At 37.4% G+C, this 288,358-nt stretch overlaps 2 protein-coding genes across 11 annotated transcripts; one reads left to right on the top strand and one right to left on the bottom strand.

The window, feature by feature from the left end:
• Nucleotides 1–49,772: 49,772 nt before the first annotated feature.
• STS (steroid sulfatase) lies at nucleotides 49,773–170,011 on the bottom strand. Of its 10 annotated transcripts, XM_055801133.1 has the most exons (13): nucleotides 169,089–170,011; nucleotides 168,191–168,358; nucleotides 158,921–159,018; nucleotides 157,578–157,852; nucleotides 144,667–144,819; nucleotides 142,753–142,874; nucleotides 140,005–140,127; nucleotides 133,845–134,268; nucleotides 122,421–122,557; nucleotides 97,062–97,199; nucleotides 84,138–84,297; nucleotides 81,375–81,496; nucleotides 49,773–53,186 (listed from the first exon to the last, which is right to left on the bottom strand). In XM_055801133.1, exons 5-13 carry the CDS (start codon nucleotides 144,810–144,812, stop codon nucleotides 52,804–52,806), a joined length of 1,755 nt encoding a protein of 584 aa, XP_055657108.1. In that variant the 5' UTR covers nucleotides 144,813–144,819; nucleotides 157,578–157,852; nucleotides 158,921–159,018; nucleotides 168,191–168,358; nucleotides 169,089–170,011; the 3' UTR covers nucleotides 49,773–52,803. The 10 variants fall into 10 exon arrangements, with proteins under 10 accessions (XP_055657108.1, XP_055657105.1, XP_055657109.1 ...); XM_055801130.1 differs by lacking the exon at nucleotides 157,578–157,852; XM_055801134.1 differs by having other exon boundaries at nucleotides 157,578–159,018; nucleotides 169,517–170,011.
• On the top strand, nucleotides 168,982–244,350 carry PUDP (pseudouridine 5'-phosphatase). The gene is made up of 4 exons (XM_055801140.1): nucleotides 168,982–169,119; nucleotides 198,524–198,742; nucleotides 210,821–211,050; nucleotides 243,945–244,350. Exons 1-4 carry the CDS (start codon nucleotides 169,038–169,040, stop codon nucleotides 244,119–244,121), a joined length of 708 nt encoding a protein of 235 aa, XP_055657115.1. The 5' UTR covers nucleotides 168,982–169,037; the 3' UTR covers nucleotides 244,122–244,350.
• The last annotated feature ends 44,008 nt before the right edge of the window (nucleotides 244,351–288,358 follow it).

Raw genomic sequence — 288,358 nt, 5'->3', positions numbered from 1 at the left:
TCTCCTGGGTTAAGCAAGTCCTGTCCTATTATCCCTGATTCTGAAAGACTGTACAAATTAATGATAAAAGTGTGAGACCATAAACTGGAACCTTTGAATTTCCCTTGACAGATAAATGCCCTAATTGTTGGTCTAGTCAATCTTGCACATAGTCTTGCTCTCTGACGCATCCCATATTTTGTGCCCTTTTGCAGAGTGGAATGGCTTCAAAGTAAGAACGTAGAATTAACAGCATCTCTTCACTCTGAATGGGCTCCATCTTGATTTTTGGTACAAATCAGTGAAGAGAAAGCTAAGATCTGGGCAAAGGAGAGAAGCGTACATGTTTTTTGTCTATTCTAATCTAGTGCTTCATACCTTGAGGTGTTTAATAGTAAGATGTAAGAGGTTCCTAGGCTTCATCTATTCAATTTTTCAAAGAAAGCTTTTGTGAAATTCCAGGCTATAAACCTTCAGTGTAAAGGATCCTTTCTGAGGCTCAATAAAGTTCTGAGATGCGAGGGAGGGGCATTTATCCCACAGTATTTTCAGTTAGTTAGCTCAACAGGAACAGGCTCTAGTTCATATAATTGGAACTAATTTTTATGAGATCTACTGGAGATGCCTAGGCCTCAAAGCTAGAGAGTGGGCCTAAAAGTTAGACATTATTAATCACTGACAGGTTTTTATTCCTTTTTAACTTGGGGTTCGATGAGTCTCCACTGTCTTCACTTATATGTATTTATATGTTTGCTGGATTTGTGTTGCATTTGTAATTTATGGATGAGATTTTCAAAGTTGTCAGATTTTGTTTGGTGACTAGTCAAAAGCCTGCAAATTGCGGGGTCAAGGCTACTTCAAAAAAATCTCATCTTACCCCACTACAGTTTACTTTGTTGAAATTTTGGTCATATTCCTATCAAGAGGATGTTTGCTATTGACTTTGGTTAAGCCAGTTCTTCCATCCAGACAGTTTTTCCTTAAAGATAATCAGCCATGATAGCTGAGGAGAGGAGAGCTTTGGTGTATTCTCCTAACTGTATTTCATGTGTTTATTTTGCAGTCAGCATTGTTCTGGCTGATATTTTAAAGAAGAATACAATGAGGCTTTGAAGCTGCAAAAATCTTTTGTGTTCTAATACACCTAACAAATGTGGACTTTGTCATATGAAGGTAAAAGTTCTATACAGAGAATATAGTGCACATGATGGAAAGATATAATTCAGAAGTTACATGCACACAGGGGAAGCTATTTAGACTTAGAAAAATTGAGGAAGTGTATAGCAGAGATATTTCTAATAGATGATGATTACAAAATTTTAAGTAGGTGGTTATGTATACTTCTGATCCTAAAACTAGGAATAAAATAAGATACAGTTTACCAGCGTAATTGACAGCTAGAGATGTAAGTAGCTCGAAATATTAGTTCTTATTTTAGCTCTTGTTTTTAATGCGTCAAAATTTGCAGTTCAAAACAAAAAAATTGCATTATTGTTTACTCTTTCCATTAAAAAGTTATTTCTCAACAAATACTACCTGACATGTAAATCTGAGCAGAATTTTAATCACATAAAATCTTACTAGCCAAAATAGATCTGTTCCAGTCTCAAGAATGTTGCTGTTTTCTCAGTAAATTTTTCCTGACTGTCTAGTTTTATTTACCTAAATATAATTTAACCAGTTGAAGCAATGAATTCTGTCACTCAGGATTTTTTCTATAATATATTCCTAACTCTATCATGGTTCATTGGAACTTTTCAATAGCTGATACTTGTAATGACTACAGAAAAGAAAATAAAGTGACTTTTAAGTGAGAACCATCCTCGAAGAGGTGTTGGTTCTAGTTCAGTTGTATCCAGGTCCCTATAAAAGGCTGGGTTTCAACAGGACAAATTTATGTTTGAGAACTTAGTTATAACCAAATTTTGACATTCATATGCCTCTCAGTCCCACTCCATAATTGCAACAGCAAATAGCAAAACTTGTCTAACAAGGTTTTTCTTTCCATGAACAAGGCTACCCACCCCCACTTTGAAAATCAGTCTATCATGCATGAAATGTGTAGTGAAGTATGAAACATGCACATCTAAAAGATTTTGGCTGGAGGTGTTCTGGAGCTGTATGTGGACCTCCTTTCTCCTCAGAATCATGGACATAACACCTTGGTCAGAAGTAGGCTTGTGCTAACTTGAGTCTCTTCCCTTTGCAGAGTACAGACATGTCAGAAGCCCACTTTCAGTATTGCGCTAAAGCAAACTCTTAGATGCATATATGTCCTTTGGTGCTACACATTTTTGATCTTTCTTTTTCAGCTGATCTTATTAGCTGCAGTCTTAGATTTTTTTTACCTTTTAACTTAATTAATAGTACGTAAAATACATTTTCAGTACGTAAAATATATTTTCTTCTGTTGGAAGTTAAGCTATTGCAGTGATTGAACAAGTTCTTTAACCCAAGTTTCTTGCAGCTTTTAGCAAGGTCTCTAAGTTACTATTCAAGCTAGAAACCAACACTAAATTGGCTTATAAATATGCATGTGTGCTTATGTAATAAAAAGTAATATATGTGTTAAATATTTTTAAACATATTACATTTTATCTTCTATAAAATATTTTATTCCCTTTCTATATTATTTTCGGTCATTTTTGAATATACTTTTATTCCCATTAAAATTGTCATTAAAATACATTTGCCTTGTTTCATATTTTGCAAACAAAATGCAAAAACATATAGTTCTTGTTATTTTATAACTCTTGTCAGTTACATACCTAGGTAGAAAAAAAAATGATATGAAAATCAAGGAAAAGCTTCTTTCCCTATTTTTATCAGATAATTACATTGATTATTTCACCAGCACATGTTTGGTCTCAGGTTAGATTTTTTAGAGCAACAATTGTAGTATAGTCATAGGGCAATGCAAATAGGGTGCTACTTTTGCTCTGTTTCTGAGAATTAAGGATAATGCTTTTTTCTTTTTTTCCCCAAATATTATTAACCTTTTTTCTCAATCATAAACGTTCACAGTTTTCAAACTGTATCAGAAATAAATGAATATAAACATTTTTGTGTGCTGATCTAGAGAGTAACAAGTAAACAGCAACAAAAAGTATTCTCCTGGTAGCTATGGTCTAATATGAAAACAAAATTTCCAGGCTTCCTCTTCTCTCTCCAACAAAAACTCCAAAGAGAAACCCCAAAAGACAGAGAATGCTTTTCATGACTAGAGAGGAAAGGTGAGGGGAGTAATAAACAGTCCTGAAGTGTCCATTTCATATGCTTTGGGTTTTATTATGACTGACAGGCATTGCTCTCAAAAAAGGAGTCTTATTGTGAAATGGAGAAAATTGTAATTTTGTGCATAAATCTAGGCCACTAACCATGTCTAAAGGTACATGGATAAGCAGCCGTGTATCTTCAAGTAATAGCCTTTAGCACAGAGGTTCAGTGGTGAGATCATAGAAAGAAATCCAAACTTTTCATCTATATGTGTTTCATTTGATTAAAAACAGAATCTGTGGCACCAGACTGCATTTTGTGTTCAGAAGAATCCTAGATTTGCTCAGATGCAAATAAAAAATCTCTTTTGTGTCTTTGCTGGGCTACCTAGTATTGTTAGCATGAAGGAACACAACATGGAATGGCTAGAGGAACAGCATGACTGGAGTAAGCATAAGAACAGCGAGCACAAATAACACATACCATAACAACAGTGTGGTTCAAACTGGGCTTTTCTAAGCAGTAAGAACTGACAATCCTAAACTCCAAGTGCAATGTTACAAATTCATAATTATGTGAGGAATTAGGTACTGAGTGCTATCCTGTTCATTTATCTTGTTGGATTTTTTTCTCATTCATGAAAATATTGGGTTTTAAGCTAATTGAACACTGACTGTAAAAGGCAAAAGACTGATCATTGAATGTTGGAAGGTTTAGATTAATTTTTCTAGATTTCTTATGTCTGTTAGTAGGTGACATCTTCAAATTTGAAGCTGTTTTTTACTGCTGCCAGTCATATTCTTAGGAAAAATTTTGGTATCTTGGTAAAGCCTTTCTAGGACATATATGTTACTGTTATAACAGTAAATATTATTATTCCTATCTCTTTTGTAGATTGCCCCATCAGCCTACTCAATGCTTAGCAGTATTCTATCTTCTAAAAGCAAATGTCAGCTTCAAAATTCATACCCACAGATAACTAATTGAAGTACCTGTGATTGAAACCCAGTCAGAGTCAAAGGTGGTTTCTCTTTGTAGCCAAACATGACAGCTGGGCATCTTCACAGATAATTGTATACAGTTACTGTTCACTGTCTATACAACAGACCTAAAAAGATATGATAAAGCCTGTCTTCCAAGACATGTGTGATCACAACAGCAGATTGCAGTGGTTCCTGTCAGGCCCATGGAAGAAAAATCCAACAATATCAAGAAATACATAAACCATTGGTGGCAGAGATGAAAATAAGCGATGATTGGTGAGGTAATGGGGCAAAAAAATCACAAGTTATTCCCCTGTTCTTAAACTTCCCTCAACATCAGGTTTTGGCCGTCATCAAAGAGACAATCCAAGGCTGAAGGCATTGTTGGACTGGCCCAGCACACCCGCATGCTTTAGCATCAGGAAGGACTTAGGAAGGAGTAAGGCATGGGCCATTTGGAGTCTTTGGCAAAAGATCAGCGCTGGAGAATTTTTGATGGAATACCACCACATATTATGATATCAAGTACAGATTCCTGTGTGAGAAGTTTCTCAAAGCCTAGCTTTACAATTACACCAATGAAGGTATGATTTTTACTCATCACACTTGAAATTACCTTCCTTTACTGCTTTTACTTCCTTCAAGGCACTCAGAACTTAAATAGATCTTGCCAGACTACTGTCTGCTTCTAGTGACAGCCAAGGGGCTGAGACGTTTATAACAAGAGCAGTGAGGCTCAAAAATGACGTCTCTTCCATAAGTATTCATCAGTAATTAGGAAAAAAGACCTAAATGACAAAACAAAAATATGTTTTTGTGTGAAAAAGTGTAGTTATTCTCCTTTTCTGAGTTCATTGAGACAAGAATGGAAAATATTTAAGGTACCCTTGTTCACTGAACAAGTTGGCTAGTCAAAAAATCTTGGGAAGCCTCAAGGTCACATAGTACATGGTTTACATGTAAATACATGTAAAATGTTGATGTGAAATATTGTCGAGGAAAGAACATGAGGTTAACATTAGGAGGGACAAAGAAGCCTCTGACCAAGGCAAGTTTAGATAAAAATGCAAGTCATATGAGAGCACTGTGACTTAAAAAATATATCTAGGAACTGAAATTTCCATCCTTGAGTAAGGTCTGAACTTCTAGAAGAGAATTATGTCTTCCACTTATCCATTTAAAATCAACTAAATTCAGTGGAGATTTACATAGAAAGAACTCCCTAAAAAATATTTCTGATGCTTTAGGATGTTAAGAGCCCTACGGACTATAGTGAAACAAAGACTGACACAGTGTTTAGGAGCTGAAGCTCATACATTTTAGATTTTAATTTAAAGAATGCATGGAACTGCATAGTAATAATTAGTTACTGAAAATATTGCATGGAAAAATCCTAGGCTTGCTTTCTATTAAATTCAGGAAATTGTTGTCTGTGCACTATATTTATGCTGCTCTTTCTCCATCTCTTAGCTAAAAGAGATTACCTACTATTTAATTTTTGCAGTCATAATGAAATAAGAAATATTAAATAAATAAATAAATAAACAACACAAACTGACAAGCAAAATTCTTGGCATGGCAAGCATATCTGCAAAAGAAAGTAAACCTTTATTTTTCTCTGCAAAACAAGCAGGCATATTTGCTTGTCTCATATCATTGGTACTGGCACCCAGACAAAAAAAGACTTGCAGAATATATAGCTCTTACCATCAAGAAATGAATACAAACATAATATGGTATAAAGTGCTATCTCTCCAGAGACATTTAACTTTAGCTGAAGTCTTTGCTGGGTTCACCTTCTCCTGTAATACGAGTAACCATAATATGTTTTCTGAGACTCTAGATGTTTTGGTTAAAGGTAGATTGTGGGCAGCTGATGATTCAGTCAGTTTGGGTGTCAAGGCAATAAATGTACATTTCCTAATGCCCAAGAGGAAAGCTGGTTGTACCTGTCTTGCTTAGGGTACCTGATAACATTAGGCATTATGTTTTCAGTATGAGACTAGACAATGCATTGTGAAATATGACATCTCAAGAGCTCATAAATTTACACAAAACAGAAAATAATTCAAGGAGCAGTTATATATACTGCTTAACTGCTAACAAAGGTAAAACAAAAATGACTTCTTTTTCCCAAATAAATCAGTCTTCAGAAATCTAAATGCTACTGAAAGTTTTCAGTCACAATTTTTATTCATGCCTTTGTTTCACCCAAGATAATTTTCATATAGTTATTAAGGGTACCTCTTCTTTTACTTAAATCTGTAACAAATATTACTGACCAAAACTTGTCTATGATCAGCATGAAGAGTGAGCTAAAGCAATGTTGCTGGGAAAGTCTTTTCAATTAAACAAGCAAATAAAAATTGGCCTTGCTGTTTTTCAAGACAGACTTTATGAAATGGGTTTTGGAAAGCAACTTCTCAAGGTTTGTATACACTTGCAGTTAACTGAATAACTGTCTCAGGTTAATTTACCTATGATTAACTCCATGAATATGCTCTTATTTAAGAGAAATTCTTAGCATTTCAATATGTAGTCAGGGGACTGTTCTTGTTTGGTTTTGGTATGCATGTAAATTTGGTTTTTGTAACCTGACATAATTGGTCCCAAGTTAATGTTCAGAATAAGAAACTGGCACAAACCAAGATATTTTATCTGAATCTCCTGTTTGGGGACAACTTTGTTCAGATTCTAAACTCCTACATCTAAAATTATTTCAAAGTTAAATATGATCCTTTATTTTCCAAAGATCTTTAGACAATTATACAGAATGACATTTCTGTTTTTGAGGATGAGATTAATTTTTCATTTTTATTCTTTGAAAATGAAATAAATGGGAAGTGTTATCACATAATGGTTAATAAGAAAATAACTGAGTGATAGGTAGGTAGGCACACTCCTCCATAAATAAACTAAGAGATGGGTTTCTCAGGCACAAGGCATTATTATTCAATGTGATTCTCATCTGCTATTACTTTCAAAAAAGAAAAAAAAGGCATAGGTATAAGCAAAACATATGGCTTATTATTTAATATTTCACAATAATTTTCTGGATTCTGTGAGTTTTTTAGAAGATATAATTCTGGTTTTTGACAGTATATTGTTCTGGTACTGAGGAATGCAATTCATTACATAGAAAATAACAAAATATTCCACATTATTGTCTCACCATTGTTTGTTCAGTTATCAGGTTACATTTGTTTAGCTAAAACTGAGTTGATTAAAACAACATTTAAGTTAAACATTCAGTTACCTGGGGGGAAAAAAAAAAAAAGCAAGCTGTATGCATTATAATTTAATTACAAATATATAAAACATAATAGCATTACTAAAATGTAATTATTTTTTTCTTAGAATTTAAGGCATATAAAAGTTGCTTGCAATTGCAGTACAATAACACAGCAATACAGATTTGCCTCAAGGTCACAAGACTCTTCAAAAATCTAAATTGTACAAACTGTAGATCTTGAATGGGAATTTGAAAGCACTCAAATTATGAGATAAACAAGTTTCCTAGGAAATCAGGCTGTTTAGATGTAAAGTCTCCATTTGATGTCAGAGCAAAATATAGGGGATTGTCAATAGATGCTTGGCATGGTAACTAGTTACAGCAGGGGGAAAAAAAGTACAGCTTTTTATTAAATTTTCAAACTACAAACTAAATGCTTATTTCAAGTAAAATCACACGTATAAGCTGCTACTACAGTAGAAACAGTGGAGGATTCTGTAACTTCAGTAATCCTTTGTCTGATTTGCTAAACAATTAAGTTATGATCGTAGGTACTGTATATGCGAGGAAAAAAACTCAACAAAATTAGCGGTTCTGACAGAATGATACTCAGTTCCAGCAACGGTATGCTCTTTGCTATGAATTGGTGAATGGCTGCTACCATGCAGTGTTACTTCTGGGAATTCAATTACATGTACCCTAGCGGTCAGAGAACGTTTTGTAATACACAGAAAAATTATTTGTATTTTGACCTGCAGAAGTAAATGGACGATTAGAGCCAAAAGCTTTTATGCAAATTTACCATTCAGCCTGTCTTCTCCCATTTCCAGACACTTGTAGATCACGTATGAAAGGACCCATGCACTAGTCCTGCAATGAGTTAAAGTCAGGGACTGCTCCTATTTTGGGTTTGAAAGGCAAATATAAAAGGAAAGAGTGGTATTGGATTTATGGAGTTTGCCAGGTAGAAAATGATACCACAAACATTTGTGTCTTAAACAGATGAGAATTCCTCAAGCTTTCTCTAAAGGTATTTGTCTCGGTAACCAGAAACACTAATTTGGTGCCAGTCTGGGCTATAAGAATCTCAGTAGACAGGTTTCTTATGTTGATTTTTTTAGGAAGTAATTGCAATTAGTTGAAGAAAGCTACTTTGGAAAGTCCCCTCTAACTTTATTTTCCTATGTCCATATTGGCATGCTATGGCATAAACTGTGTTAAAGAAACCAGGGACCCAGTTTACAGTACATCTTAAACAAGATCAGCACCTAAGTGCAATACTATTTCAAAATCAATACAGAAATGGACCAGCCAAGACACAGAACATGTTCAGCCACCCCCACCACACTACTGAGAAGAATAATGAGATTTTGGTCACTCATGCAGATTAATTAGTCCCTTTAAGGTAGCCAGCAGGCAGAATTTTATATTGCTTGTGCTATTTCAGTTGGCCTACTATATGAACATTGATGTGGTAGATAGATAAATTCCTCCCCTTGCCTTTCAATTTCTATTTCTCTCATATTTTCTATTCCACAGATAGGTTGATGTGCATAAGAAAGACCATGTCATGCATATAAATTATTCTGTATGTTATTAAAAGAACATATTTTCATTTTAAGCCTTCATTTTTGTTGAAGGCAAAGCAAAGATGACAGTGTATTTCAACATCACCCCCAGTATAGTTTAGGTTCACTGGTACAATCGGATGGAAATCAGATCTTTTTGAAGATCTGCTACTTTCTAACATGTGTAAGTCCATAACATGAAATGGCAGATCTCATATTTTAAACGCAGAACAAAATCTATTGAAATCAAAAAGAAAAAAACATAGATCCTCATGAATCATGCTGTTGGGTAAGTCTACAAATAAGGTCTTGGGCTGAGAAAATAATTTAATTCTAAGTCCAGATATTTTACCTTGTGCTTTGCTGCTGACTGTGAGCATTGGTTTTTTATGGTATAGGGTAATTTGTTGCACAGCAGGCATATGACCACATTCAGTGAAAAACCGAGGATCACAAAGGTCCATTTAGGTGGAATTTAGAGACCTCACAGACCATCTCAAGAAAATATCAGCTAGTTCCAGCATGTGAACCTTCAGGTAATAGCTACAACTGTACTGCATGGCATGCTCATCAACCCTCTGCTTATGGCTGAGATGACTTAGGGGCCACAAACTATGTGATACAGAAAGGAGTTATTCTTTTTTTTTTTTTTCTATGAATGTTAAAACACCCAGCTTGTTAGGTTTGCTCAGGTATCCAGCTTATTTAGACTGCTTTGAATTGTAATGTTAATTTTTTAATAACCTCCCAGAACAGAAGTTTCCAGCTAGCCATGACATGAAGTGTGATGCAAGTCAAAATTGCCCCAAATAATCTCAGCTAATAGATCAAACTTAAGTGGTTTCACAAAAGGGCAGGTGGAGCTTTTCTTCCCTTTGGTCTAATGACTACTTGTGTAGACACAGGAGTGGCTCAGGATGGGATCATCTCCCAACATGGTTGTGCAATTCCGCTAAGAATGAACAAAAATCAGTGGCAAGTGATGACAAGCAGGAGGAGAGCAGATGCACAAAGAGCATGTGCAAGCCAGATGATAGGAGAAAGGACAAAAAGGCAGCAACAGCAGACTGGGGAACTGTGACAAACCAAACAGAGCAGACTGCCAAGTCCTGAAAGCTGTCTCCGTGTATGCCTGTGTGAATAGTCCCTGGGATAGTTTCTTTCTCAAACCTGGGAAGCTGGGTCCATTCTAGTCCCTGGAATAGACTGCCCACTAATGGTCTCCTAAATAGTTCCCAGTCACAGTTCATAGCTTGCACGGACCACAGCCCGCTCAAAACAGTCAGTTTGATTATGGCTACCCTGTTTTGGGGGCTACAGGATTTTACTAGCATAGATCTGGACTATTCCACAGATCATTGGTTTCCCTGTCAGTCAATGGCTGAGGGACTTGTGATTTACTAGAGCAATGGTAGCCTACAGCTGCAAAGGACTTGCACCATTTCAGTATACTGGGATTTTTCTCCTTTCCTAAACATCTCAGAACAAAAAACCTCCTTGTTTTGGTAGTGTTCCTAGAACAACATAGAACAGAACAAAACAGAACTATTTTATAACAATGTTATTGTTTAATTAAATGATATAAATGTAACCATGCAATTCACAAATTGTTCTCTATAAGCAATCTTTAATAACCATAACTGGAGACAACTTTTAGGACCAAGAAATCTACTTGTCCCTCTTATGCTATGCGCACAGAAGAAGCACAATTGTGAATTTGTCCTATGTATTTATATTTACAAGGAGTCCTCAGAACACAAATTATGCTTTTGAACTATGCAACCCATTTTCTACCTCAAAATCATCAATACTTTTCCAGCCAGAGACTGAATAGGGTGACAGGAGGATATTTTGTACCAGTGAACAAAATGCAAATGTGAACATTAAAGCCTGCAATTACTTATTTCAATCAAGTTTTCTTTGATTTCTCTGTAGTAGGGGTGCTTCTATTTCATTGGTGTTAGTTTTCACTGCACACAGTACATACTGATTCTGAATAGTCTGTCACTTCTGCTCATTTTCTGTCATTTAGAGATGTCTGAAGAAGTATGCTAGCATCAAGAACTTTACTACTTAAGCACCAGATGTTTTTTCTCCATTGGAAAAACTATTGTTTCAGCAAAAAGTATGACAGTGACTAGGTATGTTCTAGTCACTGCTTAACTTACTGGCATGAATGTACATATTTCCTTTCTTGCTTCCGTTATCTGCCTCTCATACAGTTTAAAACAAAAAAAGATGATTTTTTTTTGTTTGTCCCAAAGGAGAATAAGCTTGCACAAACATAAACACATATACTTATATAATTCCACATAAAAGATGTACAATATGTGACTGTGTTCCAGTACTAAATACCTTGTTTGCTAAATATGTTAGTAATACTTTTTGATATGTTTGGGGTTTTTTTCATATTCTCCGTTCCTTGTTACTGATTTCTTTATATTTAAAACTAAAGTTTTTCTTAAACAAAGATATTTAGAGAAAGGAATACTATACAATTTACAGTATAATGTTTCCTGCAGGATAGCCATTCATTTGATAAAAACCTAATCTTTTATATTTGATTGCCTTTCAAGATTAATAATTTTTGTATTACTTTAAAAATACAATGTTATAGTCTAACACCATCCTTTATTTCAAGTACAAAGCAGCAAACACAAAAGTCAATTTCTTGGTATTCCTGAGACAGAGCTTTATATTCCTGGCCTCATATTGATTTGGTTGACAATATCAGTTGTGCTTTGTTAGAGATGTGAATTATTATCCTAAATTTGACATTGTCACTACTTAGAAGTTCACCATTCAAAGCTCTCCAAGAAAAACTACTTGAAAAGAGTTTTAGATAATTATTTTATAGAGCTTTACACTGAAACTTCTTATGCTTCCTCTGTTGAAACTATTTTTTGTCAGTCATGATCCAGAGTTGTGTGAATGCTGATGTTGACCTACTTTAATAGGTTGATGCATACTAGCACTAAAACAAAGTGACATTGTTTTTTGGTGTGTTTTTTTTTTCCAATTGTCACTCTCATGATGACTAATAGTATGTAATGATGCTTGGCTACTGCCACAAAGGAAAACCAAGGCTGGTCTCCTCTGCATTCCACTTCTCTCTTGGAAGATTTTGTGATACCTGCATTAAGGGTGGTAGATTCATTAGCTTTAGGCATTTACAAAATAGACCTCTACATGTCAGTTACACATTTAGGTCTTCATTACAGCATATTAACTAGTCAGATGATCTTAGCATGAAATTATCTGATCGAATGTATATTTTGCATCACAGTGGAATGAATAGACCTCTGGAGGACACAGATAACATTGAGTAGGTCTTGACAGAATAAAATGAAGGTCTAGATACTCTAGCTTAGATATAGTTATACCTATGCTGTAGACACTTTAAGGTAAGTGAGGTGATGCCAATTCTGAATATCACAGAAAAAACTTCAATGCCAGAAGATTTCTGCTCCTTGTAGATGTGCTAGTTCAGTAGGTCAGCAGCTAATATCTTTATTCATAAATAGTATGTATTTAACCGTTCATTCTGACATTTCTGTATAATATGATGCCATAACATTTAGTGAAACTAATCAATTTTTTATCATGATTTGTTTGAAATAAATTATTTATCTTTTTGTTTTGCACCAGATGAAGAAGTATTAGTCAGGCATGCAATTTTAAGGGATCCAAAGTACTTAGTTGCCATATTGCCGTGTTTTTTTAACAACTATTTTGAAGGTAACAACCTATTTTTCATTGATGGGCTGAAAACACATCTTTCCTTAGTTTCTTCCATGACACTGTAAGAAAGTATAACACATCTTCACTTGTTAAATCAAAAGGGTTAATGGGAAGAGCAGACATAGCTTCAATCCATGAGAAGAAGAACTCTTGACAAATCTTGTTTGCTGGCATTCATACAAAATATAGGTTAATAGGACTAATAATTGCATTTCCCTTTACAGCAGCAGAAAATTTCACAAAAATATCTAATTCTAATTCCGCATGTTACTCATAGCATTGTTCTTTTCTTTAGGATACTGATAAAGACTGTATACAATCTACAGGTCAAAGTTGACCTAATTCATTCATTTCTACATGCACAGAGTTATAAATGAAAAATTGTTAAAGGTTTTGTACAATAAAGAATCAAAACCATGCATTTGGAAGGAATTACATGTGTATGCGTAGGTGTGTTTTTTAAAGACCTATTGGAAAAGTAGAATTTTCTTTGTATCACTTAAAATATGACTATCCAGTGGGCTAATGAGAAATGTTTAATATTTTTAATATATACATTGTCAAAACCCAGTGTCTAACATACTACTGTCCTATTAGGCTATGTGTTACCATAGCAGTCCTATTCATTCCACATTCTGAAGTACATAAATGCTACTCATGGTCATAGTTTATGGTCTAGGACTTGGGAGTGGACATATATGCTGTAAAGTTTTACATGAAAAGAACTGAGATGCTTCTGCACTGTGTTACATTTGTGCTGTTATAACCTTCACATAAATGCATATCGTTAATTTTATAGCAAAAACTTTGTCAAATGACAGCTCTTTCCTTTTATTCATTTTCACATATCTTCTTGCACTGACCTTGTTTTGAAAAAGGAAACTTTTAAGGAAAATAATAATTAGCTGTCAGAGGTATTTGTCAAAGACTTTGCTCCCTAACATTTATTTAATCACAGCTGACTGTCAAGAACCAGGTTTCTGTTAATAGATTAAGTTCTTCTATTTTTCAGTGTAATGCAAAATTTTATCTTTGTATTATGTTAGATCAATGGAAATGTGTTGCTTCCATATTTTAAGAAACTTTTTAGAACCTTTCTGCATTAAAAACATTTCATTGTCATATAGTTATGAATTTTTATTGTACTAAGCCCTCTTTTGGCAGCTATGTGTTTTTCATGGACCTCCTTCAGTGAAAGCATGATTTTGCCACCTCCATGTGGCCCTTTAGTTAGTGTCATACTCTAACCTCAAAGAAAGAAATGTAACAGGTTCTCCATCACCTCCAATCCACTGAGAACACCACTGGAAAGGCAGAAGAGTCAGAACACCTGGAAATCTGCTCTATGGCTATTTTTTGCTGTTGCCAGACAATTATGTTTTACCTAGTGGAAACAGGAACAGATCTTACTGACAGAAGGGTAGTTGTCCCTGAACTGTACAACACCACAAGGTGGGTATCACCCTGCCTTGTGAGCTGCAAGGAGGGTCATCTTCTTGCATTATCTCCCTTTCTATAGCAGTTTCACACATACAATGCTAAGAGAAAGGAAGTGTTGTCTGTCTTGCAGTGTGGTACCAAGTGGTAGCCAAATGAGTAAGTTCACCCCAATGCTGTAGAGAAAGAAAGGGGTTCCTAAGGCCCTGTAGTCTATGTAATTCCACCTTTCAGTGTGCCTTGTCACTATTCTGGTGTGAGTTAGTCAATTTCCTGTGGATTTCTGCTCATGAGGTTTTGATCACATGAAGCTGATAGACGTTCTGTTTGTATTTTCAATTATAAATATTTCCGTAGATTGCCTAGACATTCTAGGTTTTCAGTTAGTAGATTTTTAAAGCTAGTTCTCCATTCATACTACGATATACATTGATTAAATATAATCTACTGGGCCTCTGTAATAGCATCACACTTTGAATTTTTAATTGCAATGTACTGAAAACAGCTTTGATATGGCAGATTCTTGATCCAGATGTCTGTTTCCCTGTACTGATCAGAACTGCAAAAGAATCCAGGAAGTATATGGACCTTAGCTAATACTTGGTTATTTTATAATTTTTTTTCAGATCATGTTGTAACTTTTGCCGAAAGGCAACAGACATAACATGTTCAGTTTGGTTTTTTCTATGAGTACAGGCAGAAAGACAAAAACTTTGTCGGTCATATGTCGTAAGGGTCTCTGGTGCCTTTGGTTAATATTCCAGTGATGCTAACAAAAAAAATAAGGCATATTTTTTACTTGACTTCTTTCCATGCACTTTTTTTCTTTTTAAAAGCAGGATATCTCAACTCTGCTATAGCTGATGGCAAATCTGTTGGTCTAACTGGCAGAAGGGTTTAATCTACAATTTGATTCATGTTCTGTTGGTTTAATTTGCATCAATCTTCTTGGGTTCAGTAAGAAAACCCTCATTTATTAGTTAAAGTAGCATAACTAGCTTGAGACTAGTTAAAGGAGAATAAATCTTGTCAATCTGCTGAAAAAGAGAAAAACTGCACTCCTCATGAGAGTGATGTAACTCCAAAGACCAGTGGAGATGACACTATTTTTTCACAACTACACCTGCCGCTGGAACTGTACTGGCTTTCACTGGAGAGATTCTCAGGTGCAGACTGGATGATTTCTAATTATAACTGGCATGAGCCTTCAGTACACATCAACCAGTTAACCAAGTATATCTATAAATATCTAAAGGGCATGGAAGACCTATATCAAAAGGCCTTTTTCCCATCAAAGTTTACAAAGAAGGAGAGCCTTGCCCTAGAAAAAACAATAGCCAAGGGGACACACAGCCCCTGGGAAACACCAGATCAGAAAAGGAAATTGGAATCAGGTGAAAATAAATGTCCACCACACTTAAGTATCTCCAGAAAACCTGCTTAATCTTGATTAGGCATATCTAATTCTCATTGGCTATTCCTTTGCATATAGGATAGCCCTATGTTTGCAAGCCAGCTAAGTCTCTTCACTAGGAACACTATTCAGTACCTACAGTGTCTGTCTGTACACTTTGGTGGGATTGTTTTTAAACGGCTGTCCTTTTCATTTTTTGCATCACAGAGGCTCAGGGTTTTCCAGTGAGGACTTGAGAGAACTTGCTTATTATCCAACATTGCTTTTATTTTAAAACCTGCAGATGATGGCAGTCTAGTTCACAGATCTCTCCCAGCTTTATTTCTGTAGCCAAAAATATTTGTATAAGGAAATACAATTTTCACCTCTATGAGGTTACCTGCAATATGTGTGGGAGGTGCTACTGGTTTTAATAGTCCATACTGAATGCATTAGTCTGGTCCTTATTTTTCTAGACTCTCTGTACCTGCAACGTGAATGCTTGCCACATTTAGTAACAGTAGGGCTCCAACTGACACAAATATAACATGGCCGCAATACTATTCCAGAAGGTATACCAACTTAGGAGTGTTAAAAATAACATGATAAAGCATTTTTTCTGCAGCATTCCCCGCCCCCCCTCAAAAACCACTACAAAGGCTGATGAGTTTTTACGTACCCCTGGGAGTGTTATTTGTCTGCTTTCAGTTTTTTGGATTTTGGTTTGGTTTGGTTTTGGTTTCCTGTATTTTTATCTTTTTTTACTTGTGATGTTGTAGAAAACGACAAAAATGGTCAAAAGTGAGGATAAATACATTAACCTTCATATTCTGTTATTTTGCTTGAAACAATTCAAGCTGATAAAAATATTCATTTTGATTAAAAGGTCATTTTTCACTAACGTGCATAAATGTTGTCAGTTTCTCCCCTTTGCACTTACCTGCTATCATCTTGAACCTTGGAAGAAACAGATATTTTTTTTTATCCCCAAAGATTTTCGCCAAGCCCAATCTCCAGCACTATTGCCTAGGTCAGGGGTCCTCAAACTTTTTAACCCGGGGGCCGGCGCGCGGATGCAGTGGCAGGCCGTCATCTGTGGCTGCTTGGTTTCCCCCCCCAGCCCCCGGCGGGGTGGGGGTGGGGATGTTCTGTAAATACCAGGGGCCGGATTGAGGACCATGGGGGGCCGTATCTGGCTCATGGGCCGTAGTGTGAGGACCCCTGGCCTAAGTAGTCAAATGTCTTCCCATACTTTTCCCTCAGAGTGGGGACCCCCTGATTGTAGGCTGAAATACCTCCTTAAAAACTTCCACAGGAGTGGATGGCACATACCTGGTTTCCCTTTTTGTCTGTTGTTCTCAGAGAAGGTCTCTTAACAGTAGCAATCACATCTTTGGTAGCTTGCATGCTCCCTCCCGCAGAGAGCAGTGGCAGTCACCTGGGAATGGCGGTAGCAGAAGTAATACGTTACATTTGAGGCTGGGCCTGAGACTTGTATCCATTTCTGCCATTACTCACAGACATAGATTTTATGATGTTGACATTTTAGATTTTTCTGGTTTAAGAATTCGATAGTGTTGATGTTGTTTCCTCTTTTAGTAGCCCCTGGAGTGTCTCGGATATTACTTTATGTAATTGATAGCAGACATGGCCATAGTCTCTGTGGTATGTGGGACGTTTCTGGTGAAACTGCTATCATTTACTGTTAAATCTAATTTGAGAAGAGAAACCAACTGCATCACACATTGTGTATGTATTAGAAAAATAAAGGAATCAAACACTAATAATTCAAAATAATGGAAGTAGTAGGTTTCCTTCTGTGGAGTCACAGACTGCTCAACTGCAAGCACTCTAAATTGTGCCCAAGCTCTCCAGACACCAGGGGTCCTCAAAAGGTCCCATTGTGAATTTTTGTGCTGTGAAACACAATAACATAATGCTCTAAAAACAATGAAACCAATCTATTTCAAGATTTTTAACACAGTAATAAAAATATATTTCTTTTCCTTTATGGCTCAAGTATAGCTGTCACTGCCATATAGAGACTCCGTCTGGAAGTCCATAACCTGTCTTATGTTCTACTAGGGAAGTTTCTGCATCAAATCATATAAATTATTGATGCAAACTTTCTGACTTTGAATACTTACCTTTCATTCCTTGTAGCCTTTCAAAGCCTTTTAAAAGGCATCACAGGTGTTTGAATCCAATCCATTTACTTCCTGTATCACTTTCCCATAAAGATAATCTTGACAAAAAGCAGTACTTATTATTGCCTTTTCCCAAGAGAAGTCAGTTATCCTGATGATGAAAATTAGATATAATCCAGTCCAAATCTAAATGTCCCCCAACACCACTTGAATTTCTTTTGTGTTCAGACCAGAAATTAGACCCAACCTTTTATAAAGGACTGAAATATTCAGATAACATTTTACTTTTATGTATGCAAATTTTCCTTATGCATTCCAGATGGAACTACAAATAATGAAACACCAACAGCAGTGTTTTTTTGCAGTATTTGAGAACCAAAAAAAACCAGCTCTACATTTCCAAAAAAAACCTCTTCTTGCAAGATCTTTAGATGCATTCTAAAACTCAAATTTTTCAAAGAGTTCAGCTGAACTCTCTCATCAAAATTTACTATATTTAGATGAATGGAACCTAAACAAAGAACATTTATAATGTTACTTACTTTAGTGAAAACTTCTGTCAAATTTTCAGTGGCAACCAGGATGAAAAGAGAAAAAACAAGACATGGTAGATTTGGAAAGGTGGAGGGGTGGGGGGGTGGGGGAAGAAGTGAGAATACTGAAACTTAGTTTTAGTGATAAATTTCTGGTAGATAATAGGGAGGAAAAATGCTCTGTGTGTTGTTGTGGTTTAAATCCATACTGAAATTTTTAAGACTTTTGGTGACTTTAATACATGCCGGATCACGTTGTTAGTGAACAGGAAGAAACAGAAAGAGATATAGAAAAGTACTATTTTCTCATGTGTAATCAGCTATCACTGAACAAAAGTGATAGCTTTTTAAGATCCTAAATGCACCAATGAAAAATTTGCCAAAGGCAGCCTATCAGACAGTTTGGCCCTTTAACTCTTCATCCTAAGTGCTTAAGCTTGAAAGTCCCATTAATAGTGTACTGAATTATATGATCTGAGAATGAAGAACTTCATGAAAGTATGTGAACAACTTTCCACTTTCTTTAGTCAAGAACCTGGAAAAGCCACAAAAATTAAATATATCAGCAGGACTTTGTTGCCTTTGAACTGTAAATCCACCTGTTTACTCAAAAGCAAAGAAGTATGTGCAAATATAAATAAAACAGAATTAATTTGGTGCATGAAACCTTGTTAACCATTTAAAAAACATGATAAAGCATTGCACCCAGAGAGTGAATCAAGAAATTAATGTATATCTGTTAAAATATAGGAATGCCACCTTTCCAAGAAAACTTTAATAGGGCATGCCTGTGTAGTTTGCTCTTAATAACTTTTAATTCTCTTCCTGCTTTATCTAGAAACTGGACTACCTTACATTTGCTCTTCATAACTTGGAATAATTAAAAATCCATTATACCTCCCATTCTGCAATGACAGTACATAAATTAAGCTTCAGCAGTGTTGAAACACATGCAAAAAGTGATATGACCCTTTCAAAGTATCACTTATCTGCAATGCAAATTTCTCCTGAGTGATCAGAAATTCAGCAAATATTTTTCATTTAGAACTCAATCTTTTACAGCTAAGTAGTGTTCATTTGTTGATTCACAGTTCAGAAGTTACTGCGGTGTTTATTTTTGTTAAGCAAATGTACACTTCTGTAGTTATTTTTATACTCCAGAACTCCCAGTAGTCAGCTTTGAGGATGCCTCAGTGCCTCTCAGCAATGAGAGCTGCAGCCAAGCTTTCACTTTTAAATGTCCATTTTCAGTAACTCAACAAGATGTAACATGAATTCTGCTAAAGTGCATGTAGTGCTTCTCTTTTTTCCTCTTATGTGTTTACATACTTCTATCTTAGATGTAGGAAACAAAAATTAACCTAACCCAGTTCTCAGACCTCTTTGACTCAAACCTAGTGTCAGCTGATTGAATCAAACCTTGCAATTGTGAAGTTGCACGACTCCAGGGCTCACAAAAAGGAAAAAGTGCTCATAGTTGATCTAGGTCAGAAGTAAAAATTTTCGCCAGCACATGACTTTATCTTTCTGTCTTGATTAGTGTGGGTTTTTTTATTTTTATCCTGCGAAAAAAATAAATATAGTTTTTCTAAGCTGTTCTGAAGACGCTGCATTAAGTTTCCTACTTCTCAAAACTTGGCAAGTGCTACAAGGTGTATACTGAAAATAATCATAGACACGTTGGCTGAAAGCAGGTTGAGGGAGATGAATCTGTCCCTTTGATCTGGTGAAACCCCACCTGGAGTACTGCATCCACCTCTGGAGTTCTTAGTATAGGAAAAACAGGGACCTGCTGGAACAAGTCTATAGAGGAGGGCCATGAAAATCATCAGAGGTCTGCAACACCTCTCCTATGAGGAAAGGCTGAGAAAGTTGGGGTTGCCTAGCCTGGAGAAGAGAAGGCTCTAGGGAGAACTTATGAGGGCCTTTCAATACTTATGGGGGCTAATAAAAGATGAGGTCAAACTTTTTAGTATGACCTGTTGCAATAGCACAAGGTGTAATGGTTTTTTAACCTAAAAGAGAGTAGATTTAGTCTAGATATAAGGAAGAATTTTTTTATTATGAGGGTGGTGAAACACTGGACCAGGTTGCCCAGACAGGTTGTAGATGCCCCATCCCTGGAAGCATTCAGGATGGACAGGGCTCTGAGCAACCTGATCTAATGGAAGATGTCCCTGCTCAATGCAGGGAGGCATTGGACTAGATGACCTTTAAAGGTCCTTTCCAAACCAAACTATTCTATGATTCAATGATTCTATGAAGATCCTACAGTGACTTTACATAACCGGTTCCCATGTCCTGCCCTCCAACATTCTTTTATTGGCAGTTATGTAAGTACTAAGAATTTTTGCATTTTTTGCCTGCTTTCCACTCATTTTTTTTTATTTTATTTTTATTTGTTTTATTGACATTCTCTCATTAAAAGAGAGAAAATCAAGATGGTGGCAGCCAGGATCTCTTGCAATAATACTGAAGTATTCTGTCCACTCAACTGGCTACATCAAACCTACAACCTCAAGGCACACCTGGCTGTCCATGCTCTGGACCAGACCTTCAGGCTGGATGCTGACCAGCCCTCGGTCCTCCCCATCACTGTGGTCTTGCCAGAAAGTCATGGGCTCTGGACAGGTCCCAGTCACTGTCCCCAACCCTGCCCTGCTTCCTCACTGGGTGGTGTGCGATAGGGTCCTGCTTGGGGAGGGCATGGCCCTGCTGGCCCCATGGCCACACTTGACTCCCTCCCGTGGGGCAGCCAGCCATCACTGGGTCCCAGTGATCAGCTTGAGTCTGTATGTAAGAACTTACTGCATTTTTGTGAACTAGAGAGCAGGTTGCATCTTTAACGACCTCATTGCCATTCAAAGATTGTAGTGGGTTTTCTGCTTTCTCGTGCTTTATCAAAAAAGAGTGAGCTAAAATCAAACTCAGTCATTCCTGTATCTCTAAAATCTACTTTTCCATTCTTCTCACCTTTTTAGAAATCTACTTTTTTTTCTTCATGCATGGTCTATATCATTATGAGATCATGAGATCTTCACTAGACTTATCATTGCAGCTGTCTTCTTGAGTGAATCACACTTTCAATAAATCAATTAAAAGAAAAATGTTGAAAATTTGCTAATTTTGTGTGTAACTTGTCTCTTTTGTATTCAATAAGGCAGGTTTCTGGGAAAACCAGGAATTAGAAAAACAAAATAAAACAAACAAACAAACAGATATAAAATCCAGGGATTCTCACATAGGAAAGGAAAAACTTGGAATGTTTGACTTCATAACTGACAATGATGACTTTCTTTTAGCTGTTTTTTGTGTTCTTGCAGGTATATGAGCAAATGTATCTTAGCATGAAATGGAAACTTACAAGCAAGTCTTTTCTTTTTCCTTATTTCTTTCCGTCATTGGCTTGAATCTTCCCCAAGGGGTGACTTGATTGAAGTCTTCACATTACTTTCTGATGGCTTGAACTCCTTGTGGTACTGCTGTGCAATGAGATGAGTAGAGGCCAAGGGTAAATCAAAGGGGGTAGGCATTCATTTCAGAGGCACTCACATCACTGCTGTGTCTCTGAGAACATTCATCTTTGGAAAGTTTCTTCCACATTTATTCTAACAGCTATAGGCTGTTAATTTACTTCAGTTTTTAATTAAATCCTAGGTTTTTTAAAAGGACATAGTTATTGCATGTATTGTATGAATCATGAATATTTTCATTCACCTTTTCACTTTTTAATGCATCTGCTCTCTGGTCTCATAATAACTATTGTCTTGATGTATTTGTAAAGAACCCCTGGGCAGCTTTAATTTATGCTCATTTATTTTTTGCTCCTCTTTACTTTTTTGTTTGCCTTTTGTTTGATTGAGATTTTTTCATACCTGAACTGACTGTAAGGTACCAGATTAATCTTGGATGTTTGGGCAGCTATTATGATGCTATTGGCTGATTCTGGGCACCGTATGTAAGACTGGCTTTCATTCAGAAATAATTTATAAGACTTTAGTGGTATTTAGTGGTAGCACTGTTCTTGTGTTCTCCTCTATGTGGGTCTTAACAGAATAAATGTAAACCTCTAGCTCTATGTCTTAATTTCCTTAAGGTCCCTGTCTAGATAAGTGAGTGAAGTAGGAACTTCCAGGTCATGATTAATCTTAATAATTAGCTAAAATAGATCAGACTAATAGAAGTCTAGAGGTGCCTCCTTTTCTCCATTGGTTGTACAAAAAGCCAATGAAAGTCAGCTCAATTTTAGATCTTTATATTATGGACATCTAAATGTAGGTTAGAAGAATCTTGCTGGAGATGAGTTAAATAAAAATGACTTGGAAGCAATGCAGTTTGTTTGTTGTTTTGTTTTATTTTTTATTCTGGTTGAAATTAGAAGGAATTTATTTATGAATATTTAATGACGTGCCAGAAAAAAAGTACTTAGGCATGTTGTAGAATCCCACTTACTGGAGGACTTCATGGCAGGGTAGACAACTATTTATCCAGAATAAATTGAGGGACAGAGGAAGGAAAATCCTCTTACAATTCAGATAAGATATATGTGGAAAAGATGAGAAAAATATGTGGGCATGTGTGGGCACTCTTGCATTGGTATCAGGGACACACTGTACAAATTTCTGGTATTCTTCCCTTGTAACACGGGACTAAAGATACAGAGAAAACAGTGGTCATCAGTTTGCACATAGGTTACTATGAAATGTTTTTTATACTGGATATGAGGAAGACCATATAATTTCCTACATCCCTGAGTAGGTCTGTCATTCTAATGCAATTCAAATTAGAGATCCTCAGGGAGACAATATGTTCAGCAAGTAAAAACACCTTGCAAATAAAGACGACATGAATCTTATAACCTACTCACATTCATACACTGTCTTGGGATAAGGAAAACACTTAAATTTATCCCTCAGGAAAACAGGACACCCTGAAACCTGCTCCTATTATAATCTCAAATCTGGGGAAGGAGGTGGGGTTGGTGGGGGGTGGTGGAAAGGAGGAAATTAATCAGGAATTATACAAGTACCTGAAACAGGCAGAGTGACCCAGGGTGTCAGGCAGCCCTGTTGGGGTGTCCAGCCACAAACTGGTCTATACTGCACTTGCTGTCTAATCACCTAGCCAAAACACTTACAAAGCTGAAAACCTAAGGAAAAGGAAGGAAACAGAGAGATAGCTCTTAAAAGGGTTATAAATTGGTATTTGTTTGCTAGTTTAAGGTCTCTACTTTGGGATTTCAAAGAGAGAATGATTTTTCTCAGTTCTGGCTTAACAATTTTTGAAGTGGTGACAGGGCAGCAGGAAGGGGATAAGGCAAAGTTTGTGAGATAATAAGTGCTACAAGGACTTTGGGAAGAAAGGACAGAAAAGAACTTTTAAATGTGAATGTTCCAGTGAGTACCAGAAAAAGAGATAAAAGATATTACCCCCCAGACTTTCCATTTGAAGGTTTGAAGAGAGAGAAAAATATTTTCTTCACACTATTTCTTGGTTGTGTCTGTGAGTTTATAGGAACTTGTCACATATCCCAATATATAATGCCAAGATTCACAGATATTTCTTTGTGCTTGTATAAAGTAGTTGTCTCCTGTACAGAATAATCCAATTTTTCACTTTCAGAACTACTTTGCTAAAATTTGCTGCCTGCAGCCACCAGGTATCTCCTGAGAAACTATTTTAAGCAAACAATGGCAATGGACAAAATATCAACAAAAATAGAATCAGTAAAAGCAGACTCTGCATGCTCCTCAGAATAAGTGTCCTTTTAGGTAATAAAAGAACCCCAGTCTTGAATTCCTTTGGCTCCAATTCCTTTCTAAGTTGCCTTTTGCTTTTGTATGCTTCTTTTCCTTCCCCCGTGATTGTTCCCTATGTGCAGCTGTTAAAGATATTTTTAGGTACAGACAGAGATTGCCTGTAGCACCAACTAAATGAGACTGTCACATAGGAAGGCTGTAAATGCACACAAAATAAAGCAAAATCTAGGACTTTGGATACCGCCACCTGTTCCAAATAACCTCTCATTGCCCCTGGCAAAGAAAGAAACTGAAGATGAAACAATATTTTCAGTTGCGTAAGGGTGGGTTGTTTGTTGTTGGGTTTTGTGTTTTGTTTTTTTTTTTTTGCCTGGGTGGTTCTATGCAAAAGCTGTGTTGCAGAAATCATTGTGGGAGTGGGCACAGAATAGATGTAATGGGAATGATGGCTGCTGTGAAAGCTCCCAGATAAAGCTTATAGAAAGCTGTGCAACACCCTCCTAAGAGGAGTGCAAGCATTTGGTCTGTTTAATGGTGCTGTTTCCTGATACACAGCCGGAAGAACAGGGCACTTGTAGGAGTACGGACAGTGGCAGAATGATTTTACTCCTGCTCTGGTGGGCCAGTGCATGAGCTCATCTGTGGGTACAGCTTAGACCTCTTGGTATAAGGATGTGCTGTTTGCTCACCACAAAAGGAAAGACCAATGAAGTACCAAAATATTTAAGAACAAAAAAGAGACCATATGTAAATTATTATAATTGCTCAGTCCTTACAGGGCCCCCTTCTCCTACCAGCTAGTGGCTACTCTGCCCCACTGGCCACTACTACCTTTCTAGGACATTTCAGCAGCTCTGCCCTACTCACGTCATACCAGCTGCAGATGCTTTTCCACTGGCCACAGCTGGCTGGTCCAGAGTTTACATCTCTAAGGGAACACATTCATTTAGTGCTTGACCAGCTTGATATTGCTTTTGTCAGTCAGATTTCTCTGTCTGGGGGCTCTTATGGTGGTTACAAACCTATATATAGCACTGTGATCAAACAGCACAAAATTGGATCTCCTTGGTCAGCAGTCCAATATCAAGAATAAAAACTACAATTCCTCTTCACACAAGTTCCGTATACAGCACACTATTAATTTTTCATTGGTTGTCATCTTCCAGCATGCATTTTCTAATTACATCACGGTATTTGTATGCTGAGTGTGTGTATAAGCAGCAGTCATTAGTAGCCCCCTGTTCAGTACACAATATGTATCTTTTAATGACATACTTGAGAACATTTTCCTCCATAAAACATCATAGGAGTCTTGTGTTGAGCTTTGCTAGTCCTTAGACAAACTACAGTGACTTGCTCATTAGAATGCTTTCCAAAAATTTGAGAGCCACCTTTTCAACCTACTTAGCCATCCTATTTTCTGGACCTTAGCACTTTGATTTAATACAGTTATTAAATGAGGGTAACAGGCAATTGTTACTCACAGACCACCCTCATCAGAAATGGCTGCTTGAGGACTGCAGCAGCAACTGAAACACGTTTATATGCCCTGTCTCAGCTCTTCAGTCTTGACTTGTCCTAAGTTGAAACACCAGGCAGTGATACCAAGAACACTGTTGCCTCGTTAAGCTTCCTACTTGGCAGGACTTCGCTCAAAAGACGTACCGTTATGCCCAAAACTGCAGAGGTGGTCCTGAGCACTCCAGCCAGCTGTGAGCTACCACAGGTGAACAGCTGTCCAGCTCCAAATGTGTGTCTTCCGAGGGACAGCACATGCCTGCGTTTGAACTCAAGTGGGTGCCTGAAACCTGCCCTCATTACAACAGAGGCGTACCCTGTCAGATGCCTTGCAGAGTGCTGCTGGGCTCCTGCACCATGGGAAAATAAAATAAAGTACACTTCCCAAACCGATAAATTCATGGCACAAAAAGGAGCTGTCACTCACAGTTGATTGAGCACTTATCCAGAGAACAAACTCTCTCTTTTCTGACATGCTTTGACGAATAGTGAAATAGTTAACAGTCTTGACATTTATAGATTCTCAAGAACAGGCACACTCACTAGAGCATACTGCATCATGGTGGACCAAGTCAAGCCTTCATTGTCAGTTTCTACTTACAAGCTAATGTTTTAGCATGGGAAGATTTTTATGAAACTAAAGAGAAGTACAAATGATAATTTCAAATGCCTCCAGCAGAAGCATTTGATACATGTAAATGCATATGCAGTGGTTTTCTGTTATATAAAGTCAGGTAATACATTTTTTGGTTTTTGTATCTTTCCCAGAGATGAACTGTCTTCAATCAGAACTCTTCTGTAATCTCATGAAAATGTGAGGCATTAAGATTCAGTGAGCTTATCTAAAAAGAAGATTAAAATCCCATGTTTCATAATCTTAAACATCTGCTGGGGCAAAAGCAAAACAAAGAGCAATATGAAATAGAAATAATTGGTACCTAAATTGAAAAAGCATCTATGTGTGTATAAGCAAAAGAGACAGAAATCCTTAATGAACCCACATCTGTTCATTCCCCACCCAACAGTTAATTTTAATTCTGCCCCTAAATCTCAGAATCAATATTGTTTTTTCCAGTGTGAACCCAGTAATTCTGTTCCTCCTTTAACTCTGTTTCTCACATTGTGCCTGGAATTCTTTAACATCATTCCTAAGGCTGGGAAGCTGGTCTGCGCCTCGGTCCTCTCTCTGCTTTTGCAGAGTCTCTGTATATGAGCGTTTATTAGGGGCCTGGGGTCTGTTGCTGTCAGACAGATAGATGGTAGAGAATGAGTGGCATAGTCCTGGTTTCTGCTTTATTTTTTCACTTTTTCCTGTCAATGGAAGAAAAGAACGGAGCTCATTTTACTCTTAATGTCTCAGATTGGTTGTTCTTCCCCAGAGGTGTGTTTTTTTTTAAAAAAATAAAACCTTTTCAAAATAAAGAGAAAGAAAGTGGTGTCTGCAGATAACACTACATATACACATAATCTCAGAAAGGAGGATCACATTGTAAGGACTGGTTTCTTCTGTCTGTGACTCATAAGCACTGAAAACAACCAGCACATCCCTGGGATGGTTCAGGCAGTTATCCACTAACTTAAACCTCTGTTTTCAGAGCACTACTATCAGAGCTTTTGTAAAAGATGCTGATTTTCAAGCATGGCCATTATGCAAACTATTATGGGCTTGCTGATTTTTTAAAATAATCTGGGATGAGAGTTTAATCTTCTGTAACTGCATGGTTTGTGGTAATACTGACCATTAACACTTGGGAAAGTGAACACCTGATAATGCTGCTCTTCATAGCCTGTTTGTGAAAGGCAAAATGGGTCAGTCATTGCAGTGAAAACAATGTTCACCTGACAAGACACTGGCACTGACTGAAGGTAATGATTAAGTAGATGTCCATTCTCTAGGCCCTCCTAAAGCCTGCATAAAAGTTCAATAGTCTGAGTGTCCTCTTTTCCAAACATAATTTTAGAATAAACCCAACATAATTTAGAAACAGAGAAGAAATAAAAAGGAGAGTATTAGGTTTATCTTGTACCCAATGTAAGAGATAAACATGTAAAAATCTGGAATATGCCATCTGGGTATTAAATATACAGATCAGGTCAATTATACTACATCTAACTTAGGTTAGACCATTCATGAGGCCATGCGAAATGTTAGACCATTCATGAGGCCGTGTGAAATGTTCAAACGAAAACCAGCTTGCAATATTTAATTATATTTTCCAGCAGGAAGAGAACTGAGCGTCTGAAGTGAGAATAACTGAGGTAGGATTATCCATGTAATCTGAGTTATATGGAAAAAAATGTCATCCATCCAGCTCCATGTTTAGGAAACATTCACAAATTTATAGCAAGCCAGAAATCTTCTTGATGTCCCTAGAGCCATGCTTTAAAAGTGATGTTGTTTTCCACTGATTCCAGTTGTAGACTACAATGCCACCAATGTCACTTAGCAGCTGCCAGGGGCACCCCAACCACTGCTCCCAGGCAGGAGTGCCAGTAGTCCCAGCCAGTGAGCCTCCTTTGCAGGTCTGCCTTAAAACCAGAAAAAGTTCTCTGAACTCAAGACTTTTTTTTTTTTTTTATGTATTTCTTTTTTAACATTTTGAACCAAATAAGTGCACATTTTTTTCTGAAACTTTGCTTTTGTGAAAAGTTTGGGTCTTACTCTGGTGATGATTTACAGCTCCCTCGCTGTCAGGCAGCTGGGAAACGGAAGAATGTGGGGAGATGCCTGTTTTAGGGAAGATAATCCAGCAGGAAACAAAAGAAGACAGCTGATAAAAAGGTAAGAGGCTTGCAAACAATTAAGGGAGTATAAAAAGAAAAGTGACAGGAAGAAAAAGTAGCACAAGAGTATGATAGTGCCTCCTGCAAATAAAAGTTCTTAAAAACAATTAATCAATCAAAGTTGGGGACATAATTTGAATATCACACATAGCTATGAAAACCTGATTTAACAACTTCATGTGTCTCAACTACTAGGTAAGCTAGCTAATATTTAGCTATTATCATATATCGTATATATATTATTATATAAATATATATAATTGTAATATATGTGTATTGCTAATTAGTTGATTTAAGACGTGTTACAATAAAAAATGGAAAGTATTTTTATTTAAATGAATATGTAATCACATTGAAATCAAATGTACAAATAAATGTTTAAACATTGCACAAAACCTCTTCCAACTGATCATTTTTATAAGCTCCCACTGAAATCTGTGGAAGTCTAGACCACAGTTAAAATGCTGCTTGTCCTTGTTTGTTAAAATTTCCAAGTGACAGCACTGCAGAGGGTTAAACTATATCACAATAGTTTGGGATGCTTCAAAACTATATTGCAAAATCTATTAACTGTTAATGCCAGCATGGACTATTGTGGACAGCCTTTAGTCATAAAAAAAAAGTCTAGTAGCTGTTTAGATTTATTTTGAAAAGTCATGAGGATTTTCAGCTAAGAACTAGAAGTGAAAAATGAACTGCATTTTGAGTCTTGTGTTTTGAAAGTGCTTGGTGTATTAATATTTAATTTCTAATATAAGTTCTATAATCTGTTTTTATATAAAGCAGTAAGATGCTACAGTATAATAAAGAATTATGACATGTTTGTAGCATAGACTATTTTTACACATGAAGTTGTGGGTACATTTAAAGGGATGACAATGCACATAGAATTTCATGCATTCGAAAGATGGAGAGTGTTTTATTTAAAAGGGACATGTATATGTGGAGCGTGGCCTGACTTTCTGAAAATATGTTCATACATTTCTAAGCTTATATTTCACCACAACAGTTTGCACGGACAAGTGCAGGAATTAATACAGGTTCTATTGTCAGTGCAAAGAGACAATAAACAGACTAAAGGATGAGTGAATGGGAGACTGAAATTGTTTCTGAGTTCAATTCAATTATTGCACCACAGAATCTTTCAATTGTCTTAGAAAGAATTTTTCCCTTGCCTTCAGTTTTCCTTGTATTTACTGATAATTTACTAATATGAAATATAGGGTATACCAATTAGTAAATCAAATGTGATTTACTACATAAATATTTGTTTGACTTTGTTGTCACCAATGTTGGTTTCCTTAACTGAGTTAACTCCATGGTATCAAAGCATTTAAAGAATCAAAGGTGAATCTGAGTTAGGTGGAAAACAATTTTTGGCTGAATATATTTTAAGACTCCTACAGACTTTTTCCTTTCAAGTAAGACTTTTAAATCAAAAGCTCATGAATTTTACGCAGCTAAAATCTTACAGTTTCCATAATTTTGTGCAACATATGTATTGCAACCATTCAAAAATTACTCCAACCTTTATAAATTGAAAAAATCATCTAAACTTTAATCATGAACCATGCAATATTCATAGTTCTTGGCATGCCCTTTAGACACTCTCAACAGCAACAAATTCACCAAAGCTTTGAGAGAGAGTACAAAAGGACATATCTGTATATATTTTATTTTCTGAAGCAGCTGACCTGCAAGGGGATGCGTATCTATGACACCTATATGTAAGTGTCTGCATGTGAATATTTCCTTTTTTATTTTTTTAATCTGAATGATGTCTATATATTGAAATCAACAAATTTAGTAGGAAAGCATAGGTTCAGAAAATTTCTTCCATTTTTAATAAAATGTCAGAGGAAATCTTTAGATATTTTACAAGCAGCAAAGGGAGCTAATGATCTGAACTATTTTCTAGCTCTGTATTTATAAAGATCTAGAAAAGCTGTAATTTTTTTCCAACAGTGGCAGCCTAAGAATATGTCATGATAAAGTGACTGAACTACGACTGACATGTAAGATTCCAGGTCTACCTAAAATCTGACCTATCCTTTCTGTCCATGGCAAAATTAAGAAGGTGGATGATGAAATTTTATCCTTCCTCCTGCAGCTATGCTGAAGGTGAGCAGATAAGATCTTGGCAGAGCAGCTCTGGATATATTAATATCCTTGGGCACAGTTTATATCTTAAGAGCATCTGGGTGTTCTGCACCAACTTGAAGCATTTTCCTCCAAATTTCAATGGGGGAAAGGTCAATACAGAAAGAAGAGTAACTGATTCAGTAAGCCAGTAGTAAAGTGATAAGGGATACAGGCTGTAGTAGGTCTTTCACATTCCAGCACCAAGCAATGCTTGACCTTAGCCTCTTTTCATATCTGAGTGATCTGGTCAGGAAACATGTTCAAATGAGGAAGAATTTCTTCACTAACCACCTAACTAGAGGCCACCCTGACACTGCGCTGCAGTGAACTCCTGCTCTGGGTGACCACAAAGACTGGCTGACCTTCCTTCTTGTCAGCTGGAGTTTGGGCACAGTGATCTCGCTCAGCTGCAGAGATGACCTTGCCCTTCTGGATAATTATCATGAATCTCAAAAATTATATAGACTGGGGCTGGAGCACACACCAAGGTTCAGTCTAATGCCCTGGAAACCACAAAAATAGACTGCCCATTGGTACCAAGTAGTTAATGTTACAATTTCTTAACAAAAAAGGGACTTTTCACAAGCTGTAGTATTCTCTGTGTGTTTCGAAGTTATCTCATTTTACATCTACAAAGGATTCCTTCTAAATCAATTATTCTATAAAAGTGTTTGAAACTGCTATGTATCATTTTATGTTGGTAGGTTAGGGGTTTCTCTCTTTTTTTTTTTTGCCTTTTCTGGCAGGGATTTTAGAAATGATTCAGAGATTATAAAGCAACATAAAGACCAGCTTTGAAAGATAGGATATACTGCTCACTATGTTCTGTATGAACTGATCTCTTTGGGAAAAAACATCAACTGAAGCTTATAGTCCATTGCATACATTAGCAATGACTACTTATTAATCTTATAACCTTTTCTAATTAACAGAGTAAATTCTAAAATGAATACAAATTGAATGTATCCAAGGGTAAAATATATTCAGCTATGAAATGTGCCCTTACATTTGCTGAAATATCTATGAAGTAAGTGATGTGTCACAGAAATAATCTGTTTCATTTCTTTTTCGTTTGCTTATAGTCAACAAGGAAAGAAGTGCCAGCAGCTGGCACTTTGCAAGTAACACATCTGTGTCAATCTTATATATTATTATAGGCATGGCTAGTAAAATTGTATTGTTGCTGCTGCTGCCATTGCAGCTGTTGCTATTTACTATGTGCTACAGTTCTTTCTCCTAAATGCATGTCTGATGAAAAGTAGAAGAGAAATCAAGAGCAGAATTAGAACCATCTTAATGTCATAAAGTGCAATATACAAATTAATCCCTGGGGTAAGAGATGCTTGTGAAAAGATGTAAGTATAAGCTGACACTGTATGGAAATTCAGCTGTGTGTATTTCAACCAACAGTTTGTTCCATAAAATCCAGCACAGACAAAAGCGCATGCAGGAACCATTACAAAAACAGAGGTACAAAGGCCTACAGAGATCAGGACATGGCAAGGTGCAGAAAACAGCTGTGTTTTTTCCTAGCAGGAATCAAACTGTTCTAGTTACCTAAACAAGAAGCAACATATATACAGAGATTTGATCTAGTTGTAAACAAAATTATACAGTTTTGATATCTCAAGGAAAGAAAAGAATTTATGCACAGTCCTTTAGAGGCACCTAACTCTCATTCCCCTGTGTCTATAGGGAATACAAAAGCTGCATTAAACAACCCACTTGAATTGCTCTTTCCAGGAGCTAGACGTCCTAGAGTAGAGGTGATGCATTACTTCAGCTGGCACCTATTTAGGCAAACTGAACTCTGGAATAGAAGTATATATCTTTTTCATTTGGGGGAAAACAATTCAAATCCCAGGGCACATATACAGAACCAGAATTAACATTACACTGGAAAAAATTGCTTAGAGAAAATGGGAAACATGAAGCATATAAGAATAAAATCAGAACTGGTTTTCATTTATACTTGCCATAGCAAAACCTCTTAAAATATACAGTTAATACAATTGTAACAATTACAGTGATATGCCAAACAAGATAGGTAGCCAGAGGCATAAATCAGAATAATAACTGTGGTTATATCTGTGTCTTTAAATGTACATTTATGCATGTAAGAATATACGTATATAGGCAGATAGAAGCCAGGCTCATCTCAGTGGTGCCCAGTGACCGGACCAGAGGGTATGGGAAAAACCTGAAACACAAGAAGCTCTGTGTGAGCATCAGGAAACACTCTTTTACTGTGAGGGTGACCAAGCACTGGAACAGGTGCCCAAGGGAGACTGTGAAGTCTCCCTACTTGGAGATATTCACATGCCATCTGGTCATCGTCCTGAGCAACTGGGTCTAGGTGGCCCTGCCTGAGCAGGGGGTTGGCTCAGATGAGCTCTGGAGGTCCCTTCCCACCTCAACCATTCTGCATTTCTGTGACAGCATCATCAAAACATATATGAACAAAATAGGAATCTATGACTTAGTGAAGTTTTCTGTTTGATTAAGATAAGCAACTTCCATAGTAATGCCATAAAGCAAAATTATGGCTTCTTTGCAGTTTAGTAAGTCTATGCCAGAGACATTTTGTAGGTGTTGAACTGTGTGGCTGAATGTAGATATAAAATATATTGAGTCTTTGACCCACATCCCCAAAAGCACTTAGATGCTTAAGTCCCATAGACTGAAATTGATGAAATTATGATTAAATTGAAATTAACTGACTCTTCATTGCCTAAAACTCCCTGAGGTATTTGGTCCTCTCTTTTCAACTGGAAACTATGTCAAACAGGCAAGGTCCACCACTACATAGTTGCCTTGGTACAGCTCTTGTTATATGAGTTGCATTACTTAGCATTCTGTACAATTAAAAACCTTAAAACTTATTTTTTAGTAGAATTTTCTCTACTTACAAGCCCTCCAAAATGCATAGAAATATTAGCAAAAGAAAACTCAAAATTAAAACAATACAGTCAATGTACTTACAGTTTTACATTCATATTTTCCCTCAAATAAGGCAACTTCCTCATACCTTTCTTTGAATGCTGTAAAGACAAAACCAGAGCTGCTGCACTAGAAAAAATATTGGTTAAGCAAAGAAAGCAAGAAAGACTGGTGAAAAATGAGGTCAAAAAATGTAGTACAACAAACTGTATCTGGCTTCAAAAGGCCACAGGAGTCTGGGACACTTTTTCTGTCTTGTAAAGATTATATTGGATGTGCTATTGTATTACCATGATTAGAAGAGCATATCCATGCAGACTGACATTAATATATATTTAACAATTCATAAGAAAAATGTAATCAGTGTGTTTAAATTTATTTCCACAAATTTGCAGTTGATATTCATTCATCACAAGTATTCTTTGAGGGTTTATTTTAAATTAGCATACCGTATCCTACCACCTATTTTAGGTATATTCAATATATCCAACATAATTAAAGGAAGATTATTACATCAGGGTTATTTGAGTTACGTACATCTATTAAAGGATTCAGTATTAATTTGCCATGTGAGATAAACAAGGAGACAGAGCTTTGGATAGTATGGAAAAAGCTGTCAGACATCTCAAAATCTGAGTTTTGTAATTTGCAATCCAAGCACATGGGCAAAAATCATATTCATTGCAGATATGTGCTCCCTCGACTGAAAAAACAGCAACAACAAACAAACAAATAAACAATCCCCCCCAAAAAAACCACATTTTGCATACAGAACAGAATATCTGCTGGAGGGAAATAAAAATATGTTAATTTTTATTTTGAGCAATACTAAACACAGGGGTTTGTCACTTACTTTTTTTAGTAATAGAATGATAGACAGAGATGGAGCCACCATAGAACTAATGAAACCATTCTTCATAACAGTTATTAACTTCTGACATCAGACCATCTCCTTCCCAGCTAGAACTATGGCAGGCAACACCACATGACAGCAATTCTCTACTTTTTTTTAATTATTATTATTATTATTCTTCAAACAATTCTTCACTATTAGATAGATTTGTGTTCTCATTTGGAGATTCTTACAAGGTTTTGTAAAAAAGCAGTTGATTTTGCAGGGAGAAAGAAATGCAGCAATGCAGAAAAGTCACGTCTCTGCTGTGACCTCTGGTTAGCTCCAGCTCCAGAAGCAGCAGGGTCTGGTAGGCTGCAGTCACTTACAGTTTGTTTGCTGACTGGCAGTATCATTTCAGAGGTATCTGTGTGGGTAAATACAGCTAATTATTCTCTGAATATAATCAAGCTCTAGCTCACTTAGACTCATCTTACATTTCATGAGGTTTTGTATCCACTGGAAATCTGAGCTGCAACATCGCAGGCATCTCCTACTGTTAAGCAAACAGATGACACAGGTGTTTAAATAGGGCAAATGTATCAGAAACCCTAGCAATATCCAAGCATTCTGCTTCAGTATATTCTCCCATCTGCAGTCTGCCATCCATTTCTAGGCTACCATTCAAGAGTCTGGTTTTTTAAACTCTTCTCATTTTGCTCTGATTTTATATGCAAACTAGCACCTTGTGCATACAAATTCCTAGTAACTGTTGTGCACTCAGTTGTTTAGTTTGAGCACTTCCATTGACAAACCACGCAACTGAATGATAAAGCTCCACACCTCCATTTATTTGAAACAAAGTGGTTTAATATTCTGAATGTGTTAAATCCTCTTTGCCTGCTGCTTCCTCAGTTTGTCACACAAGTACATCAGTTCCCACTGAGGTCAAACTTAAAATATAATTTGCATTCAATGGGTAACGATCTCCCCTCAGACAGCTGGAAAATTATTCTTCTCTCTCTGGCATCTTTTATCAGAAAATCCAGTTTCCTCTCATGTTAAGCTTACCACCAGTGCTATTATGACTGTGAAAACACAGTTGTCCCAGTGTAATGAGTGCAGAAACAATAATTAAAGTTCTTATTCTCACAGATTCCATTCCACACTGTCCTTTGGAGGAAAGGGGAGTTAAACACAACCCTGAGCTGCTGTATAAGGCTCCTGACCCACCACAGATCTGGGGTTGCTTCCCTTACTGTCTGAATTAATTTTGTTCCTTTGGGAAAAATTACAGCTGGCATTTTAAACTTTTATGTTTCAAGAAGCATTTTTGCGTCTTCCTCAGCAAGTCTTCCTTCTTTATTCCCTCTTGATTATATTTAAGCTGCTTCCTACTTTACTTGTCCTCATTTTCAGGTTTCTTCCATACTTTGTTTAACTTGGTTGATCTCACTTCAAACATGGGATCAAAGTTTCATAAGGCAACTACAAATACCCCCCCCAATATATACCAGGTCTGCTTGGTACAACACGGCACCTCAGAGTAATTCTTGGGGGGTGATTACAAGGAGAAATGCAATTTGGCTACCTTCTGCCAGCCTGCTCCTTGTGGTGGGAAAACTCCAACCTCTAGCACTTTAAGACCCTGCCAGTGAAATATTTTGGTCTCACTCCAATCTACAGGCAATAGGTAAACAATGAAAGATATTCTGCAAAGTATTCCTCCTCCACTCCTCCACTGAGAAGGTGGCAGACAGGCACAAGGGGCGGGTGGGTGTGGGGTCAGAGGCATGAGCTGATACCTTTTACAAGCAGTTGGTAGGGCAAAATAGAAAAATATCATCAGCTTCAAAGCTACCTTCCCCTTCCCTTCCCTCCCTCCCATTCCTCTCCTCTGTCACCGGGGGTCTCACTTGAAACACATGAGGGGTGACAGACAAAGCCAAAAGCCTGGCAAGGGGAATGGGCCAGAGGTTCCTGGACCTGCCTGCTCCAGTACAGGGGTGACAAGGAGGCGACAGCAAAGTCCCCACCCAAAAAAAATACAGCTCTGGTGAGGAATGTGTACAAAACTGATCTGCTCCCGGGGGAAAACAAAACAAAACAAAACAAACAAACAAACAAAAAAAAACCACACACAAAAAAAAAACCCAGAAATGAGGAGGAATAACAGGGAAAGTGGGTGAGGGTTGAAAGAACTAGAAGACACCAGATTGACTTTCAGGTTGAAGAAATGGCCCCACCTCAAGTTACTGATTACCCATGACAGAGCTTTTTTATAAACAACTCCCCCACCCCACCCCCCCACCCCCCCCCCCCAAAAAAAAAAAAAGAAAAGAAAAAGGGAAAACCCCTAAACCTTCAACTTTATCTTGTCTATTTATTTTTTTTAAGCCTTTATGGCTGGGTTGAGAAAGGATCTCTTGTTTTGGGGAAACCCTTGTGCTGGGGTTGGCAGTTCCAGAGTTCCTACTGCTGCATTTATACAGAGGGGATCCTGTGCATCAGGTCTGAATTAATGGCAAAAAATTAAGTGGTATGTCATGGTGGCTTGACTAATGTCAAACAAGCTTGTGGTGAGGAGGTAGGAGAGTCAGAGCACTTGCGTCACAAGATGGAAGATACATGCTAAATATACCAGTATTGATGTGGGGCATGGATTACACATAATAAACTCTTTCAAACAATATCAACAGACAAAATACAAAAATTAGAATGAAGTGAATGCAAGGAATTTAGACTGATGAACAACTGAATTTCAGAAGTTCTTTACATGATCAGGTGTGTCATACGAATGCAGAATAGTTACAGTTCAATTAGGAACTTCATCTTTATTGTTTCAGTATTATAGCCAAAGGACTTGCATTCCAAGATGCAGAAAAAACATCAGAAAACCAAGCAAAAACTTCCACCACAGTCCCTTCTTTCTCATCATTAGGATTCAGTACTATATCTGATGAACTTCTCCAGGATGAAGAATACCGTTGTTTGTTATCTTGCACCTTTTACGTGAGAGGCCATTGCACACCCTATAAATTCAAAGATATGGATGTGGTAAAAGTACTACATATGATAGAGACTAATTTCTTAGCTGTATGGTTTTGCTCTGCTTCTGTAATCTCATTCAAGAATCTGTTATCTAACATTGAGCTGAATGGGACCTATCTGTGCTCTGGCAGTAACAGAGTGCCCTACTGAAATGTTGACTGAAACGATAAAGTGTCTTGAACACCAAAATAATGTAAGCTTCAAAGACTTTTTGAAAAGGGCAGGTTCCACAGGGGCAGAGGGCAGAGAATACTTACAGAGCAGCAATAAATATCACAAAAAACCCTCACCCTTTTAGTTGAGGCAAAACTTTGTATTCCTTGGAAAAGAAAAATCTAAATCTATTGAGAAATGTCTTTGTAAGCAATGTTGCATTACCAAAAAATGTTATATCTGGTAGCACAACATATCACATCTAGCTCTCAGATTTAAGTCACAGATAGCTGGGAGTACATAGTATTTGAAAAATAATCCCCTTCTACTTATGAATTGGTATATGGATTCATATCCTTGATTGTAGGCATCAGACATACAAGAGCAGTGCCTTTCAGAAAACAGGGGAATGACAACGCTGACTTACCAGCAAAATTGTTCTTAATTTTTCCACTAATGGAAAACAGCTTTTTTTGTCAAAATTTAAAGTTTTCATTAAAATATGTTCATGTTTGCCTCAAAAAAGGAAAGAGAAGGAAAAAACTGTCAATATTTGCATAAACTTAAAAGCAAATCTCTCCACAAGAAAGAGGGAGGAGAAGGCAAAAGGAAGAAAAAGGAAAAGGAATAGCTCAAGAAAAAAAATATTGTCAAAATATTTCATGTTTACAAAAAAAATCCAACCAGTCTTGTTTCATCTTGTTCTCCTCTATAATTACACAACTAAATGTTTCATAATAAAAACAAAATTCACCAAGTCAATGTGACCCCCTAGTACCATATACATATTTTGCCCACCTTTATATGAATATTCAGTTTCACTACAGATCATTCTTTGGAAACGTTGTGATTGTTGGGAAATGTTTGCCGCTATGACTACAAATCTCACAGTTTGCATCTAAACTAGTGTGGTAAACATTTGAAAAATAATTTAAAATATATGTATTCTATAACTAGTAATCATGACTTTACAAGTACTACACAGCATTTCAAAGCTTTCAATTGCATCCTGCAGCTCCAGACTTTCATAGAAAAATGTTTTTCTGCTGCACTTTAATTTCCCTTTTCTTCTGTGAAGAAAAACTACTTGCATTAAGAATCCATTTATGTTCCTAGATTCCTCACACAGAACATGTATTTTTATTTTATGTTGCATTTTGTTTATGATATTCCAAAAAGCACTTTGTTCTGTGTGACAGTGGTGTGCACTTTACTATTCTTATATCTTCTGTCTTATATTCTTATATCTTACAGAAAGATAGGTGCAGTGTTTTCTTAGGGGATCATAATTATTGATGAAGACTTATTAGAATCATTTTTACCCATTGATACCCTGGGTAAAATGAAGAACATATTGTCAATGTCACCTGTTCTGGCACTTTGCAGGAAGCAGTTTAACAGGAGCTGTGGAAAATGAGATCATAAAGGTTAACGGGGTAGAGATCATAACAATCATTTTAATGGAGTTTTAGAGATTCAAGTTATATCCTTTTACTTTTTTTTTACTTTTTTTTTATTTTCCAAAGGATATTCTGAAGGTTTATAAAGGAAACTTAATGATGTGCATGCTTGTGCATGAAGAGAATTTGTGTATTCCAGAACTGAAAGCGCAACCAAGGAGACCTCTTTGCAATATGTTAGTTATTGGTGTGCCTTTAGGGTAAAATAGTTGCATTATTTTATCTGGGAGCCATGGCAACATAGAGGTGCAGGATCAAGTACAGATTGAGTTCAAAGGATCAGGTTGTCAAGCAACATTTTAAATGAACTCAAGTCTGGCATGGATCTCCAGATACATCTTATGCAAGTTAAACCAAGGCTTTTTAACTGTCAGTATTATTTAATCTTGCTGATACTAGGAGACTGAGAAAAAGATGAGAACAGACAATGTAGTTGAACAGACAATATCACACAATGGATTCAGTACCTGCTTTCAAAGGGGTCCTAATAATAAATTAGTTTAAATACATTAGACAATCCTTATTGTATGGAAAGCTTTAGAGCCTTTCCTCCAAAATTTTTACTGTTTAGTGTTTAGTGGCTCTCATTGAATGTAGTCATCATGAACCACTATATATTTTCATCGTATACCCTTGAATGATAAAAAGCCTGAGTAGCCAGGGAAACCATGTAGTCCAAGTCTATTTATTAAAAAGTGGCACTCAAAGGACTGATGGAAATGTTCACTTTATGTTTTAGGGCTGAGATATTACTCTGCTTTCTAGTTTGGTGAAAAGAGTATCCTTGTTGATACTATGACTTTGCTTCTCTGGTGTATTTGCTATTTTGTTCTGATGTTTTGATCATACCTTCAAGTCTTTTTTCCCCTCACCTCCAACACAAGCTGGTAGGTCTTGTCCTCGCTCATCTTATGTGTGATCTCTCTAGTGATGGCTGTCCAACCCCCTCCGCTGCACATAGGCCCTTTTCTGTCTCCACCTTAGCTTTCTTACCTTCCCTCTCTTAGGTCTGGGAGATATTTGTAGAGGAATGTCAGTACAGTGAAAGATTTAAAATCAATCAGTATCACTATTCAGCTGTGAGTTTAGCAGTACTTCACCTGATTAAAGCATACTTGGAAAAAAAAGGCAAGGGGAGAGGAGGGGAGGAGGAGGAGGGGAGGGGAGGGGAGGGGATGGGAGGGGAGAGGAGAGGAGACGAGGGGAGGGGAGGGGAGGTTTATATAAAATTAAAATTATTTAAGGGTGTTTGTTTTATTAGAGTTGTCCACCAGTTAAGGGGGCTTAGGTGCAGATTCACTTAATTGCATGGGTGTATCTTTAGAGGCAGTGACTAAACGTTACTACTGAACCTCATTCCCCCACTTCCCTGAATATCTCCTGTTAATCCCTTCTTAAAGCTGGAAACAGTGTTCATCCCTTTTTAAAAAAACCCTGCTTCTTGTTGATGAAAATGAGTAAAATTGCAATGGCATAAAGAGGACAAAAACATGGAAAAAATAGAGGAAAAATAAAGACAGACATTGCTGTGAAACTGAAATTATTTAACTGAAAACAGGTTACTGCCTTCTTAATTATTTGACACCATTTATTCCAATTAATTTCAATTACACAAGCCCAAATGTAAGTGAATATTGAAATCTGGATAAAGGAACCATACTTGTTTTCTGCAACCACTAGGCATGATTTTCATCTGAGGTGATTAGTGGAACTTTTAGATAGTCCACGAAAAATTGCAAATTATCTCTCCTCACAAGCAGTTACATTGGGTAGGATTCATAGTATGACAGTCCTTAAATATATTAATACGCTTTGAATTTTCTAATGAATGTTGACATGTAAATGTTACTTTTGTTAAGACAATTGTTAATGCATAAGAATGGAGAGTCTGCTGCTTCAGCTCTGAATATTTTTCCATTATTTTACGTTCCAAAAATATTCATACACTAAAATCTTTAGAAATATCTCATTATCTTCTTGTTTTCTGGAAGATCCCTTGGTAATTTTCTTCTGCAAATTAGAAATTGCTAGAAACAGAAACAAGCAATCTGGATCACAGACCATTTAGACAGTTATCTGTCCTTTCCATCAGGGGAAATCTGTATCATCATCCTTTGGATATATTGTTTCTTGTTTATATTGTATCTTGCTATATTTTCTGTTCTTTATAGTAAAGATAGTGCAAATAATTCATACAAATGCGTGGGGAAATGCATGCTTATAGTATTCATGCAAAAAGCAAAGTGTGTGCTATAAGTTTGAATCAGATATTTTGCTAATGACAAATTACTTCAGTTTTGGATAGGACTGCACTTCAGATTTCAGTGTAGCTAATACAGATAGAATAAGCTTTTTTACTGAGCTTACCCAGCTGCTTGCTTGCAGTTTAACCTTGTCAGCACAGAATTGAACAAGGGTTAATTTATGCTGCTAAGCAATGTTATTCCCTATTCCTTTTAGAAGCTGCATTTTAAGAGACTTTATAATTTTATTTTTTAGTAGTAGTAATTACTAATATTTTATTTGGCATTACATTTGACATGTTATTTGACAGTACCTAGGATCATGTTGTTACACTGTAATGGAAGTAAAGAGCAGAGTTAAATTGGGGAAAGAAATGAGAATGCACATTTACTTAGTGATTCTAACCAAAACAAACTTACATGTCCCTAAGCACAGATGTCTTTTAGACAAAATTAGAAACATATGTACATGTTACATTTTCAGTCCAGGATCAGAGCATTTAGTCCAACAAGTCTAAGTTGGTTCCTGTTAATATCTTTCATTCAGTAAAATAGAAGCAAATGAAAATAAAAACTCGTCCAAATATAAAATGTTTTTGAATGTAGGTGAAATAATTTCTTAATCTCTACAGCCAGTCATCATATTTCTTAAATTAATATGTTTTATCTGATGCAATATTTATTTTGTCACCTAATTATTTGGCCTATTGTAACATTGACCAAAATAGTCTGGTGAAATCACACTTAAAAATTTATTTTTTTATTATTTGATATTATTATTATCTTGTTCAGGGAATAAGAAAATGCTTACCATAAACTCTGGTGATAACAATGGAGGATATCCTGTCACATATCTCCAACAACTTCAAAACCACTACTTCTGGATTGCTTCTTCCTCTAAACTTAGCCTTGAGAACTTCTGTTTTAGTACATGTGGAGGGGGAAACCTGTGTGTTTAATTTCTTTGCCTACAATTAACACAAATATGACCTTCCTCTAGAAATCTTCAAAGATATCTCTACATTTCTGCCCTAAATATACATACAAAAAATAGGCATTTAGAAGGACTTCCTCCACCGTACACCCGATAATAGTGCTTCATAGGTGTCTAAATTAAACAGTTGTTTTGTGATCCAAGTACGAGATTATAGGATAAGCCAGGCATCTGCCTTTCCTTACTTATTTAAATGAGAAATGTTTGTCTCTAAAGGACCACCCACAGCGATAATTGTAAATGTGCTTTCTCATTCTGGTCTAGATTTTTTAATTTCATATTTTCCTCTCTGATTTGCTTATGAAGGTCAGTGGAGCTGGCAAACATTTTGTTTCCTCACCCACCCCCCACCCCGCTGTCTTTCTCTGATTACTTGATGATTCATATACTTCATGCTTTTATCCAGGGTTTTTTTGGGTTATTTCCTGTCCTGCCAACAGCATTTTATTTCTATGGAGCCATAAACCAATGTGATGGTAGTTAATGCTGGGCTTAGCTCATTTCTAACTCCCTCTGAAAAATGCTTCTTTCATGTCTCTTTAAAATATGTTTTGTTCTCTGTTTTTAACAGTGGAATCTAACAAGTTCTGTGTTGCTTCTTGTGGCCCATATAGCTGTACAGAAGTTGACCCTCAGTGCCTTTGGATTTATCCCCTCTGAAGGCTTTTCATTGTTCTGTTAGTTTTTTATTGTCTTTTTTAGCCAGTACATTCTACATCATGATCTTTATGGTAAACAGTATCCTAGTAACAGAAGTAATTGGTTGCTGAACTCAGAAAAAAATAGTAGCTTGCATTATATTTCCAACAAAGAGCAAGAGTGGAGGCAAGCTTACACATATCTGATGGATACAGCCTGAAATTATAGAATGGAAAAGGTTGGAAACACCTGGCATTTAAAACATATATATTTGTTTGTTTGTTTGTTTGTTTTAAAAAGTAAAATAGTGTATATGACTCAGTCTGTGTATCTTCTGTTGGTGAAGGGTCTCACTCTGCAAAGTTCCTGAACAAAGTGGGATGATGATGACACCTCAAGTGCAAGCCTGTGTTCAAATGCCTTGCTGAAGGATCTTTCTGCTCATATTCTTACTAGAAATGTACCTAGTCATGTGATAATACAGAATATTAAAAAATAAAATCCATTAAGGTGCTGCAACTAGTCTTATACCCAATGTAATGCAGGGTAAACATTTTTAACTTAAGAAACAAACTGTAAAAATGCTTAGCAGATGGAACCCTAAAATAATTTTTCATGCATAATTCAGAGAAGTCTATTTGTTTGCTTGGCTAAGAATTATTTCTGAAGAGAGAAGAAGATGGAAAATGTATGATATGCATATAACAATGTAAACTTTCTAACATGGCAGGTGAACATTCACTAGAATAAAGATTGACAGTTGTATATTAAATGTCATGACTTTTTTCCAGAAGTTGAGCAGTATTCTTTGAGTCAAGTTCTTTCAACACAATCATAATTGAAGTTAACAGAAAATGTAAATTGGAAAAGATCTTAATTTACTGTTGGCAAAACTCTATTCTAATTGAAATATCTCACCCCAGAAAAATAATTAAAATGTTGGCATATGAAATTATTAATATGACCTTAAAACCAAATTGTTTGACCTGTATAATGATGATACTTCTTTTAAATACTTTCAATAAGATATTTCTGCACTGATTTTCAGAGCATGGTAGAGGCAAAAAGAACTAAAGGTCAGAGCCAAAAAAAAAGCGAACAAACAGGTAGACAAAGAAGCTTAGCATTTCAAAAAGTGCTTTAAGTGAAGCTTAGGCATTTAGTTGCAAGATTCTGCTTGTGAAAATCTCCATTTGGGTACTTGTTGAGAGCATTTAAATTTCATACATGCCTCACTTTTTAAAAAAGATTTTAAAGATTCCAGGAGACAGAAATGAGATTTAACTCCCTAAATGAAGATGCCTTGAAATGTATGCTGTTTATACTAGTTATCCTATGTCTTTCTTTTTTTTTTAATCTATGAAAAAGCAAAAAAAAAATAAAAATTGTTCTTAGGCGTTACTGCTACAATCTTCACAAAGCTATACAGGCTAGGCTGGACACATCTCGTTTTTCTCTCTCCTAGGTAGAAATGGAGGAGAGCTCAGCTCTAGACTCTCCCTCATTGTAGATGTATGAAATTCAATAAGATAAATCTCAGACGTATAACTACGCTTCTACCTGCAGCGATTTCTAAATCCTTCTGGAGCCAGGGAATACATCCTCCCTACAACATCTAAAGGACTCTGATCCTACTTTCAGAGCACTCCTGGCAACCCAAGAATGAGGTTCTTCCTGCACAAGCACATTTTTCATTCAAACTCTGGGATCAAAGACAACAGATAATTCTTTCGAGCCTTCTTTTTTTTTAGGTAGGACATGCAGTTTAAACAAAGCATCTCTAAGCAGCTAGCTGGGTGTGAGAAGAGGGTGGGCAAGGAGAAGGGCACTTTCCACCCTTTCTGTTCAAGCTTTGTCACTCTTCAGGAAAGACTCCTAGATTCACTGGGTCAGAGAGCAAATAATAGTGACAGAAAGTGACTTTGTAGCCTTAAGTTATGGCCCTCTCTGCTCCAGAGGCAATCTGCGTACCTCGTGATTAAAAATACTTAATCAGTCCTGAAGTTTCATAGCAAAGCTGTCATCACAACCCAGGTAAGTGCCCTTACCACTAGGGAATATTACCCTCTTCCTGATTCCCTGCATTTGTAATTGTTTACTACTCAGTGGCACAGTTTCAACCAGAAGATGAGGAGTGATTTTTTTCATTCCCAGCCTGTGCACTTTCCTAGATCTTAATTTCATCTCTCAACCTCTTATTAACATTTTTGCCTCCTCTAAACTGGCTTGTAGATGCATGCTCTGATGAACTTCACAGTCTTCTTAATAACTAACTAACTAAATTATGCACCATCTGTGGTTGTCCATGCCCATTCGGTGCATGGACTCTGTACCTTCTCCTCTAGCAGAGCAAGGCCAGCCAGTATGCAATGAGAGAGAGCATGGCTGGGGCCACATCTGGTGTCAGAAGATGGAAAGCAAGTCCAAGGCCCCAGTCTGCAAATATATTCTGAGTCCCGTAAAGGGCTTCCTTATTCTACCCTTTTCCTCCCTATGTATTCCTTTGGCTTTGTCAGTCTAGTGTAACTACACAGGGTCCTTTCAAGAAAACTGAAGGTTCAGCACCCTGAGAATCAATTGACTGAAAATTTAAGCTACAGCTTGTTAGATGGTTGGTGCCTTACAAGTCTTGGATCAACAGAGATTTACTAGTGGCAACATTTCAATGAACAGCAAAAATTCTCCTCTGGCCTGCATTGCTATCAAGACATAAGAGGAACTTTGGCTTAATCAGATACAATTCTTTGAGAGAGTCCTGCAACATTGCTGCCTTTCTACAGGTTTATCAAAGACAGTTTTGTGGATGTAGATTGTTTCTTGCATGAAAAGAGGTTGTTATACCATTAGACCAAGGTGATCATCCATTAAGATCCAGAACCTGGCATTAATCTGTGGAGGCCGCAGTCTGGATTTCAATGGCTAATCACCTTGATTCATCTCATGGTGTAAAAACCTTTCATGCAAAGAAAGTGTTCACATTTTCATAAAAAAGTCTTAGTAAATCTGACAAGCCAACTTTTAAAATTGAAATTACATTCTCCAACATAGGTCTGGAGACCAGAAAGGAGACATAGAAGAAATACCTGAAATTGAGCACAGGTTTAAAATGTGAAGATGACATCCCCCTACACAGTCTGTTACTGAGTGCTTAAAAACTGATGGGCAAAACTAAGTGTCTGCAGCATTCATTTAGTGCACATTAATACAGCTGCCTGAGCTCTAGCAAAAGACTTTTATCATTAATTTCCAGAAAGGGCAGAATGCCATCTAGCTGCTAGGGATGGCCTCTTGTGACTGAATTTTGTTGAAAGATAATCAAAGAAGGCTGTCATTCAGTAGCATAAATCGTAGTATCAGAGAGGACTTCCCTTTATTTTCAGTAAGTATCATAGGGGAGAAGGATGGGGCAAGAAGCAGCTCTTTTTGCAGAATAATATGCTCTTTAAAAGCTTTGTGAGTAATGACATGTCACTGGATGACTGTGCTTTTCATGTGCATTGGACAGGGAGGTGTTAGGATCTAAAATTCCTATTCTAACAATCTTCCTGGAGCTTAAACAGTTATCCAGACAGTGGCATTAATCCATTACTTCCCAGTACATTACATATGACCAGGCAGGGTTGAATTACAAATCAATCAGCGCATTTTCCTAAACCTGAATATTTTGTCTGTTTGGCAGAAGGAGGTATAACATAGAAGATGAAAATGAGGAAAAAATGAAAGACGATCTCACACATGGTACAAACTTCTACTGTTCTTTTTATCACTATCAGCACAGGCAAACCATTTTGAAAGTTGTGGGGTTTTTTTCTTTATAGCTTGGTTTTCCATTTTGTGAGCAATGAAGACCATATTAAGTTACTCCCTTGCAGCCCAGCTCCAGTCCATAAGGCTTTTGAGATGCTTTCTGTCTAATCTTTTGTAACAAATATTGCTACCCAAAGCAACTTCATATCAAATTCTCTTAAAATAAGTGACACAATGAAGACCTCTGCCTTATAATTTCAACTGTTTCCCAGTATTTTTCACATAAATCAGATAGAATAAAATATTATCTGCATAAAAAGGCTTTATTATTAGATAACTGTAGAATAAACAGTCTTGGAGGGCTTTTTGTAACTGAGCTGACCATATATGCTGAATCTATTTTCTTCAAATATAGTTTTCTTTTTGGAGGAAAATACATGTGGCACCATTGTTTTATAGGTAAGACTAACATTAATCAACATAGTGAATCTAGTATGATTTATATTATAGGAATGTTTTTTAAGTATTCAGGAGATGTTGTATAAGCATTGCAAAAACTATAATCCACATCCTGCGAGGTCTGCAATGTTTCATAACTTTGATGGTACAATTAGAGATGTGAGGATAATCAAGCCAGTTTTTATCTTACCAGCCAGCATAGTGCAAGCTTCAGTGGGAGTCTGGAATTCAGCATCTTCCCATATGTGTAAGAAACCTTCAGTTGCTGAACCTTTTGCTGGCACAAGCTAACTTTTCTCAGTACTGAACTAGTAAGTTAAAGCCATTGTGGGTAGTCTTAGAAGCAATTTGCAACACTGTTTGCTGTATAGATGAAGGTTTAGGCAGATTCTTATTGTAAATAGAAGCTACCAAGAATACCAAAAAATTTTGGAAAAGCCATATAATCTATCAGGGTGTTTCCAGGACTCCTTGAATTATTTCCAGTTTTAGCAGCCTGTAAAACTGGGAGTCTCTAGAGCCTTGCTCAGGTCTTCTGGTCTTCCAGAGAACAAATGCATGACTGTTGCTGTCTTAGACCCAGAGCTTCAGATTATGATCTGTCACCTACTGAATAACGATTCAGGAGTAGCCTCCTTGCTGTTTTACTCAGAGACAAGGGGTCCTGCATCCTGTGGGGCCCCAGCAAATTTCCATCTGACAGCCTGACACTGAAGGATACAGCTGCAGAATACACTGCAGCCCAGCTGGCCGCAGAGGTGACCTCATTCCTCCTGGTCACCTGCAGTCCCTGACAGACCCAGAGGAACCAGCAATTCTTAAGCCTCTGTCTTCAGGTTGGAGATAACCTCCAGAATCCTTTTGCTCCCTGGTGGTTCATAGTGCAGAGTGTGGCTGTGCCAGCCTTTCCTCCCGCCCACACAGCAGCCGCTCTGCTTGCAGTGACCTGGGCAGGGTGGGCTCTGACTAAAAATGAGCTTCTCAGAGCATATTTCAGATGCTGCACAGGCAACGTGTCCTGTTTTCAGCTGTTAATTTTCTTCCTAGCAGCTGGTGCAGTGCTGTGTTTTGGATTTGGTGTGAGAACAATGTTATAGCACGCTGATGGTTTTAGTTGTTGCTGGATGATGGTTATACGAAGTCAAGGACTTTTCCGTTCCTTGGGCCCTGCCAGCGAGAGGGCTGGAGGGGCACGGGGAATTGGGAGGGGACACAGCCAGGACAGGTGACCTGAACTGGGCAAAGAGGTATTCCATACCATATGATGTCACGCTGAGTATATAAACTGGGGGAAGAATAAGGAAGGGGGATACATCAACATTATGGTGTTTGTCTTCCCAAGTAACTATTGAGGGTGATGGAGCCCGGCTTTGCTGGAGATGGCTGAACACCTGTCTGACCATGGGATGCAGAGAATTAATTCCTTGTTTTGCTTTGCTTGCATGTGTGGCTTTTGCTTTACCTATTAAAATTGTTCTTAAATCAACCCTCGAGTTTTACATTCCTTTTCGATTCTCCTCCCCGTCCCTCTGGGTGAGGGGGAGTGAGTGAGTGGCTGCATGGGGCTTGGCTACCAGCCGGGGTTAAACCACAACACAATGCCACAGGAAAGGTAAATGACAGAGAAGATGAAAAGGTCTGTCTTACGCACAAAACTATCATGTCCTAATGTAAGTCAAAACCCGCTATGTTTTAACACATGTACTCTATTAGAACATAGGATTTTTGTAGCTATGCTTGCCCTCTTTTCCTTTTTCCATTTGCTCCTATACCAGGTGACATCTCATGCGAAATTTTTTACATTGTCCACACATCTGAACCCAGATCTCACATTACTACAATGTGAAATCAACTATTGCTGGCAAGTGATGATCCTCACTGAGCTGTAAAGGATACAGACCGTATTCACTTAGTTCTCTGCAAACTTTCTGTTGGATTTCAGTGAGCTAACACCTATCTTCAGAGGCCCATATTTCCTTTTTCTTTTTTTTTTTTTTTTCTTTTTCTGATACAGTCATCTGAGGCAAGTCAGGACATCTCTATTTTTAAGAGCCAGGAACCTGTGACATCCACTCCCCGGGGAGAAATATTATTTAAGTAATTCCACGTAGTCTCCAATGTCTACTAAAAGAGAGAGTAAATATAATTAGAAATATATGACTATCTTTCTGTGACTCCCCAGTGCGCATATTTTTTAGCCATCTGTTCCCGCTCCTCCAGGCCCTGATCCCACATGGGCTAAACAGTAAGCACAGAACCTATCTGCAAACCTGAAGGGTATCTTATACTTCCTAGTATAGAGGGATCTTCTACATCCTAGTTTTCCAGCTCTTAAAGCATACCTTCTATAAAGAAGGTGTCTTATTGACTAGAAAGTTCACCTTTACCAGGTTACCACTTACAGCATTTTTTTGTTTTTTTCAGTATTGTCAACAGTTAAAGAAATACCATTATCCTTCTGTGGGTGCAGAGGAGGAGCTGAGAACAGAGCTAAATGACTTGCTCTTGCCCTTACAGGGACTCTGTCACAAACTAGGACACAGTTAAATGATACTGTAAAGGAATACACTTCCCTCTGAAGCTTAACTCACAGTTTAAACTGACATATTCACAAACAGGGACCATGTTACAATACCAATGCTCATTAAATGGCAGCTTGAAAGTTACTGCCAAAGTACCAGAGCGGCACGTTCTCCTTGAGCATCCCTTGTCAATAAATTGTGAATCACATATATCCCTTCAATAACCTGTTGTGAAAACACAAATCTTTTCCTTATTAGATCAGGTGGTGCCATTACAAAAATAGTGTACAATGCTTCTCATTTTGTTTTGCAGATAAACAAGACTACTTTAATTACCATGATCTGACATGCCATCTCCAGAACAGAAGGCACAGTACTGAAAGGTCTAATACATTTGCAATACAGGGAAGGTTTATTTTAGTCTTTAAATGGAATGGCTTTAACATAAAGTATGAAAAATACTGCCCTATTCTTAATAGAATCTTTCTTGAAGGAACAATTGTAAAAATGGATTTCAGATTTTACTGCTTAAGTCAAAATATTAAATGCTGCAATAAATTATATTTTGGAAAATACAAAGCTTTTGCCACAAACAAGAAGCAACTCTTATTATTCAGGGTATTCAGGATGTCTTGGGTGTGTTTTCATGTTTTAGATTTCATAATGCAAAGTTAATCCTTGCTAGCCCTTAAATAAGTAGGACATTAGCAGAGTCAAGGAACCCTAAGAGTAAAATCTTCTCGCAAAGACCACTTTTCATTTTCTGACTAGGGAAGAATTAGCCATAGCGATCAATATGACAAGCAAACAGGAGGACTAAGTGGCAAAGAAACAGGTGGAAAAGTATTTGAGGGGTGTGGACATTTCAAGAAAGGAGATTAGAGAGATGGCACCAAAAGCCAAGGAGGTTACAAAGGAAAGGCTATATTCAGGCAAGAAGAAATCAGAGCAACAGACAAATCATCATTTTTTGATAGTTCAGTCAGACAGCATGGAACAGCTGTTCTGCCTAACAGAACAAACATTTTTTACACCTGCAGAAAGAAAAGAATTAATAGCAACATAGCATCTTCTTGTTGAAAAGAAGTAGATGTGGATGTCCTTGAGAATATAAATTGAGCTCCCTGTAAGGTCACAACCCAGCAAACCATCAGAACAAAACAGATTCAATGACACCAAAAACCTTGTCTGAGTTACTGCCGTACACATAATACACAACATATTTTTGCTCATATGCTTCATCAGGAGTATTTGCTTGAAAAGTTTTGTGTAAGCTGCAGCAGAGCTGCGGCAGGTGGAGAGAGCACCCCCACACCATGGTGCTCAGTGCAGATGGCCACTGCCTGGGCTGCTTACCTGCTGCAGGGGGTGGCACGCAGGCACCAGCACCATGTCCCAAGGGGTTCTTGGGCCACGTGGTGACAACCAAGTTTGGGATGTACGGATCCTGCCATGATGTCAAGAGGCAGCCACTATCACTAGAAGAGTATTTACATTCAAACTGCTGGCATCTTTCTTCCCAAGTTTATGTAGTACATTCAGTGATTAAATAAAGCAAAGAGCAAATTATGCCACATGAATGGCCACCAGACAGCTTTTCAGGTACAGTATAAACAGTCCTGAACGGTTATCAGGGAAATGCCTGGACAGACTATCAGCATACACAGGACTTTGCTACCTACAGAGAGCTTGCAGAGCACATACTTAAGATACACAATCATGAACACGAGGTGAAACATCAAAAATAGCACTGCAAGGAAAAAGTACAGCATTTCCCAGGACAAGCATCTGGATAGTGTGGAGAATGAAATGTTGAATGAAACTGCAGCAGAAAAATCAAATAAATCTAGGTTTTGCAGACAGAGAAATATACCATATATCACAATATATTTTTATAGGACAGGCTTCAATAGTTCCCAAGAATCAGGTCACAATCTTAATGTTGGCTGACTGAAGCTATTGCATTACTATCATCACAGATCACTTTTGCACCAAACGGATTATAATACATTATAATGTTGGAATTAACTAGTGTTTTCTGATAAGGAACAAGTCACCTTTTATTATCAGGCATCAAATCATTTTAGTATTTTGCTGATATATTCTTCTCTGGTACAATCTGCCAAAGAATATAGTTTGCCTGCCTGCAGAGTGGAAAGAAAATGTGCCTGAATAAGATGCAGATAAAAACTGATACAGAAATTAGCCCTGAAGTACTACAGATTTCCCAAGGCCTTGCTAAGAATTCAGTGACAGTTATATTTGGCTTTAAGTGCTCAAGCCCAAGCTTCTTCTCAGAAAATGATAGATCCTATTGAAAGAGCTTAAACGATGGCAAAGATATTTAAAGGAAGACCAAATTTTATTTATTTGTGATGCACATTACATTCATCAATGGAAGAATAGGTATGCTAGGTAGAGAGTGAAAAGTATCTTTGTAGTATCATGTGAATTTGGAACTCAGCTATCAAGTACGGACCAAATCTTTCATTTTAGCAGCTGGGTGGTAACAATAAGGGAGTGTCTGTAGCAGGGATTGAAGGATTTGTGGTTTTTGGGATGGTGGTGTATGAATTTGGCTTGCATATATATATATATGTATATATGTTTATACACACACACATATATACACATATGGTACACACTGAAGCACACGATTAGTGCACTTGAAGAGGTTTCTTTTTGAAACAAAATTTGTTGCCATGCAATAAGACACTAGCTAGGGAGCACCATTTTAATGTGGATGGATGGTCTTCCACTACATACTCCCTACATTTTTATGGCACATACAATGTTAGATCGTTGGCAATCTGTTTATTATTTCATATCCATGATGCTTGTTCATAGCGATGCTCTTGCAGGTCTGCTCTTTACCTATCTATCAGTTACCAAATTACAGTCACGGGTGGACCTCTCAACTGTTATCTCTCTAGTTTAAATTATTTGGTGCTATGTCCTACTAATGGTGTCCCTTAGCAAAAAGGACTGGAAAGTATGCATTTAGTGGTTGTAATTGACAAAAACTATAGGTAAATTTCCTTTTACCTTGTGTAAGAAAAAGGTCAAGCTGAAGATCTAGAAAATTATCTCATCTAGAAAGTGCCTACAGCCTAGCCATTTGTGGATGAGGATGGCAACATATTTTATACTGATTCTTGTATTACAAAGACAGAGAAGGTGTGCTTGCTCTTCTTCTCTTGGGACATTTTCTTGACTGAAATACTCTTCTGCGTCCTCCTACATAAAACCTTCTGAAGGCTAGCACCACAGTGGTTCAAGTCAGCTACCCACATTCTCTTGTTCCCATTTCTGAAAGGGAATTGCAACTTGTTTATACCGAATGCACCTCCAGCAGGCTCTCCTCTGAGTCATAATCACAGTAGCAAGACTGAAGAAGAGATGAGCAGCATAGCTGGAGCCATGGCTTCCACAGAAGGTTGTCCCATGACAGCTGGTCAGGGACAGCATGCAGGGATCTCATGTGGTTGTTTACTGCTAGGTGTACAACCTTGAGGATTTCATAGAAACGGCTCTCCGTTTCTGGAGTCAGTGGGACTTTCTCTTCAGGGTCTCTGGAGAGATCAAATAGCAGTGGGGGATCATGCTGTGTGATGAATCCTCCGTGGCAGAAGCAAACATGAGAATCATAGCAACCATTGGAGTCTTCAGGACTGAAGTTTGGAGTGAAGAAGAAAACTTTCCAGACAGATCCACCTGCAATTTACAGACACAAAACAGCTGGTGACAAAAGGACAAACTAAAAGTCCTCTAGTCTTAGGCAACTGTAATTTACATCATGGGAAATCAGTCTTGTGGTACAACCTCACTCTGTACAGAAATTGCAATATACTGAAAGAGTAAAACAAAAGTAATCAAAACAAAAATAAGCAAAACACATCAATTTTCATGCTACACATATTGATGAAATAATTATGATCATTTCATTCTCTTGAAAGAATTCTGATTAACTAAATCATAGAAGACTTAAAAGGACTTTGTGTTTTTACATAAACTGTTGTAGGAAGATTTGCATAAATATTTACTAAGCCATTGCAATGTCCTCTTCAAGACTTACTAAAATGTTCCTTTGCCTCTTGCCCACATCCAGATATTGTTGGGCCATATCTACTTTTCGTTTTGCTAATCAAAACAACTTCATCTTTACCTTTTTCTCTCTTGCTCTCTTTGTTTTACTAACCCATTGCATTCTGCCCCACGCCTTCGTTGTAAACATCTGGAGACAGAGTTTCTTGTTTTATTAAATGTGATGACATGAAAACATATAATGGATGCTAAATTTCTGACTTAGACCTCTAGATTTTTTTTTTTATAAAAATAAATCATTGTTATAATAGTACAATTTTTAGGTGACACTCTGCTTTGTAAAATGGGAGCCAAAGGTCTTCATTTATATATTGGTCATTCTCTCTTGGCTTAATTTTCTGTGTACAGAAATTGAACTATCTCCTCAAGTGTAACTTCAATATTTTCACTGTTTAAAAATACTAAATACTTCCTGGATTATGAATAAGCAGATACCACTTGTTTCCTTCAAGAAGCACTCTTGAAAAGAAGGTACACCAGAGAATCTGAAAATACTTAACAAGAAAAGAGTAAACAAAAAATGGCTACTATTTTCCTCAAGTATCACAGAACAGGGAAAGCAGGAACAGACAGGCACTTGCAGGGGAGTACATCGTCCCCCCACAGCCAGGGAAGCATACCCTTCTCCAGACATGGACCGGAGAATAATTGATGGGCATAAAAAAATCTGTACTTTATTCTTAATAGAAGTAGGATACTAAAAAGCTGAGGTCCATGATGTCACACTACCTACCAACTTGAGTGTGTACAGACATCAGGAATACATACTCATCAGTAATTTACATTCCTTAGTACCCTGTTACAAAAACACATGTTTTATATTATGTCAAAATTTTTAAATATTGGGGGGAAAACTCTTTTTGGTATTTTGTTCAATTTTTTTAAGTTCACAGAAAGCTTGTTAACTCAGTAACAGATTGTCACAGATTTATATGCACTACAGTGGTTAATATTCATTAATCGATTCATCAATTCAGCAGAAAGCAAAGCACTAGAAAACGTGGGAAGAGCAAAGACGAGCTGGTACATGCCATGCTGTAACTATACCACAGTCATTTTTTAATGATAAAAACAGGTTTAAAGAAAGAAATGTTTCAGGGGAATAAAGAGTCACAGGCTGCAGTTCCAATCTATAGCATGAATTTAAAGGACAGGAGATGACCTTAAATTCTTTACAGCTTCTTCTGTCCCACAGCATTTTTTACATTGTAAGAGATTTTACCTTTAGGAAGCAATTCAATGACAGATCCTGCAGACTTCCAGTTCACTTAGTCCGCACTTAAATCAGGGTCGGAGGGGTGATGGTTATTACACACAATAGACTGGAGAACCCTCTGAATGTTGCTTGGAAGTCAGCAAAGGGGAAGGAGATTTAAAGGCTGAGAGTGACTTGCTGGCACAGACAATAAGGAGGTGGCAAGTGTTAAAAGGCTTTGGCTGTGTACAACAGCAATGGGTCTTACTGGGGAAGAGGAGAGAAGAGGAGAGGAGAGGGGAAGGGGAAGGGGAAGGCAGCATTTTTTCATGTACCTTTCCAATAACATTTTGAAAGGTTGGTTTGATACTTGAATTCTTTGCTGTTTTCTCAGAATTAAAATAACCAAAATCTAACACTCCCCCATAAATTTCTTTGAACTTATGCACAGAACATTTCCCAGAGCAGAAATATGCCTCTCATTTACTGAGAACTAGAATTTACATTCTGGGAAGGTATGTAATTCTATACTAAGCATTCCTCCAGGCTCTTTAAAAGTGTTTAATTGGAAAGATGGACAATGAAGAACATAAAAGGCCAAAGGGCTTTATTAATCAGTGCACTGTGTGCTTTTGCAGACCATGCAACATTTGCCCCACCTGAGAATTTTATCCAGGGCACTATAACACCCTGATAGAAGAAGAGCAGAAAAAATTATATAGCTATTAAAATGTCAGCTAAAAGAAATTCCAGTAAGGCCATGCACATGAGAACTTTGTGGTCAAGCTGTCTTACCACACATCCATCTTTGATGGCACACTTGTGCTGAATGACATTGAAAAGACATTTTCAGCCAACATTTTTTGGTGTTGGGCACTGTAGCACTAGGCTGGTTCAAGGGCTTACAGATAGCAACATAAAGTTGGGATTCTGAATTAATGCAAGTCAGTAGAAGCAGCTCATATAGTTTAGACACAGGGAAAAGAAAGAAATAAGAAAATTGTGCCATGATTTTTTTTCCCACCACAGAATAAAGAATTGTTCAGGTTTGACTATATACAGAGCATATGGCATGTTGCAAAGTCATGCATGGGGCTGGGGACAAGGCATGGGCAACATCACATCATGTCCGAATCACATTGCTAGGGTTTTGAAGAGTTGATGCTAGTTTATCAGCTATGTAGCTACATAATGTCATGATCATACTGTGCAAAACAGGGAGCTTTGGGAGAGCAAAGACTGTTACTGTGCAATGTCAGTCTGTTGCACCGTAACCGCTTCAGCAAGGATCAGGAACTTCACATGGTGTTGGAGGAACAGCAGAGCAGACTTTAACTGCTGATTTCCTAAGCATTATAAAAACTAAAGCGTTATCTGTCAGCATCTGTGGCTGTGGAGCAGCCAGTGTAAAATATTAGGGGACATAAAGAGCCATCGGACTTCTCATCTCTAAAGCTGATGAACTGTATAAGCCTCGATATCAGAGAGAGCTCTCTCCCAGTGTCTCTCAGCTGATATAAAATCTCATTTTGTCAGAGGGTTAACTACAAGGATCAAGTTAATCTCTTGGTAATTAACAATACCTTTGTTCTGCAAAGCATCTGGATAGCAAACTCTCTTTATATAAAAAGATAACTACATGTCTCTTCCTTAGTGAAGTTAGTAGTAAAGTCGTCAGGGCTGCCCCACAGACAAGTATATCAGGTCCCTTCTAAAACAGCAGGCAAGTTCTAAGCCTGCAGCTCCCTTAAAGATCCTGTCCCAATGCTTAACAGCTACTTTATTTAGCATCCACTTTTACTGCAGTTCTCCAGCTCTCTAAATTGTCCAACAACTTAACCTATTCAGGTCTCAGAATACCTCTTTCCTTCACATGTTAAGAAAAACAAAACTACAGAAGTTGTACATCTAAACAGTCTCAAATTAAGTAGGTTGCAATTAGTTCAAGCAAATCTGCTATGAACATAATTGTTCACAGTTCAATCTCCCTAACAGACTTCTCTTCTGTTTTATTATCCTTCACCCATCTATTTATCCTCTCATACTCATACAGGCAACCGTAGTTCCAACAGACAGGTAACAGCCATGAGATTAAAAAACAGTTTATCAGTAAGATATATTAACATTTCCTAAGTGAAGTGACACACTGGATAGGGATGTTATTTCTGTTACAATAGCTCTGTTCTTCATCACTGATGGCTAAACAGTGTTTTCTGATAAGCAGTTCTTGAAGTGAATAGAAACTATTGCCGTGTTACTGCCTGGACCTCATTTTTACTGAATGTAATCTATGACAGTAGCTTTATAGGTTTGCTGCTACTGTCATCTCCTTTGTTCATATTATTTTGTTTCTTCTTTCTGTAGAAGAACAAGGTAAACAAGTCCGTTGTTCACTGTAAACGGGGAAACTGGTTTCTCCTTGACTTCAGATGCCTTTGAGCATAACCCTTCAGGTGTAGCATACCGATGTAATTTGCCCACAGACTTTTCCTGTATCTCAAGTGCACTCTGCAGCCATTGTCAGCTCCCACACTCCAACTCACGATTCTCAATGTTTCTACGGAGTAGCAGGTGAAAGCTGCAACTCACTTGAAAATTGCATTCTTCAGATAACTCTCATTACTAGATTGAATCTTTTGTTCCTGTTCCCTGTATATGTAGAATCATTTAGAATTGTTAGGTTCTATGCTAATCTTATATAGACATCACATATGTGTATGTATTTAGCTCTTCAACAATTTAACAATTTAAAAAAGGTTTTGGTTGCAAAATTATTGTAAAATTATATATAGCACATAGAAAATACACATATTATTTTTATGACTATGTGCATTCCTCAAACAGCTAATAAAAATCTGTTATTTGAGTTTAAAAATGTGTAACTATTGTTCTTTCAGTGAAAACTTGTATTTTTGATACTTGCTTTAGTATCAGAGTATCTCAGGATGTTATATTGTTACTTCAGTCAAGAGACAGCACATTATGTCCCAGTGTAGGTGGGGAATAACTGAGTGATATTCAAAGACATGTTAGTTTATGAGAATCAGTTGTTGCTAGAAGAGGTTTGAATAAAGTACTGTGCAGAACATAAGAGTATTTGAGGTAAAACCATGAAAAAGACCAGCAGGAACAGTGATTTTAGAATCTTAAGAGTAGAAACTGCAGTGTTAAGTATCCTTTAAAACAGAAAGGATTACACATTGGTGGACATCTAATAGTCACAACGAACTGTTAGAGGAAAAATACAAGACAGTGAAAAACCATGCTCAGCTACTGAAATCTCATGACTGAGCTCCTTATCTAGATTAAGTGCTGTGATACGAGAAGCTTCCACTCAATTCTGTTCAAAAGCCTAGCTGCTGAATGGTAGCAGCTGACAAAGAATTCTTTTCCTGAATACTTCATCATCATCTTCAAAAAGAATTGACTGATTGCTTACAGTGTTTTCTTTCCTTAGTTGAAGAAAGTCCCAAATGGGAACAATCTGTGGGTATGGAAACTATGCTGCCAAAATAGGGAGTGCTATAATGCACTGTTATGCCTTGGATTTGGAAGTCTTAGTTAAGAGCAACATGGAAGAATACATGTTGCTCTGGAAAAAAAAATCCATCCATAGTTATATGATGCACATAATCCAGATGCTTGCTAAAGATTTGCCTGAAGAATCTATTTACTTGCTGAATGGTCCATATGATTTTCAGTTTATCCAAGCAGCAGCTGATGGCATGCTGAAGACAGAGTAGAATGTTGGTTCAAAAAATAATTGGTCCAAATGTTGACACAAAATTATTGGTCATATCCAACCTATATTCAAAAGTCCTTGAAAACAGAAAAGCCATCTTTTATTGCTTTTGAGAGATATGCTATTGATTTGCATGTACGGGTTTTCCACTGAAGTCAGTAACAGACGGCAGTTAGGAACTGAAGGAGCAACACACTTAAGAACATGTGTCATAGCCACTTTGTCAAGGATGACAAAACCCAAAAAGAAATTTATTCAGAATTGTGTCTTGTCTTTTGTCTTTTCTGTCCTTCAAAAATGCATTTTATCATCAGAAAATAAATTGACAATCATTACTGTCTTGCATGAAGTGGATACAATCATTCTGAGTGAAAACAGATCTGCAAGATTCAGAAAGCAATTTTCCTGATCCTGAGCAAATGTAAAAGACAAAGATGCAAAGAAAGTCCTAAGCAACTTCTCCAAATATTTTCAGACAACTTCAAAGCAACCAAAACCATCCCCAGGAATCTGTTCATAAATTATTTCCTCCAGCCATTTTTTGAAATTTGGATGTCAAAAAACCCCTTGTCACACAGTACTAATAAAGCATTCCAAATCATTAATCTGAAAATTGAAAGTGTGTTTAATCTTTAAATAGCAAGAAGTGCATCTAAAACCAAAGAACTAACTATGCAAAATTACTTCAAAGGTGAAAAGTAGAAATTTTGTAAAAGCAGTAGCCTGGAATTTTGCACAATGCCAAACAATACTGAATATTCATTCATTTTACTGTAAAAAGTTGAGGACAAAGGTGAATTACACTTTCTCACAGGTGTCACAGATACTTGATTTTTTCCCCAACTTTTAAAAAGCTAATAGGGCTTTTAAAAAGCTGATAGGATACTTAGGAAATCTGAAAAAAAAAGTTTGAAAATCGAATCAGGTGTAAATAATAACATAGCAAAGGGTTTTGTTTCATCAGAATGAAAAATCTGAGTTAAGAAAGAAACCATTTCTAAGTGATATGGTGCAAAAATCTCAGTATCAGACAGCCCTAAATATTAAAAAAAAAAAAATCTGAATGACTGAACTTTTGGTTTTATTGTATTATAATATGTGTAGTTCAGCATCTGAAATACAGTATTTTTTCTCCCACTGTTAGAAAATGCATCTCTTTGCCAGAACTGAAACTAGCAAAAGATTACAAATGGTTTTAAACTTTGGGGTGAATAGCTGAAAGTAAATAGGAATTTTCATCCTTTGTTTTTATTAGAGAGAAAAGTTGGAAAAATTGTTCAGCTATTAAGCCAATTAGAACTACAAAAAAGGAAATTACATGACAACTTGAGGGTGTGCTAATATCTGGCATTTCAGATGGATATTGAGCCTTGAAGTACATAGAAAAAGTTTAAACCTATTTCATTACAGCTCTTATGAGCCTATCATTTGGAACCAACGCCTTTAAGGAAATGGAAAGCAGAAGTTTCCTGAAGGACTGTGATGCAGAATAAAGTTATCAATGGATGTATGTTCAAACAATGCAAAGACCTTCAAAATCCTGAATTGAACCTAACCACCAAAAGTACTTATCACAGGATGTTCTCTTAAAGATGATCAGCAGGGTTTCTTACATAAACTCACTTCCAAGAAAATTTCTAGAAGTCTCTGTTCTGTTTTCATGTGGACATCCTCAAGGTTAAGGTCTTCGAAAGAAATCCAGCAGCCTGCCAGTTTGCACCTTTATGCAACAATCAATCTTCATTCCACAGTTCTCCAGTCAGCACGAATGATTGAGTTGGAAGAGAAGAGTTTTAGCAAAGCAATGGGAATATTTTCTTGCCTTGGTGGTATGCAGAATGGATGCAGAGATCTTCAGCTATTCTCCAGATGACAGTAAGTGATGGCAAAGAGAAAGAACCTTGCCTCTCTCCTAATCTCCAGCTTAAGGAATGCATGCGTGCAACAAAGTGAAAAACATGCTTTACCCTTTTGAAGTGCCACAACCTGCTAAAATCTCCTTCCTGCTAGAAACAAGAACACAGAAGGGTCTCCTGGAGCTGCAGATGAGATGAATGCATTTTAACTGTTCCTTCTGTAGGACTTTAATGGAGAGGTCAGCATGATTTTTATGAAAGGTTACTTCAGGTCTGACACTCAATTAATACAAAATCATTTTGACTAGGAAACTATATTCAATCATGCCTGAAGTAATCCAAATAATCAAGTTTTTTTGAGTTTTGTTTGTTAGTTTGGGAGAATGGCACGTTGGATTGGTGTACAAGAGGTTTGGCTTGTGCCTTCCACATTGCAGCCACCCCTGCCCCTTAGTTTGCAATCTAAATCAGGAGAAAAGGAAGTGAAATAAGAAAAAAAAAAAACAAAAAAACAACAACAACAAAGAAAAAGAAGAGAAGGTCTCTATTTCATTTGAACTTAACCAATTGGACTAGGAAGTTAAATTTATGTTCCTAGGATGATTAGGAATAGGGTAAATATTTTTTTTAAAAGGACAGGATTTAATTTTTTCCCCCTTCCCTTTATTTCTCTCTCTCCTAGAGTAAGCAGGGGAATGCTGGTAGGGAGTGCAGTACTGCAAGTCCTGGGGTATAAATAGCACTGCCTGAGCCTAACAATAACTCTGCTGCCACTGTCACAGAGCAGAGCAGAGGCAAGAAAATATTGTAACAGTATTTGTCATGTTTGTCAGGGGAAACACTTTTGTACCTGAAATACTCTTAGCAGAAATGTGTATCAGTTGATTAGGTCAATTTTCTTGAGCTTGATATAAAACAGTTTTGTGGTGTCTATTCAAGCTAGAAATGCTCTTCTCCCTTTCAGCAGCTATGTTATTTCACACTTACCAAATAATATGCCCATACTGTGTCACCCAAATTCAGCTGCAGCTGCTCTGATATAAGGATCAAGATAGCAAATTAAAATACTTAATGAGATAGTTTAGGTAAATGATACTCGATGCTTACTCTGCTTCCTCCAGCTGTTGGGGTTGAAACACTGAACACAAACAAGGGATCTGGGAGACGATTTGGGATTTCTGGAGGCTTTTCGTGATTGTGGTGCCTCTATTAAAATGGGCAAGACCACGTAGAGAGAGAGAGGAAAAAAAAACACAAGGGGGCAAACAAAGAGTGAAGTCAATGCTCACAAAGTGATCTGGGAAGCAGGGGAAATAAAATATCTTCGATAATCAAGTAGATTAAAAAATTGTAATGGACTTCAGCGAGAAACAGTAATGAGTGACTCAGATGTTTCATGCAGTGTAAAAACATATGTCTTGATATCATTAAAGAAGAAAACAAGGAGCAAAGAAAGAAGCTAAAAAGATCTTAAAAAAACAAAACAAAACAAAACAACTTCCCCCCACTCCCCACTTCTAAGCTGAGAGAATTCTCTAGAGAGAACAGTGGAAGTGAAGGAACTTGTGAAACTAAAAACAGAAAAGGTAAGCGACAGGGGTTGCAGAAGGGAAAGACTCACACAAGGGTTTGTTCATTTAAGAGGATCACAGGAAGATTTACTATCAGTGAGACTAGAAGCTCAGAAATAGGGAGGGAAAGGGAATAAAGATGGGAAAAGGATGAAGATAAGGTAAAAGAACACAGTTCAGAGGGGAGAAAGGGGCTGCTCTTTGTCCAACAAAAACATGATGTAAGTAACCTGAAGACTCAGGAGTTATTAGTGAAGGAAAAGTGAATTTTATCCTGTGACCTACATATTGTGAATTAGATACCTGATGCTATTTAAGTCTTACATGTAATTGTGCAGTTTTTCATGTATGGTGACCCTCAAAACCAGTAAGTGGTCTGCAGCACTTGCCTTCTACTGTTGAGAAAATCTCAAGAAAAAAAACTTTCCTGTAGACTGTAACATGCACAACTGTAAATATCAGTAAAAGATATGTCTATGTATCTATGGGAACTTGTTACTTATTGTTGCAAGTTTCTGTACAATTTATTTAAAAGATTACTTTGCCTCTGTGTCTTGATATTCAGACAAAGGCCGGTGACAAGGAATGAGGTTCAATAAGACTTAATGAAGTTTATAAAGTGATTTTGTGGAAGGAGACCTATGCCTTTACATGAAGAGCTGCCCCAACCACCAATAACAACTATAGGAAAAGAATAAAAAGATTCTCAGAGAGTTGATAGCTAACTGACAAGTTAAATGACTGTTTTAGTCTTGTGTTAAAAGGAAAATTGAACAAGCAAAGCAAGTGGCACTTTCTTAATTAGGTTTTAAAGATCTTTATGCCAGTGTAACTTAAATCAGGATCTGTATCTCATCCATGTTTTTCTTTTCTGACCATTCTTGTCAGTTCTTTCATGACACTGATGCATGGATAAAATGCCACTCTGTACTGCAAAACCAATTCACTATTTGTATTTTACTATACAGTCTAACCTGGGTATCTTATTTTTTGCATATATGTAGACAGGTCCTTATTTGAACCTCTGCTGATTTAAAAGAAAAATGACACCAATTAAATGACATGATTCTAAAATTCCCAGTCAACTTCGTAAGACTCCCATAGTGTCATTCCTGACACTTAGCAAAATAACAATGTTTCTCACATCGTGAAAAAGGGGGCAAAGTATTTCTAATTTTAAGTTCAAGGTACTGAGTAGGATTTATTGTTCATTGCTATGCTGCTGCTTACTATGCAATCTGACAGTCTGGTCACCTCACCTAATTTTGGATCACTGCAATGTGGAGGTTTTTCTGCCACCTAGTTACCAGCCTATAGTGATCTGCTTCTTACCTGTGTTAGAAGTCTCTGGATGGCCCGAGGTTGTAGCCTTTCCTGCAGCTCTGTGCTCCCATCAGCTCCTGCTCCTGACGACTCCCTGGATGGACCTTGAACCTGAATCACCACTTTGCCTAGCCTGGGACTATTAGTGGACCCTGTTGTCAGTACCCAGCTCTGCTCACTCTGCTTGGGTGCTAGAAGACGTTGCTCTGTCAGTAAAGGCACAGGCAGTGCTGGGACTCACTTCTTTTTAGAGTGAATTCTCACCCCAAGTTAGAGTCAAACTTCTTGTCTCTCCAACGTTCTCTAGTCCATCTTTAACTTTGCTTTCTAAGATCAAGTATCAGTCTTCAAGGTGCTGCTGCTTATGGAAGATACCACAGTGTTGACAGGTGGTGAGTTAAACATCTCTCAAGCATATATATTAACTGATGTGGCCAGAAAATAGAGAGAGGTTTTCCTTCCTTGTTCATATATGTTACTGCTGTATACTGTTTTTAATGACCCTTACTCATCTTGAATGATCGTTCAATGACCTTTGAAATATAATCACTAGCTGCAGTACATCTGCATTGACTCTGCTTGTGATGCCTGTATATTTCTCATATTAATGTATTCAGTTTCCTCTGTTCCAGTTGTAGCAAATAAGAACTAAAGCTCACTTCAGATATTTCAAATTAATTTTATTTTTGTCATCTAATTCATCCCCCTGCCACTGCACAATTGTTCCCTACAATGTACTTTTTAAGAGATCTCTTGATGGATGGAGTCTTCTATTGTAACTTTTGTGCTACTATCATCCATTTCCTTTATTGTGGAAGACAAAGAAATTTTATTGGCACACTCTTTTCACTTAGTGTTTTATCTACTAACTTTTTCAAATAAAAATCCTTCACATACTTTTGCTGGAGTTTAAACAAAGATTTTGGAGCAGATGATTGCCTCGGAGTTCATTTGGGTTGCTCCATCTCTCAATTACTTGTTGCATTGTCTGTTCTAAATTGCACTTCTACGCCTTTTGTAGAGTTGTGGTGCACTGAAGTGAATGTTAAAATCCCTGTGAATTTAGTGAGAGGATGATTCCATCTCATTTGCCTCCAGTTCAACAAAGTATTTCCACTTAGCTTAAGAATACAAATAATAACCCCATGCTTAAATGTAGCAAAGTACAATGTCATCGCTGACTGAAGATGCTGTGTGCTCAACTAGCTGTTTAAACAAGGATCTACCTATGCACCTCAACTCCCATCAAGTCTCCTACTTCAAACTAAGTGATTATTCTTTTGGTGATATGTGCTGCTGCTTAATAAAACCTGTTTATTTCTTTGCTACACTGATACTGATGTATACACTGTCAGTGATTTATTTAATGTTGTCTCAAGGTCTATAGGAAGAAGAAACCTGAATCAAGTTTTACCAAGTAAGACAAGTGTCCTGCTCACTGGACAACTCTACCTTGTAGAAAAATCAGTGTTCAGCATTCAGATCTTACCTCCCTGAAGATTAAACTCATGCTGCTTTGCAACATCCTATATGTCCAAACATAATTCCTCACTCAACATCCCCTCAGTAAAATCTTGTTGCTTTTTCCCTTCTGGAATATACATGGACATGTATACATTACATCCTACTTAGTGTATCCAGGTAAGCTGAAGTGTTCTTGAGCTCTGTGGTGCATGGACCTGGGTGTAGTATTTGAACAAAGCCTTTCCACACCTCTTGAGCCTGCTGGAGAGATTCAACAGCATAGAATAGTCCTACACAACGTCCAGAGCGCTCAGCTGAGATGTAATCAGCCATGGAGTAAGTTCTTAAACTAGAAGAAAGCAGCAATGGAGCTGGGAAACTCCAGCCATTGTCCTTCATTGTCTGCATTTTATCTCCTTAAACTTTTATGTGTAAGAAAAATTGCTAGGACTTCAGGCAATGTTTGATTTCTCTCCTAAAAATGACTACAATCCAGATTCTAACTTAAAACTTCTAGCCAATGATTTTCATGGGCCACAAAGTGGGGGGAAGGAGGATGTTGGGGTTTTTTTACCATGATACATGAGTGACAAAATTAATTCCATTTCATTTTTTCCCTCTAATGTCTGAAGCACAGTTGAAGGAGGGTAGGTAGACCACTGCTGCAAATGATGCAGTAAAAGCAATGTTTATTCTCTTTGGCTTGATCTCCTATTTTTAACTACTTATATAATTCAAGATAATAATTCTAGTGTGCCTCAAAATATCTTTCAAGTGGACATTTATGTCTCAAACTTAATCCAACATTTATTATTATTTATTGTGGCACCATGAGGTCCAGGTTTTGTTATGCAAGACAGTTACAAAGATGAGTTAAACAAAGCTTCATCCTTGAGCATGAAATCCTACACCTTTTTACTGGTCTAAGAGTATGTTCCTATGGACTATAGTTTACTTTAAGGGCTTTAGCCCATTATTTTAGGAAGTAATATAAATAAATAGAATATAAACCAGCTTGAAGTCTGAAGTCATTCAGTTACACATTGTACTTCCTCAAAATTACTGAAAGTGCTTTTGGCATTACATTACAAGATATAAATTTTATATATGCCCTCCTTCCTCACTGCAGTTAAAAGTGATGACAGCACTCAAAGGATATTGTGAAATACAAACATCTGCATACTGGTAGTTGTTTTTTGGCTTTTGAAGCTTACATTCAATTTTTAATTCCTAGTTCTGTAAACTCAGTTTTCATCTCTCAATTTTAGCTGGTTTCTTTGCCAAAACACTCTTTAAAGATCTGTGACAATAGTAACGGTAACAAGAAACACCAGGAAATGTTTTTCTATTATATTCACTACCACTTCTCCTTTCTCTAAGCATTTTTATGCTATTCACAAGGAAAGTAACCATATATATATTCCTCATCTGTTGCAATGGAAAAGAAAATGGATTACATAAACGATTTTCGGATGTAAACCAGGTCTGGTTTAGCATTCAGCAGTGGTTTGCAATAATCCATTCTGCTTCATACTATAGTGCGTTGCACGCTGACAGACTTTTACCAGAACCTCAGCCTAGTGATTAATTAAAGCATACGAATTCAGGCAATTTTTACAGGGTTGCTTAATTTTCTCTTACAGTTCCAAAGATGCTTCTAACTGGCTGGCATTCACACTGAACATGCCCAAGATAAAACTCTGGCTTTTTACTAACACTGAGTTAGTATTCCTAACTGAGTTCTTAGCGCTTACACTGTGTAGACTTACCCAAAAAGGAACCTGAAATTCAGTTAGTATTAGAGATTAGGAATTTTTCCCATCAAACTGCATTCAAATGGAAGTCAGGCCAGGCAAATGGACTCGGTAAACAATTTTACTATTACCCAGGTCCTCACCTTCACTTTGAAAAGTTTTCCTGTCTTGCTGAATCTCACAGGTCTGACTAGTTCTAACTTCAGCACTTTCAATCACTGCTTTCTTCTTGTCTGTCTAACATAAAAAGACCAAAAAGCTAAATGTAAAAAAGGTTGCCTGCTTCCGCAACTATCTCCCCAAGAACAGATCAGAATTTGTCAGAGGAGGAATAAGATGCCCCTATACAGACATATTACACACCCATGCAGATCCTTGGATGACCAAGAACGCAGATAACTTAAGATTTCCTAAAAGGTTCTTTGCTACCTGCCTAAGACACAATGTGTTCTCATACACCTTGTCCTAATATGTAGCAACAGAAATACAAAATCTAACAATGAATAGTGGCAAGGATTTGAGGTCAATGTAGTCCACAGAGTGAACAAATTGCTTGAAATTGGTTAGGAAAGACCAAGTATAATTGTCATGGGAACTTTTTCTTGTGTGTCCAGGCAGAAACTGCATTGACAGGCTCAGTCAAGCAATGAGGTTTACATGTCAATGAGATACAAACCTGTTGCTGACTCTTCCATGCCACAGCAATAACATGGATTTATCAGGCTTGACAATATTAAGAAATACTTAGCAAGGAACACTAGGGCTGTTGTGCATGTAGACACTGCCCTTGTTAGCTGTAATCATTTGCCAACACCTTATGTTTGAGCAGTATCCACTAACGGAATAATCCTTTGTAGCATTCAAATTATATATACTTAATTTTCTAGCTTCATTATGAGTTAACAATCTATAAATGCCTTCACATTTAAGATGTGTTAGAGACACTGTAAAATGTTGATTTTTGCATATTTTCTATCTTCAAAATATGAACATTTCTCTTGTCTACTTATAATTGGATTAAATGCCTTGAAAGACATATACTCAAAAATATTCTGTGAAATACAAGTAGTACATTTACTTTTCTTTAGTTCAACCTGCTGATTGCTAAATATTCAAATATACTTCTCAGAACTTAGGATTTTTTTGCTTTCTTCCCCCCAAAAAATAACCCCAAACCGCCTAAACCTCAGTATGTGGTAACTATTTAAAAGTACTGGAAGAAATTAGAACACTTTCTAACTGCAGATCTGAAATACTTCGGCATATGAAAGGGGGCGAAAAAGGAGGCCTTTGATAATTCTCAGTATCTACAGGCATTGTATAATCTATTCAGTATCAAGTTCCAAAATCCAGTTAAAGCATTTCACAGCACCTTTTCTTGAGTATTACAGCCTCACTGTGACCACCAGTATGGTTTTCTAAGACAGCCTGGTATTTGGAGCTACTTGGCATTCCTGAGATCACCAGAACTTCTAAATGACTTAGCAGGTTTGCTAGGGCAGAGCTGAATGAAGCGAAGCAGATGAACAACCTGTACTCTTGTACAATTTTTTGCAATTCCCAGTTGCTTTTCTATCCTCTGAATGACTATGTTTCCATTGGCCATGAAACTAAAACTAAGACATTTGTGTTCAGTAATTTTGTGCTAAGACAACCCTATTCATACACTTTGCAAGATTTTTGGAAGGATAAACCTGCAAACTGCCAAAGTATGATATTGAATAGAATAATCTAGTTGTAAAAAAACCTGTAAATGTTGTTAATATTGATAAATTCAAATATCATATTCTATTTCAAATATAATTCATTTTTTCATAATTGATTTCATTTTATTACAATCCATATTTGAAGTACCATAATGTATTTTCTAACAGCTAAAGAATGCATCCGATTACCAACATATTTTCCATAATAGAAGGACAAAAATAGAGAAAGAAAATCAAAATAATGTATGAAGCTTCAAAGTTTTCCTTCAAATTTTAAAAGTGAGCAATGCAAACAGGACTCCACACAGAATTCTGTGTGCTCTCTGTAGCTGTTTGTTGTTTTAAAAAAAAAAAAATCAAAAAAAAAATCAGTTATTCAAGCCCTCAATTTCAGCATGACACAACAGCTTCATTTTATTCTCTCCCTCATTTGCCTGATTCTAGCTTTGGTGTTCTTATGCTGACCAGCTCTGTTAGGATAAATTCCTCTAAATTATAATTAGGTTTTGTAGCAAATTTCAAGCTTTTATGGCAAAACTTCTCTCTCACAGCACAATTCAAACAATTTTCACTTCTGCGAAACATATGTTCCTCCTCATATTTACACATAAGCTCATGCCTTCACAGCATACATACAAAAAAAAGAAAAAAAAAGTTTTGTTTATCTTTGGCTTTCTTCTAAGTTGCTTTTTGAAAACTGACCTGAACACTCATGGGCTCCAGCTGTTTCTGAATCATAAAGATATATGCTCTTAGAGCCTCTGGCTACAGCTGGAAATTGGCTTTAGTAGCAATTGCATTGTTTTCAGAATCCAAAAATCATTGTCAACTATAAATACTATAAGCAATCTACCAAGCAGTATTATAGAACTGTCATTATTATCCTATATAGGTGCAACTTTAAAATTTATTATAATACTTCTGAATGAAAATTACGTTTGAGGATTAGGCTTTGAGAAAGACAAAAACATGATATCCTAGAGTGCACCTGATACAGACAAAGAGATGGGAAGAGCTTTCATGCAAAAAGCATTGTTCTAGCTTCTACCTTGGGTATGCTGCATAAAACAGAGGGAAATGCTACAGCAAATTCCATTTTTATATAAATGCCTTAATATCCACCGTCTACATGCTGTGTGCAGGAACTGCATTTTCCCTTAATGCAACTTAATCATGTTTAGGAAAAAAAAGTAACAGCTAATTAAAAGCAAACAGCAATGTAATTGCAACAAATATCTGTTTGCTAGGCTGAATGTTGGGATAATTGAGAGATGAAGAAAAGTAAAGAAAATGCATGAAAGGGCCTCCACGGCCAGCTGTAGGAAAGAGAGTGGACTAAGATCCCAGTGGGACTAAAGAATTTGCAGTTCTAAGAAACTGTAGCCATGAAGAACTACTGAGTCCAAATTTTAATGTTTTCCACAGCGCTGTAGAACTGGAATAAAATGTATTCAGAAGAAACATCACAGTGTTGAGATACCATTTGTACAGAATAAGTAATTCTTCACTCAGGTAGAATTATTTACTCACAATGTCTTGTCTACCATTTCTACTTCATACTTTTGTAGTGCTAGATTCAAAATCATCATGAGACTATCTACATTTTGCTGTTTCTTCTCCCTAATTAACCTTGTGTTTATGTATTATGGTAGTATTTTAAAAGATCCAAAAAACCAATGAATTTACAGTGCTGGCTTTTGGAAGATAGAAAGTTATTTAGAGTTTGGAATTGGAGGGGGTTGGTACACTTTGTTGGGAAAAAAAGAAAAAGGTGTGAATCAACTCAAACCTCCCAAAATGACAATTATATAAGGAGGGGCTAAAGTAGAGAATTACATGTGGTTTGGAAGCAGCAGCAGCGGCCCAGTAGGTCAAGACATCATTGAGCTCAAACTATAAGGCTTTGCTGGCTAAGTAGTTTTGCTAACAGGATATGAACCGACACTTCTTAACTATAATGTTTTTAGGACTGAGATTCAGTCTCCAGTTGTCACTGAACAGGACCATATGGATGGATCAGAGCTGAAAACCTGCCTGTACAACATCCTATGGAATTGAAGAAGCCCAGATAATATAATCTTGAAGACAACTGAATCTTGGACTCTACTCTTCTCACTGAGCAAGTGAGATGATCAAGAAGCTTGCTTCTGTGATATAATACCATTTAAAAATTACTGTACAACAGACAGGTAACGGGTTGCAAATGAAAAATTGGCACACGTGGTAATGGAAAATTATCTTACAGATTACTAACATTTCCTAATACTAAAATGGTCACCCTTTCTTTATTGAACTAGTGCTAATTCTAAGTACTAAATTATCATGCTCTTCATAGGCCAATACATTTTTGGATAAAACTCTGAATAAATTTGAAAAATTTATTTTAGGGATTTGTTCTGTACTACTTCATGGACGTTGTTCTGCTAAGATGTCATTGAAAGAACTATGACAAAACCTACTAGTGACATGCAGTCTCTTTCAGTTTCTAAAAGCTTTTACACAACTACATCTACAAAAATTCCCTACTAAGAAAACAAAACAAGAACAAACTAAAAAAGCTGGATTCCTTTCTTCCCTTTAGTTTTAGGAAATTCTGGATGTCTTGTCCTCTAATGGTTTGAGACCACATAAAAAGCTCTGAAATCAAAAGAAAGGTCACTGTACTGGAATGTAAGTTTTTCTCAGGCTGAGGAATCAAATATTGATTATTCACTGATTATTGAATATTTCTGGTTATGATGTCTTTCTAAAGTACTGATCAGGACTTACATTCAGAAGCAACTACACAGTACAGAGTGCACATGATCCACAGATGCACACTGGCCTCCAGCATAATATTGTCCAAGTGCAACCACCCTCTGAGCATCCACTGTTTTCTCTACAATTATTTCTTCTGCCTTTCATAGCATGGTCTTTTAAGGCATACTAGGAGTCATCTTGCTCTCGGCAGTCAGATTTCCAGGGAATTTCTCTAATAAACAAATATTTTGGTTTATTTTCTAGAGTCATAGTATGTTAGAGGCTGTGGCACACAGAATACTCTACGTGGGTTGTGCATGTTTTAACTACTTCCCTAGAAGAACATTGCCTAAGACAACATATGCCATTTAAATCCAATTTTAAAATTAGGATGAATCAGCACTGTGTTCTGAATGAAACATGCAGAACGCTTCAGGCTCAAATCCAACACTGACCTAAAGATATTTTTGCAAGTGCAATGCTCCAGAAATCATTACAGACCCACTTTTTATGTTACTTGGTAAGCTGAAATTAATTTTTGAAAGTTGCAGTGCATTTTTATCTACTCTTGTATGTGTTTGTTGCTGTTTATATTTTTTTTACTATTTCTAACTTTATAAATAATATAATAGATAAATAATAGATAAATATAATAATAATAAATATATAAATATAATAGATAAAAATAGATATAAGAAGAGGGAAAAAATAGATTAAAAATTACCAGATATTTGTTCTAACTCGGGTATTTTTTTCTATTGAAGGGTTAGCTATGGAGTATACAGGAAAAAAAGCCCAAAAACCTGTAAGATTTTTCTTTTGTACTGTCACAAGTGCATGACACAGTATCTGACAGGAAGCCATTGAAGCTGAAGTTTAAAAAATACTGAATTAGCTACTTAAATTTTAAATGCCTTTGGCTTTATATGATCACTGAAACCTGTCAACCTTTCTCTGTTCACTAAGAACATTACTAATTTAGGTCAAGATATCTTGGATTCAATAGACCAATATGTTATGGTTTCTATTTTTATACGAAGAAAAAGCGCTATGATATGGTCACTGAAAGTCTGTGTGTATAATGTCAGTGTCAAAGGACATTTACCACGGTCTTTCACTGGGGGAATGGCTCTCTGAGACAAAATTATTCTTACATGAATATTACTATGACTAAAGAAGTCTATTCTTTCTGGCTAGAAAGCAAAAATTCTTGTGACAGTAGGAAAATCTTACTCCTTCAAATGTTTATGCTTTCCTTCTTATCCTTTCCCATCTGTTCTTTTCTGAGAAAATACATGAGGTTGGTAAGATAAGATTTGATTTAAAAAAAAGATATTCTCCTTGTAAGAAAACAAAATGTTTCCTTGACAGCAGTTATAGTCACATGGTAGTATTATGTCTCCCTTTCAAGATGTTGTGCAAAAGAAGAAAATCTTGCATCAAACTTCTGTTAAATTTACCCTTTGTGTTGTTAAATAATGAAAGGAACTATAACTGCCAGCATTCTCAGGGTCAATGTGATTCCTTCCTAATCTGTAACAGCATTCTCCAAGTTCTTTGTTCATGACAGAGAAGGCAAGCAAACCATAAATGGAAAAAGCTCCTCAGGGAAGCAAGAAAAAGAACAGGAAAAAGCTAGGCGAGGATATGGGTATGGGTTCTTCCAATGGGTCTGCTGGGTATGACAAGTATACACCACAGTCTGCATATGAAGCTACCACAGCATTCATTCACAGAACCATAGAATGGTCAGGGTTGGAAGGGATCTCCAGATATTAGGGACCTGCTAAAGCAGGTTGCACAGAATCGTGTCCAGGTGAGTTTTTAACATCTCTTGAGAAGGACACTCGACAGCCTCTCTGGACAGCCTGTTCCAGTCCTCTGTCACCCTCAGAGTAAAGTTTTCCCTCATATTCAGATGGAACTTCTTGCATTTCGGTTTGTGCCCTTTGTCCCTTGTCCTGTCACTGGGCACCACTGAAGAGAGCCTGGCCCCATCCTCTTGACACTCACCCTTAAGGTATTTGTAGACATTGATAAGATCCCCTCTCAGTCTTCCTTTCTCCTGGCTACAGGCCCAGCTCTCTCAACCTTTCCTCATCAGGGAGATGCTCCAGCCCCCTGACCAGCTTTGTAGACCTCCCTGATGGACTCCCTCCAGTAGTTCCCAGACTCTCTTGAACTGGGGAGCCCAGAACTGGACACAACACTCCAGATGTGGCCTCACCAGGGCAGAGTAGAGGGGGAGGATCACCTCCCTCGATCTACTGGCCATGCTCCTCTTAATGCATCCCAGGATCCTCTTGGCCTTCTTGGCCACCAGGGCACACTGCTGGCTCATGGGCAACCTGCTGTCCACCAGGACTCCCAGGTCTTTCTCTGCAGAGCTACCTTTCCAGCAGGTCAACCCACAGCCTGTACTGGTGCATGGGATTGTTCCTCCCTCGTGCAGGACCTTACACTGGCCTTTATTGCACTTCACCAGACTCCTCTCCACCCAGCTCTCCAGCCTGTTTGTGTCTCACTGAACAGCAGCGTGGCCTTCTGGTGTATCAGCTGCTCCTCCCAGTTTTGTATCAGCAACTTTTGCTGGGGGTACACTTGGTCCCTTCATCCAGGTCGTTGATAAATGATTTGAACAGGACTGGACCCAGCACTGACCTCTGGGGAGCATCGCTGGCTACAGGCCTCCAGCTGGACTGTGCCACTGACCACAGCCCTCTGAGCTCTGCCATCAGCCAGTTCTCAATCCAACCCACTGTCCACTCATCTAACACACACTGCCTGAGCTTACCTGTGAGGATGTTACGGGAGATAGTGTCAAAAGCCTTGCTGAGGTCAAGGTAGACAACATCCACCACTCTACTCTCATCTACCCAGCCAGTCATTCTATCATAGAAGGCTGTTAGGTTGGTCAGGCATGATTTCCCCTTGGTGAATCTATGTTGACTACTCCTGATAACTTTTCCTCCACATGATTTGAGATGACCTCCAGAATGAGCTGTTCCACCACCTTCCCAGGCATGGAGGTGAGGCTGACTGGTCTGTAGTTACCTTGCTCCTCCTTCTTGCTCTTTCTGAAGACTGGAGTAACATTGACTTTCCTCCAGTCCTCAGGCACCTCTCCTGTTCTCCATGACCTTTCAAAGATGATGGAGAGTGGCTTGGAAATTACATCTGCCAGGTCTATATGGTAGATTCACCATATGGCAAGTTCACCATATGGCAAAGAATGCAATGAAAAAACTGTTCTCTCATTACTAAGAAAGTAATAAGAAAGTGGGTGGAAATAATTTCCAAGAATTTATTGATTTAAATTTCTTATTTATATTAAGTAGCAGCAATATTAAGAGATACCTTTAAAATACCAAATATTTAGAGATACCTATAATACTTTCTACTTTAGAGAAAACAGAACTGTTAAATTACTTTGTGGATGTCTGAATGATTATGTTTCTTAAATGCTCTATGGTGACTGAACAAGACAGGGATGGTATTTTCAAATAGAAGTATATTGTTACCACTTACACTCCAAAATACCTTACATACAAATCAATGCATTTCCATTTGCTAGTGACATCCACTAGCCTCACCTACCCTTACAATGAGAACTTGACTGTAGAAAAAATCTTTTAACCTGGTTCTGTAAAGCTTCATAGATGTTTCCCAATTTTTGTTACCTGTCTAGACTCCATCTCCTGAACTCCCTGTCTCAGGACAACATTGTGTTCACAAGTTACTTCTTTAAAAATATGAATTCAGTTTACAGTTTTTAACTAATAAGACTCAATAGGATATTACCAAAAACGAAGCTAGGAATGGCACTGTAAATATGCAAGCCCTCTTTATTAACAAGGTAACCCTTATTACCCCTTAAGGCATGCATATCATAGTCCATTTGAATGGTAAGGAAAAGTGCAAGGTATTGCTCTTCTTACTTTCGTTTCTCCAGAAACTGGTCTTATTTTAATTCCATTTCACATCAAAGGCTGTACCTGTCCAGACCAGACGTTGTTAGGAAATGGCCCCTCTAGGCAGATTTTTCCTGCTTTGTCCTCTCTTTATTATGACTCCAATGTCTTTAGTCAAACTAAACCTCGAAGAAACGCTTCAAAAACCCCACTATTCTGTAAATTTATCTTATGCATCCAGTCTGAAAACTGCAAAACAGAAAATATGCCTCTTTCATTCTCTTTTTGCCCGTTTTTAACCTGTAACAGCTGAAACTGCAGAAAAGGCTAAATGCACGACGGGGAAGTTCCCATCATCCCTAGCTACAGAACAAAAGATGTCTCATGAACTACCATAGACAGCTGGATGCTGGAGGACATTGCAACAGCCAGGAATCTGAATAGCTATGAATTCTGTGATAATACAGAATGAATCCATGGTTGGTGAATTTGATTGAACTATTTTCAGTAACTGTAGTAGATCACAACATACAAAAAACCAATAATAAACAATGACTGAAATGTATCCAGTTTGTTAAGTGAGGCAAAGTGGAAAAGTTTTATGAAAAGATTTTCAGTGAACTTCTACTACCTTTAAAAGTTATTGTATTTGCATGATAAGCTAGTTTGGTTCTATTGTCTAGTGGGCTTCAATTTAACTTGCCATAGCAAGTCTTTTTCTCTTTTGTTTACTGAATGACATTTTCCACTGAATAATGAAATCCATTTTGAAATAGAAATGGTGAAGTGCTGCTAGTAAAGTCACTCTAGCATTTATCAGAAACATTCATATATTCTTATTAATAGTACCAAAATACCGTGAAAATCATTATGTCTTTATAGTACAGAATGCACTGCATTACATTCCTCGACGTTTATTACACAGGATTATAATATATTTCCTCTTTATCAAATAAAAATTTTGCACACACAAAGATGCTGTAGTTCCATTAAACTGCAGATTTGCTCTGTAACTGATGAATTCTTTCCTTATAATTAAGTTGTCATAGCAATGTATTTTTAATAGTACTGATTCGTATGCTAGTAATGTTCTGGAGACAGAGCTCTTTGATAGTTTTTTAGTATTCAGTTATGCTAAATTATAACTTTAACAAGTACACAGGTACTGGTCTACTTGCCCTAGCAGAAGAACACGCAATCAGACTTAAAAGAAGGCCAAAGCCTAATCTGACATCCACAACTAAAAAAAAGCTACATAAAACTTTGTGTGGCACAGCTCAAGAAAGTAAAGGCAGATCCTACACCTGTTTTCTTTTAAATGTAAATGCTTAATGAATCCAAAACCTGTAAATTATTACACCTTCCTAGGCAGAAAGGGAAGTTCTGGGTCTTTCTCCAAATATGGTATTTTCTTATATTGGTAGTTAAATGCTACCCCGGGCAACAGTGGTGAATAAGTTTTGACAATGGAAAATCACAGTATTTTTAGCATGTCTTTCTCTCTGTTTTTTTTTAACAAATCAATTACATTACACATATTTATAAAGTTTCAAAATAACAGGAAATCATACTTTAAGGACTAGAACTGTATGTCTTGGCTGTTTTCAAGGCACTGATAGCAAGTGTCAGCATGCACAAGTGTGAGAGAGACAAGAATCATGAGGAAAGAAAATTGCCTGAAATGTCATTCTTTTTTTTTAATTCAGAATGTGCAGAATAATGTGAATTTTTCTTTTAGTATCAAGCAAAATATAAATGAATCAAAGACAGATTAAGAAAAAAATTGGTGTTAGCTTATTTTCTGTGGCTGAGAAAGGAGAAAAGTAGAAGAAAGAGAGATTCTTTTCCTCATGTCTCTCTAGAAAGGATAAGGCTTAAATTTTGAAGTGTTAGTTGAGAAGAGCATTGTGTAGCACATATCCTCTAAATGCTCCTTCAAAGGGCTGATGAAGGAGAAAGTAAATTGTGAATGCAATAACTGAACTAACTAATATGTCTTAATGCAGATGTCTATTGATTTGGTTATGAGGAACATTTAGCTTCTAAATATATAAATGTAAAATGGTAATTGTTCACTCCGAAGTTTCTGACCTTCCTTAAATGATGTGAAGAAACATCATTCTGCTTAATTCAGGCCTCTAGAAGCTTGTAAGCAAGGGAAAGGTGTGCAAGTACTATAAATTTAACATACACAAAATTTACCTGTTTCATATATATAGCCTAAAAGTAAAAAATTAAACCAAAGTAAGGGTTTTTTGGATTGAAGCACAGTGGAAATCTAACAATGCTAAAGATAGTTACTGTGGGAACTGGAGTGATGGAGGCAACAAGTGACCAAATGGCTAAGAACTTTTGCTTCCCTTTCAATTCCTAGTATATGTATTTTTCTTCAGGATCAAAGGTAATCTTACACTTTGAGTGGCTAGGAAAGAAAGTGCAATATGCTAGCTGAAGCTGACATACAAACTAAGACTTCCCAGAAAATAAACTTAGTAAAAAATATGAGAATATATGCATTAATAAGTGCATATATGCAATCTTTAAAATTAATAGAAATGACACATTTAATGGTGGGTTTAGTAGTCTATAATCTAGTCTCAGATTATTTGTAAAACTGGGTCCTTCTAATAAGGGCCTATCATCAGACCAGTGCAGAAGATACTGGACATCGCTGGGGTTATTAATTTCACACTATCACAGTTTCTTCTGCTAAGCCTCAGGTCCAGTGGGAGGCAGAGCTGGTCAGCATTTGGCCGGTATTCACAGGCATAATCTCCAGGTAGTACATTTTTACACTGTTCCAAAGTAGCTGTAGTCAACTGCTCTGTTTTCAGCTGGGACAGAGTTAATTTTCTTCCTAGTAGCTGATACAGTGCTGTGTTTTGGATTTAGTATGAGAATAAGGTCGATAACACACTGATGTTTTAGCTGTTGCAGAGTAGCGCTCACCCTAAATCAAGGACTTTTCAGTTTCCCATGCTCTGCCAGTGATCAGCTGCACAAGGAGCTGGGAGGGGACACAGCCAGGGCAGTTGACGCAGGCTAGCCAAAGGGATATTCCATAGCGTAGAGTGTCATACTCATTATATAAACTGGGGGCAGTTGGCTGGGAATGTGCCAATCAGTGCTTGGGGAGTGTCTGGGCATCGGTCAGCAGGTGGTGAGCAATTCTATTATGCATCACTTGTCTTTCTTGGGTTTTATTCCCCTCTCTCTTGTTATCTCCCTTTTCATTACTATTATTGTTGTTATTATTAAAATTATTTTATCTTATTTCAATTATTAAATTGTTCTTGTCTCAACCCACGAGTTTTACCTTTTTCCTGATTCTCCTCCCCATCCTACTGGGAATGAGGGGGGAGCGACTGAGAAGCTGTGTGGTACGTAGCTGCTGTCAGCTGGGGTTAAACGATGACATCAACCTAGCTAACTATCTGGAGAACACAGATCAAGAACAATACAAGTCTCTCCTGATCTAAAAGGTAATTTATAGAACACAGAAAGAGACAACTGTTCCTTGATATTTTTTTCAATAATTTCCTGATTTTTCTTGGATAAAGAATATTACACCTTCAAGACAATCCTTAAGAATATTAAATATCTGTTTCTGGTGGTACTCTGTGAATTAAGTGCTATTCACCTGGCTACAGTCATTGGCAAGGTGCAGCTAAAAGATGAGAGATCCTACAGCCATTTCTGGACGCTGGAAGATGTGTGTGTTTATGGAGGAATCTGGGCCATAAATGTGTTAGGCATGGAATACATGCAAAGATAGGAATGGTGATCAGTCTATACCCAAACCCTGAAGACTAACAGCCCTGTAACTGATAACAGGAGCATGCTGAGGTTAAGTGAAAGTTGCACACTTTTCCAGCTTTCTAGTCTGTCTTTAATGAACATGGCCTCATTCACTTTCTTGGATGTATTCCTAAGTATAGGGAATGTACTGTTGCTATAGGATACTTCTAATTTAGTTCTTTGCTGCTAGGCAAGAGCTCTGCAACATTTTGAATTAAATGTTTGAAATAATTGCTTCTCCAGGAAAAAAAAAATAAATACAAGGCATTGCATTATATTTCTGCTTTATTTGTTTTCATTTTCACATACTAAAATATCACTTAATAGTAGCAGAAATAGTGACTGGATGACTTTGAGATTAGCTGTAAAGAACAAGCTTTGGTGGGAGGCTAGGAAACAATAACAGTCTAACTAGTAACATCATGCACTTTGAACTTATCAATTGCTTCAGACAGAGCTGCTGAGATATCAGAAGAAAAACCAACTGTACTTGGTTTTCCACACAAGTACCCACAGCAATGCAGACAGCTTCAGGTGCATGCAGCTTTAATGCAAGTGTATTTATCTCTATACAACAACATGGGAGACAGGTGAACAGAGGCAAACCATTGGCTGAGTGCAACAAATACCTTTGAAATATGATTGCATTGTCTACAGGGAAGAGGCATTTCTGAAGATCTGAGACTGAAGAAGTAAGAAAGAAGATGTTGAGCATTCCCAGAGGGCTGCTACAAAAGAGAGTAGAGAGGAATACCTGGCTATTGCCTGCTTTCACACTCCGATGTAGGCTGACAAGGTACTATACCAAAACCCCTTTGTGCTGGTTTTGGCTGGGATAGAGTTAATTTTCTTCACAGTAGCTCCTATGGGGCTGTATTTTGGTTTTGTGCTGAAAACAGTGCTGATAATACAAGGACGTTTTTTATTATTGCTGAGCAGTGCTTGCACAGTGCTAAGGTCTTTTCTGCTCCTCACCTCACCCCACCAGTGAGAGGCTGGGGGTGCACAAGTTGTTGGGAGAGGACACAGCAGGGACAGCTGACCCCAACTGACCAAAGGGATATCCCATACTATATGATACCATGCTCCACATATAAAGCTGGGGGAAGAAAAAGGAAGTGGGGGATGTTTGGAGTTAGGTGTTTGTCTTTCCAAGTAACCGTTACGTGTGATGGAGCCCAGCTTTCCTGGAGATGGCTGAGCACTTGCCCGACCATGGGAAGTGGTGAATTAATTCCTTGTTTTGATTTGTTTGCGCGTGTGGCTTTTGCTATACCTTTTAAAATGTCTTTATCTGAACCCATGAGTTTTCTCCCTTCTGGTTCTCACCCCCATCCCACTGGGAGGGAGGGAGAGATTAGCTTTGTGGGGCTTAGTTGCCAGCTGGGGTTAAACCATGACAACTTTCTATACAAAAATCATCCCAGTGTTATGAAAATATTATTGCCAAATTCTGAGTGGGCTTTCCATTTTGATTGCCTTGGAGAACGAATAAAGGGAGAACCACAATCTACATTGTTGCCCCTCAAGTAAATACAAGAGACTAGTCCTTCATCATCACTCCCCTTCATTTCCCATTAAACTCCCCTTCAGTGAATAACAAACCTGATCCTTTCCTCAGACAAGGGGTACTTCATCTTGCAAAACATACATAAAGGTGTATGTTTGAGAAAAACAGCTTTTCTGCCTGCCTGGAGCTCTGCCTACTTCTCTCCTTATCACGATGCAGAGTAATTTCCTTCAACCCTGGGTACAAAATAGTATTAGATACCACAGCTTCCGATTGCTTGTTTTTTCCCTTAGGATTATTCATCAAATGGAAGATACATACACAAAGTAGTGGTAAATAAATGTTATATGTAATACTTTCCCTTTTCCTACTTTAAAGTTGAAGACAGGTAGAGAATCAGCCTGCAGATGACCAAGAAGACAAAGGTTTTGACTCATTTTAAGTTTGCACATTAACTATTAAGCAAGTTCTTTCCTAAGGTACTTAAATAGTGATACGCCAAAGCTTGGCCTGGATAATCATTCTGAAGCTGTAACACAAATCATCAAGTTGAGTGTCAACTGAGATGAGACAAATGTGTTTGACTTCAGCACAGAGATTTTCTAGAAAGGGATATATGAACTGGCTCATGTAGAAGTTGCTACCAGAGACAGTGAGCTGTTAGTTAAAAAGGAGCAAATCAGTGGGAAATGCTTTTTTCCTTGGCCTACCAAGTGGAATTAGATAATTTATATAAAGCATTAAAAGGGATCCAAAAGACTGTTCATTTATTGGATAGTTATGCCTTTGACTCAGTGATTCTCCTACACTTTGCTATCCCAATAATAAAAATGGCCAGGCAGACATCATACTTGTGCTGTTATCCTAGCAAGCCATCCTATTTCCTGCACATTTCCAGGAAGTTGCAACAGATAACCTCCACTACTTCATTCTGTAACTATCTCTGAGGCAATTTAAAAAAAAAACCAAAACAAAACAGTATTTTCAGACACCACATATTTCAGTATTGTATTGATATGTAATGTTAATGCATAGCAACAAACTAATGTCAAACAGTAAAATGGTGAATAGGCACATTTTAGTAAAAGAAAAGTGAAAAGGAAGGAAAAAGGTGAGATATTTTAAAGATTTTTTTTGTTAATATATCCCAAGGCTTTTTCCTGAGTCTTTTCAAGCTGCAATAAAAGTTATATGAAATATTTAAAATATGAACAGGCAAGTTTCCTTACTGTTTCCTGGATGCCAGCGCACTGCATTTAAATATGCATTACAGTAATGGAAGAGAAATTCATGCTTGGATCGGGTAACTTTTCCTTGAAGTAAGGGGATCAGATCATGTCCATCAATAATTCTGAGTAAGAAAGCATTTCAAAATCAGAATAACCCAAACCTTACTTTACTGAGAATATATTATAACTCTGCATTTCCACTACTAAAAAATAAATCCAACAAAAATAAAACCAACACCTCCAGTTGGTAAATTTGGAGAAAAGCCTTCAGGTGCTCTTCCCCTTTGATTTTTACATTATTTAAGGAAACATTAATTTTACATTTTGCCATTAGGAATGGTTGTTTCTTCAATCCATTTTTATCTTTTTTTTTTTTTTTTTTTTCTTTTTCCTGTGAAAGTGACCAGACGTGAATAAATTGCTAAAACCTGTTCCTCCATGTACACCTGCTCAAGTTCTTTGGGAGCAGTCTGGCCAAAGTAACCCTAAAACAACCATATGCTGTGCTGTTGTCAGCATCCCTGGAAGTAATGGTAAGAACTCTGTCCAGCAAATTATGTATTCCAGACTTTAAGACAGAAGTAGCAATTTCAAAGTTCAAAATGAACTATGTTTAAATATGTATTTATCAACTACACACATACACACACACATATATATAAATATATATATATTTAAATATAAATTCTTTAAATGCCACTGGATAATTTTGTTCATGCTTTGAAGGAGTCAGTCAATTTACATCAAAATGGAGTTATAAAATAAGCAAGGCATTTAAATGTTTCCATAAATTACACCTCTGAGTTGCTGGAATCAGCCAGTAGGGGAAAAATCACAATCTGTATTTTTGACCTGGTGTGAATTATAAATTTTACAGGAAGTTATATAGGAAATTAATTTTTGCTGATATACAGATCAGCAGGTAAAACTTTTTTAGGCATTTTGAGCAACATCTCATAAATACTTTCTTTAAACTTTAAGGAAGTTTAAAATGTCTGGTTTTTCATTACCATGTAAAACCCTTTTCACATTAGTGTAACCACTACAAGACAGGGAGCAATTTCATTTAAGCCATAAGGTACATATGATGATTAAATACTTGGCTGCAATTGTATGCAACAGCACCATTCTGAGTAAGATTCTTCTCAAAGGATGGGCAGCAAAACACCCTGGAATTCCTAAAGCTATGTTGTTGTCTTATTAACTGCTTTCTGGGTACATCCCTGTCAGTGGGGGTCTGTTGAATTACAGTCTTTCCCACTTTCAGTTTATCCTGTTTTCTTGCCTGAGTAATGCACTCTTGTCTCCACCCTGCAGGCTTGCTCACCATCAGGCTGAGAGCAGGACAGATGCATGTCTATTGAACAGTTTCTGTTCTACAGCCTGTTGATGGGGAAAAGGGCATCTCCAGCAGTACGGCTACAGTACTCTTGGGTTCCCACATACTCGTTTCAGGGGGATATATGAGACTTTTCTTTCTGATGTCTTCTTTTTCTTCTTTAACTAGGAGCACCTCCTCCTTTCGTTTTTAACCTGCTCCCTTCCAGTGACTGAATCCTAATCACAGTCACTTCTATTATTTCTCAGGAAGAAATCAGTGCAGTGACAGGAATTCAGCTGCTGGATCAAAAATGCTTCAAGCTAGACCATGACCTACCATGAAGCAGTAATTATGGCACCTTGTCTACAAAGAAGAATCAAGAGTGGAACAACTTGCAAGTGGAAGTTACAGAAGTATATTGGGATTTCTATAAAAAAGATCTAAATAAAACATTGGTGCTTAGTCTTCACCAAAGCAATATGAAAACAAAGTGCTTAACGTGCCTACATTAAGAACAACCTGAACTGCCTAGGTTTGACAGAGTTTGTGCTTGTAGGGGATCTCTCAGAACCAGCGTGACTAATTTTTCATGTCTTACACATGTCCTGCCCCACCATTTCCTTCAAGCACTCAATGAACGATCATTAGCAGAGTGTCTCTGCTTACCACTCATTTTCCCCACACCGTTTCTGGATGCTTTGTGCTCCAAAGTTTTTTGTGTGTGGCAAATGTGTTCAAAGCACATGCATATCAGCAGGTTTCTCCACTTATTGGATTTGGATGGCAACAGAGTTTAGGTGGAGGCACTCTACTGCTGAGACTGGGTATCTCCTGAACAAGACAAAGCACAGGGATTTAGTAGTGTCAATAAACCATCTTATGAATTTTAGAAGTCTAGTGGGTTTTCTAACAGGCTGCAAAACTCTGTAAGGGATTATTTTCGCTAAACTGGTAGAGAACAAAAAATCCTGTGAGAAAAGCCTAGCTGGCATTTTGATGTTGTACTTTGTTATATTTTGTTGCATATATTGTTATACTAAGCATGCCAAGGTTGAGCTCGTAACGTTTGAAATAATTTACACTTGTAGTTCCTTTTTCTACAACATCCACTCATGCAGAACAAAGCCTTTTTTGATACGACCATTTTTGCTTTTAGTAAATAATTCTAGGCCTGATTTTACAGTATGTTGCTCTTGGTGGTATTCTCTTATCTTCTTGTTACTTGGTGCTTGTTCTGCAAGTTAAGCTGTATTTACACACATTTCTGCAAAATATATCAGCATGTCAACATGAAAAGAGACAACATGCTACTGTAAGTATTGACCAAAAAGTGTCTTTAAAAGCTAGGTTTTTCTTTTCCTTCTCAACTCTTAATAGACATCACCAGAATGTATAAAACACCCATGAGACTTTCTTTAAAACAGAGATAATACAGAGCATACCTGTCAGAGGGTAACTGTGCCTTGGCAAGTTTGACTACTGTAGGAAATATGTCCATGTTACTTGTTGGCTCATCAATATAGACACCAGCCTGTATCACCCCAGGCCAACGGAGAAGCCCTGGCACACGAATACCTCCTTCCCAGTTCATTGATTTTCCACCTGAAAAATTAAAGTTTTGTTTGCTACGAAATCAATTTCTTCTTAGAAAAATACCCCTCCCCAAGATTCATATTCCGAATATTAAACATTCTGTCTAGCTAGAATCTTTTAATTAAATATATTTATCTTATTTTTAATTTGTTAGGATTAAATTTTCCACCTACAACCAGTACCTTTCTCACAGTAAATCTACTAATATGTATTAGAGCTCATAAAATTCATTTAATTTACAAACAAAATTAAACAACAGCTGTAGGAGATTAAAAGGCACCTTACAGGAGTCTTCATATAGAATTTAGTCCAGATAATATGCCACATAGGTATGTGAAGATAGGACCGAAAAACAGGAACCAAAAATAAATTGAGGTATGTCTAGATGTCTGAGGTATGAACCCCAAGATGATGTATGGTATTTTATTGAAAACAGTGCTTAATGACTTTAGATAGAAGAAAGTACTAATTTAAGCATGTTACCGAATTCTCCAATGCATTAAGAAGAAACTCACTACAGAGATGGTAGATCTCAGGATGCTGTGAAGACCTTTTTGACTTCTACACCAACAGTTGCATGAAACACACAATCAGTTGACTGCATTCAACACTACGCTGCAGCCATTTCCTTTGTTTCTACAATATCCATCACTGCCCAGTCCTCCTGACATCTTTGCAGAAGGGCAATGTATTTATTCTATGTCAACATTTCTACCATTGCTTAATATATGACTGACTGAACTCTGAAAAGCTATCACAAGCACTATTATTAATGTCTTACAGAGTCATGTGACTATGTACAGCACTTCAAGTTGATCTTCGAAATTAATATATCACTTGGAAAAAAATATTTCTGCTAAATAGATGAGGTTTGGATGTGGTCTGAGCCACATGGCATGGTCTGAGCCAGGCATTTACAATTAAACTGGAATTGTTTTATAGAATAGAAATGTCTGAAAGAAGAGGAATATGTGTGTTAAACTCCTGCCATTAACTGAATCAAATAGCAATTCATGGTTCAGACAAATCTACTACTAGCCTGTTTTCCCTTTATCTCCCTTTTTCAAATAAAAAACTCTCAAAAGAACAAAATATTAAACTAAAGTACTTCAATAGTTCTGTCTTTTCAGCCTCTTAGACCTTCAAAACACCACACAGATATCGGTATCTTCAGTGTCAAGCCCAGGCCTTGCCAAACATGTTGTCTACCTTACTGACTCCTTAATGACCTTTTCCATTTCAGCATTAGGGCGAATCAGAATCCACTTGGTTTTCTACAGGTTTTTCAGTGCTCAATAAGAGTTTCTACAGGTTTTCACTGTTCATAAATGCAAGTGGCAACTTCAAGAGAGAAAACTCTCTTGTACATAGATCTTTACTCATATATGTATATATAGTCTTGTGGTTGAAAAAAACTTGTGTTTCTTTGTTATATCAGATTTTTGCTTTTTTCATGGGCTTTATCAGCATTCATAATATTGAATAGTCAATAATTATCTAGTCTGATATCAGACAACTTAGTCTTTCTAATATCCAACATTACATCAAGCAGCAATCTTCGCTTAAGTTACGAAAAGCAGTGCCAAGTTCAGATCTCAACAAGACTATCTTTCTTTTAGAGCAGTCTTAAAAATTTACTCTTATGGCTGCATCAAATGCAACTCCATTCTCACTCCAAGCTCATGGCTACCTATACTAAAACTCAGGAATGAGATGCATGGATTATTTTTGCTTACATTCTTGTAAAAAATATTATTTTTGAAACAAAAATCTAAATCTAGAGATTAAATATTTTAATTTAATTATTATTAATAATAATTAATAATGACTGGGGAATACTATTAATAATTTAATAGTAGATTTAAGGTTATAAATATGTTATTTGGTGAGGTTTAGAACACCTGTCACTTAGCAGAAGGAAGTGTTCAGCCAACAGTATGCTGATCGGTTGTTAATACGGCTGGGTCAAGACCAGTGTAGATGTCAATAGACTATGTGCATCTGTGCATCTTCTGTAGAAAAGATGACTCTATCCATGTGCAACAGTAAGTAGGTTTTTAAAAGTTTAGTGGGGATTATGTGTTACCTAGCAGGAAAGTGTAAAGATTAATATCCTGACGGAGCTATGGTTCATAGAAAATCCTGTTGAGTAGGAGTAGTTAAATCTGAATAAAAATACAGGGAAAGTATAAGGACATAAAATTACAGATATCCTCAAATTCAGATATTTTCAGTGAACAGTTATGGTTGGGAAATTATTTAGTTCATGAGCTGGATCCTAGTTCTGTGTACATACATATCACAGCAGCTTGTTGGCTTGACAGTATGGACAGACAGAAAACTAACAGCTGATCTGTCCCATAGGTAGCTTTAAGTGCAAGGCTCCTTTTATTTCTATATACTTGTCTGAACCTGCTTATAGTGCTAGCTAGATTGGATTGTTTAAATAAATACTCATTTTACTATTTTGTCCTGTGTAATCTGAACACAGAGCAATTTCAACGTAAGCAGTGAATCCCATTCCCACACATGCTGCAATGCTTAAAACCTAGATATTGGATCACTTTCACAGCTCCTAGGTTCACAGTACAATTTTCTTGAATCACTACAAACATGACAGAAAACTTGCACATTACCAAGCACAAAGAGAGCAGCACTTAGCAAACTCTGCCACCCTGTTGGGAGGTACAAAAAGCAAAATGGACTCCACAGCAGGGCTATCTTCTTGCTTATGTCTATGAAGAAGTGCTGCTGTTTTCCTTTCAAAACACTAATTGGAGCATAATTTTTTTTATATATCTCTGGAGGTTAGGAATAGCAGGGAACCAGGGCAGGAATTACAGGTTGTTGTGGAAGACTGTCTTCTATTATCTATGCCTATGTGGTGTTCATCTTTATTAGAACTGTGTTTAGTGACATCACTAGAGTGGCTTAATGCTACGATATGACTACAAATCCCTTGACATGTATTGTCTTTGAAACCTTAGCTGGTAAACATTGTTCAAGCTATCTGCACTATTTTTTCCTTAAAAAATAAATCAAGATTTCACTGGTATTGCTTGAAACATGAAGCAAACATCCAAATATTTCAGTACCAGAGCTTTGTATTTTGCTTGGACATGACAACACTGAAAAAGAAAAAGGGCAGCAATCTAGTAGTCTGTATGCCTGGCAAACTCTAGGCAGTCTCATTATATATTATTCTTGTTCTTTTAAATTATTCTAAAAATGTTTTCAAAACAGTGTAAAACACGCTGGGCTGTATTTTCATGCTTAGCTATCTATGCTGAGTAGTTGCACCCTTCAGTGTTACATTGAACAATAGCTTACATTCACGTTTCCTTGAAAATCTGCAGGAGCAGGCAGAGTACAGACATAACTCTCTGCAGTCATCCACAACATGATGTCAGATTTCCATTTGAACCTGATTTCAAACTTAGCTAAAAGATTATCTTTTTTTTCTCCCTCTGGTTTAAACTGACTGCTATTACCAAACTCTGGGAATAGAGCTTTTACAAAGGATGATATACAAAGGGGAGCTCTGTGGCATATCACTATTAATATTTTGAATGATGAAAACTATTTAAAATTAGTTTCTCAGATCACTTGGATTATAACCATACAACTCTTTCCTTCCTTCCTCTATTCTAAAAACTAAAATTCCAAACCAATTTCTTTTTATTTTAAATGATAGAAAAATACAAGGAAATTAATTATTCTACCCATTTGTAGTGGACTTCATGCTACAAATATCAGCAGTCAAATAAGGTTACTATTATTTACCTTATAAAATGATCAAACAACAATTTATTTTAAATGACATCACTCTTTATTTTACTGATTCATCATCTGTTTCATATACTGCTTTTGTTAGTTTTGAACCTGAGCTGTTCTTGTACAGGTGAATGAAATAGACATAGCTGATTTGGACACCTTCTCATTTGACCATTTTTCCAATCAAATGAAGTGGTCTCTCATTATATTTTCTGTTTCAGTCAAAATTACATTATGGGTTGATTATTCAAAACTCTGGATCACTTCAGAGAGATTATAAAAATACAGTACATTTGAAAAAAACAGGTAAATTCTTGTTCTCATTAAAGTCAAAAGTGAAACTCCAATAATTACCACTAAATATGCAATAGTGTAAGTTCCTGAGGCCAAAGCAATGGTCAGCTTGATTTCTCTGTGCCTTACAGACAGGAAGAGGTTTACCAATACCTTCAAGAAACACCGTTGAATGAACATATCACTGCAGTATATGAAATTGTATAAAAGTAATAAATTTCAATAAAATATTTGATAATTGGTACCTCCAGTCCTTGATTAGCTCTCACAGATCCGTAGTAGATTTAAAAAACCAGGTCTAAGTCCTTAAGAAATATTATTATTTTTCATAGATATTACCAAAGTAACTATGAATATACCTATTTCTAAGGCACAAAGCACTTAATATTAATGTTGTTCAAATATTTTACCATTATCACTGTCTGACTCCATCTCCATTAGTAACAGAACTCATGGCCACTCTAGCAGCACGACAGTAGCCAAATGCCTAAACGCGTGGTGCTAAATGCTTCATAAATACAAATAAGACAATGTTTCTAATGGGCAGGTCCAAGGTAAAGGCAAAATATAATTAGCTACATATCCAAAAGAAGCTGAAAATAACAGTATTAAGAGATGCAAGGAGAATTCATAGAAAATCTCATACAGAATCATAGAATTATTTAGGTTGGAAAAGACCTTTGAGGTTATTAAGTCCAACTATTAACCCAGGACTACCAAGTCCATCACTAAACCAGGTCCCTAAGCACTGCATCTACACATTTTTTAAACACTTCCAGGGACGGTGACTCCACCACCTCCCTGGGCAGCCTGCTACAATATCTCACCACCTTTTCCATGAAGAAATTTTTCCTATTATCCAATCTAAAACTCCCCTGGTGTAGCTCGAGGCCGTTTCCTCTTGTCCTGTCTCTTGTTATCTGGGAGAAGAGACCGACCCCCACCTGCCTACAGCGTCCTGTCAGGTAGCTGTGGAGACCAAGGTCTCTTGTGAAGAGAGGTCTTCTCTGAGCCTCCTCCTCTCCAGGCTAAACAACCCCAGTTCCCTCAGCCACTCCTTATAAGCCTTGTGCTCCAGACCCTTCACCAACTCTGTTGCCCTTCTCTGGACACGCTCCAGCCCCTCAGTGTCTTTCCTGTAGTGAGGGACCCAACACTGGACACAGCATTCAAGGTGCAGCCTCACCAGTGCTGAGTACAGGGGGACAATCACTTCCCTAGTCCTGCTGGCCACACTGTTTCTGGTACAAGCCAGGATGCTGTTGGCCTTCTGGGCCACCTGGGCACACTGCTGGCTCATGTTCAGCTGGCCATGAACCAGCATTCCCAGGGCCTTTCCCATCAGGCAGCTTTCCATCCGCTCTTCCCCAGGCCCGTAGCATTGTGTGGGACTATTGTGACACAAGTGCAGGACCTGGCACTGAGCTTTGCTGAACCTCATACAATTGGCCTTGGCCCATCAGTACAGTCTGTCCAGATCCCTCTGTAGATCCTTCCTGCCCTCCAGCAGATCAACACTCCTGCCCAGCTTGGTGTCACCTGCAAACTTACTGAGGGTGCACTCGATCCCTTCATCGAGATCATCAATAAAGACAGTAAACAGAACTGGCCCCAGTACTGAGCCCTGGGGAACACCACTTACGATGAGCCACCAGCTGGATGTAACTGTTCACCACCACTCTTTGGGATCAGCTGTCCAGCCAGTTTTTTACCCAGTATAAAGTACACCCGTCCAGGTCAAGAGCAGACAGTTTCCCCAGGGGAGTGCTGTGGGAGACAGTGCCAAAGGCTTTACTAAGGTCCAGGTAGACAGCATCCACAGCATTTCCCTCATCCACTAGGCGGGTCATCTTGTCACAGAATGAGATGAGGCTCGTCTAGCAGGAGCTGCCTTTCATGAACCCATGCTGGCTGGGTGTTGTCCCCCACACTGTCCTGCATGTGCTGCATGATGGTGCTCAGGAAGATCTGCTCCGTAACCTTCCCTGGCACTGAAGTCAGGCTGACAGCTCTGTAGTTTCCCATATCCTCCTTCCTGCCCTTCTTATAGATGGGCATCACATAGGCTAACCTCCAGTCTTCTTGGACGTCTCCAGTTTGCTAGGACTATTGATAACAGATGCAGAGAGGCCTGGTGAGCTCCTCTGCCAGTTCCCTCAGCAGCCTCAGCTGGATCCCACCCAGCTCCATAGACCTGTGCTTGCCTAAGTGGAGCATCAGGTCATTAACTATTTCATCCTGGACTGTGGGGGCTTCATTCTGCTCCTTGTCCCTGTCTGCCAGCTCAGGAGGCTGAGTACCCTCAGGGTAACTGTTCTTACTATTAACAGAATGGGATAGATGTCAAAAAGTGATAATGAGGGAGGACTTCTACTGTCTGCATATGCACAGTGAAACAGTATAATGGGAAAACTGTGGAGAAAAGTTTTTAATGCCGTCACTGTTTACTGTTATGAAGTATGTAACAGGAGAGAGATATTTTATAACACACTGAAGCTAATTCATAAAATGCGTCACTACGCAACTAAATAAAAACTACCACAAAATAATTAGATTCAGTATCTCAGGGTACCAAGGAAGAATATAATGGCATCCTTTAGACCAGTTCCATGAAACTGTTTGTTTATTCTATGGAGAGAATATTCTTTTCATTTATTTATTCTATTAAACTTATTCTAAAGTAGAGATCTAAAATATTTCAAGAAACTAACCTTATTTCCATTCCTAAAGGAAAGCTTACTAGCTTAAATGGACACGCTCAAATTGCAGATGTCATACTAATGAGAAAGCCAGTGAAAAGCACCTAAGAAGTTAGTGCAGGTATACTGGAGGCCACATACAAAAATAATATCTCTAAGTTCCACAGCTTTCAGCAGAGAAATGTCACAGAACTGGGACCAAAAAAAAAAAAAAAAGTACATAGAAAGTTTTAAGAAGTTGAGTTAAACACAATAGTCTCCGTATTTCAATCTGAAAATGTTAATATTAACAAGATAAAAATAGCCATAATTTATATGATGTCATAACTTATATGTTATGAATAACTTAGAGGCTATAAATTATATATCAGATATGACTTATATGCCAATATATGAAAAATCATTCTGTCATCTGGTATAAACAACAAAGAGTTACATAGCAAAATACATGGAAAGAATGATTTTTCAAAAAAACGTATCACAAACTGGGAGTTCCCAAAGGAATTAACAGTCTTAAATGACTCAAAGGACCAATCAGTCCAATAGGTCCACAGGAACTAACTGGTTTCTGAAGAAACTGATAAAACTCTCTGATCAGTTTCTGATCAAAACACTAAGTGGCCAGGTAAAATGTAATATCATGTCTGCACCTAGGAGTCCCTCAGAAGTTCAGGTAAGAAGGTCTTGACTTGTTGGGAAGAAATTCTTACTAAAAAAGTCTTTTTTTTTTTTTTTTTTTTTTTTTAAAGGCTGTGTCTAGATTTAAACATTTGAAAGATCTCTGACATGGACCTTCAGGAAATGTTCCTGGAACATTAATCATGGGTTAGGATACAAAAGTTTGCCATGAATCAAAATCTAACAGGCAGGAAAAAAAGAAATAAAAAACCAGCCTGTGACACTTTGCAAAAAAAGTCAATAGTACAGTACCTCGATTATAGTCTGTATTAAGTTTCTTGCTAATTCAATATATTTACTTCAATTTTGGAAGAGAAGTGAGCTGTGGAATTTAAAAAAATCCACATGTGACACAAAGTATCACAGGCTCAGCAAATTCAGAAGAAAAGACACACCAAGCTGGATGAAGAGGAAAAAAAGATGCAAGTTCAAATTCTGTAAAAATATTTGCAGTATAATGAACATTAGAGAAAAAAATATCAGAACTAGTCTTAGTTGTTCATATCATAATCTTCACTGCATACCTGAGGACCTATGCAAACACTAATGCTTAATGCACACCTTTAATCATTAAGATACAATGACAACAGGCAGTCTATAGGATGAAAGGGATAATATTAAAAATAAGTATACAAACAGGTAGTGATAATTCATGGCAAAATGCAAAAGGCAATACTTGTAAAGTAAATTTAAAATAATATATTGCACAATTAGAGTTCACAGAAGAAAATAACAAGAAATTAGGGACAAGAAAAAACTCATTGGTTAAGACTGATGAGACAGACTGATGAGACAATTCTTTTCTGAATGAAGCATTAAAGAGAAAAAGGCACAATAAAAGTATAAAAAACAATGGAATGCTAGGGAAGGTATAAGTTTTCCCTCCTTTATCCTATATCAATAAGGAAACAGTATTAAACTTCAAGATGTTCCATGAAATTTGCAACTGTCCCATTTCAAAATAGTAAATGAAAGCACTGTGTTCTCACTGCCAAACGATTTAGGCTATGCTAAGAAAGAATCAGAGTGGCATTTAATCTTCAGCTGATGAAAATTTATATAACTAGTGCTAAAAATCATTGTAGAATCTAAGTTTTCAGGATCCACCTCTTAAACCAAAGCCATACTGTCTAGGATCTTAGTGTTCTTCTTTATTTACTACACAGCTTCTGCATCTTCCTCCAAGGATTCTGATCCTGATAACTATCAGAAAAGGGCCACCAGAAAGAGAGGCTATGATTTTGATCCATCACTTCCATATTACTATGTAACATCTTCTAGAAAACAATACTGAAGAGATAAACCAGATTGTATATGACAGCAACTAGGTAAACACCGTGTTAGCTTTGGTTTCTAATTTAAGATTTATTTGAAATTTATTTGGCTATCCCGATTTACAGTGACTGTTCCACAGTCAAAATCCAGAGTAATAAAACCTTCAAATAGCAATTTCTCCTTTTTGCGTTCAGTCTTGCAGTGCTAGACTAACTCTCCAAACCCCTCTTAAATTTTATTATTGGTGCTCATTCAGCTGGATATCAAGACAAATTAGTGAGCTCAAATTGTGGAGATCTGTTGAGAGCTTTTGATTTTAGGGCAGAAGCAATTATTGCTGAGCGTACTGCTCCAGCGCTGAGAAGAGGGTTAAGTGGCTTGATTCATATTCACATTCATGCAGCTCTCATATACAAAAAGACAAGTAGTAGAGATTGTCTAGCAGAGACAGGGAGAAAGGATGCACATGTCTCCCAGTTTTGTAAACTACTCATCAGATGAAGCAGTGCATACATGAGCACAAGCAGCATTAAGACTGTCCTTTTGCTTTTTTAGGCACATCGCTATACTGGTGCCTGAGACTTAAGGCTTCACAGGTCTGGTTTTCATTAAACCTGCCAGAGGTGTACACATCTCTAATACTTTTCAATGTACATGACTCTTAATATGAATAAATTCTTATGTATGATATTGCTAATTAGGCAATTAATTGATCACTTCCACTTCAGCCCTTTTAAAAATGATGCATAATAAACCTGTTAAAATGAGGACTGATAGGGAGATGGGGAGAGTAGAAGATAAAGCAGAATTAATTGAATTTTAAAATGGTAAAAGTATATTCAACTGATTGCATGGGTCTTGTTATTTCTTTCTATTTTATTAAGAATATCTCTCATACAATAATTATTTTTGTTTCTTATGTAGTGATTATTTTCTATCTCATAGTATAAAGCATTTGTCAGTATAGCATAGGTGGAAACTGTAAACCACACAATTAATTTTAAAAATAAGAAGCCCCATTACTCCTCAAGTAACCCTATCAATCAGATTTTTTATTAATTCAGGTAAGATGTATTTCAGATAGTTCTTCATTCTGTACGTATGAATACAAAGTTTGGCAAGATAGAAGACTCCATTCAATCAATGTTCCTCAGGAAGGCATATTCCCCACTGTATTTGTCTTTTTTTGGTTTTGGTTTGGTTTTTTTTTTCCCCTCCTCATCATTTATCCTGCATCTTATGTTTGGTATTCAAGGCAAATATTTTTTAGAGCTTCTAAAACACCTCAGGCTGTGCCTACAGCTACACATATGTAACCATATGGTTCCTTAATTACTTAAATCACTATGTAAGACCTATGTGCTAACGTTCAAGATACATTTCACGCTGGTGTTAGCCCAAGGGGACACATCTGATGATAGTTTGTACCCTCATGACTTCGGCATTGCTTGTTTTGGTTGTGTAGCATTTCATTTGCAGCTCTCAAAAATACAAGAATCGTTTCTCAGACAGATACCTCCTAACTAAAAACTGTGGAGTCTTCACATTTGAAAACCTCACTGTATTGTTGTTGCTTACTATATTTGCCTATTTTGCTTCTTTTTTGCAGTTTTGCAGATGATACAAAATTGGAAGGAGTGGCTGATCCACTGATGGTTGTATTATCCAGAGGAACCTTGACAGGATGGAGAAATGGGCCAAAAGGAACCTCATGAAGCTTAGCAAAGGGAAACAACAAATCCTGCATCTGCAAAGAAATAACCTTTAGGGCCAGCAAAGGCTGGGGGCTGACTGGCTGGAAACCAGCTCTGCAGAGAAGGACCTGAGGGTCCTGGTGGACAGTTAGCTGAACGTTAGCCAGCAGTGTGCCCATGTGACAAGGAAGGCCAACATGATCCTGGGCTGCGTTAGGAAGAATGTTTCCATCAAGTTGAAAGAGATGATCCTTATCTTCTGCTCAGCACTGGTGAGACATGCTTGGAGTGCTGGGTCCAAGTACAGAAGTCCCCAGTAAAAGAGAGACATGGACATACTGGAGTGAGTTCAAAGGAGGGCCATGAAATTGATTAAACTGTCGGAGCATGTGACGTGTGAGGAAAGGCTGAGAGAGCTGGGGCTGTTCAGCCTGGAGAAGAGAAAGCACAGTGGGATCCTACCCATCTGTATGGATACATGGATTTACCTGAGCAAAGAGGACAGAGCCAAGCTCTTTTCAGTGGTGCTCATAGACAGGACAAGAGGCAACGGGCACAAACCAAAACACAGAAAATTCCATTTAACCATAAGGAAAAGCTTTCTTTAAGGTGAGTGTGATCAAACACTAGAGCACGTTTCCCAGAGAGGCTGTGGAGTCTCCATCACTAGAAGTTTTCATAACTTGATTTGACACAGCCCTGAGCAGCCTGCTCTAGCTTAGCTGATGTTGCTCTGCAGGGGCGAGAACTAGAGACCTTGGGAGGTCCCTTCCAGACTCAACTACTATGCAATTTTGCAGGCCTGAAATACTACTTTTTTAAAAAAATCATACCTAAAGGCAATTTACTTCTTTCCCTTTACAACTAAAAGTTTCAAGCTTGGTAAATGACTTGCCAAACACTGCTGGATTTCTTTGATCTTGTCCACTGAAATATGAGGGGAAAACAAATCGCATGGCCACTTTCTACTGAAAGAATTAAAAGAACTTTATCCCTAGTAAAAGGACAAGGATATTCTCCGCTTTTCAATAAAATAATTTAAAAAAGCATTCCTACTCTATCTCAATAAGATTGAAGATGATTTAAAATATTTTGACATTCATTTTCCTGGTGCTGTGTCCACCACTTGCACACTGGAAAACAGTTTTCTGTAGTTTGTCAGATGGAATCCTTTATTGAATATTTGACAAAATTGTCTATAACAGTGAGAAGTCTGTAACTGAATATTCATAATCTTTATGACCAGTCTGTGACTGAATGTTATAGCTGTGCTATCCAGTAGAATTCCTCCATCTCCACACCCTTTATTCTCTTATCCTACTATCCTATTATCTTTCCTTTTCTGCTATTCTCAAAAATACATTGCTGACAACAATTATGTTCACCCCTATTTTGAAACCATGTTCTCAAAGGTACCCATTGGTATCTTACATTCCTGCTGACTGAAGGGACCACCATGCCAGGGATATGGGAATGGACAAAATCGGGAAGGCCATTTGCTAAGCTGGAATTTTTCTTTGCACAAGATCACCATATTGCAAGAAAAGCAGTATCTTTCTGTATTGCTGTGTGATATCACCAGAAGAAAGTGTAGTAGAATAATGTAGACTTTAAACATATTTTAACCTCCACAGAATAAATAGATTTTGGAGTATCAATCACCTCAAGACCTGCACTAAAAGAATACAACTAAACTTTGTCCTTTTAACTAAAGTTTCTCTGTTTCCAAATCAGTCTTTAATTCAGTGTGTTATACATCATTTTCAAAACTCTCTCCTCCAATGCAGTTTTTTTCTGTTTGAAATCTTGTCCTCTTCTGGCTGTTGTTGAACTTGCCCATTTCAAACTCAATCCAACTCTTAGTTTTTTCTTTTTTAACCTAACTTTCCTTTTCTACTTTCTCTGTAATGAATACACTGGACTCTGTTGCTGGTTATCCCATCTTTATATCCTACCTTTGTGTGATCCCACTCACCCCATGGTATTTAGCTCTTGTTTACAATTCCTGATGGTTCACAAATGGTCCTTTTTTCCTTTCTATTCTGCTACCAAGCCATTATAGTAAAGCACTATGAACTGACATCTTTCCAAAGCTGTATCTCTGCCTAGTTCAAAAGTATATTTGCTAGTGTTACAACTCCACAGAGCTCTAGCTGAGCATGTACTCTAGTTGAGCTGCTGTATTTGACAAGTACCCCTTATATTTACTGCCTATGTTTGAACAGAATGACAGTCATGAGAAATTTACTATTAAGGAATGGAGTTTTGATCTTGGTCACAGAGTACATACAGTTTTGGAGCAAAAACACGAGATGATAGTTTGTAACACAGTTTTTAGGAATCATCAGAGAACGTTCACCTTTATATATGCCATTGTATCCTCCATGGACTTCTCCAGAACTGGAGATCTCTTCAACGTGAGCCCCTTGGTCAGATGTAAAGTATACAAGAGTTTTATCACTCAGATTATATTTCTCCAGCACGTCCAGAACCTGCCCTAAGAAAAAAACAAAACAAAACAAAAAAACCCAACAGCTTTAATATCTTCAAGTGGCTTTTCATTAGCCTTGGCACACAACGTATTTTTGTCCTTATGCCTTTTTAAGATCACTTTCCATATAAACATTATTATACATAGCAATTGGCATCATGCAGCATACAGTAGGGGACAATTGCACAAGGGTTATTGCAATCTGGACCATGGTTCAATTGCTGCAGGGTTTCTTGAAGTATAAAATGAGAAAATTTGTGCACATCAGAGAAAAGGGCTGACCCACAGAGAGCCAGTGACCTTTGGAAGCAGTCACTCTCAATCAAGGAAACCCCTCAGCAATAAGATTCAACCCGCTGAGGGTACCTGAAAGAGTCTCAGCATGCAGAATAGAGCTAACAGTTTGGGGGTAAAGCTTTGCTGCCTAGCAACCTATAGAGGCAGCAGGGCTAAAATCTCAGTGTGTTAGAATAAGACATCTAAGAAAAAAGCAAAGATAATGTATGGAGTGCCTCTGGAGACAGCATGGTTTAATTATCAAACCTACTAATTAATCCCTAATTTCTCATCATATAAGAAGTGACATTGACTAAATTCAAAATATGCAAGGTAATAAACACACACATGTGCAGGTATGGAAAAGAGGAATCCAGACAGATATGTGCTGTGGGCTCATGTTTCATTTTCACAAAGGGCTCCCCACGCTACCTTGGCACTGTGGAGAGCCTTGCAGTGCACATAAATTACTTTCAAACCTATTTAGATGGAGTCCTGTAAAAAGGGTTTCTGTAAGAATGAGATGGAAGCCATTCTTTGTAACTTGCTCCAGTGAATTTTATACTGATTAAGAAACTAAAATTATTGGTCCTGGAAGCTGACCAAAGTTTAAGAATATACTTCACATCAGCCTGCAAATGAGCTTTAACCTTGTCCTTTAGGGATCTCAGAGCATACAAAGATAATTCTGTCTTCACAACCATTTTATCTTCATTCTTTTTATTCAAACATCCAAGAATGGTCCCATTTGAATGTTAATTTTGATTTGCTCACCTGTCCACTATGAATTAATTCATCAGCTGATGCCCAATTATTGTGTCAATGAGGATGAGATAAGAACTTTGAAATACAGAGCCTTCTTTAACAATTTTCAGATCATCATTTCTATTGCTATGCTCTTTTCCTGGATAGGGTGTAATTACCTCACCTTATTGCTGCTATTTCTACTTGTCTTTTACAGCATTCTAAACCGGCTTTGTTAAAAAGGTTGACTGCCTTTGTTTCTTATCAGCTCAAATGATTGGGTCACGAATAAAGGAACATCAGCAGTTAAGTTGGTCTTGTTTGTAAACTAGGAGCAAAGAAGAAATGTAAGAGTAGGAGAATTTGTTTATGTAAATTTTGAAACCTCGTGGGAGTTGAAATTTCCCAACAGAGCTGAGGAAAATCTGTTACAAAGGCTGACATTTTAAAGTTTCTGGGTTGAGGGAAAATCATGCAGATCCATCTGACAAGCCATTCACTTGCTGCAGCAGGTCGACTTGGTGCCAGAAAAGAAAGAGACAATTTCTCATTGGCTTCTAAGATTGTTTGGAGAATGTACTTGCTAAGTAATTATAATATCCCTTGGAAAGGTGGCAATGATGATAAAGAAGTGGAGTATATAGACAAATTAGGACATTATGTGTGGGTGTTCAGTCACATGACCTCCAGAGTTCCTTTCCAACCTATATTGTTCCATGATTTTATGAATCTATGAGAACAATAATAAATGGGATTGCACAAAGAAATATACATGCAATGACATGCACAAATTCAATTTTTTTTGCCTACACAGTTTTCCTTGATGAAATTGGATTTTCAGATTTATCCTACATATAAAAGAATATGAAAATAAAACAAGAATTCCACTCAGTCCATAACTTTAACTGATCTCTGGTGATCAGAGACATCTGTCATTCAATAAAGGCCATTTGGTTTTCCTAATTAATTTGAGAATAAATGAGAAGAAATGAAAAATGTCTCATTATCACAAATAATTAAATAAAGCAGTCATCATTATGATGACTTTTTTTTTTTTTTTGAAACAAGGTTGAGTAGCTTGACTTGGGTTGAAAAAAAAATAATTCTGAAAAATTACCCATTTCAGAAAAAACCAGCTCAATAAAATGCACGGAAACTACCATCCAAAGCTTGTTGAACTCAATGGTAAAACTTCCATTTCCCTAATTTGGCTTTTTAAACACAATTAGGATTGGCTAAATTACAGTTAATTAACAAATGCTGAAATGACCATTTATTTTAGCAACAACATTTTTCAGTACAGATGGACTAATAGTGGTAATTCAAAAAGCACTATTTTCAGAGAATGGCAATCACAGTGCACTCACAGAAATGAAGCAAAGCTTTCATTTCTATTCTCATCTTGCACACTAAGACCTTCTAGAATGAAAACAATAAATAAACAATAAAGTGTGTGCTACCAGGAGATAAGACCCATTAAAGTGCATTTGAATGATGTGGCTACTGTTAACACAAGCAATACATCCACTTACTAGCATTTTTAAACGGTAACTAATACAGAAGAAAAATTCAAAGAATGTATTGTGGATCTTTATGAACAGGTATCTTTCACCTGCAATATTATATGAATTTTGGAATCAAATACTACAAAGTAGGTGAAATACATCCTTTATTGTTTTCTTATAATAATTTAATTTTTTACTCTAACTCCTCCAATCTTATTATTTCTGTAGATTTCAGAGAGACTTTAGAATTAAGTTAAAATTGATGTATAAACACTCCCAGTCAATGCTAGTTAATGAAGAAGGAGGAGTTTAATCTAACCTATTTCATCTGGCTTCAGAAGAGATGAATCACAACTGCAAAGAGCCCTTTTTACCTGTTGACTAAAAAAAAGAAGACAGGCAACTAGCTCAAAACTAAATGCCTTCATGTTAGACATCAAGGACAGTAAGATGAATCCTACCCAAAGTGCTAGACATGCAACTCCATGAGCAACACATTTTAATGAGTGTGCTGAACAAATAAATGATGTCTGAGTAAGAGATGGTAAAACTGTATTGCTCCACTCATAAAATACGATTGGAAGAGGATCATATGTCATGGGCTCTTGAATTACAAGAACAGGGCTTCAGCTGGTCCCCTTTGAATCCCATTGCTGGCTGCAGAAAGCAATATAAATTTTTAAAGACTTTTTGGATGCAAAGTTTTTATAGAGAATATGAAACTGTTGGATAAATAAGCCAGAACACTGGGAGAACTGTAGCTCAGTTCAAGCAACAACAGTTTGCTGTTCCCAGTATAGGAAATTTTCAATAAAAGTGAAAGGAGAGTTTATTGAAAAGATTCATTTGAACGCCATGTTCTAAAAAATTAATAGCTGTACTGATCTCTGTCGATGTTACCATTTACATTTTTTCTGATTTGAACAGAAGATTCGGAAAGACAACATTTCTGAACAACAAAATCAATCTAACACTGAAGGAGCTCTATTTCTGAAGCTATTTAGTAACTAGAACTTCAGATCAAGTTTCTCCTAAAATTGCCGTTCTAGAAATGTATACCAGAACACAGGTGACTAACATTGTAGCAGACAAAGGCATTAGATCATTGGATACTTTTCTTTCATTTGTATTTTTTAAGGGAAAAAAACAGATTAAGGACAGCATTAAGATGTTGCTTGCTTTCCTTGGTACATCAATGTTCTGAAATTTAAGTAGCTCTTCCTCCAAAATATTCTGAGGACTGCTCTTTACAGTCTCCTTTCCACTCTTGCTTCAAGCTATGTTAAAGAGTTGTTTCATTCTTAAAGTGAAAATGCCCATTCAATGGAGTGATAGACATGTGAAAGTGATAAGAGCAATTGACTGTGCCATGCTCTTGCCATTCCACTCATTGAACCCAGTGTGAATGGTAGCTCAACCAGCCTCTCTAAAGCTGCACACGATTTCTGGTGTTTTGAACCATGTAAAACTCCTACTGATCTATATTAAGATATAAAGTTTATAAAAGATGATTGCTCATTTGAAAACAAGGTACAAACACTAAAAAACTGTAAGGTGTTTACAAATGTGTTAGTGATTTAGAAAATGGTTTAAACAGTCAAGCAAGCATATGAACAAATGCATTTGATTAATAAATTAGCTTACTGTCATTTGAAGTCAATAGGACAGAAATGTTATTTGTATTAATTTAAAATAATTTAGACTTCCTAAATTATGAATAAAAAGCTCTAGAATGCATAATACCTCTGTCTAGGCAATAGGACAAAATAGTCTATTTGTGAGGAAAGCTTTAAAGCAGTTTGCCAGATTTGAAGAAACAACAGGATTCAGAAGGAAGATTAAGGATCTGTCTCAGGACAAGACAGTTGATGATAAAGGGAATTCCTGTAAATACAACATTCTTTTCCAATTCCAGTAGACTTTCACATGCCTCTTGTATCCAGAAGCTTAAAATAAGATTGAGACAATTATTGGACAGAGTGATCTGAGAAAATCAGCCATCACATCTCTGCCTAGGACTGGCAGTTTGGTTTTTTGGGGGTGGTGGTGTTTTTTTTATTTTATTTTATTTTTTATTTGCTGTTTCAGAATTCCCTGCTAATAATGATGTTTGTTTTTTAATAGCATCATTAAACAGAATCACAACTAAGGTGTAGTCAGCTGAAGGATTTCACCTCTGCAAATGGCAAGCCAGGAGTGCTTTGAATACATGCATAAACTCCTACAAATTAACCCTACATCTGTCTGGAAGCCCATATTTCTCCCAGAAAAAAATATTGATGCCATTCAACTATGCAGCCACTACATAGCAAACCTCTTGGGACCCTCTTCCTGATATGGGATTTTCATTAAGGTAAATCCACAATCTATCTGATATGGAGAAATAGCGTGAAATGGGGACAATGGACACCGACTGTGATTGTATACGTCTGCTCGGGAATGTAGGTATGGTGACTGGTCATGGGTGCGGTGTCTGCTCACATAGGCACACAGCTTTGAGGAGACGCCTGCCCCTCTTCCTCTAACAAAGGGGAGACGGGGGGGGGGGGGGGGGGGGGGGGGGAGACGGGGGGGGACGACGACGACACGCCTGCCCTTCTTCCTCTAACAAAGGGGCTATTTAAAAAAGAATGAGAAAAGGATGAAAGACATTCCAAGGCTATCTAGAGGAAGGGAGTGCTAAGTCTCCTTGCTGGAGAAGATCGGATGGTCACAAGGACATGGACATGAATCACCGCTCCTCGCTGGAGACGATCGGATGGTCACAAGAACATGAATCACCTACAAACCTGCAAGACCACCACATTCCAGGCAAAGGACTGATAAGCTAATTAACATACGAAGCGGGGTTTAGGTAACTAATATGTATAGGCGTTAATTGAATATTCATTTGTTTTATTGTATAAATGTGAGATGGTTTCGTCACTTCGGGGATGCACGCTTGTGGAGGAGCGATCCCCCGTGCATCTGCGCGCAATAAACTTACCTACTTTATAACTTTCGAGTTATAGAGTCTAATTCCGCACGTCATATCATCTCTTCAGGGCTCAAAGGCTAAGATTTTCACCTTTTGAAAACTTAACGTTGCAACTTCTGCATACCACCATTCACAAGCTAACAATCATTTTCATCTCTATGTTGATTTTGTGTGATGAAAAAAGATACTTCACTCTTAAATGCACTAATCTGATTACAAAATCCACTGCCTAAAACCTTTGTATAAAAACAAACTCAGTAACTAAGACCAAGACATCCCTATCTTAATTTTAGCTTTTGTACATTTCAGGTTATAAATATGCAAATGTTTCTGTGGTATGCTCAGAGACATCCAATTTCCCCTTGATAAATATGTAAATCAGTTTGTCTTTGCAGTGGGGAAGTAATTATCACTTTCAGACCTAGTCATTGAGCACAACACTTGAGGTAAAGATGGAAAATAATAAAACCATTGACAGCAACACAAGAAGTGGCTGCACATATGGTGAACAGTACATAAACTCCACATGCAACTTGTTTAACATTCAGAGCTAGAACACAACCACTGGAAAGTGGAAATTCTGGGATGAAGCAATAGGCTGATGTTACGGCACATTACCTAGTCAGTCAACAGAACACATCCACCTAAGAAGACAAGTGATTCTGCGTAGGGGAAGCATTAGCACATGATACTCAAAGGTCAAAGTGAATACCAGTTACTGTACTAGTACTAGCACTGTTCGATTAGAACAGATAATAAGTGCATAACCTTACAAAATGTACAGTAATAACTGCAGGAAGAAAATGGAGTGTAGATTCAGTTGAAAGTCTTGAATCAGTCCTACTGTGCTACCATTATTTCCTACATACACTATGGAAACAGCCCTTAACACGAAGTCTCCAAAGTATAAAGCTGGCATCTCATATGTGCTAAGTTCCTACTGTGATAGGTTAGTGGGATCTTCAGTCAACAGGCCATTCTGCCAAACAAGTAGGATCTGGTTCTGAAAAAGCACATCTATATTAGTGCTTTAATTCAGATCAAGAGTAAATCCAGTGATGGATGGTTTATATATTTATATATTTCTGTTTGCATAGCAAAGCTGTCTTGGATTTCATGACCTGGATTCCTTTCAAATTAAACTAAACTTGAGAATGGACTCCAGGAACGCAGCTAAGGCACTCGCGCTACTGATAGGCATTCAGTCTACTGGACCACAGTAGAGGTGGTCTCAAGTGGATTTCCTGTCTCTGTTGGTGTGGTGACAGTCTCTGCGGCTTGGAAGATCATACCTCCCACTGCTGGCAGTTCAAAACACAGTAGGATTGATGAATCCTACCCTGAAATTTGGGTGGTAGCACTATCAAGTTCCATCTACGGATATTGTAGATACATAGCGGGTGGGATTTACATAAAGTGTACACATCTACATGTGACATATTTATTATAAATATTTTTTAGGGTCAATGAAACAAAAGAAGGATTTTCATATGCAGCTCACCTATGTTAAGATGCATGCATTTGGCCCCAAAAATTCTGATTTTTTTCACAAGGAGCTAAGGTGAGCCAATTGCCCCAGATTTAACTACCTACCATTACCATTCAAATCAGCAGTTGTTAAATCCAGTTATTCTGTAGAACATCAAACACTTTTCTGTTAATTCCCCTATACTCAGGGCAAGACAAGTAAAATCGGTGTAAGCACTTGGAAAAAGGCGGTGTTCTTAAAACAAACAAAGCAACTTTGGTGTGGGGTCAGCTACGCTATCAGTGTGAATTTGCTTTCTGTTTGGATTTGGATTGCTATGTGATTGTAAACTTGTAATTGACTTGCGACTGTTTATACAGTCCTATAAGTATAATGTTTCTTTCGGACCCTCAGGATAAATTTTCAGCATCGTGCACAGCAGATTAGGTATGCACTGCTTAGCAGCTATGAATAAATCAACCACATTTTGACTTATAATTATGCATAAGTTTTTCCTAGAGATGAGTACCACATCTCTTATTTTTTTTATTCATATAGGGTTCAAATTATTTTGTAAATGTGAAAGTTGGAATGGTACTTTGTATAAATAAAAGTGGATAATAAAGCACAGAGTTAGGATGTGGTTAGGAAAGCTGTTAAGACCTGTAGCTATTGCTGCAACATAGACAATGCAGGATGGAAAGGTTCTCATATTTACACCAGTATTACAACACTAATGATGGATCATTAAAGGTCACAAGTAAAACTATTTGGTGGCTATCTCCTTATTAGTATTTAAATTAGCTCATAAATGCATTGCTTGAAATTCACTTTTAGACCTTACATCTGTTGAACATAAGGCTATGTATTTCTAATGTAAATCTTAATTTTTAGCCTGCTTAAAATGCTAAAATATGAGAGATGGTCATGCAATTTTATGAGGTCCATTGCATTTGCATTTTGCATGACAGCTGTGATAATTTTTTGAGCAAATTTGCATCTACGTTCTGCAAACATCTGAGACTAAGATGCCATTTCACACATGCAGCTAAGATGCATAATGCAAAAGACACCGTCTAGTTCCCCACTTCGAGGTCTCCCATGTTTTCTTGCAAATGTTTGAAGGAATTTCTTTAGGTAGGACCTAGGCAAGCTATAATGACAACCACAAGATGCTATCCTTTTTTTAATTAGACTGTCAAATGAAGTTAAGGTGTCAGCTATTTGACCATTCCAATATATGCTGATGGTGATTGATTCAATATTTTTGGAATGATAAAAGAAACTCTTTTCTGTATCTTCAAAGGTTTAATGATTTATTATGTCAGACTCAGTTTTAAACCGAATATGTATATGCTTTTAGATCCAAATGCATAATGCCAATATTCTGCCAGTGTCCTGGTTTCAGCTGTGATGGAGTTAATTATCTTCTTAGGAGCTAGTGCTGTGCTGTGTTTTGGCTTTGATGTGAAACTTCTCTGTTTCTCAAGGCCCTGCCAGCGAGAGGGCTGGAGGGGCACAAGGAATTGGGAGGGGGCACAGCCAGGACAGCTGACCCAAACTAGCCAAAGAGGTACTCCGTACCATGGGACGCCATGCCTGGTATATATATACCTGGGGGCTGGCCGGGGCGGGCGGATCATTGCTCAGGGGCTGGCTGGGCATCGGTGGGTGGGCAGTGAGCAGCTGCACTGTGCGCCGTGTGTTCCTTCCTTCCTGTCCCTCTGGATGTTACTCTTTCCCTCCCCCTTTTCATTATAACTGTTACTGTCATCATTGTTATTATTGTTATTTCATTTTTATTCTGTTTCAATTATTAAATTGTTCTTATCTCAACCCCCGAGTTTTACTTTCCTTTCCAACTCTCCTCCTGATCCCTCTGGGTAAGGGGGGAGTGAGCGAGTGGCTGCGTGGGGCTTAATTACCAGCCAAGGTTAAACCACAATAGCCAGATTAAAATGTGAAGAATTATGAAGAATTTAAAACAGGACAAGTAATTTAACACCACATTTTAATCCTCTGCACTTTTCTGAAAATTTTAAAGTAATTGTCAGAGTGTTTGTCTCATTTTACAACTTTTATTAAATAAAATTTGAACTGTGATAAAATTAGTTGACATTAGAGCCCAAGCATTTCTTGTCTTTCAACAGTCAAATTTTTTAATCTTTCCTGAATTTGGGAGCAGGTTTTAAACATCTGCTATAGATCATATACCATAAAGTTAAGAGGAGCTTTATCAAGATCAAGTTAGTATTCAGATTTCAGATTAATTTCCCAGTTTTCTGATTTTAACTGTGCAAATGTAATGAAGTTCAGATTATTTTCCCAGTTTTCTGATTTTAACTGTGCAAATGTAAACTTGCATGAAAGTAGCTGTGCATTAACTCACCCTCAAAACAAAATATGTTGGTTTTTTTCCACCTTGATATGACCATCACCATGCACACTTGCTAATTCACTTACTTCTCTAATCGCTTTTGGGTAACTCAATGGCTTTTGTGCCTAAGACACTGTACAATCCTGAAGCCTACTGTAAAATCACTGTCTCCAAACCATGCTACCCCTGAATGCATCTCTGTACAGACACTATTAATACCAATAAGAAAGCAAGCCTGACTGTGAAAATTGTCCTGGAGGGAATTTTCCACCAATGAATGTAAACCCCAATCTGTCTTCTCTACAAGGCATTCTGAACTTAGTAAAAACCAACAAATAATTGAAGGCCACAATTTTTTTTTTATGTTTAATCTTTTTTTATGTTTCATCTTTTTTTATCAATTTAGTCGTCTTCTTTTTTTCCCCCCCTGGTATATATGTATGTTCACTATGACAGCAACTATGCTGATTTAATCTCCAGAGGCTCCTTTCAGAAGAAAAGGCAAATAATTTTTCAGGTCATCCTCACTGATCATAGATGACTAGCTCAAAAGATTGCTCACTAGTTTATGAAATTAGAATTAGATTCCTTAATTCAGCTAAGTGCACTTGAAAAAATATTCTGAGCCTATTCGGAAAGAGCTTTTGTTGAAGTTTCAGGATAGCACAGCAGATGTCTTAAAAAAAAAAAAATCTGCCTTTTTTTCATCCAAGGCCTGAAAAGAGAAACTGTCGCTCTCGTTTTAAATTGGTTTGGAAATGCTTGAGGTTTCTTGCTTAGGCCAAAATGCATTTGATGCCCCCAAGACATGGTGGGATCATGAGATTATGGAGGGCCCTGAGATCATCAGGCCCATTTCTTTGCCTTTTCTCTAACTAATTTTCACTTATGAATAAAGCAAATATGTGGTATGTGAAATTACTAATACAGCTATTAATCTGAGTTTACAAATGTTCAACAATACAAATGCTATGTGTAATTTGGTTTGTAATGGGAGGTTACAAAAATGGACCTATGAGACTTTCCTGTGTGCAGGCAAGACAGATTTCTACAAGTGCTCTGCTTTGCCTACAAGGATCACAGTGAGATGTGGTTTTTAGCATAAATCTGAAGGCTAAATTTGAGATTAGGAAGGGTAATTCACATAGCAACACCACAGATCAGCTGAAATATTAACATAGATACAAGGAACAAATTAATCTAACTGTAAATAGCATTTGAGGCAGAGAGGAGTTACTGCCAAGGTAAACTCCTGAAAGAACAAATGGCAAATAACCACTGGAGGGACCCAACCAGCACATTTCTTAATTATATGAACAGCACTATTCCTATGGATGAAGAGGCAGGTACAAGGTTAGTCCCTCCCTATTAATGTATGTTTTTTAAAGGACTAGCTCTTTTCTGAACCTATAACATCAAATCTATGGAAGCTGTATATAGATAGACATTCCTGAATGGGAAAGGTTTGAGATTTCCACATTTCACATTAATAGTTCTGTAACAGACTGGTGTTTTAGTATCACATACAGAGAGAAGCAACTCGCAACAGCAAACAGATTTCTTCTCTAGAAGGTGCTGGAAAAGCATGGCTAGCCACACTTAGCAACTGACTGTGTTGTTATCAAGATTCAACAATTAAATATGACAACAGTAGGATAGAGTATTTGCATACATTTCCTATGAGTGTATTTATTATACCAGTGCTTCCTATTTAAAACAACAATTTTCTACCCTCTTACTGTGTATTTCTAAAATTAATATAGAACCAGGGAAGCAATTAATTGTCACACAGGAAAATGAGAGACAGAAATGTGATATTATTCTGTAGATTTTTTTGCCAAGAAAGTCCTCAAAGGTCTTTTTAACCTGGCCATGTATTTTTATGAGAAGCACCTGGAGATTATTGCAACAAGTAGTTGACAAACTCCAGCAGAATCACACAAAAGTTGAAATGTGAATGGACTCAGAAATTTGGGATATGGGTTTGACTACCTCAGCTCTAAATTAGCAAGAATATTTAGGATATGTCCCATAGAAATTTTTTAGGGAGTTTTTAAGGACAACTGTCAATTTTATGCCTTACTAAAATCATATTGGTAAAAAAGCCATCATAGCAGCTCTTTGCCCCTAACACCATGCTAAGATGTTCAGACTTTGTCCTGTAGGATATACTGTGGTGGATACAAAGGAACTTACATTATGTTTCACTCTGTCCTGAAGCTGGGTTGGAAGGGACCTTCAAAGACCATCTAGTCCACCCCCCCTGCCACAGGAAGGGACATCTGTCACTACAGGTTGCTCAAAGCCCCATCCAGCCTTGCCTTGAACACTGCCAATGATGGGGCACCCACAACTTCTCTGCGCAACCTGGTCCAGTGTCTCACCACCCTCATTGTAAAAAAAATTTCTTCCTTATGTCCAGTCTAAACCTACTCCCTCTTTCAGTTTAAAATCATTGTCCCTTGTCATGTCAATACAGGCACTGACAACATGTCTTTCTTATAAGCCCTCTTTATATATTGAAAGGCAGCAATAAGGTCTCCCCTGAGCTTTCTCATCATGATGATCATCTCCCTTGACTTGCTGGCCATGTTTCTTTTGATGCAGGGCCAAGTACAACTGACTTTCTGGGCTGTAAGTGCATGTTGGTGGCTCATGTCCAATTTTTCATATACCAAATTAAACAGATAGATTATATCTATTCAAATTTTAAATAAAGAAAAAAATGTATTCATTTACTACTTGCTTAATGTGTGCTCTGCCATTCTGTGGTGCCAAAATCAACTGTATTCTGGATTAGGAGCACTTTAATACCTGTCACACAGCCATATACTATACACGTGGCTATAATTTTCACGTTGACAAAACTAGTATCTTCCGTGACTTCACTAGAGATGCTGAGATATCCTGAGCTACTCATTTATCTTAAACATGTGGCATTAAACAATCTTTGGGTTTGCAGAAAGACAAAATTCATCCTGCTTTTCTGGGCCAGGCCATTCTTTTCTTTAAGATTAAAGAACTTCTACATTTGTATTATTTCTTTGCCTGCTTTGTTTTTAAATTCTAGTCTGACTCAGAAATGGAAGTAAAATCAATTTCTAACCCACAAATACCTCATCTACTGAAATACAAGAGCCTAAAAAGCCTAAATACTTTATTCTCATAAGACAGAAATGGCAGCAGTGCTTTTAAACAATGTAAACTGAAGCACCTAAGGGCCAAGTTAATTGCACAATTTTAGGCCAACTAAGTATGACATTATAGATGAGTCCATGTAGTAATCTGCTAAAAAAGGAAGATGTTTCTCCTCTTTCTCCTCCTTTCTGCTTTTCCCCAGAAGATGGTTAGGAAAAAGGAGGGAAAGGAAGGAAGTGTGCTCCGGCTTCCTTCTTGTGGTAGCAGCAAGCTACAAGGAACAATGAAACTGTGGAATACAACTTCATGTGGGCCTGAGGTCAGGATTTGATTATCTTGGACTCTCATCATCTCAAGCAACTCAGCCATTAGGGGTCAGATATTCCTTTGGATATTGAGCTTGCTACTGTAACATAAAATCTGTTGGGTGTTCTTAGGTTACTACAATGTGCTCTTCATGAGGAAATGTCACAAAGAGCCTTCCACTGTTAGATAGGGAAAGGGAATGATTTAAAAAGGGAAGCGTCTATACAAGAACTCAGCTAAAAGGAAAACAAAGTAAGCATTCAAAATAGTAAAAAATAGCCTGAATACACTAAATGAAATATGCAAAACAAACAAACCATCAAAAAAACCACAACAGTAATATCAAAAAATAGCAGTTGGAAAGCATAATAAAAATTATTAGTTTTTCTTAAACAACACACTACATTGAAACATAAATACCTTATTTTACAGTCAAGTAGTGAGGGCAAAAAACTAAAGAGCAGCTTGCCCATCACTAATAACAGCACTTAACAACCTTCTATGATGGAATAACGGGCTGGGTAGATGAGGGGAGGGCAGTCAATGTTGTCTACCTTGACCTCAGCAAGGCTTTTGACACTATCTCCCGTAACATCCTCATAGGTAAGCTCAGCAGTGTGTGTTAGATGAGTGGACAATGGGGTGGATCGAGTGTAGAGGAATTATAGAGAAATGAAGACAGGTTAAAATTAACATTGATAATACACAGCTGTGGGCTGGCTTCAGGGGCGGTGGGTTGGCTGGTGTGGATAAGGTGCAGGTGTGGCTGGTTCTGTTAAGTAGTTAAATAGCTCTAAGGGGTATGGAATGGGAGGACTGGATGAAGAGAGACTTTGAAGAAGCAGAGGGAACAGAGAGTGCCCTGGATGTAGCAGAGATAAGGAAAGATCCTGAGAGAAGCAGGTGGCCTGGGTGAGGAGAGGATGGCTGGAAGAGGAGCCTGGAGAAGAAGACTCTGGATGCAGCAGAGGCAAGAAGCAGGGTGGCCTGGCCTGAAGAGGATGAAGGAACAGCATGGACAGTAGATGAACTTCTGAAACCTTGTGGGGGGTTGGTGGCTGTGCTGGGGCAAGGCATGGCAACCACTTATTGAAGCTAACCTGGTATGTGATGGTAAAAGCCTTGTTGCAGCCAGCTAGTTTTGATAGTGCTGTGACAATTGGTGCCCTGTGTGAGGTTCAAACTCAGAACCTTCAGATTATGAGACTGAGTGTAATGAGCAGTGACAGCAGTGATGGCTGTGCCAGGGGACATCTGAAGTTTTGAGCTGTGATGGCAGTGCCCAATGTAGTGGAGGCAGGCAGGGATAGCCTGCGATCCACATCGGACACCAGGAGAGTGAGCTGCTGCGGATAGAGGGAAGGAAGCCTGACCACCATAACTCAAACTGCAACAATTGAGAACTGGCTGATGGCAGAGCTCAGAGGGCTGTGGTCAGTGGCACAGCCCAGCTGGAGGCCTGTAGCCAGCGATGCTCCCCAGAGGTCAGTGCTGGGTCCAGTCCTGTTCAAATCATTTATCAACAACCTGGATGAAGGGACCAAGTGTACCCCCAGCAAAAGTTGCTGATACAAAACTGGGAGGAGCAGCTGATACACCAGGCGGCCACGCTGCTGTTCAGTGAGACACAAACAGGCTGGAGAGCTGGGTGGAGAGGAGTCTGGTGAAGTGCAATAAAGGCCAGTGTAAGGTCCTGCATGAGGGAGGAACAACCCCATGCACCAGTACAGGCTGTGGGTTGACCTGCTGGAAAGGTAGCTCTGCAGAGAAAGACCTGGGAGTCCTGGTGGACAGCAGGTTGCCCATGAGCCAGCAGTGTGCCCTGGTGGCCAAGAAGGCCAAGAGGATCCTGGGGCGCATTAGGAGAAGCACGGCTAGTAGATCAAGGGAGGTGATTCTGCCCTGATGAGGCCACATCTGGAGTGTTGTGTCCAGTTCTGGGCTCCCCAGTTCAAGAGAGTCTGGGAACTACTGGAGAGAGTCCATCAGGGAGGTCTACAAAGCTGGTCAGGGGGCTGGAGCATCTCCCTGATGAGGAAAGGCTGAGAGAGCTGGGCCTCTTTAGCCTGAAGAAAGGAAGACTGAGAGGGGATCTTATCAATGTCTACAAATACCTTAAGGGTGAGTGTCAAGAGGATGGGGCCAGGCTCTTTTCAGTGGTGCCCAGTGACAGGACAAGGGACAAAGGGCACAAACTGCAACAAAAGACGCTCAATCTGAATATGAGGAAGTCTTATTTACTCTGAGGGTGACAGAGTACTGACACAGGCTGTCCAGAGATGTTGTGGAATCTCATCAAGAGATGTTAAAAACTCTCCTGGATGTGACACTGTGCAATATGCTCTAGGTGAACCTGCTTTAGCAGGGGGGTGGACTACATGATCTGCAGAGGTCCCTTCCAATTTGACCATTCTATGATTACTCTAGTGCTTTCCCTAACATTAAAAATTCCATTATTTATCTCATTATTATACAGAAAGCAATAAAAAGCTTTCTGTAATGCGAAATACACAACTAGTTTCTGGAAGAATGATCTCTAGTAATACTACCAGCCTGCCTGTTATATTGTGGTTGTTACAGCAATCAAATGTACCACCGAAGAAAACCCAGCCAATAGTCAATAAAAGGACAATGCTACCAACCTCGTCAATGACAGATTATGACCATCTCAAATTTGAGCCTTGTGATTCAGCAGTGTGAAATTTCTACATGGCAATTCACTAATAGGAACCAGTCTGCTCATAAACAATAGTATACAACACAGAATTGATATTGCCATAAGCTTTATTGTATGATCACTGTTTTCACTGAAAATTAGTTCCTGTTTTTTTTACAGTATGGTCTTAAAAAATAATTAACATACATTCCAAAAGTAGCATGAAAAAGTTTCATCTCTCGCTAAGAAACAGGAGGAATGGTTTTAAAGAAACTTCTAGGAGTCTCAGTATCATCACTGAAACTGAAATGCACATGGTCAGATTAGTTTTAGTTAACTGCAGCTAAATGAGAGGCAGTCTAGCTATGAATACATGGTAGAAGGCTGGAAGACATCTCCTGAATCATCACATAAACTGTTCACATCATCCTAGTTCATATGTTGCTGAAGATATTTAATTATACTTAAAAAATACCACCTAATCCCCAAGACCGTAAGAAAACCTCAATTTCTGAGTCCAGTTGCACTTTCTAACAGTTTCCCACCTCCAACGTGGATCAAGACCTGGAAGGATAAATGGCTTGCTTCCTCCCCTTCCCCATTCCCATGCCAGCTAAATTAAAGTCCTAGTGCTTTACTATAGATCTGGAGCTGGATTAGTGCATGACTGGCAGCAAAGCTATACCTCAGTAGGTAAATCTGAATGTCGCCTCTGTGCCTCATTTTTTCTTTGGGGAAACAGATTAATGAGATTCTCCTATTTTACAAAGACTTTGTGAAAATGTTTATTGGTTAATCTGTTATATAGTATACCAGAGTAATGCCACAGAAAAGATGAGAGATGTCAAAGAAATCTGTCTTCAAAACAGAACTTCAATAGTATGTGTTAAATAAAAAATGAGAATTCATATTTAACAATGAGAAATACACCTACTGTTGAGTAGCTGCTCATTAAGGCACTCTGTGATGAGGAGACAGCGTTCCAACAGGAAAAGAAATAGCATGTAACATAAGCTTAAAAGCTGTACCATAGGATACAGGCATAGGAAGATTGATTTTTCCTATCTTTAAATATTTGACTTCATAGCTTTACAGTGTTCACTTACACCTTCTGCATATTCATATGAATTCACTGACTGTATCAGTTATATTAAGGTACTGGATAATCCACTACAAAACTATCTGAAGGTACAAGGAAGGGGTGTGGATGGGAAAATTTAAATGGCCAGTTTAAAAATCCTTAACATCTCTAGTTCCTTTGCTCCTTTGTTTCATGTTTAGGCTTCTTTCATGGAGATGTAACTTCTGTGAGCAACACCCTTCACCTGCTAGCTCAGTTGCATCCTTTATTAAAACCATGATTACAAGCTCTACAAATACCTCGACAGAAAACTGCTTTTAGTGTCCAAGTGTTGAAGAAAAAAGGATGGCAAAATCACGTTCATAAGTCAGTGCTGAATGTTTCAGGTTCACCACAGGGACACTTTCACCAAAGCCAGCAAAGTCTGCCATCCTGATCCCTTGTTCTGGATGACCGACTTACTAAATTCCTGTAGTGTTTCCCTGGGACAGGGCAAACGTCATTCCTCTTAACAGCTTCATGGTATCTATGCTAAAAAGGTTGCTATGCAGAGAAACTCCACCAGCAAAATCTTTAGTAGCTTCCTTTGAACTGCCTTCCCAGTCTGTATTTTGGAGATTATCTACAATTTGGATAAAGTTATCTGCATTCTGTTTCCTCATTGCAACCTGCATCCAAGTATACATAGAAATCACTGTATTCCTGCAAGTCAGTTTTGACTTCAAACTCTTAACATATTCTTAATCCCACTGATAATTATTTTCTCACCCACCTTAAGCAAGGAGCAAAATCCAACCATACCATTTATATGTGAGATCAAACTTTAGGGGCAAGGGTTAGACAAAAGGTTGGTAGCACATTTCATTACAGAACTACCTATCCTCATTGTTTGGAGAGTCCTTGGGATTCTCTTATCCCTAGTTTATCTAAAACAAGCTTTGAGCTTTCTCCTACTAATGGAAATTAGCTTTTCTCAAAAGCAATGCTATTTTTTTCAATTAGAGCATTTTCATCACAATGTTACATGTCATTTCACTGTTTTTATATTAGACCAAATTTTCAGAAGTTCATAGCTAATAGAAAGCCCTTAAAACTGTGAAAGATATATGATTATATTTCTTGGAAGTAAAATGCACAATGCACTAACACATCTTGTGCTGACAATTTAACTCCTGCAATATCAGATTAAAATGAAATCTGTTGAGTAGCTGGCAGAGAACCTTGAACAACACAGCACTACTACCACAAGCTGCGTTACACCAAGTTTTCCATCATGGAGTATGCATTACTAAGACCTTATATAAACTTGAGACTGATTAAAGAAATGCTGTGGGAATGGCTGCTTAAGATGTGCTTTGTCATCTTGTAAATAATATTCTAAGATGTAAATTTGCTGTGTACAAAGATGTAATAGAAAAAGGAAACAGTACCTGAGGAGGATTAGGTAGCTCAGGAGGCTTATCATAGTGGGAATGTGAGTCTTTCATCACTTAGTCATCTCTTTAAATTCAGTCCCATTCAGTAGTGACTGAAAGTCATTGCTGCTTAGTGACATATAAAATGAGTTTGGGCTTTAGCCCAGATCGTAACTGGAAAGCATCCATATAATAAAAGGCAGAACCATAAATGTCTTTAATCTGCACCCTTATTGACAGCTTTCCCAGATCTGACCTAAGGAGTGAATGTGCTTCAAGAGCTTAACTACTGTCTTAGCTGAAGAAACAACCTCTTAATGTTCGTGTAAGAGCAGGATGGTAGAACAGGGTGGGAAAATGCTGTTCTAGTCACAGAGTACCTGTATTGGCTGAATACCTTCTTTCTCAGAGATGCTGGCTGAACATCTTTGATGATATCAAAAGCAGCTTAAAAATAAACCTTCTAGACTTGAGATGTATACCAATATAACTTCAGGAAAGCTAGGTCAAGGAATGCACCATTAGCATCAGACATCACTCTCCAGATTTTTAGTTCCATTTTTAAGTCTTCAGGTTCAGCTAAGTTTATGTCACATAATAGCTGGATAAAAAGATCTGAGCCTTCTTATCCACCACTTCTGCTAATGTGGCACCACTCTACTTGCTTATCTTTTAAATTGACTTTGCACTGTTACGAATGACTCCATCAGGTGAAAAGCCATGGTAAATTAAGCTTATTCCTGCATACAAGATATTTTCAGGAGGGGAAAGAAAAAATAATTAAGGATAGCTCACCCATTTTTTTCTCAAAGCAATAGGATTTTTTCCCCTTTCATATTATTAATAATGATTTTTATTCTTAGCATAATTCAGAATTTTCAGAAAGTTTGTTTTGCATCTTTAGATTGCTCCTAATAAAGTAGGATTCTAAATAAGGGTTGAAAACATACAAACACTGTAAAGAGAAATAAAGATGTAAGAATTTACAATAACAGCCACTAACAATTATACGTAAAGGAAGAGACATAGATTTCAGATGAAACTTACCAATATTACGCTGTTTCCCTTAAAAAGAATAGTTACTACTCAATATAGGAAATAATATTAAAAAAAACCCCACAACCAAAACACCTAGGAATACAATTTCAGTGTAGAATAACTTGAAATAAATATTAAAATGCTATTAAAATTACTTTGTAATTAAAAATAGTAAGTCAAGTTTAAGACCTTATAGGCTTGTAGGTTTAAAATAATTAGTTTAAAAAGATAAAATATTTTTACTAAGAAATTGAAGATAGATCACATCCCATTATGAAGGCAAACAAAAACTGAAAAAAAGGTGGACTATAACATGTTTCAGAAGCTCAAGAATTCTTTGGCTGTAAACATTTAGACCCTTCTTTTTGTTTTGTAAATACTTTAGAATATAATACCTTCATCAGAGCAAGAATTTTACTAAAAGCTTTGTAAGCATAGTTCAGTATTCTGGCTCCTAAATATTTCACCATTTTCCAGGAGTAGCTTTCATTTTGTTTCTGAAAACGTTCTTTCCATCTATTTACTAAAGCAGTGGCACATCTACTGCTACAACAGAGAAAAAAAGCCACAGGGATCAATAAAAATTGTTTATATTAAATTTGAATGTCTTCCACTTAGACACTTGATTCACATCACTCCAGAGTTGAACAGAAGTTAAAAGCAGAGGATGTGTTCAATCCACACACATTGCATACAATCTATTTAAAGATGCACACACTCATCAGATAAAAGACATATAAGCATTTAGTTTTTATTGTCTCACATTTATGTACTGTGAGAATTAAGAGCTACAGCATAATCCTGCACATATGTATTGATATAATTTCTTCTACAACACTGGGAAATCTAATTATGGAACAAGAAAATTAGGTGTTTCCATAATGGTCTGAAGTTGACTTGGCGGAGCTTTTGCCCTTCCCTTTCTCTTTGAAAGCGCAGGGTGAAAATACATGTTCACAGACAATTTTTAAACATGGTAACAGCTGACTAAATGAAAGACAGTGTGAAAAGTGGTCTGATCTTCAGTTAGTCTACTAGACTGTACCCTAGCTGCCCTTCCTCAGTGAAGTATGCTTTACTTCTACCTTGCTGCATTTCATTATAGACTACACATCACCCCAGAGAGTTCTGTAGCGGAGTATCACAAATGCCTTGCCAAGATGTTCCTCAGGTAGTTCCATTTATTTAGATACCCAAGGTTTTAATTACATAAGTACTTTCAGCTTAAAAAAAAATGTTAGGCACTGTATTTTCTTGTAAGGAAAACCTATTTAAGATACCATTAGCATCCTCAAAAGTTGTCACCACTGCAGGAACACAATCACAGAATGACTTGGGTTGAAAGGGACATTTAAAGATTGTATAATCCAACCCCCCTGCCACAGGAAGGGACATCTGTCACTAGGTCAGGTTGCTCAAAGCCCCATCCAGCCTTGCCTTGAACACTGCCAATGATGGGGCTCCCACAAATTCTCTGGATAATCTGGTCCAGTGTCTCACCACCCTCACCGTAAAAAATTTTTTCCCTTATGTCCAATCTAAACCTAACATATTTCAGTTTAAAAACTTTGTCCCTTGTCCTGTCCATACAGGCACTGATAAGTCTTTTTCCACCTTTCTCGTAAGTCCCTTTTATTTATTGAAAGGCTGCAATAACGTTTCCCTGGAGCTTTCTCTTCCCCAGGAACACAATCCCAAATATTTCAGCCTTTCTTTCAGAGAAATGTTCCAGCCCTTTGGCCATTTTTGTGGATCTCTAGACCTACTCTAACAGTTCCATGTCTTTCTTGTGCTGGGGATCCCACAGCTGGATGCAGTACCCAGGTGGGGTCTCATGAGAGAGGAGGAGCAGAGTATCATGAAAGTATCTTGCTTCTGTTTGCTTCAGTGAAGAGTTCCTTGGTTCATCTAGACTGACTTTTAACTGTTACATCTGATTTTGTTTCAAGGTAGAATTGACTTCAGTGAATGACTTTTTTCTTTTCTTCAGCATCTCCTAGGATCACAGAATGGTTAAGGTAGGAAAGGACCTCAGGAGGTCACCTTGTCCAACCCTCCCTGCTCAAGCAGGGCCACTTGGAGACCAGGACCACATCCAGAAGGCTTTTGAATATCTCCAAGAAGGGAGATTCAACCACCTCTCTGGGCAACCTGTGCCAGTGCTTGGTCACCCTCACAGTAAAAAAGACTTTCCTGATGTTCAGAGGGAGGCTCCTGAGTTTCAGTTTGTGTTTATTTCTTCTTGTCACTGGGCACCAATGAGAAAAGCCTCGTCCCATCCTTTTTGCACCCTCCCTTCAGATATTTATATAGATTAATAAGATCCTCCCTCAGCCTTCTCTTCTATAGGCTGAACAGAGCTCTAGTGCCAGCTGTCTCAGCCTTTCCTCATAGGTGAGATACACCAGCCCCTTAATCATCTTCCTTTGCTGGATGTCGTGCAGTAGCTCCATAACCCTCTTGTACTGGGGAGATACGGAGCTGTTCTTTTCATATATAACTCTTCCAAACCTTTTAAGATATTTCAAACACAAGTTATATGTACTATACATACGGATTTATTTCCACTCCTTTTCTTCTAATTAACAAACATCAGACAATGGTAGTATTTTCTCGGCATAACTTGATCCTAATACAAGTCAAAAGATCATGGCAGACAGGCAGTTCTTTCCAGCCTCCAGGGCATTCACAGAATAAAGACAGCTAGAAAAGGCCCCCACTCTACAGTTACTTAGTGTGGCCAGACTATAATTTCTGAGACTTCTTCACACTTAAGCCCTTCAGTTGTGATTGTTCCACAAAGGATTAAGCACTGATATGTAGTTTTGCTACTGTTAACAGAATAATAAACAGCCATTTGTAAAAGTGGTATTGAATTAGTGTGTCTTCACACAGCTTGCATGCAAGTCTAGAGGGGGCTCCAAAACTCTTTGTAGTGGTCTGTTTTGGATTAGTGTAATGCAATTTACATCAAAAACAATTTCTGAACATATTCGTTTCTCTTCCTATACTCAATCAGGAATGAAGTAATGAAGGAAGGGGAGAAGGGAGGAAGAAAGAAAAGGATAATACTGCATTCATCCATTCATCATTTCTTTTTCCATTTTTAGACTGTAAGATTATTTCATCTGCTCTCATATGAATTATAATTAATAGCATTAATAAGGTGCTTAGCCTACATTGAAAGAAAATTAATGTTATTAGCCAGAGAATAACTCTCTAAGGCATGTCATATGCAGTGACATTATAACTGTGAATGCTTTAGACATTGAATTCTGCTATACACACATCAGTATGCAAAAGCAGTAGATATACATGGTCCCAAAGCTTATGAAGAGCCTTTGTATTTCATATTTTTGACATGGTCTATAATCATACTACTCAGTATTGGTTTCAGAAGTCACAAACATGAAATATTCAAAGGAGTATTTTATTCATATGTCTTACAGGTTTTCTTCTCCTAGCATGGAGATTGTCTTATGATTGAGTTATTGTCCAATTAGGTAATTGATTCTGTATAAATAAATGAAAATGAAATTGTCTTTTATTTAGAATTCTTAGTCTGAGCAGACTTCTTTGTCCTACTAGAAAGGCTGTTGCTTCTTCTTGCAAATGGCAGCTGAAATCTTCTTTCTGATTCCAGTTGATCTCTCAAATTAGGAACAATATTTCATTTGCATTTCATGGTCTAATCTTGATATAACTTTTTCATCACTGGTACCTGACAATCCTAACTTCTACTACTACATCTAACTTCTCTTCTACTCTTTTCTTTTTTAATCATCTCTGAAAGTTTTCCTTCATTTCCTAGTCAGCAGACTGTAAGTGTCTCTTAGAACTGGGTTAAAGTTGGTGTTTCTTTTCATACTAGATGCCAAACATTTCTGATGTACTATAATGCAGTTTTCCATACACTCAATTTTTCTTCCTATGCTTGTGTTGTCTTTAATTAGAAGCTTTTGCAGCATATTGTTTTATCTGGGCTATTTTGTTCTTATTGCTTTTGCAAGTTACATTCATCTGTGCATAAATACTAATTCTGTCTAGCGAATGATAAAACCTCCCTTTGTGGAAAGCTTATAGTTTTCACTTTTTCAGCTTTTCCAGACAATTTTGTTTGACTTTTCTACTGTAACATTTTTAGAGGCATTCCAGGAAAATACTGGTTACTGACATCAGCAGTACATTGAATAAATCTACTTTGTCTGACACAGTTGATGCATTAAGACTGGAATTTTCAGTGGAGGTTAATGGAAATAAGTACTCCCTTCAGGGAGGGGGGGGGGGGGGGGGGGGGGCGAGGAGAAAAGAAAAAAGCTATATTATTCCGTCAGACTCGTTTGGAAATGCCAGCCATAACTTTTTTTCATCATTCTAGTAATGGAGGAGAAAGTAACAGAGGAACTAAACACATTTTCAACCTCCTGGAGCAAATATGCCATCTGTCAACAGAGAAGTCTTACAAGTCATAAGCAAAATGAATTAACCAGGCCCCCAGCTGAAAAAAAATTTGATGCTTGTGTACTCATATATTACAGACAAGGATCTGTTTCCTGATTAAGCGAGCTCCACTGCCCCTGATACTCCTGTAATGAGCTGTAAAGGATAATATATGAGGAAACTTGTGTACCTTCTGTGAGTTTGTTTGAAATTCCTATGTTATCACCACTAAATTTGTATGTCTGATTTATCCCAAGCCCTTTTAATAATATGCTTCTGTCCTACAGTTTGGTTTGTTTGACACATCTCCTAAAAGCCTGTGGTCATTCTGGAAGAGAGCAGCAATTTTCAATCTGTTACCACCTCTGCATCATTAAATAGCCTGAAACAGTGCATGTAACCTGCCTTGGTTTCCAACTTACTGCTTAAACCCCAGAGCCACTCTCCTGAAGGAGGGAGCAAAAGGTAATGGCAGCAGCAAATTACCATTTAGGCTGGAATAAGCTAAATATCACGGAATAGAAAAAGAAATAGTAAAATCAAACACAAACACTAAGACCAGATAATGCTCAGTAGCTTACTACCACGTGGATGCAAACAGAAATGATAACACATGCATACTTTTATCTAGTGCAAGTGCGTGATTGACCAAATGCTAGTGGCCATTGACAGAAGTGATGATGATTCAGGGTGTGATACAACTGGAATGAAAGCCACTCTTTACAAAACCTGAACTAAATCATTCCTAAATTTATCAGTTGCCCACAAGGGTTTTCCTCATTTTTGCAAATACTGCACTAAATACATTACAAATCACTAAATATGCTGTGCTTCCTTTTGTCCCATAGCTTCTGGAGCTAGACTTCTTGGTGCAAAATATGCAAAGATATACACATAATGTCTAACTGCACATGCTTGCATACTTTAAAAATATGTATGCACCAAAGATGAACACCTGTTCACAGCAACTTCATAAGGAAGCTATATTTTCCTGTAGAAAGCCAGTTTGTGCTGGGTTGTACTGAGAACAGAATCGACTTGGTGTATATGCGAAGGAGGAAGTAAACTCAACTTTAGCTCCTAATACTGCTAGTCTCCAATATGACTATTTTCAAACATGAAGGACCTTTTTTTCACAGGTTATCATCTCTGGAATCAGAGTCACTCCAATACATTTAGACATATAGAAAGTCTGTTGAAAGATGTAATGATCAACTGCTCTCCAGCCCCAAAGAGAATGGAGGGCTCCAAAGGGCAAATTGTTTGGGTTTGACTGTTCTTCATGAACAGAAGTGGACCCTACCTGAGTGATTTCACTAATTCAGAGAACTCACTAAAGTAATTAGTAAATTACTGTTGCCAACAGCACATATTTTAGTCACTTTATTTGAAAATATTCTGATATCAGTATCATGTTGTCACTTTTCAGATCAGTATATTGTTTTATGAGGACAACCTGCAGAAGCCAGATGGCACTCAGAAGCTCATAGGGTTGGATTTAACTACTCCACTTCAAACGTCCACAGTTATGTTGTCCCTATTTCTGCTAAGTTCATACCGTATAGACTACTTTTAAAGTCAAAGATAGCAGGCATTTGTAGGACACAATACATTTGGTCATAAAGTAGATATTACAAGAGGTCAAATTACTGTGCCTTTTAAATGACTCTTTCTTTCCCCTAAGAATAAGGGACACATATGTCAGATACACCACAGACATCCAAAATTCTGAAGTCTGTATTTGGGACATGAACATAAGTCTTCCATGAATTCCCTCCATTGCTGTTAGAAACATATGTAACATACCTACACTCCAGTCCATTTCCTCCACTGCATCCCCATATAAACCATGCTTGCTCTTTCCTCTGAAATCTTTTGAAGCATGTAGAGCAGTATGGACATGAAGATAAGACAGGACAAGAAGAAACGGTGCATTGGTGTTCCTGGAAAACAAAACCAAACCAAATCAAACCCCAAACCCTTAGTATATTTCATAACAAAATTTCTACGAAAAAATCTTTATACAGTAAGGCTCAAAAAACCCACAAAAAAACCCAGAAACCAAAACCAAACAAAAAAGGATGAAAAGGAATACTGTAACTGATTATGGGATAATCCTGAACACACACACACACACACATACATGCGTGCACATGCACACACATGCACATGGAGTTAAATTGTCATTCTTAACTGTATACTGAATTGAAAGCAGAAATAAATGCCAAAATCTAATTAGTTACTGTTTGCTAGATATATTTTTTGATAGAGGATTTCCTTAAAGCCAGGAACCTAGAATTTTCTGGCCAGAAGACCTCTCTTCATTTTACAAGAACATATTTAAAAGCCCAAATACAACTGCTGTTAAAAAAAATTCCTTCAGAACTACATGTATGTAAAACACAATTACCTTTCTCACAAAGTTGTATGGAAGCTGATCAGCTAGGCTATTATGAGGACCAGGGTCATACATAGCATAACATCACTACCTATGTTAAATCAAGTATATTGGTACTCTTCGTCCTTCTTTATCCTAGACTAAGGTATATGACTGAATCTCTTGCCATGTGTGTGTACGTATGTGATCAGTACATAGTTTTACAAATACATTGTACCAAAGAGTAACTAATCTCAAAGTACATATTAACATGAAGATTTTTCCTCTCATGCTAATGAACAGTTTCCATTGTCTTCCGTCTGTTTCCTGAACTGATATGAAAGAATGAGTGCAATAAATAGACTCTGTAAATTTTGCTGTTCGTGTGATCTGTCAACATGATTTTTATGATCAGTTCCAGTAGGCTGTGAAAGCACAGCTCAAGTAAGAACTTTTCCTTATGCATTATTTATAGAACTTCACTTAAAATTGTGTAGTACTAGCCAAATTAAATGCTATATGCTCTAACAGCATCTGTAGTACATTATGCATATTGTAAATATCAGCTGAATCACAAAAGCCCTACTCAGAAAACTTGTCTGGATCTTACCTTAAAGCACACAGTTAATCACAGGGTATTCTGGAGTTTATTTACCATATTTTCCTTCACCAGTCTGTGGTGGATAATACCTGGGATACACGTCAACATCACAGGGCAACTATATATTTCTGCATGCCGTTGATTCACCCGCTCTTTAAAGAGGGGAGGAAAAATAGACATGCATATACAGACTGTTTCTTTAAAATAATAATAAAAAAATAATCTGTTAGAACCTGAAACAGTCTTTCAATAATCTGATATCAATATTTCATCCTTAAGGAAAAATAACTTGTTTTAACCTATATTTATGATTAATTTTTCCTCACTCCTTGGTTGGACCTGTTGTTACTCAGGTTGTGTGGATAAAGCTTTTTTTCATTTTTTACTGGCATATGCAGCAGTACATAAGCACAAAATGGGAATATTTTATTCAGATTACTCACTTGATAAGTATGTTTCTGATTGAGACTTTTTCTTCATTAAAAAGTTTCTCCTTTTTTGAAAAAATGACAGAATAAATGCAACATTTTTCATGTAGAAAATGGGAACAAAATAATTTGAATTCCCTACAAATATTTGTGCATGTATCCTGTATTATGTTAGTATTATAAAGTACAGATTCAAAAAAATAAAGACAGTATTTTTCATAAAAGATACACTGTCCACAAAGTTGTTTGTTGCTATTTGAAAGATCATATATGTGAAAACCTTTCATTACTGTAGCAACAAATGACACGAGATTTCTGAGTCAATTAAAAAGACTGAAAATACCAGCACTTCAAGTAACAAAAGACCTATACTTCTAAGTTTAGTAATTAGTATGTACATTAATGTAACACTGACCTTTCATTAAAGAACATTTCTTCAAGGCATGATTTTTGTTTTACAACTTGTATTTTTTACTGCATGGGATTATTTTTCTGCAAGGCATGATTTTTGTTTTACAACTTGTATTTTTTACTGTACGGGATTATCTTTGACTTTTTCTTTAAACAGTTCACTGAATTGAGAGTACTATACAAATTCTAGGGTAAGACAGCACAAAAATTTACTTTATACTTATAATGGCATAGGCATAATTTAGTTTCCATGCAAACAGCCTTGTTCTAATGTCCCAGAGATAGTGCATACTTCTACGTATATTGCTAAAAGTAAGTATCAGAAGCCTCCACCATAAGCGTTACTTTCAAGTGATAATAATCCAAGGTTTTTTTGTGGTTTGTTTGGTTTTTTAAATGGAACTGACACAAAGATCTAACTTTCATGAAGAGTCATTGAATCAGTGATTGATATGGAAGGGCACTACATCATTCTCTTCTTTGCAACTAAGATTGAAAGGTTCTGATTGACAGCTCTCTGTCAGGTGGAGAAGTGTCTCACCTATTAATATCCTATAAAAGATCACAGGTAGCTATTAATCTCCTGTCAAAACTCTTGGAGGAGAATCATAACGGACTACCTTCACCATGACCTTGAAAATGGAATGACAATATCAGCTAGCAGGCAGGAGAGAAATTTGACAATAACAGTTTAACTCCTGAGCCGCTTCAGTAAACAGCTCTTACAAAAACGTATTGCCACTTTTACACAGTTCAAACACAGGAAACTTCAGTTTCAAAAGATTTGAAATTCACTCATTCAAATATAGTAATCTTTTTTATCTAACATGAATCACAGTCTTTTCAATTTACTGAGTAACCAGAGAGATTACATACATCTGACATAAGACATTCTTTAATGTGTGTTTAACTGATCTTGAAAACATCTAAAAGCATCACGTTGCTGGCGACTGCTCTGCATTGCATAGTACTAGGTTCTTTTTTAGTGTCAGTAGTCTTTATTCAAGGATTCAATTCAGGCTTGAGCTGTAAAGAACAGCTTTAAAGTGGGTGAGAGAGCAAGTTACAACTAAGCTGACTGTGCTTCACACATGGGTTTTTAACCTTTTTCCTCTATTTTACTCTAAATGCTTTTTGCATTGAAAACTCTCTGGGTGATTTTGTTTGCTTTTCTATGCATTGACGTTAATCTACGACCACTGCTACAGAGTAACAAGTGGGGCTCTAAAATTGTTGGCCTGCAATTGTCAAAACAGATTTCAGGTATGATTCTGGGCTCTAAACTAGATGGGAACACACCATGACAGGGATCCATTTAACTTTTTCATAACAAATTCTAAATTAACCTTTAATATGATATACAAGTACAATCTTTCTAAACAACTTTTTTTTTCTAGATGTGAAATTGTCCTCATGTTCTGGCATAAAGGTAGATACACTTGGCTTTGCCTGAGCTGGGCAAACACTGTGTTGTTAAAATTGGGTTATCAATTCTTTCTGTAATCCCCAGTCTTATAAATTCCAGCTAATTCACCCCTAAAGCCAAAATAGCTTGCAAGCAGCTATTTGAAACAGATGGGTAAAAAATGTTACTTCTTATAAAGATGAATACCTATGATTTAATAAGACTTATTAAATATGTATGAATATGTCATTTTCACATAGTCACAGTACACCACAGTCACACTTAAAATGAAACAAAAATGCTGAAGTATATAATATGAAGGTACATTTTCAGCACAAATACGTAACTGTGTTGACAAAGGCAGATGTGAACCTAACCTTTCCTTTCCTGTAACTCTCCTTTTATTGAAAACATTCTTCTTATTCAGTATTCCCCCAGTGGATAAATTAATGCAATGCTTATTCCCCACAGCTCCCTTCTCTACTTCCAGATTAGATCACCAATTAGACAGTGCTCTTTGTGGTGGGAGTGGCTGAATGCACTTCATTAAAGCCTTCTTGTTCCTGCAGAAGAAAAGGTAAACCTTGGCTTAGTTGTATCAAAGCAGGCCTTTGTCCTACAAGCTGAATTTTGGTTTTTTTCTATTAACAGGCTAAAATCCTTGTTAGTGTGAATCCATCAATGAATGAGTATTTCTGTCTATACTCTTTTAAAAGACACACCTTAAAACACAGATCTCATATTTTAATTTTTTTTCAAAACCAGAAAAGAGAACTTCAGACCACTTGGTAGTAATTTATCAAAACCAGAAAAGGTGTTAAAAATGGAATAAGAAAAGGGGAAAAAATGTAAAAATATGGAAAATCCAACTCTTTCTGGGAGACATTAAAAGTAAGATGTATTGGTACTATATCTGCACTTGTGAAATTACTATTTCACGCGAATAGTCAAGACATCTCTGATTTCATGCTTATTTCTTCCATTAAATGCCTAAGGTACATAATTCATATATGTTTTTATTTTCTTTATATATAATCTTTTTTGTCCCCTTCAAAAAGTACATTCTCATAAGCATGGGGGAAAAAAAAATTCTCAACTACTACAAATTATGCTCGTTACTTAATCCCTCTCCACTATAAAACTTTGGAGCCCAGTATATGGCACCACTGCTTTTTATAAGTGACACATTTACAATGCAGTCTGTCACTCATCACAGAACTAGCTAGGTCCTTAATCATTCTTAAATTAAATCTTGCATTTGCAGATGGCCCTAAAGTATATAAATTCACAGCTTCTTCCTGTTAGCTTTTTGTTCAAAAGGAACAAGCAGAGGTCTAAGGAAAAGGTATGAAGAGCCAGTAGAGTTGTTATGGCTTGTAAGTTACTACCCTTTTTTAATATGTATGTAAATACATATCATGTGTATACAAAGATAAACAAACTCTTCTCTGTAGTTTGTATTTTGGTGTGAATTACAAGAAATACTCTTGTAGAATTCATAAAATCACTTGATTTCAGATCTCTAACTCCAGTACAACATGCCAAGCACCTGATGTTAAGACCTAGTGATATATGGAAAACCTCTATATCACAGCCTGCTAGAATACATAAAAAAAATCTGACTGTGTGTTGTAACAGTGTTTCAAGGACTGAAATAGGATAGATGAAAGCAAAATTACAAAATTATTAACTGTCATCACAAAAGTTTGAATATTACAGCTATGCAATTTATGACCAAAAAATACTTGCATGAAAATTATTCAACTTATCTTCACCCTACCTTTTGAATATAAACATGTTTGTATGCAAGCACTGTTTTCCAAAAATTAGATTTCATTTGTTTGGGTTTTTATTTTAATATTGTTATTAATTGTGATCAGCTAGATGAATTTGCCAGAGAGGTATTCTGTATCACAGAGTGGTACTTTTGTGTTGTTAATTTCTGATACATTAGAAACTGGTCTCTGACTTTCCAAATTTGATTGTCTGTGCAGCTGGTCACTAAAGGACATGCTGAAGACATATGAGTGACGACCACACCGAACTTAATATGAAATAATTAGCATCCATTTAACTTTTAAATATATCGTAACATCTAGAGAGTGTTCCGATAGGTTTACAATATGAACACACAAAATCACTCTTGGGAAAAAGTAATTAGAATTAACATACACTGAGCTGACCTGCCCACTTACAATTAGGATAAGCAACTAAATTGATATTTGTTTTCACACACTGGAATTGACAATTGTAATTGTATATACTCTTCTCCAGTGCCACTTATGAGCATTGAATCTTGTATTTGTTCCCTTTCAGTCTACCTAGGAACAAATGAACACAGTAATACATATATACTAGACTGAAGGAAGAACAAATACATTACCACCTCTCCTAGGTGCCTAACCATGCCAAAAAAACAAACCAAAGTAAGCACATAGCTATAGGCTATGAAGAAATTCTCAAAATACTTTAAAAATACAAAATCTAATGATTATGTAGAATCACTGAATTATTTAGGTTGGAAAAGGCATATAAAGTCATTGAGTCCAACCATTAACCTAGCCTGCCAAGTCTACCACTAAACCATGTCCATAAGCATCATACCTACATGTCCTTTAAATACCTCCAGGGATGGTGACTCAACCACTTCCCTGGGCAGCCTGTTCCACTGTTTGAACACCCTCTCAGTGAAGAAATTGTCCCTAATATCCAATCTAAACATCCCCTGGTGCAATTTAAGGCCCTTTCCTCTAGTCTTATCGCTTGTTGTCTGGGAGAAGAGACCTTCACCCACCTCACTACAAGCTCCTTTCAAGTAATTGCAGAAGGCAATAAGGTCTCACCCGACCCTCCTTTCCTCCATGCTAAACCACCCCAGTTCCCTCAGCTACTCCTCAGAGGACTTGCTCTCTAGACGCTTCACCAGCTCCGTTGCCCTTCTCTGGACACTCCACCACCTCTATGTCCTTGCAGTGAGGAGCCCAACACCGGACGCAGTATTTCAGATGTGGCCTCACCAGTGCTGAGTACAGGGAGACAAACACTTCCCTAGTCCTGATGGCCAAACTGTTTCCGATACAAGCCAGAATCCTGTTGGCCTTCTTGGCCACCTGGGCACACTGCTGGCTCATGTTCAGCTGGCTGTCAACCAGAACCCCTAGGTCTTTTCCCACCGGGCAGGTTTCTGGCCACCCATCCCCAACCCTGTAGGGTTGCGCGGAGCTGTTGTGACCCAAGTGCAGGACCCAGCACCTCTTGTTGAATCTCATACAGTTGGCCTCAGCCCATCTATCCAGCCTGTCCAGACCCCTCTGCCAAGCCTTCCTGCCCTCAAGCAGATCAACATGCCTGTCCAACTTGGTGTTGTCTGCAACCTTATTGGGGATGCACTCGATCCCCTCATCCAGACCATTCATAAATATATTAAATAGAACTGTTCCCAATATGGAGCCCTGATGAACACCACTTGTGACTGGCTGCCAGCTGATTTAACTCCATTCACCACCACTCTTTGGGCCTGGCCATCCTGCCATTTTTATACTAAGTGAACAGTACATTCATCCAAGCTATGAGCAGCCAGTTTCTCCAGGAGATAGCTGTGTGAAATGGCGTCAAAGGCTTTATGTCTAGGTACTTTTTTAAGTCTAGGTAGACAACATCCACAACCTCTCCCTCATCCACTGAGTGGGTCACCTTCTCGTAAAAGGAGATCAGGTTTGTCAAGCAGGACCTGCCTTTCATAAACACATGCCGGCTGGGCCTGATCCCCCTGTTGTCCTGTTAGTGCTGTGTGATGGCACTCAGGATGATCTGCTCCATAATATTCCCCAGCACCGTGGTCAGGCTGACAGCCCTGTAGTTCCCTGGATCCTTCTTCCTGCCCTTCTTGTAGATGGGCATCGCATTGGCTGACCTCCAGTCAACTGGAACCTCCTCGGTGAGCCAGGACTGCTGATAAATGATTGAAAGTGGCTTGGTGAGCGCTTCCACCATCTCCCTCAGTACCCTTGGCTGGATCCCATCTGGCCCCATAGACTTGTGTGGGTCTAAGCGGTACAGTACATCAATGATTATTTCCTCTTGGATTATGGGGCTTCATTCTGCTCCTGGTCCCTGTCTTCCAGCTCAGGTGGCTTAGTACCCTGAGAACAACTGGTCTTACTCTAAAGATCGAGGCAAAGAAGACACTAAGTACCTCAGCCTTTTCCTCAGCCTTTGCCACTACGTTTCCCACCCACATCAAATAAAGGATGGAGATTCTTTTGTTGCTAATGTATTTATAGAAACATTTTTAATTGTCTTTTATGGCAGTAGGCAGATTAAGTTCCAGTTGGGCTTTGGTCCTTCTAATTTTCTCCCTGCATAACCTCATGACAAAGGTAATAAATTTTCCTTTTTTTCCTGAGTTCCAGCCAAAGTTCTCTGTTCAGCCAGGTGGGTCTTCTTCCCTGCCAGCTTGCTTTTCAGCAAGCTGTGGGGATGGCCTAGTCCTGTTCCCTTAAGATTTCCTACCTGAAGAACACCCAGCCTACCTGGACACCTTGGCCCTTCAGGATTGCCCCCCAAAGGACTCTGTAACCAGTGTCCTAAACAGGCCAAAGTCTGCCCTGTGGAAGTCCAAGGTAGTGTTCTCATGACTCCCCCTCCTTACTTCTCCAAGAATCAAAAATTCTATTGTTTCATGATTGCTGTGCCCAAGACAGCTTGCAACCATCACATCACCCACATGTTCTTCTCTGTTCACAGACAACAGGTCTAGCAGGACGCCTCCCCTAGCTGGCTCACTCACCAGCTGTGTTGGGAAGTTACCTTCCACGCACCCCAGGAACCTGCTAGACTGTTTCCTCTCTGCTGTATTGTATTTCCAGTAGACATCTGGTAAATTGAAGCGTCCCATGAGAACAAGTGTTAGCAGTCATGAGACTTCTCCCAGCTGCATACAGAATATTTTATCTGCCTCTTCATCCTGGTTGGGTTGTTTATAACAGACGCCCACCATGATATCTGCCTTGTTGGCCCTTCCCTTGGTTCTTACCCACAAACACTCAACCCTATTGTAACCATCATTAAACTCTAGACAATCAAAACACTCCCTAACATACAGGGCTACCACACCACCTCTCCTTCCTTGCCTATCCCTTCTGAAGAATTGATATTTATACATGGTAAGAAGTCATAAATCTAACAATATGATTGAGAAATATCTAGAAAAAAGAATACTGTCAGGAAGTCCATTGCCTGAACTCTGAAGAACTTATAAAGGTATTATAGATAATAGGTATAATAAACTTACATAGATAAACTATTTACATTGTAATTGTTATATTACTATAAATATATATTTATATATTATATATAAATATAGCATAAAAGGCCTATATAGGAAGTACCAGTGCTGTTGAAGATTAGAGCTTCATCATATATTTATTTTAAAGATAATTAACCAATTAAAACATGCATGATAGCTTATGATTTTTAGTTTGATGATGAAATGTATATTAAGAATCAGTTAGGGCGCATGACTGAATTATTTAAATGCAGGATTGTTTGAACTCTGGTATACTTACTTGTGCACAAGGATTACTGGTGTACAGGACTGAACTTGCTACTTATATTATCTGAATAAAAGAAGCTTGTATGACAAACGAAGTGTTGAGTCAAACATGTGGCTAAAGGAGGGCTGAGGGAGACTGCTCACAGAAAGAAGTGGAACGACAAGAATGCTGTCAGGCAACCATGGCTTCCAAAAGCCTGGTGGCCCCTCACTTATGAGTGCCAGATGTCTGACTGCTGCTGCAGCCTGGTTGCCTCTTGACATCCATTCCCCTACAAATGGCCAATGTCAGTAGACTGGTCGTAAAAGCAATGGTCTGCTGGTGCACTGGAGTTGATAGGTATGAACTAAAAAATGTCAGTACCAGTGTGTCAAAGCAAATATTGATTTTGTTGCTCACAGTAATATATGGGACAGATCAGTTCAGTGAATATTAATCTAATTAGTCCTATCCCCAGGAGCAAGTTTTATGGTCATATACTTTGCATGTGAATTCACTACAGGGCACAGTTAAGATTGCTCGAATGCCCTAATTGCTTCTCAATACTTTAATGTGCTTGGATATTCTTTAATTTAACATTGACTCTGAATTGTCTGGGTTATAATTCTCACTATAATTGCAGCATTCCTGTAACAAAGTTTATTGTAAATTACGAATATGTGCTATTAACCTTGACTTCAATTTAACATCACTTTTGTCTGGAAACTGCATTAAGAACTGGGGCCAAGTGCCCAGCTGATGTAAAGCCACTTATCTCCAGCTGAGTCAACAAAGCTATGCTGACTTAAATCTTACATTGTTTTGCCAGCTCTAAACACTAAGCTATACAATAACACTGTGCACATTATGAATATTAATAATGTTAAAAGAGTTACTAGTTTTCTAGTATTTATTTCCAATCTTGAACTCACCCGTTTTGGGGCTACCATTTCATTGCCATTGCATTGAAATCAATGAAACATTCAGAGATAACCAAAACACTATGAATCACTACAGGCACATTGCAAACTTGTAAATCATGGAAGAATCTGCCAACTTACATATAGTTAATAAGTTAATGTACTCAAATGTTTTAAAAACACCAAATGCTTGGTCCCTAAGCAAATAACCTCTTGACAGTTTTTTGAACCTCTCAAAGTTTGTGTGTGTGTGTGTGTGTTTGTAGTAAACAAAATACTTCACTGTTAAACTAGTTATAATGTAGATGAGAAGGCTTCTTTATCACCATTGCCAAGATGAAATAAAGGTATTTCAGTTTATTTATAAATACTCATAAGAATGGTGATTGTTGGGAAGACTTACTCACTTAAAGAAATTTGAAATAAACCCCATTTTATTTTGGTATGATGAGTAGAGATGGCCACATCAAATATTTATAATGACAGAAATTACAGAAAAATTGCACTATGAGATCAAGATTTTAGGTAAATATTTTTTCTTGCTAACAGTCTTGATGACTACTGCATGCAGTCATTAAGTCTAGAAAATTTAGCCCCTGATTCTTTGGTATAAGTTTTCATTCAGCAATGACATCATGTGAATGTATTCACAGTAACTACCAGGCACATACTTTTCAGAACAGCAATTAAGGGACTTCTTACATCTTAGAACATGGTTTTACTTTTGATTAGCTATCTTTAGAAATGATGCAACCTGTTTCAAAAGTGACTAAGAAAAATACTTTGGCATATTTTTCAACTTAAATGGATGAAATATTTTGCTCGAAATATATTGATTTATATTTCAGAATATGCAAATGTGTACTTTTATGACTTGATCCCACTAAAAGCCCTGTGGTGGCAATTACACCAAAGTAGCTAACTTTGCAAAAATGAAGAATGACTTAGGATGATTTTGTATACCCAGTGTTTAAGTAACCCAATGTGATGGTTATTAAAAAATCATTGCTTTCAAAACAACATTTACTTCCTAACTTCTCTAAATCAAATATTTTAAAAATGAGTATGTCATAAAAGTGGAGGCATCTAAAATGACAGTATCTTAAAAAATTGACCTTATGAATGCTATTTAATGGATGCATCAAATAAATGATGAAGCTTCCCATTCCAGAAAAGTCATGGATTATGACTGCTTTGTGGTTTCACATAATTAAGTCACACTACAAAAGATTATTAATATTTCAAGTTACATGAAATTCTCAAGAATGAAACTCCTAAAAAAGTTAGATGTTTTCAAAATTTTTTTGAAGCAGTTTTACTAAAGCAGTAAACAGTTTTTAATTTTTATAGAAAAAATAATGATATAACAGATAGAAAAAGTCAGTCACTTTCACTAAAAAAATTACTTTCGGTCACCTTTTAAAGCAAAAAAAAAATAATCATAATACGTAATGACACATTCCTTATTCCCACCAGTTCCCATTTTTTTCCTTTCTCAGAAGCATCATCATTATGAGATACCAGCATTAACTTATAACACAGTTAGAAACCTACCTTCCTATGAATTGCACAGCTTCCTTTGTCAGTCTCTGAGTAAGGTTCTCATAGGATAGTGGTTGCTGGATAATCTGATGGTCCCTCATTAAGAAGCAGTTCAAGTGTCGAAAATGATAAAAGAAAAAAACCAAAGCCACAAGTGAAATAGTGGCTATTAACAAGCAGTAACCCAATGCTTGGAAAGGTACTTTGAGGAAGCCAATGTGCTGCGCTATTGCCAAAGAGACCAGGGTGATTCCAGCTATTTCGATTGGGATGACAAGGGATTTCTGAACCCCTTTTAAAAATACGCTGCCTTGGCCAGGTTTGCAGTCTCTAAAATTGGTCACGGTGAGCCCATAAAAGTAATCAAATCCATGACTGAGGGGGTGGTGACAGAAGTCATTACTGCTTTCACAGTTCATCCCAAGATGCCACTTTCCTACAAAGAGAGGAGGACAGGGAATATTTTTGTAGTTAACTCATCAAACTTAAAATGTGCACTACTCCAAACATGAAACTGTCACTATCTGACTGATATCTCCCCGCCCCCAGCATTTATTGTGTGGATCCCTATTTGCTATCTAATCTTTCTTTATGCCTTCATGAAAGACTTTGTTTCATGTCTGCCTCTTCATTTTAGTTAGAAATAGTTTGGCACAGCTCCTGATGGAGACCATTAAATTCTGAGTGGGCTAGCAGGTCACTGAAGAGCAACAGAGCCCTAACAGATAGTTAACTTGGAAAATGAAGCCTTTGTGCATGTGTAGTTAAATAGTCATAAGAAAATACCATTTTGTATCAGCTACTGCTTTCTTAGGAAGAGCCAATATGGAGTTACGAAATGTCTTTTCTGGAATTTTTCTGGCAAATAATTCATATTTGACTAGGGTTTTTTTTAAAAAAAAAAAACAAAAACCAACCCAACCAAAACCAGACAAACACAAACCAAAACAAAAAAACCCAACCAAACAGTAACGAAGAGGGAATAACCCAAGAATATTGACATTATCAAGGCATTTATTATTTAGATGATTGCAGAATCTCTGAAATCACCCGTTTCCCTCACTATATACGTTTATATATATAGTGAGGGAGATAATCTTTTATTTATATGTATTTTACATATACATAAATAAAAAAGAAACAATAACAAGTAAATTACTGCCAAATACTATCTCTCACAGCATTTTGTCTCACTAGGAAATTGTTCTGATTCTGCAATAATGTTGGACGCTGACTGACACAAGAAAACAGTGAGTCTGATTTGCATTATAGTAGCATAATCTATGTTCATGCTGATTACAGTAAGTGTCTAGATAATTCATTCTGTGACTCAGGTACAACCCCTTACCATATGCTTATGCATTGCTTAGTGCAACAGACCTAACTGTTACTTAAATTCAAATATATAATTAAAAGAAAATCAAATTCAGTTAAGCCTATTGACGTAAATTATGGCTAGAGCTATGCTCTTTGGTCTCAGCAAGGAAATGTGTTGAGTATTTGACAAAATGTGTCACTCTTGATAAAATAGATGACAATATATATTGCTGGGCCAAATTTTATTTATTTTTTTAATCAAATACCTAAACATGACCAGCAGAATTTAGAGGCTGTGATCTTAAAACAAATAAATACAAAAACCTGCAAACCCAGTAAGTTCCCACCCCCATAACCTATCCCAAATAAATTTGAAATATTTTATTCTAAAGACTTCAGGATACACATGGTAAAAAGTACATGAAAGGAAAAAAAGCATGTATAGAATTTTCCCCTTTCCTCAAGGAAAATCTCAGCTTTTACCCATCTGTAAAGAACAGTCCTGATGCAGGCAGTCCCTGAGCATCTCCTGGGTGTAGTGAACAGCACATTCATCCTGTACTTCTGCTTTTGACAATGACAAATGCAGGTACTGCCGTACCAAAGAGGATGAAGGTGGGGGTCAGTTCTGTTCTTTTTGAAAGAGTACCTAGCAAATGGGCTTCATGTCATTATTTCTCTTTCACGAACGACAGAACTAAGGTATGGGATGGGAATGCTGTGTGCGTAAGTTCACCCATCAGAAAAGGTGGGGAAAAAGATCATAGAAATCTTGAGCCTAACCATATGCTTAGTTGAATCTAGTTCTCTCCGTATATCTCTTGATGGTCTTAGATTAGAAATACCTTCTCTATATCATAAAAGCAGGTACAAAGCATTTTCAGGTCTGCTTATGTGCCACTGCAATGGAAGCCTCTACAGCTTTTTCCTCCCTTCAGAGGCTTTCCCACTTGCTGTCAGATGGCCCCTCACCTAAGGCGGTATTCTGCTTTCTGTGAGCAGAATGGTTCTTGTCACTAATTTTGACATGGTCCAGTGAATGTTACTGTGGCCGATTATAAAAACAGCAATGCAGGCCACTGTACTGAATTTTCTGATGTTATAATGGTGCCATAAAGGGCTAGCTAAGACTGAAACTTTTAAATTTCATTCCCAGTAAGCAAAGACACAGATTTTGGAAAACAAAAGATTCAGTGTTTCCTCCTAGGTTTACATGACTGTCTTTATGCAATAGTCATAAAGCCAGATGTGTAGCAAAGTGAGCATGAAAAAACTGTCATCAAGTTAGATAAATGAAATAAAGGTAGAAGCTTATAATCACAAATATAAATTATCCTAAAGCTTTATTTTTTATTTTTTTGCTGTTATTTGTCAAACCAAAAGCACTTATAAGTCAGTAAAAAATATGAAAAAGAAACCACAAAAAATTGAATACACTTTCAATGTCATTTACTATGATATATGTAAGTTTGTTTAAACTGGATCTCAATAAAAGTAGACATTGCAAGCCAGGACAGAACAGTCCTGCAACTACAAATCAGTACAGGGGAAAATATGGGATCTATTTTTATCGAAAGGGTTTTAGCAAACACAACAAATTGTTCAATGTCAAGATGAACTTGGGCCTCAGAAAAAGATTTGTTCAGAAGCCAAACAAAGCAGACAGCAGGTTAGCTGGGAAAAGCAACAGAAGCACTGGTTCAAATTATATCAGCAGCTGTGACGGAAAGACACAATTGCCATTCTCAAACGGCTGATGAGGTAGAGGGTTTTGATACATCCTGCACTACTCTGAAAAAAGCAAGTCATGACTGGGTCGACAAGACATATTTTGTTTCATTCCTTGTGACAATAACCCCTGCCTTGAGCTAATGTTTCAACAGATTACTGTAATGTGCTTTATACTCTGGGGCCCTTCTGAATCTGAGAGCAGTGGAAAATGCTCTCACCTCTTTGCCAAGTGAAGCTTCACAGTATGACACTTCACACAAGCATCATACACATTTCAGCAGATTCTGCCAAGCTTCTGAGTGAAACTTATGCTGTTAATTGTAAACTATGAGTACCTTAATAGTTTGAGACCTAGGCTTTTTCCCCCCTCTCCTTTGGCCACAATTAAGACTTCTGCAGAGCAAAAGCAGTGCAGTGAAAGGCAAGTGGAACTAAGAAGCAAGTCCTATTCAGCCATGAAACCTTATTTGGAACTTAGCTTTTCAGAAACCAGAATGCTGGAGAGGCTGTAAATCCATGTTTCCCCTCCACATTTCCCTCAGACAGTTGAAAAGGATGCAATATGAAGACTGAGTTGTATATGATATATTTCCTTTGGTATGATTTTGTGTTCTTCAGATAAATGCTAAGATACAAGATGCAGAGGAAGAGGCAAACAGAAATACACGTTCAAAGAACTAAATTTACATTAATTATGTAGTAATAATAATAAAAGTATATATGCATATATTGTTAATATGGTCAGATTTTAAGCTGTTGTATTAATAACTGTTCTATACTGTCAGTCTTGTATTGGACACATTACTACTGTGAGTCTCACCTCATTCTGGAGGAAAGATACAAGTCCCAGTTTATCCGTTAGTATTTGTGACTTTGGAGATGAGATACACAGGTGGATTTTAAACTTCTCTGGATGCTAGACAACACACTGCATAACAGTTGTGAGGAAAATTGACCTTTACTCAACTGTGACTCAGTACAGCAGTAGTTAAAATAATAACAATCTCCTTTCAGTGGAATATTTGCATTATGAATAACTATTTCCTACAAAACATCAACACTTCTTGCCATTCTCCAGGATCCTTAACTGGTGAAATATTTCATATTCAATGCACCTGCCTTCTCTGAGAAAACCTGGTTTTGTTGCAGATCTTCTGACTGGCGTTTCCTGACAGATCTACTGGATGTCACCTTCTTTGTGTCACAGGGGAAAACCAATGAAGCAAAAAAGGGTATACATAAAGTAGATTTATAGCTAAAATGTATTTAGGCATGTATCAAGCAAGAGGAAGCATACATTCAGAGGACAGAAAAAAATTTAAAGAGAAAGAAAAATGCATTTAGGGAAGAAAAAAAAATCCTTAGAGAGTAAAGGGGAGACACTTGGCAAAAAAAAAAAAAAAAAAAAAGTGACAATACAGGCTTGAGGAACTGAAAAGGTTTAAAATTACCCTTATGCCAATCTATCACTGGTGCAGAATTGACAATTAATTGTTTGGGAACTGCTGAGTTAGACTGAACCAAGCAAAGACTCCCTGACCTAGACCAATATGATGGTATAAGAACACCAGCAGAGGCAGAAAATGGGCTGGTTGGGAATCAGTCTGTCTATCTAGTCTTCAAATCTAGATAATTTTTCTTTTTGTCATTTACATATGTTTTATCTTTAATTTTAATGCACTTCTTGATTTTTGGAATCCTTCATTATCCTCTAAGGATATGGTAATATTACATCTTATGGTTTCATAGCTATCATTCAGGCCACTTGGAAGAATTGTTCATTAAGCGTCATGGAGATAACTTCTAGAGATCTAAAGTGGCAAGCTGTCACATTGCAGTGAAAGTAGTTAAAAAAAGAACGTTAACTAGGTCAGCCCCAGAAAATGAGTTGTATTACAGTGCTTGTTACAAACAGGAAAATGGTTTTTTTTCGTAATCTTTAACTGAATATGGAGCAATAGCAATTAACTCCACAACGAACATTACAATGTATGAATGGCTTTCCTGCACTATGCTTGAAACACACCTGCACTAAATATACTTCTCCTAATATTTTCTTGGTTTCTGTTTTGAATCTATCAGGATATCAAGGTATTTTGTATTTTATAAGACTGGAGTATAGCTAAATAGGATTTTTAGTTAGGAGGATTGACATTGGTTATCTCCATAATACATATATTTTTTGAACAGTAGTGTGAATTGTCAGTCTTGCTAAACAGCCTGATTTTTTAAACAAAAATTACTCCCAAAATTGCAAGTTTTTGTTACATTTAAAAATCCAGTTGAGTGCATCCATCATCTAAATTAACGTAGCAACATTCCAGTATAATGTCCTCTAAACAACTATTTCCTGGCAATTCCAGTACAGAAATACATTATGTGATACAAGTTGTATTTCACAAAAATCTTTTAAAATATAAGCAGTGTGGAATAAGTCAGTGGCTAAATTAGGAAAAAAATAATCACATTTAAATGTTATAACATTCTGATATTCATTCCAATTCTGTTTAATATTCATCTAGTGGGATGCCTTCTACCCATCACTGGACATTTATGCTGCAGTTAGTTGTCTGAACTATCTTTATAATAAGTGAGAAACATATCTTCATGTTAAACTTCTCCCACAGGATGAGACAAATTTCCTAGAAATGCTCATTTCTGTCTGGTGACTACGAAGTGAATCCACACAGTTAGCTCAGGTACGACATTATTTACTTACAGATATTTGAAAACAGGGGAAATGAGTCCCACCACTGTGCTGACTTGTACCCTGTGATTGATCTCTCATTCTTTCTTTGTTGTAATCAAACTCCTATTTATACCAAAAACTTTACAAGAGCTTGACTAATTTTCAATTTGTTCATCATGTTTCTTCAGTACATTGCACAATGAGACTATAACTACAAAAGAGCATTAGACATACTTGTTTAGTGTTTTACATATGCACCCTGATTAGTGCTTCACATATGCATGGGAATGTGCTCAGCTTTTTGCCAGAAAAATGAACTCATTATGCTGTGGAGGAAAAAAGCTTAATGGTGACCCTTAGTAGCCTATATGGGAAGCGAATGTTCTTTTGATTGAAAAGAATGAAAAATAATGCTGTGTATGTATGCAGTTTTACCTATTAGAGCTGTTGCGTAACCGCTCTGCTTCAGGAGTTTGGAAAAAGTTATTTCTTCAGAAGGAAGTCCCCCAGAAGAGGCAGAAAATAAGAAGACACCAACTCGGGAGAAGGCAGCCATTCCTAAGTAGAATGAAAATTAATGAGACTTGGATAATAAAGTGAAACAATTTCCATTCACTCTTTCTGCATGCATATTTTTTTTTTTTTTTGCTTAGGTGCTATCACCTAAATGACATATTACCACAGACACTAAATGTAAAAGTTGCAAGTGGCAGGTACAATCATCTATTTAGTTGAGTGAGTTCTTTTTTGTATTGACACCAGAAATTAAGAAGTGGAGAAAAAATTCTTTGCTTGTAACTATGGGGCAGCCATCACATAAGCAGCTGCAGCCCCTTCTGTAGAAGTTCTAAGGTATAACATATCTGAAAGAAGTTTAGCTTGCATAATTAACTTTTTCTTGTACATGGGAAAGGAATGGAGCTGAAGACTAAGTGAGATCACTCCCAAGTTCTATTCTCAGAACTTCTATTTTCTTCATATGTGGTTTTCTACAAGCCTTTAAGGTTATTTAAGAGAAGGCAGCTGAAATAGAGCAGGCTTACAGCTGGGCATGTAACTATCGTGAGGTCAAAGAAGAGCAAGACAGAGTGTGACTCTGGAAAAAGAGTGGCTAGGGCGCTCAGCTCTGATGGGAGAGGATCAGTGCTTCAATGGCGTGAAGACACACGATTCAAGGCACACAGAATGCATTAAAGCACCAACAGGTATCAGCTAACAAGACAACATCTAAATAAGGCACAGTAATTTCTATATACTGAGAGTCTGAGAAACACAAACTTGAGCTTATAAACTACTCTGAGGACGAGGAACTTGTGAGCTCAGGTTCATGAAAATTAGATGACTAGGATTTCAGTTGAGAGCTGGCTCTGAGTATAGAGAAAACAGAGTATCTATGCAAATCTGTGCAGATGTATCTCCAGGAATTCTGAATTATGCAACTGAATGATTGCAGTGCCAAAGTTACATGACTGATGTAGACAACCAGAATCTTCCCTCAGGTATCCCTTGTGGTTAGATGAGAAAAAGACTTATTAGACTGGTTTACTAAAGACAGCTCAACCTACACTTCAAATGTTGACTCCAGTTTTTCACCCTAGCTAGCTTTACTGATCAACAATTTAGGTAGTTTTAGTTATCTATATATCTCTATACTTTGTCATATATCTTTTTATATTTATTTTATATATTTCAATCTCTTGTAACTGAAATCAGTGTAATTCCCTTACATTACCTGAATGAAAGTACAGGACCATGATTTTTTTTTTCCTCTCCCATCATTAGCTTTCTCTGAGTTTGTGTCTCATCACATACTGCATTTCAGAATATTTTTCTTCAGTTCTATTAGCAGAAGTTTTAAATTTCCAACACTTTTTTCCACATCATGATACCAGTACCTTCTACAATAATCCTTTATTAGCTTTTCACTGATGTTTGGAAGTAGTCCATACTTAGCAATTTCACAATTTAAGACAAAGTTCAATTTTTGCACTTACAAGGAAATGATTAGGTATGTCTGAGAGCCCATCAGATAAGAAAAACAGTTCCAATGCTAGTTTTTCAGAAATAAGAACAAGGATCATAATGGAAAGTGACCTGTGGCTTAATCTACAGTAAATATTAATAGCATTATAGATGTACCAGGTATATAAAATTTTCCTTTGCAGCTGAATGTAATGGAAAATTTAGCAAGTTTTATTAGCTGGCACTTTTGCAGAAGCTTGTTACTTGATTTGAATGAGCATGAACATATCAAATAGGCTTCAGAGCCTTGCTTTGCTTTCATTCCCAGAAGCAAGGACAGGATGTTTTATCACTAATGAACAAGTGATCTGATTAATGTATAATGAACCTTGCTAAAAATTATGTTAAGGGAATTTTAAAGTTGCATTGCTAAGCACTGAGGGGCTCAGTCCCAGCACACTAAAATAAATAGACTAGATCTTCACTGACTCAAATGGGCTTTGGATCAGGTACTTTAAAAGTAAGAGAAGTCACTAAATGCATGTATTCATGGGATACTTAACATTGTGTATGGGTAGATATGGAATAAAAATACTTAGAAAGAAGGGAGATTTTTTTGTACTTCCTCCCAGTTTTAACAGCTGCTGGAATACCTTAATGAACTGTCCTTTACACACCCCCACCCCCCACCACCCCCACACCCACCCTCCCCCCACCAGTAATTTGTCTGAACCAAAAGGGTTTGTACAAACTGAAACGTCTGAGCAGAAGGATTTACACTGGGTTCTTCCACTGTCTCTGTCTAGAATCATCTCCATTATGTTCAACACTCAGGCTGCCCACCAGCGTCCTGGGAGCAGCCTGCACGCAGCTGGGCAGGCAGGCAAAGAGCCCATGGTCATTTGGACAGTGGAGGAAGTCCACGGAATTTGTCTGCTCCTTACGTTAAATAACCACAATCAGACTTTTTCCTCAGAACTTTTTAAAAAATATTTTTCTCAATAAAAATGCTTTCTTTTCGTGTTAACTCTTTGGAAATGTAAACATTTCCCATATATATGGAAGATTTCAAATGCTGACCAAATATGCTAAGCTTGATTAGTCACTGAAACGAGTATCTAATCCAGTAATGATAAGGATATCAAGAAAGGCCAGAGGGAAAAAAAATGCATACAGTTTACTACCAATAATATATATATAAATTAAGTAATGGGATTTTACCTGATCTGATAGGGTATCGCCCTGTCAGGAAAGCTGCCCTGCTTGGAGTACAAAGTGGAGATGCTGCTATATGTTGAGTAAGCGTCACACCTTCCTCTGCTAGCCTGTCAATACTAGGGGTTCTGGAAAAACATAAGTAGGAAAAAGAAGAAAAGAATACACAAAGATAATTATCTGGAAATCAGCATGGTGAGATCAAGGCATCTGAGGCAAAAACTACCAGGAAAATCAAGTTACGATTTACTGTATGTAAATTATGAAAACCATGGGGGGTGGAGGTAGGGAAGTGGTTCCAATTCTAAATACTATCATGTCAAATCTTTTTACATTAAGTAGCAACACTGAACTGAGACACTGTGGCATTGTGTCAAAAATCTTTTTCCTCCTTTCCTCTTCATGAACAGTACTAAACTGTGACATGTGGACATATTGTATTGCAACCCTTTTTAAAGCATTCCTTGACTCGGAACTGTAATTTGGGTACTTAAACAGCCTTTCTGCTTCAGCAATGAGGAGAGACTGAAGAAAGGTTGTGCCTCCTGACTCCCTACTTGGTGTCATTTCCATCTTTCCCTAACAAAAGTTTTTTTGGGGTAGGGGCAATGTGTGGTGGCATCTTATTAGGGGAGCTTCAAATGGTTATGACTCTCCATTAGGCTCTATATTAACGTTTACATGTTTACATGTCTGACACAACTATGTCTGAAATATTAGACCTAGGAGCACATCAAATTTTCCATATCTGCATGGAAAATTTGTCCGTGACCTAGCTCACCATGCAGATGAAAATTGGTTTGTGCAGGAAGAAATCCTGTGCCCTTGGCTCCACAGAAAAAAAAACCACCCTAGGAATGCAGTCTGGCCAGGAGCTGCAGCATGCTCCAGTAGGTCCCTGACCTGGGAGATTAATGACCGTGACCTCAAGGTGCAGCAGTGTTCCCAGCATCTAAGTCTCAATAGTCAGAAATATTAATTTTCCAACAGATTTCTTTGCTATTTATAACATCATCTACTGACAACAAGCAGTATGATGAAATTTCTTCATATTCCAAAGATCTAATTCTGAATTCTCACATCAGAGAACACAGATCTTGGAGCAGTCCTGGTCCTTGTCATAGGAGTGATCCAAGCATTGCTGTTGTATATACTTTTTTCCTGTGTAAAACTAGAAACTGTAATGTAAGGGGTGGGGTTTGGGGGTGTGTGTTTGGTATTTTGTTTTGGGGTTGGGTTTTTTTTTTGAGATTGAGTTATGAAGAGCTTTTACTGCTAATTAACTTCAGCAGAAACAAGGATATTTAACATTTGGCAAGACAGTGCTTTTAGTCTGAATGTTTTATTTAACTTGATAAAAAATTTTGCACCACTGAAACACAGTGACAAGGTACAACTTGTGTTGTTTACACAAACATCATACCTAAGCTGGCAGTCAGAAACATACTGTGGAACACTGCTGTGTTACTCGGGTATATTAACATTTATTTTAATTAATTTATTGACTACAGCATGGATAGAAATGAAGGGAAAAAATCAGCATTTTATTTCCAATTGGTTACTGACAAGTTTGTCTCCAATCATGAGTGCTTCAAAATGTCCTTAATCTATAGTATTTGTGTCATGCGTATTTTAAAAGAAGACTGTTGATTATACTTTGCTTCCTTAGACCTACCCTTATTTGGTTGGCTGCTGAATTCTCTGCTTACAATGCAACTTCTCAGCAGGATAAACACATCAGATAATTCTTTTCTTATTAAGAAAACAAAGATGAAATATTCTATTCTCTGGAAAGGTTATCAACTTTGATTACCTATAAAGAATCTAATAAAATCTCTGAATACTTTTAGGTTTTAAACTTTACAAATTCATAGAAAAACTAAATATAAAGCTATGACTCCCCCAAATGTATCATCATACCTTAAGGTTCTGTTCCCGTAACATCCCAGGTCTCCAATACCAAGATCATCAGCCATCAGTAAAATGACATTGGGACTTGAAGCACTGTGTGTTTTGACACTGTTTATGGCACACTGGCAAATTATTAGAAATAAAAAGAGTCTCATCTTCGTCCTGGTGTGTAAGAACAAGTAGAAAACATAATAGACTTTTTTTAAAAAAAATATTTGACTGTTCATCTAATTTAATCCTATTATTGCCCTGGATTGTATAGTAGAAGAAAAAAAAAAGACTATATTTTTTTATTTGTCGGGTTTTTTTCCAAAGTGGTTTTTTTTTTAAACATTATTTTCCCTCTCATATTTCTTAAAAATAAAAATACATCTTTTAGTATATAGCTAATTTTTCCTTCACCCCTTCACACAGATGAAGGCTTTAAATAAAGACGATCAAAAAACTAGTTACAACCTCAGTGACAATACTTTTGCACACACAGATGCATTATACAACAATAAATCATGAGAGAAAATAAGATTTTTATTTATTTTTTTTTAATGTATAAATGTGATTTGAAGAACACGGAAACTCAAATCATTTAGGACCAAAATTTCCAAGGTTCACTGTAGAAAAAAAGTTCATCAATTCTGCTACTGAAGTAAATGACTGAATTTCTCTTTAACAAGGCAGAAAAAAAATCCAGCTCGAGTTTTTTGGCAGGAAAAAGCATTATGGAAAAGAGGATGAAGAGATGCATTATGAAACTATTGAAAGTTATTTTTAAGAAAAAGCTCTTCACAAACCTCTTAAGTACCAGGGTCTACAGCAAAATTATGTAAACATATTTGGTATCATTATCACAATGTTCTATAAACAATATTCATGCTATATCCAACTTAAAAAGGAAGAAGATTGAATTGGACACAAGACAATGTATTATTATATGGTTTTATGATAAAAGCACAGTCTATTTGCAGGTGTGCATGCTATGAATGCTATTTCACCTAAACAGGGACTTGTCATATCTCTGTTTTAAACTGCATTGACTATGCCCTGGCTGAAACTGAGTGTCTCTAGGCTGTGGTTGACTGTGCCAGGTACACACATCACAACAGCATCTCTCTTGTGACTCTAGTAATATTCCCATCTTTTCTGGATGCAGGCAGCCTTTTTCAAATGCAGATGAGGCATGAGTCACACCTGCACTCTGGATTATGCTGACGCAGGAAGGAAAACAGAGGAAACTAAGATGGAATAAAAAACGTGAAAGAGTAGGAAAAGGAACTAGAAACAAGAATCTCCAGAGAGAATGGGGACAGCAGGTCAAGAAAGAAAACAACTGTAAATCAATGAGTTATGGCAGATAAAAGTAACTGGAGAGAAGATAAAGAAGCCAGAACTGGAAAAACTGGTACAAAGAGACTAGATAACAAGAGAGACATTCACAAATTCACAAAAAAAAGTGTGGTGTGTAAAAATATCTGTAGAGATGGTGAAGTATTCAGAACTAGAAGAGCTTGCGCTGACTTGAATGAAGCGCAAGAAGTAAAGCTTGAGACCCAGCTGGAAGGAGAATTGGAGGTTGAAATGAGGAGAAATGGTAGAGGGTTTAAGAAACTGGAAGGGATAGTATCACAGTGGATAGGAAAACAAATTGAGGAGAAGAGGTGAGAGAACTGGGAGTGTCTGGGATAAAAGAGGTGAGGAGTTACAATTAAGGCAGATGTCAAGGTCTGCCTGGAAAGAGCCTGGATAAAATAAGGCTTGGGACAGACACAAGTAAGAAGAGGTGAAAATAGCGGGGATTTACCAACATAGACTTAAGAATTCTGACTCCCACCTTCATTATTGCCACTCTGTCAGAAAATATAGATGCAAAGAGGATTTTAACTCTTTTAGTGCTTGTTCATATACAGATAAAACACTAATAAATGTATTAGCAGATTTTTACTGCTGAACATAGGCTTTAGAGCCATTGACCTCACTTTGACAACAATTCTGGTTTAAACTTCAGCCAGCAAGATCTAAAGATCCCAGCCTTACCACAGTGGCAACAGCTCGTTACCTGGTATATTCTGTGTGAAGCAATCTACTTTATTTCAGACATGGAAAATACATACACAAACTTTAAGACTAAAACAATAAATGCCGTTCTGCTTGGCAGGATGCATCTAACCAACCCTTCATCAAACTACCATACTAATGAAGCTGTGTAGCACCTGCCACACTGCAGAATTTTAATCCCTGCAGTAGAATTGCCTTTCTTCCCTGAAAGGATAAACAAGCATCATTTGCTTCCCATGTGCTGCAAGGGAATAAGTAACACGCTGACCCCACAGAATAGGAAATACCTGCTGCCATATCCTATCTTCCTACTCCACTGTTCAAACTGGGAGGGTCTCAAGGCTCATGGCAATATGGATGTTATAAAGGGTTACGTATATGTTGCTGACATTATATGTTGAGTTGTATGAACGCTCACAGGACCTGCACATGTATTTCATAGAATTACTGAGTGCCCTCAGTTTTGCTGTAGGCTTCACATTCTCCAAATAAAATCTAGAAATATAAATTCCTGCCACTAATAAAACCTTCATTTTAAAGGAACAAAGCTAGCTGGTTTTGCAAGTTTTACAAACAGCAATTGCAAGGTTTAATTCAACTGGTAGAAACAAAACATCCTGTCTTTTCATTAGAAGGTATGGAGCTATGGAGGGTAATCTTTTTGAATATGTGAGGGGTCTTTAGCCACTAGTGCATAGTGCAAATTAATTTTCCTTTTACTGAGCAAAGTTACTGTTGGAAACCATAGTACTAGCTGTATTTCATTTTCCAGAATGAAAGAAATCTAAAAAATTAGTAAAATATCTTAGAAATTAACTGACTACAATTTATCTGACTTCTAAAGTGATTTCAAGTCTGTATAGAGACATCAGCAGGAAAATAGCCTGTTCACCAAAATACTTAAGAAAATTAAGCATCCTGGTCAAACTTGAAAATATTCTGCTGCACATGTTATACAGCCTCTTCATACAGTATTTTAAATAAATCTACACCGTAAAGTTAACAATTGCTGTGGCCACTATCAGCTGGATTGTCATTTGCATAGTGGCTGCAAATCTTGTTGTCTGGACCTATTTCTGCAGAAGTTAACCTCATTTAGTACCTCCATTTCTTATTTTGCAAACAACAAAAAATATATTATTGAAAGATGTCTCTGATACAATATTGCTGGATACTCCTCCACTCCAAAGGAGTATCTATAGACACTCTCATGCATTGGGCTATTTGCCTCCACCTGATATCATGTCCCTGAGGTGAGATCAACAAGGAAACAGGAGAAAAAATTAATCCCAACAATTCTGATTTCTCTGGCATACTCTCTGCAGCAGACTTTCATGCATCTTGATGGGATGTGCTTGGAAAGCAAGAAAAACTGGATGGATGAAATTAACTGGAACAGACAACAGCAAAGAAATTCAGAGGAGTAAAAAGGGAAGGACATTAGAAGAATGAAGGTCTGAGAATGCTGAGGCTCATCTGTATCACACCAGACAGGCATGTGCAGATCTAACAAGAAAATGACTACACAAACTAGATGAAGCTTCCACTTAACCTAGTATTTGGTCTCCAAAAGCAGCCAAACCAAATACTTAAAGAGAAAACTTAAGAAATTTGGCAAGTATATTCCTTTAATGCACCCTTCTAGATTTTGGCAGTCAGTATTTAGGGTAGTTTAAGACAGGAAAGCACTATACTGCATAGCTCCCCGTGGATATTTTTGCCCTTATGAATTTGTTTCATTTCATTTTGAACCAATTAACTTTTTTTTATTTGGTTTTTTTTTTTTGCATTGAACCAATTTGATTATGTTATTATTATTATTTTCACAACTTCCTTTAGATGTTCCTGCAGTAGGCTTCAGCTTTGAAGGCTTACATTTTAGATTCAGGTGGCAACATTTTACCTTAAAATCATGTAGGGGACACAAGTACAATTTTTAACCTCTCCTTCACCTTCCCTGTGATGTAATAGGACTAACAGTACCTTCTTTCTTCCCAAGATGGCTGCTAGGTTCAACAGATTTAAGAGGTGATTAATTTTCTATGACAGCCATATAAGAATTTGGATTTCATACATGCATTTTCAAACTACCATATATGCACACATATATAGATATGTTGATACATCTGCACATGTATGTGCATGCATATACACACATCTTACATTTTCTACATATCTTCAAATTACATTTTTGGGATTCTAATATATATTTTCTATCTGTATTGAAGCAAATTAAATATAAATGTGTAAGAATAAATGGATGAAAACAAATCACAAATATATTACACTGTTTGATGATATTTCATATGGATTTAACAAACGCTTCTTTTAAATTTTATTCTTCTGCGTTAAAAAAAAGTTGGCAGATCGTACAGGAGCCAAAATGTTGCCTTCTTTTCCTTCCTCTCACGATATTTGGCTCAAGATATGGGTAGTTGTTTCATCCTTATGCTGATTACTACAGACACATGCCTCTCTTACAAGAACAATTATATGAAACTCTTTCAAACCCTTCTTCCCAACTGAATCATCCAAGCATTTTCATTCAGTTTGATTAAGCAATTTATCTCTAAACTACTCTTTTAATGTAACAAAATCCTTCAAGAAAATGCTTAATATACTTTAGCCTTTCAGGTATAGTCTTTTCTGATGAAATAAGCAATATTTAAAGATAGTCACCTCATTAAAAAATGCTGTGCCATCCTTAAGCAGTAAGCAATAAATAAATAAATAAATAATTTTGCCTTGCTTAATTGAATGCCAGAACTCCAAAAATTTCCCAAAGTCATAAAAATCACACTGGAAACAAACTAGAAGAAAACCTCCATAAGATTCTACAAAGAGAAAATCCCTTAGCTCTATGAGAAATAAAAAAGTAAGTTTTTAAATTGTAACAAATGGTGAAGAAATACTATATAATAATAATAATTTTTCTGATACCAGCTTAAGATTTGTTCAAATCTCTGCTAACTCTTTTCTTACAGATCAGTTGTATCTGTTGCATCTTTTATGTCATATGACTCCAAAACGAGAAATAAAACCATATGCTTCTGGCCTGCTCCTAATGCTAATTCATTCAAATATTAGTTTGCATTTGCTAAGACTATGCAATAAGTCAAGTTACTTCATTCTAACTCATCACTGATAACTCAATGTCCATAATATGATTGCTTCTAATATTTATTTTTGTAGTGTAAACTCGATATTTCTTAATGCTGATTTTTCAATATTTTGTTATTTCTCACCCTCCCTGGTAAGAGACCTTCTCAGAAACCTCTTCAGTCCTCAGAGCCAGATGTACTCTTCCTGCTTCCTCAGGTCCAGGTGTATTTGAAGTGCTTATTAGTTGTTGGGTGTTTTGGGTTTTTCTTCTTTTCCAGAAAAGCCTAAGGGACATGGGAATCTTCCATCCTACCTATTGGCTAGGCACTTCAGATTCAGTGGCAGATCAGGACAACTACTTGTTTCCCCAGCTGGAACAGATCTGCATTCACCTCTCTCACTGTGTGGGCAAAGAAGGCTGGGTGTGTCTGTACCTATCTATAAACTGTTATCTGTGTCTGTAAAACAACTAGAATGCTTTTCTGAGACGTGTCATTGGATTTCAATATGCATCTTCAGGTAATGATGTACATAAATGAAAATCTGTATCTAATTTATTAAAAGTTGTCTCATTGCAAGACAGAAATTTCACTTAACATGAGCTGGGAAAAACCCCAGAACACATAATCGTGTTTCTTGTTCAAGCATGATTAATTACTTGGACTGAATCAAACAGAGATGAAGCCACATATCCTCCATCAGATATAAGTTCAATTTAGGTATCTTTTTTAAATTGCCTCTCAAGAATTTGCTAGTTTGATCTCAACTAAATTTCATAACTTAATGGCAGTATTAATATATAATAAACATTATTTCTGGTAGTAAATTATAACCTGAATGGAAGAAAAAGATTCTGTTTTGTGATAGAATGTCATTATATTATTTGTAATAAAAATACTGTATAATTCCATACACGTATCGGAGCATATACTCTTTTCCTTTTGTTAGCCAAATGCTCATTAGAAATTTAATGTTCTATATGGGCTCTGGTCAGCAATATAATAAAAGAGAACCACAAGATAACACAGATAGTCATCCTATTTGCCAGTTATGCACCATCCTGAGAGAGAAAAATAATCTAATTAAAAAAAAAAAAGGTTAAAAAAAGCTACAAAAAGTAACTACTAGTGTTCGTGCCATAGCACTTCCTGGAAACCAGAGACAAGTGTTCTAAACAATGAAAATAAATCTTTCAGATTCAGTAATCACAGATCACTAAAATGTGTCTTTACAGTTCACCAGTTCAAAAGTATTTTAGATCTGTATCTTTCTGAATCCATCTTGTGCTTAGTGTAGATATATAATAAATCACCATTAGATGTTGATGTAACAGGAAGATGAGAGATGAGAAAGATTTGTTTCTGAACACCCTATCAGCTTCAGTAAATATTACATGATGCTGATTGACAATGTGTGTAAAGCTGATGACATGCTATTATTAAGTATCTGTTTTAATGTATATGCCTATTAGAATAAGAACTTTACAATGCTATATTACCCAATATAATAGGACACTTGATTACATACTTTGAGGCCTTAACTAAACTCATCCATGATATCCAGCTTAATTAATAGTTTTGAAAGCTGATGAGTCAGGGTTTTTTTAATATACCAGAACTAGATGATGTGTGAAATAACTACTTTTGATACTGCCTTTTTTCAAGATGGTCAAATGGACATGAGGAAGAAGAACTTACGTGACTAAAACTTTGTACTTCTGGTTTCATCATAAGCAAGCAGATAAAGACTGTACAGCTCCACAGGACTGCGAGTCTTACATGTGGAATTAACAGAAGAGTTTTGTTACGTCCATTTGAATTACCCCAACATACAAACCATACCTTCATCTCACTGACTGGCTGCAGTTTCTTCACCATCAACCAACTACGGCCAAACTGGTCTCTTCCGAGTATCCATTCATATTCAGAGTAATCTATCACAAAATGTCTAAAAAGGAAAAAAGTCTAACTACACGTAATACCGGACTAAGACACTCAAGTCCACCAATTCACTGCCTTCACCAGGACAGCACTCAGATCTGCAGGTTAGTCTCTAAGTCCTACTGTAAATTTTTGGAGGGACATTAAGACAAGCAGCCAACCACTTAGCACTGGATTTTAATTTCATTAAATTTGAAAGCAGTTTCTAAGCCTTTTTCATTGAAATGTTAGTCTTCAAATGCCTGTCAGAGGAAAACATGAAACCTAACAGGAAAAGAAACCCCTCAAACCCATCCCAAAACTGTCTCTCCCCTGATTACTTACTGGCATCCTCTGGAGTCTGTCAAAATCAAAGCACTGGACTTCATAACATAATATTCCTCTCTCTACAATCACTCTTCTAGTAAAAGTTGTTTACCAGAGGAATTGCAGTGAAATTGCCAGTTAATTTTTCTTTGCTACATAAAGCTAGCAAGTAGCACATAAATAAAATGATCCAGTATGTTATACTACTTCCAAAAGGATGTTTCATTTAAAGAAAGGAGAAGTTGCATTTGCATTAATTTGTTCTCAAAGTGTAGGATTATTATTTTAAAAACAGCTCTACTGTTATTTACACTCAGATTATGATAACACTTAAGGGCTCTCGATACAGCTGATTGTATGAGATACAAAAATTGAAAAAAGGCTGCATTCAGCCAATATTAATTTTACCCTCGTAGAAGTTAAATGCCTAGATGGCCCATATCAACTAGGCACTCATGGTGCAATCTATCTGAATTTATTCATCTTAAAGTTATGCATTCAGCCTGAGCTAATTATCTATGCTTCCTCTCTAATTAATAGGAAGAGACAGGCACCTTAAGAATATGATTCATCTCTTCTTAAGATTGGTATAAAGAAGTGTTGCAGTGATGTTCATGAACTTTTTCCACAGACTAGAGAAAGTCTGAACACCTAGTTTAGACTAGATGTATAGAAAAGAAATAAAGTTACATGAAATAAATCCCACCTTGATGGTGGGATTGCCTGTATGTGCTCAGCATAAAATATTTTAAAACAACTTAGTGTAATAAGCAACCACTACATTTTTCAATTAGTATAACATCCTCCACCAACCTTACTGGTGTAAGTTTCTTACTCTGTGAGTAATTCCACTGAAATCTGAGAAATGAAGACAACTTCTCATGAGTTTCAGCAAAATTTTGCTCCAAGGGCTGCATATAAGTATTTTTCCCTTCCAGATGAATCTAGCAATCTGATGAATATTCCATTTAAAATATTCTTTCATTAATCTCAAACAAAAGATATTTGATGTAAGAGTGATTACATCCAGCAGCAAGGATCATTTTATAGGGACACTGGCAATTCTGTGATTGAAGTTAGTATAGCCAACCCTGTATTTAGGTTACAATCACAAGTCTGATCAGACAAACTTTATCTCTGACAGAGTTCTGACAGAATAGAAATTACATTCCCCAGTTATTCAAGTCAGATGATACTTCAAGGAAGCTGTTGTCAGAGGTGACCAACCAACAGACTGTGAGCTCAGCCTGACTGTGGTTCCCTACTCCCTGCTGCCCTCTTCCTAAGGGCTACACACACAAAAGGCAACCACACCAGCTTGTGACTGGTCGGTCATTGCTAGACCCTATTACCTTCTTTCACAAGGCCCTTGTCACAGAGGAAAAAACATTTTAGCTCCTGACAAGAATAAGGCTGTTAATGTGTATGGGCACTATCCAGCAATTCACATGAATACGTGTATTTTGGTCATGCCACTGGAATGCACCTACTCCCATGCTCAAGTATCACACATGTTCTCCTGATCCCCATTACACCGTGGGGAATGCATTCATTCTCATCACAGGACAATGATGCACATATTTGTCCTGTCACATGAGGGGTAGAAGAAGAGAGAGTAATGGTGTACTCATCCTACAGTACAGATATACACAGACAATTTGATGGAGAAAGGGGTTCTGCAAGCAGCCCTCTTGTTTGTCCACAAGGAGCTGTTCAATCTGTCCCACTGCAGACTGAGAATGGCTGTATTAGAAGGTATGCAAACTGAACGGGAGGAAACAGTTGTGTCTGGAGTATTACTTATGTCCAACCTCCACCTTCTTTCCCAGAAACAATATTAGGAAAAACATCAGTGTAAGAAAAAAACACACCTCCCATGTTTATCAAAACACTCCCATGTTTATCAAAACAAAGTATCATTTGTATCTGCATTTGGATTATCTCAGTTTACCAAGCTACTGAAACCAACACCACTTTTTCATGGTAATGTACTGGATGCAGGTGTCAATGTGTTGGCAGCAGCAGGCTGCAGAGGGGCCTCTGTGAGGACAGACCAGGGGCTGCCCTGTGCCAAACACCATCAGTTCCAGCCAGCTCTGCAATGGACCTACTGCAGGACACAGCTGAGCCCATCAGCCAGGCTGGTGGCACCTTGGGGAAATATATTAAAGGAAGGGCAGTAAACGCTTGGGGGAAGGAACACAGAGGTGATGGGGAGACAGAGAGGAGGAGGAGAAACAACAACAGGGCCAAAGCAGTAGCAGGTGCTCCATACTGGAGCAGGTACATGCCTAAAGGGACTGCAGCTCGTAGAGGACCCACAGCAGGGGATAGGAAAAAAGGGAGCAGCAAGGAGTGGCAGAGGGAAACAGCTACACACTGACTTCATCCTCGTGTGCCACCCATTGCCCACTGAAGGAACTGAGCACAACCTGCGGCAGTAACACAGCAGGAAGCGATGTCTGCAGTGAGGCGTGGAGCCTAGGAAGGTAGAATCTGAAGGAAGGAGGAATCTGAAGCTGAGCCAGGGAAAGTGGAAGGAAGGGTGTTTTTCCTGTATGTTTAAATATTTGTCCTGTTTTTGCTGTTTTTCAATACTCCAATCCGTAATTAAACATATAGGCTACCTGGCAATAAATTCAGTTAAATTCCCCAAGTTGTTCTGCCCATGACAGTACTTGGTAAGCGATTTCCTTGTCTTTACTTCAACCCATGATTCTTCTCACTCCTGTTCCTCCTATTTCCTCCCCCATCTCACTGGAGAGGGGGGGAAAGAAGTGAGGAAGCATCAATGTGGGTGCTTAGCTATCAGCCAGGACCAACCCACCCCATTTCAAATGAAAAGGGATGAATGGACCAATGGCAAATTACTTTCACTACCATTAGCCAAAAGTTTCTTTGTTGTGATCCAACCCATCTAGACTCCAAAAGCGAACCTTTTACCAGACAGAGAAATGTCAAAGCTTCTAAGTAAAAACTAATTCAAGATTGACTGACTTACAGTGTTTCTGGTATAAGCAGGAGGGTCACAAGACATAAATGAATAGCTTCTCCTTCCTTTCAATTTGCACAAGTAAGAAACATTTAAAGTAAACAAGTGTAGCTGCTTATTTAAGACCAAGTTGCTTCTCTACAGTTTTTAAAACAAAGGAAAATCTGTTACTTGTCATACAACTAATATTCAGAGGATGGTATGTCCTCATTCTGAAAATAGTCATGAATGTCTCATAACATTTTTTTTGGAATTCTTTTGATAAACCACTTCTGTATTTCTTGTGGCCTGGGAGATATTTTAACTATGCTATTTTGAACAGGAAATCAAAAAATCAAACCCCAAACCACCCATTTTTCATGACCTAATGAAAAATTAGAACAAAGGTTACAGAATTATCCATTCACAACTTTAATTTTCCCCCAATTAATATGGCAAAAAAAAAAGCTTCAGAAATGGGGGGTGGGACCAGCTCTAATGCAGAGATATTTTACTAGCATTATTCATTGTAAACACTAAAAGTAAGAAACCTTTACAACCAAATACAATTATTGGAAAACAGATTTGAAAACAAAACACAAGGTTCACAAAACTAGGAGGTTTTATAAACCAGGAAAATATTTACTCTGGAAAGAACACTTGTACAATTAGGAAAAGAAGGATTTTGAGCTGCACAGCTACCTGATTGTAAATTACATAGATCAGATTCTTCCACAAAATGTGCAAGCCAAAGGGCAAAAGCATTTGCACAATAAGGCATATACATTAGCCAACTTTTTATGCAAATTCCAAAGATTTGATCATTTACAAATTTCAGTAAGCATACAAAGGAACAACTTACTCCCTCATCAAAGAGAGAAAAAAAAAAACGGTGAATGTACTTAGTTTGGGGGAATATTTGAGGGACAGAAATTAAACATCATCAGATTAGGCAATGATTACAATGTAAGTCTTAAAATTAAGGATATCAGAAACAAGAAATAATTTTAAGACTAGAAATATCTGCCTACAATACAAGAAAAGGCTAAGTGGGTTCTTGGAGTCTGAAAGAAAAAAAAAATAATCTTGAACAGACAGTGTAGAAATGCATACACTGTATTACATCAATACAGGAAAAACAGCAATTTAAGCTACAAATTACACAGGTTCTTTCTGCCCTGTGTGAGTGGAAAACTCTTATTCCTTCCCTCCCCTCCTCCTTTCCTTTCTTTTCTCTAGTTCTTTCTCTCTTTCATAGCAACCCTAGGAAACTTTTAAATTCCTGCTGTTAAAACAAAACATTATTCCTTCACACACAGGTGCTAAGAGACAAAATCCCAACACAACAGAATGAAAATTATCATCACCTCAAGACTATAGTAATTCACTTCATTTTCATCTTATTTTTTATAACATTTTAAAAGCATAAATAAATATTAAAAGTATTCAAAAAAGGCATTTTTTCCATTTTCTTGTGGTACACCAGTATCAACTTCCTTTTAACATTTGAACAGTTTCTCGGTAATAGCTCCAGGGGTCTCATTATCTTTTGGCCTGGACCAGAGCATGCTGCAAATATGTCTGAAGTGAATAACATGCTTTTTCAGTCATATCAGAATGTCTTTAAATTAGTTTTTAAGAAAGGACATTTTCCTTCACTCTGTGCCTTTAGGTACAACACAACATTAAGTTTTTAAAGGATGGATTCTGTTTATCAGTGAGAAAGAACATATAATTTCCTCTGTCTAACATGCATTTTTCAGGACTAATATTTTACTGCTATTAGTAGACAACTGCTACAATAGCCAACATATGTAGATATTATAATAAACTTATATGAACTGGAGACATGATGCTTCTTCAACAGCTAAGAGGAACTTTTGTAAATGACTAATCCATGTCAACAGCTTCTAATTTTCTTCATCATAGTTGCCAGTGCTGTCAGCAGTGCAGAATATAAACAACAACAAAAAAAAGGATAAAGTGCCCTTTTATTTTACTGACTTTGATTTCTAATTAAACAGCTTTTGTAACACTAGAGATTCCCTAAGAAACATGTTTGCGTACAACACCATACAAACACCAATCTGGCTAGTTTAAGACAATGTCAGAAGAAAAAAGGTCTGTATGAGCTCTTCAGCCTAAGATTTCCTCATAAGTATGGCCGATCAACTGATTCTTTAGTATGTAGAAAAGAAAGTAAAAAAAAAAAAAAGGCTATATTGACACCATTATGTTTTAGTTTAAAACATCTGTTTAGAATGTGAAAAATTCAAGATCACTCTCCTTGTGAACGTGAAGCAGTTCGAAACTCAAGAGTGCCAGAGACACAATTCTTGTTTCTTAACAATCCATTTCAAATGTCCTGTCTTCCTCCTATCCCTCTCCTCAACCTAAACTAATTTTATTTCATTCCTCATTATCCCCAAACTTCCTCTCACACACTCAAGAAGCCACCACACAAACTCTTCTGCAATCCTAATCTTTCTAAACCATGACCTACCCTATTCCAAATTCCCTTCTACTCAAGAATATAAACTCAGACTGAATACCTCTTGGACGCAGCTGCTCGACTCCTCCAATTCTGCTTGCTGAGGTACTATTATCGCTACCACTCTATCATTACTACTCTTGATGCTGCTGCGCCTTGCTGCTTGCCTCCTCCGCAACTTCTCTCCCCACAAGGCAGGCTCTTCCACTGGCCAGCAGTATACAGTACTCCCTATTGGTGAACGTGACTCTCCTGGTATTAAAACCAGATTCAGCTGCTGGTCTGACAGGGATTTACCACAGGTCTGCACTTACTAAAATCCACCTAGAGAGCACCCTAAAGGCAGAAGCAAAAAGTACGTTTATGAGAAAACAGGATATATGGAATCCATATTATTAATGAGTCATTGCAAAACTACATAGCAAGAAGTGTGTGTGGTCAGATTCTGTTCAACACTTGGTTAAATAGCCTTCTCCTCTTTCATCTTCCTTTTCTCAGCATAGTTGCCCAAATGTAGTCTTTCTGTTTAATCCTAGCAGATACAACCTGTTCAGAAGTAATGATTGTTTCCTTACCTTTTCTACTTCTCTATTATACTTTACCATCCTCTTTATCTCAGTGATTCCTCTTATAGATACTGTTCCCTCAGTAACTGTCTTTACCCCAGTTAGCAAGTGGGATGTGTGTCAGATTACAAAGGAATAGATTATATTTATGTAATATAACCTTAAAAGTTACAGTTGAGTCTTGCAGGCTTCTACCTTTGAATCAAACAGATTTTGTCAGATTACATACACTGCATATAAACTAGAGCCACTTCAAAACCACAAGCTTATTTCAGAACCTAACTCCCTCCAAAACTACTTAACAATTCATTTCCATCTGATTCTTGAAACAGAGTCTGTAATCAAAATTACATAAACTTTTAACATTACTTTTTAAACAACCAGAGCTTAAGTGGTAAGAGAAAACCCACCGTTGCACAGCTGGAAAATGTTTTCATTCACAAGCACCCTGCTTTCTGTATTGTTCAAAATGCTTTTATGATTCAAGTAAAGCTCTCTTCCTAACTTCTTGTAGGCAGGGAATGTTCTACTCCACTGCAATACCTAATAACAAAGTTATTTGTTACAAAATAATTTGCCAATGTAGCTGATAGGACCTTACAGACAAAAGTAGACACTATTACCATCCTTTTTTTCCTTTTTATACAAAATATGTTGCATTAAGTTAATGAGGGAAAGACAACACTGCATATGCTATTATTACTCATAATTGCTTATTTCCTGCCATAGAGAATTTGTTTTGAGCTATGAAAGAATATGAACTCAAACTATACATGACCTCTGTTTACAAAGAAACTATATATGAACGACAGACTTCAGGGCAGGAGAGGTATTCTACCTTGCAGCACCGATTTGTTCCAGTTTCTGCCTCTAGTTTTCAAACAAGATGGCTTGCACTTATCACTGGTAAATGGGTACGAAGTCCAGCCACGTCAGCTGAAACAGAATGGTGGACGGCAAGAAGGACACTGAACTTATTATGCAACACCGACACTATTTCTTGGTAAGACACTACTCCACTAGTAGGGAACCATCTCAACATATTCCTCTAATGCATATAGACACATGCCTAACCAAGACACTTATTTTAGTTCATTACTGAAGATCTCCTGTTAAGCTTTTCAAATGCTAGTGACTTTGCGCTGTAATTTTGGAAAAAAGAGGGCAGTGCCATAATCTCAAGTACATTTCTGCATTCTGTACACATGGTAAGCTTTCCTGCAGAATATCTATATAGCAACTTCTGAGAAACTGCGTTAAAACACCTTTTAAAGTATAATTTCAGGTCAGCGTTTTTCAAACTTTTCCATGGGAGGCACAGAACTATCTAGAGATTCTCTTTGTATAAATACTGTACACCATAGCCCATCCTGGTTTCCTCACTATGAATTGTCTTAGAAACTCTTATGTGCTCCTAGAAAGTGACTGCTCCCAGGAAGTCCAAGGACCCTAACATGAAAAATCATTCATTAAACTTTGAAAAGTGCTTGCTAGTTTACATATTATCCTCCTCCCCCCAACCCAATGTATGTATTTTTCACATGGAAACTTGATCAGGAAGAGAAAGATGCATGTCCAAAGATGTGTGACAATCAATGCTAACAAAACTTAACGGAACCCAAGCCTTACATTCTAAATATAAAAATTTACTTTTCTTCCAGGCAAAACACTGAAGCTAACAATAACTGGGAGAAATCAAACTGAACCAATGTTTTTGAACAGCTGTCTAAATACAAAGTTTAAATTACGTTTTCCTGTGGTTCAAGAAATCAGTACAGCTTGTTCTGAGCTTTTCTCCTGCATTTTTCCTCCCTCTACTTTAAAATAACATTGTACTGTAACAACTTTGAAACAATTCTAAATTACCAACCTTTTTATCTGTCTCAAATACAGACAGCAAATGCTAGCTGTACCTTAAATCTTTCAAAAACAGCACCTATTTTCTTACAGTTGTTGCAAGTATTAACAAGTAATACAAAGACAATTAAAAAATAATATTTTTTTATCTCCCTTAAATAAAAAAAACAGGTAGTTTTTAATCCCTTTGATCAATCATATTTTTAGATAGGTCACATTTTAGAAAGTATTGAGAAAAAATCCTTCGTATAAACATCACAAGCAGTACAAGAGAGACAACAGACAAGATGCAACATCCACTGCAAAACACAGAAGTATTTGTACCCAAGTTTGACTGCACTTACATATATAAACATACATTGACTTACATACACTGCAGCTCTTCAGAAATGTATCATATTTACTTTCAATAAATGTTATTAAAACAAAATATTATTAAACTTGTGATAATGTAAATTAGAAAATAGTGATAAAACAAGGATATGTATGACAAAATAATAGATTGAATGAAAAGCAGACTTGTCTGTGTTAATTAATGTGACAGTTCAAGACACTCGATATGGAAAACCAAAATGAAGCATAAAAAGATCTATTAATTCTAACTAAAACAGTATGAAAAAATTATGAAGAGTTAATGAGTGAAAAAACAAACACCCTCCCCCTCTCCTATCCAAATCTGAGCACCGAATGAAGACTGAATAGAGGGTTTTTCTTTGTTTGGGTTTCTCCTCTCTGTTTGATTAGAAATCACTAAAGTATATTAAAATGACAATTACTCAATGACTTCAAAGCTTAAGTAGAACTGACATGCTCACAGGGAGGCTGCATTTAGGCTATGATAAATAGGGTACCACATTACTCAGCAATGTATTCTCTGATGATATGGGACAAATCTAAGCTGTTTAATGAAATATATCACCTGCTTTGACCAACAGCCATTTTTGTGGTTTGGGCTTTTTTTTTTTTTTGGACATCGATATGAACAGAATTCAACTTTGTTTTTTCTTTCATAATTTTAGTAACATTGTTTTTTAAGATACTTCAGTCTTCTGATCACCAAGTAGGAGACAGTATCTACTCGTTTATATATGAACATTCATATGTATAACAGAGTTCAACTCATTGAATTAGCAAATGAAATTATTTTTTAAATAGCGTTTGGGAAGAAAATGAGATAGAAGGGCGCATGACTGGATTTACTGGAATCTAGTGGAAGGGTAAAGCTGCAGTGAGGTAGACCTTTTGTTTCCGTTCATCAAAACACCTCTGCCAAAGCTTTAAATGTTCAGGATTGAGTTTAATCACATCACTAAGTGTTCATCTACCAGGTACAGAACAAATATCTTTGTAAAAACATAACATTGCTGTCTTAGACTGGCTGAATGTTGGTGCAGATCTAAATGCTTATGCTTCCACATAAATCTGCTAATACAAACTTGTATTTAACAGGGTTTCAAATGAAATACACCAATAACAGAGCTAAAAAGGGAACAAAGGATATTTGTTTGCTTCTATTACCATAGTAAACCCCATGGAACTTAGCTAATTTTAGAAGATAGTTCTGAAGTCACACATATCTAGAATTAAAAGATACAAATCTGCTGCTCCTAGGGTCTTTGTACAATATAGATTATTGGATGTTAGAGGACATTTATTCTGCAGCAAATCTTCAATGAAAACATGTTTTACCTGCACTCCTCAGCTTAGTCCAAAAACACCAGCAGCAAGTTTCACTATAAAAATTCTGTAGCCATGTAGTTATCCTGAAGGATGTAGGGGAATCATTATATGAATTTGTGAAACCTGCGGACTGCAGAGGACTTTGCATAGCTCTTAAGAAGTCACAATGGCTTTTATATATGGAACTCAGTGACATGGTCTAATGTTTCTGCTATTTTTCAGCATGGTTGTGCTTAACTTTAGTTAAGAGTCACATATAGGAATATAGCTGGAAGAACATACTGGCTGCACATTTAAAGAATACAGATTCAGGTTTTAAAGTTGCTACAGCCATAGTTTCTGACTATCAGGTGATACTTATCTAAGCTACCTCAAGTCACAACAGAACAGGGTCTTTAAAGAAATATGGACTTCAACAGGCAGGAAAAAATATATGTCATTAGATCTACCAGACAATGTATTTTATTGTATTATCTGCATGTGATGAAGTCAGGAAAAGCTGATGAATATATAGGTCCCTACCCTTTGTCATGTCCTTCAAGAAGCATCACCCAGCTAAATATATTATATATTTGCAAGTGGGCAAGAGTTTACTACATTTCCACCAACTTGAAAAGCTTTAGTGCAGACAACACCCTGGCAGATGCTGGTAGAGCTTCAGGGAGAAGAGTGCTGCCCTACTGGGTGAAGCTCTATGCTTCCGGAAGCGCGTAGGCTTTATTCCGTGCTCTGCAACTCAAGAATACAGCCTAAACCCACCTCATTTCATGACCACAATACAAGGTGGCTAGTCTCTGGATGGCACATCCTACTTAATTAGAATATACAGCCATCTTAACATTAGAAGTCTTGTTAATAGCTTTCGGAAAATTGCATTTGTCTAATTTTTCAGATGAGGTCATAACTGTTGGCCTAAAAAGGAAAAGCCAGTGCAAAACCGATGATGGACCCAGGCTGCCAAACATGGTCATTAATACAATAGGAATTCCCTATTGCTTGTAGTAGCCACTGGTTTAAATGACACACGCAACATTTTTGAAACAAGTGATACAACACTTCATTCTGTAGCACAGCTTCTAGCAGATAACTGCCTCATCAGGCTTGCACGATAATAATTTTTCATACTTAAAAATGCACAAAAATCTTTCAAACTGTATGAAGAGATAGTAAGCTTTTCATGGGCTAGCTATGTTGCCACTGATCTCATTAACAAGGATACAGCTAGAAGTGATGTATAAAGAAAATTTTAAATTGGACAAGTGACAACAAGTTTTCAGCTTTTGCCTTTGTACAAAATAAGGGACAACCTGACTAAGCAGTAGTAGTAAAAAATATTCCTAAGAATTACTGATCATTCATTAGTGAACAAAATATAACTATGGCAAAAATGGTACTTCAGTTCTTATGTTAATTCAAAGGTATACCGCACCTGGGACTAAAGAAGGCACTCTATTAGTAAAAGATGGCCTTTCTATTTGTTGCTTAGAAAACCCACAGCTACAAAAATGTACCTGACTGCTGGACTTCTCTAAAGATACAGAAAAAACAGAATCCTGAAGAGCAATCAAAATGCTAAAAGCTTCAGAAAGCATAGCTTATGAGGAAACATTGAAGGAATGAAATTTGTTAAATATATATATATTTTTTTAAAAAGAAGAGTAAAAGAACATGGGATATCAGAGTAGATCAAAAGATTTAGAAAATTTTCGGCATAACGTCTGGACAGACATTTTAAGCATATACAATTCTGTCTCCAAGAATTTGTTTAGATCATTTATGTCTCTTGTGGTCTTACCTATATGTAAGCACATGAAATAGAAATCCAGCAATCTTTCAGTCCTGCAGTGTCACTGTGAGGAATCATTAACCTTACAGAACCTAAGGTGAAATGTTTGAGATGCACTTAGTAGGTGGAGCTAGCTGGCTTGGAGGGGTGGGCAGGGGGGGGGGGGAAGAAAAAAGGATCAGGGTCTCACTGGCTTGAAAGCACTGGGACTACAATGCTTCCTTCCGGGTATCCCTAATACCTAACTGTATCAGTATTTACAAGTACTGTTTATGTACAAGTACATTTACAAATGTTTTATGAAAACAAATTATCTATTATTAACCTTCTGTTAAGAAAATTGTAGTTTAAAGTAAGGAATAAGGCTACATTATTTTCTCACATATTTTGTTACAACACACTGAACCTAATTCCTCAAGGTATGTAAACATAGGTGTAACTTCAAGTAGGTGGACAACCTAACAAAGGGACTATTTCGTCACCCAAAAACTAGTCAGTTCCCCTACATGCTAGTGCCCACAAAGTGTATTTGATATTGGCTGTCGACAACAGCATGTTCTAGAGCACACTATTGGTGCATGTTTCTGTGTCTGTACATGCAGGGAAGAAGACAGCAGGAGATGGCAGTACATTCACTGCCCACAAAGTAGCCGGAATGTCCAAGGTCTGGAGACTCAGCTCTCCAACTTGTTGTATGCTGGGTGGGGAATACACGCGCAAAACCTGAATCTGAGACATTACAGATTACAGGTTTAGAGACCTTGTGACCCACAGAATCACAATTCCTTCCCTCTCTTTTCCATCTGAAGATGTAATTACTGTAGCCTTTGAAGAAGTTGAGCTCAGGAACACAAGACTGAAAGAGACCACTGGAAGCGTGACTGCATTCAGTTCCATCCTTATTGCCAGCTAGTGATAGATGTCTTGCTCAGAAGATTGACAGAACACGTATTCCACCTGGCATTACAAATACAAAATTCTTCCTTATGATCTGTAACAATCAAACTGTAGTAAAATGAAAAATACAGCCTTAAAATTCACATGCAGACAAGAAAGAAAATTAAAAGCATAACCAGTATTTTAGGCTCCTGCAATAATGGACAGTTAGATAAATAAATAAAAGTTGCAAGTGATCCTATAGAGGAAGGCCATATAACACAGGAATAGCAAAACAAGATATAATGCTTCAGATCTTATCTGGGGATGCAATCCCTAGTCTTTCTGATAATTTAAGGCTAAACAGGACCCACTCATTAAGCACTTCGGGATTTCAATTACAATAACACTACTAATCACCTGAACACTTTGCCTGTGTGCAGCCAGTAATTTCTGGTCTTCCAGTAAAATACGTCAAAAAGCTAATTCACAAGCCAGAGGAGAGAAAATGATTCTCACTGACTTTAATGGAAATAAAAAAAAGGTCCTGAAGTATGGCATTAAGGCTTCATTTCCCAGCTTCAGAAACTGTTCATTCTATTGTACAATCCCATCAATAAATACAGCAATTGACATCTAAAAATATCTCGGATCCCTTGTTCCCTCTTGTGTGCTTGGTTGGCTATTCTAGAATTTCACCCCTCATTGCCCCTTAAGAACCTTTTTATAGTGCCTCATCTAAATTTATGGATGACCAATATATATCTTCACTATATTCTCCTGAAGCATAACACATCATCTTTCTTGCCTTTGTAACTAACCCACTTATAACTGGTGTCAAATATCAAAATCCAGAAAATGGATGTCTCTCCTCCCACTATTGTTTCTCTGTAAGAAGACCCATATGATTGATGAAAGTGGATATACTGCCTCCCTTTTCACCTACATTATCAATAAAACATGACTTAGATCAGCAATTGTATAGTATCTGTTAATTGTCTTAAGACACATGCTCATTTTTCCTTGTGCAGCCATAAAAACATGAACTGAAATAATAAAAATAACTTCGTTCATAGTCTTAGGGTAAAAAAACTCCTGATTAGTGACATCCAGCACTGGGAAGGGTTTCATTTTCTGAGGGCTTATAGGCTCAACTATAGCAACTGTTGTGAATCTCAGCTGATACCTGAATTAAATTACATTTAACTCTAAGTCATTCCAAGTAATTTGTTACTAATAGTGGGTTTAACAGCTGTTCATGTAAATCATTGTGAAAGCTTTTAAATTACTGGATTTATTCAAATCTTTAGAATATTTTTTAATATTCAAACTAAAACGGATTATAACCTGTTTATCCTCTTTTCCAAGGCGCCTGCAGAACAAGAGAAATAAAGTCAGTCATTTTTGTGTGAAACACACAGTGCATGATGCTCCCTCCTATCAGTGATATAAAAACATGTAAGTGAATTCATGTTTCAAGCATAATATTAAGTAGTGAAATAGAAAACTGCAATTTTTGAGTGAAGTATATTACCTAAGAAAACCCTTAAGTATATTCTGAAGCTTTTTCTCTCCAGGAAAAATAATTTAGTCACATCAGTTTCAGTGATGTGGAAAATTTCTTAGCTTCAAGGTAAAGAAAACCCAAACATACAAAGGTTAAAAAAAAGTTGAGGACTATGTATGTAAAACCTTGTATTGCATACTTAACAACCCCATGGACACACACCTGAGTATTTTCACCTCATCTCACATGCAAGAACAATAAAACCAAAGTGATTTTAACATCTTTGGGGTAAGAAGGGATACCTATAAGCAGCTAATTTACAGTTCAAAATCCTGGACACACAGCATGTATGTAACATGCAACACCACAAAATTCAGAAATCAGCAAAGATCTATTCAACTGCTGTGGTATACGCCCAGATAGCAAGTCAAATTAATTTAAAAATATACATGTGTTCTTCAGACTTTGCAGGATTCAAGTCTACTCGCATGATTACATCTCAGTAACTCAAGTTCACCCTTCTCAATAAGCATGCATCAGGTTTATGGTCATATAATTATCAGTTTTCATGGTTAGAATTTCAGGTTCACGTGGGAAGCACACTGTGGTGGAGGTACAACTCAAAAGTTATTGAAATAAAGTCCTCATCACCTGAAACAAGCTTAAAACAATGAAAAAAACAGTAGGAAACAATCACACAATTCTCAATCTCAACTTCTTTTCACACCATAAAAAAAAAACCCAAACAAAAACACCCCCAAAACAACCAAAACCAAAAACTATTGCTGAGATCTTTGAGACAAATATTTAAGACAGCCCAAACAAAACTCAGATCAGCATTTTCACTTACTTGCTCATCTAGAAAACTACACTACATCATGAATTAAAAGTTCTGCTTGGACTTTCATCCAATTTCATTCTGTTAGCAGGAAAACTTAGTCACGCTGAATAAACCTAAACAGTTTGTCTATATTGGGAAGATTTTCCTGTGTTTGAATGTAGCTTTTAAGAAAGTAAGCTAACATTACACTGATTATCACTGATGAGCCAGAGTAAAGCAAAGTAAATTGAGGTCACCAGCTTGTCAGGTAACCTAACAGTCTTGAAATATGCACAATAAGACTTGTAACAGACCACTTAACCCTAAAAATGTTCATATTGTGTATTACACTCTAATTTTGTGGGCTTTTTTCATAAAGGTTGTCATTAGGATTTATTTCCCCTTTAAATACTCAATAATTTTGCATAACCAATACGATTTCTGACATGAACTGGTGGTTTACATGCTAAAAATAGTAAGTAACTCCCCTTTTGAGGAAGATGGAAGATGTAGAGTTGTGATTGAAACACGCTTTTCTCTAATTAGAGCAATGAATCAAGATACCTGACTGATGTAGCTTTTTCTTGTTAACAAGTATGGGTGTTACGATGCCAACAAATACAATTAAAAGATTTTTTTTTCAATATTTGATAATTAGAAAGTGGATGAATCCACCTCAGGTACAACTCCATACAACTTCATTAGTCATTCTCTTGAAATTTTTGTCAGAACTGCATACACTCTTACAGCAGAAACACATTCATCCTTGTAATAGCAGAATACTATGGTTATAAGTATTGAAATTATTATAATTATTTATTCCTTTTAACAGATTAAAACATTTCTAGACATACTGTACTGAGGATCCTACCTTTTTATTGATTCTAGCTACGCTCCTACCTAAGCAAACTACTAAGGAAAATAATGCATTTGCTGTCTGGAACAAAGCTGCAACATTGACTTGTGGCACAGTGTTTATTGCAGAAACAAAACATCTACAGGCATTCGTAACACTCATTGTACAGTTACAATGGAAAATTTGATCTGGAAGCACAGGACCCATTTTCTTAACTCTATGCAAGAACTAACAGATGTGTGACATGACTACACATATTTTTAAAAGACATCAAAGGCACTGTGCACATTTTTTTCCCGGCCTACCTAGGCAGGATCTAAGCCACATTACCAAATATAATCAAAAGATACAAGTTAAAAAAGAAAGAACACACACCCCCAACAAAAAACCCCACCAGAAAACCAACCCAGAGATTCAAAAACCTTTGTTTGAACATCAAGTTTTATTATTAAAAACATACAACTAGAGGCCAAAGATGTTTTATTTATAGTCTCATTTTCAAGTTAGGAGAGATTATCAGGAATTTGTGTTCATGGCATTTCTCACAAATGTAGGGTAAGGATTCTTTTAAAGGATTGGTTTTGCAGGTAGGTAAGACACATAAGGGGGCTAAATTAAAATATGAATGTATGACTCTTACAGTTAGGGCTTTAAAAAGCACACTGACTTGCTAAAATGGTGTAGTGCACTGTCAGAAAAAAAAAAAAAAATTGCTGAGAGGCCTACCTACAGTCAACTGGCAGGGCTACCCCTGCCTTCACACTGCACCACAACTCAGTAGCGGTACAAATCTCTAAGCCAGCATGTCACCTCGGGAGGCTGTTACAGCTCTTTCCATGTCTGCTTTTGCAATTGGTATTTCAACGATCTTGATGCCCAGTGGTGAGTTACCTTCTGGAAAAAATAAAAACCAGGATGAACGATGAGAAAAGCAACCTCTTTCCCTCACAGCTACCCAGTCAAAACTGGATGTTGTGCTCCTGCGGGACGGTTTTGCTCTGTCTCAAGAACGTGGCTTGTTTCTTGAACTTTCAAACTTCTTGAATGTTTCAGGAAAAAAAACAACACCCAAAACAAACCACAAATAACTATTCCCACACTCAGCAACCCTTTAAGAGATAGGTTTACATAGCATTACTTTACTCTTTCCTCACAGTTTTACATTATTTGTGCCTTTTTGTTTATGGCTCCAGTTATGACCAAACTGTAATACCATCCTTAAAACCTCTACACAGAAACGCAAAAAGTTTTACGAGGAAACGCTGTCTGAAAGGCGAGGCGCTCCTCAGTCTCTCTCGTAAGCGTTACTAAGAGGGATTTGAAAAGAGGATTCCCTCCCCCTCCCCCCGAAGACAAACTGACTTTGAAAAAGCACAAAACAAGGAGAAAAGGCCGCGCCGGCCCGCCCCGCGCAGCAGCCCAGGCCCGCCCGCCGGCGCCACCGGCACCGACTCCCGCCCGCCCCGCGGCTCCGGCCCGGCCTCACCCGCAGCACCGCTCCCCCGCCACCGCCACGGCACAGCGCGCTTGCGCCGCCACGGCCCCGCGGGCTCCCGGCTGCTCCGGTCTCGCCATGTCCGCTTCCTCCTCCTCCTCCGCGGCCCCGCTGCGGCCGGTCACTCACCTGATCTTTGACATGGACGGCCTCCTGCTGGGTGTGTAGCCTTCGCCCCTCTCCCCCACCGCCCCCTGGCCCCCGACCCTTGCGGGGCGGTCCCGCTGCGCCACTGGGCCCGGCCCGGCAGCCCAGAGAGCGTGGCCGGCGGCGGGCAGCCCCCTCCTCTCCGCAACGCGCCGCCCCTCCGCCGGGGCGCCTCCCGGGACTGCGGGGAGCCGGCCGGGCCGGCCCGCCTGTTGCTGCTTTCTGGCGGCCTCACGGCTCCGGGCGAGCTGCCAGGGCCCCCGGGGCGGTGTTTGTTAAACCCGGCTGAAGGGATTAAAGTAACCGGAAACGATTTATTTCCTTCTCCTCCTCCCGCCGCCCCCTGCCTTTCGTGGGCAAATTTCGCCTGAACTAAAAGAACCGGGGCTGAGATTGAGCAGGGTGCTTACCTTTAGTGGTGGAGGACTGAACGAGCTGAGGGCGACTGTGAGGAGAGGAGTAGGTTGGGGTTAGAAGCCGGGGCGAGGGGGTACGGAGCAGGAGTTTCCAGTGTGCAGAGCTGGAGGAGCCCGAGCCCCCTGCCCCGCGGTGGGGCTGCGGCGGGCGTGTTTGAGCATGTAGAGTTGCAGCCTCCGACTGAAAACGTCTGGAAATAGCTATCATTTGTACCGGTGGACTTTCAGCTCTGCAGGGTTGCCTGCAGTGCTAAGGCTGGATTGTATCTTGAGGTTTGAATAGTTGGTATGCCTAGAACAGTATGTGTCTGCTCTGAACTGTTTGCCGAGTCAGGGCCTTCTGCTGCACGTAGAATAAATTCCTGTAGAATAAATGGAGGATTTTAGTATGTAACTTGTTTGTTTGGTTTTTTTTGAATAGTCCATGGGAATTATCACACAGCAAGCAGCTTTGGATGTGGGTGACTTCTTAAAAAGTGTGAATATGAGGTGCGTTGTGAAACACAAGTTGTTGCAGTGTCTTTCCAGAAGTCTAGTGAATTGCTGTTAACAAGAAATGTGCAGTTTTCCTTCCTTCAGGCCTGTAACAGGTGAAGTTACCATGGTTTAAAGCAAAACCGGCTTTACTCGCACTATCACATATCGTTTCAAGTGTTTTAGAACCTTTTTCTGTTTGTTTCATCTGCACTCTCAATAAGCTATGCAAACCAGCCATTGAGTTATTTCAATTCTGTTTGCAGTTTCACCACTGAAGTCTTAAATAGCCTGAGGTTATGGTTTTTGGTTGGGTTGGTTTTGGATTACTGTAGTTTTTTGTTGTTTTTTTTTTTTTAATCCAGAACCAATTATTTTGATTAAATTCGTATTTGAAAGTTTCAGGGAAGCTTTTTTAGTTACTGCTGCTTTTTAGCAGAATTTGAAAATCTGCTTCACACAGAATACCACCTGAACAGGACGGTATAGGTAAGCAATATGAATCTTTAGGCTTTGATGTGGATACGTTTCTGTTCAAGTTTTACGTGAATTTATTTTGCACAGCTGTTTATAGGAAAGGTGCTTTAGCTTTGGCCAATGTTCTAGGAACTAAACACATTTTTCTCAGATGCTATCCTGTCTATGTTTAGAAATTGCCTTTCTGTAACATCCCAAACAGGCAAAACCAATACAGATTGAGATTCTGAGTCTTGTTTAGTTCTCCAAACTCCTGGGGTTCATACAATGAAGAAGCGTTAAAAATACTCTAGATCATGAACTGTACCTTGTACTGGGAAAGTAATTATAGAAGATCCATAATTCTTGGACCTAAGTTTACCAAGATTGAGACACTTGAGGTATAAACCTACTCCGTGATTAAAGTCCTGTTGTGAAGTACAGCTCCAGAGAAATACTTTGTCACTTTCTGAATTCAAATAAAATTGCAGACATAAATTATGGCATTTTGTGTGCTTCTGTATAACATATATTTACATAAAGAGTTTATGCTTGCTGATATAATTTATTTTTATTCCTATATATGAGACATCCCTTGCACTGATAGATATCTGGTATGTTGTGTTTCAATTCCCCTAGTTATACGCTACAATGTGGATATGATTTCTTCTGTTTAAAAAAGTTGTGTAGAAAGTGTGTTGTGTTTCAGTAATCTTTGAGCTGTGATGAAAGCTATAATTATGTATAGAATTAAATTGAAAATACTTGTGTCTTCCAGTACAGAGGTGCACCACCCTGATGTTTTTCATGTGTATTTCCTCTAAGAGGACTTGTGTTGGCTTCAAAATACTTAACAGTTCTATCACAACTTTTAACATAATTTTTGGTGAACCTGTTTGTTTGATGCTGAGTTGTGACCCTTGGTAGGCAAAAAGGCAGTCAGGAAACTTCTTGAAGTTCCCCAAGTTTCCTAAACGTTTCAAGAAACTTGAAATAATTTGGGGGAAGGAATGAAATAAGGGGCACACAGGCTAGATGCTTGCTGCTTGACATGTCTACTGTAAATCTTCTGAATGAGACAAATGGTTATACTGATGCAAACCTGCATGAGAGATAAGATCCCCTTTAATTTTCTCATGAAATTTTTAATGTGTCACATAATGTTAATCAAAGATGATGACATGCGTTGCCTACGTATTTCTAGAAGCTGTAGAAATTGGCATAAAATTGCTTCCCTTGAAAGAGCACAAATAATTTTCAATATTTGCTATGTAAAACTACACTTTTGTAACTTTTAAAGTATGTCCATAGCTGGTTGCATTTTTCAGAATCTGAAGCTTTAGGGCTTGCAGTAATTTTTACTGTGAAGTAGTGTGTGAAAATGTATTAACTGTTTTTGGAAGTTTTGACAGAAACCTTGCAGATTTTATAGAACAAATACAATTTGATCTATAAACAATGAAAAATTGAACATGAAACTGATCTCATGTAATGTGCTATAAACTGTCTTTCTATAGATGATATATGTACTTCTGATTAAGGAAGGTAGTATATCTTCTGATAAGGAAGATTTCCAAAATACTTGTGATTACTTAATAAGTTTGTAAAATCCTTAAATGAGGTCTGAGGTACTTAAAAGGTTCTTAACTTTGGAAACAATCCAAGTGTTGACCTATAGAACCTGCATATGTACACTTCAGTGACTAATGCTAGCCTATGTGAAAGTGTTGCTGAGTCTGATCTGCTGTGACTTTATCTCCCCCCATCTCTTTAACATAATTGAGACTGATTAAGTTGTCCTTGAGTCCCACCTTGATACATCAGTTTCTCTTCAGCAGGGAAGTTCTTGCCCCTGAACTGCCAGTAGAAGTACTTCATCCCTTTCATTTGGAGTCCTTCTGTTTCATTATTTGAAGTGTTATCTAGCACCCGTGTTTTTCAGCACTTATAATCAATGCAATTCACCCTTCTGGGGATTCTCCTTTTGGATTACCTTCTCTTTCCCTTTGAGCTGTTGAATGAAATCTTAGGCTATTTTGCCTGTTGTTGCAGTTGCCAGGAAATTAGCACACTGGAAAGTAATGCTATCATTTAGTAAGTAAAATATGTGAACAGCATCTCTGGACAGTTTGTTATTTAATAGGTAAAATTAATTGAAGGACTTTTTTTTTATAGGGAACTCTAGCTGTAATAGAAAAAACAACCGTTGTACTAGCCTATTACAGTTACATCATGCTTTGTTACACATATGCAGCAAGATCTAGCTAACAGTTTATAAGTGATGCTCGAAAAGGAATATCTGAACTTTAATTTTTGGTGTACTGCTGTAAGTATTATTTTTTTTAAAATCAACATTTGTAGTGTTAAATTTCTACTTGCTTTCCTGCAGCAAATCCTAACAATAAATGCTCAGAACTTGTACAGTAAATTGCTTTTTCTTAAACTGCTTTAGTCTTTTCCTACAGAAGACTACTGTTCTAAGTGCTAGTCTGTAGTATAATTAAAACTATTAAACCTACTTATGTGTGCACTTACCAGACACACACAGTACAGGGTTAGCTGGCTAAAATAAAGTAATAATAAAAAAAAAACCAACAGAACAGAAGTTAGAGATCTTTGATACCAAAATAAATATACTTTTGTTACAGTTATACATTATACTGTTTAATATCTGATCCTGGCATTTTAGCATATTGTAAAAGCATACAAAACCAACACAGAAGGGAAAATCTATGGAACTTGTATGAAATATACAACTAGAGTAATGCCCCCTAGGATCTATCTTCTCAATACACTGCATAGGTTTTCTTTTGAGCTAAGAGTGGGTTTGTTGTGTAATTGTAGCCAATAGCTTCACCACCACCAGAACACAGGTAGGATTTAATGTTGCCTTTGTTGATCTATGCCAAAACTTGTCAGGGGCTGAAAATATTTTAAATTCGAAATTATATTCTTTACCACCTGCATGTATAATATTAACCTTTCGTAACTGACAAATGAGCTTAGGAAAACTGCTGCAAAGATGTTTCTTCACATTGTGCGTGAGGCTGAACTAAAGCAAAATTCACATGCAGAGAACATGAGACTTCAGTGTGGAGAGTTTAGTTGTTTATATTTTAATTTTTGTTTGTTAGGAGTACTGATCATTTCCTGTAAGTTATTATCCTTACCAGTGCCCCTTAGTGTTGTGAAACGGCATCTTCACATAAGATAAGTCAGCACATTCAAGTAGATCTAAAAGAGAGGTGGTTTCTAAAGCAGCTTAGTTTTGCAAGATACCTTTGTCGTAACTCCAAGTCGCATTGGACTGTAGAGGCACAGGTATGGCAGCTTGTTCTGACCATTTGTAGAGGGGCGAGAAGTAGTTTAGGCAGCTGGGATCAGAAGCTGCTGCTTTATGCAGCCGCTGCCTCATCTCTGCTGGATTCTTGTGTGCCATTCCTAAGCAACTCCTGCATAGCTGGTCATACAGGCAATCTTTGGTCTGTCATCTAGAACGAATTAATTTGCACTTAAACTCAATGCAGTGTTGTGAGATTCACAAGAGTTTTGGCATGTTTTCTTTCTCCCCAGTGTTACTTACCCATTGTCACAAGGTCAAAAGTGAAAAAATGTACTCTTACTTTCATTTCATTGCACAAGTTGCCTAGGAGATTGCTGTTACAAGAAAACTGGTACAAGTTCCATGCTGGAGTTTGCTTATGTGCATGCTGTCTTTTATTTTACAGTGTGAATGGGAGGCTAAAACGGCTTCCTATTTCTTCTGCATCAGAGCAAATAGCACCAATTCAACTAAACATCACTTCTCTCTAGATTGTCCTCTATTATGGCTTAAGTGCAGGAATTAATCTTCTTAAGCTATAAACTGGCAATCTTGTAAGCCTATTTTCTGCTTCTAGGTAGTGGAAACATACTTTCTTGCCATTCCCCATTTCCATCTGATTTTGGGGAACAAAGAAGGATACAAAAATACTGTTTTGCCCCTGTGTTCTGTACTTGTATTTTGTTGCAAAAACAAAGAGATTAAGGATATTATTAGATTAAAATACCTCATAGATGCTTCATGAGCAAATTTTGGAGAAAAGTAAAACAGGCCCTCATTGAGAGTTACATAACCATTAATAGAGCAAATAAGATTTCTGATATGCTTGAAAGTTGACATTTTAATTTAACAGCAAGGAACATTTTGGCAAGGACATAACAAACATACCAACCTAGAGTCTAACTTCTATTATTCCCATGATTAATTTGCAGATTGTCTATCCGCATGGTTGCTTGTTGTTTGTGGTAAGAATAATCCAGAATTGGAGCTTAGTTCAGCATCTGTAGAACAGTTTTGGGTTTTGTATTTTTTCATTTCAGTAATGGTTACTGCATTTCAAAATTCCAGTGGCAGCCTTAGCAGTGATCTTTTTTTTTGTCCCTGGGGAATTAACAGAGAAATGCTCCCAAGCTGAAAGACCCATGATTTGATTTTAATGTTGCACATAAATTGACCAAAAATGCAACATATTTTTGGGGCTTATTTATTAGTTGTACCAGATCCAAAGCATTTGGTTTTAAAAGACAAAACAAAACAAACAACAACAAACCACATACTAAATGGATTAGTCTCAAGAGATTTCAGATTTCCACTGTTAATAATGTGGCTCTCATTTTCTTACTGTTACGGACATTAAATTGTATAGAAGGCCTTTACAAGTAGAGAGGTATGTTTTGAAAGTGCTGGCAGTCTAAAGGTTCTGTTTGGTGAATTTAAAGATGCACACAGCAGTTTGACCGTTTATAAAAACTAGTCTCTTTCTGTGCCTAAATGCAGATTTTCAAATCTGTTTGTAGTTGATAAGGTTTTATATTTGTTGGCTGCGTACACTGTTTTGTGTATAAAGTCGCAATTATTTTGCTTTGAATATAAATAATAAGGTGTCATAAATGGAACAGAATTTCACACAAAGAAAAGGTACATAGAATTTTCCCTTATAATAACACTATTTCCAGCTGCTGCATTCCAATTTTCTTTTTACTTAAGAAGAAAAACAACACTAACAACCCTGGATTTATTATTTTGCATACTTGCAGTAGTTACACTGTATGTCATCTTGGGCACAACTCTGCAGCTTTTGTGAGTAGTTGCAGTTCATTTGTGTAGCCTTGTTGTGAGTTGGCTAACTGAACTCTTGAGAGTGATATTTTTAAGGACACCTCAGTTTGTCTGGGTGGGACAGTTTACCAGCAAAATTTTGCTGTGAGTTCTGCTGGTATAGTTTCTCAGAGATAAAATCTTATTCTTGAATACTGTCATTTATACTTCTAGTGTTGGGGGGGGAGGGGTGTTGTTTGTTGTCATTTTTTAACCAATTCTTTACTTGCTTTTTTTTTTTTTCAAATTGTTAACAGACCTTAATGGTGATGGTAAATTTCACAATATGATCATTGTGCTTTTAAAGATGAGGAACTACGTTAACTAACAACACAAAAGCAAATAAGCTAAATACCTTCTCCCTTCAAACTTGGTATTTATTGCTTTCATATGGACAAACAATTTTATTTTGCGCAATGTAGATGCTGCTAGTAATGGTTGCTGCTTCTGTTATGTGTTTCTGTATCTCCCTGTATTGATCCTCATTTCTTTCACAAGACTGTTGGGAAGTATTTAACCAAGATCATTTTTGTATCTTAGAATGGTTCTGGCAGAGAATCCTGACCTTGATTTATCCTTTTCCTCCCCCATAATAATAATCAGTGTTCTGACCCAAATTTTGTTGAGGTACTGCCAACCTTTGTTAAAATTTTTCTTGGCACCTATACAGGAGAAAACCATTCTGTTTTATTTATCTCACTTTTGACTTCCTTTCCTTCAATAACCAGTGAGGATTGCTTGTTTCTGTTTCTTGTGGCTCTTTTTTTGATGGCTGACAACTTTTTTCTTTTTTTTTTTCTCCAATATTTTGCTTCTTGAAGGATTGCATACCTATTGACAGTATCAGTGCTTGCTATCTGTATGTTTTCTGTTCTCGTGCAACTTCTATTAATTTTTCATTTGTCTTATAATAAATAACATTTTCCATAGTAGTTTGGCAATAATTCTGTTGCTGTAATTTGGAAAGATTTGAATATAAGTGGACACTGCTGTTTCCCAAATATGATTTTTCTGTTTTTATATATAGCAGCCTTTTTTTAAAAAAAAAAAATGTAGTCTTACTTTTATTCCTGTTTCCTTTTTGAGCTATATGAAGTATTTTTGTAAAAGTCATCAAGTAAGTCCTACTTCTAGTAGCCTGTGTGTCTCTGATTAAACAGGTTTATTTCTAGTTCTTGAAAGCTTTCATTTGGGCACCTATTATGTATCAGCACTCCACACCTTACTTTGTATCCTCTGCTGCTAGTTTTCACCTCTGATGTGCCTTTGGGGCAAGTTTCATGTGGGGTTTCTCTCAGGATAATGTAAGACAACTGAGAGGAAACCCCAGTTTATTATTTGTTCGCCTAGTCTTTCTATTTAGCAGCCATAGGAATTTACTTGTGACCTTTGTCACTGTATAATATGTACAGTGTTATACAGTGTCTCATTCTTCTAGCTTATTAATACGTGTTCCCTGACCTGGTGTAATAGGCCCAGCAGCCCCTGTGTAACCTTTGCTCTCCAAAGGATTGATGTATGCTAGTCCTTTGCAGCAGTTCTGTGCTCGCTGGGTGCCGAACTGATTGGGTTGCTGCCAAGCAGCTCAGCCCTCTTGTTCCCTCCTGGGCGTAGATTATCTGCTGTGCATAAATATTGGTTCACTCAGGTTCTTTTTCGCAGTGTCACCATATACTAGAAATTGCCCGCTCATGTTAGGGTGTCTTTTTGAACATTGTGTCTTTAAAACTGTGTTCTGCTTTAATTGGTCTTTTTGCATGTAACGTAAACTGTCACAGAGTACTAGTCAAACTATTAGACCCTTATTTGATTACTGACCATTCATGAGAGGAAATATCTTTGTTGGATTGGGATGTTTTATGAGTTTGACATGGGTACTGTTAATTTTGGAACACTTCTAAGGAAGAGGAACTTTTTACACTAATAGTGGAAGAAAAAACAAATGAAAGATAATATGTGTTTAATGAGAAGTTTGGGTTTATGGTAGAAGGTCTGAAGTGGGAGAAATTAATGGGTTTAAGTTGGAGCATGAGTACACTGAAACATAATTTTGTTTGAATAAGTTTTTCTGTGGTAAAGATTTTTTTGTTTGTTTGTTTTGTAATTTATGTACAGACAGCTTCTTTTGACCCGTATCTTCAGGGCAAAAGAGTAGACTCATGCATGCCTGTCAAGTGAGATAACCTTGAATAATGTCATGGTGTACTACAGGGCCATTACTGAAAAAAAATACACCCTGTGAAATGGTGGATCTTTATGCTAGGACTGAATCCTCTCTACAGCATTATATTATTATTGAACTAACAAAATTTGCTTTGTGGCTCAAGGGAGATAGAGCTACGGAGTGTATCACAATGCAATAAATTTCTAGTCTTTAAAAATTAAGAAGTGTTTCATGGGAAGCATATCTCAGAAAATGAAAATACTTGGGCCACTAAGGTATTGTGGTATATCTAATTGCTACTCTGCTGCCTAATGACTTGCATTGTTATTATTGTTGTAGATCATATTTTTATGTTATTTGTCCTTCTCCCATTTTTCATTTGAACTTCTTAATTTTCAATGAATGAGGGCATCTAAGAGTAAAGATCAAGCAGAAGTGTTGCTATTCTGGTTTTGCATGTTCTAGAACTTTAGAAAACTTTAAAGTGGCAGTTATCTGCAAATTGTGCAGTATTGTAAAATTTAGTTTCCTAACATATTTGATTCACCATTGACTTTTTATAGTTTACTGTTTATCATGGCTTTGCCTTTTTCAAAAAGAAAGTGAACTATTCCCCTTCCCTTTTTTTGGCCTTCTTAAAGAGAGCAGGGAATTGTCATGTGCGCTTGGAAATACTGTTGAATAACAAGATAAAATTGAAGTTCTAGGTTCCAAGTGTTAGGTTAAAAAAACCCCAACAAACAACCAGTTTTGCGTCTTTATACCACTTGTTATACTAATGGTAGTTCTACCTTTCTTTATTTAAAAAACCTTAGAGTTCTCTCTTACAGATGAAAAAAAAAAAAAAAAAAGTTTGTTTTACCTGCTAATTATATTCACAGTTTTAAGGAACTTCTGTTGTGTTCTTTACCTGCATGTTACCTCAGCCTTCATACCTTTAGAAACAGCTGCATTCCTAAAAACCTCACACTATACCACTGCAGAATTTCTGGGTGGCTGTGATTTGTCGCAGCTGTTCTGTCCATGCTGGTCCCTGAACTGCCCTGAGAGCTTTCTGGAGTCTGCTGTAGCACCATTAGTGCTCTCCAGACCATTGTTTTCCTATGGAAAGTAGGATGGTGAAGAGAGGAGGCAGTCTACACTTATGTTGGGACAAGATTTGAAATAACATATGAACTGAGTGATTCTGTGTCCCAGGGTTTAGAAGTAGCCTATGATTACCAAAATGTATACACTGGACCTACAGAAGTAACTGTAGTTATTAATAGCAGTGTTAACAACATGTCAGAGTTTTTCCCAATACTGGCACGTACATGCAAATATACATTGTATAGCAGTCTTCATATGGCATCTTGATCTCTGAGAAATCCTCTGAATATTGATTGATAATATCTTGAGAAGTGTCATAGCATTAGGAATTTTTAAGACTTTTAAGAATTTTAAGGAATTTCTAAGACTGTGCTCTAAATTCTGCAGTTATCATTCTGTGGGTATATGATGTTAGTATTACTTTTATGTCAAATATATTTCATAAATAGAAGAAAGTCTGTGAAGTGTTCATCATAGTATTAGGCTTTCTGTATATGCTCCCCCCCCTGCCCCCAGCTATCTCTTTGTTTTACAGACTTCAGAATCTTTCAAATAATATTCTTTCAGTCTGAAAATTTCCACTGCTTTACAAAACCCTACAGTTCCTGGATAAAGCTTTAGAGATACAGGGGATGACTTTTCATGTGTGTGTATGTATACGAAGGAGAGGATTTCTTCCATTTAAAATAACTATTAAGATAATGAGCAGCTTTGCAGTAATTCTGAAACTGTCAGAAGAAATGCCATAAGAATATTTCAAAATGTTCTTGAAGAAGTCTTTGTGTAATGGAGAGTTAATAATAAAACTGGATTATATGGCTTATGAATTAAGAAGGCCTTGTTTTTTTCGCTAGTCAAAGCTCTTGGCTTTAAGAGTTGGGATTTCAGGATCTGTAATTGGTACCTCTCTGCATTATAGTGGGTAAAGTTGCTCTCTACATAAATCTCTGTCTCCCCCAGGAAATAATAGAGGATGATTAAATTGTATGTTAGTGTGGGTTTTTTTCTCTCCTCATTGCCCTGGTTAATCGAGAAATTGCTATATGTTCTTCAAAGTTTCTACTATTAGGAAAGAAAGAAAAGTCATATTCTAACATTTGTAGCAAAATCATGGAAGTTATTTCCCTCTTTATCTGTTCCTTTTTCTAATACTGTAGTTCAACATGGAATAGATTCATGTTCTCTTCTTTTAACTTCTGTTATAATTCCAGCTTTCAGGAGACTAAACCAAATATTCCTGTTTGACCCAAATGTTTCTGTGTTTGTATATAAAGAAAAGGAAGGCAGAATACTTTTTTCCATCTGTGTATTCTTCAGTAGATATTTAGTTTACTTTTCATAGTATCTTGCATACTGAAATTGTGAGCTTCAGTTCTGTGCTTTATATTCTAATTGTATGTACAAGAAGTTAATTTCATTGATGTTCTAACACTATTCCTAAGCATATCTCATGAGAGTTACAATAAGAAAAATACTTCTATTACCCATTCATTCTTTCTGGGTTGGATCCTACATTTACCTTTCTTCACTCCTATTTCTTTAAAGTAGTCTTCTTGTGCTGTGAATTAAAAACAGGGTTGCTTTTGAGAAGAAATACTTTGCATGTTTAGGCCCAACTGAGATTTGATCTGATTTTCTTAGAAATTGTTCGTACTAAAGTCTTGAAATCCTCATCTTTTCTGAGTCTTCTTGACTTGGCAGCTGATTTGTTAGTGCCTATCAATAACTCTTCCCCAAAACCTTGTTGTTTCATGCCATTATTTGGTTTTGGTTTTTTTTTTTAGAAATGAGCGCAACATGGAAATACATAATTCAGGAAGATTGTGTTTGTACTCGTGAGTGGTTACAAGGTGTCCAATACACAGATGTTGTACTATGTCAGAGGTGTAATAAAGTGTACCTTACAGGTAATCGCTCTTTCCTTCAATAGAGGTAAAGGAGTTGACACAGACATTACAAAATCCTACAGTGTAGTTTAAATAACAGTATCTACTCCTTTCCGTGCTATGAAGATTTTTATCGATAACATAGGCCCAGAAGCATAGATCAGGTATTCAGTAAAATAATTTACAAAGATCAAGGATTACAGGTGTTGTATAACTGTACTTAATGGTAGTCTAAGCTTGAAAAATGTATTACCCACTTGAATTGTCTATAATTGTCTCAAAGACTCCAAGGGAAATATTTTTCACAGTGATGATGATGGTGCAGTTAATGCGTTCAGTACTGGCAATGTAGATGCTTCTCATTTCCAGTTCAAAACCTACTCAGGCTCCTCTGACAGGCCATGGTAGGGAGTTAGATTCTGATGAGACGTGCTAGATTTTCTATAATTAATAATAATAATAGGGTAGAGGGCACTGTCAGAAGAAATCCCTTTCCTGAAGAAACTAGCTTTAATTCCCTGTATAATTTCATTTTATTTGTTACCAGCAGAGTTTTAAAGCCTCAGAAAATACAGGCTCATAACAGAAGTGATGACAGGCCGACAGCCCTGTAGCAATACCACCATGAACCATATCAACCTAACACAAGAAAAAAACCTCCAACCTCTTCACTTATGACAAGCTCAGTGACTAAAGCTGCCCTTTACATTTTACGGGGTACACTGTAGCCATGTTCAACAGTGTTCACCTCTGTTTTTGTTGTTCATAACATTTCATACAATTAGATTCTTTCATTAATAGTTAATTTACTCCTCAGACAACAGAAAAAAAACAAAAGACTTTCAGCTTCTTGATGGAACACCAGCTGGAGTGCCTGGAGCTTCATCATGCATGAGGAGATGACAAAGAGCTTAATGAGTCAGCATTAAAGGGAGGGCAGGGGCTGGGACAGGTGACGTTATAGTTGGGGTCTGCTACAGGCTGACCAGGAAGTTTGAGTAGATGAAGCCCTGTATAGGCAGATAGTAGCTGCCTTGTGTTCACAAGCCCTGGTCATCATAAGAGACTTCAGCCACCCTGATGTCTGTTGGGGGAACAACACAGCAGGGAATAAGCAATCCAGGAGGTTCCTGAAATGCATTGAAGATAACTTCCTTCTCAAATGATACAGGAGCCAATGAGGAGAGGCACTATGCTGGACCTTCTTCTCACCAACAAGGAGGGGCAGGAGGGGAATGTGAAGCTCAAGGGCAACCTTGGATGCAGTGACCATTAAATGGTGGAGTTCAAGATCCTTGGGGCAGCAAGGAGGCTGCACAGCAAGTTCACTACCCTGCACTTCAGAAGAGCAGACTTTGGCCTCTTAAGATGTCTTGCTTGGTAGAGTACCATGGGATAAAGCCCTGGAAGGAAGAGGGGCCCAAGAAAGCGGGTTAATATTCAAGGATCACCTCCCCCAAGCTCAGGAGTGATGCATCCCAACAAAGAGGAAGTTGGGCAAAAACACCAGGAGGGAAGCCTGCATGGACAAACAAGGAGCTCCTGGACAAAATCGAACACAGAAAGGAAGTCTACTGAGGGTGGAAGTAAGGATAGGGGTAGCCCGGGAAGAATACAGAGAAAAAATCTGAGCAGCCAGAGATCACGTTAGGAAAGCTAAAGCCCTGATAGAATTAAATCTGGCCAGCCATGTCAAGGACAACAAGAAAAGCTTCTATAGGTATGTCAGTGATAAAAGCAAAATTAGGGAAAATGTGGGCCTTGTCTGGAAGGGAACAGGAGACCTGATTACCTGGGATATGGAGAAGGCGGAGGTACTCAATGATTTTTTTTGCCTCTGTCTTCACTGACAACTGCTACAGCCACAGTGCCCGATTAACAGAAGGCAAAGGCGGGGACTGGGCGAATGAACTGCCTACTGTAGGAGAACATCAGGTTTGAGACCATCTAAGAAATCTGAAGGTGCATAGTCCATGGGACCTGATGAGATGCATCCATGGGTCCTGTGGGAACTGGTGGATGAAGTGGCTAAGCCACTGTCTGTCATATTTGAGAAGTCATGGCAGTCCCACAGTGAAGTTTCCACAGACTGGAGAAGGGGAAGCGTAACCCCCATTTTTAAAAAAGGGAAATAAGGAAGACCTGGGAAACTGCATGATGGTCAGTCTCACCTCTGTGACTGGTATGATCATGGAGCAGATCCTCCTGGAAACTATGCTAAGGCACATGGAAAATAAAGAGGCAATTGGTGACAGCCAGCATGGCTTCACTAAGGGCAAATAATGTCTGAAAAATCTGGTGGCCTTATGTGATGGGATTACAGAGTTGGTGGATGAGGAACAAACAACTGATGTCATCTCCCTGGACTTGTGCAAAGCTTTTGCCACTGCCCCACACAACATCTTTGTCTCTAAACTGGAAAGACATGGGTTTGATTGTTGGATCACTCAGTGGATAAGGAATTGGCTGGATGGCCCCACTCAGAGAGTTGCGGTCAATGGCTCAATGTCCAAGCGGAGACCTGTGACGAGTGGCATTCCCCAGAGGTCTGTACTGGGTTTGGCGCTGTTTAACATCTTTATGATGTGGACATTGGGATCAAGTGCACCCTCAGCAAGTTTGCCAACAATGCTGAGTGGAGTGGTCAACATGCTGGAGGGAAGGGATGCCATCCAAAGGACCTTGATAGGTTTGAGAAGTGGGCCCGTGTGAACCTCGGGAAGTTCAACAAGACCAAGTGTAAGGTCCTGCACCTGGGTCAGGGTAATCCGCAGTACCAATACCGGTGGGTGGAGAATGGATTGAAACTATCTCTGAGGAGGAGGACTTGTGGGTGCTGGTGGATGAAAAAACTCAACATGGCCTGACGATGTGCGCTTGCAGGCCAGAAAGACAACCTGATCCTGGGCTGCATCAAAAGAAGCATGGCCAGCAGGTTGAGGGAGGTGATTCTTCCCCTTTATTCCTCTGTTGTGAGCCCCACCTTGAGTATTATATTCATCTCTGGAGCCCCCAGCATAAGAAGAACAGGGACCTGTTCAAATGAGTCCAGATGAGGGCTATGAAGATGACCAGATGGCTGGAGCACCGCTTTTAAGAAAACAGGCTGAGAGAGTTGTGGTTGTTCAGCCTGGAGAAGATAAGGTTTTGGGGAGACCTTATGGGGGTCTTTCAATACTTAAAAGGGGCTTATAAGAAATATGGGGACAGACTTTTTAGTAATGCCTGTAGCAATGGGACAAGGGGTAATTGTTTTAAACTGAAAGAAGATAGATTTAGGTTAGATAGAGGGAAGAAGTTCTTCACTGTGAAGGTGGTGAGGCACTGCAACAGGTTGCCCAGAGAACGTGTGGCCTATGGTGCGTTTGCCTCTTGTCAAAAGAGAAGGACCTTTAGTGACCAGTGGTTTTATTGTTGTAACTTATATACCTTCTGATTCTTTTTTCCTTACATTTAGGAAGCATGTAAGTTACCCTGTTTAACTGCATATGCAATTTTAATTATATGCCTAGGAGATGTTAGTCCTTCTAATGGTTTCAAAAAATAATGGGTCAAAAGGTATAGCCTTAGGACTTCCATCTTTTTGTCTAAAAGTCATTTAAGTTCCAGTGGCTCAGTTTAGTGTATTCAGCAAATTAAGCAGACACACTTTATTTTGCTGATTGTAAGCTTGATTTTGGATCAAGGAAAAGGAAATTACCAGCATGGGGTCAAGGAAACTTTCATGGTTTAACCTCAGCCAGCAGCTAAGTGCCGTGTAGCCACTGGCTCACTCCCCCCACCCCCAGCAGGATGGGGAGGAGAATCAGGAAAAAGGTAAAACTTGTCAGTTGAGAAAAGAACAGTTTAATAATTGAAATAAAATAAAATACAATAATAACAACAATAACAATTGTAATGAAGAAGAGAGAGGAAGAGAGAAGAATAAAACCCAAATGGGGAAACAAAAAAAAGTGATGCACAATACAGTTGCTCACCACCCACTGACTGATGTCCAGCCAGTTCCCAAGCAGCACCAACTCTTCCCTCTTCATGTACTGAACATGATGTTCTATGGCATGGAATATCCTGATGGCTAATCCCAGTCAGGTGGCTTTGTGTGCTTCCTCTCGTCTTCTTATGCACTTGGTCACTGGCAGAGCATGGGAAACCGACAAGTCCTTGACTTAGAGTAAGCACCATTTAGCAACAACTAATATCAGTGTGCTATCAATATTGTTCTCACACCAAATCCAGAACACAGCACTGTACCAGCAACGAAGGAGAAAATTAGCTCTATCCCAGCCAAAACCATGACAGAAACTGTTTATTGAACAGTACCTGTTACAAATGGCATTTTTTTCAGAGTTATTTCATATTCAGCTGTTAGTAACTTCTACTTCATTCTGGATTTTGTGTGTCAGGTTTGTTTAGATACTGCTGAATGTCTGCTCGTAACTGGTTTTATAGTTACTGTACATAGTTACATAAAGGATGCATATATTAATTGTTCTTAGCTATTATTTTTTGCCACACCTTGTCAGGTGTTAATCACAGAAACTGATTGTATCATAATTTCCTTAAACTTCACGCCCCTTTTTAAACATGAAGCTGCCCGCTATGCACATTCAAAAAAAAATTTGAATTTTACAGGCGTAATGATAGCAAATTGTTGCAATGGAGCAAAGAAATTTTTTTGGTAAATCTAATTTCATGTTAGTTACTGTGGAATTGGAAATGCGTACCTTATCTAGCATGTTTATATTCAGAAACTGTGAGCTTGATTGTCTCCTGCTTCTACCATTGTGACTGTTGATTTCAGTAGATTTGTACCTAATTCTGAGTAGGGAGAGAAAAGCTACTGGATATTATTTTTTTTTCTTTAGTTTTTGGATGGAGTGAAGAAAGTTGGAGCTATTTTTGGAAATAAAGTAAAAATTCTCCTCTTATCTGCTTATTGAGCATATACTTTTCCAGCCTGTCTTTTGCAAGCATTGTTGCCGTGGAACTAAGCACACCCCAGGGAAGTAACTCCTGTGTCAGGTTTATTAAGTTCCAACCACAGGGGAGTAAAGCCGCTTGTGTCTCAAGACACAAACTCTGACCTCGACTTGCACAACTCAGATAGAAGGGAAGAAAGATAGGGTGAAAGTGGAATTTCTTGTTTGGTTCACAATAGCTGTTTTTATTTTTAGCACATTAATCATGTGGAAGAATGAAATGATGGCCTAAAGTTTTTTGCACTGTTTGAGTCTCTGAACACGTATTTTTTATTTCATTTAGTAGGATACACAGTGGTGTTTCTTGTAACTCTAAGCTGTCACACTCAAAACAGAGTCATAACATAACATTTCCATTATGCCCAGAACCACTTTCTAACAAAATAAGATTCAGCCTCTCCCCTTTGAGATCGCTGAAAATATAACTTTTATAGCTATGGTTGGAGAGTATTCTTCCAGTTTTCTATTTCTCCAGTAGTCCTCATGTGAATTAGGTTCACTGACATGTTACTGAGATTCTCTGTCTGAACCTTTTTATAATCATTATATTCTTCCAGGACTGTAGTGTGGGTAAGTTTTATGTCTTTTTATAAAAAAGTATATGGTACTTTTTTGTTATTTTTTCCCTTGTTTTAAACAAGAGATAGTAGAGTTTAGGTTAAATGGATTTTGATATTTGAAGACCTTATGCTAGTTTAGAATTGCCATAATGTACTAAAACAATACTAGGTCAGTTTGATCCAAATGCAGGACTTAAGAGGCAGATTTGTTCTCAGTTACCTCCTCTCTGCCAGGACATGCCACTGTTAGAAAAACTTGAAAAACGAAAATATTTTACTGGAAAGTTGGGACTCGGTCCAGTACATCTGCCTTTAGGTACCTGATGTATGCCAAATTTTTCAGTGTTCTCTATAGCACTTCTACTAAAGTAAAATAATTTTTGTGTGCAGTGGAGAGATTGATGTTTTGTTTTGGTTTTTTTTTTTCCCCAGATGGACGCCATGGTTCAAACTGAGGTGATTTGAAACCCTTTCACAGATATTTTTTTTGTCATGTATTTGATTTTTAAATGTTTCCTCCACATCCTAGAGGAACTGTAGTTGATGCCTTGTATTTGCAGTTCTGTTTCAGGCTTCCTAATCAGTATGCATCTGCCATATTAAGTAGAGACTTTGTATGATGGAAGGTAGAGTTCCGGGGCAGATCACACAACTTCGTACACGAATTTTTGTAAGAAAAGCCTAGTTCAAAATATGCTGATAAGATTTTCCAGTTAATAAAGGCTAACGTAATCTCTATTTTTAGTGTGATTGTATATACTAGTATTGCTAGGTAGACAAAATCATCTATGCAGAGAGGTTAAAGAGTTTCAGCAAAATTTCAAATATTTACTGGGGGAAAAACTATATAGCTCTTCAGCAGCAGGGCTAAGAATTAATGTGTAAACACTCATGAAGAAAATAAAAGGAATCCTATTAAACAACTGTTATTGGCATATGGAACTCTGTAAGTGTTTTTTTATTACGGAATATTAATGCAGAGATCTAGTACTGATAGTTTGACTGCAGTTGAGTAGCAGACTGACTTCATTTCCTGGGAATAGGAAAAGCAGAATTCTTTTTGCCATGTGAAGTGTCCTCAGTGCATAGCATCTGCTGCTCAGATGCTGGGGTGCAAATGGTGTTGGAGTTCAGAAACACAAAAGCGTTGTGCATTGGATGGTGCTTTGAGCTACCTGATCTAGTGAAAGATGTCCCTGCCCATGACAGGAGGTTGTACAAGGTGATACTTAAAGGGCCCTTCCAAGCCAAGGCACTCTGTGATTTCAGTGCCTGTCTCTCAGTGGGTGCAGGGGGCTTAGTTAAAAGCCTCCTCTACGGCCAACTATAAGGATTTGTTTCACCATGCCAGTTATAAGCAAGGTGATTATAACCTAAACCAAATTACAGTCTTCCAGTAGTTCTGTGCTTCTATCCATAATGTTAGGAAACAAAAAGCTCATGTACCGTCGGTTGTGATAGTCCATTAACTTAGAGTGGTCCTGCTGTGGCCTGCAGGCTGTATTTGATCTAGGAATCAGTTAGGACCTGCCTCCAGCTTACTGCCCTGTCTGGAAGTAGGGCAACTGTTGCTGTCACTGTATGAGGTTTTTCAGTGCTCTGTGAGAATAGCCCTCTACTCTGACGCTCAGCCCCATGTTGGAGGTCATGCAACTTCAGAGAAGCCCATGGCTTGCCTGGATAGAAGTCCACACACCATGTGGTGTTGGAAGTCCCTTAAACTGGTATCTATAACATGGCTTTAAGGTTTCATCTCAGTTTTCAGTGTGTGTTATATAAAACCAGAGTGATTATAGCTCATAAAACATTTTCAGTTTGCTGTATCACACTTCCTTCATGAATCTCAAAGGTCTGATTCTTTTTTATATTTTAGATTCTAGTTAGGATTAGGAGTTCTTGGTATACAGCTATTACAGAGTTACTGTGATCAGGTCTTGCAGTATTTCTGACACTTTCCTCTTGACTAGATGATCAGCCACAGTGAAATGTCCTCTCTGTTGAAAAATCAAACATATTGATGATATTTGTTTTTTTTTCCTTTTAGTGTTACCACCACAGAGAAATTACTCCATCAGCAAATTTATTTCAAAAATTTTAGGCATTCCTGAGTGGGGGAGATTAGCTTTATTGTCTCTGTAGTTCTTTACACTTCCTTTGTGACAGTATGTTTGACACATTGCTGCAATTAAGTTTAGAACATTCTCCAAGGCCATGCTGGAAAAATAATGTTTTTCTTTTCTATTAAAGTCATTCTGTCCTTTGAAATGTTTCCACTATTTAGGAAACTGATTTTTTGGCCACTATTACTGAAAGTGATTTAGAAGCATAACACCGAAAGTCAAACAACCTGCATTCCCAACTCGCCTAAGTGTGTGTGCACACTTAGAAGCAAAAGCTTTCTAAGAATAAGGAAATCAGAATCAGTATTAGCAGAGAGCTGTGGAGGGTTGAAGAGAATTTTCTCTTTGTTCTCATTTTGTTGTTGTTTTTTCAGGGAGGAATAAATTTTTCTGACTTTCTTCCCCCTCTCTTGACTATTCTTTTTTTCATTGTTGCTGGTTTAGGTTTTGGGTTAAACAGAACAGGTCTGGGTTGTCTGTTCGGGGAAGGTTGTGTTTCTCCCTGTATTATCTCTGTATTGGGGTTGCATGGCAGGGTTTTGATAGTGATGCAACAGTGAAGACGAAGGCTGTCCCCCTCAGCTCATGGAGGTTAATGGTGGATCAGGTATCCACCTGCAACCCATGGAGGACCCCACGCTGGAGCAGGTGGACGCCCAAAGGATGCTGGGACCCTGTGGACAGCCCATGCTGGAGCAGGGTCCTGGCAGGACCTGTGGACCCAGGGAGAGAGGACCCAGGCTGGAGCATGTTTGTTTGCAGGACTTGTAACCCTGGGGGGGACCCACAGTGGAGCAGTCTGCTCCTGAGGGGCTGCACCCTGTGGAAGGGGGGACACGCTGGAGCGGTTTGTGAATACTGTAGCCCATGGAAAGGACTCAAATTGGGAAAGTTCACAGAGGACTGTCTCCCATGGAAGGGACCCCAGGCTGGAGCAGGGGAAGAATGTGAGCAGCCCTCCCCATGAGGAGGAAGGAGCAGCAGAGACAGCTTGTGATGATAAAGTGACTCCAACCCCTGTTCCCTGTCCCCCTGTGGTGGGGGAGGAAGCAGAGAAAATTGGGAGTGAAGTTGGGCCAGAGAAAAAAGGAGGGATGGGGGGCAGGCATTTTAAGATTTAGTTTCTATTTTCTCATTATCTTACTCTGATTTGATTGGTAATAAATTATTTTCCCCAAGTTGAGTCTGTTTTGCCTGTAACTACAATTGGTGAGTGGTCTCTCCCTGTCCTTGTCTCAAACCACAAGCCTTTTGTTATGTTTTCTCCCTTGCCAGCTGAGGAGAGGACTGATAGAGTGGCTTTGGTGGGCACCTGGTGTCGAGCCAGGGTCAACCCACCGCGATCTTAATTAAGAAAAGATGTGGTGGTGTTATTCTGCTGACTTTGATAACATAGTGAACCTTTTGGTTTCATCTAGCTTGTGTGCTAGTATTATCCAAGAGCCTTGGAATATCTCATTTCTAACAACTTTTTAAACCCTGTTTTGCATTCCTCAGGTCAGTGAACTGCTGCTATGCGTTGTCAGCAACGTATTGAGAAGAAATACCACCTTGGTGAAAGGCTAACTTCCTTGTGAACATCCTATAAGCTGTTTTTCCCAGAGGTAGTAATTGCTTCTGTGGATGAGAACATTCCTTGTATAATACTCTTGCCTTGTTATAGTACGTCATATGCTAATGACCGTGTAACTGTTACCTGACTTGGGCCTTGTCTTTACACATTTTAAGAACCTACATCTTTGTTAGCCATAGATTTGAGCCCAACAAGCAGGATTCTGTAGACACCATATGAACTGCTGTTCGCATAGTTTTAGTTTTAATGGTTAACAGCCTTTGTGAATGGCAAAGAAAGTGTATCAGGCAGTTTCTATGAATCAACAGCTTTTCTATTTTTAAACTAATGAGATGCTGTCACATAGATGATGTTTAATAAGTACAGTTTTAGAATGTTTTGAATTAAGTCATATATACTGCCTGCTATTTCAAAGTTGGATTCCCTTATGCTTTGGAAATGAATACAGACTTCCCTTTACTTTTTAATGTGCAATGTTTTATGTTGACGGTGGAGTATTTGTTTACAGCTCTACGTCAGAAGCGTGTGTGTATGGTTTATTCTTGAACTGTTTCTTTCACTTCCTTGTGGCATTAAAAAGAAGGATGAGGTGCTTGTGTGAATACAAGACAGTGTTAAGATATGTCAGCTGTATTAATGCAAACTAAAAGCCTTTTGAATTCGCTCAGAACCTTCTTCCCTTCCACATAGAAGTAAATTTTTTTCTCTGAATATAAAATGAGAAATTGGCTTCCTCTGTAGTTGCCATTGAACAATTCCTGCAGTAATGTAAGCCCAGAGGGGCAAATATGTGATACTCATTTGGGAATAGTTCTATGCAACTGTTATTTTTGGGGCACTAAACTTACTTCCTTTTCAAGCCTGTTAGCAATAACTTGAATTCATGGTAGGATGGCTTGTATCAGAGAAGGGAAAACAGACTGACAGCACTTCGAGGGAGTTAGCCAGTGGCATTGTGATTCTCTGGACTTAGTGAAGTAATGACCATGCAGCATATTCATATATCTTGGAGTGTACTTACATTAATATTCTAGTATAACAGAAAAAAAAAAAAAAAGGAACAGATTTGCAAAATTAAAACTCCAGAACAGACTTCTACCTGCTCCCTACTAAAATGAACAATGGACCATTTAGGTGAATGTTCCTAAGTGCTAATCAAAAAATAATGATTTGCAAATCATGACTCATTTAAATTGGAAACAGTAATTTTAATTTTCAGCAATTATAGTCATATTTTTTCTTTATCTTCAGAAGTTATGGTTTATCAATCACGTAAAATGGTTTACTGAATAACTTGCTCATTATAACCACCTTATGATTTTGAAGTAGCCATTATTTCGTGTTTGCTATTTATTTTAGTAGAGGCTTTACCATCCTTTAACTTCCAGGTAACAATAAGAACTTAAATGGTACTGGTTGTGAGAATAGATCAGCTGAAAGGTACAAGACATAAATACTGCAGCAGCATTTGATCCGATGTGCCACACTGTGTTTAGGTTCAGCCTGCCTGGCTGGGTACATCAGCAACATTTGCTGTGGAATTTAGGCACAGCTCAAATATTTTCATCGAGCATGCATAAAAGCAGTGCCTGTTTCCTCCTGTGACAGTGACTGAAGTGGGTGTCTCTGCAAGGCAATAAATTTAGATTTCATTTTTCTTCAGAAGCAAGTTAATTTTGAAGGAATGGGGGGAATACTACGGCAAAGAATAGAACATTCCTATTCTTCATCTCCTCAGGAGGCCTTCTTTGCTAAGGGATTTGAATTGACATCCCTTCAATGAGCCCTTAAGTCAATAGGCTCCAGATTGATTTGTATTCACTGGCTAGCACTCATCTGAGTTTTATTCTTTAAAAGGCAGCTTTTGCATTTAAAACATAGTATTATGTGTACACACACACTCTATGTATGCATACATATAAAAATACACGTTTCTATGCTTTATATATATACAAGCACATCATTCGTTTGTATATATATGTGTGTATGTATATGTAACATAATAGCATTAAAAATTATCATGGGATGTTGGAGAAGTAGGCTTAGGCCCTTTAGGGTAGATTGAAAGGCAGAGTCTCATTTTCTGGACTAGTGCTGTAACGCTTAGGCTATTGTGCAACAGGTAATTTCTGTTGCCTCCCTCATCCCCAGTCTTGCTAAGCCACTGTAAGTGATTTTGAGGTCAGCTGTTAAACTGCTGCTTTTTCCTCCTCTTAGCCATCATGGGTAACCACAGTCATGCATTTTTAAACTAGATTTCACAGTAGTGAAAGTGTGAATGGAAAGGCATTGGGAGGGAACTGCAATACCGACCTTTTACCACAAATCGCAACATCGTTGTCTGCTAAAGATCATTTATTAAAAAAAGATAAATCTTCAGATTCTTCTTTGCCTTTTTTTGCTGATTGTTTTGCTAACTCAGGAACCTTCAGCTCTAATTCTTAGTGGTTCTGGGCGATGTAAATTATTTTTTGCAATTTTGGACCTGTTCCAGTGACAGTTATATAGTTGTTAGTCTTTTGCTTTGCTTCTACTCGTTTCATGTTTTGTTTTTGATATCTTGAGGGAGAAATCTCGTATTCCCATTGAAAGAAACGGTAAAGATAGAAAAAGAATGGGGAATGAATTATGCACTACGCTTTATTCAGTGGCATAGTCTATTGCTCCCTCAGCGACTGGTTTTTATGATGCTGTTTATTTTTATCTTTCAGTAGTTTGTCATAATGTATTATTTCTTCTTGATTTTTTGAGATGGAACTGTAATTGATAAACTTTGGACAGTAATATCCTGACATTCTTTTCATTGAGGGGATGTTTCTTGTTCCATTCTAAGTTTGATGTTCAGAGGCCATTGGTTTCCCACACTTTTCTTTTTTCCTGCTTGCCAAAGCCAGGAGCAGAATTTTGCAAGTTTGTGGATAGTTATGTGGGTTTTATCTTGGCAGTGGTGTTTCCTAAACTCTGTGATAGCCCACATACCATTTGGAAATGTGATGGATGTACCACTGTTTGATACTCATATCCTCAGATATATGGGCATTTCAAGGATTGGTTCACTTGTGTAATCAAACAAGCAAAGAGCATGTGCTGCCTGTGGGGAGGTGGACTGTAGAGTGGCAGGCTTGATAACAGATCTCTGTAGATCACAGAGACTTACTGAGAGACATCCATTCTCTGGCTTTCATGCAGTGCTGCAGCATCTGTTACACTCCTGAGTCTCACAGACTTGACACAACAGTCAGTGAGCTGATCAGCCATGTTTTGATTGTTGGAGAGAGAAGAAGGGGAACCGCGAGTTCATGATTTTGCCGATGTTGAAGTCAGTTGGCTTGAGGACCATTCATTGAGTTCTGCATGGGATATTCAAGACTTGCCAAAGTTAGTCCTGATGGGAAAACTCTCACTATTTTGTCTTGTCCATTACTTTGTTTAAATCCTGTTTTCTTTAACACTGTTTAGTTGATACAGTACGAGAACAAACATGCAAAGGCCTGTGTTACATTTAAATCCAGAAATGAGAGAAGATGTAAATGTCATTAATATTACTATAACTCTACGAGTAGAGGAAACATCTAGTGCTCTCTGGAATGTTGATTGCCCCCACTATTTCAACAGTTGCATAGATTTGGTTGCAAGTTAACACTTCATACTGTGCTAAATGTGACTAATTGAATTGGAAAAATAAAGCAAAAATTTTCGCTTCTGTAATCATGTTCTGGTTTATAATTGTTTTATCACTTTTACCCCAAGCATTTCAATAATTTATATGGCTTCTTACACTGTTGCATACCCTAAAGAGATTAAAGGAATATTGTGAAAGACTGGTAGGAAATCAAAATCATGGTCATCTGTGTATTCATTCATTATTGGTGATGACAAAATCTAATGAGATTTCTCAATCTTAGGACAAAATCTTGGTAAGAATTACTAATTGTGTTTAAAATTGGCTACATTGAATACTGAAGATGGTTCTCCTCTTCATATGGACAGAAATCTGCCTCACAGGTACAGACACAAGAAACGTAACACTTGAATTAAAATTCTTCCTTTTAACCGTTTCTCTATCCCTATCAAAATAAAAATTTTGCAAAGTTTAGGTGTCTAGGATCTGATTTTGACTTAGTGGAATATATTGAATGTACACAGTTAAAATTCTGTTCAGACTTCCAGCAGAAGGATAGGTGTATTACATCTGGGAGGCTTGATGCAAAGAAGAGATGGATCATTCAAACAAAGAAGTCAGAACTGATGATTAAGATGATATATGGCTAATATGAGCTTTCATGCCTACTAACCTTATCTCCTTGATAAACTAGAAATTATTTTAGAATTAAAGTAATATAATTTTAATAAATTCAGAAGGTGCATAACCTTCTGAAAAAGTCAAGTTCCATATTAATTCATGAAGTCATAACCTTCTGTCTTAAGATGCCTTCATGTGTAGGTGGTTGATAAAGCTGAGGTTTAGCTACTGCCTTGATGCTTGCTGTACCCCCAGCCTCAGTAGATCTGCACTTCTAGTTCTGACTGCAGTGAGCTGAGCAGATCATACACTCCAGTTGTGCACTGCGGCCTGATGCCAAGGGACCTGTAGGTTTTTCAGAATATGTGTCAGCATATTTTTGTACCAGATCACAAATTGAATAATCCAGTGTCTCTGTCATTCTTGTCACTTTATTTGTATTTATGGTGACTGCCTTTTACACACTGTAAACAGCACCAGTGGAGTTGACTGTGCTTTAAATATAGAAGAGGTGATGCTATGAAAATGGCTAGAAGTTGGTATGTGGCTAGGGGATGAATATTACTCATTCCCAATGAAATGTAGTGAGTGGATGGACGATATATGTTGTGCTGATGATGTCCATGTAAAATATATATCAAGGGACAAGATCTAGAAAGATGAAGAGTGCTTTGAAAGGCAGAAAAGAATGAGGCTGAGGTTATACATTCACTGAAAACTGCAGGAGCTAAGAAGTCTTGCTTGTCCTTCCTCCTTTTAGAACAGGCCACTGCCACGTGTGTCCTGTTGTGTTCTGAGCTTGTATTCCTGTTGGGGGCGAGCAGCAGGGGCTGGGTTCACTTGCTGATATGTATGTGTTTATTACCAGTTGGGATGTTGTAGAACGTGTGAGTCTCACCCAGATTACTGTTTTTTAGTGTGTCTGGATGTCTTGGACATAATAGGGTGTCTAAAATACTAGTAGGTGTCTATAATTAGGCACTTGAACTGATAATTCCTCTTGGTTTATTTCATTGATGTGTTATATTCAAGTGTGTGTGTTAGATTTAATTTCCTATTGTGTTGCCGATTTATAGTAGTTTGAAATTATGATTCATTGCGATACTGAAACTCTGATCAATCAGTTGTGCTATGGTTTATTTTATATGATAATGGTGAAAAAGCTAGCCTAGCTAGTATTTAAACACCTTTTTTTGAGATTTCTCTGTTTCAATGGGAATAAGAAATCTTGAAGTTGTACCATTATTTAGTATTTATTTACTGCTGTCTAATTATAAGAGGAACATAAAGATTTTCTTTTGTCTTCAATCAAAGGAGGATATGTCCTTATCTGTTATTTAGGTATGTAGAAAGTGCAGCTTTTTCAGCAGTGGTCTCTTCAGATTGCAGTTGGAGATTTTGCAGTTTGTGTGGGTGCTCATGTGTGTGTACTTTCTCCTTCAGATTTCAGGTTTTATTCATGTGCTGTAGTGAAACATGTCTGTTTAAGCAAGTAAAATGTTCACACCTATGCTTTTGTCATCCAATCATGACAATTAAAATCATGTCATTTTTCAAGAATTACAAATATGTGGAGTCTTACAAGAGGACATGAATCTGGAGATGATGATAATTTTCATTGCAACCAAGTTCATGTCCAGGGTCCATCCAAATGCTATGACTTCAGGCAGAGTGAAAGTGATCTCTTTGAAAGAGAATTTGGAGATTTTGTAAGCCAGTTCTTTTAACGGATAATTAATGAGGAGAGGGAAGGAAAAGAAGGCTTTCTGACATCCTGCTCGTTTGAGCATTTATGTTGCTTTAAACACACATTTAAATTAGTGTAGGCAGTGATCGGTTGTGTTGACCAGTTTGGGTGTTGTTTTTTTTTGTTTTGTGTTTGTTTGGGGCTTCTGAGCACTGAGAAAACTAAGTTCTGACACAATACAAATAGGATAATAATTAGCTATTTTAATAGGTTCCGGTCAAACTTGTTCATGAGTGCTCTTCAGTTGGCAAACTGCAACATTGCATAACAGGTTATTTTTAGGTCCACGATCTGGACAAGATTAAGCATTTCTTTAAGAAGAAGAGGAAAAGTTTATTCACAGGTCTGATATGTCCCACCATGTTTAAAATGCAGGAGGCTATTAAATTATCTTTAGCTATACAGTTGAGTCTTTCACTTTCAAATAGATAAACGTGTAATTATCATAGAGACCTGCAGGAAAATTTTCATGTTCTACAATTATACGTTTTCATTGCTTGTTTTGTTTTATTTCTACTTATTTTGCTATGTATGACTTAATAAGATGAGGACTAATTTTAAATTTCAATTTTAAACTTAGAGTAAGAATTTTATGTTCTTCACCTGGTGACTCAGATAGAGAAGAAAAATCACTGTATCTAAAAAAAAAAAGGAAAGGGAAAACTGTGACCTTTTAAACACTGTTCTTAATTCACCTTCTCAGCTTGCAGAGAGTACCACCTGGCAGTATCAAGCAAACAGGGGGGATTTTTTTGTTGATTTTTTTTTTCCTTCCTGGTCTTAGCCAGTCCAACACTTCATAAAGCCCAGTTCCTTGTTTCTGTTTTGATACCTGTCCAGTGTGCTTTATGGCTCTCCAAGATTACTCTTAACTTTTTTCCATAACTGTAATTGTTTAAGAAACATTTGCAAAGAGTACCACAGTTGCTATTTTTTTTTTCTTCCAAGATGACTCTTTTTTCCATAACTGTAATAGTTTAAGAAACATTTGCAGAGTACCACAGGTGCTTTTTTTTTTTTTTTCCTTCCTTTCATGTTTAACCTAAGAGGTTTTTGTGAACCATTTGTTGCCCTGCTAAGCAGTCCAGACAAGTGCAGTGGGTTTTTAGCCAATCTTTTGGCTCAACATTCCTTCTAGTAACTGAAGGGGAACATAGAGAAGAGCACTCTGGCAGGTAGTAGAGCATGTCTTCTGCACCGCTGTGTGTTCACATGGTGGTAGCTGCAATAACAGGACATGGCCCCTGTGTTTCTCATTTGATTTCAGGTTGGAATCATCTGCTGATCTCAGGACAAGCAGATTACTGTGGTTAAGCGGTAAGCATTTGTCAGACTGCAGGGAAGGTCTTCACATATGTTGTAGTCATGAGCTCTGCTCTTAGTTCTTCAGTCTGTGTTCTTGGTGGTACCTATGTTAAAGCCTAAAGTTTAAACTCTGTTGCATACTTCTTATATATTCAGAAAGTGAGACAATGTCCGCATGAATAATTTCACTATTAGCTCTATAAAAAATGTTTTTACATGGCAAAGGACATGTTGATCACTGAAGTCCCCAATTTCTCTAAATAAATCTCTTAAGAGCAACTGCTTCCTTTCATTGCTAAAGTGATAATAAGAAACATGTCTTTAGAGATACAGAAGGCAGAGACATGCATGAGAAGGAGATTGAAGTGTGGTTAACAGCAGTAGCTGGTGTTTCAAAGAAGACTACTTAAACAGATAAACAGGTAGAAAAGCCACTGTTCAAGATCTTTGCTGAAATGAAACCAAGAATTGAAAGGATTTTTTCCCCCCTATTTTAGTGTTAAATATTATTGACCTTTTCCAAAGATTTCTCTGGCAGGAAAGAAAGGATTGTTTGGGTTTGTTTGGTTTTTTTGTTTGTTTGTTTGTTTTGGTTTTTTTTTAAATTATTTTGAAAACTAAAACCACCTTTGACATAGAAGCTGATAGTTTCACTCGTAGAATTCAGCCTGAAGTTTACTCTTGCCAGAAACCCCCTGGAAATACAAGTGGGTGTGTTCTGCTTGAATAATCACATGTAAATGCAGAGGTGCCAGCAGCACTATAATAATGACTGTAGCATCTTTGAAGGCACTCTGAAGCTTCCATTCAAAGGCACTCTTAAATAATTAATATTTTTTTTCCAATTCACATGCAATATGTAATGACATCCCCCAAGTACCAGATTTCCTTCCTTTCTTTTCTTTCTTATGCAAAGAACAGAATATTTGAATTAAGACAGTGGTTGCTAACTTGTATAGTACAGAAAAGTGATGGAAGAGCAGCTCTAGATAGTTCTTTGTTGTGACCCTCTGTAACCTTTTCTTATCAAAGAAGTGACAGCTTGAAAAACTAGGTACATCTGAGGTGATCTTAGAAGTCTGGCTTCCCTGCTGCAAATAAAGGGAGGCAATTTTGTCCACTTAGGTATGTTCTTTGGCTCCTGGCAGTTCATTCTGTGACCATATATGTGGTCCTTCTTGTAAGACTGACTGCTCAGCTGGTTGATCATGGTTTTAATCTTCTTCTCTCTTTTTTTTTTTTTTTTCCTTTTTTTTTTCTGGCAGATACCGAGCATCTCTATACGGTAGTGTATGAAGAGATCTGTGGGCGTTTTGGAAAGACCTATACCTGGGATGTGAAATCCTTGGTCATGGGTAAAAAAGCCCTAGAAGGGGCACAGATTATTCGAGATGTTCTAGATCTTCCAATAACCAAAGAAGAGTTATTACATGAATGTAAAATGAAGCAGGAGAAGGTGTTCCCTACTGCTGAACTGATGCCAGGTATGTTTCTCTTCAATATTTATAAACTGTTTATGGAATTATATTAGTGCTAATCAAGGTAGAAATCTTTAACCTGCCTTCCACACAATGGTTTCTCTTAAAGGTTCAGTTTCATCATTCTTGTTTTAACAAGTTTTACTCAAATCTACCTGTTCTTTATGTGTTAAAGAATTTAATTTTTTACCTGTTACAGGGTACTGGCAACATTTTTCTCTTGTTTACTTGGAGAACAGCTTTCTTTATATATGTTTGAAAAGAAGAAAAAAGACTAGGTAAATGTGCATGAAATCTGCTTTGTAAACCAGGCATTCTTTATAAAACTTGACAGCTGTGTAACTTTGCAAGTTATTTTTCTCTGGCTTTGGGCGTAGTGTGACTTTGTTAAGCACAAACACACTTTTAAATGTGCAGGCAAATGTATGAGCCCATGGGTTCTTTCAGTTGGTGTTAATCTTACCTAACCTGAACACTGAAATGTAAGCATGGTGTCTGAGCCAGATGTGTGTCAATGGAGAGTGAGGGCTTCTCAGGTTATCCTAAGACAAGTAATTTTTATCACCCTCTGAAGATACATGTCTTTTACCAGTGATCGTGCAGGAAGTCCAAATGAGTAGCTTAAACCAAGTAGCTCAAGATAAGCAGGAGGATGAATCTTATCTACGGTGTGAGCTCATACTTTTATATTCAGTTACATTTATATCTGAAATGCTTAGAGAAAAATCCTCAGCCATGCAGGACAAGAAATACTTGAAGATAAAATTGCTGTTAACTTTTTGTACAATGTTAAACTTCCTGGAGCAAATATCAATAATTTATGAAGGAAAAATGAAAAATAAAAAAGGAGGATGGAGGAAAGGGGGAAGAATAAAAAAAAGTATTGGAAGTGAAATAACTCCATGTCACTATAATGAGTCTGTTATAATTTTTTTCTCTTTCAATGTGTGCTTGTTTGTTCTGACAGACTCTACAGTGCGTTAATGATGTTTTAATTTTTAGATGCTTTTTTATAACTAGTTTCATAATTCATTAAAAGTATGAAAGTTAAAAATATGTGATATGTTAGCAATAAATAACAAGCAGCAAAAATAAAAGGTATAATTATTTTAGGCAGCTTAAAAACTAGAGTATTTTATGCAGCTGAGTTATCTCTCTGATGTCTTTTATATGCAAGATTTTTCAAATTCAATCCTTCTCATTTACAGATTCACCTAAAACTGTAAACCTACTTAAAATCTCCAGGAAAACAAGAAAGATGGGGGGATGTTTTTTTCATTTTTCACATCAAATTTCCAGGACTAACTTTGCAGCTATATCTTTTAGAAGGCAAACAAAAAAAACCCCAAAACCTAGCCTGAGTTTAAAAAATATCAAATGGACAGACTGGGTGAAGTGTTAGGAGGCACAGAGAAGAGTTGCTGTAATGTAACAGCACAGGTAGTAGATGCCGTTAAGTGGTTATTCTCTGCCTGCTGAGGCTTGTGATAATGTGACTGAGCTGGCTTCAACAGAGTTGCAGAGAGGTGATGGAACAGATTAGCTGAAGGAAAGATGAAGTTTTGCACTGTTCCTGCCTTCAAAAAGTGAATTCTGGGCTTGCTGGAGCTGGGCTATTGTAGATGAAACAAGCAAAATCCTTACTGGGACAAGCAAATAAACACTTTTATCATCCCCAGAATTGTTCAACTGATTATCTTTTCAGTTCAACTAAATACATGTGATAACTTTCTTCAGGCTATTTTCTAAAGCAGAATTGATGTGAACTTGAATATTTTATGCTCGCTGGCCACTGCAGGGAGCAAAGGCAGCCTTGGTCACTGAAGTAATGGGATCTGTACTTTACTTGGTAGTAGCATATGAGAAACAAGTTGAATTGCCATGAATTTTGAGAAAAACTAAGTTGATGTCAGTTAACAAGATAGAAATGGCTCCAGCTACCTACTCTTTAGTTTCTTTAAGGACTGACCTGTTCTTCAGTCTGACAACCAGATTTTTTAATCTGATACTTTTCTTCTGTCCTTTTGTATCTTCTGAGGATATTTATTAACATAATCCTTGTAGATTTATTCTACGGCCTCTTAATGTTCTTTAATAGAGAATGAACTTCATGCAGGTTTTTTGTAAGACTGTGGTGACATTTGGAGTTTTGCATGTTATCTGTGTAAACTGATCTTTCAGATAGTTACAGGTAAATGGAGTAAAGTGAAAGTTAATTGTCACATTTATTAATGACATAAGATGGCTCTGATGTGCTGAGTTTCTGGCCATCTTTTGACAGTTAATAGGCAGGTGGGGTTCTATTTTTCAATCAATTTCTACAGTTTTTCCAAAAAGTAAGATTCAAATTTGGTTTGCTGAAGAACAGTGCTGAATGATGACCAATGATACATGAAAAAGTGACTTAAGCAAAAACAGCACTTGTTTCTGGATGTAGAATGAGCTATGCACATGTTTTTTGCCAGCAATGATAACTCTGTTAATTCCAAAATCAGGTAATTGATAGGTCATTAGTGATAGTTAAGGATGAAATACAAGTTGTATGAATACATGATTGGCAAAGCAGTGCTTTGTCTGACAGGCTGTGTCATAGCTATGCCACTTAATGTACAACAGTTCTGAGACATTAGTGGCTGAAGACTGAATTTTGACTATTTCAGTATGACTGAATTGACTGACAAGCTTTAGTACATCAAAAATGTACAAAAATACAGATTTTTGTCTATGAAGAGGATATATCAATTTCTAATAGGGAATTTTCTGGTAACTATTTGAGATTTTTTCAGAGTTAGTTTTATATATTTTAGATTTATTTTTAGTTCGGAAAGAATCCTAGAGAAGACTAGTTTTGATTCAGTGGAGAAATAAGTTAATCCAAGACAACACTGACAAAATGACAAGGCTGCCACTGGTGCAGCTTTTGTAAATATTTGTCAGACATTGTTATCTGCAAGAGTAACATAGTAGGCTTTCTGTTTCTGCCAATGCAGTACTATGTTGCACTGAAGTAGATTGTGAGAAGAGTAAGGGGTGGCAAGTGGAGCCAGAAGAAAACCCATGCATATGTATGTTTACCTATATATGTATAGGTGGGCTTTGCTTAACATAAACCCAGAATATACATTAAGCCAGAAAAACCTGACTCTGAGTTACACAGCTGCCAGCATTTACTATAATCACATCAGGTTTATGAAATTATTACCGTTTCTTCATAGCAGTCTCTGTTTTGTGGCTCATCATCATCACAAAGCACAGTTCCTTAAGCATTGTATGGTTGTGTATACCTTTCAGACATTTTCCATTCCTGGGTCATTTTCATGATAACTGAGATTTCTTTGTTGCAACTCCAGTTCAGCCAGTGCAGAATGTGATGTGCAAGCTATTTTCCAGTTCAAGTACAGCTGGCTGTAATTTCATAGCTCAGTTTTAGTACCAAGTAAAGCCAGTCAGCAATCACAAAAAGAGAAGAAAGAAAACCAGTTCAAGTTCCAATGGCAATTCATATTTTTTTCTTGAACACTTCTATTCAACCAGCAGTCTAGTTTGCTTAGTTGTTGTTTCCTTGATTCATGTTGTACCTTTAACAGTTAAACAGACTTCCTATCATGTTACCTTTTCTTTTCCTTGCTGTTACTTTTTAATTGTAGCATTGAGTCCATGCTGGGCTTGGTGAGCCTGTAACCCCTAGAGATAAGTCAATTAGCTGCAAACTCAGAATGATGCTGTCAGGTAGATTTCAAACATTTGGCCTTTGCGTTAAGTCCTAAAGGACTGCAACTGAAAAATGCTTGTATCAGGAAATCAGCAACACAGTTGACAGGAGTTCTGAATTGTGTAAAATTTAGTACTTATGTTTTTTCCATGGCCATGCATGTGTCAGTATGTGCAGACTAAAATGAGATTATTGATTTCATGAATAGGGAGTCTCTGCCACCAGAAGGATCTGTGGTACTTTTTAGAGAGCAATAGGATGAGAAGATAGAACTCTTCATTAATAGCCAATTACCTTTCAAAGTGAGTATTAGGTTATTAGTTTCCACCTCCAGTTTTGTAATTCAGTGAAAGTATAACATACCATTGCAGATAGCAATTTTAAACAGTGTCTGAAATAAAGAAACAGGTGGATCTGAGACTTATGTTTCCATAGTCTCATGAGATTCAGAAACAGAACAGAGTAGAATAGAGTAGAATAGACTATTTCAGTTGGAAGGGACCTACAACGATCATCTAGTCCAACTGCCTGACCAGTTCAGGGCTGACAAAGCTTCCATGGCGGTTACACCAAATGCTGGAAAGCTCCGCCTCTGTCACGCTCACCTTCACAGCAGCAATGCTGAATGCACTTGAGGATTGAGAGCAAGTGTAGATAATGAATAGCACTGTGCTGATGGGCTTGCAGCTGTTGTAGCACACCAGACTACATAAAATATTTTTTAATCAGTTTGTGACTTAAGTGAACAGACAGCTGCTTCTTGTTCTAAGTGAGATTATACTTTTTTTTTTAGTTTGTTGGATGCTTTTAGTGTTTAGAGGCTGCTGAGTTTTTTTCCATTCAATCGTTTTTATGAATTTAAAGGTTTACCATTATATTGGCTAGAAATCCAATCAACTTGACAAAGCTCTGAGTGGTAATGTTAGCTTTTCTTTGATTAAAGAGAGTGATGAAATTTTTAAGAGCTTTAAGTTTGGTGTGATATCACATTCAGTGTGGGAACTGTAAATGATTTTGAAAAAGAGCAGTCTTTTTATACAGAGGCTATGTTTATCCTTAAGATTTCCATTTGTGCTCAACTGGACATAAATCATCAAGACACGCATAATACATGTATACAGTTAATTTAAACAATGCATGGAGCACTTCGGTTTCCTTTAGTCTTTTTCTCAGCAGTAAATCTTTTCTTCCAAATACACATTGAATGCTCTTGGAGAGCTTGTTTTGTGTAAGATTACACCAAAATAAAGTGGACTAGAGTATAGTTGTCTAAAGAGCTTTGATTTTGGTGCCCCAGAGGTCAGGTGTTCTCTGTTCTCATGCCATTACTGTGAGTAGAAAGCTAACTGTATCTACACAGTGGTGAACGAAGAGCAATGCTGTCATAGATGTATGTGAAGATGGAGTGCTAAAAGTCTACAAAAAGAGTGTAAAGTTGTATTTGGGCTCATAATTTGTGTGCAGAGTATGTGAAGAAGGAGCATGGTACAGTTCTTCCAACAAAAGTTTCAGTGCATAGGGCAAAAGTCTGTTGATTGAGACAATGTTCTTTAAAAAGCCTATAGCTGTGTTGTTTCTTCTGCAGAATATGCTTTATCTCAGCTACAAGACTTAGCAAGTATTGTTATATTGGCATGGGCTACATAGTGTAGATGAGCTCCAAAATTATAGCAGGGAAAGAGACTCAAAACATGCGCATACACCAGTGAAGGAAAACAGGATAGAAGAAGTAATAGATTAATGGACTAGTCAAACATGATACAAAAAGGAAAACAAAAAGGAATGTTTTTTTGGACAAGAGTAAATAGCTCAGATTATATAAATAAATAAATAAAGTACACCACCCCACCGCCCCCCAAGAAGACTCAAACACACATAGATACAACAAAATGCAAGTAGTGAAAGATTTGGTTGCCCGTGAAATACAGGGGATTTTTTCTCCATTAAAAAGAACTTCATGGCATCTCTCAATACCCAACCCCATTTTTCAAAGCAGCACATTTTTTATCAAAAAGTTTAGGGAGAGAATCATGCCTTTGGCTTATACAGTTACAATAAAATAAATGTGACTAATAGGACTCATGATTAAATTGTCAGATGAGAGTGGCCTGTACAGCATATCAAAGTAAGGAGAATGAATATCTTTTCAACAATTAAAATTAACTGGAGACCAAATTACATTATTGCAATTACAAAATACAGACAAAAAAATGAGAATAGTACAGGAATTTAATTGAACAAATAACCAAATTATCCGTAACTAACTGCAGAGGGGGATAAGACAATTTAATAAGTAAAATGTCCTAAATAACTCACGTCTTCTAAAGTATTTCTGTAGTCCCCCAAACTATGTCCAAGGATACACAGCAGTTGTAGGTAGCAGTAATGTTACTGTAATACATGATTTGAGGCCTATGTGAGAGGAAGTCTTAAATGAAAAGTAGTATCTTTCATTAAACTAACTAAACTAACTATGGAGAAGCTTTTAGGTATAGAAAATCATCTTCATATCAGTTTTAAAATACCCATTTGTTATTTTGGTGTTTGTTTTTTTTTTTAAAAGAGTTCCCATGTTTGCTTTCTAAAGAAGCACCTATGAAGAGGTAGGCACAAAATTATAATTTTCAGTTTATCCAAAGCTTTTATAATTTCTGTACATGTAGCCTTTGCCTTTCTGTAATAGTTTAGCTTGAACTTGCACTTCAATCTGAAAATGAACAGGCAGAATCTATGAGAAGTCCACAGTATAACATGATTCCACTGGCTACTTGATACTTGCATTTAATTAGTATAAGGAATGTGCTCTATTTAAAGTGTTTTGTTTGTTGTGGTTGTTGGGTTTTTTTTTCATTTGCTACCTTAAACTTTAGTAATCTTACATTACACTATTTCTCTGATTAGTAGATGTCCAACACTGTAATGGTTTGAGTAAGGACAACACTCATTTAGAAGAATATAAGGTATTAATGTATATTATGCTCTCTGTTACATCTTGCTCAAAATTTTCTTAAATTGATTAACACTGTAGCTAAATTAGTTGGAAAGTATGAAAGAATATTATCTATGATGGTTGGTGCAGAATTGAAACCCCTGTGAACTCTTAGGGTTTTGTTTGAGGGTGGGGAAATTGGGGATGTATCTGCTCTATGTTCTTCCTAGCAGAACATGTTAACTTTCTAATAAAATTTTTAAAAAAAGACATAGCACACACACAGTCTCTCTATAGCCCAGTGATTTCCTGGGATTGCATAATGATTAAAATACTATTAATTAGAAATAAGATGTGATTAGTACCTAGGTGGCACCCAAGGAAGGACTAAAGAGTTGCAGGGAGGTATAGTACACTCTAATGTTCATGAAAGGATTTGCCACTGAATATGCCACTGTTTGTTTATTTGAGGTCTTCTTAGTTAGGTAGGAGCTTCTGTAATGTAATTTTGAAGCTGAACTTCCATAAAAGCTGCCTTGTAAATATTAATGTGCTCACTTCTTGGGGTCCTATTTACAGTGTATGCTTTTGCTTAGGAGAAGGCCTTGGGGAGTTCCATTCTTTTTTAAGGCCTTTTCCTTACATAGCTTATGTTCATCTTTTTAGGACTGAAACAGACATTAGAAAGACAGTGGGACTGTCTGTGTAGGCCTGGGCATTTATGTGACCTTGTTCCTGCACTCTGTGCTGGTGGTACACAAGCCAGCTATATTCCTGAAGCCATGAGGCTGTAGGACTTTGTGCTTAGAAGACCATCAAACAGTGGATTTTCAAGTTAAGGTACTGGCAAAGCTTCAAAAGAATTAGCTGCAAGCAGAAACGTGAACACCAGAAAGAGTTCAACTGGTGAACAGAGGAAACTGAAATTATGATTCAGTGCTGAAGTGGCAAACAGCATGAACAACTCTACCCTGTCTCATATATTTGCCCAGTTTATGATGGAGATTGCTTTCTTTTCTATCTTGAAAAGCATTCTTATACTGTACTGTAACATGTTCATAGAAATTTCACTTTAAGAAAAGAGAAAAAGGAAAAAATGCTTTGTAAGTCAGAAGTTTGGTTGGGGACTTATATTAGGAAAAAACAGAAGAGCTTTATATTATCTCCCTATATTACCTCCCATTTCAGAAGAAATAGGTCCGAATCTGGAGTTCCAGAAGTGGTACAAGTTAAGAACAGCATTCTCTTTAGTGGTAGACAAACAAGAAAAGGGATGGTATGAAAATTTGAAAGTGTATCAAATAAAATACAGCAAAAATGTATGTGATGTTCACTGTTCTGAAGTATTCTGTATGTCACAGAGCTCATGTTTGTATAAAGCTAAAAGGAAAATAAAAATTCCCTTTGTTTTCTATCAATTTGAATTAGCTCTCAGGAGTTATTTATTGTTGATTTTCACTTTATAATGAATAATGCCATTTTATTATAAAATGTGATAATTGAAAAAAAATTGTATCGAAAACAGTCTTGTAATTGCATATAAATAATTAGATAGGGACTATCACTGGATCATTTTAGCAAAGCTTTATTTGGTTGCCTGAACTCTTGCTGTACATGTTTGTATTAGTCAATGAAAAGGAAAATGTGACAATTAGCCCAAGGGTTTTGTTGTTCAGTATAAGTCTTAATTTTAGTTTGTCAGTTGATCCAATGTGTTAGTCACTGTGGTTTCAGCTGAATCTAAAGACAACAAACACCACATTGAGAGTCTAATGGAGAATTCTACTTATTTTGAAAAGAAATTTACATATATATTATATATGTTTTTCTACAACATCTAGAACAAAAATGCTGGTCTCTTCCTTTAAAATGTGTCGGTGGTCTGAGAAAAATAACTCCTTTCTGTTGATATAGTTAGGTTTTTTTTTCCAAAATTTGTTAATTTCATTGACATTTGTGATTAATTAGATTGTAAAGATGCTGACATTTAAAGTTGATCCTTCTTTTCAGCTTCTGTAACTAAACTCGGCTTACAGTTCATTTCACCTTCTTTTCTTTCCAGTAGTCAACCAGTGTTTTAACTATTATATTTAGAATATAGTAAGCTTCTGTGTCTGTTCTAAAATCTAATATTTAAAGAAACAGATAAAAGAAACAGTATTTACCTTTTTGATTGTTTGAAATGGAAAAGTACTTCTGGAAATAAAGCATAGCAATGTGGGGTATTTATTCCTGATTTTTCTAATCATTACTTGGAAGAATTTATTTTGTACTGCCTAAGACTGTTACTGCATGTGTACCACATTAGGAATGTATCCTTATGCTGGAAAACCAGAGAGCCTTATTTCTTTTAATCTTTTTAATTTTTTTTATTTTAATGAAGGATGCTGAAAGAAAAAAAAAAACACAACCACAACCCCCCCCCAAAAAAAAACAACTTGCTGTATGTGGCTAAGCTTTCAATAGGGTGGGTGGAGAATGGTCCCAGGAAGCCTAGTAGATGGGTCCCTCTATGATGGATGGGCCTTGATCCCTTGCATGGTAGCTACAAGTAAGTTAGAAGTTAGCAAATTCATAGAAATTTTCATTGTACTTCTTTATAGTTACTGAGTTTTTAATCAGTTGTTTTTGATGTAATTGAAGTCTTCATTTGACTGAAAAATCTATGCAGCTATGGGTGATACAATGACAAAGTATATGCCAGGGGAAATTTCTTGCAGATCTTTAAAGCAGTTCCCCACTTCCCCTTCTGTTGATATTTTCTGTAAAAAAAGCACTAGAAAGATACTAAGAAAGATATTATATTCCTAATGAAGAATTATATGCTGAATTAGTACAATAACTGTCAGTAATCTGATGTGGTGGCAAAGTGTCTAGAGCTATACTGGTGGTAATTGATACAAACAAAAATGGATTTTGTGATCTATAGCTTTTACAAAGAAATAACAAACCTGGCATGAAAATATTTTTCAATTGCTACTGTCTTGAGCTTAAGTTATGCAGCTGTTCTTCCATATGCAATTTATTTTTTTCCACACAGCTGATTTTCCCCATGATTTTTTTTTCCTAATCTACCTTGCTATGTATGTATGTAAACATACGCAAATAATAACTTGTTTAATGGCACATTTTTATTAAAGTGCATTTTCTGAATAATTTAAATCTTTGCTCTCTGGAGCTGTTAGGGACAGCTGCATTTTTGCTCCCCTGTAGTGACGGAAGCCAAAAAGAGAAAGTAAACACATGCATACACATTTACACACTGAAATCATGAGATGTGCTGGGGGAATCTAAGAGGGAACACTGAAGAAATAACCTTTCTGCAACAGCGCTTTTCTGTGGCTGGCTACCTCCAATAGAAACTTACAATATACATGCCCTGTGACAGATGAACTGAAGCTCTAATGCAGTGGGACTGAAGAAAATTAGCTATTTGCATGGAGCACAACTTTAGAGAAAACGAACTATATCAGCGAAGGCATAGGAGGTGGGAAAACTCTTACTTGTGTGGTCTTCAGACTTCTGCTTTGTACAACCACACACATGATATGCCAGCCTTGCTAAGTGTTGCAGATTATTTAGAATAAATTCCATTGAATGAATGCATTTTATTTTAAAAAAAGAGACATTTAGGCTACTGCTTTACATCAGGAGGTCTTAGTACTTCCATTAGTTTAATACAGGCTTACTTCACATGATTCAGAATGAAAACATATTCTGTATCTGGAATAAAAAGTTGACTTGTATTTAGTATCATATTTTAGTGAGAGGACGGAGCAGCGTCATGTGGGATAATAAGCGCTTGCTTATCATTAGTATAATTATTTAAGGGGGCATACAAAGGCTTTTAAATGGGTGATGCATTGATATTAGAGGAGGAATAACACTTGTTATTTCTGTCCAGCTGTGAGTCTAACATCACAGAAGTGCATGTATTTATAATTTAAGGCTGTCTTCAAGCATGGAGCTGGAAATGTCAGTCATCAATTGGTTGATTAGATTCTGGAAAATAGAGAAGAAATCTGCAGAGGGCCACATCTGCAAGTCATATTTTGAGATAGATGGGTTAGTTAATACACCTATTTACTAATCTACACACTTCTTTATCAGCAGTAATTATAATTTCTCAAAGTTGCACATATGACTATACTTGGCAAAAATGTGTTGCAGGTAAAATTGTTGTTCATAGAATTGCCAAAATGGGGCAGAACAGCTGGATCACATGGGAAATGCAAATCAGAGATGCTGGGTTGGCAAAGGAAAGAATTAAATGGATGAGGAGTAGGAATGTTTTGAGGGAGAAGGGACCAGACCTAAGTATGGTGGTGAATCAGGAGGAAGAGAATAAGGTTACATTAGTATGATCAGGCATGAAAAGTAGGATAAGAATTCATGCAGTTGGAAGGTGAAAACATAAAATTCTGCTCAAGTTGGTTCAAAGAGCCAAAACTGGAGGCTTATCTACCTAAAACTAACACCCTGTGTCCAACACAGTTTGAATTCATGCCAAGAAGCAGAGCTGAAATGATGTTACATGTATGGAGGGATTTTCTCTTTTAAATTTGTAAGGACTGGGCTCCACTCTTGTTCACCACTAGACACTGTTAATTGTTTTGCCTGGGAGAGGTATCCAACATTTAGAATGCTGCAGTGAAGAAGCATTGAAACCTCTGCATAGGAAACTCAAAACTTGCACTGAATAATAAAGTAGGTTTCCCTCTTACACGGACTGCTGTGTTTTCACTGTTTACTGCGTTAACCTTCCCTAGAAGACTGGATTGGATTGAAGTTTCTACCCATTAGGCTTGAGATGTTCATTACTCTGGGTTCACATTATCAATAGATAAAGCTCTGGTATATTAACAGTTGTGACTGACAGCTTCCCGCCTCTGCCCATTGTTACTCGCTTTAGTAATTACAAAAGAGAAACTGAGCTCTCTTAGGGGCTGGTTTAAGCCAGCTGAATACCTGCTTCAGAAATTAGAACTATACCATTCAGTGAGAAGAGTATATTTCTTTGGGTTTTTTTTTTCCCCAGAAGCATAACTGTGTATAAAAGAAAATATTCCCTTGTGTGTCTTCACATACAGAGTCTGAAATAATAAACATACATAAAGTTGGGGACATTGCTTTATGAGCTTCTAGTGGATATACTTATGCAATGATGTTGATCTCATTTTTGGCATATTTTGAGAAAAGCATCATCTGATGACTGAACAAGTATATACTTTGAGGAATGTTCCATGATTTTTGTGTGGAGAAGGAATGTTTCAAATACAACAAGAATTGTTTTCTACACTAACTGATGGAAAGAGGTTGTTATATTCTGTAAGAAAATATTGTTGGAATACTGCTAAATATATTGTATTTATGTAAGGATTAATACATATATGTACATACATGCATATATATTAAAATTAAAATGTATATTTTTGTCTTGCAGGGGTTGATAAGCTGATCCGTCATTTACACAAACACAGCATACCCATAGCTGTTGCCACTAGCTCAGCTGAAGTGACATTTCAGATGAAAACAGCCAGACACAAAGAATTCTTTGATCTTTTTCATCATATCGTGTTGGGAGATGACCCTGAGGTGAAGTGTGGCAAGCCACAGCCTGATGCATTTCTAGTTTGTGCAAAGAGATTTCACCCTCCTGCACCTCCAGAGAAGGTAAGAAGGGGAAGGAACAAATGAACTGAAAAGTTACGAATATTGTGTTTGGCTATATTTGGATATTATTTTTTAATGTGATAAATACTTAAGATTTTATATAAAAATTATAAATTGGTAACCTCTGTTTTTAAAGATGTTTTTATGCTGTTGAAGCAAAAGATTGTTGGAAAGTATCATTTTCCCCGACTACGTATAGTGTTTGTAATGCAGATTGCTCTGATTTACTACGTGATAGTGTGCAGTAATAGGAAAGTGTAATGATTTTCCTCTCTATGCATAAATCTGCAAGCTGAACTTCACTACTCAAAGTTTGGCAACAGTTACTTAAACATAGATCAGTTTATTTTTCGTACATTCATGGCTGATTTACCTCTTAAGTGTCTAAACATTAAAGATACTTCTTTGTAGAGGGGGCATATATTTTTCCTAAGCCATCTCCTTCCTCCAGGATTCTAAATCTCTGAGATCATAGCTCTTGTTTTCTGATTTAAAACCAATAAATTTGAGCAATCTTTCTCAAACACTAGAGGTGTTCAGTTTCTCTCTCTTCATATATAAACCTTCCAAACTTGATTCTGAAATTGAAATCTGTAGGGAGAATATTTGAAAGATAAATTGAGAGTTAGTTAAAATAATGTCTTCGCTTCTATTTTAAATTAAAATGCCTTTCTCCTTAAAATACTTTTCTCACTTCTTGTCTGTCCTGAGTGGAATGCAAGTTCTGAAGTTTAGGAGTTTCATTACTGCAGAAAAATACATTACATACTAATTTTTAAGAAACATCTTTTTAGATGGATTAGATTGTAATTACTGTTTTCTCAGTGGGATTATTGAGGAAAAATGGTTACACAAATACATGTGGAATGATTATCTAAGATTTTTCAGCCTTTCATACTTCAAGTTCTCACCCAGAGTCTTAACTGGTATTTACGTTGCCTGGGAATACAAAGTAAAATAAGTTGGATGCTATGTAGCATACTATGAAGTGTTAACCAAAGTGATTTTGGCTTTTTTTTGTTTATTTGTTTTTTGAGGTTTTGGGGTTGGGGTTGGGTCTGGGTTGGGGTTTTTTTGCTGTTGGAAGTTCTCTTGATACTCTGTGTGTGAGGCCTTGTATGTATGGTACATCACAAAGTTAAAGGGGTCTGAGTGGCAAGACCTTAGAGTCAAGTAGTATGAGTTTTGAACATGTTAAGGTTCTGTTCAGAGCAAGCACTGGGAAGCATCCCAAAGTTTTGAAGGGACTAAGAGGAGTTGAAAACAAGCCTAAACCACAGCTTAATGTTGCTTTCATATAAAATTATTCTTTCTTGCTTAACTGTATGTCTAGGGAACAGAAAAAGAGGGTATGTTCCTGTGATGTTGCATGGTGTGGTTTTGGTGAAGCAGGATGAGAGGTGTGTAACACATGGTTTTCAGTTGGATGGAGGTATGTCTGTAAGTGTTCTGAAATTCTGAAAGTAAAAGAGCAGAAAGTATAAAGCTGGGCCGTAACTGGTATTGTATCTGAAGGAGAGGTAAGGAAATGGAATGTCAGCTGTGTTAATGACAAATTAAACTATTATTTAATGTGAGGAGCATAATAGTAACATCTAAAGGGGCAGCCTTCCCAAAATTCTTAGTTTATATGGCTCTTGTTTCAGAAAAGTCACCAGGTGGTAATAATTAAAAAGGACAAAACCACAAAAAAGCCCGACGCAAACAACAACAAAAACAGTGATTCTGCATTGCAGATATTTTTATTTATTCAGCAGGAAGTAGCCTTAGACATATTAACAATGAAAAAAGATTTGAAGATAATAGTAGCACTTATTACACTTAAAAATTTTAAACTTTAAAGGTATGTTAGACAAAATTTCAGTGTTCATGATAGTTTTGTGTAAATTTCTTTAACCTTTCTTTGAAGAAGAGCATAAATGTTTGAACACATGCTTTTCCTTTATATGAAATATAACAGCATTCATATTCCCTTAGTGCAGATAATTTAGCTGAACTTTTTTTTGTTGCATCTAACAAGTCACAAATGTCTAAATACGGGAATTTAGCACAAGCACAGAACTCTGAAGAAGGAAGTCAAAATAATACATGCAAAAGTATTTTAAATATTCATGACCAATTGCAATGTAGTGTTGGCATCCACAGTGTTTAGTCCCAAGTGGTGAACTAATAGAGCTACAGGTTTGGATTTCATGCTAAAAATCAGTAACATGCCAGTTTGCAGCAAAATATCAGGAGATAGAGGCAACGTCTGCATAAGGAAGTAATTGATCTCAAGAGAAACAGATTATTAGAGCAATGTATTTGGTGCTTAGGCCCATACATCTATCCTGTATGTGGTTTGACTGTTTTCTGTTAGATTATATTTACTCTGAAAGCTGTATAAGGTTCTTTGCAGCTTTATGTCCACTTAAGCATTGGAGATAACTTGATATGTCCCTGGAGGGAACTTCCACTTCAGCTTTCTGCTAAAGCAACCTAGTACACACCAAAAACACTTAGTAAAACAAACTATCAGGTAGCAACTGAGGACTGTCAGATTTGCTTCAAAACTTCACTGCTGCTCCAAGCGAAAAATGCAATGTTGCCATACAAGGCCAAATCCAGAATTTAGCTGTAGTGGCATACCAGCCTGTGATCTGCCGTGCAGGCAAACTCCTACAAGTAGGCAGTTCTAAAATGCTATAAAAATAGATATGATGTCTGCTTTACTGTCATTGAAGGATGTCATAATTGTCCATCTGGGAATATCTTAGGTGTTGACCTTTTGGTTTGCGGTCTTTGGTTAACCAGGAACTTAATAAGCAAAATGATGAAACCACAGCACGGGGATTTCAAACAAGATACAACCTCCAAATTCAGCTGAGGTCTTACTGTCTTGTGTTGCATGAAGTTCCATATGAACTGCCAGCACTAGTAACAATGAACTGTCATATAAGTAATGAACTAAATCAGTCAGGTAATCAAAATGTGATCTGCAGATTAAATACTACAAATTTTGTCTTTCACTAAAATTAAATTATTTTATTTTTAAATATATGCTAAATTCTGCTCTCAAATACACAGATGGAATTTGTATGAAAACCGGCTGGAGCTGTACATATGTAGAAACAATGTGTACTTGAATATTGTGGAAATATCAAGTCACAATACTCAAAACATTGTGTTCTTTTCCATACATTTTATATAGACAATTAAAAAAGTTGTCAAAGTATTCTTTTTGTTTGAGTTTTTTTTTATTATTTTCCTACCTTTATATGATCATAATTTGGAATGTAAGTTGTTTCACAGTTTTCTAGAATTAGTTACGTAGTATGTTACTATTTTTCAAACTTTTACAATGGGAGTTTCTTTTAGGAGAACCTTTAAAATGAGCTGCAGAGGCAAAATTGGAGTTTCATTGATGACATCACTGTGAAATTTGGTGAGTTCAGCTGTATATGCCAAAGGATGTCAAAGACAAGAACGGCTTCTATAAGTACATAGGACACAAAAGGAAGACTAGGGAAAGTGTATGCCCATTGCTGAATCAGATGGGGGACTTGGTTACACAGGATGTGAAAAAGGCTGAAGTGCTGAATGTAGCAGATCAGGAATGCCAGAGACCAGAGGCAAAGGTTGGAGCAAGAAAGATGAACCCTTGTTGGAAGAGGATCAGGTCAGGGAATACTAAAGCAAACTGGACATTAATAAGTCCATGTGCCCTGATGGAATGCATCCTCAAGTGCTGAGGGAGCTGGCAGATGTCATTGCAAGGCCACTCTCTACAGTCTTCTGTTGATCGTGGTGACTGGGAGAAGTGTTCAAAGACTGTAGGAAGGCAAATGTCACTCCTATCTTAAAGAAAGGCAAGAAGGAGAACCCAGGGAACTACAGGTTGCTCATCCTCACCTGGATCCCTGGAAAGGTGATGGAGCAACTAATCCTGAAAACCATTTCCGGGCACAGTAAGGATGAGCATCAGGAGCAGTCAGGGTGGCTTCACCAAGGGGAAGTCATGCTTGACCAACTTGATAAACAACTTTAATGCAGTGGCTGTTGTCTGCCTGGACTACAGTCGGGCCTTTGACACTCTCTCCTATGAGATCCTCATAGAGAAGCTGTTGATATATGGGCCGGATGAGCAGACAGTGAGGTGGGTCGAAAACTGTCTGACCTGCTGAGCCCAGAGGGTGGTGATCAGTGGCACAAAGTCTAGTTGGAGGCCAGTGACTAGCAGCATATCCCAGGGGTCCATACTGGGTCTAGTCCGGTTTAACATCTTCATTAATGACCTGGTTGATGGGGCAGTGTGCTGATGAAGAGAATGAGCAGGGGTATCTTATGAACATACCTGAAAGGAGAGTGTAGAGAAGGCAGAGACAGGCTGTGTTTGGTGGTGCCCAGTGACAGAACCAGAGGCAGTGGGCACAAACACACATAGGAGGCTGTCTAAGCACAAAGAAGCACTTTTTAACCATGTGACTGAGCACTGGCAGAGGTTGCCCAGAGCGATGGTAGTCTCCCTCCTTGGAGATGTTAAAAAGCTGTCTGGACATGGTCCTGGGCAACTTGGCTGTAGGTGTCCCTGCTTGAACAGCGAGGGGTTGGACCAGGTGACCTCCAGAGGTCCCTTCCAACCTCGGTCATCCTGTGATTCAGTGATACACTTTGCAGATTTGATCTGGAGAAAAAACAAGTACACAAAAGTGCTTTTGCTAAACAATATTTTTCTGTTCCATTTTTTATGTAAAGTTCAAATTATTTAAAATGATACTTTTGGAATTCATAAATATTAGAATTTTATTTTTAGCTTTAAAACAGTTTCTAATAACCGTGCTGTTCATCTGTTTCGGTGTATATTTGTATATTTATACATATATATATATATCTCAACTATAACTTTTCAATGTTATCTTGAAGTAATTTTGTTTCATAATAAAAATGTTATGATACTGGATTTATTTCAAATATGGCTCTGATGCAGAGGGTTTTAGACATTCCCATGCAAACATTTATATATACTTCCATTAAAAACATATGGATGAATTACTTACCTACTTGAGGATGTGGCAGTTCAAGGCCTTTCTTTCCAGTATTTTGGTCATTTTGCCTATAGTTTTCCTGTAAATTAAAAGACCTTATCAGCAGTGTAAATTGAAAACAAACAAATACTACTTATATCCATTGTTTTAAAAGAGGAAGACTGTAGTAATGCAATACAAATGGTCATAACGCTCTTATGAAGTATCAGTCTGTTCTATTTAAAAAGTTCCAAGTGATGTAAATTATCACCTTAATTTAAAACACTATTTCTTTGCAGTTTCTTCCATTTCTAATTAATTAATTGATCCCATAGTTACGAATAATCTCTGTACCAAATCTAGGGAGAGCTCATTAAAATTTTTCAGACTGATTAAATGGCATTAGGATTTATGAGTCTCAGTGGACTTTTTATGTCATAGAAAAGAGAAGTTCAAAGAGAAATTTTCTGAGACTTTTGCTACGAAAAATGTAGGGAAAGAGTAATAAAGATTCAGAAGATTATGACCATTTTGTATTTTTAGTCTATATTATACAAGGGAAACAGAGGGTCAAGAAGACTGCTTTAGCATTTAGCACTTAATGTGACCTACATTGTTGTGAGCTTGTGTAAAAAGGATGCCAAAATTTTTTCTTACCCCACTCCATTTTTATCCTTTTTCTACTTCCCCCCCACAACTGCACTACTTTTAGTGCATGCATGTAGTGTATGTATTTCACTTATTATGGTTTTCAGAGAAGCAGTTATTTTATTAGTGATGTTTTTTCCATTCCTTATGTATACCTGGAGGCTGAATTTATTAGAAGTACTTTAAATAAGGTACGGAAATTACAAAGGCATGAACAGCCATTCTAGGTGGTATACTGAGCTGTAAATTGGAATCCCTGCTGTTCAAATCACATATCTTAGTCATCATAAATCTGCCCCTTTTCCATTTTATAAATGAATTGACTTGCACTCTTTCCTGCATATTTACAATTCACAAATCAGACATTTTATTTTAGAAGTAGCAAAAGCATTAAATGTAAAAATACGTAGACATTTTTCATCTTAGTTCAAACCTACATGAATGGTTGTCTCTTCAACCTTGTCTCTACTCTGTCCTTTGATAGACCTACATTACCAATTTTCCTCAGCTGAAACACTTCTCTAGACAGCTGTTCATGGTATAAACCATTCTGATTTAGCCAAGCTCTGCTGTCTTATCTCCTTGGACTCAATTTTTACCAGTTATTTTAGCATGTTAACAGCTGTTTGCTTTTTCTAGTGGTATATAGTCTGCAATCATAATGATCATAGTACACCTAGCTTTTAAAGTGTTAGGCTGCATTCAGTTGGACAGTTGAAGAAGAGTTTGTAGTAGATCACTGTTCACATATGCTGCAGTCTGTGCAGAAGCAGATACAGCACATGCCAGCAGCTGTGTGAAGAGGATCAGTGTTGCTCCATGACTCTTTCCAGCTGCTGGTGTGTTTTAAGGTAGAAAGCAGAATGTGGGCTTTCTTTTTGGAAGCCACTTGACTTTATTGTCTGTACTGATGTTTTTACAGTTCCTTAATTAATTCAAATTAGGCAGTTGATGAGTTAGAGCCAATGAAGAGCTTCCAGTATCATTTAATTTGATTTGTTGGTGCCAGCTCCTGTGTAGCCAGGCGGCTAGTACACTGACTGAAGGTCTGGGATGTTTGAGTGTTTCTGGTGTGTGTGTTTTCTTGCTGGGATTTTTTGGAGATAATTTCCTTAGTGCTTGCACAGAGCGCCCCTTTGGAATCCCTTAGATGCAAGTTGTGCTCACTCAGCCCTCCTGTTAGCCTCCCGCAAGCGTGCTGTCCTGCACAGTGGCCAGCTTCCAAGCAAAGCAGACTCTGCTCTCCCTTGGCAAAAGTGTGGTGGGGATGGTGCTCCCTGGGAAGTGGTGGGACTGCTGAGCTACTGGTTCCGTGACACAAGAGCTTGAAACCACTGCTCCTGCATACACACAGCATGCTCAAGTTTGCAGCAAAAGCAGAGTTCACTCCCTTGACAAATTTAGATTACATATGGCAGATTTTACTGTTTACTGTACATGGGGCGACTGGGAGGTGAGTGAAGTATCTTGCATCATTTGTGTGTCCCCAGATTAGATTAGTTGTTCCATGCATACATACCCTTAAGTGTTGAGAGTGAATAGCAAGTGAAATCTGAAAGGGTGTATCTTTTGGCTTGAGAACAGGACATTTCTACTTGTCTGCCTTCTCACCAAGATGAGATGTCAAGTTCAGTAGGGACTTCTCTTTCTGACTTTATAGTTTTTTGAGAAATGAGTTTTTTGCTTTCATGTGTGCATCCAAAATTGCCCAATCTCAACAGCTTGTGTCTATTTCTCAAGATCGAAACATCTCTTGTGGTGGTTAATCTTTTCTAAATCATAATTGGAAAAGTAGTCCCAGTGAGTTCCTAAAATGTCGAGAAAAATTTTCTCCACAGAGAACGTAACAGCAATCCAGGACTTCTGGTTTCTTTTTAAAGGTGATCAGAAGAGAGGGTTGTCCTTGTCCACTGTGTGGAATACTTCCTCAAAAAATAGAAGAAAGCTTTTTGAGCACTCTTTGACCTGAGGGTTTCAGTCTTCCAGTTTTGGAGTATCCTTAGGGACTGTACTAGTTACCACATGGTATACCAAGTCTTTGCTCAGGAAGGTTCTTGACTAGAAATTTTTCCTGAATTCATAAAGCCTTTACTTTTCTTGCTTTGCAGTGTGACTGAAGACTTATTTTTAGATGTGAAGCTGTGATTTTGAGTATTTAGTATGGGTTCCTGGCTTAGTTCTTGAATGCCTGCTACTGTGGGGCACTGCAAAATAACAAACAGCATAATTTTGTGGGTTTGTTTTTGGGTTTTTTCCCCCTGCTGGAGGGACTGTTGATTTCAGACAGACACTGAAGAAATCTAAAGGAATACATTATTAATAAATTATACCTTTAAATTGCTTATTATGCAATTGCCTGTCAGGCAATTTAAAGTAAGTAGGTATTGAACAATGTAGATTTTTATGTGTTAGGACCTCCATCTTGAAGTACTGCTAGAAGCTTACAGCTTAGGATGCGAAGATCAGAGCACTCTAGTGGAATGTACTTTTTATGTGATATGCTGCTGGACAGTCTGTTGGCTGAATCCCGTACCTCCTCAGCTTCTAAATAGTCTAAGCATGTAGCCTTTATTTGTGTCTCCCAGGCTGGATGGTGAAGTCTTTGGTTATGAAACTCAACTTCTGTCTTTGTAAGTGTAATGGACATGGCTGTAGAGAGAAGAACGTGAGATGTTTCATCACACTTAACAATCCAGGAATTCTGAAGATCTGCTATACACAATCACCCTTTCCCTATATCCATAGCTGGCCACTATTTTATATTTACAAGACAATTAAAGGAAGGAGACAGTTATAAAGTTGTTTGGTTTGTTTTCAATTACCATGCTCTCAGTTCACATGGTTGATTTTCTTCCTTCCTCTTCTCCTGAGGTATGTGTGCATGTGTGTGCACACCCCCAGCCCCATGCTGGCAGTCTTTGTTATGTATTTGTGGAAGAAAAATGAGATGTTGCATGCCTTGAAAGTAATTTAGCTCTTAAGTGTTTCAGACATTGCCCTTGTTACTGCAGTGCATGTTTATTTATGGATGTATTTGTCTTATGGAGATGAAAAAAGTAATTGAAATTCCATGCAAAAAATAACCTGGTCAAGGTTTGCTTTCACTTAATGCATCTGATTGGAAGAGGAAAGAAGGATTATAATTGGTTCTTTGTCTTTGGGGCACACTACTTGGGGGGTGGAGGCAGGAGTAATTTTTTTTTTCCTTGCATTTGTCTTGATAATGTATCAAGTAGCTGCTAAGGGACTTGATGAAATGTGATGCAGAATAATAAATTATGTTCTGCAGCCTTCTTTGCTTCTACGTGAGGTGCGTGTGTAAGCACAAAGAGACTGGTACACCTCCAGATTCTAAAAGCATTATATTCAGATTAGCAGGTCACTGGAGATGCGTTGCTAATTGTTTTAGGGAACTCATTATGGGTATTATCACATATTAATTATGCATGGTAAGTAGTAAAAAAGAGGGGGGGGAAATCCTTCTTTTATAATAAATTGCTCACTGAGTTATCTTTTCTTTCTTTCAAGACCTTAAGCATTTTTTGGAGATGCCAAACAGAGCAGTCATTGAATAATTAGATTTTAATTAACAAGAATTTTCACAGAAAAATGTTTTAATGTCTTGGGTTATAGCAAGCATGAATAAATCCTCTTTCCAAAAGATCTACTGCACTGATTCTCTCTGTATCTCAAGTTACCTTTCTAATCACCCCAGAGCTTGTTGTAACAATGCTTTTCAACAGTTTCAGGACAAAGAATCAAGACTGAAACAAGGAATTGCATTGTTAGCAGTATTTTTTGGTTTCTTCTTTATAAATTATTGTCATGGGGAGACCTCCAGAAACGTTTGAAAGACTACAGTCAACTATGTATTGTTTCAGTGCACTAAGGCTGGGGGGGGCGGGACGACACACACGACAGAATTCATTTGTTTGCTGCTTTTTTTATGTGTGTTTTGGGGTTTTTTGTTCGTTTCTTTCTGATTGTGGAGATGTGGTTTTAGGTAATTTTCAGAGACCTGCTATTTGTGGTACGGTTCTGCTTATTCTGTTGTGTGGTAAAGAATTTGTAGGAGTTTTTCTGGCATGGTTGCAGAAAACCTACATACAGGACCATCAATTAACACTGACAAATTATTTATAGTCTAAACAGGGCAAAGCATTTTGCTCAGGCTGATTGCTGTATCACAAAATCAGTGCACTCTACAAGACAATTACAAAGTATACTCCATAAAGCAATGTTTGAGAATTATTTTTTTTATTATTATTGTGATAGACTGGTGGTGTAAAGATAAAAGACCTTGTAGCACACACAAGAGCTGAAGAAGTGACAGCTTTATCTGTTAAAAAAAGGATGCTTAACATTTCCATTCCAGCGTCTCTTTATCTTAGAATAATAGCGTGATTCAAAGCCAAGAAGGAAATGGTTCAAGTTAAGCTTCAGTAAGACTGAAGCAATTCTGATTTAAAATAGAAAACAATTCCAACTAGTGATAAAAATGTTGTTGTCCTATTCCATCAAAGAAAGCTTTTCATTTTTGTCTAAATAATACTGAATAAATTGTTGTTGATGCTCAGATGCAGTGTCCATCTTATTTGGTTCCATCACTGATGACAACTAATACCAGAGGCTAATAATCACCTTTTAGCTAGAGGGGGTTAGTTTATCCACTTAAATTCTGTTGCTTCCATGTCAAGTAATTGAAGGCTTTAGTAAGCTTTTCACAGTATTTGTTTTTTTCTTGATTCTGATGACTATGTGGGACAATGAGTTCTGTAAACTTTTTGCAAGTGTTCTGAATTTCTCACCTTGTAACTTCTTTGAATGTCAGCTTTTTTTTTTTATGTTATGAGTGGGAAAGATAAGAAGTAATTGATCTGCCACTCAGTATTTTAAATACTACTCATAACTTCCCTTTTTATTTTTTGCTCCATAAGTAAAACACTTTACAGTCTGTTCAGACTCTCACCATCCTGAAAGGGTTGTTTGGGAATTTTTTTGAGGAGTGGGGAGTAGTGGTGCATGCTTGGCTTTTGATTTTTTTTTTTTCTTCATAAGCATACTGATTGCATTTCTTCAGACCCTTCCTATCAAAAATATTTCAACATGGAATAGTGACTGTGGCATACAGTACCTGGAGTACTCCAGATGAGTATTCCAACATTGTATAGGAATATATAAAATATCACCCAAGCTCTGAGTTTTCACTGAGCTGTCTACAGTGATGTCTAGTCCTTAAGCTGAATGCTACAAGATGTACATTTATTTTTTTTCCAACTAATGGGTTACATTAAGCTAATTGCTTACATTTCTTCACCATTTTATTTCATTTGATGCTTGACTGCCCAGCAGACTCCCCAAGTCTGTCACTCCCAAGTTTCTTACAGGTGTTTCTTATCCCAGCTAACCTACATAACTTTGTCATCAGCAGATTATACCAAGTGTAGAAGTAAGGATTACTAGTCAATAATTCCCTGAATAACACCAGAATTCTTTTAAAATGCATCTACAACTACTTTCTAAAATAGTGGCATGATAATGAGAAATGGTTTTTAAATGTAAGTCCTTCACTTCATAGTTTAGTTGCTTCAAAGCCTCAGGGTCTTGCTGACTAGCCAAGACTAGCTGATGAGATTTCATCCATTACTGAAAATATCTTCTGTTACAGAACATGTTTTCCTCCATTAGGAAATTGTCCTCTTTCTCCTGACCAGATACCTGGTCACAGTGATCCATTCAGCTGCTGTCTCCAGAACATATTATTACATCCTGCAGCTTCAAACTAGAGTGGAAGCATTAGAGGTTGCAGCCAATTGCCCTGAGCTTTGAAGTTATTACAGACTCAGTATATTACTGACACAGAAAAAGTTCCATGGAAAAAAATATAATAGTACATAACTTACTTTACTGTGTTCCACTTTCAATAATGCAGTTATCCCAAGATAAGTACAACAGAACCTTTTATTCTACAAAGAATGATCACGTATCTTAGGTAGAATGCATTTGCAGTTTTAAGATTAGCTATGAATTCAGTCATGAGTTTTTAACTTTTCAAGCAGAGAATTTTTATTGAGAACTTTTTTCCCTTAAACTTCAGCAAAAAGTGTTTGCAATTATTTTAGTTTTTTCCTCAGAAGATAGTGTCTTCTAATTATAGTAATAACTAGTACAATGGTCATATGACAACCGCCATGAAAAGTTACATTGTGTAGAGCAGGTGTTTGAAGTTTGGAAAGCTGGAAGTCCTGCAGTCAGATGTTCCATGAGTCAGGAATAATGCTATGACTCTGCCATACTATGACCATTACTAGACCTGGGAATGGCCCCGAGTTTCCTTATGTTTGTGTGCCATGGCTGCTCACTGTGTATACCACATTTATATTTAAGTGTACATTAAACCCTGAGGAGAAAAAAAAGTGTCAAATCCATGTATGATGGATGATAAGCATGGAGCCTGCTCTGGACAACTGTTAGAGCACTATGAAATATATATAAACTTCTAAGACTGTAAGAAGTACAGATGTAGCTTGTGGAAGCTAGTCACACACACACACCTTGCACTAATTGGCATTTATGTAATGAATGTTCTGGGGTTTTTCATGAACAAGGTTCCAAATTCCTATTTTAGATGACAAGCAAGTGTTGTCCCTCAGTTTGCCTCAGAGTTAAAGAGTTAACAGAGGTAATTTCTGATAAAATTAGGTGGTGAATCAGCCAGCTCTGCATGAGCTTTCAGATGTATTCCCCGCTGCCCTGGTCTAGCAAGGAGCAAAATGGTTTAAGCAAGGCAAATTTCAGTTAATAGCTCAGCAGTAAGAAGGGCAGGAAGAAAAGAATGTACCAATGATTCCTGAAAAAGTGTATTTTTAAAGGTACTGCTGAAGAAGGACGAGGAGCGTAGCCATGAAGATTGTACAAGGCACAGAGGTCAGCATGATGTAAAACATACAGCTGAAAGTGGGAGAAAGAGGTAACACAATTAAGTGAAAAGATAGAAGATTTCTAGGGAGTAGAAGGAAATAAAAGCAAGACATATAGTAATTGTGGGTAAGATAATATAAGGCCTTGAAGATGAAAATGAAAACTTGAATTTGTGACTGCATTAAGTAATCTATATAGCTTCATTATATGTTAGGAAGGCTTAATAGTTTGCAGTAGCCCATTTGTCCTTAAAATGCACTTTCCGAAGCATTTTTTAGGGAATGTAGGCAAAGAGTGAGGAAACAGTAGATAAGTTAATGATGTATATACAGAGATAGTAAAAGCATTTACTTTTCTGAGGCTAAGCATTGTGTCTCAAGAGGATTGGTAGATGATGTGACAGGGCTAACATTACAGCAAAAACTCTTCAAGCATTTAAGATGCTACATGTCTAAATTTAAAACCTCATGAAGCTAGTGGATAGAACTCAGCTGCGAATGTGTGCTTTGGTATGTCTCTCAAATAGAGGGGGTTTTTAGAAACATTGATGTCAGAGTTTCATCTTCTATTCTGTCTTGCATTAACTAGTAATTCTAAAGCAATTGTTCAATTTATTATTGTTTCTTCTGTCACTTGATTTTTTTTCTTATCATCTTAGCAATCGGTTGAAGAGCAAGCGTGCTTGAAAGATGATGGTTTACTTTGAGTAGGCTGGTGGAAGACTGTTTTACTGGTATCTTACTATTTACAGCTCTTCTTTACAGCTGTGGTGTTAGTACATGACAGCCTTAGATTTCTTTAAGATTATTAATATTCAGTGGAATAACTTCTTGTTTTGCTGATGTTTCTGGAAACTGATTTTGTTTGACTAATACAGTGTTAATGAAGGATGAATAACACATTCCGTAAGTTGATTATTCTGAAAAGGCATTTGTTGTAGTTTCTATCAGAAATTTTGAAATATATCCATTCTTTGCAGGAACAATTCAGTCTCACCAGCTTTCACACCATTTTTAAAAATCTGTGAATTGAGTCCTTAGCTTCTCTGTCTCAGTTGAGTATGTGATCTGGCTTTGTGTAAAGTGATTACTAGTAAAGAGCTTCAGGCTCAATATCAGTCCAAGGATGAAGAAATCCATCACAGAATGCTGTATTTTAATAACAGGATTTCAGTTACTCGGCAGTATGAAGACATAATAATGCTTGTGACATGCTGTGCTGTATTGCTTTAGGATCAGACTGAACATTGGAATAATAGTAGCATCAAGAAGAAAGAAAAACCAGGATGTCTGATTTGAGAATCTCTTTTTCTCCTATTGATTTCTATATTTAGCGTAGTGTAGGGCATGTCAGGCCCTAGTTATAAAGACCTATGAAACAAACTACTTGGATTCCTGGTCTTGCATGTCAGGAATCAAGCAGTATGTGATGCATAAACTTGCATAGAATTGGATAGATCATAAGGAAGATCCACCACAGGATGCAGCTGTTAGGTTGTGTGATAAAGTCTCATCTGCACACCCGTGAAGAGCTCAGAGAGGCGGTGGCAAGTGGGGGATGCCAAATCACACCCCGCCGGCTGCTCCCAGGCCCACCACAGGAGCCATCGGGGGCCCATCCCCACAAGGCCAGGGGAGCAGGGTCCCGAAGGCAGACGGGGCCCAGGTTAAGGGCTTGGGGAGGGGCAGCCTTTCTGGGCCCTCCCAGGACTCTCCCATGGGAGCCATCAAGGTGAATCATCCAGCTATGAGACCCATCAAGGTGAATCAATGCTGAATGCACTTTTGGACTGAGAGGAGATGCTGCCTGGGGCATGGCACACCATATGGGCTGCAGGGGAAGAGCATTTTGGGATTGTTCAGGATTTATTACAGGGAAATAGGGGGATAAGGTCATAAAAAGGGCTGGATGTGTGTGAATAGGTGACATGCTTGTCTGGCCATGCCCTGCTCCTGACCAGCACAGTCTGTCCTGTCTTATCACATTCCAGTTCAACTCTTCTCCTGGCTGAAGGGTGTCTGTTCTGTGTGTCTGTGTGTGGCCTGCATCTGGGGTCAGACCCGGGATGGAGGCCCATGTACCCGCGGTGCCGGTGGCTGGGTGCCACCAAGCGCCAGCACCCAGCATGGTGCGGCGGGTCGCAGGGGCTGGATGGAGTGCAGGCAAGTGTGTGAGCGCTAGTGAAGAGCCAGCTAAATGAGCCCATGGATTCATGTGAGTGCCAAGTGTAACTGCATTGATCTCTGTGGCTAGCTATGTATATCTCTCTATATATATGTATGTATATTTATGTATGTGTTTGTGTGTGTGTGCCTGCTCAGAATGCATGCTCAGCCTCGCTACTGTTTGGACTGGGGGGCACAGAGCTGTGGCTGCCTCCCCTCTCTGTCAGGCTAACAGATTAGGCCCTATTCCCCGACAGCAGTAACTTGTTCCCTGGGATCACACGTTTCTCTCCATAAAGGGAGATAACCAGTTCAGGTGTCAATATTCAAGTAGGTATCTTAGTCCTTCTGTTTCAGTCTCCTAATAAAACCTTTCCTTTCTAAACTTCTCTCAGAGCTGTTTGATCTCTTCCTGGTTTCCCAGTTTCTACTGTAGCATCTACAGTATCGTATCTTCTCCCATATTTTCTGCTTCAGTTGTGCTGGACGAGTCTTGCCCCGTTTGTTCCCCTCTGGGAACATCACCTTATTCTACCTACTTTCCCTACCCTCTGACTCAGGAAATGGGACATCCTCATAGTCTGGACGTAGACTGAGAGATCAAAAAGTGTCTAAAGTCAGTATTGATTATGTTATCATAGAATCATATTAGCTTATAGTAGGACAGATCTTTCAGTTGTTCAGATATCTGATGATTTTGCTTTGTATTGCAGAGGTGCCAGGAAGTAGATTGTATGAGAAAGAATGTATTTCCCTTTGGCCTGGGAGGCAGGGCTGCTTTTAGTTAATAATTGCGCTAAGATGCAGTAGGTACAAAAGGTCAATACGCAGCATACTGTTAGTGTTCTAGAAATTATTCTTAATGCTTTGAGGGATTGAAAACTGAAGCAGAGGAATGCTTTGTTTTCACTTTTCTGTAGAGTCATTCTGGTTGGAATGAACCTTGCAAAGTAACTGATCCAACCTTCTGAGAGTAGCTCAATACTAAATTCAGACCAAGTTGCTCCAGGCTTGTCCAGTCCGTTAAAAGCCTCTGAGGGTGGAAACCATGCAGCTTCTCTGGGCAACATTTCCAAGTTCTTAATTTGTACTGTGATTTTTTTTTGTTTTCCATCCCCCCACTCTTATATCTAGTTAGACAGAACCTCTCCTATTTCAGTTTAGGACAAGGGTCATACATGGTCATACATGTATCAGTTTGGGACTCATGTTCATACTACACACCTTGGTAAAGAGGCTGTCTCCATCTTTTTAGTAATGTCCTCAGAGATACTGGGCAGCTGCTCTTTGTCTCTCCTGAAGTCTTCTCTGGGCTGAACAAGCCAAGCTGTCCTTCAGCATTTCCTCATAAGGCAAGGTGCTACAACCCCAGCCATCTTGGTGGCCCTCTGCTGGACTTCTGGAAGTTTTATCATCATCCTTCTGTTTTCTTCTTTCCTAATTTTAATGACTAATGAACTTTTCAAACATAATCCTTGGGTATTTGAGAATTATGATACTAAATAGTAACAGAATTTCATAGTCAAGTTTTTGCTGACCAGATGCTACTAACTTCATTTATGAGTCATATACTCTTGCACAATTATTTAGATTTCCTTGGAGTTGTCATTTTGTTCTGTGTTTAAAGATTTGAAGAGGATACAGAAACCTGAAGTACTTTTAGCTTTAACTCATGGCTGGGGAGTTGCATAGCACAAAATACACAAAGTAAACGTGGAGCTGTGGCCCTATTCTGTTGCCCCTTCCCCTCTCATCGGTATAGCCCAAATGTGGGGAGTGTTCTACATCATCTTCTGGGTAGAGGCCATCCTCCTTTCAGTATTGTGACCACCTTTAATTTAAACTGTTTCTTATTTCTGTGCTCCTGTTTTGTTTGATATACGTTAACAGGCACCAAACATTTATTTTTTTTTTCAATAGAGGTAGTCACTGTCGAAATCTGATTTAATTTCTACCTTTATGCTTTTTATATCTTAGTGTAAATAAGTTCATGAATACTTCTTTCTGTTTCACTTAGGATTTCTTTCTCTACCGTGCCTTCCTTCTTGCTTCAAGAACAGGGCCACATTGTTTAAAGAGAATCTGGATTTTCTGTTTACAGAGCAATAAATGTTCTGAAATGAACTGCAGTTGTATATGTTGTAAAATTGCTTTTGTTTGATAGATTAATAAATCTCAATCGAAGGTCTGAATGACTGCAGATATTAAAAGCTTGTGTTGCCTGACAAAAATGGAAAAAAAACAACCGCCTTTTTGCATTTCTTTATAAATACAGCAAAGGGCTCAGTACTATTCCAGTTGACTGTGGCTCTCATTTTATTTGCAAATGCCTTTATTTATGAGTCTCCTGGACAGTTTGTGTGTGTGTTTGTTTGAGAGAATAAACAAAAATCACCTTAATTGGCAAAAAGTTAAAAATGCCATGGTTCTGCAACAAGTGTACACGTTGATGGTGCAGACAATGCAGTGCCAAACTTTCTGTTGACTTCATAAGCTTTTGCTAGTACCAATAAGCTTATGAATTTTAGAGAACTTAAATCTATGTTTTGAAACCTACAGCTTTGTTGATCTTGTGGATTAATCTGTTTTGTCACTTTCCTGCACAGACATGTGAGACAAATCTGCCCTATATTCCAACTGCAATAACAATTGACTAGGATATATTTTGATAAAAGGCTTGGGAAGCACTATCATAAATTTAGGGCTTGCCCATTAATGTCCTGATTAATTTAAAAAGTGGAAAATTATTTGTTGGTTGCTTAAAAATTGATTTTTAGTAGAATACAGGAAGACACTAGGATGAATAAAACAAAAATCTGTCTTGGTTTTTCCCATGTGCCACCTTCAGATTCAGCAAGAGTTTCTGGAATGGAAGCAACTGGAGAAAAGAATAGGGAACTGGACGCAAATATCAGTGGTATACTGTATTGTGTCAGATACGTTAATTTGATCATGTTGGAGATACCTTAGTATGTATCAGCAATGTCACATGGAAGTGTGGGATATGAATTACTACTTATTTTGCTAAATCTGTTAGGAAGTTTAGCAAGGAGCTCACCCACTGCATTTTCTAGTAAGATGTCATTCAGACAGGCAAAGTGTCATTGCATATGTTTGAATTAGATTGAACATTTAATGAAAGTGAAATACAAGATGATGTAGAATTTAAGACTACTAACTTTGGTTTATCAATACCTTCCCAAAATACGTTTGATGCTGTGCTGGTGATACTTTTATATTGAATTTAAAAACAGTTTAATTCCTGCCAAATCCCCATCATCCTTGGGGTTTGGTTCAGTCCTGACAGAGTACTGTGCAAGTCGCCATTTTCTTCCTAGCCTTTCCTGAGTTACTATTCTTGACATTTTATTGCATTCAATGTTAGCTATATAAATGTATGCAGTTTTATATCTGTATATATAGAGTTATATATCTGTATAGAGATATATGCAGTACAGGTTTTAAAGTATATATGCGTTTGTATATCACAAATGCGTTGAATCCAGGAGCCAAATAGCAGCAGGCTGCTGCAGCTCCATGACCCCAAATCCAGCCAGTAGTGAGGCTGGGAACAGATTTCCAGTAGTCACATGAGCACAGACAGGGTATGCAAGATGCATGTGCAGGTGTAACCAGGCCAGCCCCACAGAACAGCACAGCAGAAACGCTGAGCACTCACACAAGCCCAGAGAGAACCAACAGCCTCATCCAGTTCTCCCCTCTGACTGATCAAGATGAAAGTCTGTTAGTGCAAAACATATACGTATATGCAGTGAAGATCCCTCCAGCAGCTGGATTAAGGCACTCTGCTGGCCCCATATACCATTCCTCCTGATTGTTGGCACCTGATGGCACAAGCCCCCAAAGCCACAGCCCTGCTTTAGCCCTCAGTGCAGATCCTTCTCGCTTCCCGTTCCTCTCACTCACACCCACAGAGTGGATGGCTTAGGCACAGCCCATCCAGTGGTCCTGGATCCCTGTGCTCCATCGCCTCCCACAGAGAGTCTGTCACGCACACACAGATGGGTCTCTCGGGCAGCCCTAGACAGCGTGGTCTCTGAAGCAGCCAGCCAGGGTTACCCTATGCCTACCCTCTCCCCCCAAGAGCCAGTGCTGCCTGTGCACTCGCCCACAGAGATGCGCCCGGCTCCCAGGCCACTTCACCTACTTACCAGCTAGTCCAGCGTGCTCTTCACTAGTGCCTGTATGCCCACTTGCACACCCACCTTTGCCGCAGGTGCTGCACTGTGGGCCTGTGAGACCCCTGGCGCCGTGGCAAGGCTGCACTGAGACCTCTTCTCACATTCGCATGCACAGTGGTAAGCCCTCACCCAGGAAAACCATCAAAACCACAGTTCAGTTAGAGGAGACAGAACAGGCTGTGCTGGGCGGTGCAGGCACAGCCAGCCACGTGGACGGACAGGCCCCTGCTCACACCCCACCAGCCCCTTCTGTCCCCATTCCCAGGGGGCACCCCGACCCATGGGCCCTCTCCCGCTGGTGTGTCTGGCCCTGCCCCAGGGGCACCGGTGGCACAAGAGTGGCTGGGCCAGGGGCTGCCACTGCCCTCACAGGGCTGCTGGGGCTCCCCCACCCCTGGGCCTTCAGCCCCATGAGGGGTGAGCTTTTAGTAGGCTGATGGCTGCTGTGGTGTGATTCAGGCTCCCCCACCTGCCCTCGTTGCTCCTGCTGTGTGACTTCATGTGTGCAAAGAGGAGCACTTCTGTTGCATACACAAATGTGTGTGGATATCTGTGTAAACATAGTTGGCAATATTAACTGCTAAAGCTCCATAGATGCTCTTTGAACTTACTAGTAACGTGATATTTTGTAACCACAGAAGATTCCGAAGGAAAGATTGAAAACTCTCTACTTGGGCAGTGCTCCTTTTCTCCAAGGAAGGTAGTTAGGAAGGCACCCAAAGCAGGGAGGAAAAACATTTTTAGTTGATAGGGAAGTAGGAGATCATGTGGGAGTGAAGAACCTTGGCTTGCAGCCTGCAGAACTGCCACTGCTGAGCACGAGAACATCTGATTGAGAAAAGCATTTAGTGTGTTGTGAAACGCCTTTGCTTTCCATCTAGATGCAAGATGCTGGTAATCTGAAGAAGTTCAAAATGACAACTGTCACTTGATTTTGTAAGGTTTTCTTCCTTTTTCTTTTGGTAACAAAGTTAAAAATTGATCTGGTTGAGATTATAACAACAGTAGTTCTATATAGAGTAATTGTTTCTTTCTGGTTTTAACCCATTATCTCTTGTTACTCCATAGAACTGCTCATTAAATTACTTGTCAATGAGAAGATTGCTCTCTAAGGCTTGGAATTACTGAAGTGTTTTATCTGCAGATGCAGGGTCAATAGAGAAAATAGAAGTTTTAGTTTCTTCTTTCACATTGTTTTCCTTGCTAAGACTAGAACTTACACATAGAATGAAGCAGATGTGTTTAGGTACACCTTCAAGACCTGCAAACCCAGAACATAAATCCCCAAAACAATCTTTCTTTATGGATGAGAAATTTCAGTCCTTACTCTTTAGACATATTTGCTATCTGATTCATACATTTTCTCTATTCAGTAATGAATCTTGCCCATATTTCACTAGCAGCAGTTGAAATAAATTAGCAAGTTTTTAAACATAATAGAGAGAAAACACTAAACATCTTTTCTAATCAGAACAAATGGGGAAAAAATTAGTTGAGATATTTCCTGTATACTGCATCATGGTGGTGTTTGAGATTCTCTTTTGCTTCTTCACCTGACAACCTGTCCTACTTTCTATTGGTTTTTTTGTAGTCCAGCATATTTTACCTGGTAGCTAGAACATACCTTTCAGTGGATTGTGTGGCAGTGATATTTTGTCACCTTGACATACCTGCTGCGGTCTGGTTTCCCCAGGGAATCCTTACACACTGGGAGCCGAAGCTTCCAAGTTATCAGCAAAATGCTGCCCGTAGCACTCAACTGCCTGTCAATTTATCCAGATTCTTGGCAATATCTGTGCCAGCATCTATTTCTGAACTGATCATGTTGCTCTATTAGACGGGTTTCTTTCAGGTCATGTGTTGTGATGGTTAGAGTAATGTAAAATCACTGTTTGCAGTATACCATGGTAGTCTTACTAATAGATAAATACACATCATCTGATGTTTAAAAGAATAAAAGAGTGGTGGCCTGTGCTTAGGCAGAGACAACTTAGTTTTTTTTCCCAAAATAAGTCTGCATTATAAGCATGTTAACTCATTGAGGTGCTTGTTTGTAAGTTGACTGCAAGCATTTGTAGAGAAGGCAGTTTGCCTTTGACTTAACTGTGAAGAAATGTGTTCATATCAGTATCGGAGTGACTGAGAGACTTCCTAATGGAGTGCTTTATATTCTCATCATAGGTTCTCTAATGGTCACTTAGCAATATGTTTTGTCTGTATTTTTTGCACATTTGTCATTCAGACCTTTAAATTTAGAAGTTCCATTACAGTGCCATCTGTCTCTGCACCCAGTGAGTGTGGCTGCACACTTTTGAAAAGGAAAGAAGAGCAAATTGATTTCATACTCTCAGAAAAAAAAAATACAGTTTTGATGGCTGGTGGATAGCAAGTTGACCATGAGCCAGCAATATGCCATTGCAGCAAAGGCAGCTGATGATGAGGAGCCTTGCTAGGAGGTTGAGGGGGGTTTATCGGGCCCCTCTACTCAGCACTGGTGAGGCTATACCTGGAGTCCTGTGTCCAGTTCTGAGCTACCCACTACAATACACATATGGAGCTTCTGGAGGGAGTCCAGCAAGGGTGCACAGAGATGATGAAGGGACTAGAGCACCTCTTCGATGAGGAAAAGCTGAGCGAGGTGGGACTGTTTAGCTTGGAGAAGAGAAGGCTCAGGGGGATCTTAATGTATGTAAATACCTGAAGGGAGAATGCAAAGAGGATGGGGCCAGGCTCTTTTACAGTGGTGCTCATTGACAGGACCAGAGGCAGTGGACTCAAACTAAAACACAGGAGGTTTTCCCTGAGCATTAGGAAACATTTTTTTTACCGTGAGGGTGACTGAGCACTAACACAGGTTGCCCAGAGAGGTTGTGGAGTCATCCCCCTTGGAGATACTGTCTGAACATGGTCCAGGGCAACTGATGTCTCTGCTTGAGCAGGCAGGTGGACTAGGTGACCTCCAGAGGTCCCTTCCAACCTCAAGTCATCGTGAGATCCTGTGTGTCTATGAGTCTGTATGAGATTTATATAGCATTTACTTATTTTCTGTGTGAGTGTGTATGTATATTATGTGCGGGCATCTGCAATCCATAAAAGAGCAGCACAGTAATATGGCAGCAAGCTTTAGAGTAACAATTCCAACAGTCACAGAGAAATGCGTGTGTTCAGCTTAAATGAGAAATCAACCCTCATCCCTCTTCCAAAGACTCGCTCAAACTGTTGAAGGTCAGCAAATGCAGGATACTCCAGATCAGTGTATTCTTTAGGTAAGTGGTGATTCTTACTTCTAATATAAAATCATTATTGTGTTGGATGAGCAAGTAGTTTTCACTTAAGCATATGGCCTGTTGCAGTGTTTTGAGCCCGTGAGAGGTCGATTTACAGGCAGATAGGTGGTAGTTTTCCTTTTAAATTGCTTTGCCATCTGTCAGCTTTATACCCTGTTGACATCTGGACATTATTTCTGATTGAAATATACAGATGAGAGGGTTTTAAAATAAAAATTATATTACAAAAGAACGGGTGAGAACCCAGATAATATAAACCAGTTTCTTTGAGGAACTGAGTACCTGGAAGAAGTTAACCATGGCAGAAGTTGTGTGACGAGCATAGTTAGTGGTTGCTGATACCACGGCTGGTATTCCCAAATTCATGTTAATGTTAAACCACTGTGTAACTGTCTTAGTTACTAATCTAATATGTTAAGCTGAATAAGCCTTAGGCCACAGAGAAAGTGACTGTCTGTATAGAGACCGTATATACACACCATGTGTTTATACACATGCATACATGCACAGAGTTAAATAAGCGTGTTTTTCTATTTTTGTTCATTGTTTACTCCGAAATGTTTGCTTAAATCTTATACCCTTTATTGCCTTTCACTGAAAATGAGCTATTATTCTGCCTGTAAGCATGCTTGAGTCAAAATAAGAACTGATGGCCTTTGGCTGAGGAGACTAATACCTTTCTTTTACAGGGTAGAGCTAGTCTAATAGAAAAATAGTCACAGCTTGATAACTGTGGGTCATCAATGCATTTAAAATCAAAATGCTACCATGCAATATTTTAAATAGCTAGATGATATTAGGGGAATTTTGACAGAAGTGTTTTGAAATATATTGCAACAGGAGATTAAGACTTAAATAACTTTCTACATGTGAAGTCTTTTAAAGTGTGTATTAATTTTCATATTTATAGAAATATTTGAACTTGTGAGTTTACAGTGGAAATAATTTTTTTTTAGAGCAGTAGTCTGTTTTAATGACTGATTCACATAGAACTGTTTGATATTCATTGGCTTTCCGTCTTGCAGTTTTCATAGCTTGAAATACCTAGATAATTATTGCTTCTCTAAAATAAAGCAAGCTGATAAAAACAAGCTAGAAATTAATGTCAAAGAGATTACTTCTCTACTGAACTCTTAAAAAATTATTTTGACATTTTCTAAGTTTTCTCTTATTCTTAATATGTATTTTTTTAACCAATAATAATTGTATTGATCTAGTAGATCTTGCTGTGCACTTAAAGTTAATGCCCCATTCAGGGTTAGGAGAGTGCTTTCCATTGAATAATTATTTCTCATAAAGAGTTCAAAAAGGTATATATCATCCATAGTATATGTAGAAATATGGTGTTTATTATTAATTCTGTTACTTTTGGTAGTAGATTTCACATTCTTTAGAAATACTGTATTTAGCACACAGAAATACTTTCTTAGGTAGAGAAAATGTTTTAAGAAATTCTGAGTTCTGAGTTCTCTTTGCCTGCACAATCAAAGCAGATTTGCCAACTAAGAGGCTGAAAAATCATCTTTTGAAATCATGAGGGGAGTTACTTAAATAGATCTGATTATCAATGTAATGAAGCATTTCGTTTCAGATGTGATATTTTTAGATTGCTATGGCAGAGTAACTTCTGGAATTGCCATTCATAACCATAATCCCATGCCCACAGTTGGGCTTGTGTTGAAAGAGCAGGTTCTGCAAAACTTTGCACAGCCATTTTGTGGGTTTTACACATACTATCTACTTTAGGCAAATGTTAAGCATGCTATGAATAAGACTGTAGTTTGAAGGGATGAAGGCCTCTATGATTTAAACACTGCCCAAAAAAAGAATTTTAAATCCTCTTCAGTCTTCCTGTTCACTCCCAGCTGTTACATGGTGGTTTTCCAGTTTATGAGCCTAATAGGAGAACAGTTTTCTTTTAAGGTACAGAGTTGATTCACAGTAGGGTACACAAACACAACACCCATCACTAGGACACTGATGGAAGCATACACGGGTTAACAGGAGATTAGGGAAAGCGAAGGAAGAAACAACATTTTATTGGCAGCAAACCATTGTTTGGCTCAGCTACTTTTGACACCTCCTAGGAGCAGGTTAGGAGCTTGATTAGAAGAAAATTTTCTCATTTGGTCACTTTTGATTTTGTCTTAGACATATACATGGAATTGAATGGCATATGATGGAAATACATTAAATTGAAGTATATATTATCCTTGCATAGATGTAACAGACTGATTTTGTAACAATTGTTGTTAATACTATTGCTATTTTACAAGCTCATATTTTGGTGGAAATAGTACTTTGAATATCAGTGGGTTCAAAAGAAAACATTGAAGTGCTGCTGCTTCAGCAGATGTCCCCTGAAATGACCCAGAGTCAAACCTTCATACTATTATGTTTCGAAATCTGAAGCTTTACAGTTTTATATCTCTTTATGATGTTAATTATATACTTTTCCAAAACTGTGTATTTATTTCAGATTTTAATTTTTCTTCCTAGTGCTAATTATCTTAATTTTATTCTTCTTCTTTGGCTCTTCCACTTCTTTAACCCTCTTATGAGGTGCAACTCTCCAAGATAACTAAAATTTTTTTAAAGATTTTAGTTGTTCTTGATTTTCATTTGTGCTGGAGTAAAGACAGCTTTTAATTCTCATGTCTTTTGTGGTCAGGACTATTAAGTTATTCTTCCAAGCAATGTCATAAAAAATGGTTTATTTTTTTGCTTTTAAAAGTTTGATGAGTTAATTTCCAACAGAAGAGCAAATTTCCAACAGAACGTCTTTAAGATTCAGCTCAGGTATTTACCCAAATTCAACGAATTAGGTGTTAATATTTTTTCCAACTTCCTTTTGTACTTTATTGTCTACCTTTGTCTTAGAAAATCTATATTGAGGCTAGAGAATTGCCATTTTTAAGGTATTTTTTTCCTGTAGTTGAAAACTACAATTTTGGTAATTTTGTTTCTTTTACTTAAAGGTGCTAGTTTGTGGCTTTGTGGTTGGAGCTTCATGCAATTCATCTTAAATATTCTCTAAAAGATAACTTTCAGCTGTTTGAATTTTGAAAGAAAACCGCTTTTCTTCCTGATTATGAAGAGTTAAAAGTGTAACACAGGAACATCTCACCAAGTCACTCCAGACTGTTGACACCATGTCGTGTACAGTTCAATGAGAAGCTTGTACTGAATAGAGAAAAAAGACCTTTCCGTGACTTCTTTTCACTCCCAATGAAAACCTGTTTAAAGGTGAATGTCTCTTCTCACCCTTTCTTTCTTTACTGAAGAAATTAGCAAATTACTTTGTCTGAAGCATATATGGGTTATTATTAACACTTCTGCCAAAGATTATACAATAATTAAGTTGATGTTTAGTTCAGGTTAAGGTGCATTTCAGTGTGTGGGCTGGTCTTTCTATGGGAAAATAACACAGGTCAAGGAGAGATTGCAGAACAAAAATAAACTATTCCAAAAAAAATTATGCCACTTGAAAAAATTGAATTGCTGTATGAGGTTCAGCTGCCTCGTGCAGCACCTGCTGAGCTGGTTATAGGGAAGTGGTGGTGGTGTCCCGTTACACAAACAAGCAGGGTACCTGCCATTGTCAGCCTGCTGTGCTGTACCTCAAGCTTCATAGACGTTCCCTGTGGCGAAAAGGTCATTACATTTATTCAGGAAATACTTTTGATACCTACTTCCAGTTTCATTTTCAGACTTGAGATTTGTATTCATCAAAACAGCTTCTCCTTTGGATGTACTTGGTTCACCTCTCTGATGTGTTTGCTCATGAGATGGGGACAGCCTGTTCTCCAAGGTGCAGAATGATCATGCAGTAGGCAACAGAGACATGCTGGAACACGAGAAACTCCTGATAGATGCTTGGAAAACCCTTTTTCACCGTAGAGGTGGTGAAATATGGGAACAGGTTGCCCAGGAGGTATGTAGTGTCTGCATCCTCAAAGATCCTCAGAGCTCATCTGGTCAAGGCCCTGAGCTGGGCATGTGTTGGGTAGAGGTGTTTGCTAAATGCTCTCCAGGGATACCTTCTAGTGTAAATAATCCTATGGTTCTGAGCTCTGTATGCAAGTTGCAGTTACTTGAATATGTTATGTGTTACAGGTCAAGAAAGTCAGGGGTTTTACTAAAGGTACTTACTTCTGTGTGGAAGGCAGCACAAATGAACTATTTCATTGCACAAAATTCCTTTTTAGGCCACTTTTAGAGACAAGTGGCATAAAAACCCAGCATGTTGCACACTATGAGTAGCCTCAGCAGAGGGGATCTTGAGTATTTGCCTTGTGTTCTCCATAAAAAGAACAATACTCCTCTATGGCTAATCCAAGCTGCAGTTGATTTAGTTAGATTTCTGCTGCCAGGATAATTGGACACTGTTTCAGAAACGCCTGGGAATTTCTTGAGGCCTGTAACACAAGTTGCCATACAAAGTTCCCAGTGTGCTGTCATCTAAACACACAGCCCTCTGTGAAAAGAGTGCTCCAGCCATCCGGAATGATCAGAGTAACCCCGCATGTAAATGTGACCTTCTCCCCGCCTCACAGAGCCGCTGTGTCTGGGTCCGACTGTCACTCACAGAAGCACTTTTCTTTCACTTGATTGAGTCCTGAAAACAAGCAAGAAACTTGAAATTTCCCTTCTTCCCCATCCAAACTGTTTTACTCCTTCTGGCCCACCTTAAGATAACATCCTGTCAACTGATTTGTGAGAGAGTAGCTTCTGGTGTGGAATGAAGTGTAAAGTGGTATTTATGCAAGAGCTGGAAACGCAGAGTGATCTAATTATGTGTAGCTGTAACACACTTCCTTTTTTTTCTTTTTTTTTTTATAATTATGCTAATGATTTTTGGTTTTGTCTTACAAGTCTTCTGGTAAATAATTTGATTCTTGTAGTGCTCTGCAACATACTCGTAGTAGAAAGTTAATAAAAATCTGAATTAAAAAGTATATGTGCGTAAATTTCCAAACAGTTCTTAACATGAATCATTGAATAATAAAGAACAGTGACTAGTAGTTAGTATTCTGGATACTCTGATGCATAATTCATTTGATTACAAGTTTTCAGCTTGTTTTTTCATTTGTTACAGCATTTAAAAACATCTTGGGTTACTCCTCATTTTCCTTAATGGAACTAAGTTGTGGGCTGAAAGCTGCATGACTTTCTTAAACAGCATATTTAATATGATTCTGTTATGCCTGGCTAGTCAAACTGACATACGTCCTTAAAATTAAGTCTAATTTGTTACTGCTACTGAGACTTTTCCCTATTTCTGGAAAGAGTGTAAGTCCAAAGATCAGGAGAGAAACATTAATCAAGTTATTTCATTATCGTTTTTTGTTAATTCTTCAGAGAGTTAACATAGTGGGAGGCCAGAATTGCAAATACTGTAGCTGCTTAAAATGCATTTATTCAATAACATTTAAGTAACGGGTGGTATATGGGTCACCCAGAAATACATCTTCCCCTTGTTCCTAGATACTTTGTATATCAAAGCGTAGGAAAAAACCTCCCACAAGTTACCTAAAAAATAGCCAAGCCACTGTGTTGCGACATATTAGTGAAGTTGTTTTCTCTCTCTTTTTGTGAATTTCCATCACCTCCCATAAATGATAGGACAGCATCTTTTCAGCATTTTGACATGTTGTAAGGGATATAGGTGGGTCTGTGTTGTATTCTGAATTATATTATGGGGTTTTTTAAATTTCTGGGTCACTCACACTAGTAACACAGTTGGTCAGTAGTGGAATTATTTTGAAAATTTGAAAAAATTGAGTCAGCAAGGAAAAAGAGATACAATTTTAGCAGAACGAAACCCGTGATTGCAGCAGTCATCTCTTTCAGGCTGATAATTTATTTCTTAGATACTACTTAGTTTTGAATTATGACCACAGAGTATGAGCTAGTTTCTCACAATTAGGAAGGTAAAAACATGTTTGAAAGTGAACAGTTAACAAGTTACCTGTAGAAACGAAAGGCCTGATCACCTTCTGGTTTGCAAAGATGAGCAGTGTTGTTCTGAAATCAGTGTGAGCTGGCTGTACTGGATGGATTTCTTCCTGCAGCATGTCTTGGGTCTCACTTTGAAGCCATGGAAATCAATGGGGAGTTTTTTAGTGAGATGATGGAATTTGAATTAGGCCTTAAATGTTTATAGAAGACTCGGTTGTGCACGTATACATTAATTAATGTTTAAGGTTACCAAATGTTTCCAGAGTGCAAATTTTACCAATAACATGTCACACTTTTGATCAGTTGATCATGGAGAAATATTAATGATAAATAAAGACATTACAGAAGTGTAATATGCAATCCATAAGAAGCCCCAAACATAGTATGTCATATTCTGATGTCAGATGTTTCTGTGTCATTTGAGGACAGAAGATACAATAAATGTCTATTGTCTCTTCTCACCAAGCACAGAAGGAGACTGGTTTTGTTCAGAAGTTGGAGAATGAACATCGAGATAACCTCTCAGAGTTCTTACCAGCCCTTTTTGAAACTGTGATTGGAAACCTCAAAATTCTGTTGTTTTCCCTTTTTGCTTTCATTCAGCAAGAGGGAAGATAAAATTAATTAGTATTATTTTGGTTTTAACCACTTTTGTCCCCAGAATTACTTTTGATCTTTTCCTTTGGTTTTTTTCTTTTCTTTTTTTCTTTCCTTTAAAATAAAAAGTCAAGAGTCTGTACATGCACTGATTTTGAAATGGGGTTTTATGTCTGGTGGGAGGGTGAACGTGTCAGTAGTTCCTCAGAAGGCAGGATAGTTTTAATATATTTTAAATTTCTTTTAATATATTTTAATTTTTACATTGTAAAAATTCAATAGGATTCAATAGGACTGAAGTTTTTTAAGTATATTTTCCCTGAGGAAAGATTTAACCGTGTTGGCTTCAGTTTGAACAGACCACAAGGTACATGTTACAGTAATAGCAGGAAAAAAAAGTAAACCTTTTATTACTATTATTAATATTATGTTTAATATATTATAAATAATATAAAATATATAATAAATATAAATATATTACATGTAATAGTATTTTATTTATTATAATTTATTATAATTATTTATTATTACTATACATTTAATAATTTATTATTAATTCCATAGTAGCTGTTTTCCATGGAGCACATGAGGTATACAATGTAAAAATTAAAATATATTAAAAGAAAATATTTAGGTAAGAAAAGGAAGGAGTTAACAAATACTCAATTTTTTTTCTTCTTACACTTTTTATCAAAGCAAATGAAATGCTTGGTACTTTTACTGGTAAGACTCTGGTTCAAAGGCAGAGTGCTATACTGCATGATGTAGTCCCGGTGCCTGCAAATGTTTTCACTGAGATTAAAGGCCTAACCAGACCAGAATCAGCAAACAGATTTTTCTAATACAATATGAAAGAATTTGAGGCTGTATTTACGCATTTTAAAGATTATGAAAATTCTCTTTTCATTCTTTCTTTGTAGAACAATAGATGGTAGTGTTTAATTTGCAGATTTCTATGTGCATAAATTAAGCCATCTTTAGTCTCATCCTTCATTCTGTTGTAGAGCTGATACAGTAGTGTCATATGTGGTGAAGAATATTTGTTGAATAAGCACTCCCTGTGAATATATATTATCTTCACAGGTTTTGCAAACTCTTAATTTCAAAACTGATTTTAATTTTTTTATTCTTCCATACTTCTTGGTTATCACTAATAGCAATATCACTTATGGATATTCCTGTTAGTTATGTAAATATTCCATTCAGACATATACAGTATATAGGTTGGAGGGGGCTTTATTTACGTACATACCAAGGACCCAACTAACAGTCTTTTGTTATATTCTTAAATTCCATGTAGGAAGATGAGGATATGAGGTGCTGAAGTGATTTTATTATTTCTTCCTTTGGTTAAATCATTAATTTTTCAAGATTCATAGAGTAAAAAATAAATCAGTATGCTTTACTACTTTACTTTTTTAAACATCTAGTTCATTCTAAAATGAAAACTGTCCTATATTAATATGACCTTTTGAGAGATCTCATAGCAGTAGTATTGATCAATGACACAAGTTCTAGAAATAATGCAGAGAAGCAGCCAGACTCTCAGCTGAAGTCTGTATAAATCTCATCTGTCTCTCTCAGTTGGAGTGATGCTGATGTTGCAATACTTATGCAAAATGGGGAAGAACTTGGCTGCTTTCTTACCTCTAAATTTAGTATGTGGGTGGGCCGGGACAGTGAGCAGTTTATAACATCTCTGTTATAACATCTCTGTTACAACATCTCTGCAGCAAAGTTAACAAATTCATTTTGGATGTGAACCTCTGTAAACCTTTTGTCATCCATTAAAAATGTTGCAGCGCTGTTGACAATAAGTGTCAGTAGCAGGAAAGACTGGAGGAAGACCTAGTACACTTATTTCCTGTAACATTAAACCCACTGTAATTGTGGGTCATTTGCCTGGCTTCTTTGGTAATCAAGAGTTTTAATTGCTTCCAGTTTCAGGGAATTAGTTAAGCTTTTCATTATGCATATTGCCTTCCATAATCATCCGCTCCTCTAGTACAGTAAGCTTAGTGACATCATGGAAGTCAATTAGGTCTTTCAAGGCAGAGCAGTGAAGTACATTTCTTTGTATGGGCTGGATTAGAAAAGGTTTCTGAAAGGCTTTGATAATGCTCTTCTGTGCAACATTTAAGCTTACTCTTCAAAAGGCAAAGCCTGTCAGGATTTTTAATTTACTGCCCTCAGAGTCCTCACAGTGCTTAGGGTCACAAGCTAAGGTACTGTTCAGAAAAAAATTGGCAGAACCATGCGTCCTTCCTAATAGCAATTGTTCCAAGCTTTGCAGGATCAACTAGTTACATATTTGTAATTAGTAATAGTGATAATGATCAACATTTGAAAATAACACATTGTTCAAAACTGGAATTCAGTGATTGTATAAAGGAAATGAGCACAAAAGAGATTGGTGTGATTCCATTGGCTCACTAAAAATCACTAATTAAGTTTCACTTTATTACATGCAAGGTAGAGAGCACCTTTTACTTTCTCTTAGTAGACTCCAAGTGGTTGCTTGCATGTTGACTTGCAAGAATCAATATTTTAGAAAGAAAATAAAGCAGAAAGAAAGAGTTCATCCCTTCTTCCAAAGTTTCTGATAGGTGGGTGTATATAGCACAGACATTTAATAACACTTGCAAAAATCTTTTCTTGGAACTTTATTAAGTTTTTTGCAGGTTTCAACTTGGTTCTCTTAGAGCACAGCCAGAATAGAAAAATGTTGCGCATCCTTAATCTTCCCTGGTGAAATAGTTGTGTGCGGGACCCTAAAAGATGCAGTGTGCTTTTGTATGTTCTCCCAGTGTGTCATATTTCAGTCAAAAGTTAAACTAAGTTTCACAGATCATTACTTTTACCTGTTTGGTATTAGTTGCCACAGTTTATTGAGTTGTGAAGAAAAGGATAAGACAATCCATCCTGGATATGTAGGAAGGGATTTGGTAGATCGATAATGAATGTACAGAAGGGCTTAATGCATGACAGAGAAATTTGTGATAAGGCAGAGTTGCACTGTCTGAAGGTTGTGGGGAAAATTGCGCTAACCATCCCAACATTGATGTTGCATTGAAATTACTTGTGGCAGTAATTTTAGTATTAGTAATAGTAGCAGTGCTAATAATATTGATAATGAATGTAGTCTGAATTGCGGAAATGTTAGAAATCACATGTCAGTGTAGGTCAGAATTTTTCAGATGGTTTGGATGCCAAAGGTTGCTTTGCTTTGTCCATGACCAAAAATTCAAACTTAGACTGGGTAATATCAGGAACAGGTGCTTCATTATATACATTCTGGAATGAACTCCAGAAGCACTATCTTTTCTTATATAAAAGTTCAGGCTAGATCACTTGCTGTATATTTATTCTTCAGTATTCTGATGTTAAATTTCAAAATTCGTGTAAATAATGTCTTGATTATTTTTAACATCTTTGCTTCCAAACTGTGATCTTGAGTGATTGTGACTATTTTAAGTCATGGAAATTTTACCTGCCTAAACTGTCTCTTCTCTAAAAGTAACCTTCCACTGTAATTGCTTTCTCACTGTTGCTTTGGAAGAATTAAGCAAATAGAGCATGAATTCAACAGCACTTTTCTGACAAGTAACTTCTGCTTACTCTCCACTCATCCAAAGTCTTACTACTGACATAGCTGGTATAGTCCTCCCCCTCTTGTGTGTGTAGGAAATGCCACAGCTCTAAGTGAAAGCACTGCTTTTGCCATTGTGTAGGCTGTAAAGTTGATCTTGAAGAGTTAAAATTGCCTGCTTATAAAGGTATTTAAGCACTTGCTTAACTTTACTTTAAGCTTGTGCTTAAACCCATCCCTATAAAACAAATCACTTAGGAACATCTGGATAACCAGTTGCTGGGATTTAAGTATGCGTGTTGATGTTTTTTTGAATTGAAATGAATTTGAGGTTAATTACCATGCAGATGTTCTAATTGAGAGGTTTGCCCTTGTTCTCATTAGGGATTTCTAAACCAGGAGTTGAATATAGCTTTCCTACTAATTTTTATTAGGGATCATTCCCTCTTTTGAAACAGAAGATTAAAAGTTCATAGTAACATTATTCTTTATTTTTTTCCCCTCACCTCCTTGTTTCTCAGTGTCTTGTGTTTGAAGATTCACCACTTGGAGTCAAAGGAGCCCTGGCAGCAGGAATGCAAGTGGTTATGATTCCAGATGAAAACTTAAATCCAGATCTTAAAAAGGAGGCAACACTACTACTGAACTCCATGGAGGATTTCAAACCAGAACTGTTTGCTTTACCAGCATATGATTAATGCCTAATGTCTAGGACATGCACTTGACTGAAGATCGGGAAAGTGGAATAAAATTTTGTTATGATTTTATGATTGTTTTGCATCTTTTCCTCTCTTTCTCAAAATACAGCACAAAAGTCCTGTTAGCACCAAGTCTTCCACACAGTACCTTTGAAAGTTGGCTGGAATGTTTATGAATTGTCTTATGATAAATGATAAATTAAAGCAGCATTTCATCTTGTGAAGTGAATCTAGCCTTGTTCTCTGTACATCATAATGTTTTTGGGGAATATGATGAAACTATTTAGACAATTTATTGTAACTGCATTGAAAGCTTCTTGTTCTGTTTCCACTTGAATGACTTACTGTTTAGATGTTAACCAGAAATCTGTTCTGGATTGGCTTTTATCCCATGACATTCTTTTTGATACAGTTATCACTATCAACATGTTTGTCCATTTCCTCATCCTATACTTGCCCTGCTTTGTATTCTGTTGTCTCTTCCATCCCTTGCCCACCCACCCACCAGTTATTTCCAGGGGTTTGTTGTACTTTCTGTGTTCTCTTATTTTGTTTTCTTCTTGGGGGTTGAATGAGATGACTTCCAGAGGTCCTTTACAACCTCCGTATAATTCTGTCATCATTTTTGTCATGGTGATTGCCTGCTAGGAGATATGCAAGGTTATGATCCTGCAGTTCAATGAAAATGCTTTGCTGCTTCTTTCATTTCCTTATATATTATTCTCATTTTCCATGTTGCCGTGTAGTCTTCCCTTTCATTCTTGTGAAATGAATCCATGCTGTGTCCCTGCTTCGATTCTGATAAAGTTATGGCCTTAACTCCTTAGTATCCAGATAGCTTTCTGTAAGCTATCCTTACTTTTCCATTCTTACCCCTTTCTTAAGGTCTTTTTTTGCCAAGTTTCCTATGGAGAGTTTTTATGTCTATTTTTAAAATACAGGAAGTGTACATTTGGTTTATTTGAATACTTAAAATTTATTTTCCAGGCTACCGTAATTTCCACAAAATATTTATGTTGTCATCTGTCCCTCTTCTGTGTGTTTCTGGCATCTCATCAGAACAATGGTAAGGGTCTCTTTAGAAAATGCTGGACATGTAGACAGGTTTTTGGTGGAATGTATGTGGAATACAAGCATTTAAAAAACTACATTTCTAATCAAGTGTCCATAAGCTGCTCCAGAATCTTGGTAAAATATCAACTCCGTAATGACAAGGAGCATGAAATATGTCAAATAAAAGAATTTCCATATATTTTGAGAAGACTTCTCTGACCTCATTTTTTTAGTATCATCTGTTTACCTATGGTCTTCCTCACAAAAATATTTTCTAGGCATTTCTGATGTTTAACTGTTTTAGTTTAAGAATTTTTTAATCAGGAACAAAAATTAATGAATCTCAGACCCTTCAGTATTCAGGGTGAGTTTCCTTACATTTTTTTCCTTCTAGATGTAAAAAAACCCCAAACTTTTACATCTTTTATGTAGACTGTTACTATTTTATGTTACTGTAGTGTGTTCATACCTCAAAAAACGAAGAAAATTGTATTCCATATGGTCAGTCAAATATGACCTAGATGGTACCAAGAGAATTTTTGTACGTATAGTATAATGGTTTGCTGTTAAATGCTTTTCATCTAAGGATCTGGAAGCATTTTTTTGGAAAAAAAGGTGAATACTGTTTCACTGCAGGTAATTTACATATTATGTTATTTCTTTAGGTCCTTGGAAATTGCAGTTATTAGTGTTTGTACAGTGACAACAACCCATCCTATCCAATATTAATTCCATTTCTGGTCTTTCCGTGCAAGATAACAGAAATATTGCTATATAATTCCTCCTTTGACTTATGTTACATAACACCAAGTGTTACTGTAGAGCGATAATTCTGAGCTTTCAAGTGTAAAACAGGTGCCTGTTGGGATCCCCTTCGTTCATAATTACTGAATTCCAACAGGGAAGTTACTAGGTAGAACAAGCTTTAATAAGCTGTAATTAGTAACTTTTTCAAAGTTTTCCATATATTTAATTTAACTGGGGAGTTTTGTAAAAAAATAAAAATGAAGCACGTCTCATTTATAGTTTACTTCGAAGGAACTGTCATAAAAGTCTTGGTTTTTTTTTAAAGATGTAGAGACATTAGTAAATATATCATTGACAAAATCAGAATTACTTCATCATGACCACCATGATGAAATCAGCATATCCTGCAATTCTAATTTAATAGCCTTATCTTTTGCTGTGAATTAATAGTCAGAAAACTATCACTTCTTAACTCAACAGTAAATCCTATGCTATACGATTATTCTGCCATGCACTTAGTATCCCACCTGACCATTCTTGTTAAGATTGTTGCCCCAAACTGAAATCTGTGAACCTGAGCCATATGGTATAACTTTCCCCTCCTTTCAGTAAAATTCTCTTCCATGTAGTTTACTGCTTGCTGTTGGCCAGCTTCCTGGTCCTGTGCTGAACCATTTTACTGTTCTTAAAGTTCTTTTCTTTTGACTGCATGAGAAGTCAAAAGAGTATACAAAACTAAATTCTTCATCTATCATAATCTTAAAAATCCTGTCATCTCCATCATATACGAGGTGGATATTCATGTCAGCAGTAGGTGACTATGGCCTGCCTGATTAACCGTATACCAAATATCAACATATCTTTGTATGTATTCCTTACCTACTTTGGGGTTGGATTTGTGGCTCTGTAGCTTGATCATCTCAAAAACATCTGTTCAGAAAAGAAAAAGAAAGGATTACAAACTTGGATTCCTTCCTTCCATCTGCTGCTTTCCAGACGAAGTCCTGTTCTGACTGAGCTAAAAAAATCCATACCAGATCCTGGCTACAGATCATGAGGACATGTGAGCAGTCAGGACATTTGAATGGTCCATCTGTGTTTGTGTGAAGAGGACCGTTTAAAAACTAATCCAAAAACTCTATCCTCTAACTCATCAAGCAGATTTCAATCCCAGAAAATACTTAAGTGCATGCTTAATTCATTTTTATTAGGCATAGAAAGTAAGCACCAGCCTTTTTTAATTTTAAAAGTAATTTTAAGGATATGTTTAGTTTTACTTCAAATAATATAGAACATGTGCTTTAGACATATCCTGAAAAGAATTCCAGCCTCCACAAAATAAAGGCAGAACTTCATGACCACGTTTTTACCATTGAAAATAGGATAAGTGCAGCAAAATGAAGCTAAATTCACCATGAAAATACTAAAAAAAAAAAAAAAAAAAGGCAGCAAGTTAGTGACATATATGAAGTGTTTTACTGGAACTTAAACTCCTTTTCTGCCTCGCAAGTGAACTATGTTTTACATTTTACTGGAACTACAATGGGATTAATCTTGGTAGAATTTCCAGGTTGAAAAATACATATAAACAGGAGTTTCATTGAACATATTGAGGTGAAAATTCATTGCATTGGAACAGGATTAATTTCAAAATGTAGTCTGACTTCTGTGAAGCTTGGCATTTGCCTTCTACAAACAAAGATCAGAAAAAGCTGAGATGTTCATTCCTCATTTGGATTAGGTGTCTTTCTAAAGAATGCTATAGTTAAACCATAGAAACCTCTGCCCAGAATCAAACTCATGTTGCATATGTTCCAAAAAATGTTTTCAGCAGAAGCCAAACTAGATAAATCAGGAAAAAGTTGCAAGAAATCTCATAGTAAGAATAAATAAAAGTATTTCCACTGCATTAAAATTCATCCATATCTTTAACAATAAGAGAATGAATCTTAAAATTTTCTGCTTTCTTACTAGCTCTAGATACTGGTTATCCATACAGAAATCCACTACTTTTTTGTTGTTGTTGTTGTTGGTTTTGTTGTTATCTTGATGAATTTAGACACCAAAAATACTAGGTACGCACCGATTTCCACAGTTCCGTGGGCCATATGAGAAATTTTTTTATTGCTAATATTTTAATATTAGAATAATATTAAACAAACAAAAATAATAGAAGCTTCCCCCCTCCCCCCAATTTGTTTCCATGTATTTGTTTCTAATTTACCACTTTGTAACTTCACAGAACTTCCTGTGTTTTGACACTGAGAGGCTAGAACTGGTTTTTTTTTGCCAAATCAGTGGAAGTAAGTGAAAAACTAGAGTGGGAGAACAGGAGCGCTCTCAGAACACTTCTCTGTCCCAAGGGAAACATGATTGTCATCAAGCACTTTATGTTAATCTTCCCTTTGGCTCACACTTCACAAAATGTGAGTTTAATCTCCTTATTGAACTGGAGAGCATAAACTAAAGCCCATACCAGAACTTCCACGAGCTGGGGAGCCTACCCCGCAGCAGCAGGGCATGCTGAGCGTGCTGGTGCCTCTGTCTGCACCAGAGACATCAGTGCTACAAAAAGATTTTAGAGTGCAGGGGGGTAGCATGAGAAAGGTGTTGCTCTCTTCTGTTCTTCAGCCCTTCATATTCAAAATGTTAGGAGGTGGCTCGTTCTCGTGATTAAAACAAGCCTCATCAGGGAGAAGTCATTTCAGTGCTCACCCCTCTCTTTGCAGCTCTTTCCCCAGAATATCTGCAGTATGAAACTGGAACATGAAGTGAAATATTAACAAGATCATTGTCAATATCCAAAGCTCCTTTGGTGCCGAAAATAGCGGGGAGGGCATTATTTAATAGAGAAAAACAAAATGGTGGAAGAAAGGATCTGGAAACAAGGAAACAACCCGTGGTATTAAACCATCTAGAACCAAACACTCGAATGAAAGGGAAACAGAAGAGTCCACTTGTCCTTAGCAAAAAAAAATGTAAAAGTAGTAATTATGGAGGGAAAATCTTTGCATTAACAGAAGCAAAATTCAGGATATTCAAAGACACTGAGATTTATAGGGATAAGGGTCAATCTCCTGAAGCACATTTCTTAAAACCAAGATCCAAAGAAAATAAAGCAGTTGGAATCCAGACTCAAAGATGTGTAAATCGCCTTTGATGAGCATCAGAGCACATGTAAATGTAGAAAATATATCGGTAGATTCCTCAGTTCAGATACTGGTAAGATTGTGAAATCGTTTCATTTTTTTATTTCAAAATTTTGGATTTGTTGAATGACTATAAAATGGAGGAGTATGTCATTAGCTTGAAGACAACTGAAAAAAACCTTGCTATGTACCCTATTTCTCCATCACCTTTAGCTCAGATTGCGTGTTGATGGAGTGAATTCCTCATTTCTTTGAAGCCAACAACACTCCTATGGCAACTAGAGCAATTTATTCATAGAAAGTGATATTGAAAATGGACTTTTGTCTTTCGTCCATGATATCATGGTTACTTTAAAAAAGCGTATTGTGGTGGTGTCATTTACTTCTCATTTCACAAAGGGCAGAAATACTGTATAGCAAACAACTCCTTATTTAGAGAACTTTGGAAGTTGGAGAACAGAGGTTTAATTAAGTTCCTGTGGATTTCACAAAGCAGTTTCCACTGTATCATCTAGATATCTTGCTAGTAATTTAATTGGTTCCTACTACCTACCTACTTAGGGTGTGAGCAGTGTGTCTAATAGTAACTATGCAATCCAGATCGCTGTATGAGTGCAGGTAAAACTGCTAACTTATGCTCAAATGTGATAAAAACAAAGAATTAGGAACTGGAAACTAGAGGTTCATCATCCAGATCATGCTGCTTTCTGTGAAAAGGAAGTATTTAGTAGGGGATCATGTAGATCTACAACTGATAGAAAAAAGCACTAACTGCAGGCTCCTCATACAAAGATGTGTCTGGTTTGGGGAAGAATCTACAAAATAGTTTTATTCCTAATTACTTTTTCCAGAGGTAGGTTAGAAAGGTGCAAGGGCAAGAGGAAGACACAGATCAACCGTTCTGAGCTTCCTTTGATTCTCCCGGAGGAGGTGCCTGAGACCAAGAAAAGGGAAGGAGTTCTAGCTGTTAATTAAAGTAATGCTTTGGCATAACAAATTCAGATACACAAATTTTATCGCTGTTCTCACAATTTTCTCTATTGCATATGAACGTTAGATGTAAACAAAAATATGTGAAATACAGTTAGGCTCCAGTTGCAGAAAATTCTGTGTGTGTGTTGCTAGAAATGCAAACAAGTGTCTCTGTGACATACCAGTACAGCCGCTGTTCTCAGTGGCTGCCCCAGCAGCAGTTTCTCATGCTCTTCAGTTAGGCAGCTGAGACACAGTCAAGCACTGGGCTATGGTAGTTAGGCTCGAGAAGGAGAAGGTAAGTGCTACACTGGAGGTCGGGGGGGGGGGGGGGGGGGGGGGGGGGGGGGGGGCAGGGGGAATAAAGGAATGTTTTCCCTTTTCAGAAAATGCTGAGTCATTCAGTAGTGTTGTACCTTCTGAGATACCTTTTTGCTGTAGCAGAATGTAATTTTGGCAAACAGCGTTTTAGCACATAGGAATATTTCACACCTTTAACCTCCTGCAGAATATCCAGAGACATGAATATCATAAGCCAGTTCTACACAAGGAGAGAACAGTTTTCATTACAGTGCTGAAAAGGGGGAGGAATGGGATGCACAAGATGAGGGAAACCCAGTGTTAATCTTTGCTAAAATATCATCTTGATTTAAAAATTATGAAGGCTGCAAACTGTATTGAAACATTTTATTACTGTGTCTTCATTGCTGGGATATGATCCAAAAGTGCTGTATTTTACCTGAAAAATTGGAAAGCTGATTAAGTCAAAATGGATTTTCCTGGTGGCCTGTGACTGCAGCCTTGTAAACTTATTGATTATGGCTCTCAACATTGTTCTTATTGATGGCTGCATCTGAAATATTGTAAAACCCATGGTGTTCACTTTTTTCAGACCAAACACATTAGGAAAGTGGCTTTATATTTTTCAGTGCAATATGAGGCAGGAAAACTTAGTGGATTTTTTTCCCCCCCTCTTTCTAAAGTAAGTCTTACTGTAAGGAAATTTATTAATCATATAATTTAATCCTGTCATATATCCTTAGCCTATGTTATGTAACTAGTTAGTAATGAATTTATCAAAGTTACAGAGTACATACCTAACTGAAATTTGTGGCTGGAAATGGGTTTATTTGTCTGGAGTGCACTAAACACATTCCATGCTATCTTATCAAATTGTTGTTAATTTTTTTGTGGGTATGTTGAAGGAAGGTGGTTTGGGATATTGCGTATGGGGCATAGGTCCTTTCAGCTCTGATTTTCTAGTAAAGACTCAACTATATTAAACTTGTAAACCTCTTCTGAAACAAAAGACTTTTTGACATCTACATGAAAGGAGCTGGTGCACAGCTGTCATCTTTGCACTTCTTAAAACCATTGCTGTGTCTGATGTGAAATTAATACTCCTTATAAACCCAGCAGAGAGTGTGTTACCTTTAGTGAAGTTCACACCTGTGTGAAATAATGCTGAAGGGAAGTGAACAGTCAAATCTAGTGGGAAGGAAGGAAGGAGAGCGGGAAGAAAGGAGGAAGAGGAGCAGAATGCCACCCTGCCCACTGAGTTCACTGCAAGCCTTCTCAGTCAAGTGAGTCATCAATTTGGACATGGAAGACATTTAGGATTATGACAACTAATTGGCTTTTCTCCTTCCAAGCTGAGACCATAGTTTTAAAAATACAGGATATTTCTCAATAACATTTACTTAGATTACCCAGGAAATGCAAATAAACCCTAACCCACATAAATTCTCTTTAAAGAGAGAGACTGCGTAAAGGACTAAATACTTAGTGTGAGCACCCCCCAGGGACGCTTTACATCCCCTTTCCCAGTAATACTGAGCCAGGTGTAGACTACCTAGCCTGATTTTTAGTAAATAACAGCACCTAACATGAAGCAACCTTCTTTTCAGAGCAAGCTAACTGCATTAATATTTACCTCACTTGTGGTCTAAGATTTACAGCTACTTCTACCTCTGTGCCTCTGTAGTAGTATCAGTACCCAATCTAGTTATTCTGTAGATAATCTGGACATGTATTATGTCACCTTCTAATTCCTATGATGACCACACCAAATATTTCACATATAGGAGAGTATATCTGTGAGTGATTACATACTGAGTATCAGAGATAACCTCTCACAAAGGTGACTGGGACCATCCACTGGGAACTAACATAGTTATTTTTTTCTGGTCTGCCTATGATTTTTTATACAATTCCCTGCATTCTTAGTTCAATAATTCAGACCTTTCTGTTTACACCCTTTCCGTCCATTAAGCTGCCTGAAGTACTACTGCAGTATTGGTCTTGCTGGTTGTTTCTAAGATGTCTTTTTCACAGGAAAATGAATATCAGGGTTTTTTGTTTGGATTTGGGGTTTTGTTGGGGTTTTGGTTTTTTTTTGTTGGTTGGTTTCTTGGTTGATTTTTGTTTTGTTGTTGTTTGTTGTTTGTTTTTGTTGTTTGTTTTTTTTAATAAGAGCTAAGGAACTGCAGAACATAGTAGTCACTTCAGAAAAGTGTCAATAAAATGTATTTTCACCAAAGTGCTCTTTCTAAGCCTCTGCTAGAAGCAAGTGAACATTAGTGACTAGACAGACTTCTGAATCCAGGAGGGGCTGGGGTTTACTGGAACATTTCCAACAGTGCTTTGCACTGAATTTGTTCTGCAGCTAAATGTCCAATCCACTTTGTACCATAATGCTAGGCAAACAAACACTTAACAGATGTAAATTAACATGTACTGTAGAATTGTTCATACAATTCTATAGAAAATTTAAAATCAATTCTGTAGGCTATGGTGATTTGTGACAAATCATTATACCATCTTCCTACCTGGTTTAGTGGTAATGATAAGCCTAAAAGGGTGCCACACACATTTCATGTTTGACTGTGATGGCTAGAATGAAAGAAAAATATTTGTCATGAGAGGTACAGGTAATTGCAGTTCATAAAATCCCCTGTTAAATGGGCTATACATCACACAAGTATATGCAGGCAATTTCCTTTTAGCCCATCTCCCTCCCGTTACCTTCTTCTTCCTCTCCCCCTGCCACAGACAAACACTTGGGTTTAGCAGGTGCTAAAAATTAAATTCAATAATTAAAATGTTTTAAATTCCTACAGTAGATGGATACTTTTGATGTGATTGAACACTATGGCCTGTATGAATTAATCTTTGATGGCAAGAAGTCACCAACATTTATGTGACTAATACTAGTGATTAGAAACTGTCTTCCCCTATGAGTTTCCGTACCTTAAGTATCAATTATTGGTAAGTATTTTCCAGTTCTGTTAGGTTTACATCAAAGGTATTAAGATAAATGCTCTCTTCAAATGTATGGATGATCATCTGGATAAATACCTGCCTTGATAATTAAAGAAACGTTCAACTATTCTTGCCAAATTATTAATTTTTTTATATATAGTTGAGGTTTGTATCTGTATAAAAAGTAAAAATTCATTGTTCTTACCTGTTTTGTTCAGTAACTCATCTCTTTGCAAGTCAAATGTCTGAAGACATGTCTGATAAAATTTTAGACAATCCATTCAATACTAAAGATTCCAAGAATTCCAAATAACCACAGATGTTTACACTTACACATTAGGCAGAGACTTATTTTGTCTTTGATATCAGATTCTGACCTAAAAGACACCCAGGGAAGACATAAGCCATTTCAAATGTGAAAAGGGGAAAAGTACATTCTCCTAATTAAAGGGAAAAAAACCCTCTGAAATGTATTTGTTAAAAGGTAAAATTTGTCACCTCATCAAGGGGTCTTTTAGGGAAACACTACCTAAGTGTTTGTTTTACAGTGAATCTCATCCTCAGATTTCTCTGTTTACAGCCCAGCACTCTGGCATAGTTACCCCTAGTGATCTGAACACAAATCACTTTTGATGTTGAAGATTAAAACTAATACATGGGACTCCTGAAATACAAAGCCAACCCGCTGCATGGGCCATACCTGCCACGTGCAGTCAGGGTGAACGCCTAGACTATCATAAGGAAGAAGGGCTTCTACATGATAAAATAGCTGCCATTAGTCATGTTATCCAAAGGCAAAGGCAAGAAAAAGGTATTAACAGCTATGAGCAAAATGTGTATCTAATCAGTGACTGATCACTGCAGAGCGGCCAGATGGCAATTCAGACCTTGCTGAATCTGCTTTGGTACCAGTAGCCACCTTCACTGCACAGAGCTCCTTGCACCAGGAGAGAACTCTCTGTGTATCCAAAGGGCTTGAAGTATGAATCGTCACCACTGCAGTTACACTCCTTTTCGAAGTCCAAAACATAGCCATGAAGTCTTTGATTACAGTTCACTAATGATAGCACAATACTCTTCCCGTTTTGTATTTGCAGGTTTTTTTGGAAGTGCTTGTAAACTAGTTGAGTTATTCAACTCCTTTAGTTATCTGATTGCGGAACTGATTACAGATGTAAACCATTGGCAGACACGAGCTTTGCAGATGTATTTAATCATAAAACACACACACAAAAATACTTCTGCATCATAAAAGTTCAAAACTTGTAAGCCAGAATGCAAACAGGGATTTGAAATACTGGGAAAATATTGGTGATGCATTTGATTTTTTTTACAGGAAATTTGCTTTAATATGATTATTTAATATTTTAAGTAAACAGTTTGTATTTATTTTTTTTATAAGAGCATTGCTGTCAAGAATATTGTAACTATAACTGCACAACTTAATGACCATGGAAAGGAAAAGGAAAAAATTACCCAAATGCTGTATTTTACCCATATTCCAAATAATTTCATTGTTTAATTATAGCTGTTCAAAGACAAACTTCTGTTGAAGATTAAAAACTAATAAAAAATAAAGTGAAACCTGTAATAGCAATCAAAAAATAGCTTCTAAATCTGGAACACACATAAATCCCTAGATGTACATTCTCTTTACAAAGAGAAAAGACAGATATTTTATCCCTTTTTTCTTTACCACTCTTTCTCTTTTATCCCTTTTTTCTTTACCTCTCTTTCTCTTTTTTCTCTTCAAATATGGAGCTTAATCACCCAGGATTACTATGTGTACTCACTCTGATCAACACAATAAGAAATTAGAATCTCAGAATAATAAGAAGTATGAAAGACAGAGGGAAAAAAATGCTTTGTCTACATAAAGCCAGAGTGACAGGAAGCTGAGCTGTCTTTCCACACTGTGGGTAGGAGCAATGCATACTCAGGTGGGTGAAAGAGGGTTAAGATACCCATCAAATGGATTTTGTTTAGATTGTTGATTCAGCTGCTTTTTCAGTTTTGTTCCAGTGCACATGTGACCAACCACAATGTAAAAGTAAAGAAACAGTGAAGTGAGCTGAATGTAATTGCAACCCTTCAGCTGCTTAGTGAAATTAATGCTCCTGTGCCTTTCCCTGCTGTGTGTTGGCTGTGAGCTAATGTGACTGTGGAGCTTCAGGAGGCCTCCTGGGAATGCTCCCGTACATGCCCATCATGGCAAAGATGTTTCAACACACTGTCCTAAGCCATGGACCCAAAACTTCCAGGATAGCAAACTGGCAAATAAAATGTGGCTGATTTTCTCTTTGGGGCATGGCTGCTTTGTGTTTGAACATGGAATAAAAGAAAATATAATTAATTAATCCACAGTGATTATCATCGGGAAAAGTAAAAGGTTTTCTTCAGTATCTCTGTTCTCTTTTGGGAAACACACAGATAATATAGTCCCATCATAGTAAATGATAAAAAAAATTTCCATTACAAAAGTTATTCTGAAGGATGTTAAGCTCTTTCTCCCACTCACTTGGATGTACCATCAGCAAGTCTATCTAATTTGCATTAAAGAATTATAACAGAGGTGTCAGAGGAGTTCTCTACACTGTCAAGGTTGATTTTCAAAAGTATTGAAACATGGAGGACATTCAGGAAACATCTTGAAAAAAATTAATGTTGTGCCAATGTTTATTTAAAAAAAACTAGATAGAATAACCTATTTAGTTGCAAGCTTGTCATATTAAAATCAGTCTGAGAAGGAAAATGAAACATCTAATATGGGACTTAGTTTATAAAGAATTAAAAGAGTAATTTAATTCATGTAAATCAACACAGGTTTCTGAAAAACAGATCTTGTCAAAGTAACTTGAGGGTTTCTTTGACGTACAAAATTTGACTTGTGAAGGTACTGTTGTAATATTCTTGTATTTCTATTCTGACCTGATATGGCACAGTATCTTGATAAACAATGTGAAATAATAAAAAAATCTGCATGCTATACATAAAGTCTATTAAAAGTTACCTAAATCGTAGTTCAGTGTAATTATAAGTGGGACTCATTGTTAAGTGTCTGTGGAGGTTCATTCACAGGGATCAGGTTTTGGCTCTAAGCTATTTAAAAAGGTTATGGATGTCTTGGGGGAAAATAATTACTGATACAGTCTTCAAATGATATACAAATTACCAAAAGAGGGAACAAGCAGGTAAAGACAGAAGAATAACTGGATACTGGTCAAGAAAAATCTTCACAGGTTACTGCTGGTGCCTCTCAGCAAAGTGTTTATGAATGCAGTCTGTTCCCAGAGGATGGAGAACACTGTCCTGGTAAGCTGTGGCTCCAAAAACACTCAGGATCACACTGCATGGGTCTGCAGGAAATGAGTCTCCAGTGCAGAAGCAGACATGTCCGTTAGGAGTTGCCAGATCACTGCCAGTTGCAGTGGGGAGTCAGCTGCAGCTCCATGACCATGGGTCCAACCGGCAGTGATGCTGAGCATGTAATTCCAGCAGGCACACGCCCCCAGGGCCTACATATGCAACACATACATTGTTCAGTATAGTATAGTTCAGTAAATGCCAGTTGCACAGGTAACACAGACACACAGAGCACTTGCACAAACACAGGCAGCACCAAGGGGACTCATCCTGTCCCCCTCTCTGCCCAAGCAGGGTGGAAGTTGGCTGCTGGGAATATATATGTACACATGTGCGATGTGGATCTCTCTAGCATCTGGGCTCAGACAGCCAGTGTGCCCAGAAGAGTTTTTATCACACAACCTAACAATATCTGCCCCCGGGACACAGCAACGTGTCAATTTTCAAGCCAGAACTGGGAACACACCATGTAGCCCTGCGTGTATCCCCATTTCCAGCGGAGGCATCCGTGGCCCCCAGGCTGGAAGGCACTTGTCATGCTGGCTCGCCTGTTGAGATGGGCACCCATGCTGGAAGGGCTCCCTTGTGACCCCTGCCTTGCACGAGAGCAGAGGCGATGTGAGCAGAAAGGCTGAAGCCAGCCTTGCACATATGCCTGGAGAGATGTCAAGCAGGAGCAGAGAGTAGCCTCTGGGTTTGGTACTGGTGCCACCGCTATGAGGAAGGAAACCTATAGAAGCTCTTCAGTTCAGCAGGGTTTTTGTAAGTTAGAAGTCTTTAAATTTGAAGCTAGATAAATTAAGATTTGAAAGTAAGGCATGTTTGGAACAGGATGTTATTACTAGGACAACTTGTCAATCAACGTAATGAATTCACTGTTTCTTGAAATGTTGAAATCAGAACTAGAATTTTTGGGGGGGTTTGGTGTTTGGTTGTTTGTAGTTTTTTTAATTTATTCTTAATTTGTGCAAAACCTAATTCAGGGAAATATTTCATTGTCTGTCAAGGCATAGGTCAGATTTGGAGATCTTAATAATTTTACTTTGTCTTATAATCAATGAAAATAGGGTTTATGAACTGTTTAGCCCTTGCTAAAAGAGCTAAAAGTTCCCAGTCTTTGATCCCATGTAAAGATGGAGTTGAAACATCCTTTTTCATCATGTGCAGGTCCGTTAAGTGAAGGTTCTTGTTAGAAAACTGTATAGCTATCTGGGCAACCATCATTCTTTATGCACATTAGTGACACATGACTGTATTGTGAAATTTTCACTGTGAAATACAATCTCACTTTTCTAAAACAGCTTCAGCTTTCAATCTCTTAAGGTCGAAAGGTATAATCTCAGGAAATACATTGACAATGAATTTTATGGGGTTTGGGTTTGTGGGGTTTCTTTGTCCAAATAGGAATTTCAAAAATGCCCCTGCTTACAGAAATGCTGAGAACAGTGGTGGCAATATATCTATAAATTTGCCTCCCTCAAGAAAAACAAACCATCATTTTTACAGTTCATAGAAAGAAATAACAAAATGAAAGGGTCATCCCCATAGTGAACTCATGCAAGCACTAATGTAAAAGCTCTACAAATTTATTACTCCTTTTGCAATTGCTTTTGATAGGATACGAGCAAACACTGAGTGTGACCAGAAGGAGGGGAGGCAGGAATTCCAGGGACAATTTCTTATTTTGTTTTTAAAAAAAAAAACTCCTAAAGGATTCTTTATGTGTATTACAGTATATATACTTTTAAAAATGCATTAGATATTCATACCAGAGTTGATGAGAAAGAAAATATTTTCTCTAGTTCATCTGTAATGATATTGAAAAGTTTGATGGATGAGGACTACTGTTTCTAAACATCATCAAATTCACCATGTATTCAAATCAGTCAAATTAATATATCATTATTTTAAATAGTCCGTAGTTCAACATAAGAAATACTATGTATGTACTCAGGGGAAAAAAAGAGAGTTTATGAGCTTTGAAGGAAGGGGCAGTCAACTCAGGAGGACCACAAGGGTGACATGAGGATATGCAGGGAGAAAATTGTACAGGACAGCCTGGTGATCAGCCCCATCAGCACAGGTTTATGAAAGGCAGATCTGAGATCTGGAGCTGTGTTGGGAATCACGTAAGTTACTCTGCACAGGCGTGAGGACCCAGGCCATACCTTTTCTTGGTAGGAGCTTTATCAACTCACTGCTCTCGTTTTTTTTTCTTTCTCTGTGCTATCCTGAAAATGGCTCCATACTATTGTCAAATACCTCTCTTTAGAGACTTTTAATACTGATAATCACAGTGTTAATTTGGCAGCAGATCTTATATTTGCCTATGATTTGTTGATCCCTTTCCCTACAAACGTTATTTTGCTTATGCTCTAAGAGCATTCTAGTGGCACCACCACTAGATTTACCCTTGCCGCTGAAGGATACCGGTCCTGATACCTCTGACTTAACTAAACCTTCAGTTAAATCTCTACTAGTTAGACAGTGCTTCAGTAATTAGAATAATTTTATCAGACCCTCATGTCACATTTCCTAAGTAAACACGCGCCCCCTTTATTGGAATACTATTCATTTTTTACAAGTGAAGAAAGAGGAAAGGGAAGATCAATGTTATCATTAAAAGATACAGCAGCTGGTATAGGTATCACAATTTTGTACTCTTTAAATGATTTATGAAAGTTAGCATACTAAATTTTGATTAGTTTTTTTCTGGACAATTATACAGGTACTTTATGAAAGAAACAATGTAAATTTACAATCAAGTATACTTTATTGTAATGCTTGTCCTGGTTTCAGCTGGGATAAAGTTAATTTTCTTAACAGCTGGTGCAGTGCTGTGTTTGGGATCTGGTGTGAGAACAACGTTGATAACACACGGATGATTTTAGGTGTTGGTGGGTGATGTTTATACCAAGTCAAGGACTTTTTAGTTTTTCAGGCCTTGCCAGTAAGAGGGCTGGAGGGACATGGGAAACTGGGAGGGGACACAACTGGGACAGGTGACCTGAAACAGCCAAAGGGATAGTCCATACCCTGGGATGTCATGCTCGGTGTATAAACGGGGTGTGTGTGCCAGGGCTTGTTGATCCCTGCTCGGGGACTGGCTGGGCATCGGTCAGTGGGTGGAGAGCAGTTGCATTGTGCATCACTTGTTTTCTTTTCTCCCTTCCCTTTGGATTTCATTCCTCTTCCTCACTCCCTCCTTTTCATTGCAACTGTTATTATTTTTATTGCTTTTCATTTTTATTTTATTTCAGTTATTAAATTGTTCATATCTCAAGCCTTGAGTTTTACATTCCTTTCTGATTCTTGTCCCCGTCAGGAGTAAGCAAGCAGCTGTGTGGTGCTTAATTACCAGCCGGTGTTAAACCACAACAAGTATATAAGCTTGAGTTTATAGCAGGAGTCTTCAAACTACGGCCCATGGGCTGGATATGGCCCCCCAGGGTCCTCAATCCGGCCCCCGGTATTTACAGACCCCCCTGCCCCCACCCCCCCCCGCCCCCCGCCGGGGGCTGGGGGGGGAACCAAGCAGCCGCAGATGACAGCCTGCCACTGCATCTGCGCCGGCCCCCTGGTTAAAAAGTTTGAGGACCCGTGGTTTATAGTATGTCCGTTAAGCATTTAATCATTCAGTGTTTCCTTAGAAAAGAGACTATGTGGTCAAATTTGGTTGAAGATATAGACACTGCAAAAGGGAAAAAAAATCCTGCTGTGAAACTTTATAAAAATGTAAAAAAGATAAACCAGGGTGTGAGGTTTTCTTAATATAAAAGTTTTCTTTTAGAATTTACATCAGAAACTTAACTAAGGCATTACAACTTTTAAAAGTAATTTGACTGGAAAGCTAAAAGAAATTAGGTTTTCAATATGCCCAAGCTTAGAGAAGTAAAAAAATGTAAATCTAAAATAAATTATAAGAGTATATTGGAGTTGCAAAATATCTGGGAAAATACATTCTTCAATGCATAAAAGTGATGAGTTTTGTTGGCAGTTCTCGCTGCCAGAATGTCTTGTTAGTGAGACAGATTGAGATACACCCGTTTGTGTATACACTACTTTAATGACAGTCTTTTGGTTTTCATGGTCCTTTTTTTCCTTCACCATGTCTGAAACAAATGTCAGGCACTAGACAAATGTGCAGTTCCATAGACTTGTCCATAATACTTTGTATCCCTAACTGTACATTTTATGCGTTTGTGAAGACAGTAGTTACGAATCAGCTAACCATTGCTTGAGAAGACATGAATCCTTCTCAATATATAGTTAATTCTTTATGACCCAAAAGTTAATGCAACTGATTCACTTTAGAGTCTCATGCCTGCTAGAGGTTTTGTACCTGTAAGTTTCCAGGCACTGCTTAGGCTTTTTTGTTGGGGTAATCTGTGGATGAGGAGATGCGGCTTCCTTTGAGATTAGAACATGCCATTCCTAAGAGAGATATTTTTAAGGCACACTTTTGGAAGTACCACTTCAAAAAAAAAAAAAAAAAAAGCAACTCAGCTTCATCTTTCTCTTTACTTTGCAGGAACAATGATTCAAGAACTCTGGGGAAGAGTAAATTCTAATACATCCACTGATGTAGTCCTTGTAGCTGACCTGCTCTGTCTCGGCCTACACTAGCTGTGTGTGAGATCTGCAACTTTTTCATCAAGTGATTAACAGTAACATTGTAACTAAGATGACAAATATTCTTATTTTTATTAGATTTTTAAGCAATGAGAAGAACTGAAGGAAAAGAGCCAACACACTTTGGAAGTTCATGGCAATATTTTCTTTATGTACCTTACCATCAGGTCTCATTTTATTCTGTGAAACATGTACAAGAAACACATTCCAGTGCTGGAAATAAGACAAAACACTCTGAGGTGTTGATACAATCTGAGTATGCCATACAGGGTGTACAAACTTTGAATTTAAACAATGCCCTCTGAGGGAGTCAGGGCACACTTATAAATTAGGCTTATAAAGTATTCATCAGATCACTTTTGTGCATCGAAATGATGCATATGCATTATACATTTGCTTTCCTTTCTACATCGCTCTCTCTTGATCCTTCCATATGCAACTCATGCAAGCTTAGTCTCTCAAGTTCAGTTAGAATTAGTGGACAAATCTGGAGGTGGTAAGAAGGGTGCAAGCTACATTTCCGTGTATGCCTGTGATTGCAGTATATGCCTGTGACTCTGAAGGTTCAAAAATATAATTGTTTACAAACTTCATACATCCACTGTGGTGCTGTGTTGATTTACCCTAGCTGAGAAGAATGTCCTTGAGTCTACCTCACAAAGAGCACTGCAAACTAAGTGAAAGGACTAGCATTGCAAATCACACAAATTTAAAATGAATATAGTTTTGGTCTTATGACCATGAACTTAAAAAAGTAAAATACATAACAGAAGTATATGAATTTTTTCTTACATGTTTTTTGTTTCCGTCCTCATATATTTTCATATCCTCTGTGGAAAATGACTGGCAGATTTCACAATGGAGGATAAATAAACCTGAAGATGGTTCATTCCACTCTGTTTCAGAGACCTATTTTCTTTGACAGAGCATTTAAGGAATCAAGGTAATTGCTTCCACTCAAGAGGTTCTAATCCAATTTAAGAAGAAAAATTGAGTGAAGTGTGGGAGTGTAGAACAGAAAGGTTATCTTACACATTGTGACCAGGACTGAAATAAATAAATAAATAGATAGATCGATAGATAAGAGTAAGTTATTCTTACCATGGACATGCCAATTTATTTATCCAAAGGAACCTACTTTGTAATTCCAGTCATTAGAGGTTTTATCCATAAATATATATCTCAAAAGAAAATCAGCAAAAATGCTGATTAAGATAGCTACGTATACTTACAAAACAAGATGTATTTCCAGTATATTCTTTTTAGGAATTGCTGCTTTTCTGTCCATTTAATGTATGATTCACATGCATGTGCATGTGTAAAGGAAGCAAAAGTATCATGGTCCTAAGTGCAAGAGGTATTACAGTTATGGTAACTGATAGCAATCATATATGCATCTCAGTTTAAGGGAAATACGGAGAGATGCAACTGAATGAAATATTGCTTGCATACAAAACAAATGCACAATAGTAGTAAAAAGCTTCACTGTTATTACAAAAATCATGAAAGATAGAATTCTCTATGGAGACATACAACACACTGTCTATAAAGCAATGCATGGTCATGCACTGAATATTAACATCTCGACCTGAGAAGCAGGAGAAAATTATGTAAAAATAATTAAGTACATATATTACTAAACAGTAAGGAACCCAGCAGCTTTTGCATTAGCTCACAGGTTATAAAAGAAGTGTGAATCTAGTAAAGATTATCTCCGTTGGGACTGAAAACAAACAAAAACCAAACCCACCTATAAAGGAGTCAAAAGTAACTCTTGTTCACTGTACACCTGTGATAAGAGCTCTATTAGATGAAACAAATTACATGCTACCAAGAGAATGTCTTCCTGCTCTGAAGACATAAGGGAAATTTCAGTTCTGCTGGTGTGCTTGTATGGATGAGAAAAAGAAAGTGGGCATGACTCATCCTGACAAACAAAACCTGTTCCCAGAATAAATGTGCAGACCCTAAAAATATCAAGGCAAGGAAACAAAAGGTGTAAAAGAGAAAAAGGAGAAAACATCTTACAGAAATAAAGGAGGTGAAAGAACAGATACCTATCTGAGATATGACTTAAATATAAAATAGTATGCAAGCAGGCAAAAACATTCATTCAGAGCTTAATGTCTTATGCCATTAATATCATGTATGCATAAGTTGTCTTTTACAATACTGCTTCTAAAAATACCACATTTTCGTCTTCCACAATTTACAAAAAGAAGCGCACTTCACAACCATTAGCCACATCTCATTTCTGTGATAGATTCTCAGTTCATATAAAGCATTGTGACTTTATCCATGCCAATGGAGCTTTTTTATATTAATTTGTGTTCTCAATCTTTTCCTTAGATGTTCCGTGCAACATGGAACTTTGTGCAATTTATGAAGTTATTGAACATAAAATGTTTTTAGTAGTCATTAAAACCCAAATAATAATAAAAACAAATAAGTTTTTACAATCACAATATCTAAACACTTGTCTCTTAACAGTTGTATGACCACCCGCAGAAAAGGTCCTCCTTCATTTCTCTCACTGGTATAACTCCCTTCAGGCAATGTATTACAGTACATCCAACAACATTCCTTAGTTCTTAGACTGGCCTGAGGATCATTAGTAGGGAGAAAAATTCATTTATCACAGACATAATATAGTATTTATGTCTCATAAATCCTTGATTAGTTTAGAAGACCCAATATCGTTTAGGGACTGTAGTAAATTCAAAAGCTGTTCCTAAATGATACAGTAGATGCTTGAGTTTCTGACCTGCCTAGCTACTAGGTAAGAAAAACAAAAATACAGGCAGACTACAGTTTCTTACATGGAACATGTATTTGCCTGCTCAACATCAGGGCTAGCACACACCTGAACTTTGCACCTGTGTTTTACTGTGTAATGCAGTAGATGTCAGCTGGTGCAAATTGGCATAATACTGCCAAATCAGCACCTATAGGTTCCAGTTGGTTGCTGTAGCATCCTGGCTTGTACCAGAAACAGTGTGGCCAGCAGGACCAAGGCAGTGATTGTCCCCCTGTACTCGGCATTGGTGAGGCCGCACCTTGAATGCTGTGTCCAGTGCTGGCCCCTCACTGCAAGAGGGACATTGAATTGCTGGATCGTGTCCAGAGACGGGCAACGGGGCTGGTGAAGGGTCTGGAGCACAAGTCTTCTGAGGAGCAGCTGAGGGAACTGGGGTTGTTCAGCCTGGAGAGGAGGAGGCTCAGGGGGGACCTTATCGCTCTCCACAGCTACCTGACAGGAGCTTGTAGCGGGATGGGTGTTGGTCTCTTCTGCCAAGTAACAAGTGATAGGACAACAGGAAACAGCTTCAAGTTGCACCAGGGATGGCTTAGATTGCTAGTAGGAAAAATTTGTTCACCAAAAGGGTTATCGGTCACTGGTCCAGGCTGCCCATGGAAGTGGTTAAGTCACCATCCCCGGAGGCATTTAACAGACATGTGGCTGTGGTGCTTGGGGACATGGTTTAGTGGTGGAGTTGGCAGTGTTAGGTTAACAGTTGGACTCGATGATCTCAAAGGTCTTTTCCAACATATATGATTCTATGAATCTGTGATTCTGTGACTAAGGTCTTAAAATCACTGGGAAATAGTGATTTTGATGTATATATTTTTTAGATTAAGATTACAAGGAATCTTCATCTGTCTCTTTTCTTCAGCAGTGCTTCAGAACACTTGAAAATAGCTCTGACAGTAAGAGAGAATGGAAAATGTAGATAGAGACAATATACTCACAGATCACAGCTTATGTTTTAGTATTGTTTATTCTGCATTGATAATGATGGTGATTTCTACATTTTGGAGGCAACTAGCATTTAGCAGCTCATTGGAAGATAGCCAAGGAATATTTCCATTTGATTTATTGTTTTAGAAGCAATGCCTTGGAATAAAAATCTGATTTGGCTCTCAGGTTAGGAGAGCAGTACTAAGTGAAAATGTTAATCAGGGTCCTAAAGGCCACTTAAATGATCCTCCATTTCAAAAAGCAGTCCTTGATGTGCCACAAGGAGCTGCACCATCTCACAGTGGCACCATTCCTCTGAGATTTCCAGCTGCAAAAATTTTTAGAAGGTGTCTAAAAATGTTACTCTCTTAATATTAATTTTCCATGTAAGCAGTTGCTGTAGTTGCCATAGGAATGTTAAGTAATTGCATATTGATGGTGGGATGGCTTGTGTGATTATTGAATAGGAAGTCAACATTATGAAGTACTCAGAGGGCCTTTGGCAGACTTAAAAGATTTTTTCAAGCATGATATGAAACTGCTTGGAACAGAATAGAAATGGTTAGTAATGGTTTCAAAATTTAGTTGTTACACAGGTATACATAATGCACAATCTCCTTATCATAATGCATAATCTTCTTTTCTCCTGAATTCTCACCTCCCTATACTTGCATCCAGTTGTTCACAGATATTCTTGGGAGTGCTGTTTTATTCACACTATGGTAAGTATATTGTACCTTTTTGGCATGTAATTCATGCAGTCAAGCTGCCCTGGGTTTTTTTGAAATGCTGTGAATAGGGAAACGTGACTGATTTGACAGATTTCAGAGTGCACCGAAGGATTTAAGATGTGAATGCAACATCACCTTTTTAACAAAATGCCATGAGGACAGGCTCAAGCAATAAATTCTTACTGGGTAGCATAGAGGAAAATCCTGAGATTCCCTTATAGGGATAGAATTCCAAAAATGTGGACCCAGTCTTACGTCACGCTGTGAACCTCCTTTTCATCTGGTCTGAGTACTGAAAATCTTTGACTGCTGAATTCTGTGATGCTGGAAATATGTGTTTGCAGATGGACAAGGATGTGTCCCTGCTTCTGCAACAGGAAGTATGGAAATCTGGACCAAAAGAAAGAAATGATCGACCCCAGACCACCAAAGATGAGAAAAGTTGAAGGAAAATTAGGTTTTTGTCTCATTTTCCTAGTGACTATAATTGTACTAATATTACAAAAAAAAAAAAAAGAAAAAAGAAAGAAAAAAAAGAAAAAAACAAATCACACAAAAAACCAAAACCAAACAAACCAACACAAAACAAACAAAAACAAACAAAAACCCCACCAAAACCTGGCCATGTCCTGTTTTGTGGCCTTGGCACAGCAGGTCTCTGTGACTAAACTCTCATCTTTGATCAGGGTCTGCTGTTTGTACATGGGGAGGTGTCTCTGACTTGTGCTATCTCTTGAGCAGGGTCCAGGTGAGAGCTCTTTGGCACAAGGCACAGCCATGCCCAAAAGCAACCTAACTTCTGGATAGGCGAGATGTTCTCAGATCTGTACTTAGGACAGTGCCTTAGCCAGATGTAATTTACTAGTATAAATGTAATTAACAGCTGTTGTAACAGTGAGTTTCATCAACACAGAAACAGCAGGATTTTTTTTTATTATTATTATTTTTTGCAATTAAACCTTTATGTCTCAGCTCTTCATATCAGAGCAGACACTGATGTGCTGGGCTGACCACAGCTCAGTATTGCCAGCATTGGCTCCACCTGTTGAATCCTCATCAGGCCCTGCTTTTGGGCCAGGGAACAGGCTATATGACATCCAAATATCTTTATTTACATGTTTTCTACAGATCTAAGTAAACTACTGCTCTTGCCCAGGATGGCTGGAGTAGATCCTGAGCAGTGCCTTAGTTCTCTGCATAGTTCCATATGGTCTAATAGGACATAGAAACACAATAGCAACATGAAAAGTTTTGCTGCCAGGTTCTGGGCCTCCTTCTCCTTTTGATCATCCCTCCTCCCCACCACAGGCAGCTTTCTGTTACCGCTGCTTATTAGTTACCGCAGCACACTGGACCCACCACACCCCCAGGCTGAAAGGAGATGATAAGATTTAGTTCAATGAAAGCCTGGTTTGACAGTTCATTCACTGGCTGAATGCAGAAAAGTCCGCTTCCTCCCTCCCATTCCCCAAGGAATTTTGGAGGGAAAGTTATTGAGAGATGATCAGTATGCTGCCACTTTCTCAACTTGGCTTTTCTGATTGGAACAACCAATTTTGACCGCAAACAGAATTGCAGTGCCAGAGTTAACACTGCCTGTGTCGCCAGCTTAATAAATAGAGCAAAGAAACCCTGGCACAATGCACAGCACAGAACTGGAGCAAAGTCACTGCTAGTGAATGTCTCCAGTAATGGAAAGTACACTAATGATTTCCAGGTCTGTGGGTTTTTCCACTGGCTTCATTCCAGATGCTGGAATCCCAAGGATGATGCATGCAAGATCTCAGTGGCTTTGTGATAGAAATTGTGTGGATTTTTCTGATACCAGTTTCCAATAGGTACCCTCTCTGACAATTTCTTGTGGGTAGTGCTTGTTTTAGAGGGCATCTGTTGTGTCTGTTTATCCATGCCTTGCATATATTTTAAACTGTAATATTTTGCAGAATCATCCATATAGCATAAGTGCTGTAGTCCAAGAACGTCACAGTGGAAACAATGAAAGTAAAATCACCTTCAAAAGATAAAAATGACCAGGTTTTAGTATTTTTGGCAGTAAGACTGAAGGCTACACGGGGTCCTAAATATGTCTCTTGAGTCTTCTTAAAACAGTATCCATATTCTCATACTGTAATATCATTTTAAATTAAAGTTTTAATAAATTTTAATATATATGTATGTATTAAACCTCTCTGAAGATGCCAGATAATAATATATATATACATATATATATATAATTATTTCATTGCTTTGAAATAGTGTTCTTAAAGAACTAAAAGAGGAAAAAAACACCCCATACTAATACCACTTCCACAACACTGTTGCATTGTAGAAGTCTCTTATTTGAACATATGAACAATGAAGAAATCTTCAGTGTTTCACCTGATTTGTGGCTGACACATTTTAATGTACACTTTCAGGTAAGAAAATTATTTAGAGCTTTGCCATACTAGCAGCATCAACAAGATACAAACAAGTGTGGGATATATGATGTAAACAAAGGTTATGCCCTCTGAATATTTCCATTTAGTTCTTTTTCTGTCTTCTAAGCTCTAAAGTTCACTTGACAAAGTAGCTGAAATGTTGTAAATACATAGTTTCACTTGCATGAAAAATATGACGGCTGCAGTAGTAACAGAGCTCAGTGTAGTATACCAGTACATTTTGCAGGTAGGAAACTGAGAATTAAAAACCTGAGATTTTAGAAGGTTTTAATTAGTTTTTAATCTCTCTGAATAAAATATATTCACAAATTATTCACGATTTCAGTTACTCATATGGAAAAAAATTACTTGCAAAATTACTTCTTTTTTTTTAATTGGGATTTTTCTTCTGCATTCAAATATAATGTAGTATTTGCTACCTGCAATTCTAAAAGTATCCTCACTAGAACTTCTGGAACTTTTTTGTTGTTGTTGTTATAAATTCGTAAAGGCAAAATGTGTAATGTTTGTGTGATGAATTAAACTTAAGAGCTGAATATTATATTCTAAATTCATCATATTGTTCTGCTATTCAATCTGATATTTTTCTACAATGGAGATGAATTTTTGATTCTCTTGGGGAAGACAGATGATTAGCAGGGGAAAAAAAAAATATCTTAGAAAATGACCATAGCTATCACCATACCCAGGAGACTTACTGCAGAACACAGAGATCTTTGCCCTAAATTCAGTTATTTGAAATGCATAGAGACTGATCAACACCATTTATTAGTGATATCTGCTTGTTATCAATTGTTTATGCAGTATCATAGATATGTATGGGGCTTTACAGAGCACTAACTGTGCTTGTTACCTCTTGGGTTGTCCAAAATATTTCTGATGTTAGGACAGCCCATAAAAGACAAATCATGAAGCACTTAGAGAAAAAAAACAGATCAGGGCAATTGTCAGCAATTAACATTTTTGCTAACAAAGACATGAAGGAGGCTGAAACTGACTTTATTAAAAAATAAAAAAATTACAGTTTCTTTGTCAGGGAAGAAATGACCCATCACTAAGAAGGAATGTGCATAACTAATACGTGCAATATCTTAATCCATTGAATCAGTTTGCACTGTTCAGGCATATTCTTGTATCTGTGGGTGAATAAACATCAAATTATTCCTCTTTTTTTTTAAGACCTCATCTATGTTTTTAAATCACGTGGTAATAAGATTTTCCACATGGCTGCATTCTTCTGTTAATCAGCCCTGACTTTTGCTAGGGGATTCTGTCTTTCCTCATGAGCCTAAAAACTTCAGAAACCAGATGTGAATTACATTTTTAAATAGCATCCCATACTATAAAGATTTCAAACCTCAAAGAGGGTTGTGGGAAAAAAGCCACCTCCTACTGGACTAAGCGTACATGTTATTGAAAGATTTAACTGCATCCTCCACGTGTAGCTGTGGAGGACATAAGACTGACGTACAGGAATTCAAATTTTTATTTAATGAAAATGCTTGTTTTGAAGCAAAATATTTGGTATTATCTAGATTATTATCTTTGAACCATCATAATTTCTTGGGTTTGTTTGTTTCAAAGTATTCAAATATGCTTCTCTGATAGAATTTTAAGCAACTATGTAACTTTAGCTTTATGTACTTATGGGGAAAAAATAATTCTTATTTCCCTCTCTTCTGCCACAAGATAGTTTAGTTTTCCTCACTTCTTAGTTACTAGCAGAATGAGAAAATAACAGATAAAATAAGATTTTCTCCATGGAAATGAACAGATATTATTCTAAAAAATATTAAGAAGTTTTGCATTTCTTATTGAAAAAAAATAGTGGGAAAATTGATTAAAACAAAAAAGGAAATGTTGCTGCAGACCTCTAATATAAAACAAACCAGTGGAAAATCACATTAAAATTCCAGTTAGAGACTGCCTAGGGGAAGAGATAAATTCCAAGAAATGTTTGAGATCAGCGTCTTCACCCTGCACAGCATTTGAGAAAGGAACAGTGCTCAACTTGTGTGATTTACAAGCTCACTATGGGGAGCAAACAGGGTTATAATGGAAGATGACTTACTAATAATATTTAATTGAAGTTCAGTCAACAGACAGTTACTGTCTTCTGTGAATACAGGCAAGAACTTGAATGAAAATGAATGGAGATTCATCATTAAAAAAATACTGCCCTTTTCACTATGACAAAAAATAAAACCAAAACCAAAACCAAAACAAAACAAAAAACCAAAACCAAACAAAAAAAAACCCCTAAAACGTGCAGCCAGCTATTTTCTTCAGATTTGCTTATTTTATTTGGCTTTTATATCTTGTTGCCTTCAAATACTTTGAAGCAATATTTCCCCTTCCTGCTGCTTTTGCATTCCTGGAATATTTCCAATAAAAGTTTTCTCTCCTACTCTTATGCTAATTAATGCATGGTAGAGTACTATATTGTGCAGTGTATTGCACATTAGAGCTACTAGCATTTTGCTACTTCTGTCAGTAATTAGCATGAGAGGATGAAAGGAGACATTTTTCACTAATGAATGCTCATACAGCACTTTGAACATGTAAGGCCCTATAGAAGGATGAAGTGCAATGTTTCCGGTTCTTTCCCTCAAGCTTTAAGTCCAGGTTTGGCTGGCTTCATCTTTTCTCCTGTGGCTAAACCCTTTCATTTACATATTGAATTTTAGTGATGATGAAATTAGAATATTGAGAATATGGAATGATTTCAATTCATATTCACAGGATACACCTATATGAAAAAGCGACAATGGGACTGATTTGCTATTACACATTTCTAACTTATATTAAAACAGCTTGTGAGGGGAGCAACAGTGGTGATCTAATCCTAGTACTAGGTAGAATAAACAAACAAAAAAATCTTTTAAGTATCATAAATAAAATCACAAGTATTTTAAGTAGAAAAAAATATACAAGATTTTTGTTTAAGTAGGTTAAAATTATTGCTTAGCCTGAGCTGGTGCAATTTGATGATGTCAAACTAAGTTGATGAACACAGCCTGTATAGATTAAATTCTGTGCTCCTTTGAAGATGCGCATGTGCATTTTTATAAGACTTGTTTAAATGTGATGGGAAAAAGTGCAAGTTTTTCTGCAGAAAACAAGTTTTTCAAAATTCAAAAGCAGTTATGATTTCTTGCTGCTCAGCTGAAAACATGTCATGTTTCAGAGAGTGCTGAGCACTTTTCTGACACAAAGATCTACTCTTTTTTTTTTTTTTTTTTTTTCCCTGCAATTTGGACACTGAAAAAGAGTTGTACATTTTTTTTCTCAGTTTCCTTCTCTCCTTCAGTTTACAGTAGTTGTCTCAGAGGTTCTTGACTCTTTATTAAGTTTGTACTGTGATTTTTTCTGCAGAACTAACAAATTTAGGTTCCGTATAAGTTTCTTTTTCAAAACAATAAAAAATTGATGAATGTTAAAATATAGGCACAGTTCATTAAAATGTAATATTTGTGGCACAATAAAAGGAAAATTGGATCTATGATAGGACAGAAACCTAAACAAGTAGTTTTCTGTCTGAGAAGAAAATGTCAGAGACATTTTTGCAAGAAAATGTAATTAAGTAAAATATGAATAAATATATATATTTATATAAATATATAAAAAAATAAAAAATTCACAAAATATGAAATTTGAGCATTTCAGCAGTATGCATCTGTGAAAAAAAATCAAATTTAAGCAATTATTATTCCATCTTCCAATACTTAGACTTAAAAGAAATTATTTATTCAGAAGTGGATTTTGGTACAGGATTATCTACTTCCTTATAGTTGTACTTGCCAATATGATAGGTTAAAACATTTATAAAGTACACACAAATGATCATAGCAATAAAACTATCTGTCAGCCTACATTCTCTAGGTTCAGAGTTTTCTTGGACTCAGAATACTTGTGTGTGTCTATTTTCAGTGTTGTTTCACTAACTTCTCTGAATGCTGGAGTTCTCAGCATGGTGTAAGCATTCTTCCAAATTTATTGACAACCTGACTTTCCAAATACATTTTTCTGTTCCTGGCATAATGAAAAAGCATTTTTTACCCTATAGCACCTTTTAGGTAACTTCTCAGTCTCACAAAATACCACTCTACAGCTACTCTGAACACTCAGCATGGGTAAACTTTTAGAATATCCAGATCAATTGGGATGCTTTAACTGCAGAATATCTCTATCATTTTTAATGCAAGAAAATGAAAAATGAATACAATATTCCACATGAGGTTTTAGTAGTCTTTTGTAAGAGGAGAAAGGAGAATTGACACTGACTTCAGTTTCTGCAGTGTATAGCTGAATAGTTTCAGTTATTTTCTTTGGTTTGGATAGTTTGGGGAAAATATCCTAGTTCATATATCCATGGAAGATAGTAACGTTCTTCCATACATTTCTGGTATTCTACTGATCAGCTCACTTTTGAGATAGTATGTATTTTCTTCTCATTTTTTTACCTTGCATTTATTATAAAGCTGACTTCCAGAAGCCTCATACTTAGCAATATGATCTGAATATTGTCTCTTTCTTTCATTACATTGACTAGACTTCCTTTCCGCCTTTCCGGAATACTCATTCCTATCTGAAGGAACTGAGGTAGAAATATGTGATGACTCTAACCTCACCACTGTGGCATTCTCCTGACAGCCATTTCCTACTCAGATTTTATAATTTTTTAATTGTCTTTCCTGAATTTATGGATATTTCTTTCAGGTTTTACCTTCTGATAGTCATTCCACCTATCATCTCATTCAGCAGCTTAGTTTTATGCATTTATACAACCAACATGCACTGTAATATAAGTCTTCTGGAATAAGTCATCCTTATATATATATATATATATATATATCATATAGGCTGCAAGCTTTTTCATTGCCCTTGTATTATCAAAATATTAGAAACTGGCTAAAACAACATTGTAATATCAGAAGGTAATATTTTATAAGTATTAGTAAAGTATCTGATCAATTATTTTTATCTTTGATTCATGGAAACTTAGAGGCAGCACCAACATTTTCTTGTACAAAATAACTCTTCAGAGCTAGCAATATCAGCAGAGTTCTATTACTATATGACTAAAATGATACAGGGAAGTTTTATTGCTCAATTCCTATTCAGTTCTGTCTAAGCAATACATTAATAAACTATTTCCAAGATTTACAGGTGGATATGACATGCTTTTTTTCTGTGACCACAAAGCTCTCCTCTTCTGCTTTATCTTGGGGGATCTTTCTAAGTCCCTGTCTTCTGTTGTACCCTTGCACTTGTAAGTACCTCTGTTTTTTTGCTGAAGCTGGATTGTTTTGGTTCTTTTATTATGGAAGACTCACAGTTTCTTCTTTATCTGCATTTTCTTCCTGTGTCTCTCATAGCTTCAGCATGACCCATATTTTAAGTAAGAATTGCATGCAGTTCTAAAGTTTCTTTGTTCCTTAGTGGGTATGTCCTTCAGCTTTCCTTGATACATGATCCTTCTACCTACATGATGTTCTGGCTACATAATTCCTCCTTGGACCATCTTTCAAAAGCTGACAACTTTTTTTCTGTAATTTTCGTAGAGTTTTAAAATAGTTTTTTTTAAAGCATTTTCACTCAAAGTCTACAATATCTTTACATTAAGTTTAATTTTGATGTTTCTAATTTGCTGCTAGTAGAAATTTTTGCCTCCGTTTCTGCAATTTATCATCTGTACACTTTATTTTAATATTTTTATTTAGGATCTTTCTATGTACCAGTAGCTGATCTAGCAGAAATGTGATTTAACGTATAAGCTTCATTATTACTGCTGCTTCAAGAATAGCTAAGCAAGATGGGGGAATTTTCTATAAGCTTAATAGCTCCCAGATTGCTTGATAAACTGGATGTGATGTTTTGAACCTGAAAAATCATCATGGACTTGTGGGAAGAACATTAACTGGGAAAGTAAATTTTATCTGTTAAGTACAAACCTTCCTAAATAGGAAAACCATAGATAAAAAATTAAATAAAAACCCACCCAAAACAAAAAACAAACCCGAAAAATCTCAAACAAAAACAAACCCCAACCAACACTCACCTCAAAAGATCATTTATCTCCTTGTTTTGAGACAATTCAAGTATAGCCAGGCTGTCCCTGACAGAATCCTGTATGACTTTTTTTAAAGCTTTAAATTACACTGTTTCTGCAACCTATTAAAGAGACTGTTCTGACTTTTAACTATCATATATAGTTAGAAGCATGTTTTCCTGATCTATCCAAAATTTTCTTTGCTGTAAACTAAGCTGAATACTTAATAAACTGCACTCAGGGGACATAAAGAACAATTGATCATGCTCATTAATAACAACCTTTTATATTGGAAAATTCAGCCTTTTCTAATCAGAGGCAAATTCCTTTAACCTGTCTTCACATTCAAATTTTCTAATTTTTTTAGTGATTTTGATTGTCTCATTTTGATTCTGAATTTTTCATAAGTGCCATTGTCAAATCTATGTACAATACCCAGCAGAGGCCTTTCCATTGCCACTGGTGGTCATTAGCTACTTCTTAGTGCAAACTTGCTCTCCATTGCTTGTCTAGCTGCCAAGTACTGTCTGTTTGGTATTATCATTAGTGTGAAGATTTTACAGCTGATGATCACAGCAAACTGCAGAGATCATTTTGAACTCTGAGGCTGTCTTCCAAAGGGCCTGAGTCCCCTTTCTGACCAAAGTTTTCTCATCACTTTATTCCATTACCCCAGCTATTAATGAAAATACTGAGCACTAGCAGACCTAATAAAGTATATCCATAGTCCTGCAGCAGCTAGATTCTGCTCTGCCACTTGACTACTGATATTTAACACTTTTAGTAGATGCTATACTTGTTCTTAGCTAATTTCAGCTACTTTCCCACTTGCTTATGAGAACACTGTAATTGTAACCAAAAAAAAAAAAAAAAAAGAAGAAGAAAGAAAGAAAAGATACAACCTGAAGCTTTATTGCTGCTTCTTTCCTTCCCCTTATGATAGAAGTGCATCAAATTGCTACACATTGCTTAGAAAATGACCTTTTAATACACATCAATGGTGATCTTCCTCAAGGCACCTTCTGTAGGTATCTGAAGTGTCACCTGGTCTGCATGAGTTCTCACAAGCTGTAACATTCAGTGCATGCTTTAAGTTTTTCTTGGACCACATTTCATTATGCAATATCCTCATTGCTACATTAGATAAAATCCAGTAAAAAAATCAGACTGTACTCTTTTGCTTTCTTCTGTAATACCTAAAATGGAGAAAAAAAAACCTTTCCAGCAGTAAGAAATACACTAGGAATTTGTTAGCATTATTGCAATACTAGGTTGATATTAACTTGTACGAGTATAGCAAAAAACGTATTGTTGGGAGGGAAGTGGTATCTTAGACTACTTACTAAAATGTAGTGCTGTTGGATGGAGAGATGTCATTCCCACCTTGCATTCTGGTTTTCCTGAGAAGGACTACCTTCTGTATGATAGGCCTCTGCAACTAGCTCAATAAATTCCCTGCATCTTGATATGTAAGCAGAAACTGGATACCACTTACGTTGCTTAGGTCCTTCCCAGGTGTTAACCAGAGGAAGGAAAACAAACCTACATGTACTGAGGAATTCCGTAATGATTTCTCCCAGACATCTGGCAGATTCATGAAAGATTTATGAATGGACATTGATTGTAGGAACATGATAGGAACATAAAAGGACTTCTGAAGTAATTTCTGTGATAGGTCTTTTTCCTATATTATGAGTACCTATCTAGGTTCCCACTCCATAGAGTAAGTCCAGATCACCAAGGTACCCTAAGGTACCCTCCTGATTAGAGTTTTGGGCTTGTTTTTAAAAAGTTTGTCTCATCATCATGCTCTTCTTGAAGATGCTGATTTTTTTTGACAGATAGATTCAACCCAGGCAGTGTCTTTTCATCACAGTTTCTGACATACCAAACAATCCTGTGAAAGTACAACAGAAGCTGGCTTTCAATAGTACGTAAAATGTATTTTGATATCAGATCATGGCTAGAAGTAACATTTAAAGATGTTCTTTTTGTCAGGTCAGCTCTAGGCAGTTTTCAAATACATTCTAAGAGATGCCTTGTTCTGGTTAAACTCTTTTATGGCTGCATTTAAATTAGTCTTCTGGGTTGAACCCTTTTACAATAATAAATATAGATACAGTTGCTGACTGGACAGGTAATAAGTGATTTACATGTCTTGGGGATATACTGATTTAGATGTTACTTAGCAAACCTAAAGAAAGGTAGAATGTAAAACAGTATAGACCATAAAAGCATATAAACCAAAATATCTAGAGATCCATTCACTGTCACAGAAAAAAGGAATGTAAAGTATGATCAGATTAGAGAAGGTGCCTTTTTACAGACGCTGTGTGGGAGCATAAAGAACCATGCAAAAATGCAGAGTAATGCTGAATCAGCATACCTATGGTTAGCAACCAAACATGGAAGAAACACTAGGATATGATGGGGTCCAGTACTTTATTCAGATTATATTCAAATCTGTTTATTTGTCACAATTTATGAAGGCTGCTCACTTGTCCGGTGCCTTGCTGAGCTCAGCACGTAGCTGACGAGGAGTTAATTGAAACTAAATCCAAGTAAGAAAGAGGTTATGCCTGCAGGCAGAAGAAAAGCCCTAGGGAGCTTTCCATCACAGTTGCTTCTTCTTTTGAAGGCTTGTCGCACAAATCATCAAAACAGCCTTTGGTTTCTAGACTCTGCTCTGAACCTCGACTTATAAATAGCAACCCATATACAAACACCAGGACTAAGAGACTTCTCACTTTTTGTTTGGTGATGAGATGACCTTAATCATGTATACCTTCCTTAGCTCATGAATTAATTATCATGATGAAGCTTACTGAAGCCTGAACATAATAAGTACCTACACCCACTGTTCTGCTCTTGGCAGTAGCTCCTTAAAGAAAGAATACTGAGTCACATTTAATGTTTCATCTAGTGTTTTCCAGTCTCTGACTGAGCAGGGCCAGGGTTACTCTGCCCTTCAGAATTTAGCTATCTAACTCCATGGGAAAGGAAGTGAGTCATCATATTTTTGGAATTAGAATAAAATAATGGAATTCATTGCTTGGAGAAATTGAGGAAGACTGTAAGATTCACCACTTTCTAGTCCAAACGCAAAGCCCGGTACTTTGAAGTTTCCTATTGTAAAACAAGTTGAAGCTATATAAATATTTAAGTAAAACTGACAGGAAATTATTAAATTTTATATATGTTAATTTTATACAGGAAAATAATGAAATTTTTTTCTCTCTGGAAAATGAGAACGATGACTACTGGTGATATAGGTTAGGTTTGTGGCAAAAATTTTCAGGAAGACCTAAAAAGAATGAAAGAGAACAAAAAAAGGCCAGTTCAGGTTCATTCTAAACTTTGTTTCTTCTTTGTTTCTTGATCATCAACTCATTTAAAAAGTTAATGGTTTATGGCACTCTGCTCCACTCCCCCTACACACCCCCCACACCCCCCAGCATTTCTAGCAAAAGAAAAAAGTTTAGGTCCACAAGATTAAATTTTAGTCATATAGATCCTGTGCCACATGAGAAATATGGAGCTGATCTCCCTTCCGTCTTCCAACCAAGTGGCTATCCTATTAGAATCATATATTGGAGACCCAGTATAAAGCCTGCATTTCTGTATTGGCTCTGAAACCTTCTTCTTCCCTACAGCAACTACCAACTGGGCTGTAAGAGTTACTAGCTGGTAACTAGGTACCACACAGGCTCTCACTCACTCCCCCTCCCCCCACCCAGAGGAATGTAAAACTCAAGGGCTGAGATAAGAACAATTTAATAGGTAGAGCAAAAGCCACTCACTCAAACAAAGCAAAACAAGGAATTCATTCACCACTTCCCACGGGCAGGCAGGTGTTCAGCCATGCCCAGGAAAGCCGGGCTCCATCACACTTAATGGTTACTTGGGAAGACAAACGTCACAATGCTGAATGTCCCCCCTTCCCTCTTCTTCCTCCAGCCTATATACTCAGCGTGGCATCCCATGGTATGGAATATCCTTCTGGCTAGTTCAGGTCAGCTGCCCTGGCTGTGTCCCCTCCAAGTTTCCTGTGCCTCTCCAGCCCTCTCGCTGGCAGGGCCCAAGGAACTTAAAAGTCCTTGACTTCTTATAAACATCACCTACTACAACCAAAATCATCAGCGTGCTATCAACATTGCTCTCACATCATAGCCAAAACACAGCACTGCACCAGCTACTAAGAAGAAAACTAACTCTACCCCAGGTGAAACCAGGTCAAAGAGATATGAGCTTTTGCATAGCTTATGTTGAAACATATTTACTTCATATGCAATTGTTTATAGAGTAATATTAAAAGAAATTATTGAGACAGTGAGAAAAATTGGTCAAAGGACCTCTTTTGAATTAGGTAAGTAGAGAAGATGAAACTAGATTGTTTAATTAGGTTTCCTGGGGATACTTCTGTTCATCAAATTAATTTCACTTCTACATGAATGAAAAACAGTGTTTTGGAACTTCCAGAATTAACTATTTTAATATTTCATTTTTTACCCTTTTTTCTTTAACTCATCCAAAACTATTGTTTGAATTCCTTGTAGCCAGTGGAGTGTTGTGGTTTGGTTTGGTTTTGTAACCAGTTTTCCAGTATAAGCTCTTGTCAACAAATAACTTGCTGATAACTCAAGGGGCTTCTGAGTCTCAGTTCTAGTGGTTCTTCAGAGAGATCTTCAATACTTCTGAGGTTAACACTTCCAAAATGCTATGCCAACCACTGTTTTCTACTGTGGAAGAGATAAGTTAGCACCCCTAGTATTATGATGTCAAGATCAGAAAAAGACAGCAAGATTTTACTTCACTCATTTTCCAGCCATTTTTCTCCTTGTAAAAAATGAAGATCATAATGAGTAAATGGCCAGTTTCACTTAAAAAGCATTGTCAAGACATTATGTATCATGATTCAGAGGCTTCTGGAAACTAAAATAGCTATAGGTAGATTTCAGGTTTATTTATTGCCTGTCTGCCCCAAAGCAGAGTTATTAAGGAAGGAATATCTCACAAGACCATCCACATACTTTCTCACGTATCACATGAGGCCATAAGGGAATGAGAGGAGAGCTTGTGGTCATATTTTTACCAGCATCTTTTCAGAAACCTGAGGAAGTTAATGGACAAGGGAAGAAATGTCAATTTCCCAAGTGGAAAGGAAGCTTAACTTAAAAGGGGGCAAAAATAAATGCTTTTAACTTTATTCTCACTGGAATCTGTAGAAGTCTTGGAAACACTTGTGAGTAAAACCATGCTCTTGCTCCTAGAAACAGAAGAGAGTTGTGGGAAGCACGCTCGGGACACGAAGGCCCCAGTGCTCACTTCAACCATTAAATAGTCAATTAATATTCTTGTGAGCAATGTGACAGTTGTTCCCTCTTGTTAGCCTTTTAAACCAACCTTTGGGCAGAAAAAAAAAAAACCAACAAACAAACCAGAAATATGTCTGAACCATTGCTAGAGACCAAAATTCCAGCTTTTCAGGGAAGGAGAATGCCCTGGTATGGGAAAGGCACTGAATGCCATCAGCTTCAGGAGGAAGAGTTTTGTTAAAGCAATTTGTATACAGCAGTTAGTGCTGTAAAGGTTAACCAGCTCCCCTTTAACCTCTCTCTCCAGCTATTGCAGGAGTCAGTGTTCAGGTCGCCTGTTTCTATCTCAGTCTTGCTGAATCAGTGACCCACAAACCTAACACCTCCTCCAGGGTAAAAAATGCATGAGCTTGTTCTTTAATGCATATCCTTAGGGTACATGCTTATTTTAAGTCTCTCTACTGCCTATTAACATTAGCAAAGATTGCTATAGCTTTCCCCATTAAAAAGAAAAAGAAAAAAAAAAAAGGGGGGGGAAGAAGAAAAATCGGACTAGATCATAATGAAGACTATTATCCTGACACAGCAAAGTGTCCTTTTTGTTATTTTGTTTTAAAGAGTATAATCATGTGCAACTGAAAGCATACAGATAATTAGTGCAACTTCAAAAATGTTTACATTTATTGAGAAGGTAAAATCTCACTGGATAATCTGGCAATACCTACAAACACACCCTGAGTTTGAAAGGTTTAGGGCAATTGTTGTGTTGGAATAGTTCACAGGGCTTCCATAACGTCAAGAACCCAAACCATCCTGTGATTTTCTTTTAAACTCATGATCTATTTTATGAATTACCCTGTTTTAATTTCTTTAATATCCTGTATGAATGTATGGTACTAGGAAGTGCATGCCAAATAACTTCCAAGTCAATTTTAGATGTTCTGCCTTGAAACCTACAATTTTCTGATGTTATCAGTCTATTTAGTGAGTCTACTCTTCCATTCACCAAATCATTGTTTTGAGTCATTATATCAAGTATATACTGCAGTGAACAATCATTAAAGAACTCTGTGCAATGCTTGACGATAACTGTGTGTCTTTAGAGACTTATATGTCCCCAGGTCCTGTCATTTTCAGGACAGACTGCCGCTGTTTCAAAGTCAATGATTTGTACTTTCTGCCTGACTTAATTCATATGGAGACACTCACAAACACACTAAAACTTTTGCTGAGGACAAAACAAAAACAGGGAAATAAAACTTATGCCCAAGTACCTTAAAATCCAGCTAGCTCACAAAGCTCATTTCATTTTGACACAAAAAAAGGGCATCACTCTAATTCAAGCAAAGTTTAAGATTTTTTGATGCTTTTTTCTGCCAGGTTTATGTAAATGGTACTGATCTACTTTTGAATTTAAACCTTTTCCTGTTTATATTTGTTCACATTGACTTACAGGTAGACTCTTTGGTTGCCAGAATTTAATAGCTGGGAGTGCTATTAAACACAGCATCAACAACAGAACGGTGTCTGGTCAAATCTATTACGCCTTCACTCCCTCTTCTAATATTCTCTGTCTCTTTAAATTAATATATTTTCATCTAGGTTTGAGGCACAGTGTTTTTTTCAATTTGCTACTGAAGTTTCAAATAATTTTAGAAGAGGAATTCATTGATCATATTATACACTAAAAATGGGATACAAAACCACGAAACAATGGTGCTTAATCAGATGAGATACAATTATCAGGTATTTAGTAAATTGAGAGCTTTCTACTCTGTAATTTAACCAGTTCCTATTTGAAAAAATCTAGATTCTTAAAGGAGTTTTCAATATCCAGGATTCATGGCTGACATCTGTTAAGTTAAGGCTATTTCAAGACTCTTGGAGAACAGCATTTTTTTCTGAACTGAATCTCTTCTGGGAACTTATGTAACCCATGACTTTATTAGTGTACAGCATTTCCTATAACATTTCCTGCTCAATATGATGTGTCTATTGATTGACCAGCAGTTCCTGAGTTTCATCAAGGAGTGATGTATCAAGATGCAAGGTTTAAATGAAAAGAAAAATGTTAATAACTTGCAAGTTTCTGCCACATGTGGATTCTTCATTGTGTATGTTGGAACCAATAGCCAGAATACAGTAGAAAAGATGTATGATTATAATTTCTTTTAAAAAGGACAAACCTTTCTTTTAGACAAACAAAACCCCTAAAACTGCAGATCTGTCAAAAAATAAGGTTCATTGCTTTCTCTATTGCCTGTAAAATGCCAGAAGAGTTTCAAACAAATAGCAATAAATGTGAAAAAGGACCACTCTGTTCTCTTTGCTTAGCTGGAATGCCACAATAGCCTGCAGTATATTTTAGCATCAGAATATACAAGTTTTATATTTGAATAGAGGGAGAGTACCTTTTAACCTAAAGATCTGTAGACCTACAGAAAGACCTATCAAAAGACAAGGAACCTCACTATGGTTCTTGATGTTAGCACAGTGCTCATAACCCCTAAACCTCAGGACATGGTTAGCTGGCTACATATCCCAAACGCAGCTCAAGATGAGTGTCTGCACAGGTTTTGTGCCTAAATGCACTTTTCAGTCAAAAAGGACAGAAAGGAGATACTTGTGTGTTAAGTTGGTGATATCTTTAAAGCACTTGGTTTCATGCTTAGATACCTAAGAAGTGAGGGACTATATCAGAGATTTCTACATACTCTGGAAAAGCCTATAACTTTCTGCTTTTTAGAAATATGATTCAGAAATATGCAAACAATTCCCAATGGATATGAAGCTTTTCTCTGTCAAGTCAAGGCGAAGGAGTTTTCTGTCTCATTTTTTTCTGCAAGTGAGGGTTTGCTGGCATACTCTGTACAGGTGAATTGTTCCTCTAATCAAGAAACTAATTTGTAGATCAAATATCTGCTTCCAGCTATTGTCTCTCACCAGGCCTGGGTTCAGTTGGGTTTCTGCTCTCCCTGAGGAGCTTTGGTGGACTTGCTGTTCAGCAAGCAGCTGGATCTATAATTCCAACAGGAGTTTAGTCTAAGATTACTAAGTGTCATAATATCATGCTAGTGTACTTAGTGAAATACACATCTGTCAGTTAAGCTTATAAGATAAACATGTAAGAGTGCAGCGAGGGCTGGCAGCTACCTGAGGGTGACCCCATCACAGTCTGTTCTCTCTCCAAGGGGGACAAACGTGTGCAGGGCCTGCACGGAGCAGGGGGGGGGGGGGCAGCAATGGCTGCTGGTGACATGGTTATTGACATCCCCAGGCACAGCAAGTGATGAGCCAGGGGCAGAGACCAGTCAGGGGCACCAGCAAGGAGCAAAAGCAGGTAGGTGCCAGGAGATGAGCTACCTGTAGACAAGATCCAAGGTCCTTTCAGGAGGCAGGGCCAGAGAGAGAGCTGGAGACCAGCCCATATGGCTGGGACAGAGACTGACGACCCCAGTGTAGATTGAAATGGGGCTTCTGGGCTCATGGGTGGTGGGGAGCAGGTGGGGCTAGGCAGGAGAAGGCCTGGTAGTGTTCTGAAAGACCTGATGATATATTTGAAAGGATATATATACAAGGGTCATAAATGTATAGGAATACATGCTTTATGATCACAGGAGGAGGCAGACGCCTAGCTATCAGGCTGAGGTAAATCCGTACACTCACTAGGGAGTCATCTAGGCTAACTGCTAGGAAATACCAGAGTCTAACTGATTAATCCAGTAACTTGAAATCCAACTTTTAGAGAGAAGTCTTTCTGGCTGCATAACAGTATTCCCACTTCAGATACTGGTTGGTCTTGCCAGACATTTCTCCTAATGAAATATTTGGTTTTCCATATTCTATTAATTTTAATCTTCATTTCAGCCATGTGAAACATGATTTTATGCATGAGTTGACTCTATATGTCTCTTTGAGCTCTATTATGGTGTGGCAAAGTCTCTCTTTTTAAACTTCTCTGCAGTGAGGAGTGTGTTAATTAGGATCTGGAGCCCTGGTGAATGTGCTAATCACCTGTCCTCAGAGTCATTGTTATTTTCTGGCAAAGCAAGTGTTTTAGCATGCATAAAGCAGAACAGAATAAGAATAAATAAATTTCTGCCTATGCTGCCTTACCCTACAAGGAAGGAGGATGTGAGAAACTGAAGTACAATCCAGATCAAAGATTAAAGAAAGGAATTTCATCTGATCTTCCATATTTCATATATAAACCCTAATTACTTGTTGAGAAGCAGTTTCTTGGCATTATTTACGCAGTCAGAAGCGCTGAGCATGCCTGCTAAAACAGAGTATGTAGGTAAGTGAAATAGTAATAGGTTTTTTGCAGGTAAGTCTCAAACTTAGCTGTAAACTAAGCATAAAATCTGTTCATTCACTGCACAAACAGAAATTTAGGATTGTAGGTGGTAAAGAAGTTGGATTTCGTAATTGCTACTGGCATCTAACAAGACAAATACGCATCCACTTTGCAAATCTTGCCCTTTTTGCTTTTCTAATTCTTCAGCAGTGCCAGTGGAACAGTAACTACTGTCACCAATCCAATCTACAATCAATCTAGTGGTGTAGATTTCCTTGAATTAACAAGAAGGTTAATTTTAGTCTAAAGTGAGACTAAAAACAGCAGCATAAGGTTGCTGCTAAATTGCCTCTACAACTCTAATCAAATAAATGAACTTTAATCCTCCCCCCCCCCTTTTTTTTTTTTAAAAAAAAAGGCATTTGGAACCAGTTGGAGTGCACAGATGTTGAAGTCATACAGTGCTGATCAGCTAGAACTTAGCCATTGAGGTTTAAAAGTGTAAAACCCTTTTGCTCTGAGTGATTATTGAACAGTGCATCTGGCTCCTGAAAGAAAAGTCAAGTTTTATATAGTATAAATGATATAATAGATTGCTATTAATTAGCAACATTATTACTGAAGAGGCTCTAGTTATAGACTACAGTTCCTCTGTGCACTCTTCCAGGCACATAAAAATAAAGAACAAATGCTACCATCTCTTCCCAAATAACTGACTCTGCACGTATCTCAGCCAAAACAACTTCCTCACCTTGTCTGGAATTAGGAAGTGATACTTTTTGACACACAGTTGAAAGGAAAACTGATACAATTTTTCTTCAGATTTTCAAGGTCAACTGCTGCAGCTCCTCAACTCTAAAATCAGTCTGAAATGCACCATTAGGCACAGGAGGAGACAGAAAGGTGAATTCTTCTACATTTGTAATTTTTCAACTTCCCTCATCAGTCTCTGTTTCTCTGTTCCTTATGTATAGCTTTTTATCCTCCGTGTTCCTGAGAACAGTTATTTTTTGGGTTATTATCTACTGAAATTAATTTTATTAATTGCATAAATGGCAAAACGCTGTGTACCTGAGTTAAGTTTTAGAAAGATGAGGCAGTTTTGGAGCTATTAGTGTCACAGGAATAAACAGACCTGCAGGTATTCTTCATTTCTGTTCAGTCCTAACCTAATAATTATTCTTGTACTTAGAAAAAAGGAGTTATGTACTTTTTGAATTACATTGTCTGCTGATAAAGCCAGATAGAATCCTTGTTTCTAACAGCCTTTAATGGCTCTTTCTTCTAAAAATGCATTTTAAAAAAAATTGTATACACTTTTTACAACCACATATTCCAATGGCTATAAGCTGTACGCCTCTTGTGCCTTACAGGTATATTCTGCATCCTACCTACAGGTGATTGTTACTGTTCCAAAGATTTTTGACCTCTAATTAGGAAAATAAAACACTAAAAAATGTTGTCTCTTGTTAATGAATCTTACCACTTCAGCCAGTGATCTAATTAGAAACATTTGCAGAATACAGAATAGAATGCATAAGAATTTTTAAGCCATAATTTTATGGTTCTTTTAATCACACACAAAAAGTCTGCTTTTTCTTTTGGCAAATGGAAAAAGAAAAAAGCAATCTTGTGAGCATTAAAATGCAAGGAAAGAAGAAATTTGTGGTGTGATGTAAAAACAGCTCAATCCCTTCTGAGAAGATTTTATCAAAGAATATGTGGAAATGCTCATTGAAAACCATTTTCTGTTTTCCAGGAAGGAGGTGTCAGATTTTTTTGTAGCTGTATTGGGTGTAGGTGTCCAGGTGTTTATAGTAGAGGGGGGACTGCAGGGCTGGCCTCTGTGAGGAAAGGTCAGGGACTGCCCCATGCCAGACACTGAAACCAGTTCCATCAGTGACAGTAGTGGTGCTCTTGGAAAAAATATTTAAGGGCAAAATGGCGTGTCAGTCTGAGAGAGGAAGGAGTGAGGAAAAAAAAGTGTGAGAAACAAGCCTACAGACACCAAGGTCAGCGAAGAAGGAGTGGGAGGAGGTGCTCCAGATGCCAGAGCCGAGATTTTCTGGCAGCCCATGGAGATGCTGAGGTGCAGCAGGTTGTCCACCCCATGGAGAATGATGGTAGAGCAGATATCCACACTGAAGCCCATGGAGGACCCCATGCTGCAGCAGATGGATATTCCCTGAAGGAAGCTGCAGCCAGTGGAGAGCCTCCACTGTAGCTCCTGGCAGGAGCTACAGCCTGTGGAGAGGAGCTCATGCAGGAACAGGGGGAGAGTTGAGGAAGAAGGAGCAGCAGAGAGGAGTTGTTATGAACTGACCATAACCACCATTCTCCATCCCCCTTATGCTGCCCAGGATGGGGTGAGGTCAAAAAGTTGAGAATGGAGTGAACTTAAGCCTGGGAAGAAGGGATGGAGGGAATTTTTCCTTGTAACTCACCATTCATATCTATTTTAATTGTCAAGAAATTAAATTAATTTTCCCCTAGTCAAGACTGTTTTATCTGTGGCAGTGATTGGTACAGGATCTCCCTGTCTTTGCTCCCACCCATGAGCTTTTTCATCTTATTTTCTGCCACTGTCCAGTTGAAGAGGGGGAGTGAGAGAGTGGCTGGGTAGTTGTCTGGCAGGTGGCCGCTGTAACAAAATTTAGTTTTTCAAAACTATGCCATGAAATTCTTGAAACAAAAATACCTTAATTTACTTGAAAGCGTAATTTTCTGTGAAGATGAGTTCTATTATTATTATTATAGGACACAGTATTTTATATGTATTTTTATATCTAAAATTTTCAACCTGTTCAAGTTTCTAATTGGAAGAATGGTATTCCCACCACAGTGATCAAATCACAGGCATGGAATTTTGAAACATTGATTTGTTCATGTATATTTAAGCTTGTATTCTTTGAGTATCCAGTTGTATTTATACAACCTTGTTCTCCTACTTTCTACATCTTCTGTGATATGAAGATCTGCATGAAACGGCTGCTAACCATGCCTAATCAAGGTAATGAATTTGGCTAATATGTGTTATCCTTTTAAGGACTTTCTGATGTTTAAGGGCTGTTTTCTGTGAGTCACCCAAAAATATGCGCTTTTATTGAAGTGACGTATTTAAAAAAAAAAAAAAAAGTGGTCATACTCTGTATTTTTTTGCTATGTAAGGTCTGAAAAAGTTAAATAGCACATAGGAAATTTTATAGTTACAGAAATACTTGTCCTGACCAAGAAGTCACTCTTGCCATCTTTGCTAAAGATAGCCCAAAAATTGATTATCCTTTGGGACTACACGCTCCTCCGACTGAACAAAACCTTGTGCTCCGATTTTCCACATCCTATGTGGGAAATACCGAATCACATCAAACCTCTCAGACACCTCTCACAGGTTTCAGCAAAACTGACTTACCTGTGCACACCAATATAGACATAAATGCCTTCCTTCTCAGAGAAAGGGCACGCCCCTGCATCTGTCTGGGTTACTGGTCCAGGGAACTTTAAGTTAATTTGTGGTGCCTAAAGAAATTAAGATCCACAGGATATGAACAGTCCTGGAAAATGGGAATAAATGGGGCCTAAGTGCTCATACAGCATAAGCATATGCTAAGTTTGGAGGTGATGCATCACACTTCAAATACCTATCTGTATCACTTGGAATCCAAGAGACGATCTCAACTTATTTTACCGTGTTCTCAGAAAGTTCCCTTACAATTTTGTTACTACATTTAATGTTGTCTCAAATGCTTTCTACTTTAAAAATCTTAAATGCTTTCAGAAATGTCTTCCAATAATATTAGATACTCATGTTTGTCAATGTAGCCTTTCTTCTTTTACAAGAAAATATATACAAAAATTTTAATCCTAAGTGTGAAACATAAGCAAGATTGTTTTAATCAATGTTTCTACCAGGGCAGAGTGGAGACTGTTTGTCATTATAATTCATGAGGAGCCAGGTTTTTTTTCCCAGTATTGAATGTCTGTCAGTATTTTCCGTAAGAAGTCAGTGAGTCTTTAACACTGTTAAAATGGTTATAATTATGGCTGGGACTTAAGAACTGCATGGAATGAAGGGCAAAATTCATTTGCATACAGTTCAGCTTGATTTGGTTTTCACTCACCTGTGTAAAACAAATAAAGACATTTTATTCTTTGTTCTAAGTGAGATTGCATAACATCCCATGTATGTGTCAGATGCTGTGTGTAAATATACAGGTTTGGCCACCTGGAATCTATTTGTTAAATTGCCTTGTGAACCTTGGGACAAGGTTGTAATTCCCTCAACAGACACGTGCAGCACAGAGGCTGAAGGAACTCCCTCCCTCCCTGCCAGACTGGCCTTCCTGCAGCTGCAGCACAAGCTGTGCAGAAAGCTGCTCCCTGGGATGCTTCTTGAGCTGATGAGACTGCAGCTCCCTGCAGGTACATTGAGAAGTAAGCGATACCAGGTTTGCTCCTGCTGAAACAGGAATAACTGGAAACTAAACT

Source organism: Falco peregrinus, chromosome 4, assembly GCF_023634155.1.
Source record: "Falco peregrinus isolate bFalPer1 chromosome 4, bFalPer1.pri, whole genome shotgun sequence".
Lineage (NCBI taxonomy): Eukaryota > Metazoa > Chordata > Aves > Falconiformes > Falconidae > Falco > Falco peregrinus.
This window is presented reverse-complemented; position numbering and strand designations above follow the sequence as displayed.

Coding starts and splice junctions, on each gene's coding strand:
- STS (XM_055801133.1), bottom strand. CDS start 144,812: ATGAGACTCTTTTTATTTCTAATAATTTGCCAGTGTGCCATAAACAGT. Junction 142,875..144,666: donor TACGGGAACAGAACCTTAAG/GTATGATGATAC, acceptor ATGTTTTTCCAG/AACCCCTAGTATTGACAGGC. Junction 81,497..84,137: donor GCACAGTTACCCTCTGACAG/GTATGCTCTGTA, acceptor TTTCTTACTCAG/AATTATTGATGGACATGATC.
- PUDP (XM_055801140.1), top strand. CDS start 169,038: ATGTCCGCTTCCTCCTCCTCCTCCGCGGCCCCGCTGCGGCCGGTCACT. Junction 169,120..198,523: donor CATGGACGGCCTCCTGCTGG/GTGTGTAGCCTT, acceptor TTTTTCTGGCAG/ATACCGAGCATCTCTATACG. Junction 198,743..210,820: donor TACTGCTGAACTGATGCCAG/GTATGTTTCTCT, acceptor TTTGTCTTGCAG/GGGTTGATAAGCTGATCCGT.